The 288,358-nt window shown below is 38.3% G+C and overlaps 2 protein-coding genes, 1 long non-coding RNA gene and 1 other non-coding gene across 12 annotated transcripts; 2 read left to right on the top strand and 2 right to left on the bottom strand.

Moving 5' to 3' along the window:
• Positions 1 to 9,684: 9,684 nt before the first annotated feature.
• LOC102158634 (uncharacterized) lies at positions 9,685 to 25,707 on the top strand. Of its 2 annotated transcripts, none has more exons than XR_014832118.1 (3): positions 9,685 to 10,054; positions 17,530 to 17,760; positions 23,758 to 25,707. It is a non-coding gene; the product is annotated as an uncharacterized LOC102158634 (long non-coding RNA). The 2 variants fall into 2 exon arrangements; XR_014832110.1 differs by lacking the exon at positions 17,530 to 17,760 and adding an exon at positions 11,613 to 11,659 and having other exon boundaries at positions 9,859 to 10,054; positions 21,424 to 24,511.
• A 27,512-nt stretch (positions 25,708 to 53,219) lies between these two features.
• LOC146406824 (U6 spliceosomal RNA) lies at positions 53,220 to 53,326 on the top strand. The gene has a single exon (XR_014832575.1). It is a non-coding gene; the product is annotated as a U6 spliceosomal RNA (small nuclear RNA).
• An 87,138-nt stretch (positions 53,327 to 140,464) lies between these two features.
• Positions 140,465 to 249,190, bottom strand: NETO1 (neuropilin and tolloid like 1). 8 transcript variants are annotated; one of them, XM_021099207.2, is made up of 11 exons: positions 248,485 to 248,832; positions 246,447 to 246,500; positions 246,081 to 246,218; positions 241,574 to 241,822; positions 187,118 to 187,159; positions 186,872 to 187,038; positions 176,034 to 176,262; positions 150,143 to 150,256; positions 147,332 to 147,890; positions 146,295 to 146,369; positions 140,465 to 143,183 (listed from the first exon to the last, which is right to left on the bottom strand). In XM_021099207.2, exons 1-10 carry the CDS (start codon positions 248,510 to 248,512, stop codon positions 146,309 to 146,311), a joined length of 1,641 nt encoding a protein of 546 aa, XP_020954866.1. In that variant the 5' UTR covers positions 248,513 to 248,832; the 3' UTR covers positions 140,465 to 143,183; positions 146,295 to 146,308. The 8 variants fall into 8 exon arrangements, 7 of the variants coding, with proteins under 7 accessions (XP_020954866.1, XP_020954870.1, XP_020954858.1 ...); XR_014840916.1 differs by lacking the exon at positions 140,465 to 143,183 and adding an exon at positions 144,493 to 145,419 and having other exon boundaries at positions 147,332 to 147,780; positions 186,872 to 186,999; XM_021099211.2 differs by lacking the exon at positions 140,465 to 143,183 and adding an exon at positions 144,493 to 145,419 and having other exon boundaries at positions 186,872 to 186,999; positions 248,485 to 249,190.
• On the bottom strand, positions 249,148 to 250,600 carry LOC146406823 (uncharacterized). Its single transcript, XM_085013966.1, has 3 exons — positions 250,509 to 250,600; positions 249,836 to 250,252; positions 249,148 to 249,244 (listed from the first exon to the last, which is right to left on the bottom strand). The coding sequence occupies exons 1-3, from the start codon at positions 250,598 to 250,600 to the stop codon at positions 249,148 to 249,150; spliced, it is 606 nt and encodes a 201-aa protein (XP_084870092.1).
• Between the last annotated feature and the right edge of the window lie 37,758 nt (positions 250,601 to 288,358).

Raw genomic sequence — 288,358 nt, 5'->3', positions numbered from 1 at the left:
AAAAAACTACTGAGATTATTTGCTATAAGACTGAATAAAGATGTTCCATAGCAAATTACTGATAGACAGTTTCTGAGTGCTTTGTGAGCTGAAAATATAAAACCATAGAGAAACTTGGAACAACAAGCAGGGTCAGAAAGAAATCCTAGGGAGTTCCCATTGTGGCTCAGGCGTTAACGAATCCTACTAGGAACCATGAGGTTGAGGGTTCGATCCCTGGCCTTGCTCAGTCGGTTAAGGATCTGGCATTGCCGTGAGCTGTGGTATATATCGCAGACGTGGCCTTGCTGTGGCTGTGGTGTAGGCCAGCGGCTACAGCTTGGATTGGACCCCTAGCCTGGGAACCTCCATATGCTGCAGGAACAGCCCTAGAAAAGGTAAAAAGACCAAGAAAAAAGAAAAAAAGAAAGAAAGAAAGAAATCGTAAAACCAGAAGACTTTTAGTTAAAGATATGAGATAAAGGATCAAATCATCTACAGATGTATGCTTTGAAACCACACTCATAAAAACAGAAAAATGTCTTGGGCCATATTATATTGATATCTAGAGAGTTATTGAAGAAGGAAAGTATATCATTTTCTACCCTATAGCATTTCCAATGGGTCCTTATCTTTGTTTGCCATATAGACAAATAAAAATATGACAAATATGGTGTGTGCACCTTTACTTTACTTTTTTTTTTTTTTTTTTACGGCCACACCTGTGGCATATGGAAGTGCTTAGACTAAGAGTCAAATTGGAGCTGCAGCTTCCAGCCTACACCACAGCCACAGCAACACTGGATCTGAGCTATATATGTCACCTATGCTGCAGCTTGAGGCAACTCAGGATCCTCAACCCACTGAGCAAGGCCAGGGATTAAACCCACGTACTCACAGACACTATGTGAGATTCTTAACTTGCTGAGCCACAATGGGAACTCTGCTACTTTGCTTTACTTTAACTTTACTTGTAAATACAACATTTTTTTTGTTTCTTTTCTAAAATAAATTCAAAATGAATGACAAGGTAAAAGAAAATTTAGAACAAGGATCAGTAATAAGAATGGGTAGAATGATTGGCTATCCAAAGATGATGAAGTGTCAAAAATGAAATATGGTTATAAAGAGTACCTGGAGGGGTAGAGTGAAGAAAAAGTCAACATTCGGGACTTCCCTAACTAGTGTGGGCTGCCTATAACTTTGAGGAACCTCGTGGAGAAATTGATGCTAATAGTGTCTTTGGCTATGTGGTACCAGCTTGACATCTGGAGAAGCTGGAGACTAAAATCAGTCTAGTGATTGACCAGTTACACATTTGTGACTGACCCCCAATAAAATCTCTAGACAGGAATGGGTGAGTGAGTGCGCATCCCCAGTTGGCAGCTCTCTATGTGTATTGTCACGTGTCATTACTATGACATGTAGTCACTATCTGCCTCACTTGCCTGGAGGAAGACAGCTGGAATCGGCATAGGGTCTCTCATGACCTGACCCCATACACTGCGTCCTCTGCTAATTAGAATCCGTAGGCCTTAACTATAATACACTCTCACTGTGAGCACAATGGCTTTGCCATGTTCTGACTTCTACTAGGGAATCCTTCAACCTGAGGGTGATCTCCAGTATCTCTCAAACTCATAGGTGTTCTCCAGGGAGGATGTGCAAGGGCTCTCCCCCATTTACTCCAGCAGATGGTTGTATGGCTTAGTCACCCCTATAATACAACAGTCTTAAGGAGAAAAGAGGAGAGGCATGCATGAGAGCAAAGGGCAGATATAGGAAGCATGGACCACTCCAGGATCTGAAGTCAACTTATAGGTGATCTTATCAATATTTTCTCTGTGTTACTCTATCTATAAAGTTTGAAAACCTCAGTAGAAATTGGGGCTGTGAAGTGCAGTCTGAAGCAGTGAGCCATCCCACAGTCATCTGTACCCCCCAGGCCAGCAAAGATCAGATCTTTGCTGAGATTTCTCTGGGTGGTTATACAGCTTGCACTAGATATTTGGTGCAACACAATCAGCAGTGGGGTACCAATGAATTCTCTTGGCAATTTGCAAGTTCATGTTCCTTAGGTAAAGAAAATGCTTTCCCTGCAGCCTGCCTGGACCAGGTGAAGTGAACCTTCAACGGCTCTCAGAAGTAAGGAAAGGCCTACTCAGACCACACACCAGGTGGGCTGTTTGGGATTCAATGGTATTTATGGTTTTCTTTCATTTTAATATAAAAAAAACCTCATTATTGACTGTTTAAAGAAACAAATACTTCATTGACAGTCACAGCTGAGGTAATCTGAAGGACAAGTGGATGAGCCCTTTGGTCGATGTGGAGCTGGGTGTGTGCTTGAAAAGTCACTTGGAGGAAGCACCTTTCATCACAGATGCCAGGCTGGATTCAAAAATGGCATCCGACGCTAACAGATCCATTTGATATTTTGGAGCATAATGCAAAGCTGGGTGACGCATAGACACAGGTGACATTATTTTCTGTAGACTTTGAAAGGGCACTTCATAAGGTAGAGGAGATGAAAGGCCATTTGGAAATGTTGCCCCTTGGTGTTGCCGAAATCAAAGTGAATTGAAAGGTGGTTAAAAGAAAGATTCAGAGCACCTTGAGTTTGTAGTCAGTCTAAGGCACTCTCCTCAGTGGCATTTGTTAATTTTTTATGTGCTCATTGATCAAATAGCTATCACTTTGGTTCTTTTCTCCATGGGGATAACAGTATTAGCTGTGTTTTCTCTGAGCACAGGAGGAGATCAGTAAGCTGAAAACAGGCAGAGGACGATGCTTCTTCCGCCAGCCCCCAGCTGTTTCCCACCCTCATGGGCAGCAGCTAACCAAGGGGTTCTTCTTCACCAGCAAAGGGCCTTGTGCACCCACGTCCATCTTCCTCCTGAAGAGGATGGGTGCAGGGAGGCTGGGTCCCTCCTGCACCAGGAAGGCAGACCTGCCACGGAGAGAGACCACCTGCACAGGAGGGAAAAAAGACTTCAGTCTGTTCTAGAAGGCAGTTCAGCAACCCATGTGCACCACCAAGGGCTGTCCCCATACCTCTCAAGTATGGCGTGGGGTGTACTTTTTCACCCAGTGAAGGATTTTCTAAAGCCTAAAAAAAAAAATATTGCAGTAGCCTGGGGGACTATAGGAAAAACTTGGAATACATTTTCTGTTGGGTTAAGTTTCTCTTGGGACAGGAGGTGGCAAACTATGACCTAGTCACCCTGATACATTTATGAACCATCATCTGATTTCACTGCAATGGCAGAGCTGAGAGGCCGGACAAGGCAGCATGGCTGCAAAGCTTGAAATATTTACTTTTTGTCTACAGAGTTTACTGATCTCTGTGAGTAGACATGTATATAGCATGAAGGTTTTTATTATGAAAGTTAAAAAACCCACAATTACTGGGTATAACATTGTAATATGTGTAAGTGGTATTGAGATGAAAGAGAGATATAGATATTTAGATTATACAGTATGTATACATTATGTGCAAATAAATGGTGTATTTTCATTGAGTCAAAAAAAAATCTAGAAGTCAGTATCAGGAAGCAGAATTTAAGAAATCAGATATTTGGAATCAATTTTCATAAAGTTATAGGGAATATGAGAAATTAATTTTCAAACTGGAAGGGAAATTCAATATGACATATACAAATATTCAAGGCTTGGAACAAAATTTTCTGATGACTTAAAATTTATTAGTTTTAGGTCTTTATGGTAAAAATAACACCCATGACTTGAATACATCTTTCGTTTTCCTCCTCTCTCCATCTCTCTTCCTCTCTCTCTTCCTCCTACCCGCTCTAATTTAATATAGCACTTCTCTGATGATTTGGCACAGTTTCTCTCTCTAACAGGAACTTAAGAATTTGGATCTATTAACAGTGCATACATTATTTATTAACTTGCACCAGGAGTAATTTTGCAATTGGCAAGCTTCAGAAAACTGCAGAGAATGATCATACCACCGCCATCCTTGTGTGCATCGCTTCTCAGCAGTTCATGACAGAGAAGAGCATTTGACAGGGGCCTTCTCTTCTGTCAGTTGGGTATACAAAGTATAACAAATTGCTTGTTTCATTCACAATTTCCCCTCTGCCCATGCAGCAATAACTTGTGCATTAGCATGAAGGCTTAAAAGTACATAAACATTAATCTCAGAATGCTCTGGAGGCTCCGTGAATGATCATTATTATCCATCAGTTTGGGGGAAATTCATGGTGTCCCAAAGCAGGAGGTGGATTTTGGTAAACTTTGGCAGGTGGTCTACAAGGCCAAGCCAGGGAATCTTTGTCAGATTGCACAGTTCCTTCTGCCCGTGGTAACTGGTTGCCAGCGGAAGTAAGTCATGGCTCTCTACAAATGCATGGCTTGTTTGATGTGCCTGCCACTACCCATAGGGAACCGCCAGCCCGGCAACGTTTGAGACTTCATTTACAACAGATGACAGCTATCTGGAACAAGCTATGCAGCAGATAAATCGAGTGTATATGTGTGATAGGTGAGGATTGATATGGTGTGTGAAGGGCATGACTGGGGTGGAGTAGAAGATGCAGGGACAAAAATAGAATTGAGAAATGGTTACAAAGAGGACACAGTACAACTCTGGCTGAGGAATGCCATCATAGGGGCAGAAAAAGAAAGCATTTGAATTGAGATGCAATATATTTTTTTCTCCCCAGGGATAAACATATGGTGCAAATTTTCCATTTAATCATCCATTCTCAGTATGTCATTTATTTTACTATAAGTGACCAGGGATGCATTTGACCTAATTTGACTGATGGGTTTATGGACCTCTCTTTGACTAGCTTTGGTACAAAAATAATGAAATGTTTTCTTCACCTCACTATTTTGTTTTGTTTTTATTTGGAGTTTAGAAAGAAGTCAATATAGCACAAATGCTAAATACATATTTAGAGCCTTAGGAAGCAGACAATAGTGGAAAATGAATCCTCCTTTTAAGGAGGAAGTTTCAAATGTTAGTCTTCCAAGTATAATTTAGGTTTGACGTTATGTGAAAATGCCTACATGATTCGCACGGTTTTTAGAAGCTGGTTACGTTAGTGATTTTATTTATCTCTCTGAAACTGTCTGACAGTCGAAATGTACTTGGTTACACCTGCTGGTGGTTGCTAGTTTTAAATTATGGGAAATTGAAAGCAAGTTCCTTCTAGGACATTGAGCTTAGAATTTCTTTCCTACTTTGACAAATAGTGTGTAAACAGTAGTGTAAGTAATACCGCTGTAAAGTTTTTGTCTTAATATTTAGGGAAACCTCACATTACAATGAGCACTCTTACAGATAGTGACATAAATTTAGATGTAGACATAGATTTAGACCTATACCCCCCTCCACATATATACACATACAAGGAGTTTTAGAAAATAATGAACATGTGCTGTGAATCCAGAGGTTAAATTACAGATTAAACACTTACAAATTACAGAAATTAAACCAGATTTCCATTATGAAAGGGGAAACCAAAAAGGTGCAATAGGCCCAGATTGAATTCCAAGGTAAATTAGTCTATTGAATGGTCGAAGTTTCATCAAACAGACCAATGTAATGTCATGATTCCTATAAACCCCGAAAGATTAGTAGAAAATACTTCCGAACCAAGGCATACGCCTGAATATGCTGTGCCCTCCAGATCCCTATGTCAGAGTGATGGGATTAGAAGGTGGTAGATGGGGAGGAGCTTAATCTTGAGGGTGGAGACCCGTGGATGAAATTAATGCCCTTATCAAAGAGACCCTGGAGAGCCCCCAGGTCCTTCTGCCATGTGAGGACACAGCAAGAAGAGGCCAGCTATGAGCTGGTAGGCCATGACCCTGAATTGTAAGAAATAGTTCTTGTGGAGAAGCTACCCAGTCTGCTGTGTTCTAGCAGCCTGAAACACCTCAGTGTTTTCAGTAAAAACATCTTCCCTTCTCTAAGACATGAGGGAGATAAGAAGAATGACTGATGGCATTTAAATCAGGGTATCTCTGCTTCTGGAGGCTGATAAATCAATTCCCTCCCAAAAGAGTCCCTTTCACATTCTACGCAAGTTCAGAGCTCTTCCTAAGATTTCTGTGAGTTTTTAGAAGCTTATTTTCTAGCAATCACCTCTTCCAAATTCCTGCCTGTGTGGAATTGTTATTTCAGCTATGAGTCATCTCATCATTGTCATCTGAGTTACCAGCCTCCAGCAATCCTGCTGAATCTCTACACACACCCAGGCATGGGAAGAGAACACGCACACACACGCACACATGCATAAACACACACAAATTTCAAGGAATCTGAAGGTGGAAAAATCTGAAGAGTGGAGGAGGGGCATGGACAAGGCAATATCATAATTCCGTGTTGAATATTCTACATCCTTTGCTTTGTTTCACATGGTCCCAAGCTGCTGCTGCTGCTGCTGCTGCTTTCTTTGGCTGCACCCATGGCTGGGACAGGGATCAAACCTGTGCCACAGCAGTGATAACGCCCAATCCTTAACCTGCTGAGCTACCAAGGAACTACTGGTCCCAAGCTTCTGAGACCATTTCTTTTCTTCTACATCTTTCTTCCTCTGAAACTCCTCCTCCTGGATTATCTTCAGAACTCCAAAGTCTTTAGGATGAAGAGAAATTTGGCTTCCCTCAAGAGTGTTTAGCCTTCCTTTAGCCCATTTTGAACTTCAAACCTCTCAACATGTTTAGAACAAAAGGCCTCTCTTGTAATAAAAAGTTAGAAAGCAGTGGCAATCACACATTGTAATTAATTTTTGCCTTCCTGTTTATCCATTGCACAAGTAAAAATTAAGAAGCAAACATTTTCCTCTGGACATGAAGGATTCCAGTAAAATTGGCATGACTAGTAGGACTCGTCTCATGTCTTATTTAGACAAACTTACTTCCATTCCTTTTCTCACTCAAAACCTTCTATTTCGCTTCTCACCACTTTTTTTTTAAATTGAATACTTAATCACAAAGCACCCCTCTGTCAAACACCCCTGCGTCCACTATTTCAGAATTAGGACATCCTGTGTTTAATCAGATCACATTGTCAACTACAGGAACTCTCAGGATCACCGTCAATCCACACCCTGGCTCCAGGCTTAAAACTAATCCACATACTTCTCACTAACTCAGCACTTCTCAACAATAGTCTCAGGATCATTAACCATCTTAAAGGCATGGGAGACCTTGGAAGAGCTTTGGTTTATGAAGGTTATATCCAGGATGTGCTGGAGCAGAGCAGCACAGACTCTCTGGAACTGATCATGAACATTGACTTTCAACTTTGCATTTAGTGACTCATGTCCTTAGTTTGAAAATGCCCACATGCCAGCACTTCAGTATGTAATGGATCCAGCTGGCAAGGACAATTGTTAAATTTTCAAGAATTTTGCAAGACAGTTTTTTAAAAAGATTAATTATTAAAAAATAAATTGCATAAACTAACAAATAATTTATATTAAAAACAAAAGTAATACCTACTCAAAACTAACCACTCTCCATTTTATTACGATTCTGTTTTATCTATTTTTGAGGTGATTTATGTCTCATCCATCCTCAAGGTGGAAATGCTATATTCTGTTGCACTATCCTGCATGTTTTCAGCACTGCTTGTGGAATAATGTAGGCTGGAGGCTTGAAATTGACCATGGAAGGAAAATTTACACCACAGAAATTGACATATGCTACAAAGCAAGGCTTGGTTTGTTGCTTTGTTGTTTTAAAAAATATCAATATTGAAGATTATAAAGTTATTGTATTATAAAAAGTGTAAAAAATTGAAGAAATAATCTTCTTGTATTAAAAAGATAATTTAATTCAGCATAAAAGCTATTTATGTGAATGAATGAAGTTCTAACTTGAGGAGTTATTGTTTCAAGATTGTGTCTCATATGTTTAGGCATTTATGTTGGAACTTTTCTCAGAAAACAAGTTATTAAATGTTTACTATCAAGTACCCCTGGAGTAAGTATCACAAAGAAATTGGCAAGTACTTCAAATCAGGGTTTCCCCTGCCCAGAGGGTCAGATTATCAGCATGTCATTGGTCATATTCATCATTTTTATTATATCAGAAAAAATTCCTATTAATGCATTTAATAATAATAAACCCATTATAGGTTATCAAAAATAATATTTTATAACAAACTGACAAAATAAACATAATTTTAACCAAAAATGTTTATTTTTATTTCATATAAATATATGAAAAAACAGATAAATGCTGTTGTTCAGCAAGTGAGTTTTCCTCCAAGAGGTAATTCAAAGACCCAGATTCTATTTTGTGACTTGATGATCTTCATCAAAGTTGCCCCACTTGCTTCAAGAAATCATTAGAAGATGAACCAAAAGGAAAAGGCACACCCATCTTCACCACATAGGACACATACACACCATTTCTGCTCAGATTCAATTGTGAAAATTTACTCAGTGGCCCTACATACTTACAAGAGCAATTGTAAACTGTAATCCAAGTTTGGTTGCTGGTATCTAGCAAGAAATTGATATTGTTTAAAGTAACTCTTTTAAGGGGGGATGGATGTATCTATCACAAATGAAATGCAAACTTTAAATATTTAAACTAATATCATATTAAAAGAGAAATATTAAGCAAGAATATAAGTAACCTATAGAATAGTTTCACTGCCATAAAAGTCCTCTGTCCTCTGCCTATTCCTTTCTCCTACTCCCCAAACCTCAGCAATAACTCATCTTTTTACTGTCCCCAATTTTGTCTTTTTCAGGAGGGTGTATAGTTGGATCAAAAGGTATGCAGATGTTTCAGACTGGCTTCTTTCACTTAGTAGAATGCACTTAAGCTTCTTCCATGTCCTTTCATAGTTTGATAGTTCATTTCTTTTTAGCCCTGAATAATATCAATTGTCTGGATGCATCATAGTTTATTTTTCCATTCACTTACGGAAGGACTTCTTGGTTGCTTCCAAGTTTTTGACATTGTGAATAAAGCTGCCACACCATGTGCAGATCTGTCTTGGGATGTAAGTTTTCAACTCCCTTGGACAAATGCCAAGAAGTGTGACTGCTGAATTGCATGGTAAGAATACATTTCATTTTACAAGAAACTGCCAAACTGTTGTCCTAAGTGGGTATACCATTTTGCATCCCAACCAGAAATGAACAAGCTTCTGCAACTCTGCATTCTTGCCAGCAATTGGTGTTATCAGAGTTTTGGATTTTGGCCCTTCTAATTGGCATGTAGCGCTATCTCATTTTAATTTGCATTTCCCTGATGATGTATGATGTGGAGCCTCTTTTCATATTCTCATTTGCCATCTGTTTTTCCTCTTGGGGAGGTGTCTGTTTAGATCATTTGCCTGTTCACAAATCTCATTGTTTTTCTTATTGTCAAGTTTTAGATGTTCTTTGTACATTTTGGATAAGAGTCCTTTATCAGATGCATCTTTTGCAAACATTTTCTCCCAGTCTGTGGCTTGCCTTCTCATTCTCTTGAAAATGTCTTTTACAGTAGAACAATTTAATTTGATTTTCCTGGATCAAGTTTCATGGATCATACTTTAGGCATAGTGCCTCCAACATCATCTCCAAACTCAAGGTCATCTAGACTTTTTCCCATGTTATCTTCTAGTAAATCTATGTTGAGACACTCCTTTTGAGGAGTTTCACTACCAAGGGAGCAAAGAAACACGTGGTAGCTGGAGAGGAGAGAACACAATTAATTAAAGTGATTCTGTCAAAAGCAGGGGGTAGCTGAAGTCTATCCCTGGGCATGTGGGAGGTGAAGGAATCTAGTTCACAGATGGAGGGGTGGCCTTAGAAGGGATCGCAGTTTGCTCATCTGTGTGAGCTGCAGGGACACAGAGCATGTGGGTGCAGATGCCAGAAAGTGACTTGATGTGGTAGTGGGAGTTTGCAGAATTCTATTCTGAAGCTTGATTCCCTCCATGAATAGAAAACCAAGAATAAAAATGGGAGAAGTGATGCTTGGAGTTTGGGGAGAAAGGAGAAGAGAATGGGAAAGTAAATGACATAAAGAAGGAGCCATGGTCATCATGCATCATTAAGGACCAGTCTGTTGTTCCCAAGGATGCAGTTAAAGGGTGAGTTCCGTCCTTATGCTTGTATATGCTTCTTTTAGCTTTGTTTGCTATAGAAATGCAAGCACGCAGGTGGTGGATTAAGTCAGAACATGATGTTCTCAAATGAGAATAATAAAACAAGAGAGAGTGAGGGAGTTGAGAGGGTATGCCCGCAAGTCATTGTATTGAGTAGTCATGGGGCTGACCTAGGTGGTTAAAAAAAGGAGGTCATTGAAGACATCAGATGGACAGATTGTGAATCTGGTGGGGCTGAAAGAAGGTTGGAGTTGAACTGCTAAAGGGATTGGAAAGTGATGGTTGGAAATGTGATACATGATGCTGAGACGCATGATGCTGATGGTGCATGAAGCACTATCACTTTTGTTTGTGAAGACCAAGTCAGAGAACGGCCATGGGAATAAGTGCTCTAGGTAGGGTGTCCTGCAAGATCGTTGGAGAAGAGGATTTCAAAAATCTTGAGGCTAGGGTGTTGGAAAGATCATGTACATGAACATTCAAATTGCTACACATGTAAGACAGGGATATTTTGGACGGAGTGGCAGTGAGTCAGGAGCTAGAAACATCAAAAAAGGAGGGAGAATCTGTAAGGATACACACAAGACAACCACAGGGGTGAGTGGTGTTTGATATAACCTGCTGAGATGTACTTGAAAGTTGCAGGATTTTCGGAAGAGAGAAGGGCGAATAAGAATAGTCTAAAAGCAGCAATGCGGAGAGAGCAGGTTCAGTCCTGCAAATGCTGTAGGAAAGGGGCTATGACAGAGAAGAGCCACCACCTAAAGGACTGCAGGGAAGCAGAGTCTTTGGGGCATTCTTGGAAGAATCCAGGAAAGCCAGGACGGGGAGGGCCAGTTGCAGAGGGGCTGAGGACAAGGGTGTTTGTGCTGACTTTGCACTGAAATTTTCAGAGGAGTCAGGGGTAGGATTTGGAGTTTGGGAAGAGTGAGAGAATAGGAGATGTGCAGTGATCTGGTGACCTGAGTCATTATCTCTAGAAGGTTCATTTTATTTGCTGATTAATGGAGTGGAAGCATTTCATTCTGAGGCAGGACCCTAGAATAAAAGTAAATGAGGTGAATCAGAAAGAAACCAGTCCTCTCCTGGATTGTAGCACAAACCAGTCCTTGTCACCCTAAACTTGAACGTGATCCTTCAAAATTTTTCTTCTGTTGGTTATGTCATTCATCTAGTAATATTTACTGAGAACATATTACAGGCCAGGAACTGAGTATATGCCAGAAAACAAAGCAGACAAAAATGTGTTAGCTTAAAACTAGGACTAAAACTTAAAACCAAAGGTAACTAAGCAATTGGCACAATTATGGAGTGTTTCATATGGCTTCTTGTGTCAGTATTTCCCCTAATGGCATTATATAAGTGGCTTTTTTTTTTTTTTCCGTCTCTCTAGGTCCACACCTGCAGCATATGGAAGTTCCCAGGCTAGGGGTTGAATCAGAGCTGTAGCTGCCAGCCTATGCCACAGCCACAGCCACAGCAACACTGTGTATGTGGCTTCTTAATAGGATATTTGCCCCTTTTTTTTTCTTTTTTTCCCCAGAATGTGAGCCTAATGATGTGAAATTGACTCCAGGATGGAAGCGATGGGTAAGTGGGCATGTGTGTTTGTTTGCCTGGAGTGCAGTAAAGCAGCTTCACCTCAAGTTCATCCATGTTATCAGGCCAAAACACTGCACCCAACAGACATCACAGCTTATCCATGTGTGAACTTTGGCCTGTATTTTAAAATGTGCGTGGGATATATCACAAGGAAAAGAGAATTAGATAATAAACATTTTAAAATGTTCACTTTCACTGTTAAAGTTTATGCTGAATGAGAAAAGATGCTAGTTTTAAGATTTAGAAATGTTTTAGAATTACCATCCTCAATGTTATGACAATAGCCTTTTCAGCACTGCTGGCAGGACAGCAAAATTGTTCCATTTCTCAAAGCAATGCCAGTCAGTTCTGCTCTGAAAAACATTTTTATTAAGTACCAATTTTCTTGCAGATTCTATACTGGGATCTGAGGAAAGCAAAATAAATATCATATTTTTTCTTTCCTCAAAGATCTTTCAGGATTTTGGAATATTACCCAAAAATATATTTCAAGCGGTTTAAACAATTTATTTCTGCTGACTCAATAGCTCTATATCTAAAGAACTACCAGAGTGTTAATTTTTTTTAAAACAAGTAGAACATATGTGTACAATTCTTTTATCCTAGAATTATATGTAAAAATTTAAAAGTGGTAATAACAGAAGAAATTGCTTTAGCATATTATGCTAAATCCATTAAAAACAGTCATTAAAAGTTATATTAACAAAGAATGTTGATGTCAATGGAAATATTTATAATAAAATATTGGCTGAAAAACATGCAATTTTAATATTATGTAAACTTATGAAAATATACATACATGGAAGAAAAATAAAAATACATTTACTAATGTATCGGCAATTGTCGCCTTAAGAGCAGTTTGATTTTCTCCGTTGATTTCTCTTTAAAAGAAAAAGGTACTCTACAACTGCCATAAATTAGTTTTTAATCACAAAGCCGTATATTTTTAAAGCGTAACGGTAAGGAGAGCAACTTTATTATCATAGTATCATTTCACTCTAACTTTTTTTTTTTTTTGCCTTTTAGGCCCGCACCCATGGCATATGGAGGTTCTCAGGCTAGGAGTCGAATAGGAGCTACAGCTGCTGGCCTATGCCACAGCCACAGCAATGCCAGATCTGAGCCATGTCTGCAACCTACACCACAGCTCATGGCAACACCTTAACCAACTGAGCGAGGTCAGGGATTGAACCGACAACCTTACGGTTCCTAGTCAGATTCGTTTCCACTTTGCCATGACAGGAACTCCTCACTCTAACTTTCTATGTATTTTTATTGTAGTCATGTATCATTCTGTATGACTTAAACAATGATATCTGAGGAAAAGTAAAGTCTAAATCATTAATACGTCCATGCTGACCTCTCTTTATCACACAAAAAGCCTCCCATTTGAATATGATCTTTAGAAATAGAGAAAAACAGTTACATTAATATCCAATATCTAAATGACTCCACCATATTTTATTAAATTAGCACTTTAGTATTTCTCAAATACATTAGCATAGGGAACAACTCCCCTAGTAAGTGCCCAGCCTGTAAAACTCCCCAGGTAGCCTGTGGCATGCTGCTTATTGGGTTCATTTTATTTCTGATGTATGTTAATGTAATGATATAGACGGATTCATCACAACTGATTTCATTTCCATCTTGAAAGTATGCATTTAAAAAGTATGAAGATATATGTTGTTCTCTGAATATAATGAATACCTATGATGTAATAGCACTATGAATAACATTGTTACAACCAAAGTGTAGCACCATAAAGTGAGCAAAGCAAGTTAAGATGAACTTCAAATCCAGTTCTGATCACTGATTAATAATGAAGTATAATGTTTCAACAATTAGGTCTTGTAGTTAGGGCACGGGCTTTGCCTTCAGGCAGGTCTGGGTCTCTCTGTCAGCTCTGTGTCTTCCTTGTGGGTGATTTAGCAGCTTGGTTAACCTTTAGGAGCTTCAGTTCAGGCATTGGTAAAATGGAGCTTTTAATTCCTGCGGTATTGCTATAGGGACATGAATCTGGCATAATGTAATCTTAAAGCGTTCTAACTTTCAGCATTGAAGTTCTCACATATGTTACTATGTTAAAAATTCACATAACCTCACTCATCCAGGGATTCATTTTCTTTTCACAAATATTTGCAAAGAAATGACTACTGGGTTTTTTAAGACTCTTTTTTTACTTTTTTTACATTTTACTCAAAAATGTCGTGAGGTATATAGACAAAATATTCTCCACTTACATTGAACAGCCATGAGGAGTGCACCTGATGTCATTCCATGGGGCACAGAAGAATTTTCTACACTTTTGAAGGCCCTCTTTCCTATTTACTGGCATGCTTTTGTCCTCTCCTTCTATTAAGCATGCTTATAAAGTTTTGTTTTTGAGAAACCTGACTTTTTAGTCTTCTTTTCGAATGCTTTCCATTTAAACCATTTTAATTTTTAATTTTTAAAAGACTTACTACCAAGTTACCAGGGTTTGTAGTATTTACTATTCTATAATGCAGGAAGAATTCAATTCATAGATTTTTTTCAATCCTCTCTCCTATAGAAATTATTTATTGGAGTTCCCATTGTGGCTCAGCAGGTTAATAACCCAGTGTCTTGTCTGTGAGGATGTGGGTTCGATCTCTGGCCTCACTCAGTGGGTTAAGGATCTGGTGTAGCCACAAGCTGTGGCGTAGATCACAGATGTGGCTCGGATCTGATGTTACTGTGGCTGTGGTATAGGCCTGCAGCTGCAGCTCCTGTTTAACTGCTAGCCTGGGAACTTCCATATGCCATAGGTGTGGCCCTAAAAAGAAAAAAAAAATATGTATTTAATGTATCATTTGCCTAGAATGGTTGAGGTTTAAGGCAAATGTGCTTCTCCTAAACTCTGTTCTGTTGCAATACATACAGTTAAAATAAAAATCCTGATGGAGTTCAACCTTTTTTTTTTTTTCTTTCTGAAAGCACCCTTCACTTCTCATTTCTTCAAAGTGGTTCAAAGGGTAAATTTAACCGTTAACTGTGACACTGTCTGTCTCAGATTAAGACCTCCTAGTGTCACCCAGCTTTCAATTTCAGATGGATTCTTAGGCATAACTTCATCATATTTATGCCCAGTGCCGGTACCACGCTTGCCTGTAGTAGATGTCTATTTACTGTTTCTGGGTAAGAGAAGCAGGACAATGAATCAGACTATTAACTGTTCTGCTGGAGTCACAGAATAACATAACTGCCTTTGTACAGGTATGAACTATTACTAAAGAAAATGGTAAAAATGGTAGGTTGCAGAGGCAGCTAGGATCTGGCATTGGTGTGGCTGTGGTGTAGGCCAGCAGCTGTAGATTCAGTTCTACCCCTAGCCTGGGAACTTCCATATTCTACAGATGCAGCCCAAGAAACAAGAAAGATAGAAAGATGAAAGAAAGAAAGAAAGAAAGAAAGAAAGAAAGAAAGAAAGAAAGAAAGACAGACAGACAGACAGACACAGACAGAAAGAAAGAAAGAAAGAAAGAGGGAGGGAGGGAAGGAAGGAGGAAGGAACGAAGGAAGGAAGGAAGGAAGGAAAGCAAGCGATGAAAATCTTCTCTGGAGAATAATTGCCCTAAAGATTTCTGGTTATGCTACGTTTGTCTCAGGAGATTTAACAAAGTCAGTATGGAATTAAGGAAACGTAAAATGTAGTATAATGAAAATAAAGTATTTTGGAGTTGGAACAGGTCAAAGATTAATACCCCTGGATAGAAATATGAAAGTTGGAATTTTTATGTTTTAATCATTTAATTTTTTTTTACTTTTTAATTGAGGTATAATTGACATATTATATTAGTTTCAAGTACATAATATAACATTTTGATATTTGTATACATTGCAAAATGACCACCATAATAAGGCTAGTTAACATCTGTCACAAAGTATAATGACAAAACATTTTTTTCTGTGATGAGAACTCTTAAGATCAGTTCTCCAAGCAACTTTCAAATATGCAATACAGTATTATTAACGACAGTCACTATACTGTACATTACATCCTCATAACTTATTTTATAGCTGGAATTCTGTGCCCTTTGACCCCTTCACCCATTTCTCCAACCCTCCACTCTCTGCCTCTAGCAACCACCCATCGGGACAAATAGTTTCACAGCAGCACAACCTAACCATTTAAAAACTGTAAAGTACAGACTTCCCGTTGTGGTTCAGTGGTAACAACCCCAACTAGTATCCATGAGGACTCAGGTTTGATCCCTGGGCCCACTCAGTGGGTTAAGTATCTGGTGTTGCTGTGAGCTGTGGTATAGGTGGCAGATGAGTCTCAGATCCCATGTTGCTGTGGCTCCAATTCAACCAATTCCGAGCTCCGATTTGACCCCTAGCCTGGGAACTTCTGTATGCTGCACGTGCAGACTCAAAAAATACAAAAAAATAAAATAAAAATTGTAAAGTAATGTGTACATAGAAAAAATAGATATAGGTGACACTATAATGAATAATAGCTCCTATTTTTATGTGAAAATGACTGGCAAAGTTTTTTTAAAAGCTATCAGAAAACAATTTTAAATATTATAATTATTAAAAATGTTTAAAAATTCACATCAATTCAATCGGATATATTTCAAACCCTTTTTATTATAGTTATAAACTCACACAGAAAAGCACATTAAAGAAAAAATATTCAGCTTATTGAGTTATTACATAGTGTACACATATATCTACCACCTAGAGCAAGAACTAGAATATTGCCAGGAAACCCAGCCCCCACTATAGGCTTATTTCTATCATAATGTTTTTAATCTCCCAAAATTAGACACTTACCTGAGTATCATCAATTCATTACTTTTCTCTTTACTACATAAGATTTTTTTTTTTAATTTTTAGGGCCACATCTGTGACATGTGAAGGTTCCCAGGCTAAATGTCAAATAGGAGCTTCAGCTGCAGGTATACACTACAGACACAGCAACACCAGATCTGAGCCATGTGCAGCCTACACTGCAGCTCTCCATAATGCCAGATCCTAAACCCATTGATTGAGGCCAGGGATCAAACCCACATCCTCATGGATACTATTTGGGTTCATTTCCTCTGAACCACAACGGGAACTCCCTAAGTTTATATTTCTAAATACTATAGTTATAGCTTTGCCTACTTTTAAACTTTACATAATGCAATCATTCATACATACATTTTTTTAACTTGCGATCATTTGCTCACATTAACCAATATGCTTTTGAGATTCACTCATGTTTTTGTATAATTATAGGTCATTCATTTCAAAGTTACAAGGTATTATAGTGTACAATTACCCCACAATTTATTTATTCTGCTACTGTTGACTGACATTTCAATCATTTTGGAATTTAGCAATAAGAATGCTGTGACCACGTATGTGGATGTCTCTTCTGGGGCGCACAGGCACAGGCTGTGGTTGGGTTATGACAAACTCCCTCCCTAACCACGCTTCAGGCAGGTTCCTCTGTCCTCTGCTCCATTGGGCTTCAACCCTAGTCTCCTCCAGTCTTCCACCTGCCTCCCCCAAGTCTTAGCAAGAATCCTGCTAATTTGTTTTGGAAGGATTCCCCCACCTTTCCTAATCTGATCAACATTGATATCTAATCAGGTTCTTCAACCCCATCTTTGATGTCTAAGTCCATGGCTTGCCTGTCAGTTTAGAAGAATAGCCCCCCGATATCTCTTCTTGGTAATTTTCCATCTACGGACCCCCTTCCTCTGCTAGTTGGCAATAAATACCCAACTGTCTTTACTGTATTGGGAGTTGAGCCTGATCTCTTTCCTCTACTGCAATAGCACCAATGCAATAATCTTAAATAAATTCTCCCCTACCAGCTTAGCATGTAACTTTGTCTTTAATAGTGAACATTGAAGGAGGAATTGCTGAGTCATGGAGCCTCAACATCTTCAGCTTAATCAACATTTCCTATTTTCTGCAATGGATATAACAATTTACACTTCCACCATCATATATAAGACTTTCCTTGGCCTTCCATTTGTGCCATCATCTGGCTGTTTGAATCCTAGCTACTCCTGTGGATGGATAGTGAATTTTATTATCGTTCAATGGATATTTCTCTGGTCACTAATGAGGTAAAGCACCTTTTCACGTGTATACCGATCATTTATTTTTTATGTTTTTTTACTTTGTTTTTTAATTAAAGTATAGTTGATTTACAGTGTTTCTTCAGGTTCTGTTGTACAGCAAGGTGACCCAGTCACACACAGTTCCTAGTGCTGTGTCGTAGGGCCCTATTGCCCATCCATTCCAAATATAAGACTTTGCATCCAAAAAAAAACCCCCAGAATGCCATCCATCCCACTCCCTCCCTCCCTCTTCCCCCTTGGGAACCCCAAGTCTGCTCTCTTTGGCCATGTTCTGTTTCTGCTTTTTTAGACAGGATCATAATTATACAGACCACTTGAATCATGTCAATAACTCTTTTTACCTCTGTTTATATTTAGTTATTCCTGCTTATATTTTTGGCCCACTTTCTTACAAGTTTTCTATCTTTTTCTTCTTGAAATGTAGAATTCCTCTGTGTATTTTGGAAACAGCACTTTATGATTATATATGTTGCAAATAATATCTTTTTCACTTTTTAAATATGAAATGTTGGTGAACAAAAGATCTTAAGTTGAAGTTCCCATTGTGGCTCAGTGGTTAACAAACCCAACTAGTATCCACGAGGATGCGGGTTCAATCTCTGGCCTTGCTCACTGGGTTAAGGATCTGGCGTTGCTGTGAGCCAGGTGTAGGTCGGAGGTGTGGCTGGGATCCTGCGGTGCTGTGGCTGTTGTATAGGCCAGCGGCTATAGGTCCAATTCGACCCCAAGCTTGGGAACCTCCATATGCTGCAGGTATAGCCCTTGAAAGACAAAAGACAAAAAAAAAAAGATCTTATGTTGAATGCCATTTAGTTTATAATATTTTTCTCTGTGATAAGTAATTTGAGTATTCAGTTTAAATATTTTTTTATTCAGAAACCATGAAGATATTCTATTAATTTAATTAAATGTATTTGCTTTCTTGTTTAGTTGGTTAGTTCGTGTGTGTGTTGCATGTATATATACAATCCTAATGGAATTATTTTTTTGTCAGTGATATGCCACCAGGTTTAAGGATTTTCCTCGCACTCTTTGAGGAGGTTTCATCATTTACAAAAGGACCACCTTTCCTCTGATGATTTAAGTGCCATTTATGCCATAAATCAAGTGTATAGCAGGGCGCGGGGTGGGGGGAGTCTATTTGAAAGCTCTCTATTTTTGCCCCGTTCTCTTTGTCTAGTCTTGCATCAGAACCATATGCTTTAGAGTTTGGCTTCTTGCATATGGTAGTTCAAGTCCTCCCACATTCTTCTCCTTCAAGAGAGCTTTGTCTATTTTTGGATCCTTACATTTCCATGCAAATTTTAGAAGCATCTTGTCAAGCTCCATTTAAAATTGTTATTTTTATGGAGATTTTAATTAACTATGTAGACAATTTGTGATGATCTGACACTTTTGTAGTGTTGAATCTTACAAAACACGAGCATAGTATATATCTTAAGTTACTAAAACTATTTTAAATTCCTTAGTTTTTTTTTTTTTTTTTTGGTTGAACCCACAGCGTACAGAAGTTCCAGGGCCAGGGACTGAACTCCTGCCATAGCTGTGACCCAGCCACAGCAGTGACAATGCTGGATCCTTAACCCACTCAGTTGCTACGGAACTCCCTTTTAATATTGTCTTAAAGTTTCTGGTGTTTTGTGCATCTTTTGGACATGTTTGTAGGTATATTTGATTTTCCTCATTCCTAGTACTTATGTTCTATAGTCACTATAGAGACCAAATTAGCAAATATTGAATCCTTTGGTCCTAGGTTCTGGTAAGCCCCAGCCACAGTATTTCTGTCAACTGATCAATACTCAACCTTAAAAAAAAAAAAAGAAAAGAAAAGAAAAGAAAAGGAGTTCCCGTCATGGCGCAGTGGTTAACGAATTCGACTAGGAACCATGAGGTTGCAGGTTTGGTCCCTGCCCTTGCTCAGTGGGTTAACGATCCAGCGTTGCCATGATCTGTGGTGTAGGTTGCAGACATGGCTCGGATCCCACGTTGCTGTGGCTCTGGCGTAGGCCAGTGGCTACAGCTCCGATTCAACCCCTAGCCTGGGAACCTCCATATGCCGCGGGAGCGGCCCAAAGAAATAGCAAAAAGACCAAAAAAAAAAAAAAAAAAAAAAAAAAATACCCAACCTTGCTGTATTTGTGTTGATGTTTAAACACATCTTTTTGGTCTTTTTTTTTTTTTTTTTTTGGCCACAGCGTATAATGGCTTAATGTGGGATTTCAGTTCCCAGACCAGGGACTGAATCCAGGCTGCAGCAGTAAAAGTGACAAATCCTAATCACTAGACCACCAGAGAACTCCTCAACACATCTTATTTAACAGGGGTGACTAAGTCTTACTTGAAGCTTGACTAGTATTAGGAATTATAAATATATTTTACTTTATACTTTGAAAAGAATGAATAAGAGATATTTGTTCAACATCACATAAGGTCTGCTTTGAAATTACTTGACTATTTCACATATTTATTTTGGATATATTTCCCTCCTACTTCCAAAAACTTTAAGGCAGTTTAGAGATTAAAAAAATAAAATATCAAGGAGTTCCTGTCTTGGCTCAGTGGTTAATGAACCTGACTAGCATCCATAAGGACATGGATTTGATCCCTGGCCTTGCTCAGTGGGTTAAGGATCCTGTACTGCCATGAGCTATGGTGTAGGTCACAGATGTGGCTCAGATCCTGAATTTCTGTGGCTGTGGCGTAGGTCAGCAGCTACAGCTCTGATTGGACCCCTCTAGGCTGGGAACCCCCATCACAGTATGATCCCAAAAAGACAATAAATAAATAAATAAATAAATAAAATAAGATATCAAGATATAAACTTTCACATAAAGCAAAATGAGACTCATTTAAAAGATTCAGAAATACCTGACTAGCTGAGCTGACAAACTTAAGAAAGCACTTAGGCAAATACAGTGACACTAAGTTTCCCAAAAGACATAGGGAAATGAAAAGTGTTGGTACACATGCTTTAAGAGAGAGCACAGGAATGCATCTTACAGATTGGGAGAGATTGAGGAGATGGATTAGAAATGGTGAACGAATGAGTGGATTTGTAGGCAGAAGCCATTTGCTGCCTCCTGGTTGACATCGTGGAGAAGAGAATGTCACTTATAATGATTTGCTCCCACCGCTAAAGTGTTCCCATACTTTGGGACTTGTTCATTCAGCTGTCAGAGAAGCACTAGCCATTAAGACTTCATGGTGTTTGGACACAGAAATATTTTGTTCCTGTGACATCACACAAGAAAACAAGATGCCAAAGAGAAGATGCTTATGAGTTACACTGCTCTAATGCTGAGCAATGAACCCGAAGAGCTGCCTGGGTTTTTTGACACATGCATGTGACCTGTGTGTGTGTTTGGTGGGCAGGACCCTCTGAAGAGCAAGAGTTCAGCATATCCAGGGCAAAACCAGTTGGAGAAACAGTAACACTGGAAGACCTGAGTGATCACGCTCAGCTTAAACACCAGTAAAACCATGAGCTCTTGAGTTCGATAACTATTAAGCCTTAAGGGAAAGATCACAATCTTCCTTAGAAATGTATACCTACATTGAGATCTACAACTAACATTTGCATTCTATGTTTAAATATTTGAAATTTTTAAATCGAGCTATCCTCATAGCTCTGCCTTGCTCTCTTGCCAGCTTTGCAGCCTCAGCTGGGGCTCACTCTGTGACCTGCACCACCTCCTCCCTGTCAGCCTGGGTGGGAGCACAGCATCCACCTGGGAATCTGCAAGACATGGGGCAGGGCAAGGCAGAAGCTCTGCCTGGACCCTGGCTTCCAGGGCAGGGGTTGGACTTGCTGTGATGGGGTGAGTTCTGAGCTAATCAAGACCCTCATAGAGCTGGGGAGGCCGCCTTCCACTCTGCCACATGTATTATTCAATTCAAGCTACTCTAACAAAAAATCATAGACTGGGTGGCTTACATGACAAACATCTATTTCTCACAGTTCTGGAGGCCAGAAGGTCAAAATCAAGGCCCCGCAGATTATTTGGTGAGAGCTCACTTCCCACTTTGTAGATGTCTGTCTCCTGCCAGTGTCTTCAGAAGATTTAGGGAGGCAGGTCCGGGCTCTTCATCCCCTTACATGAGGGCACGAATCCATCATGAAGGGTCCCCACACAGGACTTCGCCCAAACCTAGTCACCTCCCCAAAGTTCCACCCCCAAACACAATCACATGGGGGATTAGGCATCAGAATAGGAATTTTGAGGGTGACACATATAGACACATTCAGTCTATAATGTCATATGTGTTCAGTTCAAATTCCTGGGCTCTGTTTTCTAAGCGTCCATCATGAAACCCCCAGAAAAAGGGGAAGGAGAGAGATCAGTCATCTGGGGCCTGGACTCCCCACCTCTGACGTTTGGGGCAACTCTCCTTAACCATAGCAGCTGTATTCACCAGCATGAGGCTGTGACTTCTCATCACCCATCCCCACACTACCTACAAACACAACAAAGCATTGCCTTGGAGGGGGTACCCAGTTCTGCCCCCAGGACTTTACCAAAGCAGAAACTTTACCAAAATGGGCATGAATGAATTCAATTTTTGCCCTGCATCACAGAGAACACTGAATTTTAGCTTTTTTTAAATGTAAAAATATTGTGTAAATTAAGTATTACAAGATTTATAATTCTATTTTGATATTTGTTCTTTTTTCAATATACCAGGAGCCTTGGAAGATACAAGTGGCCCAGAAGTCTATTTATCTCTGAGAAACCATGGCTATGACATCACCAAGTTAATTTTATTACCAGTGATAGTTATAATAAAATCTAAGGAAGTGCTCCTTTGCCTTGGCTCTGTGTTAGAATCCTATCCCAGACTGTCCCTCCTCTGTCAGTTTTCATCTCTGTGATGGGACCAGGGTCTTGCACTGGGGCAACTGCCTTGTACAGGCAGAGCTGAACCTGGTCTCATGTTTGTGAAGCTTTTCTCTGTGCTGGGTTCTCTACTAAGTGCTTTGAACATATTTCTTTTTTGTTGAATGAAACCTCCTTGTTGCTTTCATGATCTGCAGGGCCCAATGTTTATGGCTCTTTCTAAGCTCACTGACCTTACTTTTTTCACCTCTCACTATTCTCCAGGCAATTCAGCCCTAGGTTTGTTCATCCAAGTGCTAGTTCATCCCAAGTGCCAGTTTATTCATCCCAAGTGCCAGTTCCTTTTAAGGCCTCAGAACACAGGTTCTCTGTAATTAGGAAGTGTCTCCTTCACATATTTATAATTGCTGCTTCATTCGCAGTCAAGTCTCAGCTCAAATATTTCCTTCTCAAATAGGTTTCATGTGTATGCTGCTTTTACATCTTTTAGGGTGAGAGGAAGAAAGTCACCTGTCTTATTTGCTACTATATCTCCAGTAAAAAAGTAAAAGACTGCTTGGGACATAGTAGATGTTCAATAAATATTGTTTTTAATTGCAGCAACATGGATGCAACTAGAGATTCTCATACTAAGTGAAGCAAGTCAGAAAGAGAAAGACAGATACCATATGATGTCACTTATATCTGGAATCTAATATATGGTGCTAATGAACCTATCTACAGAAAAGAAACAAACTCATGGACATCAAGAACAGACTTGTGGTTGCTAAGGGGGAGAGGGAGGGAGTGGGATGGACTGGGGGTTTGGGATTAGTAGATGCAAACTATCACATTTGGAGTGGATAAGCAATGAGATCCTGCTGTAGAGCACAGGGAAGTATATCCAATCTGTTGTGATGGAACATGATAGAGAATAATGTGAGAATAAGAATGTATATTCTTTTATATAGTCATATTTATATGACTGAGTCACTTTGCTCTAGAGCAGAAATTAACAGAACATTGTAAATCAACTATAAAAAAAACTTTAAAAGAAAGAAAAAAAGAATTAAATAGGTAAACCTTAAAGTATTTGTAGTTTTTCTCTTTTTTTATTTCTCATTATCCTTTCATGTTATAATTATAGCTGTTTCTTCTTTTTTTCTAGGTATGATGTGGGTGGAACATTTGAGTTCAATGCACTATAGATGGGAAATTCTCATGAATATTTTTACCAACGCTATTATTTCCCTAACTTCTCAGAGGGCACAGAGAGGCCTGCTGGGGGTAGCAGAGGGCAGAGCAGAGGAAATATTACTGCCAAATGAGAGGCCGGTCTTTTCAAGGAATCACTGAAAGAAAAGAAATGACCTACTATTCATTAGCATTCTCTCATCTCATTTTAATTCATGAACTGTTAAGCATTCGGCTTAAGTGAAACTTGAACATTTTATTGATCTGTTCAGCGCTATTCATGAAGATCATTTGTACTCACACCGTCTGTTAGTGACTGATGTTATTAGGTGAAAATGGAATCTGGCTGAAAGGAGAAAAAGTAGACATATATTGGGGAGAAATTACCATATAAATAGACATTAACTATCTAAGAGACTTCTCCACCATAAAATAAGTGAAGCAGGTCTTTCTGGGCGTTATGGCTGAGATTTCAAGTTGGGATGCTATTTCAACTCTATTTTTTTTTTCTCTATCTGCATCAGAATAAGAAGAACATCCAATTGAGAGGTTAAAATGCTCAAGTGTACAGACTATAGCTGCAGGATATCTACATGGACATGCTATCCAGCTGCAATGTGTGAAAAGGCACACAGATAGGGTGCTCGCATTTTTGTATGTGGAAATGACCATCGCCTGTTATCCACATTCAAATAATATAATAAATCTTTTAAGGAGGTTTAATAAAATTGTGTCAATTCAAAAATACTCATTTTGAATTTATTTTTCTGTCCATTTTTAGAAAATTTATAGAGGTTTTTCCTAAAATAAAGTTGGCACCAAGTGGCAATGTCGTCAAGATACACAGAAAATATGAGAGAAAAATGAAATCTTTTAAATGTATTCCTTTTGGAAATTGAAATGCACTAACTTGTTTTGCTGTTCACTTAATATGTAACTTGAGATATCAATCCTTGAAGATTGATATCAATCCAATGAAGATATCCTTTCATTTTATTCATTTAAAAAGTAAATTAAGGTTTTGCTCACAATAAAATAAAATTAAAGAGAAAAAGAAGATAATGATTTCAGTTACATATGATTCTCAAAAAAATTTTTATCTATACTTAAAAAAGAGTGAATTGGAGTTCCCACTATGGCTGAGTGGGTTAAGAACCTGACAGAGTCTCTATGAGGATATGGGTTCAACCCCTGGCCTTGTTCAGTGGGTTAAGGATCTAGTGTTGCTGCAAGCTGCACTGAAGTTCACAGATGGGCTCAGATCTGGTGTTGCTGGAACTGTGGCGCAGGCCTGTGGCTGAAGCTCCAATTCAATCCCTAGCCCAGGAACTTACATGTGCCATTTTTACGGCTGTAAAAATGAAGAAAAAGTGAATTAAGCGTATATAATTATGAACGGAGCAGATTAAGAAGTCTATGAAGTTAGGAAAGTATCTTTTTCTCTCTCTCTTTTACTTCTAAAAAAATGATAATAATAAATGTTGTTTATACTTTTTAAAATCCCATAATTTTAACATATCTGTTGAAGGTATAGGCTGATCTTTCTGTATGACATCAGTGACAATGATTATTTGCATTTGAATAATTCTTAACATTTTACAAAACAATTTAACATGTTTGAACCAGTAACTCTACAGAGTTAAAGCTTAGTGACCATGTGTAATACAGCCGGCCTGGAGTTAGATTGGAGTCATTGCTGAAACTCAAAGCTAAATTTTGGGGTTTCAAGCCCTGTGCTCTCTTCACTAGCTGCCTTTGAAACAACAGTGTATCTGACAGCTTTAAATTAATGAATTTTGTCTTTCCTGTAAGTATGAATGTCAGTCAACTAATATAATGTGTGTGCAGAATCTCTGTGTGTTAGCCCACATAGTATTTGTCCTTACCTAATATTCTTATAATAAGCATCAGACTTTTGAGTTGATAAGCTTCTCTTGTGTAAATTGGCTCATTGAACTAAGAGCAAATGCATGCCTTGGTCATTTGCTACATTACCTCACCCACAAACTCACATAGGAAATTTCCCATCCTATCACTGACTCAGAGCTAAGACTTTCAAGAGAGTCTGTTATCACAGTCTTTGGAAATTCAAACTAGTGTGAGAGGTTACCTGTACAGCCCCTTCCCTTCCTAAATCAGTTGATTTTCAGGTCAGTGTCTTTCTGAGCTCAGATCCTGACTCACCCTTGAATCTAAGCGTTTAGAATAAAGCTGTTAGAAAAACATGTTTTTTCTTTTTTACAAAAGTGAAATTCACACAACAAAATTAACCATTTTGAAGTGATCAATTCAGTGGCATTTTGCATATTCATATTGTTATACCACAACCACCTCCATCTAGTTCCAAAAATGTGGGGGGGTTGAGTTGCTACTGAAGGAGGAATTATCCAAGGAGAAAAAGTAGAGAGGAGCCACACTGGCCATAATGACTAAGCAGAGTCCAACTAACTAACCCCCTCCCCTATGCAACCACTTGTGTAAAATTGCTTACGCAGTTACAACACTGCCTGCTCTCACTTGGGTCAGTCCCACTAAGCACAGACCTGGAAGAGCTAGCCCATAAAAAGCCTTGTAAAACCCTTCCTCAGGGCTCAGACTCTGGAATCAGTGATCTCCTCTGTGCCTGCCAGCATAACAAACCTGAGTTCTCCATCTCTCCTGAGGGCTCACTCGGTTTCTCACTGGGTAAAAGAGCTGCTGGAGCTGCTACACTGCGGCCATAACACCACCACATTCTGTGCTAAGCCCTGAAAAGGCAGATGAGAACCATTTTGAGCTGAGGAGCCCTACAGCCTAGTGGGGAAGACAGGGTTCCACGGGGAAGTGTTGGATGCTCTGTGGTGCCGGCTAAGGACAGCCCAGTCCCAGGGGTTGAAGAGAAATCTATCTGGGGATGGGTAAGAAGGTGAGCAAAAGGCAGCTGGTCACATCTTATTGGACCTTTGAAGACTGAAAAAGGACTTATCCATCCCATGGAGGGGGAAGGAAAACATTTCCAGGCATACGGGACATTCTGAAAGCCTGGGGCAGCACTGCATGTTAGGGAAGATCAAAAACTTCATACCCCAGGAGCATGATGACCGAAACCCAGGAAGAAAAAGGACAGCAAGATGGGACTAAAACATGGGCAGAAGCAGGTCCTAAACTGTCTGAGAAGTGTGCTTCTAAGGAGCCAGCAACTTCGTTCAGCACGCAGCACACAAAGGGCAGCTAAAAAAAACATTGAAGTTGCTCTAGTCAGGCTTTCATTCTCTGCCCATATTCTGGTTGCCCTGTGGCTCTGATCAGAGGAAGGGGATATAGGAGGAAGGAAGCCAACAAGGCCATCAACTGCAGTAGTAACTCATCCTTCACGGTCAAGGGCAGTGGTAGGAACAGGAAGAGAAAATGTGAGATGTTTGAGAAGCAAAATCTGAAGGACATGGAAATAAATTAGAAATGAATACTGAGAGTAAGAGAAGTTAAGACTAGTACCCAAATTTCCAGTTTAGTGGACAGGAATAAAGCATGCAACAACAAATCCAGATGTAAAAGAGAAGAAATGAGTTAGCTGGAATTACAACAGGTTCCGTTTTAGACATAGTTTATTTGCAATACCTGTGAGCATCCTGGTGGAGGAATCTTGGACTTTGGGTTAGAGGTGGGACCAGAGTACTGAGTCAGGAGATACAGGCTGTGGTTAAACTCAATCTCAGGCATGGATGATATGGCTTCAGAGTTAATGTAGAATAAATAACTGGGTGAAAAGCAAAAACAAGGCATAGAAGTGCCATAAAATAAGGTTTAAAAGGGAACATGTAGCAATTAGCATGCTATTGATGCCTCCACCAAAATAATTTCACATTTAAGACACAAAGAGTTGACATGGATTTTAGATAAAGATGTAGAGAGATAAGATATAAGTCAATGGTCTTGCAAACCAATAGATGAGACAGGGAGGTGTAGTGGAAATAAAGAGTCCTTGTGAGACCCACAAAGGTGAGGGCCCCAGGCTATCTGGGAACTTTGTTGTTGTTGTTTTTCATTTGCTATTCTTGTTCTTTTTAGGGCCATACCTGAGGCATATCGAAGTTCCTGGGCTAAGGGTTGAACTGCAACTGCAGCTGCCTGCCTATACCACAGCCACAGCAACACCGGATCTGAACCACACCTGTGACCTATGCCTGTTGCCTATGTGGCAACAACAGATCTTAACCCACTGAGTGAGGCCAGGGATTGAACCCAAAGCCTCACAGATACTTTGTTGGGTTCTTAACCACTGAGCCACAACTGGAACTCCTCAATAGTTTTGATCACGGTCAATAAATATGAACTGCATTAGACATCAAGATATAACTAACAAATAAATTTTGGGTAGAGTTGACTATAATATTGACTGGATTTTCTTTTAAAGAAACACATAAAATTAAAGCAAACAACAATGACAACAGCAAGAGTCTCTGGCGATACACTGATTTTGACTTAGGACTGAATGTCCATGGTAATGGAATAACTGAAATTCCATAAATATTCTTGTATATTCATTATCCAGTCACTCGTAGTATCATAATAAATCATTGATTTCCTTCAGGTGAATAATTCTGTTTGAGTCCTAACCTTCTCATTTCTAATTGGCTAAGTAGTTGCAAAAATAAGTCATGAAGAGCAAATAAAATAAAATGAAATAAACAAGCATGTAAACACTATTCCAACAGATCACTGTGTTTGTCATATTTATCCTGTATAATTCAAATTATTCCTCCAGATAATACTGCTGGAACATTTATGACTCTGGCTCTTTGGCATTGCAAAGACAAAGAGCTCTGCTTGACAGCTCTCTGATATATTTGGCCAATTTTTAGCTGAAAGGATGTGTTTTCTGACTTAAACCATCAATATGCCAAGAGCCAGTGAGATAGGTGTTGATCTTCAGCAGAGTTTCTAGAAAAAGGGATTAAAATCAATTTTCATCTTGTGATTGACATGCTGACTACTCAGCTAGACATAAGTTTTAAAACACTAAGTACAGTGACTGACTTGTTTCTATCTCTTTCAATTAATTCAAAATGATAAATATTACATTGGGATAAGGATAAAAGATAAAAAAGAGATGTCCAACAAACCTATCAGAATGTAATTACTGCTTTGCATAGCTTTTAAAAATTAACTCAAATCTGAGAACCGGCTGTAGCAATATTGTTGAATTCTCTGTGACTGTTAAATTCTAATCTTTGAACAAAGTGTGTTATTCCTTAAAATTTCTATCACTATAGAAAATTTATTTTAAAAATATTTAAAAGGCATTATTGGACAAGAATGTAGTTAAAACTACTTCGCAGAAAAGATCAAGGGGCTAGACACAAGCACATCACAGTATTAATCAGCGATTTTCTAATGCAAATCCTGACAAGGAGAACTAGGCAATCCGAGGGGAAAACATGGAGAAAAGGAAAGGTGTGGAGACTGTGCAGAGCTTTAAGAGCAAAGGGCTTCCTCCCAGTGGGTCACGTTTCTTAGCGAGGAGAGAGGGTGGTGGCCTGTAGGGCTGGAGCTGAGAGCCCCCCTGCACAGGTGAGCGGGGAGAGGGGTGTGGCCTCCGCGCTCCTGAAGGGGCCTGAGCTGCACAGGGCCTGCCTGAGGCAGGCACCCACCCACCTGCCCTGCCCCAAGGCTCAGAACACAGTTTACTCGGAAAAGGCAAGAAGGAGCCTCCATGCAGAGGGAAGGGTTCCCACACTGAGTGAAAAAGTGAAGAGACGACGGCGCCTTGCTCAGCCACCCCGTGACCCTTCCTCCCCTTTGCTCTCTGCTGCAGGCAATCAGCCCAAAGCTTTTCACAAATTCTTGTCCCCAAAGATGCCCTCACTGTATGTGCCCTAGAGCATGATAGCCCTTACAAATGTGCTAAACCTACCACTTTTTGTTATCTTTATTCTTTGGAAGACAGGCTGCTTGCTGACCCCATTTAACTCTTGCTTCCAATGCATGGGTCAAAACAATGAATGCCCCTTTTGAATCCACCTCCCATTACCTTCAAGTCCTCCTGAGTAATAGAACCAATGGTTTGTGGAGAAACTGGCATGGGAAGCTGAGATATGACATGCTGTCTGAAACTGGAAAGCTGGTGGTGTAATTCAGGCCAAGTCCAAAGGTCTGAGAACCAAGGAGCTGATGGTGTAAAGTACTGAGGCTGAGCCAAGAGCCCAGAGGTCACAGAGCAGGAACTGAGGGACAACACAGCCAGAGAAGAGAGAGAAGTTGCCCTTCCTTTTCTGCTTGTTCCATGGGGGCCCCCAATGGATGCCTGTGCTGTCTAGGGGTACAGGTTTCAAAAGGATTTCATCTTTAATCAATTAAATAAAAAACTATTTAATTAAGCTCATCCTCAAGGCTTACTGAGGGGATTAAATGCTACAAGGAAAAATCTCAAGAAATTAGTTCCGTTTCTTTTCTCTGCCCTGTTTTTAAAAACTTTTAATCATTTACATTTTCTTCTACTCCTAACAAACTTTACAATTTGTATTTAGGTTGTACAAAAACCTTCTTATTTAAACCTCCAATATCTCCAAATAATAAAAATATTTCTTCATGGGTATGAGACTACTAGCATTTGAAATAACTCATGCCATCTGAATTTCCAAGTTTTAATTCATTTGGTGAATTTTTTTTAAACAAAGGATTCACTGTCTAAATTACTAAATAGACAGCACTGCTGATCAATATGTGAAAAGCAGTCACTGTACCATCTCGAATCACTTAAAGCTTTCAGAGATTCTCTTAAAATGTTAATCCAAGCATTCATATTTTATAAATTTCTGGCTCTTGCCTCTTTCAGAATAATGGACTTTTGGTAATAAAAATTATGCTATTTATTTCCTTTTCTTATTTATGCTATTTATTTTCCTTCCCTCAAGTTCACCTGTGACCTTTCACCTGCCATCTGTTTGAGTGCTTTTACTACTAGACTGTCTCCTTGGAAGTTTTAATAACTAGGACTTCCAACCCCAAATGATCTATCCACTGTACCACGTAAGGAAATACACACATAAAACCAAAATTTAAGGATGCTTTATCTACTATGGTTCAATGGAAGCCCAAAAAGACATGAAATAGTCATTTAAAGGTCTCCTAATGACTTAGCTATTTATTGGAAATAAATAAATAATACCCTCTGGAACTCACTTTCTCTGAAATAAATAAATAAATAATGCTTGCCATTTTCTAAAAAAATATAATACTCTTGACACCAGTAGATTTTTTCCAACATTGCTGCACATAGACACACATAGTAGGCTGTAAACATCTTGATCCCCAGGCTTGCATCCCAAATCAACTGCATCAGTATCTTGAAGATGGGGCCTAAGAGACAGTAGTTCCACAAAAGTACAACCAAAAATGAGAATTAGCTATCTCCATTGATCTCCTTCTTCTCAAAGCATGTTTCAAGACCCAGAGGCAGTGTCACCTGGCAGGGACTTTGAATCACAGTCTGGTTTTAAGTAAGATCCACAGATGATTCCTCTGCTTTAATCCTCTGCTGGCTTTGGTCAAAGATCTTCCATAATTTCTTCCTTATTTTGTACAAAAGTGGGATGAGTGAGTAATGTAAAAAATACCCTAATAGATCCGTTTTTATTCCATCTTTTATTCTATTCCATCTAACCCCCGAAGAGCTCTCGTAATAAGTTGGAATACATGTGTTTTAGGGGATACACAATTAAGCATATTTTGTTTAGGCATCTTTTCTAGCCTCACTAGAAAAGAAAGGACGGCATGCACTTAATTGCAATATGGCCTTAACACTTAAGGCTGTCACAGAAGAAAGGAATTTGGAAGATTAAAGAACATTTCTAGGAAAATATGTCGCCCTCTTTTGTATCTAATTAGGTTCTTGTCATATCCAAATACTTGACCCTACCTTTCACAATGGATTAACAACTTTTCCATCTTCCTCTCTCAGAAGAAGTTTCTAATTAAAATTAATTCATAATCAAGCAAAGTGAGATTACTTTACCCACCTCCTCACATGCTCATCTCTTCTTGTGCTGTAAAGTGACATTTGAACGTGGTGTGGGAATGCAAGCATCCTTGTATTTAATTTATGACTCTGCACAATCTTCATTGTCACCCTTCTCCCTCGGTAGGATGCTTCGTGATTCCTTCTGAACAAAATGCAGAAGTTAATTACTGACCTTCTGTTAGCAGTGCCAAGCCAGTTTAGAAACTGAACCCAACTGGCATCTACTACATTTCTTCTACTGCTCATAACAAGTACATTGAGATAATAAATTGTTTGAAACATGAAATAATACATTTTTATTAATGGATTTTTCTAAGTTTTGTAAATACGTTTTTCCATTTGGAAACGATGTCATTTCATGGGGACCCATGCTCAGCAATGATAAAGAAGAGTCGAATACAGTAGGAACTTAGGGAAAGTTTTCTACAGGTCCGTTAAAGGCATTGATGATGCATATACGTGATACATAAATACTTCAAATTCATGTTCTCTATGGGTCGAACAAGAACATTTATACACTAGTTCAGAGCTTTATACTTTCTCGTGTTCACTCTCTCTTTAATTTTTTTGCTTTTTTTTTTTTTTAAAGGGCCACACGTGTGGCATATGGAGATTCCCAGGTTAGGGGTCCAATTGGAACTACAGCTGCTGGCCTATGCCACAGCCACAGCCACGCCAGATCCAAGCCATGTCTGTGACCCACACCTTAGCTCATGGCAATGCCGGATCCTTAAACCACTGAACGACGCCAGGGATTGAACCTGCAACCTCATGGTTCCTAGTCGATTTCATTTCTGCTGAGCCATGACGGGAACTCCATCACGTTCTCTCTCTATTAGACTCCCTACTGAGAAAACCAGGAAGAAAAGACCCCTTACGGAGATGGCTCAGGGCCCCAGTCTTCCTTCTTGCTCTACTTTACAGCATTACTTTCATCTCCGTCTTGTCTCAGCTTGATGCACACAGATGAGATTGTTGTATGACTAAATGTTACAATGGACTAAAATGTCCAGTTCTAGGCTAAGAATATATGAAGAATATCATAGTCTCACTCTCCTCAGATTAAGTTTCACAGCATTTGGTCACCCCAGCACTGCTGCCGTTGGTTGTGTAGACTGAACCAACCAGTCCTTTCTGCAGTGATGCTGCCCATCATTTCCCCAACATGTCCTTGAAATTCTTCCCACAGGTGAAAACCACATAAATTCTTAGGCTCCCTTAGATTGGAATAGGCATGTTTTCTTCTAACTTTTTCTCTTGCATTTTTTTTTTTTTTTGTCTTTTTGCCATTTCTTGGGCCACTCCGGCAGCACATGGAGGTTCCCAGGCTAGGGGTCCAATTGGAGTTGCAGCCACCAGCCTACACCAGAGCCACAGAAACCCAGGATCCAAGCCGTCTGCGACCTACGCCACAGCTCATAACAATGCCGGATCCTCAACCCACTGAGCAAGGGCAGGGATCAAACCCGCAACCTCATGGTTCCTAGTCAGATCCGTTAACCACTGCGCCACGACGGGAACTCCTCTTGCATGTTTTTTAAGCCCCAAACCAGGACAATCGTAATACTTTTATTTGGCTGCTAACTATTCTAATCATCATTGTATCATTTCAATAAAATAATCCTCAAAAGCCACTGTCATTGTTAATCCCATATTGGGCTCAATTCAATATGTCAGATGTCATTCTAGAAAAGAGAGTATGGACACAACCACTAACAGCGAGTGAGAATGTCTTATGAAGGTGGAGATGACCATGTATAAGCCAAGGACACTGGCTTGGAGCAGCTTTCTCCCTCACTGCCCTCAGAAAGAACAAGCCTCCCACCACTTTGATTTCGAACTTCTAGCTTCAGACATCGAACAGATTTCTGTTGCTCCAGGTGCCCTTCAGGGGTGCTGTGTTACAGCAGCCCCAGCACTCGGATACTGGCCCATGGAGATTTTCTGGATGCAGACACTGCTCCCTCACTTGGAGAGGCACACGTTTGCATTTTTCATTCAGCAGATAATGAGCATCTTTTCTGAGGAGAAAGAATAGCACCTGTTCCTGCTCTCCTGTAGGAGGAGCTGTGGCTACTTCTTTAGTATTGAAGCCGCTCACAGCTGGAAGAGTTACAAGCTCTCTTTGCTGCTCTCTTGCTTCTGAACACCCCCTCCCCACAAAACACCAAACACAGACTTCACAGCTGCCTTTATGCCAGGCCATGCTAATTCATTACTCTTCTTTCCAGAACATTTCACACAGGCGTGTCACCAGAATGTAAACATGAGCCAAACCATTACTTAGAGGAGGTGGTAGATGTGATTTTTTACTCTAAATTTGAAAGTCTGAGTGGATGATTGAATCCCTTCTCTCTTTTTCCGTTAAGTTTTTGAATTCTTTTTGGTCTATTCGCCTAATTAGCCTTCCATTCCCTTATCACACTGTCACAGCATTAAACATATTACAAGCTTTTTTTTCCCAGCCATGTTGAGCAGTAGGCTAATCAATACCTTTTTGGCAGCTGTTTTATTTCCAAAGAGAATGGTATTTAGCCCAGACATATTTGTAAGGCATATTCCCCGATCCTTTCAACAAGCTCTTATCGGACTCTTTTTCCCCAAATGACCTATCTACATATATCCATAATTTTTCTTCCCTCTGAGGCTTATATGCCTGCAACAATATCTTAGAATTATTCTTGGTGAATTTATAATAACGGTCCCCACAATACTTTTCATCCAGCAACTGCTTTGTTCCTTGTAAACAAATCCTAGAAAGAGAAATCCTTCATAAGAATCCTTTTTCTTTCATAGCTTTTGAAACACTGTATAAATCTCCATTTTAACCTCTGATTTTTTTTCTCCTGGGAAGCTGGATGCAGGGAGAATAAAAGACAGCATTTCATGTCTTCCTTGATATGTGTCCATCTCTCCTTTTGCTCTCCCTGAGCACCACTATATCCCTGTCTCCCTTCTCAAGCCCTAACCTATCTGCTGCCCGCTTGTTACTGAAGGTGACGCTTGCCAGGTGCCGGGCTGTTGTCAAACCTGCCCCCACCTTTACACGCCCTCTGGCACTCAATTTCCTGATGTCCCCAAATTCCTGATGAATGCTCTGTCAAGCCAGCAGCAAGAAGAGCCTAAAAGCGAGTCAGACAAGCCTACAAATCCCGTAAGAGGATATGTGCCTCATCTCCTCATCCCAGTGTAGGGAGCTCTGTGCAGCATAGAGGGACCGAGAGGCTTGGTTCCCAGGTGATGGGCACAGATGTGCATGCACAGGAAGAACCAGAGGAAGAAACGAAACTTCCATGCCTGAGCACAGGCCCATGGGGGAAACTGACCTTTGTATAACTGTCAGAACACCGATGCATTTTCACAAATAGAAAATGTGAACTGTGCCCCCCTCCAAATTCATAGTTTGAAATCCTGACCCACAGGACCCTGGAATTTGAAGATACTGTCTCTAAAAAGAGAATTAAAGTAAAATGAGCTTTTATGGGTAGGCCCTACCCCAATGGGAGTGGTGTCTTTGTAAGAAGGGAAGCCCAGGACAGAGATGTGTACAGAGGGAGGACCATGTGAGATCACAGGGAGAAGGTGACATCCACAAGCCAAGGAGAGATGTCTCAGAAGAAACAACGCCACTGACACCTTGATCCCAGACTTCCAGCCTCCAGAATGGTGAGACAATACATTTCTGGTATTTAAGCCTCCTGGCCATTGGGCCTTTGCTGGAGCAAATGGATACAGAAACTGATACATAGTCTCTATGTAGGGGCAAGAAAGGCTGAAGAATAGCAGGGTTTCCGTGGCAGGTCATGGACCCGCTGCATGTGAGAGGTTCTTATTTGCCACCCTGGTGCCCATTCTGGCCCTCCCCATCACTCCGTTAACTGCACGGGGACCTGTGCCTTAACCCCTTTCAGAATGAACATGGGGAGGCTGCCTTCTTGACTGTCATCCTGTTGGGAGTGGGTGCAGGAGGCTGCCACCCTTCTTCTGTGTCATTGTCACCTTGCTCCCAGCTGGAGTCCAAGGAGGGAAGGGCCGACCGCCTGTGCTCCCTGACCCTCTGAGAGTCATTCTCTGGGGACACACTAGTGCATTGCCAGTCCCTGCTGTGTGATCACCTCCTTTCAGCTGAGTTTCATCCAAGGCCCAACCCCTGTATCATCCTGATTTTTCTTTGTTTTGAACTCTATTTTGGCTTTTCTGAGAGGATTTTTTGCCCCACTCTATGCCTTGGGAAGCTTCCTCTGTCCCATCTTTCTCCCACACTGTCCGCCCTCTCTCCATTCTCTCAATACAAAGCAGGCACCCACCTAAGGGTCTGTGTGTGTGCTGTTCCCTCAGATCCTCAGACCTGAAAAGACCAAACCTCCATCCCCTTCTTTTTGTGGGTCTTTTCGCAAATACTCCCATTTAGAAACTTTCTTGATGGTCTTATCTAAAAATACACACTCCCATTATCCTCTTTCCTTCACCTGGAATTTTCTTCCCAGAGCATTTACCACTGCCTAATTTATATCAAAAATCCAGTTATTATTATTATTATTATTTGGTCTTTTCAGGGCCGTACTCACAGCATACGGAGGTTCCTAGGCTAGGGGTCCAATAGGAGCTGTAGCTCCTGGCCTGTGCCACAGCCACAGCAATGCCAGATCTAAGCTGTGTCTGTGACCTACACCACAGCTCGCGGCAACGCCGGATCCTTAACCCACTGAGCAAGGCCAGGAATCGAACCTGCGTCCTCATGGTTACTAGTCAGATTCATTTCCACTGAGCCACATGACGGGAACCCTTCCAAGTGTCTATTTTTTGTGTATGTGTCTCCATTGGAAGGTAACTCTATGAGGGAAGGGGCTCTGTCTTATCCACTGCTGTGACCCACACCCATAGAACATTGCTGAACACAAAGACGTCTAATAATACCACTCCTCTGAAACATATAAACTAATAGGAAGGGTTCCCCTCTCCATGGTTGTCCTACATGATAATTCCAAGAACCACCTCACATGGTAATAAGTCTAACTCAAATTATCAAATAACTTATTTATACCTCTGTGTGTGTGTGTGCGTGTGCTTACACACATTTTTCTGTGTGTATGTGCACTTGCTCTGTGTATTCAAAGAATATTAAAGGTCCACTGTCCCCAGATTAAGTGTGAGCCCCTTATCCTTGTATTCAAAGCCTTTGAAGATGGCCCCAATTTTCCTTTGAGCCCTTACCTCCCTCAGCTGAGAGGGATGTTTGCTGTATTTTTTTCTGTATCATGTCTTCCTGGAGTAAAAAACCTTCTGTCCACACACTACACACCTTTCTGCCTCATCTGCTTCATTGCTGTTAATTCCTTTAAGTTTGAGTTTAAATGCCACCTTTTTCTGTGAATACCACTGATCCCCACCCAGAACTTTAAACCCCATATGGTTTTGCTTGTTTTTTGTTTGTTTTTTTTTTCTCATGGTTTGTTTTCTTGTTTTGTGTCTCATGTAATTGTGTTTGTGTCTTGTTCCTTCCAGACGCAGGATGAGTTCACAAGGGCTGACAAAGTACCACCGATGAGGCTTATATAATAGGAAATCTCACAGCTCTGGTGGTTACAAGTACAAAGTCAAAGTGTCAGCTGAGCTGGCTCCTTCTAAAGGCTCTGAGGGGTGATCTGTTCTGGCCTCTCTCCCAGCTTTGGGGGTTTATTAGCAATCCTCCATGGTTTTGGCTTCCTCTGGTATCTCCCAGATCACCTGTCTTCATGTTCCCATGGTGTTCTCCTTCTGTGTGTGTCTCTGTGTCCAAACACACACACACACACACACACACACACACACACGCCTTTTTTGGGTCACATCCATGACATGTGTAAGTTCCAAGAACAGGGGCTGAACCCACACCACAGCAGCCACCCAAACCACTGTGGTAACAATGATGGATCTTAACCTGTTGAGCTATAAGAAAACTCCCAAATTTCTCCCTTTTATAAGGAGAATCATGTTGAGCTGGAGCCCAGCCTGCTCCAGTATGACCTTATCCTAACTAATTATACCTATGGTGACTATATTTCCAAATTAGGTCAAATTTAAAGGCACTAGAGATGAGTTCTTCAACACATGAATTTGGGGGCATGATCCAACCTGCAACAAGCTCCCTCACAAAGGCTCTTCCTATTCCTCTCCTTGGAGGCTCCAGTGCCCCACCGGGGAGATTCTCACATTGTAGCAACTTCATAAGTATTTGGTTGAGTGGAAGGATGCCTTTTGTTCTGAACTGTAAGTGCCTTTCACTACTGCTGGCACATAGTTATATCCACTATATATATGTGTGTGTGTGTGAGTGAATGTGTATATAAGTGTGTATTTAATGGCTGCACCCACCATTAAACATACATATATATATATACATATATATATATGGTGTTCTCAGGCCAGGGATTGAATCCAAGCTGCAGCTGTGACCTGCACCACAGCTGTGGCAATGCTGGATCCTTAACCCGTTGCACTGGGCCAAAGATTTGACCCAAGCTTCCACAGCAACTCGAGCTGCTGCAGCCAGACTTTTAATATACTGTGCCACAGCGGGAAATCACCACAATATATTTTTAAGTTTTTATTGGCCACTGGGACTTTTTTCTCAGATATTGTGTGGAAAGGCTCTTCTTCTATCATCCCCACCTTTGTGTGGCAGGCCCTAGTGACACAAGCCTTCACAGGAGCCGTGATTACGTAAAATAACCTAACACTGAACAGCGGTGTGTTCAGGAGAAGGGTAGGCGTAAGTGGGAAAGTACTGAAGATGACATGGCAGAAGGAAGAAAATATGTTTCTCGACAGATAGTCAACTTGTTCCGAAAGCAGAAAATCACCTCTTTGAAGAGTAGCACCACAGTGGGCCCCGGGGACATGTTTATTTGCATGTTTTCCTCAAGCTACTGCCCATCCAATTTCTTTGAGACCCTCATAGATCCCAAACTTGTTGACTCTAGAAGTGAAGTGTCAGATTTATTTTTATACACTGTTGCGTTTCAAATTCATGTTATTATCTTCCTTTTCAGTGGCTTGTGGTATATGCAATTCATATTCAAAATGTCTTCTAAGACAATATAGCCCTCTAGCCCAGCAATGTGTTTTGAAAATCCTTTGTGAAAGGCTATTTCTTCTGTTATTCTCTGTCAAAGAGATTTTCAAATGGCCTCCAGGACCACGTTTTTTTCTATTACATAATTTTTTATTGCCTTGGTTACAACTCTCAGTTTGCCATGCAATGCCGCCTCTAAGGAATATTTACCTGAGTCAACTATGAATAAGCTTTACAGGAAAGTGATGCCTATGACCTTCAGATATGAGTGGCAACTTTGTATTTAGCTTAAAAGCCATGTATGCATTTTATTATTAAATAATAAATCAATTAAAATGAGTTAAATATCAAAGTGAAAACAAATAATACATTTAAATAATTTCTTGCTCTCTGATCATATATACCCTCTAACAATTAATTTAACATGAGTATCTAAGTATGAGGATGGATTTTTAAAGTGTACAAGCAAGATTATTAATTCTTAGATATGATTTCTTTTTTTCATTGAATGCATTGTGATAGTCAAATAACACATTTTTTTGGTATACATTAAGACTTCATTAGAGAACAAATTATGTGGAAAGTGGAAAGACTTACACCATTGGATTTGGTGGTTTGAGAAGTGTATGTCCGATTTGAAAAAGCCAAAGATTTATCTTAAAATGTACAGTAACCATATACCATATCCACAGTAATCAAACTACTGGCATTAAAATGTAGCCTATGTAAAATTCTACATTGTCAACTGAAAAAATAAATCACTGATTTAATATAAAGTTAAATATAAAGTGCTTTTGAGACTTTGATAAATTACTATATTCAAGTACATGTTATTAAATCATTCTTTTTCATGAAGTTGGCTAAATTTTCTTGATAGCTACAATGTACACAAGTTGTTTCAGAAAAATATATCCACTCAGAGTTTTAAATTACTTTATATTAATAATGACTTTAAATTAATGTAACTATGCATTACAAGAATATTTTTCTTTCTATAGAAAAGCATAATGCAGTCAGAGTGGCCTGAGTCTGACTGTTTTGACTGTACATGTAAATAAATTAGGCTTTCTGTTTGCCAGTTAGTAACTCAAGGAGATAAAAAAAATCTTTAAAAATGTGGATTAGAAGGTACAAAATGGATTCTGATTGAGTTTTCTTTTTTTATTAGCTATTGAAATAAAAGTTTGCATTGCACATGCCTATGTTAAAATGTTTTTGTTTGTTTTTTGATTATCTATGAAAAGTGACCAGTACAACAAATTGACTTATTTCATGATCAAGTGAATTTCTACAACATAACAAATGATGCAATCTAACTAATAATTTCAGAAAGAAACAAGGAGACTTGGTCCCACCCTCAGGGACTGAGTGGTCCATCAAATTGTTATCTGACAGGTAAGGGTCAGCCCTATCAGTTTTTAAGTATTCTGAGAGAATGAAGCTTTCTGACTCTTCTTTGTCTATCCATGACCTATTTTTTAACCCAGAGAACACCTCCACCATCCTCATAACTTCCAGGTTTTCTCCCTCTTCTTTGAGATGCTTCATTCATTTCACTAGCTAAACTGAAACAATTTCCTTAATTATATCATGCATAATCTTTGACTTGCCACAACATCATTACGAATGTTTAATTTTGGTGAGATAGTTTATGGTTTCCTTACCTAATTTTATAAGTTTCTATACTGGCAAATCAGGCCAACAATTAATGCTCAATGCACCCTGCAGTATTACAATTTCTTTTTGTGTTACATAATATTTAAACACAGAGAAAATAATGCTTTAATAAAAAGCTGTCAAGTGCAAAAAAGAGGCTAGTATTCAACCAGTGTAGGGACAGATAATAATTGGAAGCAGCTTTAGAAAAATCAAAGTTTTAGGAAAACTAAAGAAAACAAAAACTCTTTTCCAGCTTAAAAATTATTACAAGAAAGTGAGGGTGCTTTGCTGAATCTCTCTCCCTGAAATCTTACTGATTATCACACCAGCTTTTACTATCCTTTATTAAGGATATAGTGAGGATTTGGGAAGCATATTTTCTAACTCATCTAAAGAGTTTACTTCAAAACCTGCTGGAAACAGCCTGGAGTCTGAATGTCAGAGGGGATGAGAAGCAGATCTAGAATCTGAAAACGAACATCCAGCTGTGTCACATCTACTTTGTGTATTTAGTGCTTGTCCCGAGTCTCTGTCCAGTTAACCCAAGAGTAACCTGAGTTGGGAGGGAAAGTCCATGGGGGTCAACAGTCAAGTCCTTTGGGACCCTCCTTGTTCCTGAAGCAGAAAATTTCCTTGTAGCTATGCCAGAGAGCACTATGCCTCCATCAGCTGATACTTGGATTATGATTTTAAAAAGAGTTGCTTTGCTTCTTTGTACGCATACTTAAAAAGGACCGCTAGATTATTTCTCATAAAATGTTTATTTGTTTATACCATTTTCCAACAGTTGCTGGAGAACTATGAACAATTTTAATGAGTAGATTATCTTAAATATTTTATGTGATATATAAGTAAATTTGCAGTTTTGCTCCAAGTTAGCTTTCTATATATAATTTTTTTAAAAATCTCACAACTCTTCCACGTGGAGACTCTATTCCACATAGCCTGGTTTATGCATGAAATTAATTCAATCCTACCCATGATTCAAAGGCAAACTCGGTTTGTTTATAAGGGTGACCATTTATGTTTTCATCCAAAACAAATAGACATAAATTGGGCCGTTATGAGCAAATGTCCAGGTTTGGTTCTCTACTCAGTGCTATTATGTAGCAGGAACATGTAATCTTATAGTTTGGTGTTTTTATTACATCAATAAATCTGAAGGTTACTCCTATGAATCTTTTCCCCGTATGAAGTAGCATGCCGCATATCTTTTCAATTGTTGCTATTTCTCTTCATTTTCTTAGAAAGCAGGTTTTTTTGGGGGGGTGTTTTTTCTGTTTTGTTTTGTTTTGTTTTTGTTTTTGTCTTTAGTTATGTTGTATTTGTCTTGCTCCTCTCAAGAGTTTGGTTGGGAAAATCATATATTAATATATTATATTTCATATAAGAAATGGGGTAGGGAAATAGGTATTTATGTTTGGTTATGTTTACAAAACTAGTGTAAGGATAAATCAAAAACTAATAAAAACTGTTACCTACAAGTAAAAGTAGAAAGAAAATGGGAGGATAGAGAGGGAAACAGTACTGCTAAATATATCTTATGCTGCTTTAACTTTGACAAATTTAAACAGCTCACATATTGGAAAATTAAATAATAAAGGAAAGAAAATCAATATATAAAAATAGAAGACAAACCTACAAATGAATATTTAAGATGCTGAAATAAACATTCTCAGAAAAGAATAATTTTAAATAAAATGGGAACACTAAGGCTATCTATCCACAATGACATATATGCAAGGACAAACAGAATTACAAAGAAAAAAACCCATAAATTTAATTTTAAACTTAGACTTTGGTCTTTAGCCTAATTATCTTTAGTTCTTTAGTCTAAGATTATTTTGAAACTATTTTAGTGGTCTAATGAGGATAATACAATTCAATAATGATGTTCAGCTTGTTGTTAGTGATCAGGGGTTTTTATAGGAAAATATAATGATATGAAAATAGAAGATGTTAATTAAAAATCCTATAGCGCTGGACTTGCTTTGGAAATATTTCTACATACTCATGACTTCTTTTAATTACCAGAAATATGCACATCTTAACTCTGTCTTCTGGAGATGTCTAGAAGCAATGCCAACAGAAAAATAATGAGCACACTCACACTCAGAAAGTAGTTTCTAAATACCATTCCCCACTAAAAAGAACCAGTGCTGATCCCAAGTGTGGCATAGGAGATACACAAGATAATACAGAGACATCTTGTGGTGACGAAAGTAAAGAAGCCGCTCAAGGTCAAATGCTAGTGCCAAAGGACACAGAAGCCAACATCATGACACTCTCATTGGCTGAAACTTTAAGAATTAACTCTAGGCACACCTGGAAGATATTGTGTTTTGCTCCAGACCACCCAAATAAAATAAATATCACGATAAAGGGAGACACATGGATTTTGGGTTTCCTGGTACATATTAAAGTTATGTTTACACTATATTGTCATCAGTTAAGTGCCCAATAACATTATGTCTAAAATAAATGTACATACCTTTATTTAAAAATACTTTATTGCTAAAAAATGCCAAAATAATGATAATAGCAACATCAAAGATTGCTTATCACAGGTCACCATAACAAATACAAAAATAATGAAGTTTGAAATATCAGAAGAATTACTAAAATGCAACACAGAGACATGAACTGTTGGAAAAATGGCTCTGATAAACTTGTTCAGTGCTGGGTGGCCACAAACCTTCGGTCTGTGAAAAGCACAGTATTTGTGAAGCACAAGAAAACAAAGCCCAATAAAATGAGGTATACCTTTATCAAAAGAGAAATAAACACAATTTATTGAAATGTATTATGTACATACAAACCCGTAACGTCATTCTGATAAAACAGAGAGGGTGAAAAATCTAGCAGGGCAGCAGCAATAACACTCTTTTGGCATCGCTGAAAATAATAAACATATTACATCTTCCTCTGAAAATTGTATTGATGAAGTCAATCATTAAGCCCTTTCTGTATAAACTTTATTTTATGATATCTAAAGGGATAGATTTTACTTGATAAAGTTCTTTACCAAAGATTCCTATCTTCTACATGTGACAAGAATGATAAATTAAGAAATGGTCATTTTTAAGCATATAACAAAAACTGAGTCACGTAAAGTCTCTTCCAACAATTACATGAAAAATTCTACTGAGCTTTATAGGAAAGGAATCAACCTGTCCCCACTTGAACCCACAAAACAATCTGAGTAATACTGACAATGGATCACTGATTGTATTCTGATGTGATATAAAGTGAAGCATGTTGCACCACCTGTACAGTATACTTGTCAAAATGCTGAATCTTATCAATCCTCAAAACCTAATTGTAATGTATAAGTACAACAGCAGAACTAGTTGAATGATCCCAATGAATCAGTCTGACAAATCCAGAATGTGAGGTGTTTTATAAGACAATCCACCTTATGCAATGCATCAATGGCATGACAAAAAAAAAGTTGTGGTTGTGGAGGGGGAAGTGTATCAAATAAATGAGATTGAAGAGACATAATAAAAAAGACAAAGTGTGGCCTTTACTTCAAATAAAGACATTCTAAAAGAGACTTTTTTGGCTGTGAAATATTATTACTTGGTATTATATATGCTAAAGAATTATCACTAATTATATTAAGAATGATATTTTATTATGGATAATTGCATTTGGTTTGTGCAAATCATTAAATGTGATAGTGGCATATTTTTAAAAGACATATAATTAAATATGTACATAGCACTCAAAATGTTTCAGCAGAGATCCCTTTGAAGATAATAAAAAAATGAAAAGAAGCAAATTTGGTAAAATCTTGAAAATTGTTGTATCTGGGCGACAAGTATCTATAAATTTATTTTACTGCCTCTACTTTTTGTAATCTTGGATATTTTCATAGCATTTTCAAGTTAATAATCCCTGGTTAGACGAGCTATTCCACAAATAATGCCAGTCATATGTCCAAGGACCTAACATTCAGTGTAATGAGCCAAGTGTGTTACTCCATCCTGAGAGCTGACATGACAAGTGATGCTATAATGACTGTTAACTCTTTGACACCTTCACTTGATTGCCTCCAAAGCATCTCACAATCAACGTTATGGAAATGGAATCAAGAATTCCTCATTAATCTCAACAGCTGTCTTTTTCTGCATTTCCCTGGATTAGGAATTGCACAATGACCAGCTTCCCAAGCCGGAAACCCAAAAGTTGGCATTATCCCCTTCCTCTCTTCCACTCCTTGTATCAAATCCACCACCAAATTCTGCTTATTCCTGTTTCTTAGACTTTTCTTTCATCTTCTTGCTTTCACTCTTGATCAACTATTATCTGTTTTTTTTATAAACAGAATGCTCTTTAAAAATGTAAATCCAAAAAATTTCCCATTTCTCTCAGAACAAATACAAAAAACCCCCATGCATCCTGCAAAGAGTGTCAGATATACCCCTCCATTTTTCTACACTTGATCTTAGCCAAAAGGCCGAGAAGCGATACCCCTCCATTTTTCTGTCCAGCATATGTTAAACTGCTCTCAGCCACAGTAAGCTTTTTAGTTCCTTACATGTGTCATGGCTATTCCTGCCGTGGGGCTTTTGCACATTCTATCTGCGGTCTGAAAATACCTCACAACCTTCCTCTTGTTCAGTCCAATGAATGGTTCAGGTCTCAGATTTTTTCTCATTTTTTTCATTTCCTAGATTAGAATAGATATCTCCATTAAATGTTCTCAAAAAATCAGGTTTCTTTCCTTCTTAAACACTTTCGATTCTGGTGCTTTTATTTTTACTTGTATGATTCCTTAAATTCTCTTTACTTACATTTCGAACTCTAGAACTGCATGGACTATAACTATTTTCTGCCATTTTTGTATCAGTTACACCAATACAGTGCTGGGTACATGGTATCAGCTTACTGATTCTTTCTTTCTTTCTTTCTTTCTTTCTTTCTTTCTTTCTTTCTTTTTTTTTTTTCACTGCTGCACCTGTGGCATAAGGAAGTTCCCAGGCTGGGGGTCAAATCAGAGCTGCAGCTGCCAGCCTATGCCACAGCCTTAGCAATGCAGGATCTGAGACCTGTCTACACCCTACACCACAGCTTAGGGCAACGCTGAATCCTTAACCCACTAAGTGAGGCCAGGGATTAAATCTGCTGCCTCATGGACACTATGTCGGGTTCTTAAGCCGCTGAGTCACAACAGAAACTCCTATTTCTTAAATATATGAATAGATTCATAAGTGAATGAATCTGATAGTGATGTAATTATATACATTCTCTTGTCTCTTAGACCAACTTCTCTATTCTTATTTTAATTGTATTTTTGGATGCATTAAAACTCAGGCTATTCCTGGGCAAAACTGTGTAGAGAGCACACTCTCTTTTCACATCTTCAGCCTTCATTTTCACTCATTTATCCCAGGTCCCCCTTACCATCACTTCTCAACTCTGAGGTCCGGGCAGAGTAACTCTTCCTATTGTCTCTCCAATACAAAATACCTCTGAAGGAAGAATCTGGAATTCATTCATGTCAGCATTAATCACTGAAGGCTTCTCTCACATTCTGGAAATATTTATTTTTTTTAATTCTTTTTGGTTTAAAATTGGTATGAGGTATGTACAAGGCATCATGCTTACAGAAAAGAATAAGAGGAGTTTCCATCGTGGCGCAGTGGTTAACGAATCTGACTAGGAACCATGAGGTTGTGGGTTTGATCCCTGGCCTTGTTCAGTGGGTTAAGGATCTGGCATTGCCATGAGCTGTGATGTAGGTCACAGATGCGGCTCGGATCCTGCGTTGCTGTGGCTCTGGCAGAGGCCAGCAGCTGCAGCTCCGATTGGACCCCTAGCCTGGGAACCTCCATATGCCACGAGAGCAGTCCTAGAAAAGGCAAAAAAAAAAAAAAGAAAAGAAAAAAAAGAAAGAAAGAAAAGAAAAAGACACACACACAAAAGAATAAGAAAAATCTCTGACTTCAAGTCGTAATTTGTTATTATTCTTAGGGAACTTTTCACCGGTAGGGTGAGAAGTGTCATACATGAAAAGAAACCTCATTTATTATAGGGTTAAGTGTAGAATATAGGATATGAGTCAAGTTAGTTGGAGTTAGTTTGGTGATAGCAAAGAAAAATGTCCCTTATCTACAAACTTATGTGAAAACTAGGCATCAATCCTCGACATGGAAAAAGGAAATCAGGCTTGGGACCCAGAAGAAGCCAGATGGAAGGCAAGTCAGGAAGTGGGGATGCTCTGCTATGATGAGCACTCGTTCTCAAAATGTCCTGAGACTGGATTATGGCTTCATTTGACCTCCTTGTCAGGCTCCAGGTTGATGTGGCTCCAGGGTATCTGTCTCACTCCAGTACCTTTGTTCTTAACAATACAGGTTCTTTTCATTGTGTTTAAACAATGCAGATGGACTCCTCCAGTCTGTACTCCTTTGCATCTGGCTTTTTCCCACTAAACGTTATTTTTGTCAAATTCATCCATCACAGCTGGTATTGACTTAGGCTCACTGTTGTAGAATATTCCATTGTGTAAAAATGAAGGGTGTTCAAAAATATACACCCATAGTCATTCAAATACTATGTATAAGAACACCATTGCAGCGCTACTAGATGCCAACTGAAACCTACCCCAAAGCCAATCAATAGAATGTTAAATAAATGTATTCTGGATACTGGTTTAAATGTTTTTAAGCAAATGTAGTATAGCACTAACTATAGAATAGATGTTTTTCTAGGAGGTATTTAAAAAGAGAATAAATCAGAAAAAGTTTCATATTTATACAAGAGCTTCATAGCATGTTTATGGTAATAACGGACTGTCTGTTATTTTTGTAAGGAGATATTGCTGCCTGGCGGGTCCTGATAGGACCATGCCTTGCTCAAATAGCATACCAAAAGGGGAATTATGCTTCTTGATTTTGTCTCCTCATTTCGGTCACGGATCTCCTGGTTGCAGTTGTCCCCTGGGTCTTAGGAATTATCTGTAATAATCAGTGTGGGGACTTGAGACCAGAAGGTGGATTCCTTAACTTAAGACTCTATGAAGAGATAATAAGAGAATGAATGGAGAGATAGTGAATGAGCCTTGTGAAATGTAAGATACTGCATTTGTGTTGGTCTTCTGTTCAGGCTTCAGCATACATGGGATTGTGAGTGGTGTACATGGGTGTCCCCATACTTAAAACATATCAGAACATTATATGGTATAGGCTGGCCATTCATCTCCTACCTCTTTCCCTCAGAAAGTGCATAAACCTTAGTGGGGCAAATCTAAGAGAAGTGTCTCTAAACAACGCCGGTGTGGGTTCTCTGATTTTGTTATTGGTCATGTTAAATATTGCGAGTGGTTTTCTTCTTTCTGTGGTATAGTGGTTACGAGGGATCCTGGAACAAGGTTTTCACTGATCCACACTAACTACTATTTCTGACCTGACTGACTTTGGCCTTTCTCTGCCTCAGTCTCCTCATTTGTAAAACTGGAACAACAATGCATAATTTGGGGGAAGGTGGGGATGGGGTAGCAACTAATGTATGAATTTGGGCAAAATGCCTGGCACGGTGCCTCTCACATATTAGCAAGCACTGTCCTGTGGGCTTGCATAAGTAAGATCAGAATCCTGCTAGAAAGTTCAACCATTTCACTGTCTTTTGTGCTACAAGTGTTCAAAGGTCAACATTTAAAATAAAAGCTATTCTGAACCACGTATTTATAGCTTCACCATTGCTAATCTCTTTTTCATAGAAATTAACGAAATGCTTCTTGTCAAATTACTTTATTAAGTGCATCAATTATTTATTACTAGGAATCTATTTGCATGGTTCTAAAACTATTGTCTGTTATCTTGGTATCACATGTTCTAGTAAATTATCAGAAGTATGATTTTATATTTTTTAAATTCTAGATGAAAACAGTTGTTTCTAATTAAATAGGGCTGGCTCCATGGGTGTGAGACCTGCATCATCACACAGGGCTTATATTTAGAAGATCCTACACTGGTTTAATGCTCTGCATTGCCACCTTGAAATTCTTAATAATTTTAAAAGTAAGTGCCGTGAATTTCATTTTACACTAGAACCTGCAAATTATGGAGTCAGTCCTGTCATTAGATGGAAAATGAAAAGGTCTTTGCAGTAGTCAGGTTTCCCAGGAGGCAGGATCTGCCCTGGAGTTGAGAACATGCCATGTTCATTAAGGATAACTTTGGGATCCACATCTGTAGGAAGAGAGGAAGAAAGCCAAACTGGGGTAGAAAGAGCAGTTAAGCTGTCATCCAGGGCCACCCCCAGCTCCAGCTGGCCCCACAAGGATCTCTCCCTCGCTTGTTGTGGGATCTGGGCTGTTTCGTGGAGATGTGTGACCTTGGTGAGGTGACTCTGCAGTTAGGGCCATCTTTGAAAGAATTGAGAGCCAAAGATCTGTGACAACAGCATACATAGCATCTAGAACAATCCTTTTTTGGCAGGGACCTGCATAGCACATCACCTGTCCCCTGTGGTCTCCTGTGTTTGTGAACAAGCCCTTGATCTCCTGAGATAACTGCAAGTCATTCTTAAGTATCTCCTGGGCACTAGCAATCAGCTAGTTTGTTCACCGTCCAATCATTTCCTAATCACCAACACATAAACTGGTTTAACTGTTATGGTGATAAGTTTTTATGGATCCATCCATACATTCTCATTATTTCCTCTTTGGCCTGTGCATGGATTTATTTGTTGGATGGATATCTATACTTAGAAATTCAGCTCATGGCAATGGAATGGGACAAGGCTAATTGAAGTGGAATTGAGTCCGTGACCTTGACCGTATTAATGTGCCTCTTAGACCAAGAAAATGACCCCATTTGCCTTACTAACACAGGCTGCTCCAGTTGCAGGCAGAGCAGTGAGGATTATTCCAGCATCTCCTCTATAAGTGTAGCTTACAAAGTCCAACAAATTTTGAAAAAAAATCTATTGACTCACCATTTCAATCCATCATTATCGATTAATAACAAAAAAATCAATAAGTACTTAGTGTGCTAACTACACAAATTAGCAGAATTTGAAGTAGAAGATAATTATCCCACTTTGGTTTGTTCTATAAAATCAAAGATAACATAAAACAGACACACATACCATAATAAAAAACTCAAAATCATGTGCCAGAAACAAAAATATCCAAAATTAGATGGAATATTAGAGTCTTGCTGATTTCCTCAGAGTAAAGAATGGATAATGAAATTAGGATTTTAAAAAGCGAAGGAGATGAGAAAAAGGAATTTCATTAATTAAAACCAAAAAACCAAAAAAATCAAAAAAACAAGAGATGGTTTGGGGACTGGATGGTGGAAAGAGAAAGAAGCCAGAATACACTGTTTCCTAACACTTTTTCAGAGATGCTAAGTGAAGCAGGAAGAAGGCATTTAATTTTAATTGTGGATCTATAATTGCTACTGATTTGGATCAATTCTTATTCTTTGAAACTGAAACAAAAAAAAATTACCTTATTGTTTACTAAATCAGTTTTGAGACTCCAAAAGCCTAGACATCACCATTCCTCCAGTAAATTGACTCCTTTTCCTCTACAATTACATAAAATGCTGGTTAGCTTAGAGTATTTCAAAACTGAAAAGAATATGTAAAAAAAATTATTGCCTAGATACTTCCATCATATAAACAACTCCAAATATCCCCCAATATTTCTGATCCCACAGTTTTTACATTGAATTCCAAAGGTACTGGCAATGTGTTTGAATCAAACTACCTGCCTCTTAACCGAAAGAAATAAAACTAGAAGTTATAAAATTATCAGTCAAATTGCTATGTCTTGGAAATGGAAAACAAAATATACCTGATATAATTTAAATATATTGGCAGGATCTGACCAAAGCCAGAATTGCGTGAATTCCATTATCATAGGTTCATAACTAATATTCCATACCTGATAAAATTGTTAATCCCTAGAGAACTATTTATCAGCACAGTCATCACTTTTTATACCACAGGATGAACTGCCACATGGTGTCTAGAAGCACTTGGAGTGTGAAGAATGGTAGGGAGTGTCCATAGGTCAGAGAACAGTTTCCATGCAAGACAAACTGAGTAAAAACATTGTGATTTGTCCTGTCCTTACTCTTAGCATTAAATTGCTTCCTGATATTTTAATTGCCTACTTCTTGTTTATCCCTTCCATTACGCTGTGAACTCTCTCATCAATGACTTTTTTAAACCTGAATTTCCCAAGCACAGGAGGTTATAGTAAATTCTCAATGAATAATTATAGAAAGAAGGGGTGGTAATATCAATGAACACCTGCTGTTCCAATATCCCTGATAAACACACACACAGAAACACAGAATTTTAAGATCTGGATAAGAAAACTGAGATCCTACATGTTTAACTGACTAACACAAGGATACTCAACATGTTGGCAGATTTGATTAGGACAGGAAGTCTCCTCATTTGTAGACCAGTGTTCTTTCAGAAACACTAACTCTTTATTCCTCTGCAATTATTTTAAAATGTATTGAATTCTCTTACTATTTTCCTTCCCTAAAGAATACAAACGGCCTTGCCCTAAAATCCATCTGCTTTACTCAAACGCATTATAAGGACCCATTCATATTCTGAAATAAATACAAGGTATATATGCATGCTGTGTGAAATAGTCCTCACTGAATTCTCAAGCATAAAAGAGAAAGAGCAGTTATGAAAATGTTTCTGCTTTAAAACTAAAATCTTTATAGTAACTAGGAAAAATTGTTACCTGTCTAATAATGGGATACAAGTTCCTCTCTATAAGAAAATCAGTAAAATATGCTTTCCCGTGGAGGACCTCTGTGTCACAAACATACTAACGAGGAGATTAGATGCTTTGCAAACTTCTCTAGTGACAAGACCGCTCAATTTTTTTAATGGGCATTTCTGTTTCCTAGCAACCAGAAAGTTCTGCACTAATCTATGTCTGCTTTCCTATGGGAACAGATCAACTCAGGTGCTATCAATGGCAGTTGAGCTTTGGGAAAAAAGGAAAAAGACAACCTGAAAGGAACTTGTTTTTTTATGATCCCCAGTGTTGATTCAAATTATATGGTCCCCATGCAATTTTCTTAGGTTTGCAAATTACGAAGTCGAAACCAGATCACATAGGGAGTCTGTATATATATATATATATATTTTTGTCTTTTTTCTAGGGCCGCACTCGCTGCCCCAGGCTAGGGGTCTAATTGGAGTTACAGCCCCTGGCCTACGCCAGAGCCACAGCAACGCGGGATCCGAGCCACGTCTGCCACCTACACCACAGCTCACAACAATATCAGATCCTTAACCCACTGAGCAAGACCAGGGATGGAACCCGCAACCTCGTGGTTCCTAGTCGGATTCGTTAACCACTGAGCTGGGACGGGAACTCCGAGGCTATAATTATTAAAAAGGGAAAACTAGTAAACATTTTAAAATATTTTCATATTGTCCCTAATCTGAACTAATGTAAGTATTCATTCAAAACTTACTCCATATGGGGAAAGCATGTTCTGGAATTTTGTACTTGGAAACATGTCAGGACATAGGATGTGTAACCCTTCATCCCCCCCCCCCAATCAATGATACTAAAGAAATTTGGGAATGGAAAGTCACACTAACATATCCCAACTTGCCTTTTTATGCAAATCTCAGTTTAGAAGTCATGGAATTAGTATCTCTGGACCATCCATCATTTGCCAAATATCATTCTTCATAAACCCTGACATTCCTATCTTATGCCACATCTCAAACTATCTCACCAGTAATTGAGCTGCAAATATTCCTGAGAAAATTAATCAGGTGTAACAGTTCAAACTTGTGTGAATTTAGGCATTACACAATGTATTTGGAATGTGGTTTAAGTCAGTAACTTACAAATGTTTATGTGTGTATTTTTAGGAAATAATGCCATCATCTGATTGATGATTTTGATGGTACTAAAATATTTCTTTCTGAATTAAAATTAGACTTATCTCCAGTCTAGGCTATTTGCTTCTTTTCTATCATCTTTCTCCATTCCTAATTCAGAAACTACTTTTTAATTAATAGATTAAAAGCATCAAAGACCCAGCAGGCAAATGTGTCCAAACATAGGTCTGTAAGAATAGTGTTTGGAGGATAACTTTTTTTTTTTTTTTTTTTTTTGTCTTTTTGCCATTTCTTTGGCAGCTTCCTCGACATATGGAGGTTCTCAGGCTAGGGGCTGAATAGGAGCTGTAGCCACTTGCCTATGCCACAGCCACGTTAACACAGGATCCGAGCTACGTCTGCAACCTATACCACAGCTCACGGCGACAGATCCTTAATCCACTGACAGGCCAGGGATCGAACCCACAACCTCATGGTTCCTAGTTGGATTCATTAACCACTGAGCCATGACGGGAACTCTGGAGAATAACTCTTGAGTGATACATATGAGAATCACCTTGAGACTATTTTATTTTATTATGGTGTCATACAAAATTTCTTTTTAAAGTACTGTGAATTAAAAATATTAAGAAATCAGTTTAAGAGTTCTCTTGTGGCACAGCAGGTTAAGGATCTGGCTTTGGCACTGCAGCAGCTTAGGTCACTGCTGTGGTGTGGGTTCGATCCCTGGCCTGGGAACTTCCACATGCCACGGGCACGGCCTAAAAAAGTAAATAATTTAAAAAGTAAACCCTCAACAACAATTTTATAGGTTGAAATACAATGAAAGAAGTACCTATTTGTATTGCATGCCTAATAAGAATTTAGACACGTGCTCGCTTCGGCAGCACATATACTAAAATTGGAACGATACAGAGAAGATTAGCATGGCCCCTGCTCAAGGATGACACGCAAATTCGTGAAGCGTTCCATATTTTTAAAATGCTCAACATCGCTGATTATAAGAGAAATGCAAATCAAAACTACCATGAGATACCACCTCACACCAGTCAGAATGGCCATCATTAATAAATCCACAAATAACAAGTGCTGGAGGGGCTGTGGAGAAAAGGGAACCCTCCTGCACTGCTGGTGGGAATGTAAACTGGTACAGCCACTATGGAGAACAGTTTGGAGATACCTTAGAAATCTATACATAGAACTTCCATATGACCCTGCAATCCCACTCTTGGGCATCTATCCGGACAAAGCTCTACTTAAAAGAGACACATGCACCCACATGTTCATTGCAGCCCTATTCACAATAGCCAGGACATGGAAACAACCCAAATGTCCATCGACAGATGATTGGATTTGGAAGAGGTGGTATATATACACAATGGAATACTACTCAGCCATAAAAAAGGATGACATGATGCCATTTGCAGCAACATGGATGGAACTAGAGAATCTCATACTGAGTGAAATGAGCCAGAAAGACAAAGACAAATACCATATGATATCACTTATAACTGGAATCTAATATCCAGCAGAAATGAACATCTCCTCAGAAAAGAAAATCATGGACTTGGAGAAGAGACTTGTGGTTGCCTGATGGGAGGGGGAGGGAGTGGGAGGGATCGGGAGCTTGGGCTTATCAGACACAACCTAGAATAGATTTATAAGGAGATCCTGCTGAATAGCATTGAGAACTATGTCTAGATACTCATGTCGCAACAGAAGAAAGGGTGGGGGAAAAAACTGTAACTGCAATGTATACATCTAAGGATGACCTGACCCCCTTGCTGTACAGTGGGAAAATAATTAAAAAAAAAAAAAGCAAAGCAGTTAATGCTAACATAAAAAAAAAAAAGAATTTAGACACAAACAGAATGTGTATTTTTGTGATTTTACAACTACCACTTTGACTAATACATTAAGTTCATCATCAGAATACATGAGGGTTTTTCAGATGCTCTTGTACAGGAGGCAAACTTTTCCTTCTCATCTAGTTTCTTTGGCTGGTCTAATACTTACATTAACATAAGACAGATTAGCAGGAGAGAAACAAATTTTATAAGAACTCATAGAAATATGAAACTTGATGAAGTGACCAAAGCAGACAGTTTTATATCTTTTAACAAAGAAACAACAAATTTGTGGGAAGTAACAATGCACAAAAAGTGTGGGCTTGGGATAGTAAATGGGTGAAGAAGGAGTAAAGCATGTTCATTCAGCCTTTCAGCCCAAATTCTCTATCCAGTGATAAGGACGCCTTCTACCTTCTGGCACTAGGGAGGGCACCTTTCAATGTTAGACATTTGTTTCCTGTTCCCAGGAGTACAATGGCAGGTCAGAAAGATCTTGAACCAGCTGCCTCCCAAGTAATTCGAAATAATCCATGGAGTTCCTGTTGTCACTCAGTGATTAATGAACCCAACTAGTATCCATGAGGATGTGGGTTCGATCCCTGGCCTTGTTCAGTGGGTTAAGGACTTGGTGTTGCTGCGAGCCATGTTGTAGGTCACAGATTCAGTTCAGATCCCATGTGGCTGTGGCTGTGGTGTAGGCCAGCAGCTGTAGCTCTGATTTGACCCCTAGTCTGGGAACCTCATATGCAGTGGGTGAGGCCCTAAAAAGACAAAAGACAAAAAAAGAAAAAATCCATATGCTGAAGTGGCATTTTGGGGAGGGCTTCCCTGAACCTCATCGCTCTGTAACCAGTGGTTTTGTAAAAGACAAAATATGATGGGCTCCTACTAATCCAGGCAAAAGTGCTGGAGAGGATTTAATAGTACTTACTGCCTTTATTAACCTGTTTAATCAATGAAGTAATTTAATTCAGTTAAATATCAATTAGTCTTTCCCTAGTATGTGAAATAATCTGCTATGTGTGATACAGCATGCACCCAGATAAGTTAGACATGAGCCGTATCAATTATTAAAATTGTAATGTGATTGAAGCTAGTTTTTAAAATCTACCATCTGCCAGTCACACATTCATTCATTCATTCATTCATTATAATGTTGACTGAGCACCATATAAAGTATATGCTTGCTGGGAATTCAGGAATAAATAAGGCATGAGGGATTTACAATACCAAGGATGTGATGAATATGCAGATAGATGTTTTATAACATAACATGAGAAATGTTATACAAGAGGTATAAACAAGTGCCTTAGGATCCTAGAAGAGAAGCAATATAGCAGTATATTAAAAAGTAGTTTATGTTATTTTGCAAGGCAAGCTGTTCTCATGGATTCATAATTGCAGTCACAGTGGCCTCCTGTGGCCGTAAGATATTTTAACAAAGTAATATTCTTTAGTTATTCTCAAATAAAATTTTACAACATATTCACATACATTTTCACCCTTACCGTAGGATACAGGAAGTAAGAGAGGAAGCAGTAGAGAAAACCCCTCTTTATCTTTCCTAGAATTTGCTTTCAAAGTTTTCAGAAATCCAACTGAGGAGAATAGGCAAAACTGACCAAGTGGTGGTTTTTCCCTAGAAGAGCCAATTATTTTTTGATCATATTAACCAAAGGTATATTTCTATTTCTGCCATGGCTGAGATTTGTTAATAATGGTGATTTCTGGAGGGCATGCATTGTCTCTTAATCATTTGTGCAGTTCCTTTATATTCACCATATTTTCCTGAACAGAGTTCCCACTCAAATTTTTTAATGGGTAAAAGTGCACCTGAACTCAACTGGCATTCATCCTGGTCTCAGAATAAAATCAGCATCAACACCCTAAAAAATGGCTTATGCACTCTAGGTATCTCCTAAATAAAGTCCCTAATTTTGATGAACATATATTTATATAAAAATTTACTGAGCATCTAAAATATTCTAATTGAATTGATCTTACAGAATGCAGGAAAATAGGGGGGGAAAGCCCTTGTTTTTTATTTTCTTTCATTCTGGAGAAGATCGAGTAGAAGGTACAGCTGACAAGCAAGTGGATGTTTATTGGGATGGTGGAAAGTACTGTGAAAAGACAGGTAGGTGTAAGGGGACAGTCACTTCCTAAATGATTCAAAGTAAAGTTGCAAGTACATATGTCAGAACATTATGATTTTCTTTCAGTTATTGCTATCATCTTATTTCTTTAGGCCAAATTAGATTTCATAATAATATTTTATAAAAGAATACATGTCAGATGTTTTCCAGAAAATTATCAACTTTAATTATTTTAAAACCAGCAAACAAGTAGAGAGGGCAAAGAAACAAAATCATTCAAAACTTAAGAGACTCAAATATTCATCTTTCAAAAGTCTAACTTGGTTTGATGGAAAGTCCCTATTTAAAAGGAATCTTTTTTTAATTTAGAGATTAATATTCAGAAATCACATTTCTATATACTAACAATGAAATATTAGAAAAGGAATACAAAATATAATACCTTTTAAAATTGCACCCCCAAAAATCAAATACCTGGGAATATACCTGACCAAGGAGATAAAGGACTTATATGCCGAGAACTATAAAACATTTATCAAGGAAATCAAAGAGGATTCAAAGAAATGGTAAGATATTCCATGCTGCTGGATTGGAAAAATTAATATTGTGAAAATGGCCATATTACCCAAAGCAATCTACAGATTCAATGGACTCCCTATCAAATTACCCATGACGTTTTTCACAGAACTACAACAAACAATCCAAAAATTCATATGGAACCACAAAAGGCCCAGAATTGCCAAAGCAATTCTGAGAAACAAAAACCAAGCAGGAGGCATAACTCTCCCAGACTTCAGGCAATGTTACAAAGGCACAGTCATCAAGACAGTATGGTACTGGTACCAAAACAGACAGACAGACAGACCAATGGAACAGAATAGAGAACCCAGAAATAAACCCAGACACCTATGGTCAATTAATTTTGACAAAGGAGGCAAGAATATAAAATGGGAAAAAGACATTTCTCAGCAAGTATTGCTGGGAAACCTGGACAGCTGCATGCAAATAAATGAAACTAGAACACACCCTCACACCATGCATGAAAATAAACTCAAAATGGCTGAAAGACTTAAATATAAGACAAGACACCATCAAACTCCTGGAAGAGAACATAGGCAAAACATGCTCTGACATCAACCTTACAAATGTTTTCTCAGGTCAGTCTCCCAGAGCAACAGAAATAAAAGCAAAAATAAACCAATGGGACCTAATCAAACTGACAAGCTATTGCACAGCAAAGGAAACTGAAAAGAAAACAAAAAGACAACTTACAGAATGGGAGAAAATAGTTTCAAATGATGCAACTGACAAGGGCTTAATCTCTAAAATATACAAGCAATTTATATAACTCAACAGCAAAAAAAAGCCAACAACCAGATTGAAAAATGGGCAAAGACCTGAATAGACATTTCTCCAAGGAAGATGTACAGATGGCCAACAAGCACTTGGAACAATGCTCAACTTCCCTGATTGTTAGAGAAATGCAAATCAAAACTATCACAAGATACCACCTCACGCTAGTCAGAATGGCCATCATTAGTAAGTCCACAAATTACAAATGCTGGAGGGGGTGTGGAGAAAAGGGAACCCTCTTTCACTGTTGGTGGGAATGTAAGCTGGTACAACCACTACAGAGAACAGTATGGAGGTACCTTAGAAAACTATACATAGAACTGCCATATGACCCAGCAATCCCACTCCTGGGCACATATCTGGATGAAACTCTCCTCAAAAAAACACATGCACCCGCATGGTCATTGCATCATTATTCACAATAGCCAAGACATGGAAACAACCAAATGTCCATCAACAGATGATTGGCTTAGGAAGATGTAGTATATATAAAATAATGGAATACTACTCAGCCATAAAAAAGAGCAATTTAATGCCATTTGCAGCAACATGGATGGAACTAGAGACTCTCATACTGGGTGAAGTAAGTCAGAAAGAGAAAGACAAATACCACATGATATCACTTATAATTGGAATCTAATATACGGCGCAAATGAACCTTTCCAAAGAAAAGAAAATCATGGACTTGGAGAATAGACTTGTGGTTGCCAAGGGGGAAGGTGAGGGACTGGGAGCTTGGGGTAAATAGTTGCAGAATGTTGCCTTCGGGATGGATTTGCAATGGGATCCTGCTGTGTAGCACTGGGAATTCTGTCTAGTCAATTAAGATGGAACATGTAATGTGAGAAAAAAGAATGTATATATGTAAGTGTAACTGGGTCACCATGCTGTACAGTAGAAAAAAAAATATATATATATATATAAATTAAAAAATAAATAAAAGGAATCTCTTGGAGTTCCCATTGTGGCACAGCAGAAATGAATCCCACTAGGAACCATGAGGTTGTGGGTTTGATCTCTGGCCTTGCTCAGTGGGTTAAGGATCCAGGTTGCTGTGCGCAAAGTTATGTTTGTAAACTCTTGACATGAAAGATTCATGCAAAGACTCTTGAAATTTTATAGCTCTCATCACTCTTACTGTGACAACAAAATTAACCCTAAATTTTCACATTTAAAATTTCAGTTTCAGGAGTTCCCGTCGTGGTGCATCGGAAACAAATCTGACTAGGAACCACGAGGTTGAGGGTTTGATCCCTGGCCTCGCTTGCTCGGTGTGTCAAGGATCCGGAATTACAGTGAGCTTGGTGTAGGTCGAAGACGTGGCTCGGATCTGGCACTGCTGTGGCTCTGGCATAGGCTGGCGGCTGTAGCTCCAATTAGACCCCTAGCCTGGGAACCTCCACATACCGCAAGTGCGGCCCGAAAAATAAATAAATAAATAAATAAATAAATAAAAATAAAATAAAATAAAATTTCAGTTTCAGTTATTCAGAAAGACTATGTAATCTGAAAAAATATCTTCAGTGTTTAAGTGAACATATCATGGTCATAATCAGAGCTTAATATAAACAAAACTGCCATAAACCCCAATTGCAATGAGAAAAGAATTGAAGCAGTAAAAAGTTAGGCAGTGTGGAGACAGAAAAAACGTTTTCTCATAAATTTCGTACCTTACTCAGGAAACATGACAGACCATTATAAAATATCACCTGCTCTATATATGCTTTTATATTCTTGAGTACAGAAATCATTTTATGGTAAATTTAAATACTTGTACACATCTCAAAGTCCAGCACTTGTGCCACAGAACAAATAAAAAATGGTCCTGGAATTCCCGTCGTGGCGCAGTGGTTAACGAATCAGACCAGGAACCATGAGGTTGCGGGTTCGGTCCCTGCCCTTGCTCAGTGGGTTAACGATCCGGCGTTGCCGTGAGCTGTGCTGTAGGTTGCAGATGCGGCTCAGATCCCGTGTTGCTGTGGCTCTGGCGTAGGCCGGTGGCTACAGCTCCGATTTGACCCCTAGCCTGGGAACCTCCATATGCCGCGGGAGTGGCCCAAGAAATAACAACAACAACAACAACAAAAGACAAAAGACAAAAAAAAATAAAAAATGGTCCTCGTGTATCTATATTTTAAGAAATGGTTGCCAGTGGACAGTCTCTGAAAAAAAAAAGTTTGCAGTGAATCGGTTTTTAGAGCGGTCAATTTGATGACAGAGAAGGAAAAATTCTGATGTTCTGATTCCATTTTCTGAGCCAAGCCACAGCCCGACACAGCAGCTGGTGGTTCTTTCAGGCACCAGGCTGGTGTGAATAGAAAGTGACAGCAGTGTGCTGCTTGTCACATTTGAATGAACAGCTACCATGACAGGAAGTCTTTACTTGTCAACACAATAACTGTGGCTCTGTGAGACCCACAGTTACGTGTTATTTCCCCCTGGAGGGAAATTGGTACCTGATAAATTGACTTCATTCAATGAAGTCAACACATATTTATTAAGCATCTACCATGGCCAGGTTCAGTGGTTACTCATTAGTGGAAGGGATAGATCAAACTCTTACTTTCAGGGAGCTTTCATTCCAAAGAAAAATGGGGAGGAAAGGCATCAAACAGAAGTCAAATCCATAAATCAGACAATCTTAGATTATGGCATGTGCTTTGAACGAAGCAAACATAAAAGGAGCAAGGAGGCAGAAATCCTGGAGTGCATTGAACTTGGTGGTCAGGATAAGGCAGCTGAGGATGAGATAAAAGAGGGACCTGCCTTGTGCAGATCAAAAGAAGGAATATCCAGATGGGGAGATGCAAGGTCTTTGTTAGAGTCATCTTTGGAGGGTTTGTGGGAAAACTCAGGTTTGGAGTCAGATGGGTTCTGATAGATCTACCTGAATAATATAACTATAATATAATATGTAGTCATATATACATACTATATGTAAACAAAAGGAATGCTCCTGAAATACACTGGCCTGCAAAATAGTCTTTGAATTCCAATAAGTTCTAATGGAATGCTTATTATTAGGAAAGCACATGAAAGTGCTTTGGATTACATTTGGGTCTTAATTATTTATTATATCATTTTAATTGTTGTCTTTCATTCCAGTTTCTGTGAGCTAGACTTTTTCCTAGGATACATGCTTAAGTTCCCTCCAGCCTGAAATTTCATCTCTTACCCAACCCCCATTTCATTCCAATACTCACAGAAAATAGAAATATATTCCTGCGGGTCTAGAGAAGAGTTGCCAAGAGTATTCAATTTATTCCACGTTTACATCTAATTTGATTTAGGATTAACCCTGATGAATACAAGGACCTGATGTACAGTCTTAGTACATTTATGTCTATGACTAAATTTCAAGTGGTCCGTGAATCATCTGCTATTTCCCACATATCTATTTTAGACATGCCAAGGGAGAAGCAGTTCTGAGATATACTGGGCTAGCAGTGCTTTTTTTTCAAATGACATATGTCACCTAATCTCTCATGTCTCAACAGGAAATCCTGGACACTTTTCTTGTCAAAGTAGTACCCACTTCCATCAATAGAGTTGCGGATGCATTATTTGGCAACAGGGCGTTCCCCCACCCAGAAACAAGCACTAGTATGCACTAGCAACTAAAACTTGGTGGTATTTTGAGAATTTTGAGAGAGAGAGGAGCATTCTCCCCAGCACGTGATGTCAGATTGATGCTTCCTGGCAAGATCAAGAATCTTCTGTGTCCTTTGCTTCGACAGCACACTGTCAGACCAGACTGTTAGAATTTCAAGAGCCTGGGTTTTATTCTGAAAATTCAGTTTCAAGCTCAGCTCATTATTTGTAGACATTGCTATTCAACAAGTAAGTTTTAAGGAATGAAAGTTTCAAGGACGGCATCATGGCTTTACCTGTCATGTAAGAAACTCAATTTGCAGTTTTTTTCTTAAGATAAAGTGGCTTTAGTCAGAAAATTATTTTTTTAATTAGAAAAAAAAAAAACTAGTTGGTTTACTTTGAGACCAACTAATACTTTTCTCATCTTTAGCATATACTGCCGTGTGTGGGAGTGTGTATGTGTGTATGTGTATGTGAATGTAAAAAAGGATGTCTTCAGAGGAATAGGAGAAGGGTATAGCCCAGCAAGCACAGGATGGAGGATGCTGCAGACTGTAAACTGTGACAGATACACCCAAGGCTTCATTTAATTATGAAGAGGACACCAAAATGAGAGGAACACAAGTGGACAAAGGTGATCGAATCAACTCTCATTGAGTCCCTGTGAAAGAATTGATATTTCAAAATTACAGAACCAAAACAAAATAATTTGGGATAAATGGACACTTGCATATATTTTCACTGTCACTCCCTCTTTTTTTTCTAGAGAGTCTAGACACTTTGATTTATGTCTGTAACAATCTAGCAGCATCTTGGTCCAAGGTCAGGTCCTTCATAGGCTGCCATAGAGAGGGCAGACCCACCCTCAGTATATACACATACATAATTTAGGAGTCTTGATAGAGTTGCCATGCCTTTGCTCAGGTTTCTGTCCAGGTTTTAGGTCTCTTGTGGAATTAACGGCACCTAGGCAAAGATATTGCAGTTCTGGGTATGTGAGCATTATGTGGACAATGCAATCGCCCACACTAGTGCAGGCAGGAAATCCCTGACACTTAGCATTCACAGAGAGATCATGGCAAATGTTGCTTTGGGGGAAATCCTTTATACTGATGGCAGTACTACTGAAGTGGGAGTCAATGGTGTCTAAATCCTGATATAAATATGTGATTTTGTTATTTAGAGTGGAAACTTGGAAATATTGAGTCAACAATTACAAATATTTTTTAGTCTCTTGATATATATTTTTCTTTAGAAAATGTTACATTATATTTATACTTCATATTAAACAATAGCCTTCCTTTGCAATTTTGGTCACATTGAGTAATCTTAATTCATCTTTTTTTATGTTAGGGGAGTAAATCTTTTTCATTTAGTGTTGAGTCATGTTTTTTTATTACTAATGAGTGTGAATATTTATCATTTTTATTTGTTTAATATCCTTTTTCATTTGTTAATTGTAAATTCATATTCAATCTTTTTACTGTGGTTTTGATAAAAATATATTTGTAAGAGTTTCTTAAGAATGAATCCTGGGCGTTCCTGTTGTGGCTCAGCAGTAATAAACCTTACTAGTATCCATGAGGACTCAGTTTCTATCCCTGGCCTCACTCAGTAGGTTAAAGTAGCCATGAGCTGTGGTGTAGGTCGAAGATGAGACCCGGATCTGGTGTTGGTGTGGCTGTGGCTGTGGCACAGGCCTGCAGCTACAGCTCTGATTGGACCCCTAGCTTGGGAACTTCCATATGCCACAAGTACGGCCCTAAATACACACATACACACACACACACACACACACACACACACACACACACACAAAGCACTCATTTTTTTTTAGGATTCATTCGTGTGTGTGTGTGTGTGTGTGTGTGTTTTAGGGCTGCACTCACAGCATATGGAGGTTCCCAGGCTAGGTTTGAATTCTTTTATCATAATTTTGGTAAAAATATTTTTCCTAGTTTGTCATTTGCTTATATTTTTGTACCATAGTTGCTTTAACATTTTTGTGGTCAAATGTCATTCTTTCTTTATATATATATATATTATTGATAAGGTGATGTATTCCAGCTTTATATACATACATGTTGAAGTGATAATGAACTTTGCAATAAAATGTGGTAAGCTATACAAAAAAAAATAAATCTGCTGTCAAAACATAAAAGAAAGCCATATAAATGTGATAAATATTGGGTTGCATAAGATATCGATGGAAAATATCTCTAGAGAAAAAAGGGAAAAAAAGGGGGGGGGAAGTTGGCATAAATCCAAAACAGAGGAACAACAAGGGGAGGATCGACTTTAGGAGAATGAAAAGGAGCCTTCAGATTCAGGGAAAGAAAGTCAGCTGGTGAGAAAGCAAAATTCCTGGGAGGAGTGTACTCAGGGAGAGAGTCATTAAGAGTGTCAGATTATGCAGAGCTGTCAAGAGAAACAAAGATCCCGAAAAAGGCACTCATATTGATCTGCTATTTGTAAAACCCTCACCTGCCACTCAAATGATCCAAGACTTTCATGATAAGCCCTAGTTAATGACATGAGCTTCATCTGCAATGCAACAGAGATGGGGGAGAATCCCATTTAATACAGTTAAGAAACTGACATTTATCACTCCATTCCCTACCATGCAGAATTTGCTAAAATGCAATATCCTGACATTAGGAAGATTGTGGAAATATGAACACTGGCTAGGAAAGTTCAAAATGTGATATTTTTTCAAGGAGTTGTCATACTGTTTTATAGACACCTACTTTTAAAAATGCAATTTCAAGAAGCATTCCCACAGAATAAGGACATGTCTTATAACAGCATCCATTGTAAAGTACAATTTCTATTTGGGGAAATGATGGATATCCACCCCAGGGAAAAGGATCGACCTGGCCTTTCCCTGTTCATCTGTGTCCTATGTCCCCTTCACTGTGCCAACCCCTTCTTACAAAAACACCCAGACCCTCTCTCTAGCCATAAGCCATTATCTCACATTCTATCTAGTTCTACACATCAGATTTATGAAAAAATTGGCTGCCATCAGAATTTTCTATATATTTAACTGCTTTCATGCCTTTAAAATCCAGCTTGTCTCTAACCCTTTACCCAAATAGTGTTTTTCTTAACCATCCAATACCAAAATTCAGTGAATTTTACTTTTCTTTATGTAACATTGTCCTCTGCAGCACTTTACCTATAAATCTTTTTTTTTTTTTCTTTTTTGGCCTCACCCATGGCATGTGGAAGTTCCTGGGCCAGGGACTGAACCCATACGTCAGAGCAATGACAACCCAAGCCTGACAATGTCAGATCCTTAACTCACTGCACCACAGAACTCCTACAAACCATTTCTTACCTTGGTTGCTGAAATGTGATAGTTTTTTCACCCTCCTCTCTTATGGGACTTTCTTTCTGTCCTTTAATGGATCCCAAACCATTTCCGTCTCATAATACCAGTCTTCTAGTTTTTCCAAGGTTATGCATTTTAATTCCATTCTTTCTCTCTCTCTTTTCATTCTACCCCACCCCACTGGCAATCTTACATACTACAAAGATTTAACTCTACCATGTCTATGTTATGTTTCAAGAAAAAAGCTGCCTCAAGCTTTTTTTCTTTCTTTTTTTTTTTTAAGGATCTGCCTCAAGAGAAATTTGCTTCTCTATGTAGTCATTCAAAATCCAGCACCAGATTTGCTGTGTAGATTTTTCTTACAGTTGTTTCTATCAATTTCCCAGAGATAAGCACAACCTGAGGAAGAAATCCTTTTCGTGGGTTGATGAGATTTTTGATGACTGAGTGACCAGCAATGCCATGACTCCCTGGTGGGAACAAAATAACGGTCAGGAGGTTGCTTTCAGAGCAAAGGGGAAAGGAGTTAAATGATTTTTAAGGGAAATAACAAGCTGCAGTTGTTGGATGAATCACAGTCCTCTATTCAACAGTGATTTTTATCAAGATAATCAGGACTAGTCATTAGCATCAGTCATTTCTTTTCTGCCAGCCAGCACTGGAGTGATACTGACATATCCTCAGGATCTGAGCTCTGATTTCAGAATCTCCTACCACTCACCTGGTAGGTGTTCATCATTATACTACTTCCTTGTGCTAGATCTGGTCCCATTGCCAAAAACACAGCTTTAGGTTAATTTAGTCACATTTGGAATTGAGATGCTCTTATAAGAAAAGACATCTTACCTCTTACTGAGATTTAGAAAACTACCCAGTTCCGTTATGAGAACAGTGAATGATCATTTCAAAGATGGGTAACTTGGGAAAATATTTATAACAATAGCTCTTATCACCCATTTTGTGTTGATTTGATGTCCAAATTTTATGACCTTATGCCCAAAGTTCACCGTGCTACAAATTCTGTCAGATATTCTCAAAGGTTCCATAAGGCTCATACTCTCATTCCTCTATGTCGAGCTCCAGACTATTTAAACAAGTTTTAACACATTTCCCCAACATTGTAATAAATAACAACTTACTGGCACGTTCAAAATCAAGTTCATTGTCATCTCCTCTCTTCTCCACCTCTTCCTTCCAGGTGTTAACATTCCATATTTGCCTCCTGTGTTTCCTTTTTTGAATACTGCTATCAACATCTAACTGTGCTCTGAAATATCAGCATCATCTTTAATTTCCAATCTCCTGTTTGTACCTACACTTGACATATTTCTAAATCCCATGACAACCATCACGGTTCAAGTCCTCAACACTTTAACAGAATAGTGTAACAATCCTCTTCACTGGGCTCTAGATTCGAATTTCTAACCAATCAATCTATGCAATACACTAGAGCCAGCAGAATCTGCCTAAATTACACTTCTATTTATACTACATTCCTGCTCTAAAGTCTTTACCGGTTCCCCTTGGACTTAGTAAAACCTAAGTGATATAAAAAGAAGAACTAAAACTCAGGCTCAATCAGACAGAACAAGGTTTGAATCCTAGGGATACCATCTTTTAGATTTGTAACTGGTGTGAATTCCCTCATTTGAAATACAGGCTTAAACTTACTAATTATCCCATGGGATATTTATTATGTACATTCATTGTGAGGATTACACTGGGAAAATGTAAAGTGTAAATGCAGTATAGTACATGGTGTATAGTAAGCTGTTAACATTATTATATAAATTTTTGACCAGAATATTGAAAGCATAAAATGATTTTTCTCTAAACAAAATTTTAAATTTGAGTACCTTCAACAGATATTTTAACCAAACTGACCAGTAAATAGATTCTTAGCAGTCATTTCACTTTCCTCTTTCCTTTGTTTTCTTGATACTCCATTTTCTTAAAAGAGACTCTAGGTATCTACTTAGAAATTCTACTCATACTTTCAAGTAGAACTTTACATGTATTGCAGCATAGTCTCCTCCAAGATTCTCATAGCATTTTAACAACCCTAACTCATCTCTTACACCATTCGCAGAATCATATTCCCAAATCATGTTCAGACCATGTCATCTCTCTGCTCGAAATCTTTTCCGGGACCCCAATTATATCACAAAAAAGGATCATGCTTGAATTCCTCAGCTACTGATTCAACCCACTGCCACTCACTGCTCTGATTTTCCCCTAGCCCCTTGGACATGTACATAAGTTTGCCTATCAGAATCTGCCAGGTGCTACCCTGCATATGCTACTTACTTTCCCAATGCTATGCCTCAGCCCAACTCCTCCTGCTTCCCCTACCTGGAAGTGCTTCCCACTTGTTCACCTGCCTTTCTGTCTGTCTATCTCTAGGGACCTTTTCGAGTCCTGCTCTCCTGAGATCTTTTAGGGCTCCAATCCCAAATGATCTCACTCATTAAATATGCAAGCACTGCTTGCATCACTCACTTGGAAACTGACTACATGAGTTTTCAGTGTGTAAGTGAGTGTGTATTTTTTTTTAATCTGTTTCTTGCTTCTAGAAATAACTCAAAACTCTTCAAGGACAAGGGATATGTTTTCTGCCTCTTTGTCTAATGTAGATACTATTTTGGGTTTCACAAAATGACACATCATCATTTCCTCTTTAGGTTGCCTTTCCTTGCTGTCTTCTCTCTCCTTGGCTCAATGAAGAGCCAAAAGATTCTAAGGAAAGAGAATATGGTTGAATAGAAGAGTCACAGATCAGCTTTCAAATCACAGACTGCTGTGAATCCTACACTAGACAATAACCTTGAAAGCTAAGCTTTGTTGAAATAAAACTATACTTTGTCTGAAGTTCTTTAACTCTGACTTTATGGATCGAGAGGCTGGCTTTGCTAAATTAATCATAGTCTTTAAAAAGGAAAAAAACCTTAGCAAGACTTGAGGAGGCGATGAAAAGCCTATGCTTTCAAGTTTTAGGTAATTGGGAAAGGAGAGTCTGATGGAGAGAAAGCAGTGCTGGGGCACAGAGATCTTGTTCTTCCCTCTAAAGTTCAAGTCCCACAGGGAAGGTGAGACTGTGTTGCAATTATTGCAGGTTTATACTGCACTGCCTTGAAATCTAATGCTTTAAAAGAACTTGTATCCACAACCTAGGTAAGCTGTGCTCCACAGGGCATCCCTGAGTCAACACTAAATGGGAGCTGGAATCCGAAAGGACCACTGCGTCACGGGGCTGGTGCCCAGGCTGGGAAAACTTCTGCATCTGGGGGAAATAGCAGAGCATCCTCAGGGATTTCCATCTAACTCTGTGTGGCCCTTTCAGATGTCTGTCAAGATGATAGACTCTAGGTAGCTGGACTTCTTACGGGGTGACTCATGGGAAAGAGAGGGGAAGATTAAAATCAATAGGAATCGATAGAGAGAGGGAAAAAGAGACCAGGCAGAAATAGTTTCTTCTTGGGCTGGCTAGCCTGAGAAGTAATATATCCACTCTTTAGATAAGAGTCTCTAAGGATGACCCATAGGCAATGGGAGGTTAAGCACCATAACAAGTGTCACAGTATCTGTGGATAGAGGAGTTTTATTGTGGCGCAGCAGGTTAAGGATCAAGTGGTGTCACTGCTGTGACTTGGATTCCTGCTGTGGTGCAGGTTCAACCCCTGGCCCGGGAACTTCTACACACCATGGGCGATGCCAAGAAGGGATTAAAAAGAAGAAGAAGAAGAAGGTCCAGAACAAGTTCTTTGGAGTTACTGCTATGGTGCAATGGGATTGGCAGCATCTCCGGAGAGCTGGGATGTAGATTCAATCCCAGGCCTGGCACAGCAGGTTAAGGATCCAGTGTTGCCACGGCTGTGGCGTAGGTTGCAGGTGTGACTCAGGTCTGATCCCCTGACCCAGGAACTCCATATGTTGATGGGTGACCAAAAAAGAAACAAAAACTAAGAATCTTCTAATACATTCTAAACCACCATTGCAGGTAAGCAGTTTGAATGGAAATCTGAAAACCAAGAAAGTCCATTGACCCACTGTCCATGAAGAATCAGGCAGGAGATACCAACCTCAGTAGACTGTGCACCAGCCTCTCTTTATGTGAGAGTACAGCCTGGGTGGAGATAGAAAAGCACTCCCAGAACCCATCAATCCCCCGCGGAGCAGGAAGAATCCTGAGGCTCCCACAAGACTCTCGCCCGATTTGCCAAGTAACTAAAAGGACAAAAATAATTAAGAAAGGAGAGGCTTCTGGGCTAACTGTGGGGCAGAGATCAAATGAGAGTTGCAACTACATGCCATCACCTGTAGGAGGTAAGGTGTGCAGAGACCACACATAGACCAAGTCAGGTCTTCATGGAGACGATGCCAACAAAACTCAGGGAAGTTATCAGAAGAACTCTTGGGAGCATCACGCTAAAGGCATCCACCCCAGGACCAGCTTCAATTCCCATTAATACACACTAACACGCATTTCTCACCCAGACCCCAATCTGGGGAAAAGATAGAGAAGGCAGACCTCTGAAAGCCCAAGCATTTATGGGGAACCAAGTTATTTGATTTATGTCATCCTTAAAAAGGAATTGAGTTTAGATAATTGAAGGCTATTTCTGCAAGGGAAACTGTTAAAACCAGGAGAGACTGAGAGACTCTCTTAATTTCTCTTGTATCCACTGGGGTGAGGCTTATAGGGTAAGCTGAATCAAATGTAGAATATAAAAAAGTTATACTGCATTTCCTCTGTACATCTAATTTAATGTAAGTAGACTTTTGACACTGGTATGAATATATCCACAACACAACATGCTATGAATGTCTTGCATATATACAACAAATTCCATAAATATGTATTAAGTTGGTCCTTTAAGGATTTTGCAAATGCAGAGAATTCCAAAAAGTATTCCAGGAAGTGAACGTATGTTAAAAGCAATCAAACCCAGAACGTGTTTAGGAAGGTCAAAAGACAAGGCCTTCCAGCTTCACAGCTATCATTCCTGTAACGAGGGACCATGTCACATCTCCATGGTGATAGGCACTGGCGGACACTTCCTTGGCCCTGGAGATGCAGGGGGCTAACGCTATGGGCAATTTTGCACACCAGCTCTGTACCTCGGCTGGTGCTTCTCTGTTCTCCTTGCTCCCTGAGTGACTTAGCTGCAGGGACTTCCAGGGGTGAATGTTAGGCTCCCTGACTTCTGAGTTGTTCATGGGTTTCTCGGCCCACATACAAAGGCTTGAGCTTCCCTGTAGAGGAACTTGTTTCACATTCTTAGAGCCTGGTGAAGAACCACCATCGTTTCCATCCTGACACTGGCCTTGTGCCCCAGAGATGGCCAGCTCAGAGAGGTTAGCGCTTTGTGTATGTTCTGCCCATAAAATACCGGGATAGCCACTTCTGGTACATCTTTAATTCCCTCTCCTTTCTAGTTGTCTAATTATCAATTCCAAATATCTCTCCCCAGTTCCACCTCCCAACCTTTTAAAGAATTTTAGACAGACTTGCTTTAATTTTCAGGAAAATGGATCCCTATTGGTCTCTGAAAGGGACAAGATTATGAACGCCGGTGCGTAGCAGAAAACTGGCAAAAATGACCACTCAGACCAAGGAAATCTTTCTCCCACTTTTGCTCACTGTGAGTCAGTCCAGACAGCAAAATCTCAGAGGTAGAGTACACCTGAGCTGTGTGTTGGTTCCAGGGGAGACCTGGCACCTCAGAGCTTATTCTGAAACCTCTGAAGGAAAGTTAAAAATTGAATCCCTAGTTCAGGAGGAGCTTCTAACTCCTTTTGTTAGGCTGTAGGAGCCTCATCAGCCCACATCAACCAGATTCCACTCAGGATCCTGGTACACACTTTTTTTGGGTGCCGCATTGATCTACAAATGACAGTTACTTCTGCAATTTATTTCTTACAGCATTTTCCTTGACATCGCAGGAGTTCCAACGTGGTCTTAGGCTCGGAATTCACCTCATTCGCTCAATGTGTATTTTAAAGGTTGTTATAAACATCAGGGAGGTTTTTTATGTGCAAGATTATTTTCTGTACTCTTTGAAACCAAAATGGACATACCAGACTATATTTGAACGTGATAGGGAGATAAGGATAAGAGGGGCGGAAATATAACCACATCCCCAAGGTCTGATGGGAGGAATTGTAATTATCTAAAGAATAATAGTTTGAAAATTATATAAGAAAATAGAACAAGTGAACAGAAGCAATGTCACTAAACATCTGTGACAGTGACCAGAAGGGGAAAAAAAAGGGAAATCAGGATTTCCTAGGATGAGATATTAATACATTAATCGAGATTTGGGCTGGAAGCCACAATGGACAGCCCATCACCCTCCTCTGCTGTCCCCTATGGATTACTCCTTGTGAGACCAAACTGTCAAGGAGTTTAATGACATTAAGTCAATCCAAAATTGGAGAGTGGAAGAAAAGTGGAAATTACACCCTAAAATTATTTCTCAGTTGCTTCAGGGTTAGATAGGAACTATAGAGATTTTAAAATACAGATATAACAGGAGAAGAGCAGAAATACTGAATTGCACATGTCAATATCTGTGCCAAGCTAAGAACAGGGTGGTATTTATAATGTTATTTGAGCTTAACTCCTTGTGTATATTTTCAGACTTGTAATGAACACCAAGTTGCCTTGAACACCTGCATGATGCCATCTAAGGGGTCACCCTCTGATAGGAAATTGATTAACTTCTTATTGGTCAATAACTTCTCTCCAACTAGAAGTTAAGATCTTTGAAGGCAGGGGTTTGAGGTTTCTTTTTCTTCCCCACACTACCTACAAGAGTGACTTACAGATATACATAATGACATTCGGTTGATGTCCTTTAAATTAATATCCTCAAGCAGAGTTTATTACCAGACATTTTTTGGAAAAACTGGAAGACCCAACTATGTATAGTGAAGGTCATTCCCTAATTCCTATTCAGGGCAGGGAAGAAGAGCGGGCCAAACTCTGCAAACTTTTAATGTGTGTCAAGATTGGGGAGCCTCTATCAATGTAATTTAATGCAAAATCAGATTGGTGTCTGAACACTGAATAATTCATCTGTAATTTACATAAATATATTTCCATTTGTGCCGCATTGTGCACATGTAGGTTAACTTGGGTTTTAAAGACTCTCTTATTAAATTAAGTATAAATGTGTTATTTTAAAAGAGACTTCTTGTTCCACAGGAAAACATTTGCTGTGTCATAATGTAACCACAGATTTATCCAGGTTGCGTAATTTAGATGGTTAAATGTCAAATACATAATAGCTTTAGAGTCATATACTACAAGTTCAAACAACAGGTAAGAGGAAATTTATTCCTGAAATAGGGAAAAAATGACATTTATTTCAAGAAGTTGGTCTTGCATTACTTAAAGATATTTCCTGTCAACTTTCTACTTTTAACATCTTTATTGAGAAATAATTTATATACCATAAAATGCATCCATTTGATCTTGTGCAATTCCATATTTTTTAGTATATCCACATAATAGTACAACCATCACAATGGAAGTTATTTATACTTCCATCACTTGAGAAGGAAACCCTGTGTTTCATAGGCATCCATCCTCATTTCACCTCACCCTCAGCCCTACACACCCCCCGAATCTACTTTTCATCTCTAGCCTAGGCTATCCTGGACACCAGATAAAGGGAATCAGACATTATACACAGTCTCTGGTGTCTTTTCCCATCATTGGCAGAACATTTGCACAGTTCATCCATGTGGTGGTGTGACTCAGAACTTCATCCCTTTTACTGAGAATAATAAATATATCCTTGTATGGATATACCACATTTTGTTTATCCATTCACCGGTTGATGGACATTTGAGTGGTTTCCACTTTCTGTCTAAATCTTGCGGCATTTTAAAGAGATACATTTTCAAAAATGTACAAAGCCCACTTTTGCTTTAACACCTCGGGAGTGTGAAAATCAGCCTCTTCTCCATCCTCCAACACAGAAGCTTTCCCACTTGTTGGCAGGGCAACCGCACAAGCTCCGGCTGCCTTTACTCTAAAGTTGGACTTCCATTTCTCCCCTAACATAATCAAGAGAACTTTTTTTTTTCCCCATCCACTGGCTAGATCCATTTCACCACTAATCTTCATAATATCACAGAATAAAAATAAATAGTTCCCCAAATCGAACACAAAGAATCCCACTATGGTAGTTAGAAAAATCTGTTTCTCTCTCCAGTTCTGCCATTGCCTTTTGGGGAAAGCAAGTGTAGTCACAATTTTCTCTACACTCAGAGTTGCATTGTAGCAGAGTGACCTGTACTAAGCTTTAAGTAACTTGGTGAAAATGAAACAGCTTCTAAAGTACAAATTTCCATGAAACAAAGCAAACAAAAAACTAAAACCAAAAGCCAAAAACTAACAACTTCATTGCTATGTATTTTGTTAGTTGCCTTGTTACACACTTTAAATTTCTTAGTTGCTAGCATTTTCTTTAGCTAAAGATGGATTTCCTACACCAACATCAGATCCTTAACCCACTGCACCACAGCAAGAACTCCCTATAGATGGAATTTTAACACACACACACACAAAGTATTGTTAGACAGTAAAATAAATTGTTGGGTTATTTTTTTCTATTCCTTCCTTTCCCCTTCCTTGTTTCTTTCTTCTCTGTTTCTCTCCCTCCCACTCTATCTCTTCTCCTTCTCTTTCTTTCTCTCCTCCTCTCTTTCCACAGAGCTGGTCCACAGAGACTTTGTCCCTAGACAGTGTATGAACTGAGCTCTCACTATGCCCTTATTATTGCTTGTTTTTGTGGTGTTCAGTGTCTCTGGGAACAGTGGTGCAAATTTGGGAAGGCAGCCTGAGGGAGCTGCAGGAAATAAGGAAAACACAAAAGGGCTGAATGGACTGGATTTATGAAGAGATATTTGATAGCAGGTGTATGATGTGCCTTTCAAACCCAGTATGTAGGGCTGGGGAGACGGCCAGAACCAATTAAGTTCAGGTTCTGCTGCATTTAACAGAAAAATAAAATACAATAAAGTAGCAAACAAGAGAAAAGTTTACCTTGCATGCTGAGATAAATCTAGATGTCAGCAATCTATGGTCAACATGAAGGTTCCCACGTCTCATTCAGGACCAGGCTGTGGCTGTTTTTTTTTTTTATTCAACCATCCCAGCATTTGTTTCCTTCCTCCAGATCAACTCATGTCACAAGACAGCTGCTTGATTTCCAGCAATTATAGGTATATTCCAAGCTTTGGAGACGAGAGGAAAAGTGGGGAAAGAGTGGCATACCACATAGATGATTTAGCATCTTTTAAACTCATTTTTCTTAAAGTGGCTTCTCAGGGGCTTCATTTTGCCCAAGCGCGGTGGCTGTGACTATCTCGGAGGAAACCATCTGCATCTCACCGTCAATCTCTGTATCATGACTTCAATGGAGACCTCCTGGTATTCAGTCCCATCAAATGCTCCTCTCAGATGAAGCTAAGCCATCACTAGAATCTCCATGAGGGTCTCTTGTCTCTCTCTCCCCAACTTCTATACACTTATCCAGGTCACAGGCAGCCTCCTATGGTTCTGATAGTACATGAAGGCAAGAGAATGTCTGTGAGGCTTATTCAAATCTAGCTTTTTAGATAAATCCTGGGACCTTCTGAAACTTGGATCTCACCTTCTCCCCAGATATTCTCTAGGAAAAAACAGACGTATACCTTGCCCCTGGATTCCCCAAGCCCACAGAGAAGTGTTATCACCAGTTTCTCTGAGGAGTTCAGTCAGACAGTGGGTAGAGAACAAACCTCCTTTCTCAGGAATTCTCAAGCATAAAAACTTTAGTTCCCCCTGAATGCTTCTCTTCACCACATTTGTGAAATATATTCTATGCTGGGGGCCAGGAGCTTTATTCTGACTACAACGTGGGTGTTTCCCAAAGCTGTTATTTCTGCTTGTGCTCATTCTCACAGCTGTCATGACATTCTGGCCCATGCTTGGTATTGGCTGGAATATAAGTTTCTGGAAAATGAGCATCGGTTTTGGTGAACACAAAGCCATTCAATCACATAATCATGCATCATATTAATTTATTTTAATATCCTCAGGAAGTCTCAGTCTAGTAAATGAAAGCCTATTTCTCCCAGAATTAAATATAAAGGTAAGTTTCCACCTCTCTCTCCACTTCATTTTCCTCACCGAGCAGTCGGACACAATATGCAACTTCCAGGCTAGTACACTCACAGCAACTGTAAAAACTGTTTGTAAACCATTTTGCTTTTCTAGTTGTAGTTCAGCTTCCTCTGGGAGATAACCTGTTATTACTTAGAGAAAACAACATTCTTCTGATTTTGAACTTCAATTCACACATCCCACCTAAAGTTCAAGGACTGTATTTTTTTAAAACACCAGATAAACTTTAAAGGGAGACCCTGAGGAAGAGTAATTACTTTGAAATTGATTCTGCTGTTCAAGGGGCTTCTCACTTTGGAGAAACAATTAAAGTGTTCCACTTCTGGGCCTCAGTTCCTGGAATAATTGGTTATCAGAATTCTTCAGGATGTACTTAAGAGATGATGATGAAATGGACACACAAAGATCATTCTCAGGCAAACATCTTTTCCTTACTGCTCTACTGTGCTCCTGCAGCAAGCTTTCAATGACAAGATATTGAATGTCAGAGCCGGAGTGGCTCTGATAGCTACACACACATTTTTGCACATTTAGTCCAATACATCCCAAAGTAGTTTAGGCTTGGTGTTTGCAAGTCCAAAATACTTATGATGTCAAGGGAGTTCCCATCATGGCTTAGGGGAAACAGATATGATTAGTATCCATGAGGAAGCATGTTTGATGCCTGGCGGCATTGCCATGAGCTGTGGTCTAGGTCACAGACACGGCTTGGATCTGGTGTTGCTGTGGCTGTGGTGTAGGCCAGTGGCTACAGCTCTGATTGAACGCCTAGCCTAGGAACCTCCATATGCTATGGGCGTGGCCCTTAAAAAGACAAATAACAAAAACAAAACCCAAAACAAACTTATGTCATGCTGAAAGCATGCAAAGCAAATTCCAAAGTAAGGAAGAGGGATTTCCCATTCTGTAAGATTCACAAAAAGCAGTTGGGCATGAATATTTTTGAGTACAAGGGTCAGTGGGAAGCAGATACACCACTGATGATACACCCTATCATTTTGGATATATCTGGCCATGGAGACTTTTCTTAGTTGTTGTTTCTTCCTAAAATTTGTGGACAACTTTTACCTATATCCAGAAAACATTCATAAGAATAAAAATATTAATGTCTATATTATCTAAATATCAAGTTATGCTTACATAATAAGAGATTAATACTATAGATATACACATAGGTAGAAAGTGTCTGTATAATTATTTCTTCATCAAGTGAAATTATGATGTGGGAATTAGTAAATATAACTAAAATGCTTAATCACACCTCCTGAGGTTTGGGCTGAAACTTACTGGAATGTATTTATTTCGGTCAGTAATTTATATCATGCTATAATAAAGAACAACAGTGGCATTTTTATTATTACTTTCAACCAAAAATTCTACCGATGGCATCCACAGAGCCCCTCTCTGTCACTTATTGTACTTCAGCAATGATATCAAGAGTCAGGATTCTCCAGGCCCCCTCAAATTATATGCCACATTGCTTAGCACATTTTAAAGTGGAGAAGTACTAAATAAGATTTCTAAAAATACCTTGTTGAAACAGATTTATTTTACAATGTCACTGCATGTTACACTTAAAATATCACCATGTAATTGAGGCACTTAATTTATTTCTGATCCCTCATCTTTCCTTCCTCTCTTTCCCTAACACTTAGAAGAACATACCTAGTTGAAAAAAAAGGGGTTTAGGGTCTCCTCATTGAAGTCAGATAAGGAACTTGAAGAAACCCGGGATGACAATGGACAAACAAATCTAGAATCAGTAACAGGAGCCAATTCAAAGGGACAAAGATGGACAGTTCTCATCTGGGAAGATGACCAGGGACCTATGAATAGCACCTTTAGGAAATAAATCATCCTCTCACCCTTTCCAGAGGGGAAGACCCAATACAGATTTGGGATTTCATAACAGGATACTTGAGGGTCTGCTCAGGGAGCTGGACTTGTCACAGTTCCAAAGACACACCATTGTTAACTCCACCTCGAGTTTGTCTGCATCTGACTTGATGTATCAGCGTATTTGACACAGATCATTTCTCCTGTCTTCTTCATACACTTTTCCATTTGGTTCAAGGATACTATAGTATCCTATCCTGATTTTCCTTTTGCTTCATTAATTTTCCTTCTCAGGAACACTTTTTCCCTAATCTTTTAAATTTGAGTCTCAAGGGTTCACTTTTGGGTTCTTTTCTCTATCCCTGCCCCTTGTAATCTAATCCTGTCTCATGGCCTCATACCATTTATGTACTGACAATTGCCCTATGTGGATTGTAAACCTTGACATCTTTCCCTGAAATCCTCATATATCCAACTGCCAACATGGGACATCAACATGGGTGTCTCACAGACAGCCCCAACACATCCTGGGATCCTAATATTTCTCATCATATCTCATCTGTCTGCTTTCCCAATTCTGATGATGCAAAGTCTTCCTTCCATCCCCTCAAAGCCAAATCCTTCATACTTTACTGTTTTATATCCTGCATCCATGGAATAAATGGAAAATCTTTGGACCTGTATCATTCTGCCTCCTAACAATAAGAAGTCCTGTGGGCTCTGTCCTTGAAATGCATTCATAGCCTAGCGATGTGGGCTCCCTTGAGTACCATGCTATTCCTAGCCACTGTTATCTCTCACCTAGACTAATGCAGAGTCTTGGAACACATCTCTCTGTTTCTACCCTGTTCTTCTTCTACTGTCTGTTCCTAAAGGAGCATCAAAACAAGCTTTTCAGATACCAGGTCTGTCACCCTGCTGCTTTTCTTCGTACTTAGAAGACAAACTCTTTTCATTGGGTGGTTGCACTGTAAAGACATGGCTCTGCCCTTTGCTGCTTCTTTGCTCTTGTCTCCTTGCACCTACATTAGTCTCCGTTCCCTGCCTGGAAGCCTGGAACACTACAGGCAAATCCTCGTGGTAGGTCTTTTTTTAAAAATATTTCCAGGACACTGGTAAATGGACATAGAGATTTGATCATATTTAGATTTTATATCTTTGGGAAGACTCTCATGGGTTTTAAAATTTATAATAATATTTTAAAATTATCTTTTTGCTTTGATTTATAACCATATTTTATTGTGCCCAGAGAGCACTGTTGGCATCTATCAATTTTCTGAACATTTTGAGACTTGCTTCATAGTCACATACAGAGTAAATTTTCATCAGTTTCTTTCTTTCTTTTTTTTTTTTTTTTCTCTTTTCTTCTTTCTATGGCCGCACCTGCAGCATATGGAAGTTTCTAGGCTAAGAGTTGAATCAGAGCTGAAGCTTCTGGTCTAAGCAACAGCCACAGCAACACTGGATCCGAGACATATCTGCAACCTACACCACAGCCTGTGGCAACACCAGATCCTTAACCCACTGAGCGAGGCCAGAGATCGAACCTGCATCCTTTCAGAGACTACACAGGTTCTTAACATGCTGAGCCACACAGAACTCCCTACGTTTTTAAAATTTAATTTTTTTTGGGTTATAGTTGACTTACAATGTTGTATTAGTTTCAGGTGTACAGCAACATGAATCAGTCATACATATAAATATATCCATTCTTTTTTCCCATATAGGTTATTACAAACCATTGAGTAGATTTTCCTGTGCTATACAGTAGGTTCTTGTTAATCATTTATTTTATACAGTACTGTGTATATGTTATTCCCACTGTGGAGGACAGTATGGAGGTTCCTTACAAAACAAATATAGAAGTACCCATGGTAGGTCTTGAGCTTCCTCTGTTCCCCATGAGTGAACTGCTCTCTTAGGCATCTGTCTGGTTAATTTCCACTCTTCCAGAGTCTACTTAAAGGGCACCTCCTCATAACATCTACTCTGTCTACTTCATTTAAAATTGTAAACCTTTCTCCAAATCATCTTTACTCTGCTCTACATTTTATTTTTTTAAAGCCTTTACCAGCCTTTAGCTAACCCTGTGACTTAATGATCAATTGCATTTACTGATGTTATACACAAGAACATATGATTAGCAAGCTCAGGCTGCTCTGCTTTGCTGAAGAATGAATCCAGTGCTTAGAAGAGTGTGAAAGCACAAAATGGATTGGAAATACTAAACAGTCATGATGCTGTAAATTAAATACCAAAAAGTCAGGAAGTTAAAAAGCTATAAGGAGGAAGCTTCCTTGTGGCACAATGGGTTAAGGATCTGGTGTTGCTGTAGTTGTGGCAGGGTCCCAACTGCATAGGTTTGATCCCTGGCCTGGGAAACTCCCACACACTGTGAGCAAGACCAAAAAAAAAAAAAAAAAAAAAAAGAGAGAGAGAGATGGAGAGAGAAAGAAGAGAAAGAAAGAAATAATGAAAAGCTATAAGGAGCAAAATATATAGGAATAAACCTTAGATCTTAGTGTCTCCAATGTAGGTGAGTCTTCCTTCTCAGGTCCCTATCTAATATGACGCTCAATTTAAAGAAGTGTACAAAGTTCCCATTGTGGCTCAGTGGGTTAAGAACCCAACTAGTATCCATTGAAGATGCAGGTTCGATTCCCCAACTCGATGGGTTAAGGATCCGGCATTGCCATGAGCTGTGATTAGGTCACAGATGCGGCTCAGATCCTGTCTTGCTGTAGCTGTGGGGTAGGCTGGCAGCTACAGCTCTGATTTGATCACCTAGCCTGGGAACCTCTGCTTGCCATCAGTGTGACCCTTAAAAAAAAAGAAAAGAAAAAAAAAGAATTGCATTAAAATGGCTCTACAAACTATAGCACTGACAAAAAAAAAAAAAACAGAACTCAATATTACTTGGAAGGATCCATAATCGGGGGCTTACTTTCTTTATTTCCCTTAGCCTACTGCTTTTACAGAAACAACCTGCAGTTATTCTATCAAACACTTTTGATAGAAGCCTGAATAAAAACAAACAACAAACAAATTCATGATGGGTCCTTTGAACTGGCTACATTTGAAAGGAAAATTTTTAGAGAGCTCTCATCGTCAACAGCTGTCTTACTAGTTCCTATAGAAGACAAAGTTAAAAGCAGGAAAGAAAATGTGGCAGCTGGCCCCAGGGACTCCCTAACAGGGTGAAAGAGGAAAATTAGACTTAAAGCAAAAATCCAACTGAAATCCCCTTTCTTAAAAATTTCCTTCTTATAAATAATCAGGAAATAGATCAGCTGGAGGCCAATGCTTGAGGGCTAATAGAAACAACTGTCTTTGTTCTGAAAATCTTTACAAAACCAGAAGTATAACTCTAGGTGCAAGTCAGGGCTTACCTGTCTTTACCAATTCCAAAACCTTGCCTCTACCTCCCGAAATGCTTGCAGAGACCATAAAAGACAAGGATATTGGAACAAAATTTTCCTGTGCTTAAGAAAAGGGAGACATTTTAAAAATAGCAATACCCTGAAACTCTTGGGGGAAAAAACTTGCATTCTTTCTCTGTTTCTTGACGTTATAAATCTTACCATCTCTTTGACGTATAAACACAGCCCACAAATGCCTGAGAGTGAAGAAAAGAAGAGGGAAAGAGACTTTTAATAAAATTCAAATTGCAAAAGGGCTCTCTTGACCAAACTCTAGACCATAGCCTCCTTAAGATTGTCAAGGGCAAATAAAAATCTTAAAATTCTTCTCCGCAAAGAGCAAGACTTTAGCCATCTGAGCAAAAATTAAGCTAATTTATTCCAACTGCTATTTATTAAGCAGTACATTTTTATTATGGGGCAGTTTGCCAAAAATTTTTTAAAAATGAATGTACCAGATTCATGGCTAAAGTTTTGAAATGAAAGCAAAAAGATCTCTGTGTCTGTCTATATATGTACATAATAGATATGATATTTTTAACAGCTTCAGATGGTATTGTCAAAATTAATTTCTAAAAGAGCTCTATTTAATGAGTTCCCACTGTGGCACAGCGGATAAAGGATCTGGCATTCCCACAGCTGTGGTGTAGGTTGCAGCTTCAGCTCAGATTTTATTCCTGGCCTAAGACATTCCATATACTACAGATGCAACAACGAAAAAAACAGCTCTATTAAATTGGCTTAAAAATAATTACTTCTACGAATTAAAAATATAATACACACTAACCCAAATGCTTTTCAAGTTCACAATCCAATATTAAGCTTTAGTAAATAAAAGCCAATTTAAGTTTATTGGTTTAATTAATATAGGCATGTCTTTAGAAATGTCAACATTAAGTATAATATTTTATCCTAAATAGATTTACTCAGAGTTGAATAAGCACGTTTTCTCTATTAGAAAATCTGTCAGCAGATACATATGTGTGTGTGTGTGTGTGTATATACACACACACACACACACACACACACACACACACACATAAGATGGCTAATTGCTTTAATATCTCCTAAAATCTTCAGGAGTAAGCTAAGTATGATTGTTAAGAACAAATGAATTAAATGGATGTAAATGAATAAGAGTTTTGAGGTGAAATTTTAAATGACAATTGTTTAATGATATGCCTACTTAAAAAAATCTTATAAAAAAAAGCTTCTCAAATCTCTTTGGTTACCTACACTCTAAGAGTTTTGCTAAATTAAATCAAATGATGGAAATTCATTGACTATCTAGATCATTTCCAAATAATGATAATTATTTGCAGAATGTAAAATAATAAAATACTAGTTACTGAACATAGGTCTGTCTGCTGTTGGCTTCCTAGTGTAGAGAAACTGAAGATAAATCTGGGTCTGTTAGTAATGATGTCAAGAACCACACTGAAAGGGGGCACTGTTTAAGAGGACACATGATTCTAGAAATTACAAAGGGAGCTGAGCAAATTTAAATAATGACAGAAGTGGTGGGCATGGGGTTGAACTGGCCAGAGAAAGGCAGGTGGACATAAATGGTAGAACACACCCACTGAACAGTTGTTCGTAGAGGGCTTTACACTGGCTTCTAAAAGAATAAGCTTAAAGTTTATGTTTATATTTTATCTTATTTGAAAAAACTCTCATTAATAGAATCAACTGTTCAATAATTTATCTTTTAAGTAACATGATGGTCAGTGTTTCTCACACTGGGGTCCTGGAAAAGTTGCAGTTTCTTGCCTGAAAGAAAGTTCCTCACATTTATCTTAAACCAATTTGATGATTGTCTTTTCCAGTTGCACTGCTGGTAGATTTTTGTTAAACCTGAGTCAGCACCTATGTACACAGCTGTCCTTATCTAATACATGTTCCATTTTACACTTACATCATCTTGACTATTGGCTTTAACTTCTCAGGGAATTTAAAGGCAGTAAACATGACTACCATTTTAATACTTCTTGTCCAAAAGGAGCGATAGTTGATCAATTAATCAAAAAGTCAGTTTAAATTGGAGAATCAAAAATGTGACATTTAGGTAGGTTAAACATCATATTTAAACATGAGACACCCATGTATTTTCATCTGCCAGCCTATTAATTCAGAGCCAGAATCTTCCACTGAGTTTGAGTCCACATATTGAAGTTTGACCTAGTTCTATCTTGAGTATATTATAGCCCTGTAACATCTTTATGCGTTTTTTAGTTTCATTTTCTTTAATGTGAAGATTGTAAAGCAGTCTTATTTCAGATTCAGAAGGAATGTTTGCATGTTTTCTTCTGTCTCAAATTTTTACTCATACATAAATGGGGGTTTTTGTCATTTGTTCTTAATCAGGTTTTACAAGACCATCAACATAATTTTTATAGAAAAATAAATCTCTAGGTTTTCCTTCACATTTTGTCTTTTTATATGACATTTGATTTCATCAAATAATTAAAATACTATGCTAATGCATCTCAAAGTGCATTTTGAAGAAACAATACCACCTCTTGGTAAGCATACAAATTAACTACAAGAAGCAGAAATTCTAAAGTCCAGAAAGGAGAGAGAGCTCATCTAGCCAGAGGCAGCACTAGTCCATGGAATGATATTGGTAGGTCGAAGAAATAAAATAAAAAATAGAAATAAAAGAGTAAATGAAATAAATATAATAGGCAATCTGGGTTCAATGATAACCCATTAAGAGAACATCTTCATTACCTCCAATTAACTTCTGAAATAATGATTGCCTTAAACTCTGTGGAGAAGCCTAAGATAAGCTCACATTCCCAAGACCATGCCTATGGTATAAAGGTACACAGGAACAGAGGCCCCAGAGACATGTAAGCAGGTTCCCCCCTCCCATCCATACAAACACACACTCCTGAGGGTCCCTCACCTGTACACACACAAAGGTAGGACCCGTTAGACAGACATAAAACAAATGGCTTGCCATTTCTTCTCAGGGCCCTCCTCCCAATTGCGCTCACACAAAAAGGCATGTTGACTACAAACAGAATTTTCTTTTAATAACGCAAAGTGAAAGCATCAACAAACTAAGAGTTAACCATGAATGTTTAATCTGATTTGGAAACAGGATGTCAAGATGTATTTCGTAATGAATATTGCATTTTATTTTACCTGTGGCTGATATCTGGAGGGGCTGCGAGTATGTAGAAGGTGGAAGAACTGATTGGTAAGTGCAAGTGTCTAGGAAATCTCTCCTTTAACTCTCATCCGTAACCCACTCGGCTGCTTCTAGATGCAGAGAGAAGGAAGAGGCAGACATTAGTATAACATAATTTTATTTTGAGCATGATATCGCATTTAAAAAATATCAATACAGGGAGTTCCCTTCGTGGCTCAGTGGTTAAGGAATCCGACTAAGAACCATGAGGTTGTGGGTTCGATCCCTGGCCTTGCTCAGTGGGTTAAGGATCTGGCGTTGTCTGAGCTGTGGTGTAGGTTGCAGGCGCAGCTCAGATCCTGCGTTGCTGTGGCTCTGGCGTAGGCCGGTGGCTACAGCTCCAATTCGACCCCTAGCCTGGGAATCTCCATATGCCGCGGGTGCGTCCCTAGAAAAGGCAAAAAAAAAAAAAAAAAAAATACAGTTTTAGATTTTCAGTTCATTGGATGAGATCTAGCAAAGTTACATTTTTTTTTTTTAGTACCTTTGTTTGTGTAGAAAGTTTCCTTCCTTTTCTCCTTGAGAAATGATAGTCCACGTGAAAATCACTCGCTCCCTCTGGTGGCATCTTTCAGGTATTACCACCACTCACCTTTGGAAGGATTTTCTGTGACTGGTAAGTCATTTGGAAGAAATCACAGAGAATACGTTTTTTGTTTCCACAGCTGCAACTCATTTTAGACTTTTATGAATAGTTTATGCTTAGGCTAACTTAATAAAGACAATATTTTTCCCTTAAAATTCTGAATTCCCCAAAAATATGACAGACGTATACTTTTGGTTGAAGATTGCTAAATCGTCTTTACCTTGAGCAAGCCTTGAAACAAAAGCAGAAGTATGTCAGCAGCCAGCTTGAAATTTTGAACTGAAGAGGCTGACATGGTGAGACAAGGAGTCCTGCTTTGCTGGTCCCTAGCCAGCCAAGCAGAAGATCACATCAGTCCCCCGTAAGCACTTACAAAGAGAAAGGGCATACAAAGCCCACACTTCACATGTCACGTTAGAAAGGGCACAGGGGCAAGTCTCAACCATACCCGAGGCCCCATGCGGCCCCCGTTCTCCTAGGTTTGCCAGTGATGCATGTGATCGACAATATGGGGGATGTCACGCCTGTTACTGTAGAGGCACAGAAGCACGGAAAACACGCGTGAAACAAAGCTGACAAGAGATGCCTTGTGCCAAGTACCCCAGGGTACTTCAGGTGTGCACAGAGAGAACGTGTTCACAGAGACGGCAAACTTAGGGCACCGTGAATGTCAAAGATGTGTGTCAGGTTTTGATAGAAGTTTCTTTCCGTAATAGTAGGTCTGAATTACAATAATACCACCAAAATAGAGCTCTGATAGCATCTTAAGGGAGTCTTTAAATAAAGCAATTTGTATGTTTTTAACATGTTATTCGAAGAAATGGTCATGTCAACTTCATATGCACTTTATACCTGTCTATATAAATTCACACACACTTGACTACTGCTGTAGCCAAGCAGCTAAAGCCGTGCACTCTGTACAATGTACTTAGGATGCAGCTGTTTCAGCTGCAGGCAGGACCAGGTTGCACCACAAACACCACAACACTGAGTCCTGCAGGCAGTGTAAGTATTGACCCAGAAACACCTGGGGCCTCCAGGAAGAAGTTGCAACCCAAATTAGAAATGGAAGAATTTGGAGTTCCCGTCGTGGCTCGGAGGAAATGAATCTGACTAGTATCCATGAAGACACAGGTTCGATCCCTGGCCTCGCTCAGTGGGTTAAGGATCAGGCATTGCCATGAGCTGTGGTGTAGGTTTGCTGATGGGGCTCCAATCTGGTGCTGCTGTGACTGTGGCATAGGCCAGCAGCTGCAACTCCGATTGGAACCCTAGCCTGACAGCCTCCATATGCCTCAGGTGCAGCCCTAAAAAAGACCAAAAAAAGAAAAAGAAAAGGAAGAAGTTTACTGAAGGTACCGTCTATGAAAGATAGGGGATAGGAAGCAGGGAAAGGCAGAAAAGACTTCAGGTGTCGATGCTGCTCTGACACAGGTGAAAGGAGGAGCCTCAGGTATGATGTTACTTGAACAAGTCTGGGCCAGTCCAAGGAGGCCCTCCAGTGCAGACACACTCACAGAGAAGCCCCCCCATGGGCCTGAATAACCAGCTGTCCACACCCCAATGCTTGGGCATTGGCCGGAACTGCCCAATGGAAGCATCCTCCTCTAAGGTGTCCAGCAGGTCTGGCAGGTGCAGCAGCTGGAGGCTCGGCCGAGTGCACCTGTGGCCACAGGGTCCTTCTTGTAAGGAGAGCAGAACGGCACTTAGCCCCAGCTGTCACATTCAGCCAGCAAGGGGTTTGCCTCTCTTTCTACTGTTTGTTGGGGTCTGGATTACAGATCAGACACTCGGGAAGCAGCAAACTCGGGAGGCCGGGGCAGGGGCAGCTGGGGTTCTCAGCTACTTTCCAGGAGTCAGAAACTTCCCTCCACCTGACTGTTATGGATCCTTAAGGATTATCTGTGTCCACTTCAGATGGTCTGGCAAAAACAGTTTCTAAGACATCTATGAAGTTCATCTTAGGAGCTCCTTAGAACAGCTCAGACAGCAGATAGTTTCACTCTCAAAAGGACTAAAATTGGACAAGGGACATGTCATACTGCTGATGGGAAAATGTGTAGTATGGGCTGAAATTCTGTAAATAGAGACAAATACGTGATTTCTCTATCAAAGTCTACACCAGCAGATGTGAACTTGCTGCTTTGTTTTGGTTTATTTTGAATGGAGCCTCCTCACACATGGTCTAGAGATGAAGGAGAAGCAGATGTGGCAAGGAGTTATTTGCACGCAGATGGCTAAGAAACTGCCTGCACAGTGCTTGGCCAAGCTGCTGTGTTGGTGTGTATTGTTACCATAACAAACTTTTCCACAATTCTCTGGGCCAGGAATTTGGTTACAGACAGTCCAGCTGGTTGCTTGCTTAGAGTCTCCAAAAGCCCATAGCCAGGTATTGGCAGAAGTCATTCATTTCTGGAGGCCTGGAAGCTGAATCTTCTTTGTTTGTTTGTTTTGTTTGGTTGTTTGTTGCTTTTTAGGGCCGCATCCATGACATACGGAAGTTCCCAGGTTAGGGGTCTAATTGGAGATACAGCTGCTGGCCTACGCCACAGCTACAGCAACAGCAACACAGGATCTGAGCCGAGTCTGCAACCTACACCACAGCTCACAGCAACGCCAGATCCTTAACCCACTAAGCAATGCCAGGGATCGAACCTGCATCCTCATGGATGCTAGTCAGATTCATTAACTGCTGAGCCACTACGGAAACTCCAGGTGAATCTGTTTTTAATGTCATTCTGGTCACTGGTGCATTGGCAGTGTCCTGTGGTTTTGTGACTGCCTGTGGCTTCTTTGTTGGTTCTGGGCTGGGGAGGTAATTCTCAACACTTAGGAAAATGCCTTGTTCCCTGGCTTATGGACTCCTATGGGGCAGGGGGCAGAGTGAGCCCTTCCACGTGGCAGAGCTCTGCGACCGCCCCTCTGGGCCACATCCTTCCTTCCCTGTTGCAGGTTACTGACACCTTCTCTACCTTCCTCTTGTGCCTTTGGGCCTCATGTGATTCCACTGGGCCTACCCTGGGGGTAATTTGCCTGCCTTAAAGCTAGCTGATTGGGAACCTTAATTTCATCTGCCAAGTCTCCTGACAACCATATCTAGACTAATGTTTGATTGAACAACAAGAAGATAGGACTCTTGGGCAGAGGGCATCTTTAGAATTCTGCCTCCCACAGTCATACCATCCAAAAATTACAAAAGCCTTGTGGTACCATTAGTATTGCCATTTTGATCGAAGATATGGTCATTTTCCTATGCTTTGACCACTACCCCTCCCCAACACACATCCCAACTTAGACATTAACTTTATTTATTGGTTTATTTTTTGCATATACCAACCCCAATCTCCCATACTATCCCCCCTCCCCCTTAGCAACCACAAGTCTGTTCTCCTTGTCTGTGGGTCTTTAGAGCAGAACAGTAACCACATGGAATATATTTTTATTTTTGCTTTTTTTTGCCAAGTTATTTGCCAAGTTATGTAAATATGTAGTAAATTTCTATTAGATACAAGGACAATCAGTACCTATTTCACACAAATATGTATGTAGACCCACCCGCGTATTCGCAGAAATGTGATTCCAGGTAGTGTTACAGGTTCACACATGCACAGATATGTACCTGTATGTACTTGTGTTATATTCCTGGCATGTGTAGCCAACACTTCAAGCCCTGAATTTATGGAAAGCCTAGTGGCAAGATGGCAGCAACAGATGTGCTGTCTGAGCACAGTTTCTTCTGCTACTGCTTCCATAAGAGATCAGCTGTGACTGAGAACAATCCCTGCACCAAAAGAGTCCTACCAGGGTTAGGAAAGGAGCTGAAATGTTGCTGTATCTGTGACTTTCGTAATTCACCTTTTTCCATCCCAGAAGAATATATGGTAGTATCCTCCTTTCAGCATCTGAGCATTAGGCTCTCCTGTTCTTAAAATCAATCCAGTTTCCGCAGTGTCTTTATCCAGATGGTAAACCAAGGCAGTGACTGGTAGCTCTGAATAATTGTGCCCCCAGTTGCTCAACATGCTAGATGGCTTCTCTTTCAGTAGCTGTTTACCCTAGCAAATTAGGAGGTTTCCAAACAGATAACTTTTCCATCCTTCTTATGTCCTCAGAAGTCAGGAGGACTTCTCCCAGGGGGGTAGACTGCACTGCAGCCCAGATACATCACTGCATCCAAAGGTTTTACTCACTGTTTTTTTGAGTTTTGTTTTTGTTTTCCTTTCCCCTCAGCAGACATCCTTGCATTTTCTCAGTTTGACAGCCACTCAGCCTCAAAGGGAGAATATAGTTAGCTCAAAGACAGGGTTTCCAGCAAGTGAACAAAAACCAGAAGGCACAGATGTGGGGCTTGTCAGCTTTTGAAGAGTTCGCATCACTACCTTCAAAGTAAATATATTTCATAATGTTTTTAATGAGCCATTTCAATAACATGTTATTCCATGCATCATTTTATCAAATCACCCATACTCTTTTTGACACTGGATTTTACTTGTTAAATGTGCACTTAATTGTCAATCATTGGACAGATAATTTGAGTATAATTTTATTTCAAAGGCATATTGATGGTTTCTTGCAAAGATAGTGTTGCCACATTCCTCTCGGTTCCTCTCTTTTGCAACAAAAAAACCCTCTGTTTTATAAGACAACCAACAGGAACAAGAAGATTCGAAAAGCAGAAAAGAAGAATATAGAATGGGTAGGAACCTTGGGACTTGAGGAACAGAGAAGCGAGTTCCCTGTGTTTTTATATTGCCTCCCATAAATCCCAAATGGGGCATTATAAACCCAGAAAGGCCAATAGAGACAGACAAATAACCATCCTAGTAAAGACCAGATTCCCTTGGCTAAGGGACCGAGAAAAGAGTGACCTACGAACAGAAAATCTTTTGAGCAGTATCCACAGTACTCCAGCCAAAAAGCAAAGGAAAGCTCCATCCCTCCTTCCTTGCAGTTTTAGCGGGGCTCAACTGTGAGCATCACCAACCCGCCTACAGAAACAGGTGCCAGCACTGTGAGTGCCTCACAGAGCAGGGTTTTTGTTGTCAAACCCAAGTTCCTGTGACCAGTGCACTGTAAGGCCAAACAACCCTAATTGTCCAAGTTTGGAGCAGAGATAGTTTTATTTCAGGATGCCAAGCAACCAAAGAGAATGTGCATCTCATATTCAAAATACTAGAACTTTCTGATGGCTCTCCAGGAAGAGTTTTTAAAGGCAAAATTTGGGGTGAGAGTTGCAGGGTGGGTGACTGCAGATTGGTTGGTGGTGAGGTAACAGGTTGATGTTTCTGGAATCTCAATCTTCTGGTTCCAAAGAGTCAGGGGTCTTCATGCTTGTGGTCAGCATATAGTCACTGTCCACCACCAGGTAAGGGGTCTTAGTTTCTGCAGAACAACTCAGAGATACACACCAGACTTCCATGTTCATCCCTTCAGGAGAAAGGGGGAGTTTTGTGACTCAAAGGTCCTATATCCAGGATAAAGTAGAAAGTCACTCATCAGAACTAGGAACTAGAACCAGAACTAGGAAAACCACAATTTGAATAAGAAATGAGAATCGACAGATGTCAACATGAAGATGATACACATATTGGAATTATCTGGCAGATTTTAAAATATCCATCACAAAAATGCTGCAAAAAACAATTACAAAGTCCACTGAAAACATTTTTTTATTTGCTTGTTAGCCATTTGTTTATCTTCCTTGGAGAATTCTCTATTCAAATCCTTCCCCATTTCTCAATCGGATTTTCTTTTGTTGCTAAGTTGCAAAGTTCTCTAGATGTTCTGGATACCAGGACTTTATGAGATATATGATATAGATAGATAGATAGATAGATAGATAGATAGATCTATATATTCCCCATTTTCCAGGTTGTCTTTCTCTTTAGTGATAATGCCCTTTGCTGTATGAACATTTAAATTTTTGATTCCCTTGCAAAAGTGAAGACAATGGGTTTTTGCAAGGTTGTGAGGACCAACTTACTTTTTTAAAAGATACCTCATTTAAAAATTATTGGTTGGGATTAAGACACACTCGATTCCTTTTATCAAAGACAGAATATAAAATTTTAGAGAAAATTGCCCTCGCTCTCCTCTTAAATGGACCATTCTATGTGACTCTTTTCATATTTTTTGTTCTACAGTGAGTCTTACATGAAGATAAGCCCTTGATATCATTGAACTGACTACTAAGATCAGTGCACATTTGCACAAGAAACCCTTCATCTTTAGTCGACTCCTCCAATTCCTGTTGAGATCTCACCTTCTCTTCTCCTTCTCCATCTCTCTCTTTTTTTTCTCCCCCTCTCTTGCCATGGTCCAGTTCTCTTTGACCTCTGGTGCCTGCATTTCTGGTTTCACCTGCTTCTTGAGCAATTTTCACCTACCCCTGCTAAGTAGTAAAGAAATGACCAAACTAGCCAAGTCTCCTTTCCATTGCTTTCTTTGGCTATTGATTTCCTTCATCCCTTCTCTGTAGTCTATGTTTTTATTAAGAGGCTACACAAAAACTGAGAGCAGTTTACATGAAGAGAGATCCCAAAGGGAAGATGTTATACTATGCTCCGATTGCTTTGTCATAACCAAGCAATGATGGTTGGTGCTTAGATGACCAATGTGAAAGCACTTCCTACTAGGTTACATTACAGAAGTCTCATATAACTCATCTGCCAAAGTGTGAAAGCAACATGCATACATGGTGCCCACACACACACGCACACACACACATGATTTTTATCACCTCCAAGTTTCCATAGAAAACCCATTTCTTGATTAAGAGCTTTATAGAATCATGAAGCTGGAGGGGACAGTGGACTTGCAGCCATCAGCTGGTCATGTTCCCTTCAATCAGACAGGGTGCTGTCAAACATTTCTGCTTGTTACTTTCTTTTCTGACATCTGCTAAAGAAGACTGTGATGTCCCAGTTTCTGCAAAGATATTAAACAACTCCTCCTAGGTTCCAATAAGACTTCAAGTTCCACCCTGAAAGTTTTCAATCTTTGAAACAGCTAGTTCCTTACCCTACGGGAGAAGGGTGTTGGCAGAGGTTGAGGGGTTAGATATCTCTTCATGGTAAAATGTCTCTGTGGACTAACCAGTGGCTTAAACATTATATCTGAAGCTAGGTCTAAAATTAATTGCAAAATATACTCAAGGAAGTATTTCTTGACTCATTAGTGTGCATCTGTCTAATGTGAAATTGCATATAGTTACATTGCTAAAAGATGCTTGAGGTTACATCACAAATAGAATTACCCCAAAGTACCATACCTCCCCCTCCAATGCTATCCTAACTAACTGGTGATATGTAATTCTAGTACCACTGGGGAAGTAGTTAGAATTACATCACACAAGGATAACAGGAAATAGATCTGTCACTTACTGAGGCCACTATGACCTGTTACCTACCGTGTGTACACTTATATATAGATAACTTTTTAAACAATAGAATTTAAAGATTATTTCACAATCCACTGTCTAATCTCTAAAATACCCTATCAGAACAAAGAGGAAAAAAGTCACTTCCCAGGCACAATTTTTTAGTAAATATTTTTGAGTTGAAATTCTATGTATTAGCTTTTTTAAAATCATATTTGCTTTTGTTTAAGTAACTTATGAAGTTAATTTGGGCCATTTGCCTGATTTTGGCTCTACCTCATCTGCTTTGATTTTTTTTTTATGTAAAACAGGTATCACATCTTCAAAACCTTTGCTCCTTTCTCTATGTGTTCCCTGCTCTTGATTTGTTTGTCCTGACTTATTTCTCCTGACAGCAACCAGCTTCTAGGATTTCTCCATCCATACAAATCATCTGCAAATCATGACTTTTATGCCAAAAAAAAACAAGAATGACATTACTAGATCTTCATGAAAAAAAAAAAAGTATTCTAGCTGCGATTTGAAAAATTGGTATATTGAGGGGAAGATTAAACTACCACGGTAATCTCAGAAAAGTGTTGTTGGAAATGGGGGGGAAGATATACTAAGTGCTAAGAAGGCTACTCTAAGGATGATAGAAAGGGAGAGGGATGCTGACCCATGCACTGGATCTTAGTGATAAGGAGACTTAAGGACTCTTTGGAGCTGACGGGTGCATCTCTTTCATGTGCCTGCAATTAGTTTCTCAAACTCTTTCTGAGCCTGCGGACAGTGGACCTCAGCTGCCTGCCACCACACACAGACCACATGGCCACGTTCACCCACAACCAAACCACTGAAACCTATGACAGTCGTTTTTGTTGTTGTTGTTTTATTCCTCGTTACTTTTTTTTGGTAATCATGGACTCTCTCATATATTTTAAGAGATAGCTAAAATTTTTCATCATAAAAATTGTTTCAAAGCTATGTCTTATCCATTATTAGACATAAAAACCACACTTTCATTGGAAATGAATCTAAGTTAGATAGATGGGGTTTTTTTATTTTCAAATATTTTATATATCTGTGTATTAAAACTATTGCCAGAAAGAGGCAGGGCTGAGCACAATTTTATTTCTATTTTATTGTCTTTTACAGATTAAGTGTTTAAAAACCTGTTTCAGAAAGATAGGAATGGAGAGAGTTTTGTTTTTAAAATGTCATTTATTTTTTTGAAACCCCTTCAAGATAAATTCTAAATATCACAGAGTGATCTATGATTTAAAATTATTTTTAATACTCTACCCCATGACAACTTAATTACATTCTGTCAGAAGAAATTTAGAAGACTTCAAAATGAAAAAAAAGATTTACTTTGTCTTCTTTCAGTGGAATCGTGGAATGTCTAGGGGACTTTCAGGCTTATCTGATCCTACAGTTTTCTGGGCCTTTTGTTTTTGTACTGAGCTATTTTATAATTCTTTAATTTGTATATAACTGGCAATAAAGCCAATGATTATTTTTCATAGATATTCAAATGCATTTTATTAGTTAGAGATTCACTTAATAGCTATCCTTTGGGAAAGATGGTCCCAAGAGTTTATGCCCTGTGAATGATAGTTTAGGGTCAATTATCAAATTCTTTTCAGCATTCCTGATTGCTTATGTTTGTGTCTGAATTTTGGATTATTCTTTGACATGGTTTTCCCATTTTACTAGTCTTGTAAGTAATGAGTTAAGTAAAGTCTTTAGCGTGTATTTATTTTATTTAGTATGAGAGTCACAATTTTATCTTTCTTAAAATTAAAAGTTAGCATCTAGGTGTTCCCATTGTGGCTCAGTGGTAACGAACCCTAGTCTCCATGAGGATGTGGGTTTGATCCCTGGCCTTGCTCAGTGACTTAAGGATCTGGCATTGCCATGAGCTGTGGTGTGTGTTGCAGATGCAGCTCAGATTCCACGTTGCTGTGGCTGTGGCATAGGCTGGCAGCTACTGCTACGATTAGACCCTTAGCCTGGGAACCTCCATATACTGCAGGTGCAGCCCTAAAAAGACAAAAGAAAAAAAAAAATAGTTAGCCTCTAATAGTTTTGGAGATGCCCAGTGCATTCCCCATCAGAACCAGGTAGATTGCACCACCAGAGGAGGGGGCATTCTTTAAGACCTCTTTACAGGCTATGAAAACTGCAGGCACACCCTGGCCCCCAGAGTGAGTTCAAAAGAGCAGTAGATCTGTTTGTTTTCTTAATATTCTTTTCCATTATAGTTTATTGTAGGATATTGAATATAGTTCAATTCAAAAAAAAAAAAAAAGCAGTAGATCTGAATCTGTGTTTCCATAGGGCTTGGTTTTGAATGTAATTGGTTTTGATTGGTTTGGTTTGCACATGACAAATAAATTGTTCTCTCTTGATAGCCACACTGACTGGGATTTGGTTTGATGTTAGACCTTTTGAAAATATCTCTAGATGGATGATGTAACCCTGATCTCTTATAAGTAAGAGAACAGAGAATCCAGTTTTTTAGTCATTTTACCTATTTGTCGTTTTGACCTCAAATCATTAAGAATTCAAAGCCCATTGGGAAGGAAAACATCATTGAGATTTGAATGTTTTTTTTTTAATTGTTGCTCTATGTTTACTTTTCACTGGTGGCTGAAGTTGCAGAACTAATGCTCTACTTTCTTTATGTGTCTGTGTATTCTTACATGGGAAATAGTGGGAGTGTAAAATGTTTTTCTCTACACACAGTGTTAAAAAATTAGATTTTTAACTCTCTTAAAGGGGTTAAGACTTATTAAAAGTGACAAATACATGTATTATAAACTTAACTGATTTCTACTCCATGAAAGAGAAGATTCTAATCATTATAGTTTTTTACAGTGGATACTGACAAATTTTGTGTCAATTAGCAATTAATTTAAGCATTTCAGATTATATATGTCTGTATTTTGATTATTTTTTAGCTAGTTTTAACCATTTTTAAAAAATCGTTGACATGCATTCCATTTTAATTGTATGAGAGTCATGATCCTATCTTTTTAAAAAAAATATTCTTTGATGGTCCTCCTTAATATTTTTAAAACATAACTAGGACCTATTTGAGGCGTAAAATAATTTGCTCCAGAGTCACTAAAGCCACTCATTTTCTCAGTATCTATACCAATACTGTGACGCTGATATTTTTTTAAGGCACAGATGCTTTACATCCTCGGGCAATGCAAACAATTAAATTCTGAATTCCTAAAGGCAAACCTTTTTATTTAAAGTGGATAAAGAAGACTAAAGATGGTGTGGGGGTAGGAAACTCCACATGAAGCACAAACACACTCTGATGTTAGGGTTATTGTATAGATGAATTAGGTAAATACACACAGAGCAATTAGAAAAGCACACACAGAGAGCAAGCACTTGATAATGTTTGCTTTTATTATTCATTGTGCTCTTGCCCAAACAGAAGCCTGTCTCAAAATTGTTCAAAATTTCATCCTGGCTTGGATTTATTGAAGAGTGATATGATAAGGCAATTTATGGGAAATTTTATGTATAGTAGACATTTAGTAAATATTTATTAAAGTGCCATTTAGCAGAAAGGAATCTGACTCGTAATCATGAGGACGCAGGTTCAATCCCTGGCCTCACTCAGTGGGTTAATGATCAGGTGTTGCCGTGAGCTGAGGTGTAGTTTGCAGATGTGGCTTGGATCTGGCATTGCTGTGGCTGTGGTGGCCACAGCTTGGGAACCTCCATATGCCACAGTTGCAGCCCTAAAAAGACAAAAATAAGATTAAATAAAGTAAAATAAACATTTATTGAATAAATGGTATTTTCCAAGGGGGAAAAATTACCTTTCCTTTTGACAGCGTTTTCAGGAAATACTTCTTTAAATTTGAATGATTCCGACTATAGATTCCATAATTTCTATTCCAATTCACATGCAAAATAATCAGAACACTTTTCTATGAGTTCATACGTTCCTAAGACTTAGTCCTTCAGGCTAAACACCTACTATCCTTTCAATTATTATTATTATTTTTTTTTGTCTTTTTTTTGCCATTTCCAGGGCCGCTCCTGCGGCATATGGAGGTTCCCAGGCTAGGGGTCGAATCAGAGCCGTAGCTGCCAGCCTATGCCAGAGCCACAGCAACGCTGGATCCTTAACCCACTGATCAAGGCCAGGGATTGAACCCACAACCTCATGGTTCCTAGTCGGATTCGTTAACCACTGAGCCACAATGGGAACTCCTATCCATTCAATTATTGTCCATGCTACATAGGATTTAGCTGTAATCATCCTGTTGATTACCCTTCTGAATGGCCTCAGCTAATCATCTGCTGTTGGTGTGAGGTGTACTCTTCCAGAAGCCACGTGACTAGAATAGGGTATAGCAGCATTTTTTATTCACTTTCCAGACTCTGTTCTTCAATTAATTTAGTGTAAGGTGTGTCGGATGTTCATGGAGCCACAGCCTTCCCCATTTGATATTCACAGTTCCTCCTGGTTTCTCCTCAAACAATGAAATTTTACACCAAAATCTAAATGCTGTTTTTTTGTGACTGTTAAATTTAATGTTTAAAATTCACCCAATTGTTCAGAGTTGTCGAGTACAGTCAGCATTCTTATTCAGGTATGCTCTACATTTTCTTTCAGAGTCAGCTGCGAGTTGCAGGAATTGAATGTAAATTTTTGAGTTATTAATAAATAGGAGCAGGGAGTTCCTGTCATGGCTCAGTGGTTAATGAATCTGACTAGGAACCATGAGGTTATGGGTTCGATCCCTGGCCTTGTTCAGTGGGTTAAGGATCCAGCACTCCCATGAGCTGTGGTATAGGTTGCAGATGTGGCTCGGATCCCACATTGCTGTGGCTCTGGCGTAGGCCGGCGTCTACAGCTCTGATTGGACCCCTAGCCTGGGAACCTCCATATGCCACAGGAGCGGCCTAAGAAATAGCAAAAAGACAAAATAAATAAATAAATAGGAGCAAAAAGACAAGGTAGGTGTCAAGAATCATTTTTTGGAATTCCCTGGGGGCCTAGCAGTTCAGGATCCGGCGTTTGTCACTACCATGGTGCAGGCTTGATCCCTGGCCTGGGAACTTCTGCATGCCAAAGGCAGGGCCAAAAAGAATCAATCTTTTCTTTCTCCACAAAGACATCCAAATGTAGCTGCATTATTCTGGTCTCTATTTCTCTGTCTACCTATCTATCTATCTACCCATCCTTTATCTTTCCGTGTATCTAGACTATCTATCCCAAGATAATTTACTGACTTGCAAGCAGGGTAATATCTCAGATCCTTCATGTATATCATTTTTTTTCTTTTTTTTTTCTTTTTTTTTTTCTTTTTTTTTTTTTCTTTTTAGGGCCGCACCCACAGCGTATGAAGCTTCCCAGGTTAGGGGGTCTAATCAGAGCTACAGCTGCTGGCCTAATCCACAGCCACAGCAACGCCAGATCCAAGCCATGTCTGCGACCTACACCACTGCTCACGGCAATGCTGGATCCCTAACCCACTGAGCAAGGCCAGGGATTGAACCTGCAACCTCATGGTTCCTACTCGGATTCGTTTCCACTACGCCACAACAGAAACTCCCACTCATATCATTTTTATCAGCAAGTATTCTATTAAACTTTTCAGAGAAGGAAGTAAATTTTATTTAAATTATTTATACTCTACATTTACTCCTTGGTATTCCAAATACATGAAACCTCCTTTATCCTTCTGTTTTTAAACAATTGTAACCAAGATCAAGTTTTTATTGTTTCATTAAGGTATAATTGATAAAAACAGCACATATCTAGGGTACATAATTTGATGGATGTGGAGCTATGCATATCCCCATGAAACCTATCTTCTCAATCAAGGTAATAATTATATCCATCACCCTTTGTGGTAAGAACACTTACTATGAGATCTGCTCTCTTGACTAAGGTTTTAAGTGTACGATACAGCATTGTTAACTATAGCATAGGCACAATGTTGTACAGCAGACCTCTGGAACTTGTCAGCGTAACTGAAACTTTACAGCCATCCTCCTCTCCCTAGTCCTGCTCAACCACGTTATACTCTGCTTCCATCAGTGTGACTACTTACATGTCTCATATAAGTAAAATCATGCAGTATTTGTCCTTCAGCAAGATGATTGAACTAATGCATATACATAAGCACATGTTTGAAAATGACAAATTGATTTATATGTCTTCTTTGATGGCTTCATTTAGTGTCAAAAACTGATGTAAAATAATGAACTTATGAACTTATACAGATGATAAATTTGTGCAGGTGTAATGAGTATGTATATATTTATATACCTACAGGTATAATTGGGAAAATCTGAAAAACTTTTTTGGACTCGGTAAATGTCAATATCCTGATTGTGAAATTAGATAGTGTTTTGTAAAATGGTACCATTTGGGAAGCCAGGCAAAGTATGCAAGAGATTACATTATTTCTTATAATTGCATGTAACTCTACCATTATCTTAATAAAGTTTTTCAATTAAAAATTGATGAAAGTACTTTATGTGAGACCAATGAATTTAAAGAAATCATATGCTTTATTAACTTAAGAGTATTATCTCCCTCAGTATTTACATAATTTCTACTTTATAAATCCAGAAAAGGGGATCGGTTAGCATAGTTAGAAAGATGTTTGTCTAAATGGGCTTTGTTCTAAAGATTTAGGTTCAGTATATACATGAATGGGGCTTGTCGACATGAATTAACTGAGAGCGAGCAATGTGGGTAATACCCTAATACTATGGGCTGAATGTTTATTCCCTCCCCCAAAATTCATATATCAAAACCCTAATTCCCAGTGTGATGGTATTTGGAGGTGGAATCTTTTGGAGGTAATTAAGGTTAGAAGAGGTCATGAGAGTGAGGCTATCATAATGGGATTAGTGCCTTTATAATAAAGGAAGTGCCCACAAGATTTTTTTCTCTCCACCCTATGAGGATGCTGCAAGAAAGTTCTCTGAAAACCAAGAAAAGCTTCCTCCCCGGGGGAAGGAATCAACTGGCATCTTGATCTTGACTCTCAAGTCCCCACAACTGTGATCAATAAATTCCTGTTGTTTAAACCCCCAGGCTGTGGTATTCTATTACAGTAGTCAATGCTAACTAACTCACAGGGCCAGAACTTGTTAAAATGCTGAGTCCTCAAGTGTACTATAATAATACTGTATTGTGTATATCTGCAAGATTGATAGTGTCCTTAGCACATATCCAGGCTAAACTAAATGAGAAATTATTCCAAATGTATTTATACTGAGCAGGACTTGCTGTGTCATTGGTACAGCCGAGCTCCACTAAGTTTTATGTGACTTTCAAACACTTAGTATTATTTTTCCACAGCTACTCCCCCTAGTGGGCAAACAGGACCTAAACGTACATTTGTTCTGTTCTGGAAACTGTTCAATTGTCACCTGTGTATCCTGGCTGACCTTTCTTCTGTACCATTTAAGTGAACAACACTGTGTCATGTACCTAAGTGGTTTCTCCATTCAGCTTTTGAACCAGACTTAGCTTTCTCCTGACAATTGACCCTATGGTGCCCACACAGTTTCACAAATGAATCTTAACTATGGTTATCTGTTGATCTCTGAAATATGTGATATAAATTTTTAGGGCAATGAATATCGTGTTATTTCCTTGAAACAGAAAACTCATCTGATAACAAGACACGTCCTGTTCTCTCCAGTAGAGGTCTCTCTTATACTTACTCAAGAATCTAGAAAATAAAATGGGCAATGTTTTTTAAAGAGTTTTCTATAAATGTTTAGTGATACTTTTCACTCTCTCAGCTTTAAATGTTTTTTAGAAAATCAAGTTTAAGTCATGCCGTCATTAGAGAAATATTTTCCTACTCCTTATACATAACTTTAAATAAAATTGGAGAATAGATTCAAATGATTTAAAAACCTGGAAGGGCTTTTGGTTATTATTGCTGTTGACCAAAAGCTTAGGGAAGAGATGTTCTACAGTCTGGATATTTATAATCTCTATTTCCACTTCATTGAAGATAGGAAGATAGACCCATCACGGTTCTGGAAATGCAAACAATGCAGTTCACTCCTTCAGCAAGACTCAGACTCTCTGATCTTAGTTTGCTGCCAGGATGCTGCTTTCCTTGGTGGTGACAGAGGGCTGCAGCTGCAGGATAACAGTTGTGATCTCCTTTTAATTGAGTAAAATAAGTCTTGAGAGCAGGGTAGGAAGTTGTCTTGAAATGCTGTTTCCTTTATATTTGTTTCCATTAAATGTTGAGCAGGACCGTGGGGTGGGGGGAGAGCTTTCAAGTCTTCTTCCCCATAGGAAGGCTATTTCTCATCACTCAAATCTTTAAAATTAATAATCCTATCCCCAACATTTTATGAGAAAAGCAACAAACTTGACAGAAGTTAAGTGAGAGCTTTGAAATTAATCATCTCTGACTGGAAATGCAAAGTCCAGTCTGCATCACTCCCAAGTCAAACACTTCCCACTACACAAAGAAACTGCTTTTAATACCAAATGAGCTGGTTGCTATATCTGAGTATTTTTTCTTACAGTTTTTGTATTAGTATTCATCATGTATATATGGGCTCAGAGATCAAATCGTCTGTATGATAATCACTTAAATACCCTGAATTTAATGAACCTTTTTTTAACTGCTGAATTTTTGAACTAATCATCTCAGGAAATGAATATAAAATAGGAATTGTTACTCTACTTTATCTTAGAAAAAGAAGTCAGATCCCATAAGCTCCCCTCAGCTCTAAAACAAAATGTTTTATGATTTTACTTACAAAATGTCTTTCAAGTCAGGTAAAGAGAATAACATTTCTTTGAGAGCCATCTTCAGTTGTCAGTTCTGCCCATTGAAATATCTTTATGAATGGTGATAAAAAGAACCAACAGCCACCAAAGTGACCACATGCCTCTACATGAGGGCTGTTGAAGGGTAATGCACTAATGCTCACTATTCAATTACTTTTTATGAAACCAACATTCCTTTAGTATAAAGCAATACTAATGCTAATTGTTTCAATGTTGAAGATTCCAAATTATACTAGACTTTCTTCAGTAAAGGGAGTAAGCTACAATTTTTACAGTAAACATATTGTATATTTCTGCTTTAAAGTATGAAACAACATGCATTAAATCATTATCTCAGCCAGAATAGCCCAACAGAGTGTGATTCAGAGTGACTGTGAATATTGGATGGGTCATATATAAAGGTACAATTTTTGTTTGGTGCTGATATTTGAAGTCACTGGAAGCAGTTTCAAAAACAAGTGAGAAATAGTCACAATAAAATAATCATAATCATGTCTTGGTCAAAAAAGAATTTTCTTCTATTTTACATTAGTCATGTTTACCCTCATAAAATATCAGAGTATTTGCAGGCGTGATATGAGCTTATTATTCTATATGGAACAGGCCCCAACTGATTTCCTCTGTGACGTGATTCCTGTAAACTCTTGATATCTCTTAGAAACAATGCAATCTCAGACTCTGAAAGGTCTCGTCACCCACCACGATTTTTTTGAATTGTCAATAGGATAGGACATTTCACCTTTCTAATAAGAAGAAACTTGGAACATCAGAATCAAAGGAAAGACATAGTAAGCAAAAAAGGTGGGCAAATATAGTTAATTTTTCTTTTCCTCTTGAGTTTCTATGTTATATTTGATGATGGCAGAATCAAAAATATAGGAAGACGTTGCTGTGGCTCTGGCATAGGCCGGTGGCTATAGCTCCGATTGGACCCCTAGCCTGGGAACCTCCATATGCCGCGGGAACGGCCCAAGAAATAGCAAAAAGACAAAAAAAAAAAAAAAAAAAATAGGAATAGAGAGAAATGAAAGAGAGAACAAACAGAACAAAAAGTAAAATGGAAGACTTAAGCCCTAACATATCAATAGATATATTAAATGATTTAAATACACCAAGTAAAACACAGATTTGCCAACAAATTTATAAACAAACAAACAAACAAACAAAAGCAAAACCAAGAATCTGACCATCTAAATGCTGCTTATAAGCAACTCACTTCAAATACAATGATAAGGGTAGATAGAAAGTAAAAGAATGAAAAGGGATACAGCATACAAATACTAATGAAAAGCAGAAATAGTCTATTAAAATTAGTTTGCACAGACTTCTGAGCAAAGAAAATTGCCAAGGATAGAAAAGGGCATTATATAGACCACCAAGAAGTTATCATAGCCACCCTGAATGTGTCTGTGCGCCAAAAAGTAGACCTGCAAAATATGACAATGAAGCAAAATTGATAGACCTAAGATGCAAAATAGACAAATCCATGGTTCTAGTTGGAGACTTCAACTTCCCTCTCTAAACACTTGATTTAACAATTAGATAGAAAATCAGTGAGATATAGAGCTCAACACCATCATCAACCAGGACCTAATCTGTAATTACAGGACACCTCCAACAACAGCGGGATACAAATTCTTTTCAAGCGTGAGTGGCACGTTTACCAAATAGACCACACCCTGTCTAGGAAAGCAAATCTCCACCCATTTAAAACCATTGAAATCATATAAAATGTGTTCTAAAGCCAGAGGAATTGAACTAGAAATCAATAACAGAAAGATGTGGAAAAATCTCCAAGCACTTGGAAACCAAACAATATTCTTCCAAATAATTCTTGGGTCAAAGAGGGAGTCTCAAGGGAAATAAAGGAACTTTGAACTGAATGAAAATACAGTGAATTGAATATATTCACAGAATTTGGAGAATAATTCCTAGAGGATTAAACACAAGCCAATAAACTAGGGTTTATATCAGCAATTAAAGGCTGAGTTATCTCTGTCACAGAATATCAGTTTCTTAAAATTAGGATGTGATCATACAATGTTTTTAAGTAATATTTTTTCAGTAATTATTAATAATAACCACCATTAAACACTCATTTTTGTGGTAGCCTAAATTATTATGATCCATATAAAGAAAAATGTAGGAGTTCCCGTCATGGCTCAGCAGGTAATGAACTGACTGTCACCCATGAGGACACAAGTTCGATCCCTGGCCTTGCTCAGTGGGTTAAGGATCCGGCATTGCTGTGAGCTGATAGGTTGTAGATGCAGCTCGGATCCCGCGTGGCTGTAGCTGTGGTGTAGGCCGGCAGCTGTGGCTCTGATTAGACGCCTAGCCTGGGAACCTTCGTATGCTGCAGGCGCAGCCCTAAAATGAGAGAAAGATGAAAGAAAAATATAAATGGAAAGTCAATAAATATCTACTGTATTTAAAGAAGTAATTCAACTTGTAAAGTCCTTGTTAGATATTCTAGACACTTAAGCTATTACCACAAATGTGCTTACTTTTCCGTAACTTCAGAAATGGCTTCCTTTGTGAAGGGCTTTATTGTTTAGAGAATCAAGAGTGATTTAATTTCACAACCCTGATTACAATAAGGACAATTTAGCTTCAAAGAGAAAAGCAAGGCAATTGATACATTTTCCCAACATCTGGCAAACCGTTTTCAAACACTGAGTTAACATGTTGGGAGGGATTTATAGACGTGTCTTTTTTGCATTTAATATCAGAAGGAATAATTATGAGGTTTTCATTTTCAGGACGATTTTCTGGCATGTGGCTATGATGGTGTACTCCAAAAAACTGCCACCAACCCACTAATTGATTAGTTTGTACCTAGGTTGTGTACCTTAAAACCCTGCTCATAATTGTTATAGAGGAAAAAAGAATGGAAATGCCATCTGCTATTTCTAATGGCAAACACCACAAGCTCTACTTAATGCTGTTGATGTCAAGTGCAAGGGAGATGTTATAAAACTCACTGACAGGTATAAACACACTTCAAAATATGTATAAGATCAATCAACGCAATACGCAACTTTCACCAGCCAGCTGCTCCATGAAGATAAGACAACTGCAAAGTCCCAGCAGGAGCTATGCCAATAAAACACCTTCTCCTAGGATCCCTCTGCAAGGGGCTGATGGCTGCTCCCCTTGCCAAGATCCACACTCCAGCAGTGAAAGCTCACCTTAGTTCAGGTGAGAAAACAGGCTAAGCGGAGAACGACTTTGAGTTATGCAACCAGTCAAGTCAGAAGTCAGTGCAATGGATAGGATAATTGGTGTGTAATTCACATGTCATTAATCTAAAATGAGGGAATGGGGGGGAGAAAGAGACAGATAGGGTGAGAAAGGGACTATTATTCAAATTGCCTTAGGCAGTTTATTTAATGGAAAGTAGTTTATTGGAAAACTGTGAACAATATGTTAATGCCTTTAGGCGGATATTTTCCATTCGAAATATAAACGGAATTCCAGAGCTAAAAGGGGCCTTAGAAATCACTTCTTTCTTTATTTTACACATGGGGAAATCACAGAATTCAGTGATTTACTCAAAGTCATAGTAAGTCAGTAGCAGAGTTGATAAGAGAAATTGCTTCTACTAATTCTCAATTTATTTCTGATCTGATGGTTTATCCTTCTCCCCAAATTGCAAGTGTCAAACACAGATTCTTTTATTTTTTTTTCCCTCAGTTTCTATGCACAGGGCAATACTTCCCAGGGCAGACACACAAGCCGGTTCAGGACATGTTGAGAGGTGGCTGCTGTTAGCCAGTCTGCGAGGAGGCAGGTGGTGGTTGCCTGACCATGGAGACCTGGGGGTTCTCCATGTCTCCAGAGGAAATGCGCTATTGTGTCAAAAACAGAATTTCACTGGGCCTTTGCTTTTCCATCAGCATGTGCAGCAAGAGACAAGGGCTAAACAAGAAAGTAGGTAGATACTAAAATATAAACGAGAAAATTCTGGCAAAGCTTTTTTTTTTTTTTTTTGGTTTTGTTTTTGGCACATACCTCGAGCTCATGAAAACTAAGTTTTAGACTTAGTATGGTCACTTATTAGGCAAGTCATACTACCAGGTAGTTCTTAGTTTTTTTAGTCTTTAAAACAAGGAGTTTGATTCAATGTATTTATGTTTAGGTACCTGATCTAAGTCTGCAAAATCAGGATTCTTTTGCCTTTTTAGAGCTCTGGACAGGATAGGACACAGTGCACAGAATGTGCCCAGCCCAGGAGTTTCCATGTGGCTCAGTGGGTTAAGGATCCAGTGTTGTCACCGTTGCGGCTTAAGCTACTGCTGTGGCGTGGGTTTGAACCCTGGCCCAGGAATTTCCACATGCCACGGGTCCAGCCAAAACAAACAAAATAGCAAGTGTCTGGCCCCACAGAACATGGCAGAGAGTAGCAGAAAATGACACAGCCTCTGAGAGAGGCATGGGCCGTGCATTATTCACCCTGGTTTTTCAGAGGCATGTGGTAGGTCTTCAGTTGGCTGTGTAGTGCACTTGATCCATATCCAGAGTAAAATTAAAAACAGTGGATGTGGGAGTTCCTGTCGTGGCTCAACGGAAAGGAATCTGACTAGGAAGCACGAAGTTGTGGGTTCAATCCCTGGCCTCACTCAGTGGGTTAAGGATCCAATGTTGCCGTGTGCTGTGGTGTAGGTCACAGATGTGGCTTGGACCTGGCATTGCTGTGTCTGTGGCGTAGGCCGGCAGCAACAGCTCCAATTAGACCCCTAGCCTGAAAATCTCCATATGCTGCAAGTGTGGCCCTAAAAAGACAAAAGACAAAAAGAAAAAAATGGATGCAGTTATCTGATTATTCATTTGACAGTTACTATCTGAGTGTCCACTCTGTCTCAGGCCTGGCCTCTCCACTGAGAATAGAGCAGTGAGGAAGACTGACAGCAGATCTCCTAAGACAGGGCATCCCATCCTCCTGGGGAGATAGGGACAAACCAGCCCCTTCCAGGCAGTTGGAGAGCTACAAAGAGCTACAAAGAGCTACAAAGAGCAGGGGAGTTAGATGGTGACAGGGACAGTGGTGAAGAGAGTCTTCTCTGAGAAGAGAGTGAGATCTGAACTAAGAAAATGAGTGGAAAATGCGCATGAGAAAGATTTTAGCAAAGTGTGGATCCCCATGACCTTATACACATAGCTTTTCCATTATTAAACACTGGACTTCGGGAAAGCCAAGTCAGAATGCACTACTTTGTGAAACTAACAAATTTGTAGGTTCTATCTACAGACCTGTATGAGAGCTGTATCCACACAATACACCTTTTGCTCTAACCAGCCAAGCTTAGAAGGAAGTTAGATTGCTACTTATCAGTTAAGTTCCTATAGATAGGGTCTTGTAGAACTAACTTTAGCTATAAGCTGCCTCTGACTCTGCTTTCACATTCTGCTGGCAAATCAGGTGGAAGTACTCTCTAGTGTTTAGAGCTCTGTCACCGAAAAAATCATCCAGCAGAAAAAACAAATCACTGAGTAGAATTCGGTGTTTTGATTTGCAGGTTCATATTCTAATCCCAGAGCAGCCACTTATTAACTCTGCTGTCTCTGTAAATGTCTTAAACCTCTCTGGTCCCTTGTTTTCTCAGGGGTAAAACACTATAAGGATTTAACTATATAATATTTGAAATGTATATTAACTAAGCATGAAAACATAGAGTTGGCATTATTCTCCTAGAACTTTCTGACTGGTTCCCACCTGTGCAAAACTTTTCTAGTTCTCAACATTAATACAAATAGTTTGCAGAATCACCCTCATACACCATAGCCCTTCTGCTCTGATCTCCTCTCCACATTACTTCTTGTGTACCATCCTCCCTAAAAATATTCTAATATAGTTTTCAAGTTAGTTTCACATTATATTGAATACATTCTGGAGGTTGGTAGCAACCAGCCTCCAGAATAATATCATAAAGTGTTCTGAGTTACTGTAATAGAAAATTCAAAATCTAACTAAATCTAAATTTAAAGATATAACTCAGAGAACAGTTAGTCACATTAAAAGAAAATTTATCATTTGGTTCTTGCAAAAATGATATTTATGAGTATCTTTAAAACACTGTTTGATGCATATTGAATATTTCAGGGGCATGTCACTGCATAAAGCCATAGTGTAAATTGTTGCTTGAACATTTTAGGAAGAGAGCTTCAATTTTTGAAGCTGTCATGACAGAAATAAATTTCTTAGAAACTTTTGTTTGTTTGTCTTTTCTGGGTCCACTTCCTGCGGCATATGGAGGTTCCCAGGCTAGGAGTCTAATCGGAGCTGTAGCTGCCGGCCTTCACCAGAGCCACAGCAACTCGGGATCCAAACTGCATCTGCGACCTACACCACAGCTCACAGTAATGCCAGATCCTTAACCCACTGAGCAAGGCCAGGGATCGAACCCACAACCTCATGGTTCCTAGTCAGATTCGTTAACCACTGAGCCACGATGGGAACTCCAAATTTCTTAGAAACTAAAATGGCTATATTGAATTGATATTTCAGGGGAAAATTGAGTTTTCCCAAAAGTTTGGCACAGCTTTTATTTTTAAAAGAGAATTCTTACTTTTGCTTGGTGGGTAGTCCAACTAAGTTAACAGTATAAACCCAGTTCTCAAGTATTATGGTAGTATTTACACTTAATAAAAATTAAATATAAAATAATTAGTACGTATACCTGGAAAAGTGAGAATGTGTGCCTCTAGCTTTTATGAATTAGAAAAAAATGTATCGATATAGGTATAGATAGATATATCTAACTGGGCTAGAAATGTTCCCAATTGATAAGTATATAATACCATTCCAGTGAAAATGTAAACGACTAGATAGCATAAGATATCATAAACACTATTATTGGTTATCAGTTGGAATTTCATGGAGTCGAGGTACAGTGTCCCCATACCCATTGGATGCCAATAATCAGTCAATTAACAAATGCATTGACTTTTTTCTTTTCTTTTTTTTTTTTTTTTTGTTTGTCTTTTTGCCTTTTCTTGAGCCGCTCCTGCGGCATATGGAGGTTCCCAGGGTAGGGGTTGAATTGGAGCTGTAGCCATCGGCCTACACCAGAGCCATAGCAACGAGGGATCCGAGCCGCATCTGCGATCTACACCACAGCTCAAGGCAACACTGGAATCTTAACCCACTGAGCAAGGCCAGGGACCGAACGAACCTGCAACCTCATGGTTCCCAGTCGGATTCATTAACCACTGTGCCACGACGGGACTCCCATTGACTTTTGATTGTAACAATAGTAATACATTACATTGATAGGAGTTACAGTATACAATGCCATTAGCTTTCTTAAACATTATTCAATAGAATTTCCCAAATAGTCTATACAATAGGTAAAATGGACTCATACAAACAAAAGCAGACGGAAATACAAGTAAAATAGAAAAATATATGAAGTGCAAGCCAGTGGATAGATGGCTAAACTTATATTTGAATTTGAGGGGCAACTAGTGTTATTTCGAGAAACCAGCTGATACTGGGGCCATAAATTCATTGAGAGCAGAACACACACCAAGTAATATAAGGAAGTGTGTCTGCCGAGTAAGTTTGTGTTTCTTGAAAATTAATGAGTGGGGAGAGTCAGCTTCACCTGCTAAGACCACGGAGTTATATAGTTTCTAACTGCTAAAGGTAAGGACATTAGTGCCACCTACATGCTGGAAAGAGCGGCTGCAACTTACACTGCAGGTTTTCCACACAAAATTTTAAGTTATATTTTCTTCAAGCGTGGAAATATCTGTTATTAAATACATTTTGCAATTTTTATTTATTGTGTGAAAAGAAGTTTTAATAAAAATCAGTAATATAAATTTAATAAAATATTAAGTAACAAATGAAATTGGTTAACAGATAAAAGATTCATGGAACAAACCATGTATATAAAGGTAACTATCATTATTTTTAGTTTGTTTATTAGTATCAGCTGATGTTGCCAGTTTTTAAGACTGAAAAATTCATTAAATATGATAATACATAAAAGAGAAATAGGATATTTGTGATAGGTGGACATAAAATATATTTTTATAATTTTACTTGTTAATGTTTATTTCACATTATCATCCTTATTTTTATTTTTCTCTTCTCAAAGTCAGATAGGTAAGTGAAAATTAATAAATGCGTATTCTAAAAATAAAAGTTTTTGATTACTATGAGTCACCATCCAGAGATGACCAGTCTTAATCTTTTGATCTTTCGGTATATATGTTTCTTTTTTTCAAGGCAAATTATACATAAGCACACACACACACATACATACATATATATATGTGTGTGTATATATATATATATATATATATACATACACACTCTTGCATATAATATAAATTATATATCTCCTTAGTAATTTCACTTGGGTAAATTTATAGCAGTAGAATAGATTTTGTTCATAGAGTATAAATTGTTATAATCATGTTGTATTCATATTTCACTCTGATAAAACTTTTTCAATTTAGCTACCTAACATTGGTCTAAAAAGAACCCATTTCTGTACCAAAAACCTCAATAGATATGAAAATTGAAATAAAAATATTTTACATTTTTGAAAGGTGAAAATAATGCAATGTTTTTTTTTACTTTTTGAATACTAATGAAGCTGAATCTTAATTTGTGCATATTGACCCCTGGAATTCTTCTTGGTGAATTACCTACTCCTAACAAAATAAGAATTCTTGGAGTTCCCTTGTAGATCCAGCATCATCACTGCAGGGGCTCAGGTTGCTGCTGTGGTGCAGGTTCAACCCCTGGTCCGGGAACTTCCATATGCTGTGGGTATGACCCAAAAAAAAAAAAAAAAAAAGAAAAAGAAAGAATTATTCTTAATTTTTCTGCCAAAATTGCATATCCATCTTCTCCATAGAAATAAATTATACCACTAAGCTTTTGCTGAAGTCAAAGGTTAAAATCACATAAGCCATTCTTGAGTTCTCTCTTTCTCACTCTGCACCAAATCTTTCAGCCAGTTCTATTCATTTAATCTCCACAATATATCTGGAGGAGGTCATTTCCTAGGGCCATGTCGAGAGCTGCTAACCTTCCATCTGGTGTCTGTGTTTCCTAGGGACCCGCTGCATAGTTGAGCACTTTGAGGGGTTGGCCTGGAACAATGTCAGCTTGGAGAAATGGGCTGCCATTTTGCAATGTGTCCTCCTGTAGGGGAACCTTACTGAATATTCCCCACAAAGCATAGTGCATGCCCAGAGTGTTACAGTCCTCCCACTTACCCAAATACACTTCCCAGGGAGCAGCCAGCACGACCTTTCAAAGATATCGGTTTGATTATGTTGCTACACAGCTTGTATCCCCCAACAGCTGTGTAGCAATGAGAAAAATTCTAACCTGTTTTAATTAATTATATTTATTTTGAAACTGTCTCAAACTTACAAAAAAAAAATTGTAAGAACAGTACAAAGGACTTTCTTTCCCATTAGGTATTTCAGAAAGAATTGTCAACCTGCTGTCCATCATCCCAAATGTGATAAGATGTGATAGTGTGTATTTCCTATAAACAAGGACCTTCACCTATGTAATCAAAAGACTGAAAGTAAGAAATAAAAAATTGACGCATTTCTACAATATCATCCTCAGACGCCATTCAGGTTGTGCCATTTTCTTTCTTTGCATTTTTATAGCAAAATGATCCAGATTAAAATCACACCTTAAAATTACTTATGTCTTTCCTCAATCTTTCCTCCACTTCATGACCTTGAAGGGTTTGAAGATTACAAGCCAGCTGTTTTCTAGAATGTCCTTTCGTTTTGGTTTATCTAATGTTTTTATAGGATGACTCAGGTTACAATCTTTGAAGGAAATGTCACAGAAGTGACAGTGTGTTCTTTTCATTGCATCCTATCAAGTTTTATTTGTCTCATCCCTGTGTATATTAACTTTGATTCCTTGATTAAAGTAGCATCTGCCAGGCTTCTCTGTAAAGATACATGTCTTGTGTAACCAACATGGTATTTGGGAGTGAGGACATTTCTATCACCTCTTTCTTGCTCTCAATTGTTGCTACCATGTTAGCTAGAAACTAGACATCAGTTTCATCTGCTCCTTTTTCCTACTTTTTGCCATCCAGTCATCACATAGATACAGCAAGAAGAACAATTTCATTTCATGGAGATAAAAGTCCCCTTTTCAACATTATTAGAAGGAGTGAATTAGAGCCAGCAGGGCACTGATTAAATATTGGAGCCTGAATCTGAGTGGACAGGGCTGGGCTAGGGAGCCATTAGCATAGAGATCATAATAAAAGGAAAAGAATGAATGAAATCGCTTGGGGGAAAACATTTGGGATAAGGAGAGTGGTGGGAGAAACAATCTTTAGAAACACTTACACAGGTGAGATTGTCAGAGGACAGGAAATGCAAGAGCAAATAAAGAAATTTTAACTGAAAAGGTGGAGTTCCCTCAGGGCTCAGCAGGCTAAGGATCTGGAGTTGTCACTCTTGTGGCACTGATTTCATCCCTAAACCAGGAATTTCTGCGTGTCATGGGCATGGCCAGGAAAAAAAAAAAAAAAAGAGAGACACAGAATGCAGCAAGAGTGAGAAGGTGGTAGAAGAAACAGCCTTTCAGAGCCTTATCAACAACAGATGTATTTGTGAAGCATCTAGAGGTGACCTAGCCAGTCTTAGGAAGGAGCAAAATTAGAGACTTGAAACATTTGCCTGTTTTCCTGGAGAAATACAAATTTATATGTCTTGCTTGGATAAAAAGGAAAACTAACACACAGCAGATACTCAATATGCATCAGTTACCTTCTTAGCTTTCTTAAAATGATCTTATTTAATAAACTCTCATGAGAAAAAAAATAGAAGTAGGTGTTACTATCCTCCAACTTAGACTTCAAGCAACAATCAGTTGGAAAAAGGCTTATTCAGGCTGGAATCCAGGTCTATCTGAACCTCCAGTCTACATGAGACCATGTATTCCAAAGAGAGATTAAAATAAGTTCAGATGTATATGTACATGATAAAACTGATAGTAGATCAGAGGAACATATTTCTGTTGCTTTCTCTTCAGGTATTAATACTGCAAGTGAAAATTCAATTTTTATGAGTTATAATTGTTTTGTAAGATTATGAAGGACAAAATTTTGCTATATCTTATCAATGTTGAAAATTGAAATGTAGTCCACATCAATGATTATTGGAAGCAGACACTGAAGAAGAATGTATAATGCAGAAATATTGCAGTTAGTCAGCATGTATTCAGTAGATGCCTAAATTGTTCCAAGTATCGTTTTGGTGCTGAGAATATAACACTGAGCAACACATACAAATTCCCTGGTCTCACAGAGCTTCCTTTACAGAATGGGATGATAGATAGCAGACAACCAAACACAGCATGCTAAGAGATCATGATCCCTCTGGAAAAATGAAGCAGGATAAAGGGCCAAAGACTGACCGTGTGGGCAGAAGAGGAGAGAGTGGCACTCTGATCTAGAGAGGTTGTAGTAATCGTCTCTATTAGGACAACTGAGCAGGGACCTGAAGTCTGTGGCCAACCACGTGATTAACCGGGCAGAAGTGGACAGGAAGAATAAAAGTTCTTTGCTCTTTGAGTACCAGCCTGAAGACTGTTCAAAGATGGGCTGTTAGGAGACTGGGGAAAGGTTGAGTAGGAATTACTATAATGATGACAAAACATGCATAAATGACATTCCATAGCAAATGGCCTGTTTTGAACCAATCAGCCCATTTTCTTTTGGTATTGTTTCATTCTATTTAATTTCACCAGCAAGTGCACATTAGGGCAGATGTTCAAACTCTGTGAAGATCACGTGCTTAGATGGGAAGAGATCCATTAGCTCATGACCTCCATCCCTCTGGCAGAGCAAAGCAGAGGTTAAAAGGATCCTTAGTAATTATCTACAATTTCAATAAGCTCAATCCTTATAATTAATCATTCGCAACCTCCCACTGTGGTATATCTAAGTATTATAATTTCCATTTTCTACATATAGAACTGGAGTCAGCTGAAGATTCCTGAGGAAGTTATTCTCAAGCCCAGTTTAAATTTTAGGCTCACTAACTTTGTGATATGTTATTAGAATGGAAAATCCCAAACCATTACTTGGAATAGATGTGAAACCCACATAGTTTATTAAGCACAAAGGCACTTAACTGCTTTCAAGTCAGAGGAGGAGAGTTACAACCACAGACCACCCCCTTCCCTTGAGATTTTCTATTCAACCAGAGCTATGCAGGGGTTTAAGACAGAAAGGTCAACCTCATCACATCAAGAATTCTGCAGTGGCATTTCTACAAAGAATGTCATTTTGAACACAAAGTCAACGAGGTGTCTCTGTCAGGATTACATTATTTGAATCAAGGAGAAGTATTTTAAAATGTCATGCTCTTATCATATAAATTTCAGAAACCATTTTAAACAACATAAAAAAGAGTGTTAGCCAGAAGCACTAAAATAAAAGTCTTGTAACACAAAAGAAATAAGGAAATAAAACACTGGTGGGATATTGTAGGAGAGCACCCATAGTGTTAAGAATATGAGCGAGCTTTGGAGTTAAACAGATGTGGGTCTAACTCCAGCTTTGTAACCTTTGGCGAGTTTCTCAATGTTTCTAAGCCTCAGAACTCTTATCTTGAAAATATGCAAAATAATAATACTTATTTCACCGGGTTGCTCTGGGTGTTAGAGAGGACAGTACCTGTAACTTGTTGACCACAACTTCTGGCATAGAGTAGGCAGTTGATAAACAGTAGCTAGTGGAAAATATTTAAATGATTACACTATTTTGTACATATAAGCAATAATATGTATTAGACTCTATTTCAACCCTCTTTTAGAATTCTCAGATCTATGAAAGTCTGACATCTAAATCTTTAAATTGGTCAATAAAGTCATTCAAGGTTTTTTTTTTTTTTTTTTTTTGGTCTTTTTGCTATTTCTTGGGCCGCTCCCGCGGCATATGGAGGTTCCCAGGCTAGGGGTCCAATCGGAGCTGTAGCCACCGGCCTACACCAGAGCCACAGCAACGCGGGATCCGAGCCGCGTCTGCAACCTACACCACAGCTCACGGCAACGCCAGATCCTCAACCCACTGAGCAAGGGCAGGGATCGAACCCGCAACCTCATGGTTCCTAGTCGGATTCGTTTCCACTGCGCCACGATGGCAACTCCATTCAAGGTATTTTTATGGTAACATACAAGGTCAGTTTTATATACAAAGTATTTTTAGTAAAACTTTTATGAGGAATTCTTCATTTCAAAAGAGGTCAATTATATCTGTACAATGTTGAATTATTTGTTCCTTCTAACATTTGACCATAAAGTATGCCTTTAAGAAATGTCATGAAATAGTAAATGATTTTCACATTTTAAGTTATTTTTTTCTATCTGTCATTGCATTTCACTGGGATAAGAAAAAAGATATTCTGTTTGGTGAGAACATTGATAGACCATAGAGATATGTTATTTATATCAAGGACATTTTAATTCAAAATGGTTTCCTAAAAATCATATACTCCTCAAATAAAGACAATTCTACATTTCATGCCAAAATAATGAATTAAAGTAAAAAAAAAAAAGTGAACTTACCTAATCAGAGGAATAGATAAGAATTTCAGGATGAAAATGGAGTTTTCTTTCTTGCAAAAATTAAAAGTCATGAGAAACACTTACCTATTTTTATCTATTTATCTGGTTATTTATTACTTCCAGAAATTAAAAATAATAAAGCAAATGTATTTCTCCCTTCTGGATTATACACATAACCTTGATACTAATTCAAAAATATAAAAGCTAAACTCCTCCAGAGGGATCAAGAGACTGGTATTCACTCCATGCACGGTTGCATATGCTCTGAAACATAAGTAGGAAACCTTCCTGGTTTTATTCTGCTTGGGTCTCTGTGGGCTGGTGGGTGCTAATTTAGGTTAAATGATTGTCAGCTCCATTCCAAACTCCATCACTCACCATCTCTTTTCACTTGTTTTCCCTCACTTTATCTACAGATGATTTCATGTGCAAAAAGAAAAAATGTACTTTAAAATGAGTCACCCTGAAGCCATGGTAGCAGGGGAACTGATTCCAGTGTATTAGATGAGGAGTTTGCCACATAAAAAAACTCTATCTTGAGTTTGAGAGTCATCCTTGCCTTTTGTTTTTTAGTTTAGCCGTGATCATCATACAGAAACTTGCCCCCAAAGGCTGTAATTATCACTACCTATGATAACAAGTTCATTTCCTGAATTAATTCTCAATAGAGAATGAGAGCTGCAATTTAAGGCAAACCACAATTAGCAAAATAAATTGCAATGTTATTATTTCCGTTTAACAGATTAAAAACTCAGAGAGATACAGAGATATCAAATTGTTACACAACTAACAGCTTGCCAGCACAAGTCCAGTGTCCCACTCGCTGCCTTTTCAAAATCTTCTGAGGTTATATTGATATTTTGGGAGCCATTTAGAAAGACCGCATCCTCCCTTTGAAGTAGGAATTTAATTACTATGGCCCACAAAAAATGACATTTTTAGAAATGTAAAATTAGATGTAAATCCTTACTAATATGTATATACAAAGTGTTCCTTTACTTATATAACAAAGTGAAAACAATCCTTATGTTTTAATAAGTGATACCGACGTTCTTCTGGGCAAAAATTTTCTAAAAAAATATAAACAAACACATAGTCCTTTAAGACACAGTTGAGGTAGAAAGCCAGGCTTTGTGTCAGTGTGATGGCTTTAAAAAAGAAAGTCAAACTATTGCTCATGAGATAAAGAGCAGGAATTGCTTTTAAACTTTCAAAGAGAAGTCACATGAAAACATAAAAGTGAAAGTTGAGCGATTCAGAGACAATCCAGGGGAGGATAGGACCCTGGTCATTACATAGAAAAATTCTCAAGAAAATCTCCTTTGTGGGGTCCACAAAGAAAATTTTAAATCTCTGCTATGTGATTTTATTGGGCTCAACAATAGGAACTCTGTGATACTTAATTGAAATATATTTAAGAGTTCAGATAAATTCTTCCTTACTCGCAAATGCTTTGTGTGAAGTGATCTTGGAAGTGCTGATAGAAAAGAGGCTGAGTTTTTTCACCTGTATTTTCATGGGCAAACTTATTATCACATGCAAGCAAAAGGAACCAATAAAATATGACTTTTAAAAAATTTAATTGACAAAAATATTCCAGGGAGAGCTTAGACATCCATGGGGTTCAGGGTATCAATGAGAAGTGATTCACCAAAAGGTGATTTGATCTTTAGACAAAATCCCACGGAGAGGTGCATGGATGCAGAGGCTACGCTGCCTTGAACTCTGTCCATTTTTTTGCTTTGCTTCTATTTTCATGGGGACTTTGTCCTTATAAAATCAAGATAATAACTTCAATTCATGCACCATGTGTATACTCCACATGGGAAGAGGAAAAGCTAAGAGTTATGGGTCATCTGAATCATATACTTTTGGAGCAAAAACAATCTATTTGCAGAATTCCCACTCGGCAGACTTTTATTTACATCTCACTGTCTGGCTGGGAAGTGAACACTTAACTGAGCACCTCACTACTCTGAATAGTAAAGAAAGGGTCAAACACACCCAAGGCTGAGGAATTCTAAAAGCTGCTGGGATATTAGTCCTTTCTTTAAAAAACAAAAGAAAACAAAACAATTCTTTGAGTCGAAAGGTTCAGAGAACTGAGCATTTGTCTTTCTCTTCTCAATTTTAACAACCCTCTAAATGCTCCCCCTCTTCCTACCATAGAATTAATTAATGCAAATGGTAGTTTCCTGGAATAGACTCATTAGGTAAATCCCAAATGGAGCTCAGGCTGCCAGTTAAGAATAAAAAGAGAAGTAGGCTTGTGTACAGCTCCTGCATTAATTAGAACCCATCTGGTTTCCTGAAAGGGCTCCAAAACCTCCACAAGCCAAAAGGATGTGTTTTATCTGCTGTGACAATAGCAACACCTAAGGCTCCATGTCATCTGGTTTGATAATTGCTACAGCAGCCCAACTGCAGGATCCATTTCCTGCAGGCCTCCCCAGCTTCTCCACCTCCCTCATGTCCCAAGAAATCAATAAATTCTGTAAGAGAATGACTACAGAGACCTAGCACATCTTATCATTTGGTTAAAGGGACAATGTTTTCCTCTTGGAGACTTTGTTAGTATTGAATAAATTATGGTCTTGGAAAATGAAGTCTGCTTGGCAGATGCGTTGGGCCCTGTCCTGCTTCTTCCTGACATGGCTCACCTCCTGGGATGTGTGGACATGACGACTGTAGGATTGGATTGTGCCCTAGGATCTGCCAGGAGGCCTCAGGGAGGCCCCTTGGCCTCCTTGGTCCTCAGGGTCCAGTCTATGGAGCCAGTGGTTGGCCCTGAGTGACTCTGGTTCCCTTTAGCTTGCACATCTTTCCCTCCCCCTCTGTAAGCTTGGCTATCTAGTCTTCAATACACCTTTTAAAAAGCTCACATGCATGCCAAATAGATTATTTGGTACAGTTCCCTTTTAATAGAAGGCAAACAGGAGTTCCCATGGTTGCTCAGCAGTTAAAGAACCTGACTAGTACCATGAGGACACAGGTTCGATCCCTGGCTTCACTCAGTAGGTTAAGAATATGGTGCTGCTGTGAGCTGTAGTCATAGATGTGGCTTGAATCCAATGTTGCTGTGGCTGTGGTGTAGTCCGGCAGCTTCAACTCTGTAGTCTCTGCGGCATATGGAGACTCCCTAGCTTGGGAGTCTCCATATGCCACAGGTGTGGCCCTAAAAAGACAAAAAAAAAAAAAAAAGAAGGCAAACGGTTGCTTCCCCTTCACTTTCAATCACTGTCATTTGCAAACAAGACTGAGATGGTAGTGAACTGTCACCACCAAGCCACTAACAATTACTGGGAATGAAGAACAGAATCTGGGTAATAAGTATTAGAGCACTCAGGAAAGAAAAACAGTTGGCCAGGGCAGTAAGATCTCAAGAAAGATTTAGTGACCAGCAGAGTGGTGAGGAGCACCAAGAAAGAGAAATTCAGAGTGCCCCTGCTGTTGGGAGAGAATCAGGTCTTATAGGCAGGGGGTCATGTGCTGAGTGGTATAGGTCAGGGATGGCGGTTGAGGTCATGGTATAAAATTTAACTTTCTCCTTGGGACTGTCTTCATCCTTGGGAAGTCAGCCACTCCATGGGCTTGGTTGTTTCACCTGTGGAGGTCTGATAAGGTAGAGACTGCACGTCTGGTCTGGGTGAGTCAATGAGTCGTGTACATATTCTTTTCTAGGCCTTCATTTTAGTTTCCATCTAAGATTCCTCCTTGTTTTTAATAGGAAAAGGGGCAAAGGTCTCTTCTGTAGCTTCTTCCTGCTTTATAGGGCCATAAATTTAGGGCATGGATTTGGTTTTTTCTTCAGAGGTAGGGTTTTTAATATCTATTCTATGTTGCACTCTATCTAGGAATGCCCTGTAAGATGGAAGAAAGGTTAGTAGCTTGCAATGATCAGGGTTGAAAGTGTTGCCTGGGTTGATGTTTAAACATGGTATTGAATTAAGAATTTTCCATCCTTGGCAAAAAGATGAGCTAGTGGATGACACCCAGTTTCCCCATAATGCTATGGACTTGGGTGATAGTCTTAAGGCTCCAGGCTCTACATGTACCTGATAAGTTGGGGGCCATAAATCTATAGTGAAGTTACAGTATTCAGGGTCCATATTTCCAAGGGGTCTTTCTCCCATGAGTCCATCTCATCATTTCCTTTTGATGCAAAGGGGAGCCTGGGCTATCAAGGGGATGGATAAATACCTCAGGTGTCCTGACATAGGGAGGATAGAGGACAGAAGAGAAGCAACCTGTGTCTGAAATGAGACTCTATGTGAAACTGACAGTACCAATGGCCTGAACCTAGCCAGAACACAGATTGGGACTCGAACCAGGCCTAAACCCAGATTGGAACTTGAACTCATGGGCCAGGACTCGAACCCAGCCTAAACCCAGATTGGGACATCAACCCATGGTTTTAAATTAGAATCACTTGCCCTGTGTCTGGACTCACTGAAGTTCAGGTTCCTCATGTCTCTGCGCAGAAGGAATTCAGCCAGAGACAAAGTGATAGGGGAGAAATAGATTTATTAAGATAGGATGCTTGTGAGACATGCATGTGGGCAGGCACGGAAGCTCTGCCCCGAGGATCTGGTGGGCTACAGTTTTAACATCCAAGGGGAGTCAGGGTTGGAAAAGCCCTCCTCTTCCTTTCTGGGAGTAGTAGCTCCTCCTTAGTACCCACTAAGGTGTGTATTCAAATCTGAAGAAGGGTGGTCCTCAAACTCTTGCCCTTGGTCTGAATATGAATGCAGATCTAATCCCAGCCCCTGCCCAATAACCTGAGGCAATTCTCAAGGCTCCACTGATGAAGCAAGCCTGCCTTGTGCTGATAGTTTTCTTGAGCAATTTATTTATTAACTTACAGTGATCTCCCAATGTCCCTTAAGTTTCCCTCTTTAAATATGGTCCTTTATCAGGACTTCTACAACTACCTGTGCCTACTCCATCCCTATCATATGCAAGTTAGATCTGCCAAAATCTGAAATGTCATCTCCCTTCTGTAATTTTAGAAAAGCCTGAGTTTTTTCCTAGGCTTGTAAAGGGGCTGGATGTGCTTGAAAGGCAGATGCTGCAAAGGGGAAACGGATCCAACAGGGTATGGAGGAGTTGTGAGTGTTGTCCGAGACGATATTTACAGAGGTCTGTAACAGAGGAACTAAGTACTGTGGAAGAGATCGAGAAGGTGCAAGGAGGCTAGGAAAGGAGTTAGAAAATAAGGAGAGAGAAACAGTGCCATGTTGTGAAGTCTGGAGGGATTTCTATGAAATCTCCTTGAAGCCAGACATCAGTGACGAAAGAAAGGAAGTCTTCGTATCTAGTAAAATAATAGGTTGGGTTATTGGACAGGTTAGTAACTATACTGGTTCAGTAAGCAGTCCTGAGATTTGTCTGACCAAAAGCAAGGAAGGGCCGATTTGTCATCAGGTAATTTTTTGTACTGTTTTCTTTTGACTAAAAGAGAATTTGATATGTGTTGTGAAGAGAGTCTGAGGAGTACCAAGAGATTGGGTTACAAGGAATGGTAAGAAGGGCAAAGAGGATTGAAATTATTATCCAGACGGAAGGATAGTTAGGTTAAAAAAGAAGCTTACCCAAGAAGTTTATCCAGTCTTTTGTGTATGGTCATAGCCTTTCTTCAGCTGTTATCTTAGTTGTTTTCTTGAGGATCTGCTTCTTCCTCTGGAATTCAAGAAAGTCACCACCTGGTGGGACAAATCTGAGTAGCTGTATATCTAGGTAGGCTGGGGTAAGGGGTGTAGGGGGTGGTCTATTTGTTCAGGGTTGGGGGCCCTCTTAAGCTGGGTATGATGAATCTATCCCATTTGTACCTTTAATTTAGCTTCAGTAGGGGTGTGAGTACTACTTGAAAGGAGCTAGTCTACTTAGGTGTTAAGGGAGGAGAAATCATTTGTTTCAGCCAAATCCAATCTCCTGGTTCTAGAATAAGAGTTTGGGGATCATAATTTTTAACAGGAGAGGATAAAAATCATTTGCATGTTGTCCAAGTATTGTGTCTGATTAAGTAGAGAGAAGGCCAGATTTTAGAAATCAAAGAATCAGAGATATTGGTAGTTGGGTATTATAATAGAAATGGTCTCCCATACATTAATTCAAAGGGACTTAATTCAAGAGGCTTTCTAGGCAAGGCTTGTAAATGCATGAGTGTCAATGGCCAATAGTGGCAAGAGAGTAAACCATGTTTGTTGTGTTTCTAGGGCTAATTTGGTTACCCGTTGTTTGAGGAGGGCATTGGCCCTTTCCACCTTCCCTGAGGCCTGAGGGTGATAGGGAATATGATAATTCATTGAATTCCCAATGGTGTAGAGTGTTCTTGGGTTATTTTGGAAATAAAGGCAGGACCGTTTTCTGACTGAAGAGAATCAGGATGGCCAAAGCAAAGCAGAACTTCTTTTAGTAAAACCTTTGCTACTTCTGAGGCCCTTTCATTAGTGGTGGGAAATGACTCAATCCATCCTGTGAAAGTGTCTACCCAGGTGACTAATTAATGAAAACATTTTATTTTAGGCATGTGAGTGAAGTCTATGCACCAGTCTTGTCCAGGAAGGCATCCTTGAGCCTGGTACTTAGGAAAAGGGGGTGGCTTAATCTGACCTTGGGGCGACGACCAGGAGCTTCTGGGCTAATAGGATATTGAGATTGGTTAGGAAATGTAGTAGGATCCTTTAGTCTTATGAGATTGGGAGAATGATGTCTAGCAATGGAGGGTATACTGGTGTCTCAAACAATTGGATTTACATCAGAGAGGAGGTGGGAAGGACTGGGAGGTGTGGGCCTGGAATCTGGCTAGCACAGGAGTAGAACTTTGCTTTTGGTTGTGTAGGAAATTGAATGTATGCCTGGAACTTAATTAAAATATCCCTCCCTACTATAGGGATGGACATGTGGGAATGACTAGGAATGAGTGGCAAAAAGTGGTGTTAAAAAGCATGCAAACTAAGGGTCCAGTCTGTTGGGGTGTAGTGGACAACCCATTTACTCCCACTATAGAAATAGGGGAGGTGGAGGTAATACCCTGGAAACTAGGTAATGCTGAGTATGATGCCCCCATGTCCAGTAAGAATGAAACAGTCTTACCTGCTACTGCCATAGATCCCCCAGGCTCCAAAGCGGTGGTGGGAAGGTGGAGGCCTGGTGGCCTCGAGCCCTGTCAGTTGTCATGGCTGGGCCCAACGGGTTGTGCACGTCGATGGTTTCTGAGGTGGGTTTTGCGGGGGAGATGGTGGACTGCTCTGGCTTCCCACAGTTTCCCTGCCAATGTCCATTTTGACCAAATTTGGGACAAAGGCATGGTGGGGGTTTGGGATTAGGGTATTTATTTGCCCAATGCCCCTCTAAGCCACATTTGAAATAGGCTCCTGGAAGGAAAATTATTCTATAAGTTTGCATGCCTTGGTGTGTGTGTGGGGGGTGGGAGGGTCCTCAGTTTTGTTTTTGGGTATTTCCCTGTATGCCAGAAGCAAGAAGCTGATATTTGGTCATGGACTCCGTTAGTTTAGGGGGGTTTTTCTTCCTCTCTTTTGCTAAAGACCTTAAAGCCAGCTTTAATGACATCTTTTTGTGGGGTCAAAGACCATCCTCCAGTTTTTGTAATTTTTTTCCTTTATTTTTCTTTTTTTTTTCTTTTTTTTTGGGGGGGGCGCACCCGTGGCATATGGGGGTTCCCAGGCTAGGGGTCAAATCGGAGCTGTAGCTGCCGGCCTACACCACAGCTACAGCAACAGCAGATCCAAGCTGCATCTGTGACCTACAACACAGCTCAGAGCAACACTGGATCCTTAACCCACTGAGCAAGGCCAGGGATCAAACCCACATCCTCATGGATCCTAGTTGGATTCGTTAACCACTGAGCTACAACAGAAACTCCTGTAATTTTTTTTATGGCTGGTGCTGATTGGGAAATGAAATTCATATGGAGATAAATTTTTCCTTCTTCTCTGTCTAGATTTAGGGTAGTATACTTAAGAATAGCCTCTGTAAGCCTGGACATAAAAAGGGTTGGATTTTCCTGGGGTTCTTGTATTATTTCTCTAATTTTATCACAATTAACTATTTTTAATGAAGACTTCTTCATTCCTTCTATTAGGCAAGAGATAAAGTGGCCTCTCTTGTCTCTGTCTGGGAGTCTACCTGATAGCTCCAATTAGGGTCCACACGAGAAACATCTAGAGGTCCACTAGGATTATTAGTGGGGTCTTGAGTATGTAAGGTGTCTGCATGGGCTTGGGCTTCCAGCCACATTCATTCCCTTTCTCAGGGGAGAGAGGAGGGTAAGGATAACAAAAATATCTTGCCAAGTTAAGTCATGGGAATGAACAGAAGAACTCTTTTGTGTAGGTAGCTGGGTCTGAGGTGAAGGAACCTAAGCATTTTTCTATTGGGGATAAGTCTCCCAAAGAAAAAGGTACATGAACTCTGACTATGCCTTCAAACTCCTGCAATGTCTCTTAAAGGAAGGATTGGGGCCTCACGGGGTACTGCTGATCGGTATCTCATTAAGGGGAGTGGAGGAAAAGGGGTTGTTATTACAAGAAGAGGAGGCATTTGGGAATGGGAGTGGGAATTAGGATTCTGGGGTGTGGGAGGAGGCGGAGGGAGAATAGTGGTGGGAGGGGGAGAAGAAGGGATAAGGGATGTAGGGGCTGGTTTTGGCACCAAAAATGTTAGAGTACTGAGGAGAGAAAAACAGTTGACTGGAGCAGTGAGATCTCAGGCCAGATTTACTGACCAGAAGAGTGGCCAGGAGCACCAAGAAAGAGAATTCCAGAGCTCTCGGTCTTTGGGAGAGAATCGGGTTTCATAGGGACAGGAGTCATGTGATGAGAGCTATAGGACCTGGATGGTGGTTGAGATCATGGTATAAAATTAAACTTTCTCCTTGGGACTGTCTTCATCCTTGGGAAGTCAGCCACTCCATGGGCTTGGTTGTTTCCCCTGTGGAGGTCTGATAAGGTAGAGACTGCAGGTCTGGGTCTGAGTGGGTCGATGATCTGGGTGGGTCAATGAGTCCTGCAGAGTTATTCTTTTTTTAGGCCTTCATTTTAGTTTCCACTGAAGACTAAGATAAAGTCTAACCTTTTTTCTCCTTTGTGCTTAGTCTGGTTTCACTTCGTACCCACACCCTTCTGATGAGAGCTCCTGGTGCAAAACAGCTGTGCAGGCACTCAGCTCTGGGCCGTGTGCAGAAGCCATACACAGAAGCCACGCATGACACCTCAGTTCAGGTCTGAGTGCAGAGATGCTGGGACCACACTGAGATCCAGAGGGGGAAGCTGGGCAGCTGCACCAGTCTTGTGAGACCTCCCCCCCTCCTCTTTCTGAAGGAGATCCCTACACATCAGGCCTGCCCACAGCCTGCAGAAACAACCTTTGTTCTAGAGCATGACCTCCATTGCCATTCTCTGATCAAAGGATAAAGCTTTCCTTTCCTTCAGAACCCAACCTAGTCTTGTTCTGTTGGCTTGAGCATAACAGGTAGAAGGACACTTGCAGGGGACTGAAATTTTGGCAAAGACTGAAAACAAAAGTGTAAAAATGTTAGTTTACATCTAGACTTGATACTGAGTACAACCTTGACGGTAATTGTCACTCACCTGCAGTTTATGTTTCTCAGTTTTAGCCACTAGACCATGACAATTATTTGTAAATTCATAAGAATAATTATATATTCCTGCTAAGGGACCAAAATATGCTGTATACAAAATGCATTATATGCAAAATTTCTATTGTGGACTGAAGTTTGGCATCTGCCATCAGCCTCTACATGGAGTAGAACATGAGCCACTGCAGCTACCAACCCAGCATCCCCAAGCGGAGCTCAGAGTGGAGACCAGGAGTGAAGCACTGTGCTCTGGGAAAACTGGAAGAATGGGCCTTCAGATAGTCAGATATTTTCAGGAGGAGATTTTGTGAGCCCAATGCTTGCATCTCCTCATATCTAGGAAAACACTAAAATCCATCAATGATGATTAATATCTGTGATTAGTAGGAACCTTCGTGAGACCAGCAGAAAAACTTCTGTAAGATGTGCGCATGGCTGTAGGCACCTCCCCCTTCACCTTTATGACTTATATCTTGATATTCCCCCTTTCCTCCTTAGATCTGAAATCCTGCCTCCTGGGCTGTAGTTAGTGGGCAAAACACAATGTCATGGTCACCTGTGAGAGTAGCCACTCCCAAGGGTGAGCCAATGAGCCCTAAGGGAACTCAGGAAAGCATATCAAAGGAGTGATTCCAGTAAGCCCACATCTTCCCATAGAAATGGTTTTCTGTAAATTTTCTATAAATCTGATTATCTGTAAATCTTTGGTTCCTACTACCTCCCCATTGTTGCAAACACTCATATATCCTAGCTTCCCCCCACCCCACCCCACCCCCGCCCCGGTCTCCTCAGAGCAGTTTCTCTGGGCTACCTGAGATGCTGTCTTCCAGACTTAAGTCCTAATTTCACCCCAAATGACTCTCAACTTTCAGGTTGTATTTTTTTTTTTTTTTTTTTAGTCAACACTATATACAAAATATGTGCCATAGTAGATGTGGTGGAGCCTAGGCACAGGAATCTTTTTTGGAGGGAGGGTAGTAATGAAAAAGTATGAAAAGAAATGATAAACAATGATCAATGTAAGTGTACTATGTTTATTAATGTAAATTAATTAACAGCCTATCACTGAATTTCTCTGTTATGAAAGAAGTACCCTTTATATTTATTACTGTACCATTTGTTCCATGAATAAGTTGCTTAAAAAATTAAAATAATGTTAATAATTTAAAGAGTTGAAGAAAATAGAAATTAATAAGGAAATATGACTTAAGCTAACCTCTATATTAAAGTTTTACTATTTTTCCTATCTTGTCCCCTTATATCTGAATTCTCTAAAACCATATATTTTTATTATTACCTCCAAGACCCTAATTATCTCTATATAAGGAAATACTATAATTACTACTGGTTAGCAGTTTTATTTAGGAAAGCATTTTTTCTTTTAAATTCACTTTGCTCTTCCTCCTAAAGTGCACAGTTTCAGTCCCCAAACTCCAAAAGGAATAAAAACCTTATAGCATCCACTTCATCCTTGGGGACATTTTATGACAGAAAAACAAATAATCCCAACCACTCCCTCCCTCACAGTAATGCAGTTCAGATGGGTTAATTGATTTTTAGAAATTCTATTCATACATAATCACACTAATTATTAATAAATGAATAGTAATTATTGAAGAAAATACAGTAAATCATGACTAGAATACTTAGCAAAATTTTTAAGACTAGGGTGAAGGAAATTTTCTCCCTCTTGAAACACTTGTTGGACATAATATGTATCAGAATAAATTCTTTAAATAATAATAAATTCTTTAAACACTTTTGGGCATACTGTACATCAGAAATTTTGCTATAAATTGGATCATCCCTTGTCTCAAATCTTCAAATACAATGAAGAAAAATAACCAAGAAAATCCATTTTGCAAGGACAGGCTAATCATAGATGAATTCAAATCTAAGGGAGCAGAATAAAGGGGCAAACATACCAGATGAAGAAAGGCAGGTGTATTCTGGAACACCAGAAAGACACTGAATCTTTTAAGGGGTTCTAAAAGTCAGTCTGGAAGGAGAAGAGACTGAAGCTCTGGGTTTAAAACAGAAGTTATTGTAATTCAGATGGGTTCTCCAAAATGCCAATTTGGCACCAAAGACATACTTAAGCCAGGAAGCGCTTCATCAAAATGAAGGTGAATTAATCTAGGATGTCAGGTTAGACAATTTAGATGTCCGAAGGTCAGTAATGGTGATGGATGGGAAATAATATACGTGGTGACTGAGAAAGGAAAGACCAGAGAAAAGTCAAAAATACTTAAAGAGGAACTTATTTTGTTGAGAGTTGATCACCTGTGGTCTGAACTGAATGAAGTTAAGAAACATTAGAAAACCCTTGAAGATTGCAGAATAAGAGATGGACCAGTGTTAACTTTTACAATATATGGGCAATTTAAAGATGGCTCCAGAAAACCCTGCCTAACAAAAGTGACAGAAATTTAGGAAATTTCCCAATTCAGAGGTCAAGAGCATAACTGATATTCATCTGGTCAGGCTAATTATATTTCTGTTTTCTGATCTAACTGGGTGGTTTCTCTCACACTGACCTTCCAAGCATCTGATCCTCTCATCCCCATGGTCTTGCAGTGGTTTGTGTGAGAACTCTATAAATTTCTTTTCCTCTGCTAATGACTATAAGCCTCTCAGAGTCAGGGAAGCAACCTCTTTTGTTCATCATTGTCTCTCTTGAGATTTGGCATGGTGCTCAGCAAGGTTGACTTGCGAGAGTGAACGGTGAGTGGTTATATTCATTTACAAGAGGTAAGCTAAGCAAGATCATCGACGTGGAAATTTGGCAACCTGGCCTCTACTCACTGGCTGTTGTCATCTCTCAGGTATAGTATCTGGAACACTCTTCCCTTTTTCTACCACCAGGAGCTGTTTTCCTTGGAAAACCCTTGACAACCTTCTCACCCAGAAAACTAACTTTCCTTTAACATCCTGCTTAAGGGTCATTTAAGTGGCACAGGCTTCGTAGTCAGGAAAATTGCATTTGATCCCTGCCTCTGCTGGAGAAGATGGTTCCTATGAATTCATAAGAAGGTGACGTACAGGGAGTTCCTGTCCTGGCACAGCAGAAATGAATCCAACTGTGGCTGTGGAACCATGAGGTTGTGGGTTTGATCCCTGGCCTTTTTCAGCGGGTTGAGGATCCAGCGTTGCCATGACCTGTGGTGTAGGTTGGAGATGTGTCTCGGATCTGGTGTTGCTGTGGGGCTGTGGCATAGGCCTGCAGCTGTAGCTCTGATTTGACCCCTAGCCTGCAAACCTCCATATGCTGCAAGTGCACCACCCCCCCAAAAAAAAGGTGATATGTGTAAAACAATCAGACCAATATCAGTCATGTAGGAAATATCTGTTTAATTTTCTTAGGGAATTAGCTGCTTTCACAATACTCAACTTATATTTAAATAAGTATAAATATACTATATCCCTCTATATAGCTTGAATCTATGCTACTGTAACTATCTGTTCATTTGTCTTCCTCATGAGAATATGAATATCCGTATTTAAATTTCTACGTTCCAATAGGTGTCTGCCACAGAGGCTTCACTTTATAAATGTTAACTTAATATATTATGCCATGATTGAAAGATTAAGATTTTTTTTTTTTTTTGGTCTTTTCTAAGGCTGCACAGCATATGGAGGTTCCCAGGCTAGGGGTCTAATCAGAGCTGTAGCCACCAGCCTACACCAGAGCCACAGCAACATGGGATCCAAGCTGTGTCTGCAACCTACACCACAGCTCATGGTAATGCCAGATCCTTAACCCACTGAGCGGCGCCAGAGATCGAACCCGCAACCTCATGGTTCCTAGTCGAATTCGTTAACCACTGAGTCATGACGGGAACTCCAGTAGACATTTTCTGAAATATAAAAATGAGAAAGTTTTTTTATAAGCACAATCAAATTACTTCATTGCAAAGTTTCATTATATAGGTATATTATATATATATGTACATATATAATTATACATTATATACATTATACAATATGTACATATATAATTATACATTCATTATAATACTTCAAATATTTACCATATTTATTTCTTGGTGTTGCTAGTCAAGAGTCAAACTAATAAACACCCAATTTTTACCAAAATTGTCCTGAAGCTGTGAAATCTATGGGTACAGCATCATTTCTATTTGTTAATTAAAGCTTTATATTTTGATTTAAGTTTAGATTCATTTCAGAAGCAATCTGTCAAATTATTTCAGGTTGGAAGATGGTACAAACAGTCACTTTATTCTGTGATATTTTGAAAGAATGTGGGTGGGAGAGAAGAGAGATTTTTCTTCAAGAACAAAATTACAAAGTTAAGTTTCTTGCTGCCAGTAACTATACAGTCATGTCTCTGAATACCTTTCTTATGAAGAAGGACCCAGGAAAAGACTGAAGGAATGACAGTGACCTAGCAGATCTCTAGAATTATAAAGAAAAAACAAAGCCACTCCTTCATTTATAGCTAACAGTGTGGCTTGAAAGATTATTTTGCCTGCAGAAGAATATGAAATCAAATGTAGTCCCAGGATCAAGAGTTGGAGAACAATCCCCTGCTTTCAGGGTCAAAGGCAGTTAATGAGAAATAGCTGAAATATAATGCTAAAATAGCAGGAGAGGGAGGGAGAGGAAGAGAGAGGAGGGTAGTAGGTGCAGGGCTCAGTCTGGAGCTGTCCTTGGTACTTTTCAATAAACTATCATATAATTTGCACAAAAACTCTTTGAGGTGGGTATTTTCATTCATTTTTTTCTAACATTGATACTAAGATTCAGAGAGGGCAAATAACCATGAAACATAAAATTCAAAGATATTTTAATTATAAAGCTCCAATTCAGGAGTTCCCGTCGTGGCGCAGTGGTTAACGAATCCGACTAGGAACCATGAGGTTGCGGGTTCGGTCCCTGCCCTTGCTCAGTGGGTTAACGATCCGGCGTTGCCGTGAGCTGTGGTGTAGGTCGCAGACGCGGCTCGGATCCTGCGTTGCTGTGCCTCTGGCGTAGGCCGGTGGCTACAGCTCCGATTAGACCCCTAGCCTGGGAACCTCCATATGCCGCGGGAGCGGCCCAAGAAATAGCAACAACAAGAACAACGACAACAAAAAAGACAAAAAAAAAAAAAAAAAAAGCTCCAATTCAATGTCTTGGTTGACAAGGACTTTTCTGATTCCTATGATTTTAATTAAACATTTTGAGTAACACAATCTGGCCCTTAAATAATTCTTAAAATGGGGAAAACTTTCTGAAATATACTGCCTTTACAGGATCATTTTTATAGAGAGGTGAGGTGGATTATATTATTACCTCCAAACACTTGCTTCCTCTTTCTTTGTGAGATGACTTTCCATCCCTCCTCATGGATTCTGTCTCTGGCCATGTTAGAAGTTTCACTGATGGAATGCAAGTACGTGTGGCACAAGTCAAGACCCAGCAGAAGCCTCAGAAATATCACTTGCGTGTCCTCCAACTCTCTTGTTTCTTTCTCTTCAATGAGAATAGTGTGAATTCACAAAGAGCTCCTCCTCCAGACTAGAACCAGGGGGAACAAAGGTATGAGAGCTGACCTATAGCCTCTGACATGAAAGGATAGTAAGAAATTAGAGTGTGTTTGCATGAGCCATTGAATTCGTGGGTCATACCTTACTGCAGCCAAATATCATAGAAGAAAACTGCCAAGGATAAAGTTAACCATCCTGAGGTCATTCTAGAATATTTAAAGGCTCACTGGCCCCTTGATATGGAAAGAAAAAAATAGCATAAATTGTTATATACATTGATGACCTCTTATGATTCTGGAGTGATATTAGAGAATGTATGCATACAGAGAAGTAATCAAAACATACAAAACATAGTACCTGCGCTCCATGGATTTTTCAGTCTGTAGGGATGACTGTTTCTATACTAATAGTTGGCATATTGGAGAAATGTTTATCTCAGTAGGGAGGTAGGTAGAGGAACATATGGAAGAAGGTATGAATGAGCACCACTCAGTAGAAACACAGGAATATGGATGCTGAGAATTGACTGAAGACCAGTTACAGATAGTGTTTTAGCCAAAGTGAAGGTCAAACCACAAGGATAAATAGGAAAAGTGAATCTTATAGAAGCTATAAAATTAAATAACCAGGATCAAATCTACCAAGAACACAGTAACAATTTTTTTTGAGATAATTGTTTTATTCTTTATGTTTATATGTTAAAACTTGGCATGACCTTATTGAATATTTGTGAACGCAAACAGCACTAGGTAACTTTCCTCTTGGGTGTTTCTGTGATTCATCATTGTGATGATTGCAAAGGATTCAGCATTTGAAGTAAAAGAGGCAGAAAGTGGGGGTTTTTTTTTGTCTTTTTAAATGATTTTCTTAATTGGGATGGGCCACAGATGCATTCTTGATGACATTGCCTGGGAAAGGTTCACTACACATTTATTACAGTTTTTTTCATGCTACTTTTGGAAATACTATACTCAATATGTTGTGTTTTATATTTGTGTTTCACAAATCAGTATTCACTTATGTCTACCTAAACTTTGCCTTTGTTTTAGTCACAGATAGGCAGCAGGGTGTCTAACTGTTGGATTATTAAGAATCCAATTTTATATTTGTGTATACATTGATAGTAATTCCATTCAATAGTAACTTTGCAGCAGTATTGGGAATGAAGATTCTTTTATCCCTCAGAGCCACAGATAGAATAGGAATAAATAGCACCTGTTATAGAGAAGGCTATTAACCTTTATTGGATACCCAGACAGAACTAAATCTCATGACTGTAATTGCATTGAGCATTTTATACTAGGTTTTTTTTCGAAGGACTTCCTCTACATTAATATTGATAATAGCATGATGTGACAATGCTATCATTTTTATATGTTTAGGTTTGTATACCACACGCTCAAAAAGGTGTTTTGTCCCATCATGTATCGTTCAATATGCTGCCACTTGGTGTATAGTAAGAGCTCATCTTTACAATCTATGATTAAAAAATCCAGACTTTTTAACTATATGCTTACCTGAAAGTGTTATTTATTGCACTATGTTACCAATCACTGTGTGTGTGTGTGTGTGTGTGTATAACATTTCTTATAAACTCAGTGGGCTCAAAATGTATGTACCCAATAAATGGTAGCCATATTAATAAAAAAAAAGTGAAGTGCATTCTGTAGAGTAAAAGTTTAAAAAGTATAGTCAATATATACTATACAAATATCAGAGTCAGCATATTTAAATACTTAGTCTCATTCCTAGATATTGATAAGGATATTGTTGCTATTTCTGATTCTATGATGTCAAAATCCTTTTGCATGCCACTGCTTGATCAGAAAAAGCAATTAGGGAGACAGTCATCTAATTAATATACACAGCCTTCTTTGTACATGTTAATTATTTCTCCAATGCTTTTTTTTTTTTTTTTGGAGGCTGCCCCTGAAATTCAGGAGCTCCCATAGCAGCAGCCCAAGCCACTGCAATGACAGCACCAGATCTTTAACCCACTGCACCACAAGAGAACTCTAATTTTTTTTTCCATATAGTTAACCTCATTGAAAGAATCAAATTTATTGAAATATATATACTTTTTAAAATTTCAAATGTGTTCCACCCATTGACCACGCCTTTTACTTTCAGAAAAGAATCACTGCACCTCTATTGGCAATATCACAATTTGGATACGTTCATGGGACAAATCTTCCACCTCTATTTAGTCTGGGTTTGATCAGGAAAGTAGAACGTGTGGCATGATAAGAATAAGGAATTCAATAAGGGACCTGGAGAGTCCACAGATGAGGGGAGATGGGTGGCACGGGTCTGGCAGGCAGCAGCTGAAGAGCTGGGGACAAGTTCCCCTAAGGACTTAGCACTGAAGCAGGGCTGCCCGGATGTTGACTCAAGTCTGGTCACTGCTGTGGAGAAATGGGAACCTGTTGGACGTGCCCAGGAGGCCACGGCACCTGCCGCACTGCCCAACCCAGAATTATAGTCAGGATACAATTAGGCAGAACAATGTATGTCCAAGAATCACTTCATAGTTAACCTTATCTTATTTCATAGTACTTGTCATTTCCACAAGGAGTGCTTTATTCTGACTTGAGAGAAATAGGTGCCTTTTGCTGAGAAACCAGATAACCCTAACAGATGCATATGTGGTTTGCTGCTGCTGTGACCAAACTCCAGCCTCTGCCACACTCTAACCTGCACAGGATCATCATGTAAATTGAGAGTACTCCATGGAAAGCAATGGATCAAGTCTGGTTCTAAAAGGGTTTTGTCGTGAATGCATCACTGTTTTTTTTAACAGGCACAATTTCCAAAATAATTTCTTGGATAATCTTTAGATATATCCTTTCAGAGCTTGACAAGATTGAGCCGTCTATTTAACAAAGACTTGCACCAAGAAATATAACGGTATCTGAAAATAAATACAAACATATCAGTTCAATCATTCTTGGTAAACCTTGAGGAGAATGTAAATCTCTAATCTTCTATTTTCCAAGTCCATCATGAATAGTTGAAAGATTTCCCTGATTAAAGATTTTTCCTGATAGAGAAAAATGAAATGGTATACTCAAAATGTATTGCAGTTCTTTTAAGCCTGACTGTGCCCTGCACATTTTATTTTTAAATTTTCCTGTTTTCTTATATATTTTTCTGCTCTTCATGTCCTCCCCTTTTGGTCCCATAGTTCCTTCATAAACTCGCTCAAATTCAAGTCATACTTAATTTAAAAATTTTTAATTAATTTTTTCAGGGTAAATCATGCTATTTTATCCTCTACTTGCTCACCTCTTTCTTTAAGCCTATTAGCACCAGCTTGCCCCATGATTACTCCTCTTAGTATGCAAAAGATTTTCATTCAGCCAAAAAGTGATGGATTTCCTATTGTGGCTCACTGGGTTAAGAGACTAGTATCTATGATGATGTGGATTCAATCCCTCACCTCCCGCAGTGGGTTAAGGATCAGGCCTTGCTGCAAGTTGCAGCATAGGTCACAGATGTGACTTTGATCCACTGTTGCTGTGGCTGTGTTGTAGGTCGGCAGCTGCAGCTCTGATTTGACCCTTCACCTGGGAACTTCCATATGCTGCAGATGCAGCCCTAAAAAGAAAAAGAAAAAAAAAAGTGCTTATGTGCATCCAGTATATTCCAGGAATGGTGCTATATTCTGGAAGTATGAAAAATGGAAAAGATTTCTTCTTTCCCTCAAAAAGCTGGTACACTAATAGGAAGAAAAGAAACAAAAAAAAGCAATTTAATTATTTAGTTAACTAAATATGTTGTGGTAGACTTCTACTTCCAGAGAGAAAGTAAGACAAAATATTTATTTCCCCTCGTTACCAACTAACCCACTGAGTGATGAATGACTTGGGAGAAGAAGATTACGCTGAAGATAAGACCACAAACAGGTCACAATTCCTATTTAAGGACTTTCAGAAAGTATAAACTAATGAGAGGATTTGTCAGGATAAGCGCTCATGCAATATTTGACAAATGGAAGTAACATCTCCGAAGACGCATACAGCCAGATGCATGGGCATGTATGATATTCACATGTGTGCAGGCATGTTCTTCAGAGCTCCCCTCCTCAACCTACTTCTAGAGACTCAAGTGGTTTGGGGTCATTTTCCAGAGAATCTTGAGCATTGCAGAATCTTCTAGGCATCAGACCTACTCTGGTACTTCAGGCTGAGACTGCTGCTGTAGCATCTCTGAGCTCTGTTCCTTCAGGCTTTCCAAAAGTTACATATGCCCTTAATTCCTAGATGTGTCTTTCATGCCTTGAGGATTTCAAGTGGCTTTGACTTTCCTGACTGCCTCCTGGCAGATTTCCACACTTCCATCCTCTCTCACCTGCACTGCTGATTGCTAATTGCTCTCACGGACCTCAGCCCTCATTCTTATATAGACGAGTCTCAGCACAGTGACAAAGACCAGGGGCAGCTCAGCCATATTCATCCACTGCTCTGTTAAAACCCTTCAGTGGCTTTGCCTTTCAGTCAGAATAAAACCTCATTTATAAAGTACTGTTTGATCAGCCCTATCTGACCTCATCCCAATCTCCTTCTCTCTTTATCTCTTACTGCCGTCATGCTCTCACTCCATTCCTGCCAGACTGTCTTCTCAAACAGATGAGACAAATTCCTTTGGCCAGGAAACCTCTTCCCTCAGATAGTCATATATCACTATTTTACCTCATTAAGATGTTGGTCAAACACTACACTCTCAGAGGTGCTCCAGTCTTTTCCTCATAAAAGGCCATTTCTGTACCACAACATCCTCTATTCCCCAATATGCTTAATTTTTTGGTCAAGGTGCATTCATGACATATGGTTTTTATTGTTGCTGCTGTTGTGTGCTCTTTATTGTATGTTTCCTTAACTGGATTGCATGGCACAAAAGACTATTTCTGTTTTGTGACTAAAATAATTTGGTGCACCTACTTGCTTACAATATTTGTTGAATGAGCTGTTATTGTTTCTGTTATGTTTGTTGAATAAATTAATAATGCCCATGATAATTATCAAAGCAAGCCAAAGGAGTGTACAGCTTCAGCACTGAACTTATTGGAACTCCAAAAAGTTGAATTGCAAGGAATAACTTGATATACAAAAAGTGTCAGACTCTCAAATTATACATGCAAGATTCTCTTGTGCTACACAGGATGGAAATTCACAAATATCTCAAAGGATACGGGAAATTATGAGTTGAAGGTGGAGCATGTGGAAGTACAGCAGAGCAAACACAATACCCTTGGTCCTTTACAGCTGCTGTGGGACCGCCTGATCCAGTTTAAGCATAGGATCACTCTAAGTGGTGCATCATTTACACCAAGAGAGATAGTTCAGTATGGAAACATTGTCATTTATTACATTGTCATTTACCACATGCTGACTCTTACAGTTTGGTGCGGGTTTCGTACCATAAATCCATGAATTGCAAATTCATTTACCATAGGCAACCTAAGACCGTTCAGTACATCACACTACAATCACTCCACATATGAAGGTTCTCCATTTTTTTTTTTTTTTCCCTCCAGGGATTCCTATCAGGAATCCCTAAAGCCTACTTTCAAGGAGAATTGACTGTTATTTCCATCTTGTGTTCCTTGTCTCCCTTCTCTGTCCATGCTCAATATGTTAGGAAGAGTAGGTTTAAATTAGTGGCCAACATTTCCTTTCCCATTTATCAAAATCAAAAAGTGGGTAATCAGTGAGAAGCAAAATGATACATTGGTTAAGACTAGTTTCAGTATCTAGTTTCAGTACCTAGTTTCAACTTCCACAGTTGAAAAACTGTTTTAAACATATAATTTATTAGTTACATGAGATTGGGAATATTATGTAACTCCTCTGGACTACATTTTCATGTCAATAAAATCAATCTAATAATAATTATTGTCTAAGGTTGATATGAGGATTGACTGGGTAAATACCTGTAAAATACTTAGAACTCTGTTTCACACAAATTGAACATTCAACCAAAGTTACTTATTTTTTAAACTTTTATTTATTTTAACTGATTTTTATTTTTGTTATTTTGGGCTGCATCTGTGGCATGTGGAAGTTCCAGGGCCAAGGATCAAACCCACACCACTGTAGTGAAAACTGCCAGATCCTGAGCCATGCAGGAACTTATTTTTAATACTTTAGTGTAAAGTTAATGTTTTGCTGGCCATCCCTCTTTTGAGATAAAGCTCCTTTTCTTTTGTGGCTTCCAAAACGGTTCAGTTTGTTAGACTTAACTTAGGGAAACAGGAATATGCATGTTCTGGGAAAAATTCAGATTTAAATAGTATCAAGAATATGTTTTATCTAAAATGAGTTTATCATAACAAGCTATAGTTTCCTCTGATTAAACCAGAAAAATTGATCTTTCCCTTTGTATAATCACAAACTGCAGGGAGTCACAATTTAACAGACCACAGACTTAGTCAAATTACTCCTTGCACCTATCAGCCACATTTCGTTGTCTCCCTGTTCCCTTGAGATAAAAGTTTGATGGTGGTTGACTTTAGAAAGATTAAAATTCTTATCACTGAGTGATTAGATTTGAAGTCATTCCCTGTGAAAAATGAAAGTTATAAAATTTTAACTTTCTAGGTTCTGTGGCTGATTAGTTAGAATTTAACTTACTAACCCTCCTAGGAGATGCTCTGAAATGTCTAATAGACCAGGGCAGATTCTTCAGGCTCTCTTGAAGGCCCAGCACAGCCAACCTTTTTAAAAAGACTATATTCTCAAAGAATAAAGAAAAACTTAGAGCACCATAAGAATTGATTTAGGGCCACATAAATAAATCAGGAAGAGTTTACTAGAACTCTTTAGGTCAGGAATATAAATTAGAAAGGGGATCCATGATGCTTTTTCATTTCACTATCATTTTAATATAAATGATATTCTCCCTTTTTTAATCCTCATAAGAATTAAGGACTATCCACCCCACCTACTCATGATAAATATATGTATTGTACTCATTTAGTTTAATGTCACATGCCATAGAACTAATATTCCAGAAATAATTTAGCCAAATATTTCATTCAAGTGTGAAATTTAATTAGGTAAAGCTGTCATAAGTTAAGCCAAAGAATCTCAGGGAAGAATTTAAAAATGCCCTTAGCAAGGGAAAACATTGCAGTTAAAATCTATCATAATCCTTAGGTCAGGGAAACAGAAAACAGAGCAAATATATCAACGGACAGACTGTGATCAAGGCATTCTGTTACACAGGCTGGAAGACTAGAAAAACAAAAAGGGAAGAAGGAGGTAACAGATAATGAGCCACACAAGCCTGGCTAGCTCTAGGACTGAAGGAAGAATGGAAATAAACTGGAGTTTTCAGAATCTAGACTCTAGAAGGGGTCCTTCCAAGGCAGTGCTCAGAGCCTGAGGGGGCCACGACAGACTGGTACACATAGTACCTCTCGGGAGAGCCGGGAGGCTTGGTCTCCAAGTGCTGAAATGGCTGAAGGCTGCCCTTGAAGCCAAATGCTGTTTCTTGGAGGATGCTGACAGGCACAAGAAGCATACATAAAAGTCCTTTGTGTCCTCATCTGTCCTTCCATCTTCCTCCACTACCCTCTGTGAAGAAATCTGAACAGGGATCAGCTGGCAAAGGATTCATTTGCAGAGTCCCAGCCCTACTAATTCAAAGCAGAGTTGATCTGAAGGTGATATATAACATCTTAGCAACTTGCACAATCCTTAAAAAATGATGCCTCTTTACAAGTAACTAAAGAATAAGAATAGGGTCAGGAAATATTTATATATTGTGTAAAAAACCTTGGCTGTAGAAAAGAAGTGGAGAGAGAACATGTTCTCTCACAAGTGCATTAATATTTTATAAAATACTTCAGTATTATTAATGAATAAAAATCATTACTTGGAGTTCCCATCGTAGCTCAGCAGTAAGGAAACTCACTAGGATCCATGAGGATGTGGGTTCCATCCCTGGCCTTGCTCAGTGGGTTAAGGATCCAGCATTGCCATGAGCTGTGGTCTAGGTCCCAGAGGCAGCTCGGATCCCATGTCCATGTGGCTGTGGTGTAGGCCGCAGCTATAGCTTTGATTTGACCCGTAGTCTGAGAACTTCCGTATGCTGCAGGTACAGTCCTAAAAAGACACACACACACACACACACACACCATTACTCCTTTTTTCCTAAAAAAAGAGAGAGCCCTTCTAGAAAATTTGTAAGTATATTATATGAAACTATGTTCCTCTTAACAATAGTGATCAACTTGGAAAAGCTGCCTTTTAAAGAGTGATTTCTAAAGAAAGATACTTTTCTTCATAAAGTTAGCATCTCTAAGAATATAAAAGTGTAGAATGACCCGTGGTTTATCAGTATACTGAATTGATATGTACTTCAATCAATTCCACTTAAATGTTATTTAAATTTTTGTGTTTTAAAACTTACATTGTTTATATTTTGTGTGTGTTTGTTTTGAAAATGGAATCCGCAAATTAAACTTTTTTTTTTTAAAGGAGAAAGATAATGTGCCCATAACAATAGTTATTAAATACTACTTCTTTAGGCTTACCTTTGAATCTGGCTTACTTCTATAGTTTTTAGAAGGAAAGATTAATAAATGCAAGCCAGGTGTCAAGGTCAAGACAGTGTTTCTGTGACAAATAAAGACGTTTATTGGAGTTCCCGTAGCGGCTCTGTGGTTAACGAACCTGACTAGTATCCATGAGGATGTGGGTTAGATCCCTGGCCTTGATCAGTGGGTTAAGGATCCCCAGTGTTGCTGTGAGCTGTGGCATAGGCCGGTGGCTACAGCTCTGATTGGACCCCTGGCCCAGGAACCACCACATGCCACAAGTGAGGCCTTCAAAAGACAAAAAAAAAAAAAAAAAAAAAAGACATTTATTTAAATGTAATTTTTGTACCCATTTTGCTCATTTACACAGAGCCATGTTGACTACGCAGTTAACAGTTACTTTGATAACCCAAGTAGCTCATTCCTGATGCCAACTTTGAAAATACTGATAGTCTAGAAATCAGCTATTCTCAACTACACATCATTAATACATATCTGTGTTGATGTTTCTTCTGGTATCAACCTTATCTATGACAAATGGTGACATATGAAAAGCTAAGAGGCAATAGCTAACTTTGCTATTCCCCACCTTCCTAACCCTTATTTCTTTTCATTTGGTCCTGTCCTAAGAAGCCCTTCTAAACGGATGCCAGCCGATCAGTGCCTTTGAAAGGTGAGGTCTTATTCTGAGTTGTCTAAACCCAAGGTTGATCATAGAGATGGAAGACTTCATTTTTGTCAGCAATGCTGGTTCAAAGATCTATAAGTTGGGCACAGAGATGGCATCTTTTCTACTCTGGAATACAAACTGGTAAGATGCAAATGTAAAAACTACAGCCCACATATTGGTATTGGCAACTTCATGGTTTTTGTTCATGGACAGTGTCGTCTAATTTTCCTAGGAATGTTCTTTGTGAGGTTTAGACTCTATTTAACAGATAAAGAGAGTGAAGTTCAGGGGACCCAAGGCCATTTTTCAAAACACGTGAGAAGTATAAAGTGAAACTAAAATCTAAATTTGAATTTGACTTGGTGAAAAGCTATTTTTCACTGCATTATACCACACTTGTGTACCATAATTATGGTTGTGACACTGCATGTCCCTACCTCCTCTATATGCTTGCTTGTCCCACTGCTATGCTATCATGCAAATGTGTATCAAACAATTGCCTGAGATGGAAAAACAGAATTTGCTGTCAAGTGTTAGTATTTCTGTCTGAACTGATGACTAGGGCTTCTGGGGTCCCTTAGGGCCTCTAGAGTTCAATGATGTTTAATCAGATCATGCAACAAAACAAGCACTGGAGAAAGTGTCATTCAGGTGAAATAAAAATCAGTGGATACCAGAAGGCATACATTTCACTGTGGACAAGAGGAGGCTGGAGGTTATTTTCATTTCTGCTCTGTGTAGATGATGCATTTGATCCAGGTTGATTACAAAATGACATTTACACATGACTTAGGAAAAATGATTTATTTATAATGTATTATAGGGTATAAAAAGGATCTTCCAACACATAGTCATTTGGTCCTCAAAAGCTGTAGAGTGTAGAGAAGTTGCTATAATACATATTTTTACATATGAGAAAACACAAACATATGAGGTTTCTACAAATAAGTTACCAACTTATTTCATTGAAACATACTATGTTGAATATTAAAGGTTGTATTCACATTGGTGAGGATTGCTGACTGACTCTGGGGTTAGTCAGCTCGAGTTTGGACCTGAATTCATCAATCCTTACTGTGAAATCTTAGAAAAGCGACCAGTACTCTCTTCAGTTTCCTCATATGTACAATGGAATAACAACAACAGCAACAACCATAACAACAAGTATTATTATTAGTCATAGAATTACTAAGATCACTAAAGGGAATATTTACATGGAAAACCCTCAGAATAATGTTCAGCATATAACACTCAGTATTTTGGCTAGTTACCCAACCATGATCTTGAAATAATTAAAAAATTGTTGAAAAGTAATGGACAGTAAGACTGATATTTCTGACTAACAACCCATCAGTTATTATTTTCTAATATCTTTTTTCTGTATTGTTTTGATTTCCTTTATTCATTTTAGTTTCATTCCATTTAGCAAATATACTGCTGTCAGAGTAATTTTTTAGCCACACTCTGCTAAGAGACATTGAAATTTTCCTTGGAATAAAATGTGAAGTTCTGGAGTTCCCCCATGGCCTAGCAGTTAAGGATTGGTGTTGTCACTGCTGTGGCTCCAGTTTGATCCCAGGCCCAGTTTGATCTGCATGCCGTGGGTGTGCCCCCCACCCCAGAACGAAGTCCTTTGGATGGCATTTAGAAATCATGATGAAAAGGCCAACCTGCTCTTCCAACTATATTGACCATTATTCTTTCAGTTGACACCTATGCTCCAGCCAACTCAAATACATGGCTTTGGGAGCCTACTCTCTGCTCCAATTTTTCTAGGTGGAAATCTCTCCCTGCTCCACTATTTGACAACAGTCTTCGATCTTCAAGACCTGCTGAGTAGAACAACTATTAATTAAGCCTCTCTCGATCTTCTTGAGAATACATTTTATTCCCATATCTATGCTACTAACATTTTTATTATAGAACATTATCTATATTATATTCTCTTGACAGTTGAATATATTTCATCTTCCATGTAAGATTAGCAGGAAGTAATTAGCTTTTCAAAATGGAAAGCTCAGCAAATAATTTTAAATATCATTTTCCTTGTCGAGCTCTTTTCTTCTATAAAGCTCCATTGTTATGTTCCCCACTAGTTTTCCACCTTTTATTTTCATCCCCAAAGCACTTGGGAAGAATATATAGATATATAGATTGTATAGACTCAAAAAAGTCTGGCTGTATTGATATAAACTTAACTCATGAGAAAGCAAATAAAGAGCACAAATTTTATAATGTGATAATAAGGAAGACTTTCTTTTAAGTAATTTATATGTTATGTATTCTGGATACTTTTTTTTTTTTTTTTTTTTTTTTTGTCTTTTTGCCATTTCTTTGGGCCGCTCCCACGAGCATATGGAGGTTCCCAGGCTAGGGGTCGAATCGGAGCTGTAGCCGCCAGCCTACACCAGAGCCACAGCAACTCGGGACCCGAGCCGCGTCTGCTACCTACACCACAGCTCACGGCAACGCTGGATCGTTAACCCACTGAGCAAGGGCAGGGACCTAACCCTCAACCTCATGGTTCCTAGTCGGATTCGTTAACCAGTGCGCCACGACGGGAACTCCGTATTCTGGCTACTTTTACATTTTGTGTCTAGATCTGTTATTATTAAAAGGAGGGCAATTTTTTTTTTTGGAAGAATAAACCAATGTAAAATGACATGCCTCAGAGTTTGAAGAGGTGGTAGAAGCTGGGGATAAACCAGATGTTGACTGTACAATTAAGGATTTGAAGCAGTTTAACATTATGATCATACTGGTACAGGAGTAAGAACCTTCTGGAAACCAGCCCTAGTAAGTGTGAAGTCTTCAGGCTGAGTTTATTATTCCTACCTCTGAAGAATTAAAGGCATATTAAAAAGGCATTTACTTCTTTAATAACACATGAGGAGGTGCAGAACAGAGGCCACAATAAAAAAGATGAGATGCCATGAGTGCCTGACAGAAGTCACTAGATTTGTTATTTTTATCACACTGTTGGGTTTTTTTGAATGATATAATTCAGTTAAGGAAATTTGTGGTATAATTTAAACAACTTCATTAATAAAATTAATCAGGATAATTCTACATTGACAAAGGGCTCTGATTTATTTCACAAGATTATTTATAAAAACACATCTCTCAAAGTTTCCTCTGTGATGCAACAGGATTAGCGGCATCTCTGCAGTGCCAGGACGGAGGTTCAATCCCCGGCCCAACACAGTGGGTTAAAGGATCCAGCATTGTTTCAGCATAGGCTGCAACTGTGGCTTGGAGCTCATCCCTGGCCTGGGGAGCTCCATATGCCATGAGGCGGCCAAAAAGAAAATAAAACCAAAAGCACATCTCTGGCTATTCTAATAATATATTTTATTCTATGTTATTCCATCTTTAAGAAAGAAATGGGAATTATTAATTAAATGGATAGGAGGCTAATAATGAATTCATGTCTTATTTATTATTTTTTCTATCTGACAATTTCCTCGATGGACCTTCTGTGCCATGAGGGCAATCCAAGAAATGAGCCAAGGAAGGAAGAATGCACAGGTAGACATGATACAAAAGCTAACTTGCTTGACACTGGAAAAAACCAAAACTCACTTTTCAAATCATATGCATTTAGATTCATAATAATGTAATGATTTTATTTATTTCATCCCCTTCCAGAGTGGGAATCTGACAGGATTTATTTTAATCATTAAAATATACAAATTTCATAATAAGATAAAATGCTACTACTTATTTTGCCAACAAAAGATCAGTAAATTATTTGTCATTAATTAAAGTAACAGGAACTAGTATCACATTTTGCTATTCATTAAGATATTCTCAGTTTGAGGAAAACGCATATGTGGAATTTTTAAAATGCTCCCAAGTTTGAGGAAAACCCAAATTTCTAAAAGAAAAATATAGAAAGTGTTGATGCAATAGGTTAAGTGAATATTCAAGAAATGTCAAAGACCTAACTATTAAACATCAAGAATAATGATTTATGAAGTCAGACCCATTGAAATCATTTTAGTGGAAAAAAAAATAATGCAAAACAGGAAAGCCAATATCTCCACAATGTGGATTTTTCTCCTTTTTAAAAGCCCAAACACATTGATTTACAATTAGGTCTATAGCCACATTTTAATTATATAATCAAATGGAATTTAATTATGGCAAATCAAACATTGCAAATATCTGTTTTCCAATATGATGCACAAAATTGGCATGTGTATAAAATCAAGTATAAAAAATCGTATTTCCAAATCAGCACACCACTCTTGAATCAGGCAACTAAAATGCACTTGGGCAGAAGTAAAAAGCTTAATTCAGGGTTTCATAGGTGCTGCATATAATTATGATATGCCTCCTAGGTTTTGAAAGTGAATTCAAACATGGAGAAATGAAATAAAAACAGCTATTTTCAAATTAACTAATGGGGTGTGTAATTACACTATTAGAAAGCATCTAAAGGGGTTAATAAAGTACTCATGCAAGTAATATTTGAATTCACTTTATCAAAAAATATAACTATTTATTAAAATAATTTAATTTGAAATGTCTTGAACATTTTAAAACATCTCATTTCTTATCTACATGCATCTCCTTATCTGAATATAACCAAAGGTTGATGTTCAGGTGACATGGTCTGATGTAACCAGTAAATAGGAATTTTTTAATATGTTGATAGGTTTCAATACTGGCTTTTAATGACCTTCATTCAGGGCGACTCCCAGGCATTGTGGAGCTCCACACTCCCAAGATTCAGCATCTAGAATTAAGGCCAGGTCCCTGGCTCAGTCATCATTATGTTCTTTGCGATGAGGCAAAGCTCCATAATTATATCTTTTCAGTATTACCACTGAGGAGGCCGAGTCTTCCTTTGAAATACTTTTGTTTTCCCATGGAGCTGTTGTGTATTAAATAAATGTAAGTGACCTATCTTTATCATGATACTTAGTGTAGTTCAATTTTTTTTTTTTTTTTTTTTTTGTCTTTTTGCTTTTTCTAGGGCTGCTCCCGCGGCATATGGAGGTTCCCAGGCTAGGGGTCCAATCGGAGCTGTAGCCACCGCCCTACACCAGAGCCACAGCAACTCGGGATCCGAGCTGCATCTGCAACCTACACCACAGCTCACGGCAACGCCAGATCCTCAACCCACTGAGCAAGGCCAGAGATCGAACCCACAACTTCATGGTTCCTAGTCGGATTCGTTAACCACTGCTCCACGATGGGAACTCCTCAATTTTTTTTTTAAGTCCCAGATTTCTGGTGCAAATATCCTTTCAGCAGTGAACCAGCAGATCAGAAGTATCTTGCATATTTAGGAAGACCTGGAGAGATGGAAGGGCTGAAAGGACAATGAATAGTAAGTGGTTCACATGGACATTATACTTTTTGAGATTAATCATTCAAAGTGTAAAAGGTCCTATGAAGATTTCAAAATAGAGACAGTAATGTAAAATATGGCTAATCACTTTAAATGAATCTCTGGATGCATTAACTTTGAAATAAAGGGCATGAAAATAGGCATGGGAATAAATGACTCAGTCAAGTCAAAAAAAGGGCAAAGTTTTAACATGATTAATACGTTATATGTTATTATGTTTATCATATTAAATATGTGGCAAAACAATAAAAATTATCTTTATAATGTTCAATATATTTTTTCTATTCACTAGTTTATCAGATTCATGGAAGTGATTATTTCTGTAGACTGACATTTTTTCCATACAGACTATTCAGAATTTCTCTGATTCACTTTTCTATAACATTTTATTTTCTTTCTCCTTTGTTTTTGTTGCACATGTGAAGTTGAATTCCTAACAGGGGTGTATGGGAGTAATCCATCTCTTGGGCCTGTAGAGCTTGTTAGATTTACCAGGTTCAAATTTTGATAGACCAGATGGCTTTGCTATTTGGAGGACAAAATTCTGTAGAATTCAGCAGTTTGGGAAATGCTGGGAAGCAGATTTATAGTGATCTGGTTTTTTACAATTATTTTCTAGGAACGTACATTCAATATTTTAAAAGTACCCACTCACTGAATCAAACTTTATAGAGTATGTATATAATTCCACAGCAATTAAACACATTATAATGTTATTTTCCTTTATTTATGCTAAACACACCATAACTAGTAAGCATTTAGGAAACGTGTGTGCCTGAGTATAAACACAACTCAGAATTATGTAATTTGGGTCATAAAAGGGCTTGTGATTTTAAAGCACTTAAAAAAGACTTTCCTGGAGTTCTTGCCATCACGCAGAGGGTTAATAATCCCATTGCAGCAGCTCAGGTCGCTGCAGAGGTGTGGGTTTTATCCCTAGCCCAGCGCAGTGGGTTAAAGGATCTGGGATTGTCAAGCTATGGCGTAGGATTAGCTGTGGCGTGGATTCAATCCCTGGCCCAGGAACTTCCATACGCTGTGGGTATGGCAATTAAAGGAAAAAAGAAGAAGAAAAAGAAAAAGAAATATTTTCCTATTCTGAAAGGAGAACATCTTTCATAAAGTTTTGGAAATCACATTTTGAAGAAGTATGCCTTAAAATTAAAGGACATCCTGCAGCCTAGAAGGTGGAAAGAGTTGACGAAATGTGTGTACTTAAGTCAGTTTTTATCACTGTCATAGAAGAAAACATTTCTCTTAACTCAAGTTAGGAAATTATTACACATTTTATATATCTTTATATAAAAAGTTACAAGTAGCAAGCATATGACACAAGGAAATGAAAGAGTAACAGCAGTATTGGAGAATGCATGCTTTTTACAATGTGTCTAATAAAAAGGATATTTTCCCAACTCAAATATCCAGTACTGACATGCAGGGTATTTTCTCAAACTGTCAATCAATCATATTGCTAAGTGCTTAATCAAAAATCATTTCTAATGAAGGGTATGATTTCAAAACTATTTCTGAAACTCAGTATCTTCCTTTGATACCAAAAAAAAAAAAAAATGGAAATGAGGGTATATAGGAAAGACCAAAAAATGAGATTTTTCTTATTGCAACTAGTAATTTTACTCATTACTTTTGGTTGCATTTAATCGTAATACAATAACAGATGTTTGTAGTCCATAAAACCTCTAGCTGGTGTTTCCATGGTCCATATTTTCACTTTTCACTGTAGCATGTTCAAAATCACTCAGGAACGCACTATTCTCAAGCAGTCTATATAATGAAAACAATGTACAGGTAACATAAAGTTCATCTAAAATCGTGTTTTTTTCACATATCACACAATGTACAATTATCTAACAAAGACATAAAACAACATAGAAACAAAGTGAAACTGATAGTAAAAATAAAGTTGGGATAGTCTTAATCAGGAACTAATTTCTTCTTCAAGTTTCCAGTAAATCTCAAAATGTATTTAAAAACTAAGGAGCACTTGGTGGCCAGCAACCAAATTACGAAATGAACATATCATTGTGCAGCGGGATGTCTTGCCGAAGGAATAACAAATGTCTGTAATTCTTAAGTTTGGATAAAGGCAGTGGAATGAATTTAGAAATATGTCCACTTTTCACAATTCACTACAGAATTTCCTTTTCACAGTCCCCATGTTTGTATAAATAGTTCTTCTCTGAAAATAAAACACAGTTAAAACATTTTCTCCCAGTGAAATATGCATACAAATACACCAATTTATCAAGGTAATATAGAGCATGGAAATGCATTCACCTAATTCAAGGATAGTTGATAAGTTTGAAGAGTTTTGAAGAGATTAACTGTCAAGCAAATTTAATTGGAGACAAGTTAGTCTATAGAGATATAGACTATTAAGTGCTAAAAGTAAAACCATTATGGTACCCAATGACAAAAGAGATATACACATAGACAACTGGTATTTATGACACATTTTACATTATCAAGCATTCAAATTTTATATTATAAAATTTGACATAACATGCTGCATTTATTTTTGATGAAATAAGCTACATGTTCATGCAAAAATAAGACTGCACAAATTGCATAAGTACCTCCAAATACTTAGTGTAGGAGTTCTGAGTTGAATGTTGCCACATTAAATCAATACAATTATTACCAGTTTTATATACTGACTTCAGTTATATTTAGACAGTATTCAGTTTTTTAATGATGAAAACCTTGGGTTTCTTCTGGAATTTCTTTTAAGAGTTTAGTAATTTTTAATTAATTTTTAATTAAATTTCAATTTTTACCTTAAAACACATAAAATTTAACTTAACATCCTCTTAATAACATTGCAGTACAATGCTTGATGGGAAGAGTATTAACATTTATTTTACATCTACTAAGAACATCCTTCCATCAGCATTGAATCCAGGGTATTTCTAATTGTGAAATGTTATGAAACACGTATCTCAAGAAATAATGAATAAATAGCACATTCCCTAAAAAACTACAAGACAATTGCAACAAAACAAAACAAAACAGAATACAACAAAGTGGGAGAAGGAACCAATGGCATTTGCTTACCTTGAATTTTCTTTTTAGACCCTAGTTGTGTTGTATTCAGATTCATGTTTGCTTAGAGACCCAATGAGGCAGAACCTGGAATGTTATGGCTATTTCATTCAACAAAGTAATATTTTCACAAAAAATAAATATTCACACAAATATTTACTTAAAAGCATTCCTAAAAATTCATAAAACTGTGGAAACAGATTTTTTTCCATCAGCATGCAAAAATGTTAAATCAATTAAAATATTTTAGGTTTTGAGGACATATAATGCATTGAGGAAGTATGTACATTTATGAAATAAACTAAATGCTATTAAACATGCAAAACAAAACGTAAGTAGATTGGATCTGGGGATTTAAAATATTTTTTTTCTATTTAAATTTTCTTTCTTAAAGTGTTTTACTAATTTTAGGGCTAATATACAATATAGATAATATTGTCTTCATATTAAAAGGAAAAATGTTTCTACTAATCCTTGCTACATTCAAATTTTAGTTTTGGCATACCATGCTATCATATGCAATTTGTAATATAAGTATTAGGTGATATGTGGAAAAAAAAATTTTAATTTTCATACCAAAAATATAATACACTATATTGCAAAATATGTTATTTTTACATTAAAATTATTCAACTAGATGGGTTAACCATCTTGGTAAGGCAATTGTTTTCAAATATCATTTCATATCATAAAATATATAAATATAGATTTGGAGCAATATTGATGACCACTGGAAGCAAATGAGTGATATAAACTTGTCATATAAATTAAAATTCTTATAGAAATAAATATGTATGTGTAGAAACAAGTGAAATCTCTTTGGTCTGTGTGTGCTCACACACATACGCATATGTACATAAATGGGATTTAGGAAAAGTATGGATAGCACGGAAAAGGGAAAAGAAGAGGCAAAAGTTGAAATACTATGCCTTAAATCATTACTCAAAAGAGAAACTGAATGAAATATGAAGACAAAATAGAAGGCAATATTCTGGAAGCATTTCAGTCCTCAGGTTATAGGTGTCATCAAAAAATCTATAGATACTGACCGCTGGGCGGCTTTGTCGTGTCGTGACAGCCTGTGACTCGTGGTGGGCACCTCCTCAATCTCGTCTATGTCACAGGCATCTGCAGCATCTTGGGAGTAGTTGTGTTTCATGACGAGGATATTTCTTCTGTTCATGGGCGGGATGAGAGGTTTAACGGGCTGTGGGGGCATCTCGGTCAAGACAGACGCGTCTCTTGTGCTGAGGTTGCTGCGGCTGCCTTTCGCACTGGACAGCTGTGATCCACAGTGATGGTCATGAATGCATTTGGAAGAGGACCTCCTCAGTTTATGGTAGTTTTCAAAGTCATCGGCCACATCTGCAAAGTCAGCTGTAGCTCCTGTCCCTCTGAGGGTGCATAACTCATAATGAGGAGGTTCAAACACCTCCTGGAAAACTGTCTGGTCAAAGTCCGATTTCCTTTGAACATATTTTTTACGAGGCTGTTTGATCTGCACAATGACAGAAATGATAATAAGGATGATCACAATGCAGGAAGTCACGCCAATGACAGTCCCACTGGTGTTGGTCAGCTGGTCCAGCAGGCTGGCTTTCCTCTTCTCTACAGGTTGAGGAGAGTAAAAACAACAAACAAAACAGAAACAACCCACCACACATTAATATGGCAGTCAAAGGCTATGCTGAGAACTTTAAAATGTCATAGGCTCAGTATAAAATGTTTACCATCGTAAACATAAGCAGCTCTTAAAACAAAAACAAAAAGCTTCACTCTTCACAAAGGCCCTATATTCTAGTCTTAGAAACAGCTCTCCCATTGCTCAGCATCCCTATTTTAAATGTGAATATGAGTTTTAGAGAAGGTCTAATAAAACCTTTAGCATGACATTAGGGAATCAACTGGCAAGATTAAAAACAGTAAATTCTTTTTCTTCTTATTGGTATAAAAAACCCCCACAAACTCCACTATTGGGAACATGGATGTACCCGTGTTGTTTTGAATTTATTCTGGATGTGCATCACTCAAGTCAAAGTAACAATATTCTGATATCAGAAGATATTATGCTTTAAGACAGATACTTCTGAAATATTGACATGAGGGCTTCTGTAGGTCTTTTGCCCAGTGAAACAATCAGTTATGGTCAAAATTTTGGAAAAAAGCATTTAAAGTTTCTGGAAATTGTCCTAATGGCACACAGCAAATGGAGGTATATTTATTCAAGAAAATCTTTAGGAACAAGGAGAGTCTGTGCCTTTGAGCTCCCCCACCCTCAGTTCCTCTTGATGGAAACTCTGCTCAGGGAGGTTTCAGGCAACATGAGTCCCCTGTCTCTATAGCTGCCAGTCTACAGCTACAATACCTCCCTGGGAAGGGTGATCTGCCCACATTTCTCAGTGCCCTTTCCACTCCCAGGTCTGTACTCCAGAGTGCTCTATTCCAGGCAGGAGTAGCTCAAATGTTGGGGGCTCCTCTCCTCCTCCCAGGCCCCACTGGTAGGACAGAAGGTCTATACCAGGCACAGCAGGTTGAGAATACAGGGCTCCAATCACACTTGCCCCAGCTCATTCATGGAGAGGAGATCCCTGTAGAGGAAACCTGAGAACTAGGGGTCACCATCCTTGCTCAGTGCTTTCTTCAGAAAGCAAGGGTCTTACTCTGAGAAGGCAGCCACTGTCCCTGCCCCCACCATCCAGAGCCATTGGGCAGATATTTTGTTCATGGAGAGAAGTAGGCTATAAGAACCATGGGAATAAATCCACTTTAGGTACTAAGAGCACAGGGAACTGTACCCAACTACTTGTGAGAGAACATGATAGAAGATAATATGAGAGAAAGAATATATATATATATATATATATAAAACTGGGGCACTTTGCTGCAGAGCAGAAGTTGAGATAACTCTGTAAATCAACTATAGCAAAAAATTTTAAAAAGACTAATCACTAACAGTGCTGTATATAAACAGCACTTCACTATATATAAACAGTGCTTCATGAAAACATTTCATTCCAAAGTGGTGCCTAGGACACAGCATGGTTCATTGCCCACATCCTACCTCAAAAAGGTTAGTACTGGATCTGCTTTTTGTATTGACTCTATCAACCATGAATACTGTGGCAGTGCCTCTCTGTTTCTATCCACAGAGGGTATTTTAATTGAGGATACTGGACTTTAAGCATGAAGATTTATGTGTTTTTTGTTTGTTTGTTGTTTGTTTTTTGCCTTTACAAATTGGTTAATATTGGATCTGAACAAAAGGAGATATGTGGCACTTTGAACTTAACCCAAACTCACAACATTCATAACCAAGCTTAGGGTTGCTTTCTGTGTAAAATATCTTTGTGTACATGCTAGAGAAGGAAGCTGGGACATCGGAAGTTAGTATCATTGGAGAGGAAGGAAAACTGAAGTTGAGGTAAATGTTTTAAGGTACTGGAAAGCCCTGATGTTCCTTTGCTACACTTCATCTCTCGAACATGTGCACAATGTTCCATGAGGACAGATTGGCATTATGTGAGGGGTATAGTCACAGGTGAAGGGACTTCTGATGGGAAACCTGTGTTGCAGGAGAAGCTCCATTGCCCTGTCCGTGGTCCTGCAGGCTCCAATAAGGCCATTCATCAATAAGGACTCAAGTGTAAAAGATAGTCCACTGTGTAGTAATGATTGCAGAAACTTCTGGTTACAGGATGAGTAAAGGCAAAGAAAAAGGCTTACAGGTCAATTATAACACATACAAGAAGTTCATAAAAGCCTATAAATAGTCTATTTTTAAGACTGCCTGATACATTGGATACATGCCTTCCCAAACTATAGGTAGAGGGATTTTGCAGATTTGGGGGACTAATCTTTACCTTTACAATGATTTTCATCCCAAGGGTACACGCAGTTCTGGAGTCCATTGCACACCAAGGTATTGTTAATACACATGTTACTGTGGCAGAAGAATGTATTGCCTTCACAGGGAGCTAAAAAGAAGAAGAGGAAGATGAAGAAAAAAAATTTTAACTGATGCTTAGTTATAAATCACTCGCATTAAAAATCTAAAAGCAAAAAGATTAGTATGATAATTTGCCATCAAATTGAGATCAATGGTAGAACCGACATTCCATTCTCAGAAATGTTGCCGTCATGGTAATTATTTCTTGTGTCACTAGCAGAGCTGGCATTCTTCTAGATGTGCTCAACTTATAAAACTGGCACGGGAGGTTTTCCATCATAAAATGAAGTCCATTATCCATATGCATTCTTCCTCTTTGCTTTTAACTTCGTGTGTTCATTTAACAAAACTTATGTGCCTAGCACGTGCACAACAATATGCTTTACACTGAAATTGTTTGGATAGGTTTAATTGTACTGTGCACGCAAATCAGTTTAATGGAAATGTTGAAATATTTTTGGAAAGTATATGTTTACAAATTACTTTGGAAGGCATATGTAAAACAACACCCTATAACATTATTTAAGTATATGAAAGAAGCAAAGAATGTCATGGAAATTCAGAACAAGAGAAAATTTATCCTGAACAACATAAGAAAAATATTCTCATCATACAGTGATGATTTACCATACATACGGTGATGAAATTAGCCTACTTTGCATATATTTCACACATTCTAGTAACATTAGGTACAATGATCCATGAGCTCCAGATTACAATGCACGTTTAAAGCACTAGGAGGCAAAATAAGAACTCGAATGATTATACAATTTGACTATAGACATATGGGCATTCATGATGAGTCTATAGTATAGCAGGGTATAATGTCAGATTTGACTTTAATATTATAAAAAAATCAATTTCCTTCATTATCAGAGTAATATTATACTCAGAATAGTGCTATCTAGTTTATAGATAGTGCTTTCAGGTAATTTTTTTAACCTTTGTAATCATCCCACGTATCTCATAAAATGTGCTATTAGTTTTTTTTTTCAGATTAACTGTTTTGAAAGTACAGTTACTTTCAAACTTTTTAAAGATATGCATTCTAGAAAAAGATGTTAGACACAAAACACATAATTTGCAGTGTTTAATCAGTAAAGTTTTGTCAATGATCAATATCATCTAAACAGTTCAGTCATGTCATAATTTCTCACCTTCGAAAGGACATACTATAGGGTCTTTTTTTTAAAAAAAAAAAAAAAGAAAGTTATCTTCTTAAATGTATTTCCTGTATTAATCAAAATGGTTAGGAAAATGCTTTGCATAAGGTAACTTTCCTAGAGGAATCATTTTTTTTTAAATGCTCAGGTGTTAAAAACCAAAAGTATGGCAAAGACCAGGGTCACTTGGACCTGGGGTCCCTTTGACCCTCCTTGCTCCTCCCCTCCAGCCCTAATTCCCAGAAGAGAGTTTCTTTTTCTCTCTGCTTGGTTTGCCTTTAAGTCCCTGGATAAAGAGTAAAAAAGATGTAATTGTCATTTTGAAAAACAAAGTATTAAAGAGTAGAAAAGATGCAGATGCAAGAGTCATTTCGAAAAGCATCATGCTTAACATTTTATTGAGCTCCTGCTTTCAACGTGGTGTAAAGCTTTTAGAATGTAAAATTTAATGATCCACTATATTATTGCAAAAATCTGCTTTTCAGTAAGGAACTAAATTTGAATTTCTGTAGTCAACCATTTTGCAGAACTGATACGGTCTGTTAAGCAGATAATGAATGTTGTCAAAATGTGTACACAGAACAAAAAGGAGTTTTCTGCACAGAGGTTAGAGCAGCTGCAAAACGCTTTAGTCAAAAATATAAAAACACTTACTACCTGATATATTGCAGTGGTTTTGAAAGTACAGTTAATCCATTAAGTAAAGTATACCTTTAAAAGAGCATAAGTATTTACTGACCTTCCCGAATGAGTTTGGAAAAAGTATTACAATTACTATTAAGTAGGACGGGTTTGTTTTTAAAAGTTAAATATAGAAATAAAAATGACATTATAATCTGAATGAAGTAGAACAGTATGTTAGAGCACTTGAGACTTGAATTCCAAATTCTCTAAATATAATTTTCTGTTTCTGCTGCATAATTGTTGCAAAAATATAAAGTACCAATCGATGTATGAATATCAGTTATCATTAAATATTGGTGGTTTGATTGGGAATGGAACAGGTGATCCAGGACTGTCAATAAATCACATTCCTAGGGTGGGGGGAAAAATGTAATTGTAATGTATACATGTAAGGATAACCTGATCCCCTTGCTGTACAGTGGGAAAATAAAAAAATTAAAATAAAATAAAATAAAATAAAGTACTGAAAGACAAAAAAATAAAAAAAAAATAAATCACATTCCTGACACATTACTCGATATCACATAATTATGCAGAAATGTGAGTTAACTGGAATCATCCTCACTTAAAAAAAAGAAAAATTTATTATTCTGGATATTACTCCATCTTTTCTTCCTTACCTTTGCTAACATTTACAGAATTGTTGTGCAAACAACAAAGAAATAAAAACAAACAGGCAAATCTTGCAGTGGCTAAGAAACAAATGTATCCCAACTTATACCCCTTGAACAAAAATTAATTTTGTTTAAGTTTGTCTTAATTTGTTTTAGTTTACATCTATGTAATGGGTCTAAGTTAGGAGATATATGATATAAAAGTTAGAGACATATTTCTTTTTTTTTGGAATTGAAATTTTTTACTTTTTTTACAGAATAAAATACATACATTTAAACAAAATTACATTCACACAGATTATTATATCATGGATCTTCAGAAAGAGATTAAGTGACTCCCTCTGGAGAAGTGGAATGGAAAATATGCTGAGACAAATAGGAAATTTATTGTATACTTTATCCCATTTTGTATGGCTTTCATCCTTACTATTTAGTATTATCTATTACATCTCAATTTTTCTTTAAATATTAGCATTATATTAAAATTGTTTTATTTTGCAACTAAAATTTATAAGGAAGAAAGCCTTATATACCATTAAATATTTTATATAGCATAATAAAAAGAATAACTTAACTGGTAAGAATAACAAAAATAATATACCCTCTGAAATTAAGTGAAATACAAAATGCATAAATTGGTTAAAAAAACAGTGTAACCATATAAATATGTCCTCACAATTTGCTACATCTTATCAATTCTCCAATATAGGCATTAAACCATTCTAGGTGATGTGATAAACAAGACATCATAGACCTTACATTGTACCATGGAGAGAAATTGTTATTAAAATACAATTGTAGAACTGTATTATTTAATTATACAGTTGCATTATTTAATTATAATTATCATAAATTCTTTGATGGAGGGGAAATCAGAATCAGATGTAAGAAGACTTCAGCATTCCAAGAATGATGTCAAATGACCTCCTTTATGGTGGATTATGCACTTATTTACTATGAGATATATTTCTTCTCCAGATTCCTTGTTTGTGTATCAGTTGTAGATTTTTGGTTTGCAGTTATTCTGAAGTTTTGATATAAGAGTATATATCTATATGAGATTGTTTTAAGATGTTGTTCTCTTAATTGCAAGTTCATCCACAGTGTCCTGCATTTGTACCCACCTCTTCTCATGATTTCTGATTTTGGTGGTATAATTGTGCATGGATGATTTTGTATCTTTATTGTATATATACCTTTACTGGAGAGCCTTGTCATTTGTGGCATTTTTGTTTCCTGTTGCTGTCTTTTCTTTTCTGCCTAGAGAAGTTCCTTTAGTATTTGCTGTAAGGCTGGTTTAGTGTTGCTGAATTCTCTCTTCTTTTGCTTATCTGTAAAGGTTTTGATTTCTCCTTCAAATCTGAATGAAAGCCTTGCTGGGTAAAATAATCTTGGCTGGAGGTTTTTTCCTTTCATCATGTTAAGTATATCATGCCACTCCCTTCTGGCCTGCAGTTTCTGCTGAAAATCTGCCGATAACCTTATTGGGGTTCCCTTGTACATTACTTGTTTCTTTTCCCTAGCTGCTTTCAAGATTTTCTCTTTGTCTTTAATTTTGGTCAGTTTAATTAATATGTGTCTCGGTGCATTCCTCCTTGGGTTTATTCTATATGGTACGTTATGTGCTTCCTGGATTTGAGTGAGTGGTTTCTTTTCCATGTTAGGGAAGTTTTCAGCTATTATCTCTTGGAATATTTTTTCTGTCCCCTTCTCTCTCTCTTCTCCTTCTGGCACCCCTATAATACGGATGTTGCTGCGTCTCACATTGTCCCAGAGTTCTCTGAGACTCTCTTCATTTGTTTTCAGTCTTTTTTCTCTTTTCTGTTCTGCATCCGTAATTTCCACTAATCTGTCCTCCACCTTGCTTATTCATTCTTCTGCCTCCTGTATTCTGCTGTTAGCTGCTTCTAGTGAATTTTTTATTTCAGTTATTGTATTTTGCATCTCTTCTTTAAGTTTTATATCTTGTATCTCTTTGCTCTGTGTTTGCTGTAAGTTATCCATCTTTGCCTCCAGTTTATTTCCAATGTCTTGCATCATCCTTAGCATCAATAATCTAAGGTCTTTTTCCTGGATGCTGAGAATCTCCTCATCACTTAGCTGATTTTCCTTTCTCCCTCATCTGAGTTATAGTTCTCTGTCTTTTCATTTTTATAGGTTTTTGGTGTGGTGACCTTCTTACAGATAATAGAGTTGTAGTTGTAGCCTCTCTTACTTCTGATATCTGCCCCCCTTGTAGCTGAAGTCAGTATGGGGGCTTGGTGTAGGCTTCCTGATGGGAGGGGCTGATGCCTGCCCACTAGTAGGTGGAGCTGATTCTAATCCCTCTGGTGGGTGGGGCTTAGTCTCTGGTTGGGATTAGAGGCAGCTGTGTGCCTGAGGGGTCTTTAGGTAGCCTGTTTACTGAGGGGTGGGGCTGTGATCCCACCTGGATTGTTCTTTGCCCTGGGGCTTCTCAGTGCTGACTGATGGGTGGGGACAGATTTTCCCAAAATGGCCACCTCCAGAGAAAGGCAGCTGCTAAATATTCCCAAGAGCTTTGCCTTCAATGTCCTTCCCTCACAACAAGCCACGTTCACCCCTCTTTTCCCAGGAGGTCCTCCAAGAACTGTAATCAGGTTTGACCCAGATTCCTATGGAGACTTTGCTTTGCCCTGGGACCCAGTGCACGTGAAAATCTGTGTGCACCTTTTAAGAATGGGGTCTTCATTTCCTCCAGTCCTGTGGAGCTCCTGTGCACAAGCCCCACTGGCCTTCAATGCCAGATGCTCCAGGGCTCTTTCTCCCAGTGCCAGATCCCCGCAAATGAGGGTTTGATGTGGGGCTCAGAACTCTCACTCCTGTAGGTGAGTCTCTGTGAACCAGTTAGTTTTCAGTCTGTGGAGCTTCCCACCCAGGAGGTATGGGGTTGTTTATATCACGAAATTGCCTCTCCTACCTCTTGATGTGGCCTCCTCTTTTTCTTCTGGAGTAGGGTATCTTTTTTAAGGTTTCCGGTCCATTTGGGTGGAGATTGCTCAGTGTTTAGTTGTGAATTTTCTTGTTTTTAGGAGAGAAGTTGCGCTCCAGTCCTTCTATTTCACCATCTTAATCCTGTCTCCGAGACTTATATTTCTTAATGTGTAGTGAGGATGGCCATTTACAGACCTCTTGTTAAGACTAAATGAGAATGCAAATATGTTTGAACAAAGCATAACATTTCACACAGAAGAGTGTGCAATAAATGTGTTTTTTTTGTTGTTTTTTGGCCACATCCTCGGCATACGTTAAGTTCCCAGGCCAGGGATCGAATCTTGAGCCACAGCTGCAGCAACACCAGATCATTAACCTGCTGTGCCACAGTGGGAATGCCAGTAAATGCCATTTAAAAAGCTGAATTATAACACAGAACGGTTTGTTTTCTCATGTCACCAAACAGCAGATAGTTATTCTTTAATTCTATTATAATGAAAATAACATAATTAAATGGGCTTACTACATAGGTCTATAAGATATTATATCCGGGAATAATATTTAACATATTTAACAATCAGTACTTCCTTGAGACCAACCAACCAAGAGTTAAATAGATGCTGGTGGCCATGTCACACCACTGTGTCCTATCCTACCTGTGTGTACCACCTCTGTGACATTCCAGTTTATATCCATTGAAAGAAACTGGAAAATAAATTAATGCATAATGAAATATAATTTCCTCAAAAATTACTGGGAAATGCTTACTTTAATAATTTTCCTAACATATCTTCCTCCTAGCCTAGCACACCATGTAATTTCACAAAAATTCAATCCCAAGGGCTAAATGGACAACTGCATTCTGCAGTTCAAAAAGTGGTTTTAAATTAATTCTGATATTACACAAAGTAGCTCCATGACCATACAAAAAATTAACATTACCACTTTCAGAAATTAAGGTTTTTATCCTCTTGCTCTCCTAAAAGCCATTATATAAGCTCAGTAATACATTTGAATGTGAAAACAAAGTCAACAATAATACACTGGAGTCCAAGCTCTTTGATTCTACCTTGCTGAACTACTTACATATAAAAAGAAAAAAACAGTCTACAACCAGTCTCTATTTTTATATCAAGTACACAATAAACACACCTTTCTAAAACGTTCCTGGGACTTTCCTAAGACTAAGACCTCCTGACTAGGTTATTTCAGTACTCTGGGGGGTATATTCCTTTGCTACATTCCTGCCCAGTGCAAAATAGCTCTAAAGTTCAATTCTAAAAAAAGAAATAGAATAGAATTTACAAATGGAGATTGTACCATGAGTTTGTTATACATTACAGGAGAAAGGTTTAGATGTATAAGCTATCTGTGAAATTCCATCATTCGCAGAATAACAAGGTCATCAAGATAACATGCAAATTTTCTAACACCAAATTATAAAGAGAGATATTCAGGCCCCATTCTGGAAAACCAAGGCAGGCAGTGTGTAGAAGAGAACAAATCTTGGTCTTTTGGTTCCAATACAAATTCAGAAGTGTTCGGAAGTCTCTAGTGACCCTATGAAATCAAGGTTTGGATAAAAGTGACATTTGTCCTACAAGTGTACTAATAGAATTTTTGGTACAGAGAAACACAATACACAGATGCAGATTTTGAGATTACCTAAAGGTCCTTTAAATTTCAATTTAAAGTATCTCAAATGAAGAGTTATTCAAATATTTCATTGCAAATTCTTGGGAAACACAAAATTTAACACAATATTTTGCTCTGGCAAGGAAGATGTGTGTCACAGAGTACTAAGACTGAGAAATATAGTTTGTTCCTTTGTGTTACCTTCTCATGACTCAGTGCCCTTTCAGAGAAGTTGTATGCCTGAAAGCCCATTTAACTTTGTTTAATCCAAATGGCTCTGATGTATTCACATACTACTTAATATGCAACAGAAAAAATCAAATATAACAGCTTGGCAAGTGTTGCCCTGGTGTTCAAAATCATTATCGTGATAGTATTCTTAATTCTTAAGAGGTCATAGAAGAGTATGGGAATTATTAAGATATAAACTTGGGTGAAAAATAAGGATACACATTGTTTTAAATTATAAGGCCTCATTTGCAAGCATACATATGGAAAAATTTACTGGAAATATCAAGCCGAAATGTTAGCAATTATTATTTCTAGGATACTTACAAGTTATATTTAGTTTTTGTTGGAAAATTTTCCATCTACATATATATAAGTTTGTGTGTGTGTGTACACACACACACACACAAGTATAGTCACTTTTTATAACAGGGAAAATCTGATAAATTTCAGGAAAAAAAGCCAAATATTAATCCAAAAAAAAAGTCTGTTTTCTCTTTCAAATTTTAACCAGTAAAAGAATAGTCTTTGGAGTCCCCATTGTGGCTCAGGGGTAACCCAGCTGGTATTCCTGAGGATGTGGATTTGATCCCTGGCCTCACTCGATGGGTTGGGGATCCCACATTTTCTTGAGCTATGGTATAGCTCAAGATCCACGTTGCTGTGGCTGTGGTGTAGCCTGGCAGCTGCAGCTCTGATTTATCCCCTAGCCTGGGAACTTCTATATGCCAAGAGTGAGGCCATAAAAAGCAAATAATAATAATAATAATAGTTTTCACCTAATACTTACTATTTAAATTTCGTTATATTTGAAGATACTCAATGAGCTCAGTATTTCCCTGAATTCATTGCTTTCCTTTGGAAATCTTCTCTTTTTGTAAATCCTCCTATGTTCCTATTCTTACCACTAGGTGATGAGCATGCACTATTCTTTGGTGAAATAGCATTTCAGTCCTTGATGCTTAAAACATGAATGCATCTGAGGCAAACAACCTTTATATATTGCTGATTCCTAAGGAATAAAAGCTTTATCGGGAGATAACTAAATGGATTTTTGGCATATTTTAGTTAGCTAAAGGAGGATGAGAAAGAAGGGCAGCCACACAATCAAAATATATTATCTTGAACAAATAATAATCACTAAACATATAATGTTATAAGTATAATCATAGAGGTATCATCAGTTTTCAGTACCCTGTCACATTTGATAAACATTGTTCCAATTCTATAATTAGAAGGTATTTAATTTATGATTACTCTTTAATGCTACCTCCACTAAAGTTCCATTTTATTAGCGTGATTTCTTTCCTCATCCACCCCCTTTCTTTGCAGTTCCAGAAATCCACGAAATACTACTCAGGAAAAATTAAAACAAAATGGAAATAAAAACTGGCATATTTTTCTCTGAAACATTGATATTTCAAATACCTATGCTTTACAATTAATAAAATGGTCATTGGTAGATCAGTTCAAAATCAAATGACATCATATTTCATCAAGAAAATCTGGAAAGAGAAATTATGCTCAATCCTATTTTTCTTTAAAAATCATTATATCATCTAAAAACTGCTTGTGGCTCATGGTCATACGCTTTACCCCAAGTCTCCCAGCCCCCAACCCAAATCCTGTTTCACTTCCGGCAGAGTGGGGGCATTCTCCTTGCTTCTTGCTTCCCTCAAATTCTTTTCTTTTAACTTCTTTAACTTCAGGGTTGGCAAAAGCTCCCTCAGCTATGTGCTGGCCTGTGTCGAAACAGACACACACACACACACACACACACACACACCATCTTTGAGTCCTCTACGTCTGCTCTTTTTTATTCTTATTTTCCCAATCATAACTTTGGAAATGGTCACAAAAATGTGTGGAGAAGCATTAGGACAAGGAAGTAGCTGGGGTACATTTACATGTCCTTGCTTCATTTCTTGAACTCAGCTTTTATCATTGTTGAAGACACCGACTTATTCAAATTTTCTGACACTCAAGATGCTCTAGAGTCTACCACTTCTTTGCCTGAGAGATAGAAACAAAGCGTAAAATTATTATAATGATGTAAATGTGATATGTACCTACATTATATATTTAGGTAATGAATTCTAATTAATTAGCAAAATCTGGCATACTTAAAAGTTCCAGCACTTTTACTCAATAATCATGTTTTTTGGTGTTATTTTTTTGTTTTGTTTTGTTTTGTTTGCTTTTTAGGGCCACACCCATGGCATATGGAGGTTCCCAGGCTAGGGGTCTAAATGGAGCTATAGCTGCTGGCCTATGCCACAGCCACAGCCACAGCCACAGCCGCAGCAATGCGGGGTCCAAGCCTCATCTGCAACTTGCACCACAGTTCATGGCAATGCCTGATCCTTAACCCACTGAGCAAGGCCAGAGATCAAACCTGCGTCCTCATGGAATCCAGTCAGGTTCATTAACCACTGAACCACAATGGGAACTCCCTCAACAATCATTTTTTTGTTTTTTGTTTTTTGGGGTTTTTTTTGTTTTTTGGTTTTTTTTTTTTTTTTTTTTTTTTTTTTTTTTTGCTTTTTAGGGCCGCAGCTGCAGCATATGGAAGTTCACAGGCTAGAGGACTAATCGGAAATATAGCTGCCTACCTACACCACAGCCATAGCAAGGTGGGATCCGAGCCTTGTCTGTGACTTACACCACAGCTCACAGCAATGCCGGATCCTTAACCCACTGAGCAAGGTCAGGGATCGAACCCATATCCTCATGGATCCTAGTTGGGTTTGTTAACAGCTGAGCCACAACAGGAACCCCCTCTCAAGCCCTTGACTGGATTCTACAGACCCCTGGAGCTAGGCTCCTGAGGCCACTGTAGGTCCCTTCCTTTCTGCACCCACAGCCATCTCCTGGGGGATCTTGGTCAGAGTCAGGCTACCTGCATTCTGTCATGGGCTCACACTTCCAGCTCTGACTTCTGAGATTCAGACTTGGCCCTGTGCCACCACATCCCTATGGGACATCTTCACTTAGCATTTTTTTTCTTTTTGTCTTTTTAGGGCCACACCCATGACATATGGAGGTTACCAGGCTAAGAGTCGAATTGGAGTTGTAGCCACTGGCCTATGCCACAACCACAGCAATGCAGGATCTGAGCCAAGTCTGCTACCTACACCACAGCTCACAGCAACACTGGATCCTTAAGTCACTGAGTGAGGCCAGGGAAAGAACCTGCATCCTCATGGATACTAATCAGATTCCTTTCCTCTGAGCCACAACCAGAACTCCTTCACTTTGTTTTTCTTTTGGGTTTCTTTTTTTTTTTTTTAAAGGGCAGCATATGGAGGTTCCCAGGCTAGGGGTCTAATCGGAGCTGTAGCTGCCGGCCTTCACCAGAGACACAGCAACAAGGGATCCGAGCAGCATCTGCGACCTACACCACACCTCACAGCAACGCTGGATCCTTAACCCATTGAGCAAGGCCAGGGACCGAACCCACAACCTTATGGTTTCTAGTTGGATTCATTTCCCCTGTGCCACGACGGGAACTCCTGGAACTCCTTCATTTTGCATTCTAGTCACCATCTCAAATGGAATAGGACCAGATGGGCTTACAGAAAGCAGTTATCATCCTATTTCTCTTAATTACTTCCCAGCCTCAATCCTCCCCCTCACCACCTTCCTGACATTAATAAGGAGCTGGTCAGGCTAAAGATCAGGCTCATCCGTGAGTCCCTTCTGCCCATACACCCACACCAAACTACTCTGTACAGTTTTCAGCTCTGTCTCAGCTCCAAGCTCCTGGTAACATCTCCAAGTCTCCATCACTACGACTAAGTCATCTTTCTCCAAATGGTCTCCTACACGGATCCATGGACACAGCAGCCAGAGAAGCCTTGGACATTTAAGTGTACAACAGTGGAGATTCGCAGCTTTTAAAACACTCCAAAACCTTGGAGTTCCCGTTGTATCTCAGAGGTTAACAAATCTGACTAGCATCCATGAGGACGTAGGTTCGATCCCTAACCTTGCTCAGTGGGTTGAGCATCCACAGTGCCGTGAGCGGTGGTGTCGGTTTCAGATGCAGCTTAGATCCCTCGTTGCTAGGGCTGTGGTGTAGGCCAGCAGCTACAGCCCTAATTCGGCTGCTAGCCTGGTTATCTCCATGTGCCGCAGGTTCGGCCCTAAAAAGCAAAAAAATAAAAATAAAACCAGATACCCCCCCCCCGGGGGGGGAACACTCCAAAACCTTCCCAATAAAGTGAGGTCAAATTCCAAACTCCTCAGTACCCCTTTACTTACCCCAAATCTTTACCCGGCATCCTCCTTAGCTGCAGTATCACCCGCTACAACCCTGGGGCAAAATGTCCCCCATTCTTCTCCATCACGTTACCCCACATTGTGTTTTTCCACAGTATTTATTCAGATTTGAGTTCCTCTTTTTAAATTAACTCCCTTGTACATCGTTTTGTTCCTCATAAGAATGAGAGGCAAAGGAATTGTTCTGTCCACTGCTTTATCACCAGGGCTTAGAACAACAGGCGCCATCTTGCGGGTCCTTAAAAAATACCTGTCCACTAGATATCAGAACAAAACTTCTTTAAGCACTAAAAAGGATATGAAATGCCATCTTCTCATTAAATTCTAACAATGAGTTTAATTTCTAAGGAACTGCTGAACTTTTCTTAATGAACTTGAAAGAAGAAAATATCTAAAACATCAGAGATAGCAATTATGAGTCAGCATCTGAGTCAGGTTTCAAAGACTTCAAAAACTGGATTGAAAAATATATAGATTGCTGTTGAGTATCATTTTTAATGGTGGGATTCTAATTACAGAAAAAGAAAATTTTTAAAAAGATATTTGGCTATTAGAATTATTTCTTAAAATGAATATTTTGTTTTGCTTTTCCCAGAATAAACGGAACAACTTTTCCTGTCACCATACTTTAAACATAAAATGGCCCTTGGACTATGCAATTAGAGAAGATGTCATTTTATTTGAAAAATACTGACCAGATTTGAGGCCAGAAATAGATTTGTGCATCTTCTCTTCATCTCCTTTATCATCTTCCTATTTTTTTTTGAAAAATCAATATCTGCTTCCAAAAGTTTATGTTCCAATGTGACTTAGTTATCAGTCAAAATATCCAGTATTATTATTAAGATATAGCTTAATCTTTTTTCTAATACAATAAATTCTATTCACTATCTAATCCCACTCACATTTATTAGATTCCCTCAATCTCTCTGCTAAAATTGCATATCTCTACTCTTCCAAAAAGCATGCTCTTATGAAAAGAGAACCATCTTCATGAGAAAATTGTATTCCATCACAGAGACCATTTCTTTCCTCACAGAGCACATGCACCACATGGTGATTTATTCGTTTTGCTGATGCCAAGAAATTATTATATGTTTTGCTACTGTGATGATGTCTGCCTTGGGTCAGCTACCTAATGATTTATTCATTGTTTGCAATTAGACATGGCTCTAGTTAATAAGTAGGATATATTTCTCTGGGGTCTGCACTCTGATTATTACTAGAACTTGGACGTGTGGCCTAGGGTTTTTTCCTACAGCCAATGCATCCACATCTGCAACAGTAGTTAGTATGGATTCACTGCTCTGTTAAAGGTACTATGCATGTTTGGTTTCATTATTGAACACGGCAACTCCCCAAAGGAGGACTTGCAGTAAATAACCACCAAAGCCAAGCATAAATGTACCACCACAGCCTCAGGTTTGTGGTTCTGTTAGTTCAATGACTAATCATTTGGAATAATAATTTTCTGTTTTCATAGCAAACATGCATTGTTTATTTTCATTGATAGACATAAATTAGAATGGCTGTGAAGCCAGAATCAATGAGACCAATATCTATTAACCCCAAGGATCCTACCAAAAATTACAAGGACTTTGCTTCTTTGATTTTTGTCCCAAGATCCCCGGCAGACCTACACTTTGACTAAAGACAATATTGATCTAAAAAGTTCTAAAAAAATTCTACAAAATTTTCTAAGTAATTCAACACATAAATATAGTAGCCAAAATTATTTAAAAGATCATTATTTTACTCTAAAAATTATTTGAGGAAATTGATCTTAAAATTTAAATATTTCATTAAAGTGTAAATCTGTATACATACATTTTCTTCAATGATTTGTGTTAAATGACCAAGGCATTTAATATCCAGTAATAAATGTCCATCAAGAATTAAGTTCAAATATCAAGATGTTTCTGATAATATTTTTTATGGTACAATAGGACTCAACTAAACTAAACATTTAAAAAGAAAGGAAGGGAAGAAGGTGAATTCCTGGCAGATTACACAATTTTACATCATTGTCCTTTGCTCAAAAGCCTTATTATATTTGAAGGTAAGAAACTACTGACTCTAAAGTTTCAGTATACAGTTATCCTATTAATAGAATAGACGCCATCTATTGACAATTTACTCCGTTCCAGACACAAATCTTTAAAACTTACAGCTGCCCTGTAATGGTTTCCTCATTTTCTGGAAAATTCATGCTTTTTCACATTTTCTCATCCTATTTCATATTTTTTTAAACAACAAATTTTTTTTTCAAATGATAGATGTGTGACTTTTTCTCTAAAATAGCAACATTAATCTTAAAATTCCCAAACACATACATACTTGCCCCAAATTATATATGTGTATCTACATGATACATTCCTTTTTTCACATTTTTCTATAGTAATAAAATATTTAATTTTGAAATAATTTCTTCCTATAGAAGAATGTTTCTTCAGTAGTAGGGTGTGAGGGGGGCATATGTTTACATAGACCATTCCCATTTGGCTCTGTGAATCTTTGATCTCCAAGTCAGCTAAATTACTTGTGAATGTTACTTTTTACGGCAAAGGGCTTTTGTGATAAAGTTAGGAGTTTCAAGATGGGGAGATTAGTCTGGATAATCCAGGTGGGGCCAGTGTAATCACAGGAGTTCTCCCAAGAGGAAGTGAAGAGTTCGAAGGGACAGAATGTGATTTAACAACGTGGTAGAAAGCGATGAGATGTTAACTTGCTGGCTCTGGGAGAAGGATAGAAGGAATACAGAAACTGGGACAGGTGAGGGAATGTATTCTTTCTTGGAGCTTCCTAGAGAGTGACCTTGTGGATACCATGGTTTCAGCCCAGCAAAACCTATTTCAAACATTTGTGTTGATTTAATCACTAAATTAGCAGTAATCTGTTACAGCAGCAACAGGAAATCAATAAACCTTGTAGATGATTTCTCAGGGTAATCAGAGCCTCACCCCACCACCTCCCACAGACGTAGCTGTGGCTGCACAACACCAAAGTGGGGAGAAGGAGAGATCAGAAACGGGAAAAGTGAAGAGTGAGATCTCTGACGTGAGAAAGAGAACAAGTTTATTAGGTAGCAATGTGCTATCCTCGACTGCTGTTATGATCGTCACCCGACCCCCAAACAAACCTCTAACGATCAATTATTATTTTCTGAAATTGTAAATAAGTCTTAATTTTCTCAATAAAGAAAAAATGCATAATTCAGTATCTTGTAATAACAACCTATAGTGGAAAATAATCTGAAAAAATACATATATAACCAATCACTTTGCCGTACACCTGAAACTAACACAATATTCTAAACTATGTTTCATTTTTAAAAGAAAATAATGTATATATTGTTTTCCTAGATTTAATCGATCCCCTTATTAGAAAGTCATATCAGGAGTTCCCGTCGTGGCACAGTGGTTAACGAATCCGACTAGGAACCATGAGGTTGCGGGTTCGGTCCCTGCCCTTGCTCAGTGGGTTAACAATCTGGCGTTGCCGTGAGCTGTGGTGTAGGTTGCAGACGCGGCTCGGATCCTGAGTTGCTGTGGCTTTGGCGTAGGCCTGTGGCTACAGCTCCGATTCAACCCCTAGCCTGGGAACCTCCATATGCCGAGGGAGCGGCCCAAGAAATAGCAACAACAACAACAACAAAACAACAACAACAAAAAAAAAGACAAAAGACAAAAAAAAAAAAAAAGAAAGTCATATCAAATTATATTTATTGCTTTTTAAACAATGTTACTGAAACAATAACTATTCACTGTATAAAATAATCAATTATTTTTATATTAATGACATTATAATAATAATATATTACCTAAAAATAATTATATTTCCTTCTATACATATGTATTACATATATAATAAATAATTATCACTGTATTTATAAGAATATATTTGTAATGTATATGCTTTATGTTTTTTACTTATTTTTAGAATTTTATTTCCTTTAACATATTTCATTGTCACGATCAATCTAACACATCATCTTAACAATTAAAAGAATTTTATGCATGTTTCAAGAACCATTTAACCAAGCCATTTAAGCAATTTTGTGGGTTTTTTTTTTTTTTTGGTCTCTTTCCAGGGCCACACCCACAGCATATGGAGGTTCCCAGGCTAGGGGTCTAATTGGAGCTGTAGCCACCGGCCTATGCCAGAGCCACAGCAACACAGGATCCAGGCCACATCTGCGACCTACAGTATAGCTCAGGGCAATGCTGGATCCTTAACCCACTGAGCGAGGCCAGGGATCAAACCTGCAACCTCATGGTTCCTAGCTGGATTTGTTAACCATTGAGCCACGATGGGAACTCTGCATTTAAGCAATTTTCATTTTCAAATGATTCTAAACATTCTCATTACTAGTATCTATTCTTAGGTTAATTTTTTAGATCAATAGGTGAGACCTTATTTTTGTTTTTTACCTATTTCAGAATGTTGATATATAGTGCTAAATATCCTTTTGGAAAAGTTTTTACTTTCCTGCCAGCATACATACAATTTCATTTCACCACCCCATCTCTCTAACTGGGTACTTCATTATTGCCTTTTTAAAAAAAATAATTTGATAGATGAAAATGATACCTCATTTCTATTGGACTTTAAGTCTCTTTGTTTACCAATATGAATAATTAAGCATTTGTTTCCTATACCATTAGTCCACTTATGCTTCTTTATGAATTAATTTTCACTTTACTTCCCCATTAAGCGAATTAATTTTCATTTAATCTTTTGTACATGAGTATAACATTTTCTTATTGTCTTATACAATCTGTATTCTTTTTTGTTTATTTATTATTTTTATTGAAGTATAGTTGACTTACAATATTGTATTAGCTTTACATGTACAGCATAGTGATTTAGTATTTTTATAGATTACATACCATACAATCTGTATTCTTTATGGGTTAAGAATGTTTGACCAACTGCCTATCCTTTATGTTGCCAATTGTCCTCTAGTTCAGCTTTTCCCTTTTTGTTTTAATTATGGTTTTATATGAGTAATAGATCTTAAATTTAAATATTTAAATTAAGTTTACATTTAAATAATAATGTACCTGAAATTTTGTATATGTGTATACAGTGATATTTTTCCTTATCCATAGTGTGTTTTTATGTCAACTTTAAAGACATGTGCCAAAATCTGACACATATTCAGCAATTTCCCCATCATGTTTTGTGCATTGCTGATAGTTAAATCTATGCCATCTGGTATTTATGCTACTGTATGACACACATAAGTAAATAATTCCTATACTAATAAAGTGGTCTTAAACTTTTTAAAATATACCAACTCATAATGATGAGACATGGAAATCTGTATCAGTAAAATGTCAGTTTACACTCTATGTTGTAACTGGTCACATTGCTTCCTCTGGGACATTCAAATTTCTTTCCTTGCTGAAACACAAAGAGAATATAACACCTTTTGATCTTAGTATTTACCCCAAACTTGTAAATGTGTTTGGCCCAACTTTTTCTAGAGGAAAAACTAAATACTATTGTTGTAAGCTGACCATTATCAACATTTTTGGGTGTATTTTCTCAGAGTGTTACTGAACTCTGTGCACTTTCATAATAATAATCAAATTACAATCCATGTTCATTTTTTTCCCTTTAGGATCCACTTAGCTTATTGAAGTGATATGGTAATTTTATTTGTGCATTACAAAACTGGGGATGTGCACTGTCTAGGACAGAATGCAAATTGAGTACAAGAGGCAGATAGCAGGCCAAACCATATTTGAGACAAGAAAAGCAATACAGATTCAATACAATCTCTGTCAAAAATACCCATGGCATTTTTCACAGAAATAGAACAAACAATTTCAAAATTCGTATAGAACCACAAAAGCAATCTTGAGAAAGAAGTACAGAGCTGGAGGTTTCACACTGCCTGACTTCAGACTATACTAAAAAGCTACAGTAATCAAAATAGTATGGTACTGGCACAAAAACCAACATGTGGATCAATGGAACAGAATAGAGAGCACAGAATAAAATCATACTTTTATACTTTCCCAAGTATCATCCTATTATAGCATTAATTCAGAGTCCAAAAGCTCATCTGAATTTCACCATCTCAAAGTCTGAAACTTTGCCATCTAAATCATCTAAATGTTGGGCAGAGGAGGTTCCTGGGGAAAGTCCTTGAAGGGTTCTGGGCTTCAGTTCCTGAGGTACAGTTCCTCTCATGTGTGGACCCGTGAAGCCAAAGAAACAAGCTGTCACCCCCAACACTTCCCATGCACAATGGTTGGACAACCATCAAATAACAGTTATAGAGATTCTGATTTTAAAAAAAAAAAAAAAAAAGGAATGGATAGGAAACAAGAGTCACTTATCCAAAATTGTCTTGAAATCCAGCAGGTAAATGCTGGATTCTTCCTGATTGTTTCCAGTTCTATGACTAATCTTCCGTAACTGGAGACTTTTCCCTCCAGGCTCCTGGTTCTGCTCCCTGAGTCGTCCTTCTTTTCTCATGAAATTCAGCTGAATATTAGCATAAGATTGCCTCATGCCACTAGAATTTTAGGTTCTGATAACACTTTTACATTTGATTCTCTTTGTCCCTTTTAGTCCAAGCTGACAGTGTTTCTACTGAAATCATTTTCTCAAGAGTCTTGTGGGTCTTGCTGGAAATTCACTGTGGGTTTTGTTCTCTTAGACAAAACCACACCCATAAATCTGTTGGAGGGAACCCTTTCTGTCTCCTTGGCTGCTGCTGAGATGGCTGAGGGTCATTGCACTTGCCTTTCTGGAGGTTCTCCAGATTGACTTAGAGAATCTGTGAGGCCCACATTTAATCTCTTCTTTCAGGGGACTTTCAGTTACTACTTGCTGTGATCGTTTGATGTTTCTGATGGTTGGGCCAGGGTTATATGATCACATTCAGCCTTTTCTCTCTGCCACATGTTAAGCCTTATTTCTAACTTTTAACATCTTTGCTACCTGGAGAAGTGGGAGCTTTCAAAACCATCCAGTCCTATTCCTTTTTTTTTTTCCTTTTTATGGCCACACCTGTGGTGTATGGAAGTTCCTGGGCCAGGGTTCAAATCAGAGCTGAAGCTGCAGCCTACACCACAGCCATGGCAACATGGGATCCAAGCTGCACCTGTAACCTATGATGAAGCTATGGCAACACTGGATCCGTAACCCAATGAACGAGGCCAGGGATTGAACCCACATCTTCACAGAGACAACACTGGGTCCTTAACCCATTAAGCCACAAAGGGAACTCATTTTTGTTAATAATTCTTCCTTAGATTTATTTCTCCCTTTTCTCATGTTACCATAAGGATCAAGTGAAACCAGGCTATACCCCTACTGCTTTTCTCAGTCACTTACTTCACTCTAGAGCCAAAGTTTGTCACTTAGGAGTCTGCCCTCCAACTTCTCTGAAGGACACAATTTCACTTAATTTCACCATGCTTTCTTCCACTACAATAAGGATCTCCCTTCCTTCGGTTCCTAATAAATATCCTCACTTCTATCTGAGCCCCACTGGCAGCCCTCCAAGTCCAGGCATAGTCCAACCATCTGTCTAAAGCAGTTTATACTTTTTAAAATCATTATCTTCAAATTTCATCCAACTTATGACCCCTACTTGATCCCAAACCTGCTTTCCACATGTGTGTTATAGCAGCATCTCACTTGCAGTACCGAAACTCGCCAGAGTTTTCTATTACTGTGAAACAAACAATCACCACAATTTTGATATCTTGAAATAAAACCCAATTTTTATCACATAATTTCAGAAGCCCAGGTGCTGGATCCTCTGCTAGGATCTTACAAGGTGAAGTCAAGGTTTGGCCAGGGCTTGCAGTTTTCACTCACTCCTGAGGGTTCTCTTCTCAGCTGATGCATGTTGTTGGCAGAATTCAGTTATATGACTAGGGTCCCCATTTACTTGCTAGTTAACAGCCAGGGATGCTCTAAGCTGCCAGCATTCACCCTCTAAGAGGTGGGCGGTTCACATCATACCTGTTTGCCTTCTTCTCCCAGGATAGCAGTCTTTCTGATTCATGCTTCACCTTATTTTAGAGAGCTCACCTGATTAGGTCAGGTCCACCCCAAATAATCTCCCTTTTGATGAACTCAAAATCAATTGACACAGGACCTTATTTACACCTGCACAGTAACTTTTTCCATAGGATATAATTTTAATTACAAAATGATATCCCAAGCTACTCACAGGTTCTGCCCATCTCAAGGGAGGAGGTTAGCAATATCTTGAAACAACACAAAGAGGTGAGAATTTTTTGTCATCTCAGAATTCTGCCTTTTACAGAATCCTTCAACTCCTCTTTGAAATTACATGTTACTGTATGTATGTTTCTTTACTGTAAGTAAATCTATAGTTTAGATGGGATTGTATTTTGTCACAAATTGATTTGAAACTAAACACATCATCTCATCTAGGCAAATTATTGTAAACAATATCCCCACATCCTTAAAGTGAACAGTTTGCTTTTCATCCTTTTTACTTGTATGTCTGTTTTTAACAGATACATGCTGCCCAGAAATCAAGCATTAAGTGACTGAGATTTTACTGTGCTCTAAATAAGAGCAGAAGAGCAACTGAAAGTGGAACTTCAAAAGTCACCATGAGATATCACTCCGAGTATTCATTCAGTCTAGTTACTGCATATTCAGGGAACACAGGAAAAGTCTGGCTCAGAAAATCTGGCATGTCACTCATTGTGAACAGGTGCATTTCACTATGTCTCCATAATGTATTTCCAATATTTAATACACAGTTCTATCATAATTGATTATGCATTTTTGTATATAAGTACACTCAAAACTGAAATTACACCAACTATAATCAATTTTAAAAACTTTGGATGATTCTTCAGAGCAAAACAAATTTTTTTGGCCACGCCCATGGCACGTGGACGTTCCCAAGTCAGGAATCTAATCTGTACCACAGCAGTGACAACACAAGCCAGTGTAGTCACCACACTGGATCCTTAACCCAGCACCACAAGAGAACGCCAAGACCAGTGACTTTATAAAAAGTGATGCAAATATGTAAAACCCTACTCTTAGATGCAATTTTAAATTGAGTCACTAAGATAAAATATAGCATGCTTCCTATATCAATATAAGAATTACTCAATGTCTTCTCTCTTTATCTCAATTTGGACTCATTCTTCTTTATCTCCAAGTGTGTTTCTAACCCAATTTTCCTTGATATTTCTTAATTTTTGACACAAGAAAACAAATTAGTTACAATGGTTGATAAATTTTTCTCTTTACTTCAGAATATATTTATGGTTTAAATGTGATTTTTCTTAGAGAATGGTATCAAAAATTAATGCTTAAGATTAAGGTATTTTTTGTGCTATCTATGTGTTCATCTCTATTGGGTACATGGTGTCTTTTTTTTTTTTTTTTCTTTCTCTGTTTCTTTCTTTCTTTTTTGGGCCTCACCTGTGGCATATGGAAGTTCCTAGGCTAGGGGTCGAATGAGAGTTGCAGCTGCAGGCTTATGCCACAGCCACAACATCGACCTGCAGCTGGATCTGAGCCACATCTGTGGCCTATGAGACAGCTCATAGCCTTTGCTGGATCCTTATCCCACTGAGTGAGGCCAGGGATCGAATCCACATCCTCCTGGATACTAGTCAGGTTCTTAACCCACTGAACCACAGCAGGAATTACAGATACATCATTTAAGAGTGGACTGAGCACTTTGAGTAATCTGAGTACAAAATGCCATTCTAAGCATTAAAAAGACAATAATCTACTGAAAGTAAGACTGTGCCTCTTTGGTGATAATATTGATTGTTTTTTCTCTAGTTGCTAGACTTCAAAGTTGCTCTTTAGGATAAATTCTGGATGCTGTTTCTCTGAGGTATACCTTTTTTGGCAATGGCCAGCAGCAGTGTGATACCATTTATCAGGGTAACAGTCTCAGGTAGAGCTGAGAAAAGGCTGAGGTGAAGGGTTAGCAAGACAGTAGAGGCAGGAGTATGATATTTATGGGCACAATTTAGGGAAGACATTATTTCTCAAGCCCCAGTTGAAGGTAAATATTTCTCCATTCAGTGATCTTATATTCTCCCCACTATATTAGAGAATATTTTTCTGCCGTTGTTGCAAATATTAGTGTTTAATCCAGATTTTACAAAATGTTACTAATGTGCATGTGAAACCTCAGAGTCCAATGACTCATTGTAAGAATTTCCATACCTCTCTCATACACCCGTTCTTTCCCTTTTCTGTAACTTATTCAGATACAAATGTCAAAACAAAATGATTTGAAAATATATCCCTATTTACATGCATTAGTCCCTGGATTAGTATGTCCCAGAGCAGAGGCCCCTTGTTATGATTCTACTTTGGTCTAGTATTATAGTCACATGAAAGTGGGATACTGTATGACATATGAGTATAGAAAGTAAGCATAAAATGTAAACATTAAGATGCAATAGATATGACAAAAAAATAAAAATTCGGTTTGTAAAGCAAGTAAAACTATGCTGACATCTATAAGCTACATGAGTGGTGCAAAGATACTACTTAGTTTTATCACCAGAATCATCATCATTACTGCCACCACCATCATCACTATCATCATCTTTAGAAAATGGGAGCCTTGTTGATTCTATAAATGTGACAGAGTTACCCACAGGAGACTTTCTGATATTAGGATCCAGGCCTTACATTCTTGCCTCAGTGCTGTTAATACATCATGACTCATGGCATTGAGGGTATTCAGTGAAAGTCAGTTAACTTCCTTGGGTCATTTCTTTTTCTGCTTGAATTCATAAAATGGTTGGGACTGAAATAGATGGCTTCTAAGATCTTATCTAACCCCTAAAATATCCTATGGCCCTAAAATAAGAAATTTTGACAGATGTTAGAATATTGCTGACTACATCCTGAGAACTTCTCAACACTGTACTGGGGATACCATCTAATAAATGAAGGAACCAAGAAAAATATCATCTCTAATATTTATTCTGTGTGTGTGTGTGTGTGTGTGTGTGTGTGTGTGTGTGTGGAATAAAGATTAGAATCATTGTCTTTTTTTGTTTGTTTTTTTTGTTTTGGTCTTTTTGCCATTTCTTGGGTTGCTCCTGCGGCATATGGAGGTTCCCAGCCTATGGGTCGAATCAGAGCTGTAGCCACCAGCCTACACCAGAGCCACAGAAACATGGGATCCGAGCTGCGTCTGCAACCTACACCACAGCTCACGGCAACGCCAGATCCTTAACCCACTGAGCAAGGCCAGGGATCAAACCCGCCCCTCATGGTTCCTAGTTTTTCCTAGTTGTTAACCACTGAGCCATGACGGGAACTCCTAGAATTATTCATTTTTGAATAAAAGAATTGATTAAAGTCCACTTCATGTTGTTTTGAAATTTTTCATCCCTTATCTGGAATACCTGATTTCAAAGCAAATATTTAGTCTACACCCACATGTTTCATCACATGCTGACTTTGATCCTAGGCATAGAATAGTAGAATCCTGCAGTTTTAGTCAATGAAGAAAAAACAAAATACCATAACAAAACTACACAGGCAACATGACACAGAGGATGGATTTGTTTCAATCAAAGCTCACTGTGAATTAATGAGATAGTCACAGAAATTGCTATTATAATACTCATTCAAATGAAAGTGACCATCCAACCACCATGTAGGAACATAAAGGGTTGGGTGCTTTCTTAGGAAAAATACACAGTTTCTTCTGGATTAGTCACTGAATGTCCACCCACTTGGATGACTTCCGGAGATCATTTAATTACAGCAAGAAAACTCTTTTATCTGAAACTGAAATAGTTCTAATGATATATATACAGGATGACATAATTCACCATTTCTTACATAAGCACAATTTTAAAGATTCACAGATTTTAATCTTCAAGTTGAAAGGGACCTCAGACCTTAGCCTCGTCTCATTTACCCGGACTCAACTTAGGCACTTTCCCTGCCCCATTCTTGCCAGATAAGAATCGATTTCTCCCATATCATCTGTGGAATATCCTCTGTGGGAATCCATTCGATTTTGTAACATTGCAGCTGCTATTAGCTGGGCATTTTTTTTTTCCTGAATTACACTCAAATGATTTCCTATCATTAATTAAACAAACATTAATCTTACCTCTCAGGCCTTAATCCATATAACCCACCTAAGTGTAAGGTAGTTATCACATTTGGAACAAAGAAATCTCTAAGATAAACATATTTCTCCTTTGGCCTTTTCTCATGATTCTAGATGCTTCTGCATCCTGGTCAACCTCTCCTAATTGACTACTCTGCTCCTCGTTAATAACACCCAACAAAGAACAGACTATGTGATTATGTGATTTGCATTTTGACCAGTGCAGCTTCCCAGGGGCGGGGCGGGGGGGGGGGGGAAATCTTCTTTGAGCTGCTTTTTTGTATTTTCCTTAGTATAAGCTAATACTGCGTAAGACGTTTTTTGTTGATTATTAGAAAAGTATTGGCTAATAGTGAGTTTGAGTGTAATAAAAATCTTACAAAACCCTAAGAGTCAGGGTTCCTTTATATTATTGTTCTTTATTTGATATATGAAATGTAAGAATGTATATTGTAAGTTATCCTTACTTTTATGGTGTAGCTGTGATAAAAAATTACATATTTCCTGATACATTTTTTTTAAACTTAGCAAAAAAAAAAAAAAAATGGAGTTCCCATTGGGGTATAGCGGAAATGAATCTGATAGTAACCATGAGGTTGCGGGTTCGATCCCTGGCCTTGTTCAGTGGGTTAAAGGATCCAGCGTTGCCATGAGCTGTGGTGTAGGTTGCAGATGCAGCTTGAATCTTGCATTGCTGTGACTGTGGTGTAGGCCAGCAGCTGTAGCTCCGATTTGACTCCTAGCCTGGGAACTTCCATATGCTGCAGGTGCGGCCCTAAAAAAAAGCAAAAAAGAAATAATAATAATAATAATAATAATAATAATAATAATAAAAACTTGATTTACATCATTTCAAAAATTAATTACCCTTCCCATACCTGTTAAATTAGAAAGAAGTTCTCAATCCATGATTATCCAAAACTGATAAAAATATTTACTAAGGTACACTCTGACCCTCACCAAAGGTGCAGTGGATTGGATGTGGTTGAACAATCATTGGCAAAAACACCAAATGTGCTTTCTTGAATCTCTTGAATCCTAAGCAAGAAAACGACAAGGTTTTTTTTTGTTGTTTTTTGGTCTGTACCTTGCTGAAATGAAGATGCACTACCTCCTCTAACATTTTGATCAACTATTGAAATGAAGACATAGATAGCAACAGGCTGTTTAAATTTGCAATAGTGCTGGGAGATTTAACATTCCCTGGGATGGTATCAAGATTTAGAAAGACAGAGTAACATTCAATACTTCTGGTGCCCTAGAATTCTCTAACTGGATAATTAGAGAACAATTTATTCACCATATAAAATAATCGTCTAACACATTTAACATTTACAAATTGAAAAAAGAGTGGCTGCTATGCCTATCACTGACAAATCCCTGACATTTCAAAAAGATGCTGTCTTTTCTATTTAAAAAAAAGCATAGTTTCAAATGACAAGGTATTCAGTCCTTATAAAGCTGAATTTCTTAGGGTTATTTTTCATTTGTATAAATGTATTAAATATGAATCATTCAGTTTCTGAGGAACATTCCAAATATATGTCTATTAACATGACTCATTATTTGTTAGAACATGATTTTCCAAAGTTGCTGTGCTTTGCCCATAACTCTGAGTATCATCCATGACACCATTTAAAATATTTTCAGAAACCTTTTCTATGTACTTTTTTCCCAAGCAATTCTCCCTCTTTGCCTGCTTTTTAATTGGAACTCTGTAGTCACAGACCTATTCAAAATCAGCAGGACTGCAAGAGAAGCTTACTAAAGAGAACTGCCAAATATTTCTATGCAGGTTTTTAAGATTGAACTCAACCTTCATCAGTGCTATAGCCTCGTAAGCGATAAGCCAAAGACAGACAAAATTCATCATTTCCCAGTTGAACAGTGTGAACTGTCTTAAGCAAAGCTATGATGCATATGCTGAAATAAGTAATCAAAATGTAATCTGTAACCCTCCTGTCACTGGATCAAAGTGAAGGAAATAGAATCGCAGCGATTTTAACAACTTATTAAGGCTCACCCTGCTGTGCTCAAACTGCATGAAGAAAACACCATTAACAGTTTATGAGATTTGCATCACATGACACATTTGAAGGACAAACAGTGAGGTGCAGGGATTCTTACGTTCTTGAAAGGATGTGAAGAGCATCTGAAATCGGCTGTTCCGACTGCCCTCATCTGCCCACATGCGGATGACCCCCAGGCCCGTGCGGAGCATGACGTCATTGGCCACGGTGCTACAGAATTTGGCCTTCAGATCCTCCACAGAGCTGCTACCATCATACACGGCCACGAAATTCCTTTTGCATTCATTTGAATTCTGCATCTCATAGTCCAAAAACCGCAAGTAGATCTGTAAAACAACAAAGACACACTAATTTCCCAGAATGAAGATATGGAAGTAGTTCAGAAAGCACCAGGACTTCCTTCTCTTTCTCAGTCTCACAAGACAGTCTTGATTGTAATCAACCTTATTATTTTCCCCCTGTGGATGGTAGAAAGTAAAGATGTACGACTCAGATCAATTTGTGGTTAAGAATTTTTTGGAATGTTATTATCCTTTCTTAAGGTAAATGCACCATTTCCCACAGCTGAGCATTTTTACCCAAACACTCCTTATTTCCTCTAACTTATCTGGAATCAATTACAAGTTTTCATACTTACAGTTTTATTTTAATCAGAACAAATGTGTTTTAAATATTCCTGACACATTCCTTTGCCATTCATTTACTTCCAAAAATGTGTGGAAATAAATAATCTGTTTTAATTATTTCACATAACTATACTGCTTCATTTTTGAGGTAGAGTATATTTACTAGAACTAGGACAAATAACTCTAAAATTTGTATACACATACAAAAGACTCCTACAAGCCAAAGCAATCTTGAGAAAGAAGAACAAAGCAAGAGGTATCACACCTCCTGATTTCAAATTATACTACAAAACTGTACTAATCAAAACAGTATACTACAGACACAAAAACAGACACACAGAACAATACAACAGAATTGAGAGTCTAGAAATAAACCCACACTTATATAAATAATTAATTTATATCAAAGAAGCAACTGACACACTATGGAGAAAGAACAGTGTCTTCAATAAATACTGTTGGGAAAGCTGGACAGTCACATGCAAAAGAATGAAACTAAACCACTATCTTAAAACATAAACAAAAATTAACTAGGTGGATTAAAGAGTTGAATGTAACAACTGAAACCATAAAATTCTGAGAAGACACCATAAGTGGTGACCTCATTAACACTGGTCTATGTGATGTTTTCCTGGCTGTGACTCCAAAGGCAGGAGAAAAGAAAAAATAAATAAATGCAACTACATCAAACTACAAAGCTTCTGCACAGTGAAAAAAAAAAAAAAAAAAATCACCAAAACAAAAAGGGGAGTTCCCGTCATGGCACAGCGGAAATGAATCCAACTAGGAACCATGAGGTTGCGGGTTTGATCCCTGGCCTGGCTCAGTGGGTTAAGGATCTGGCGTTGCCATGAGCTGTGGTGTAGGTCGCAGATGCAGCTTGGATCAGGCATTGCTGTGGCTCTGGCGTAGGCTGGCAGCTGTAGCTCTGGTTAGGCCCCTAGCCTGGGAAACTCCATATGCCATGGGTACAGCCCTAAAAAGCAAAAAACGAAAAACAAAAAGGCAAACTACTGAATGAAAGAAGATACTGCAGATAATAAACTCAATAAGGGATTAATATCCAAAATATATACAGAACTCATACAAATTAACAACAACAACAAAAAGAAAAACCAACTTCATTAAAAAATGAGCAGAGGGTCTAAATAGACATTTTCTACTTTCTGGCCAACAGACATATGAAACACCTCTAATTATTAGGGAAATGAAAATTAAAACCACCATGAGATGACATCTCGCATCAACTAGAATGGCTATGATTAAAAAGTCAAGAAAAAACAAATGTTGGAAGGATGTGGCGAGAAAAGGGAACTTCCATATGCTATTGATGGGACTGCCCTACTACTCAGCTATAAAAAAGAATGAAATCTAGCCTTTGGCAACAATATGGATGGACCTTAAAGATATTATTCCATGTGAAATAAGTCAGGTGAAATTCTAAGATTTCACTCATATGTGGATTCTAAAAAAAAAAAAAAATGAATAAAATAAAACTCTCAGATACAGAAAAACAGATTAGTGATTATAGAAGGAAAGGGAGTTGAGGGTGGGCAAAATGAGTGAAAGGGTCAACTCTCAGCTGGTAACTAGACTTTTGGTAGACACTTTGTAGAGTGTACAGGTATTGAATTATAATGCTAAACATCTGTAACTTACGTAATAATAATTTTTAAAAAATGTTCACTGCTCCCACTCCCCAACCGCAGTGGCATTATTCTCCTTTCGTGCTAAAACATTATTTTGAGCATATTTTAAGCTCTATTTACAGGTTATATGTATCTTTTGCTAAACTCTGTGTTCCTGAAAAGTTGGAGCAGTGTTGTACTTATTTTATTCTAAGCATTAAACATGTGTGACATATGTTAAGCACTCCAAAAAATTTGAATGGATGTACCTTTAATGACCAACTGATTGGAAATTCTGTTTTCTTTATTGACCTCATTTTTTTCAGCATCCATCACATAATTATCAGGCACCTATACAGCAGACTTTGAGTGCTATAAATAATGATAATTATATGGAATAATTTACATTTTATTATCATCAGTGGGAAACAATATGCAGTAATACTCAAAACAAGGTGTTTATAATATAACTCAAAACTATGGCATAAAAGCATATAAGTAGTATGTTATACACTTATAAGGAATCGACTGAAAATAAAATGTGAATCTCAAGTCAGGAAATCCTCATAGAACTCTCAGAAGGAAGAACAAAAACAGGAAAATAGGGGGAAACAGACAGAACTGAGAAACAGTGGAAAGCACTGAGTTTTATTATGCTTTGTATGATGAGAAGGTTTTCATGTATAGGCAATCTCTAACATTTCAGTTGGAAGCTATCTCAAAATTCCCAAATACTTTGATGCTGACTTTAAGGTAGCAACCATTACCACAGCCTTAGAAAACATACCGCCTGGGAAAGCCTGCTTGGACTTCATTCCCAGGTTATTGCTTTATTTTATTCTATCAAAAATTCAAATGTGGAGTTCCCGTCGTGGCGCAGTGGTTAACGAGTCTGACCAGGAACCATGAGGTTGAGGGTTCGGTTCCTGGCCTTGCTCAGTGGGTTAAGGATCCAGCGTTGCCGTGAGCTGTGGTGTAGGTTGCAGACGCAGCTTGGATCCCATGTTGCTGTGGCTCTGGTGTAGGCTGGCGGCTACGGCTCGGATTAGACCCCTAGCCTGGGAACTTCCATATGCCGAGGGAGCGGCCCAAGAAATGGCAAAAAGACAAAAAAAAAAAAAAAAAAAAAAATTCAAATGTTACTCATGTAGCCGTTCTTGGATCTACCCTTTCCAACCAAGTACTGCATTCCTATAAATTATCTAGGAAATTCCAATAACGTCCACCCTAGGAAGACATATCTGAAAATGGTAAATCTTTCCAGTTTCTATTAACTAGTTTATTTTTCAGATTTTCATATGGATTTGTAAAAAGGAAATGGATCTGTCATTAAGATGATCTGTATCAGGAAACTGGAGCAAAGGACATAAAATAGCTTGCTCAAGGAAAACAAGCAAATCAATGTGAGAGCCTTAAATAGGATTAAAATCCCAAACTCTTATTTTAACAATCTCTTCAGTGGCCCCATCCTGACTAAAAGTAAAACAAACTGAAAACTATAAAAATACACAATACATAAATACCTATAAAATCTAGGTTTTTTCAGAAGGTAAAATATGTGTCAAACGCACCAAAAATCAAATATATATTTATTTTTTTGAAAATGATATAATGACTCCAACGTAGCTTATTACCTCTCAATTGCAATTACAATTGTAAACATACACAGTTACCAATAAGAGAAAATATGGAGTAGGGTGGCTGAAAACCCTTCCTTCCAATGTCCTTACAAAGTAGTCAAAAACAAACATAATGCCCACAGAAAGAATAATAATCATCTGACTAATTCAAGAAAGAAAGATTTTTGATTGTGTGATGTTTTTGGGTAGCTAGATATCTGTGAACAATTATTTCAGGTTTCTTTCTTACATTGCATGAAGAAGCACAATTTAAAATGCTGATTTATTATTTGTACTGGCAAGAACTTAATCTTGCTAATGTGTTACTTCACTCAAATCTCTCAATGGTGATACAAACTTTTTATTATAACTATTTGAAAATGAAAAAACAAACGAACACCAAGGTTTAGAAAACCAAATAACTTTCTCATAGTGACATGGGCCCTTAGGTAACAGATGGGTTTGAACTCAGATCTGCCTAACACTTGTCTCCTTAGTATCACACTCTGCAGCCCCATCTAAAATTTTCTGAAATTTTTCAAAGACTGATATTCCTGAAAGAAACTGATTGTCTTAAACAGAAACAAACTACAAAAAAATTGACAAATAAGCAAGCAAAGCAAAACCATGTCTATTTTTCTAAAGAGACTAAGAAACATGTTGACAATGGAGATATAAATGAGATTCACAGAAAATAAATACAGCCCTCTGAAATAAATGGCTGTCTTAAATTTTCTTTTAAAATAAGATTTTTTTATGCAAGAATATTGCAAGAGTTAGGAAGGCAGTTTGCATAGCTGGCCAAGTCGTCTCATTTCACAACTTTGTATTTTCCACGAGAGGTGAATGATTTGCATTCTTAAAGCTGAAGTCTGAGAACCTTCTATATTCAAAGGCCATTCTTATTAGACAGAATACTATTCATAGAGGAAGTGAACAATTACAGTCACTGGATTTTATATGTTCACTTCTGAAATATTCAATCATTTTAAAATCTTTTTTAGTTAAAAAAAAGAAACAAAATATTCTAGTGAGTATTAGCTTAAGTGGGTGCAGAGCTGTTACTGCAGAAGCCAAATGCCATTACCTGAAAAGAGATCAAGTTTTCCCACACTAGCTATAGAATATATCATATAAAGCCCTCCCCACATTATGATTTACGTGATATCTTGTCAGCTTAAAGCCATGCCATAATATCACCGAGGGGAAGAATGCTATGTGACAATGTTTTTACTTAAGGTAAAAAAACTATAGAAAGCTTTTTAGTCTCTCTACTGAAGAAAAAAATGATAAACGGAATCATATATAACTCCAGTAAAATAGTCAGATTACAATCTCCTCTCAGTGAATCATTTTGAGGCATTCCTCTTTCTAATCAATCACAAGGAGTTTGAGCTGACAAAATGATGTATTGAATAGGATGTGGGAAGCTTCAGAACATATAAACAATTTCTGGTAATATCTGTCTCCAAATCACACTGTATGGAGAGCAGAATCCCTTTCGTATACTTAAAGCAGGTAAATTTAGCAAACAATTTATTAAATTAATATACTTAGAAAACATTTAATACCAACCATTCAACCTGATCCCCCTCCTCCTGTCACAATAGTGTGCAGAAAACAAACATTGTTGGGGGCAATTATTTAAGATTTATCAGAATAGTTTTCTTTACAATAAATACAAATTAAATATGACACAGTCTAAGAAAACTGACTGCAGTTTCAATATTATTCAATATTATTTCAATAATATTTCAATATTATTATTTTACTCTTTGATGGATAAAGCACATTCTAAAAAGTGTATAGTCCAGGACTTCTGTGGTTGCTGCTTTATTTGTGGTTGGATTTACCAAGCCTTCTTATTTTAGGTAGGCTGTTCCATCATGCACTTTACTTGAAGGAGAAAACCAGAACATCCTACTATTTTCCAAAATGTTGAGAAAAAGACACACCCCACACAACAAATCTTGATACAACAATATTAATATGATTTTCTAACATGCACAGACAAGGATCAAAATATGTAAAGTCCAGCTGAGTAACCTTCCAAAATCTGATGCTACACAACTGAAATTTCATTTTAAAAATGAAGTTGAACCATAATATTTTCACTGTAGTTAGTTATCTAATCAGTTAAATTTTTCATTTGGTTTACCCAATTTTCATTTTCCTTTTTGGAGACAATAAGGGCAGACTCAATCTTTAGAACCCCCAAACTGATCATTGTCCTCAACTATGGTTGAGGTTGCTACTCTTCGCCTATTGCATTTATTTTCTCCTTGCTCCCATGACAAATTAGCAAACATTGACCTTCTTTAAATAATATGCCTATCCTGCTATCTCCAAGTCTAACTGTAAGTTAGAAGTATTGGTGGGCTGGGCTGTGTTCTTTGCTAAGGACACATGGGGCTGAAACCTCAGGTCCCTGCAGTTCTGGACCAAGGTTCCTGTTTTCTTCATGACTTTTTACCAGGAATTGTTGGCAGCTCCTAAAAAATGTTCATAGTTGCCTCTGTCTCTCTGACTTCCCCTTTTGTCCACAGCCAGAGAAAACTTTGCTTTTAAAGGATTCTTTGATTAAATCAGGCTCACTTGTGTAAACTCTCTTTTAATTAACTCAGAATCAACTTATTGATAATTTCAATGCATCAGCAAAATCTCTTTTGTCGAGTAATTCAAGGTAATCAGGTGTGTGATATTTTCTCATATTCATGGTCCCAAGGACTGGGCTGGAAATCTTGGGAATCATCTTTAAGATGCTGCCCACAAAAATTAAGTTCATCATGTCACTACCTGCAACACAACTTCACTATAAAATATTAATTTATTACCTTGTCAAGTTTTTAATCCTAATTTTATTCAAAACATTTTGAAGCAACATTTTTAAAAAGAAGTTGAAGTTTTGAATGATGTATGATTACTTTTTTTTTTCTTTTGTCTTTTTAGGGCCGCAACCGTAGCATATGGAGGTTCCCAGGCTAGGGGTCAAATTGGAGCCATAGCTGCCGGCTTACACCACAGCCATAGCAATGAGGGATCCAAGCCACACCTGGGACCTACACCGCAACTCACAGCAGTGCCAGATCCTTAACCCACTGAGTGAGGCCAGGGATAGAACCAGAAACCTTATGGTTACGAGTCGGGTTCATTAACCACTGGGACACGATGGGAACCCCTGATATATGGTTACTAAAGCCTGGAGTTTTATTCTCCCCAGACCTTAATTATTAAATTAATTATCTTATATTTTTTCTTTTCTTTTCTTTTGCTTTTTAGGACTCCACTTGTGGCATAGGGAAGTTCCTAGGCTAGGGGTTGAATCGGAGCTACAGCTGCCAGCATATGCCACAGCCACAGCAATGCAGGATCTGAGCTGCGTCTGCAGCCTACACAACAGTTCATGGCAATACTGGATCCTTAACCCACTGAGCAAGGCCAAGGATTGAACATACATCCTCATGGGTATTAGTTCAGGTTCATTACCACTGACCCATAATGAGAATGCCTTCATTTACACACTTTCATAAGTCTTTTGACTTAACTCTTCTCCGGTGCTAAAAAATTTGACAATGTCTTCAAGTTAGTGTGATTTTGTGACATCACAAAGGACTAGGAATGGAGAACTTTCTTCAGCCCTGCTACTAATCAATTATTTAGACAGCCACTTATTATAGAGTCATTAAGTTTTGGTCTAGAGAGGAGTTTAATATTATCTATACCAAAAATTAATTGACTTTTTAATTATTATATAAAAATCTCTGCCAAACTTTACTTGGACTCTTCCCATGGACTCTCATTAGACCTCCATTATTAAAATAAAAAAAAAAAGAAACCTTCTTTATATTGAATATTTCTCCAGATTCAAGCATTCAAGTAAATTGTAATACTTTAAAAAACATGCAAATTAAGCCTCATCCTCTTATTCCTCTATTATGACAGTTCTTCAACTGTTTGAAGATTGCCACCATGTCCATTTCTTTAGACATTCATCAGTTAATCTTTTCCATCAGTTTTAGCTGAATGACAGAGATTTTTCTTGGCCCTGGGTACCTGGAGAGAAATTAGCTCCAACTTTCATGGAATTAATGTTGTTACCATGATGGGCTCATCCAACATTCTTCTCTAGTGGTTCTTTTCTGCACCAGATCCAGAACTAGACACCATAATTCCCTTCCACCGTCCTTGCTCCAGAATTTGTATGAAAAATAGGGTCACCTACAGAGTCATATTTCAACATCCCATTGTTTAGCCATCAACAACTTCACTATCCTGACTCAGTTAATTCATCTATTTAATGAGGATTTTCCAACTTACTTTCTGGCTCTGTTATTCCAAGTTCTAAGCAATCTGCATTAATCACATTTCATTAAAGGCAATCATCTGTATTATGATTCTCAAAGAAGATATCAGCTACTGTATTTTCTATTTGTTAAAAGCTGAGAAGCAATATATACTTGTAAGTTTTAATAGAACCATGGTAAGCTATTTAGTACTTTCCTCATGTAATATGTTTCGATGACCAGTAATCATTCAAATATTCACATGAACCATTTAAAGTTGAACTTGTGCTTTGATAGTCTATCCACATAAGCTGCTGGGAACTCCATATAAAGAGAAAGCCCACATAAGCCATCATCTCCGGTTCTTGCTTTTCTCAACAGTTATTCAAAGCCACTTCCTATCCCCTAACCTTTAATTTAACAGAGAAAGTCTGTCACAATAGAGCCATCTTTGTTTAGCTCTGCAGGCAGCTGCCCCTTTGGGTCACAGAATGCCAGATTCTGTAGCAGGCAGGTACACTGGCTATTGTTGTTCTGGGGTTGTACAAAAGGCAGCTTATCTACCAGCTGGAAGGAAACGGTGTGTATTTACACTTCCATAGAAACACTCTCTTTAACACTGTGGTGACAAAGATGCTCGTTATGACCATGAGGCGGAGCTCAAATGTTGAAAAAAAAAAATCTAAAGCATCTCTCACTCACAGAGATTAAGGAAAATGAATAGCACATGTGAACCCACGGATTACTTGAGAGCACAATAAAACTGTAGTTCTTACATAATCTTTGTAGTAGTTTGAGTTTTATGTCACCAGTAGCCTTGGATTTTTTTTTTTTTAAAGGAGGAATCACTGTGTCTTTCTTCATAATGCAGTTAATTTTTTAAAAGATTTTTCCAGGTGCAAAGAGACCTGAAATGGCAAAGCTGGAAACCAGACCATGGTCTGAATCTTTAAAACCAGAATTTTGGAGAAAATACACCACGCTTCCCAAATAGATGTGAACCCCAGAGACATATTCATGGAAAATTAAGTGAAGGAAAACAAAAATATTTCCTGAAATACCAACTACCTCAGAGATGAGTCTTATTTTTCCCTCACCTTGAATATACAGCCTTCAAATTTTTTTGTATCTAGCTTGTGGTGTTAACATCTCTGTCGTTTCCAGACAGGGAAAATCTCTTTTCAAAATGCAGATCTGATCACATCAATTTCCTGTTTCACACTCTTTCATGTATCCTAAGGCATTTGGGATGAATCCAAGATCTATGGGGACTAACAGACCCTTCTGCTTAATGACTCACCACTCATCTCCATGCTTCTGCTTCCATTTGGTCACCTGTAATTAGTTTAATTCCTGAAAGACCATACTGTCTTATGATCCCATGACCTTACAGATGCTATTCACTCTACCTGGAGAACCCTTCTCACCTTTTCTGCCTAACAGCACTGTTTCTCATTAAGATTCAGTGGATACCCTGCATGCTATTTGAACCTTTGATTTACCTCACCAGGCGTATGATCTTTTCCCCACTCTAGTAAACCCTATAAGCCCTCAAGGATCTTGTGTCAGTGTGTGGATTATTTTGATATATATTTGTCTAAGAGTTAAATTGGAAACCTGCAGACAGGATAAATTTTTATTTCTTCAGCTCAGTGATTGAAATTTTACAGTCACTAGGTCAATCAATCAAATGTTTCAACTTCAATACATAGGCAACCCTAAATCTAATCAATCAGTAAAACTTGGTTGTAACTATACTCAATAACTGAAGAATGACAATAAAGGGAGAAAAAGCAAATAATTGACACTCTAAACCTGTGAGAGTTACTGGTGCAAAATTACTCATCCCAGTATTTCTTAAGATACATCCATAAAAGGGTAAAAATAGTTGTTCTAAACAAGTGTTTCCTAAATAGTGGTCTAAATCTGTCCCACAGTAAATTTAGTTTAATAACGTTTCCAATTTTTTAAATTGATTGTCTACAGTGAAAAATCAAGGTAACGGTATAACATCTAGATTTGCAGCATGTTACACAAGAAATGGAGGACTTGGTAATGCTGGACTGACATTCTCTGGTGACTACCACCAAAGGGAGTTTAATAGGAGTTACCTGGTGGCCTAGTGGTTAAGGATTCACCTCTGTCACTGCTGTGGCTCAAGTCTGAACCCTGGCCCAGGAACTTCTCCATGCCATGGAAATGGCCTCCCCCCAAAAAGGAGAAATAAATAAACTTAAAAGGTAAGCTTAAAAAAAGGAGTTTGTTTTTAAAAAAACAAAAACTAAAACTAGACAGTTAAGCACCTACTGTTCACTTTGCATGGTCCTGATCACCACTGTCCCTCAGCTCCCTATCACAGGTTTATTTTATATACCAGATTCATGACTTTGTGATCCCTGGAATTTTTCTTCCATAGATATGATTTTAGGTTAAAAAGCAAGTCATCTGCAGACACTGGGAATAAGAACATAAGTTAATTATGCATAGAACCATAGCTTACATATGACATTTCAATCCATTTTTCAGACAGGTAGATTTACCTTAGAGTCTCTTATCCAGGTTATTCAAGGATTTCTGCAGCACCCTCTCCATATTATTTATGACCTTCAAAGTTACACTCAACAGAGGAAGACAAGCTGCTTTTCAAAACCAAAAATAAGAGGGTAGCTTATGATTGCACTCTGAAATGTATGAAGCATGTCCAGTTGGTTCAAAGCAATGCATGCCTGAGACACTTTTCAAGTGGACCATCACATCTGCATTTCACCTTAAGACTGACCTTGGATCGTGGAGGAGCGCGGATGTACCACTTGCAATCAACGGCCTCACTAGCAGAAGCTTTGCCTTCCTTCATAATTTGTATAGACTCCACAATGCCTTCAGGACCGCCCATCTCAAACTCACACACTAAATAACAAAATGCCAAACAAACATACAAAAATGGAGCTTGAGTAATAAACCAAGAGTATACATCATAGCAGAAAACAAAGGCCTCTGAACAGTATTGAATATCTATCTTACTAACCTGGTAATGGTTTCAAAACTCCAAGGTCCTTAAAGTCAGGATCTTAAAAATGGAGAAAAAGACAATTAGTCTTATTTGGACTTTACTACTTAAAATGATGTGTAAGATACTGGTAAATTATTCAGGAATCTGCCATTAAAAATACCTTAGGAGAAATGAAATGGTTAAAGAGTGCAAGATAATGTTAATACTGAAATGTTAATTTCTATATTAATTACCACAGGAGATTTTTATCAATTAAAAGAAGCCTTTAAAAAAATTCCAATAGCATTCTTCATCTAATAATCAAGCAAAAATCTTACTCATCATCTTAATTCTATAATCAGACAATAGATGTTTTTGTAAAATGTATCATAGATAATTCAGAGTTTGGGCAAACTCCCACTGTTCTGGATACAATTATTTTGTTTAATTTAAAAGATTCTTTAAATTGGTTTTGTTTTTTGGTTTTTTTTGTCTTTTTGCTATTTCTTGGGCCGCTCCTGTGGCATATGGAGGTTCCCAGGCTAGGGGTCTAATCGGAGCTGTAGCTGCCAGCCTACGCCAGAGCCACAGCAACGCTGGATCCGAGCCGTGTCTGCAACCTACACCACAGCTCACGGCAACGCCGGATCGTTAACCCACTGAGCAAGGGCAGGGACCGAACCCGCAACCTCATGGTTCCCAGTCGGATTCGTTAACCACTGCGCCACGACGGGAACTCCTCCTAAATTGTTGAAACACAATTTCAGCTGAAATATTGGAAGCACAAAGTTAATATGTAAAACCTAGGGTCCCTCTCCCCTGGCTGACTGCACTATTTGTTTTTATCAAATCTTCTTCCCCAACTTTTTTTTTTTCTTTTTTGGCTGCAACCATGACATATGGAAGTTCCCAGGCCAGGAACAGAATCCAAGCTGCAGCTGTGACCTACGCTGCCATCGCAGATACGATGCAGGATCCTTAACCACTCTTCTTCCCTCACTTTTCATCCTATGCTGGTTTTCAAAGTGCCCCTCACTATTCTGCTCTGTTAACTCAGCCTCCAGTCTCTCCTCATTCTTCTCAATTTACCACAGTCCAGGTGTCTGTCCATCTCTGCTCATTTATGTGTGCTGGGGGAGGCTTGATTTATCATAAGCATTCTAAAACCTCCTTATTGTTATAATTCAAAAATGCTATTCTCCTTTCCCTTTCCTGTAATGGGTTTAGAGGTAGGTACGCAGCCACATAATACAAAGATGAGCCTATCTGAGGGCTTCTGAGAAACTTTCCCTTTATAATAAATACAGACAAGGCATGTCGTTTTCCAGATCTTGTTGAGGTCGTGTCTTGGTTAGAGCCTTTGGGATCATGTGCAGTGGCCAACTTATGACACCGATAGATGCTCAGGTAAGAAAATGCTGGCTACTATATGAGAATAATGGAACTGTGGAGAATGGTGGGTCCTTAAGGATATCACCAAGGCACTGTATTAACCTTGTCTGGAACTGTACTTCTCTGAGTTTCTTGCTTTTTGAAACAATACACGTCCCTATAGTCTCAGCTACTGTGAATTGATTTTCTTTTATTTATGAGTAAAGGCATAGAAGGCTATGATTTATTTTGGAGACACATACTATTCAATTTAAAAGATGATTTTGAAATTTAATTTCTTTTTGCAACTATGGTATTAGTGATAAATCAAAAATCTTACAAAGTTAGAAATGTTTTGTAAGACATTGCTCAAAAATGTCTAGGACAGAAATATGACTTTTTTTTTTTTTTGTCTTTTCTAGGGCTGCACCCGAGGCACATGGAAGTTCCCAGGCTAGGGGTCTAATTAGAGTTGTAGCTGCCAGCCTTCACCAGAGCCACAGCAACTAGGGATCCGAGCTGAGTCTGCGACCTATGCCGCAGCTCATGGCAACGCTGGATCCTTAACCCACTGAGCAAGGGCAGGGATCGAACCCACAACCTCATGGTTCCTAGTTGGATTTGTTAAACACTGAGCCACGATGGGAACTCCCTAGGACAGAAATATGAAAGGGCAGCTCTCTTTCTTGATAGAATTAGTTCTGGAAATTAAGATCATATGTGGGAGTTCCCATTGTAGCTCAGTGGTAACAAACCTGGCTATTATCCATGAGGACGTTGAGTTCGATCCCTGGCCTGGCTCAGTGGGTTAAGAATCTGGCGTTGTTGTGAACTGTGGTGTAGGCTACAGATGTGGTTTGGATCCCATGTTGCTGTGGCTGTGGTGCAGGCTGGCAGCTACAGCTCTCATTCAACCCCTAGGCTGAAGCTTCCATAGGCTTCAGGTATAGCCCTAAAAAGATTTTAAAAAAATCATATGTGCATGTATATCCATGTGAATCTAAGTGTGCTTCTTAGTATGTCTGCATGTGTGAATGAACTAAACCTATAAGTGAAGGCTTATGGTACTAGGGTACTTTTCATTACAGGTTTGGTGGTTTGTTTGTTTTAATAGTAATCTGTTCACTCTGAAAGACCTGGATTCCCCCCACCCCCCACCCCCCTGCCACAATTTAGCTGTATCTCCCATTTAGGCTCATTTTATTGTAGGACACTATTAAAATAACAGTGGTAATAAGTTTTGAAAAAACTGTCTGCATAACTGTTTTGAAAACAGTTCTTTTGCCTTTTAAGAAAAGAAAGAAGGAAATATCATGAAAGAAACAGAAATGAGGAAAACATAGTTCATTTGGACCAGGCCTCCTCCTAGGAGAGATTTTTTTTTCCTTCATATCAATCAATGGATATTTGGTTATTCTTTCAAGAAATGTATATGTAATACCTACTGTGTACAAGAAAGAACTGTCAGGAGTTCCCGTCATGGCGCAGTGGTTAACGAATCCAACTAGGAACCATGAGGTTGCGGGTTCGATCCCTGGCCTTGCTCAGTGGGTTAAGGATCTAGCGTTGTTGTGAGCTGTGGTGTAGCTAGCCTGGGAACCTCCATATGCTGCGGGAGCAGCCCTAGAAAAGGCAAAAAAAAAAAAAAGAACTGTTTGTAGAGAATTACTCAGATTGGCTGTCACTATTAAGCGGTTTTACTGGTATTGAAAAGACCCACCCATCAAGCCCACCCATTTCGGTTATCCGGATTCTTTATTATTCATTGTATCCTTTTTACTATTTTGCATAATGCTTAATAATAGCATTATTACTACCCACTCTCTCCTTTTTGATGAGTATGTTTCAGCTTTGCATGGCTATTCCTGTGATTCTTGTGAAAATGTACTTGGTATTCTATTCTCTAGTTTGAGGGCTAACCTCTGTCATTTTTATAACTCATGACAGACAACATTGAGAGAAATTCTAGTTCTAAGAATTAAAAATTTATAAAAATGTATTTTTGCCTTTGTATTAATGGTAAGAGCACTGATTATTTAAAAAAAAAAAAAAAAAAAAAAAAAAAACTTTTAGGAAAAAAGCACTCCTGCAATTCCATTTCTATTAGGACCAGTAATATCACAATCACAATACACGGTCCCTGTGAACTGCAATAACAGATAGAAAATAAACAATGTAATAGTTCTTTAAAACAGCCTACACTGAATTTAAGAATATTGAGATAGATTTATTGCTTAGGGTTGTCCCAGGCAATGACATAAATTACCATGCAGAAGCACAATGACCTTGGACTCACTCATCATCATTTTCTATTCCAGAGCTTCCCAAATCGGTGGTCCACTAAGCAACCTGAATGAACTTTTAAAAATACAAACCAAATCTTTAATTTTCCCTGCTATAATCCCAGTAGCCCATTTTCATCTAATACATTCTAATTTTGAAACCTTGAATTTTGTCTTGAACCTACATGGAAACACAACTAAAATGAGTACATTTTCTGTCCTCATTCATAAATATCCCCCCTACACACACATATGTAAGTATTATGAAATTTAACAGTATTTCCCCTCAAATAAAAAAATTATATTTATAATATATATTTTTTACTATGAAGGATGAACATTTGTCAGAGATAGAGAAGACTAAAGCTCACTTTCCTCTATCACTATTATACTGTCTCTATTTATTTATTTATTTATTTATTTATTTATTTATTTTTTGGTCTTTTTTTTGCTATTTCTTGGGCCGCTCCTGCCGCATATGGAGGTTCCCAGGCTAGGGGTCCAGTCGGAGCTGCAGCCACCGGCCTACACCAGAGCCACAGTAACGCGGGATCCGAGCCGCGTCTGCAACCTACACCACAGCTCACGGCAACGCCAGATCGTTAACCCACTGAGCAAGGGCAGGGACCGAACCCGCAACCTCATGGTTCCTAGTCGGATTCGTTAACCACTGCGCCACGACGGGAACTCCTACTGTCTCTATTTAAAGCTGGAGAAGTTCCCGCTGTGGCCCAGTGGGTTAAGAATCTGACTGCAGCCACTCGGGTCACTGCAGAGGCACAGGTTCAATCCCTGGTCCAGCACAGTGGGTTAAAATATCTGGTGTTGCTGCAGCTATGGCTCCAATTCAGTCCCTGTCCCAGGAACTGCCATATACCATGGGTGCAACATAAAAATAAATAAATAAATAAATAAATAAAAGCTGGAGAAAAGAATGAAGCTGACATTTCAAGGAGGACTTTTATTTATGAAAAGCAGGCATCTCCTCCAAATGAAATGAAAAAGCTCTACATAAGAAAAAGATGGGCGTTCCCGTCATTGCTCAGCAGAAACGAATCTGACTAGTATCCATGAAGATGTGGGTTCTATCCCTGGCCTTGCTTAGTGGGTTGGGGACCTGACGTTGCCATGAGCTGTGGTGTAGGTCACAGATGTGGCTCAGACCCTGCATTGCTGTGGCTGTGGTATACGCTGGTGGCAGCTGTAAGTCTGATTCAACCCCTAGCCAGGGAAGCTCCATATACTGTGTGTGCAGCCCTAAAAAGCAAAAAAAAAAAAAAAAAAATTTAATTAAAAAAGAAATGAAAAGATGACAAAAGCTATCTTTCCTTCAGCTTTATAGATGTAATAATCTGCCTGATTGCGATTTAGGAAGAAAAATATTTTCTAGTAATTTTATTGTGGCAGTTTGATTGCAACATTATTTTGAGACAAATAGTTGGAAAATAGTGAATATATTAAATGTAGGCATAATAGGCTCTTTAAAGAATCTCTCAGCACTGTGTGTACTTCTCCAGCCAGTGTGACAACTTACCTTGTAAAACGTTTTGGTGGCTTTTTTATTTCTAGTTTGAAGACTATAACAACAAATTTTTGGATTTCAAAGATATCATCACATTGATGACTGAAAAATCAGTTATTTTTCTTTAAGAATTGACCTCAAAATTACGCTCCAACTGAACTACTGCAATAACCCTATTCAAAAATATCCTGCTGTATAACACAGTCAGTTAAATTTTAACATCTATGAAACCTGGGGAGGAAGAGGTTTCATTATACTTGTGTTTCTTATTTAGAGTTTAGTTCATTTTCTTTGGTGTAGATTCTTCACTTCCATGAGTCAGAGAACTCTTATTCCAATGTCTTTTCCAGCATCTTTACATGTTAAATAGTGCAGGTGGGTTGAGAAAGTAACTCTTCTAATTTTCCATATAAAAGTCTACAATACATCTTGAAATATTAAAAGAGCCAAATAATTTTTCATTTATCTTACAGTAAAAGAATACATGTTAATGTAGTAATTGTATAAATATATAATAAGATTATGTCATACAATTATATAAATAGTTATTATATGTAACTTTTTATTTGGGAAATTTTGAAAAAATAAATAACATTGCAAAACAAAACAAGAAAAAGCTAAAAATCATGAGTTACACTTTTCAAACTAAAAATGACAGTCACTGAAACATCTTATAAAGTAGGTTATTGTATTGTGTTGGCTGGAGAAGCACACACAACACCTGAGAAAATAAGAAAGCAATGAATTTTGTCAGCTGCCATCACTGAATGTCCCCTGGTTGAAAAGTGGTTTAAAACAAAACAAAACAAACAAACAAACAAACAAAAACCCAGGACACTGCTGCTTTCCACCCTTATCATAACTTGCTTATTTAAAATGTTAGCTTTAACCAGAAGACAGAGTTAATATCTTGTCTACTGAACTTCACTTTTATCTCACAGTTGGGTGTACAGGCATGGGTGAGCTTGCTTATTTTGCTTGAATTAATTCAGTATCAGCATAGACCTATCATCACTGATCTTCTGTTAAGTGAATGCTTGGCAACAAGTGCAAGTAGTACTGAAATATGCAAATTGTTGTTTTAAATCTTATGACTTATACTGAAACATCTATGTTGACCTTTGCGTTAATAGTGCAAAAGCAATGGTGAGTACAATGGATGCTTTACCACGAATCAAGACAATGGCACCAAACCTTAGCTCTTAGTGTTCACTGTATAATTCATTCCCTTGCATTCATGGGGGTAAAAAGCTTATTTACTTTAAAATAATCTCCTTGATGAGACACTCAAAATTACTAATTTTTCCAAATGTAAAATTTTGAGTACATATCTTTCCTGCAGGAAGAACACAGGGAATCTACTGACTTTAAGGAAAACCAACTGACAGTGTTTGCTTCCAACAATAAATTGCAAGCTTCAAGCGAATGAAAACACATCCATCACTGTGTATTTGACAGCTTCTCAATATATACATAAATAATTTTTCAATATGTTTCCTGACAATTGTACATGGGTAAAGGAAGCGTGTGAAGAACAAAATACATTAATAGATGTAAATGTAAGAGAATATGAAAACTTCATTGATACAGTTTCATATTCTTCATTGCAAGGAACTTTTAAGGAACTATCACTTCTTGAAATTCGAGGTAGTATCTATCTGAAAAGTCTATAAAAATACTCTTCCCTTTTCCATCTACATTTCTCTGTGAGGTTGAATTTTCTTCATATATTTCAATCCTAAGACTACTCTGCAAAGATGTAATGCAGAAGCAGATGTGAGAAGCTCTCTGCATCCTAATAAGCCAGACGTTAAATTTATACAAATGTGGAACAATATAATTATTTTTTAATATTTATTAATTGATATGTTAGTATTAATCAATGTTTTTATATATGCTTTTATGTTAATGCATAATTGGTTTCCAGGATAATTTTTCTATGAATTAATAAATAGCTATTTAAATTTTTATCAGCTTTAAGTGTCTAATAGGATAAAAACTGAATAACAGAGCTGTATAAGCCAAAGCACTCTGAGGTCTTCAGTATTTTTTTAAGAGAAGATAGGGCTCCTAACCAACCTCATTTTTGAATCATGAACAAATGCCTTCTCTCAACAAAACTCTAGTTACAATTGATTAACTCAGATGCAATTCATTTAGCTTCCATTCCAAAGGAATTTTCACTATGCTAACCACCTTATGGTTGGACTTTCAGTAAATGACTGTTTGCCTAATTAGCTTATGACTAAATCAAAATCAAAGGCATCTTCGTTTTACTAATGAACAAAAGGTGAGATCAACAACTTCAGAAAAATAAACTTGTTCTGACTTAAAACCTAAAGCACCTCATAGCTATCTTTGAACAAATCACTGAGTAGTTCTGAAATGTGTTTTTCTTAGCTAGAATCAAGGTGTTACCAGTTTAGGCTTCAACATCCCAAGTATGCTATTATGCCACAGAACACAGGAGTGTTCCTAGAACAACAATTTATGGGAAAATGTAATTGCCTGTCACGGCCATGTAACTGTATGTACAAAGCCCTCTGATTACAGAATACAATGTTGATACCTAAACATGTTTGCAATGCACAGCTCAACTACCTGACAGGCTGGTCTTAAAGAAAATTAAAATTAATCAACATTGTCCTTAAATTTCCACCATCTCACATGTCCTGAATTATGTCCTGAGCTCTATAATGTCTCCACTTTTCATCTTGACTTACTTTTGAAAGCCTATAATATCTGTAGGCATGTCTTTATTAAATCAGCTCTTTCAGTGAAACTGCCCACTTCAATGGGCACTTTTCTGTTCTGCTTTACCTGCCTGCAGCTCATCAGTGTTGACACCTTGCTTCCTACTCAAGATTGAAAAGCACTGTTTGTAGATTTTTAAATTGGTTAACTGAATATAAGATGCTGTTTTAAAAACCAACTGGAAAAAAATCTTGACAGCACGTATTAAAATAGCTTGCACCATCATATTATTTTAATAATCTGATTTATTTCACTCTTTTCTAAAAGCAACATATTGTAGTATAAAATTCATAGCACAAAAAATAAAATCCATAGCACGATATCTTAAGCCTCTTTTTAAGGTTTACTGTTATCTGTGACAATTACAGCATGGCATTGAGTTTGCCTCCTTAAGGGTCTAATGCTGACACAGAGTTTACATATCCTGACTTATTTTTTCTAGTTTAACATAAAGTTTACTCATATATAAATTTTAGAAAGAAAAACTTATAAAAATTTTAAGAAGGAAGTTTGCAAGCCCTGTAAAATATTATTGATATTTCCTTGGCTTGTATAGATGAATTGCTTTTTAAATTTTATTTATCTGTTTATATTACGTCTCTTCATGATGCTTATATACATAATTTTAAATATACTGAAAAAAAGATACTCTTTTTAGTAAAACGAATGCACAGACGCTGGATTTTGCTTTGTTTCCATTAAATAAGCTTTACAATGTTTGACTTTGATAGAGAATCACAACTGTATTTTTCTATGTGGAAAATATGTATTTGCTATACAGAATAGAGAAAAACCTTGAGGGCAGGAGGGAAGAAGAAATCATCAGAAGACCAAAAGAATCATAAAGACCATTTTTAAAAACTAGATTGTCCTAAACTGTGTTTGGTGTTTGTGTATCTGAATTAGCTATCATAGAACATACTAAATTTTCTGTCCAAGGGGAACCAGGGAAGTTCTTAATGATTATTAGCAAACTGTTCCCAGCCCCAAATTCTCTCAGCAATGCCCTCATTCACTCATCCGGTAAGTATGTCCTAAATTACATGAAACCACAAAAAGGGGGGGGGGGGTCCATCTTCTGAACCATCTTTTTCACTAGAACTGGTTTAATGGGACATTTCTTGCTGGCACAACAGTGGTGCCAGCTCTGTTTGTGACTAAAACACCTCCAGTGCCCTCCTCTCTCCATTATTTCCCATTCATTCCTTTCTTAGCACCCATTCATGGTTATGGACATGTGTTGTTCAGTCATCAGGAGGAATGATGGAATGGTGGCCATGGAAGAGTTTGGAACACACATCTCGGAAGGTTGTATGGAACTGGACTAGGGGTTGAATTGGAGCTACAGCCTGCCATGTGCCAGATCCAAGCCACATTTGCAACCTACATCAACACTGGATCCTTAACCACGGAGCAAGGCCAGGAATCAAACCTGCCTCCCTATGGATACTAGGTGGGTTTGTAACCCCAAGCCACAACAGGAACTCCTAGATCTGAGCTTTTATGCCTAGAAGAGTCAGAGCAGGAAATTACTTCATAAGAGTAATTTGAGAGGCTGGTAACTAGTAATGGCATTACTTTGGAACCTAAGCCAGCACATGTGGCACATGGCTACAGAGGCATAGAATCCTCCTGTCTCTGACATGCCAAGAGTTGAAAGTCGGGGTGGCACCCCAAATTGTATGTGTGTGTGAGTGGTGAGGAATGGCGTTATCTGGGCATTAGTATCTTTCATCCCACTTATGTCACTGTATACATCACTGAAAATGAGGTAAATAAATTACATCACAGAAAATGAAAAATATAAAATATTGTATGAAAAAAATCATGCTTTCTCAATATTATGTAAATACATAAATGCAAGTATCCTGAAGATGCCTTATAAGGTTACAACTCAGTAAATACACTATGAACACAATAAAGCTGTACAAGCCAAGGCAATTTAGCTTTAAGACACGATTTCCTGTGCTTCTGGTCAATTTGATGAGCGTTAGCCCCTTCTAAATACAACTGGAACTGCCTCTAATTGGAAACTTTGAGTGTCCTCTGTCACGCCAGGCACTAGCAGAGCACATGGACAAATAGAGCCATTGTGGGACTGGAAAAAAAACAGCAAATGTAAAAAGCCAAGCACTGGCACTGGCGATAGATCAGTGTTAGAGCATGCAGGAGGCATGGAATTATTTGAATAGGATGAATTTCTGCCAGTCTGGACAAGGCACTGAAGTCACCTTGTTCTGTCTTTAAATATAAGAGTGTTCTTAATTTTAAGTCACAACTCTCATCTCCTTCCACCACAGTCAGAGTCTTTGGTTTCCAGCTATTCTTCTGCTCTTTTAATTCTCAAACCCAGCCACAAACTTTATAGAAAAACCATGAGCCATGCATGGTGATGTGGAAAGACCAAGAGTAGAAGGGCACAAAAGGATGTGCCAGTCAAGTACAAGTAATTAAAAAATGAAAAAATTATGTAATGATATTCTATTAAACAAAATGGACTTAAAAGTCAAAATATAAGATCAAAAAGTAGGTTAAATATTACTTTCATAAAGAAGAATTCACCAGAAAGCTCTAATGATGTTGAACTTGTGTAACAATAAAGCTTCTTCCTTAAAAAATTAGGATAAAAATATCAACAAGGCTTGATACAAAGCAGAGAACTCGGTGTTTCCGTCACGGCTCAGTGGTTAATGAATCCAACTAGGAACCATGAGGTTGCGGGTTCGATCCCTGGCCTTGCTCAGTGGGTTAAGGATCCGGCGTTGCCGTGAGCTGTAGTGTAGGTTGCAGACGTGGCTCGGATCCTGAGTTGTTATGGTTCTGGCGTAGGCTGGCAGCTACAGCTCCGATTAGACCCCTAGCCTGGGAACCTCCATATGCCTCGAGAGTGGCCCAAGAAATGGCAAAAAAAAAAAAATTGCACCCCAATTTTTTTTTTTTTGCTGAACCTGTGGCATGCAGAAGTTCCCTGGCCAGGGAATGTGCCACAGCAGCAACCTGAGCCACAGTACTGACAACACAGGATTCTTACCCCTCTGAGCTACCAGGGAACTCCCCCAATTTTAAATAACAACAAAATGAAGCTAATCTAAGTATGTATAAAGCCACTTAAGAAAGCATTGTGTCTAAGACCATGATTGGCAATTTCAAAGTTCTGCCCCTAGATGTTTGCAGCTATCTGAAAACTGCAAGGATCCTCACTTTTTGGTATTTTCCACTAGCAAGTAGCCCTGGTCCATCGTAAGTACATGGGAATTAAACAATTACCAAAAAATCAGGATCCCTCCCTCTCCATTTTTCTCATCTCTCTTCATCTTCCTGGCACTCATTTCCTCAATATCACACTGATTCTGCAGGTTTGAATTGAGTGTCAGAAACCAGTCTTTTTTTTTCATGTGTATTTCACTTGAGAATACAAGTGATCAGAGTTGGCTACCTGGTTTTGAACCACAGGTTAAGAAAGTTAGACTGGGAGCTCCCTAAAGCCTTCCATCTCCAAGAAAGAGTTATTTCTCAAAAATGTAACCTGCATCTTGGGAGACTGGGAAGAATTACAGATGCTGGAGCTCCAGGCAGAACTGGATGGTCAGGGTCCATGTGGCCCTGAAACCTATCATTTCCTAAGGATTGTAAGAATCAAGCTCATTCTCAGCCTGCATCGAATACAAAATCGAAGTGTTCACTGAAATGTCTTCAAATTTTTAATAGTGCTATACTGACATTTCTTTCCACTGGTATTTAAAATGTATTTGTGTACTTGAGAAAATGGCATTGCATTAGTAAAACCCTGAAATGGCTCAATTGCTCTTAGACTACAGTTTAAGACCTGTTTATTGAGACACATGCTAAATCTACATTCTCTTTGCTCATTTTTCTATATTTCAAATACAAAAGCACCTAAAGTTACTTCATTAAGAGCTGTGAAAATAGGGAGTTCCCGTTGTAGCTCAGCGGAAACGAATCCTATCAGTATCCATGAGGATGTGGCTTTGATCTCTGGCCTCATTCAGTGGGTTAAGGATCTGTTGTTGTGGCGAGATGAGGTGTAAGTCGCAGACACAGCTCGGATCCACGTTGCTGTGTCTGTGGGTAGGCTGGCAGCTGCAGCTCTGATTCATCCTCTAGCCTGGGAACTTCTATATGCTGAGGGGTTTGGCCCTAAAAAGCCAAAAAAAAAAAAAAAAACCCTGTGAAAATAACCCTTGGTTTCCCCAGAGTAATGGTCTACAGCAATATAAACCAATATCATAAATTTTAGGTTGGAAGGAGAGAATCAGTTGTCCCCTGTTTAGTCAGAGAGTAAAATTGATAGAATCCCATTAATTTTATTCCCTTAGACTTTTCATTTATCAATTGTTAGCCTTCTTATGAGCTTTCCTGAGCTGAGAACTTCACAAACACAATTAACCTGACTCCTTTACACTGTTCCTTCTATCAGCAAGATGCCAAGAGCTTCAATTATTTTTGCACAGTCTCTTACTACCAACCTCTCTCTCCAGTCCACTACAATCTTAATCCCAGCCCTCATCACTTTAAGGCATCAGAATCCTAGCCAGACTCTTTGCCTTAGTCCTTCCTTTCTCCAGTGCTTCACATGTAATTTTTGAGCTGTATCAACATAAAAAGCAGAAATAAATCCTCCCATATATGGTCATATGATTTTTGACAAGGGTATCAAGACATTCAACTGTGAAAGGACAGTCTTTTCAACAAATGGTGCCGGGAAGACCATATATACATCCACAAGCAAAATAATATATTCTAACCCTTAACCTAACAATATATCCAAACATTAACTCAAAATGGATCAAAGACATAATGTAAGACCTGAAATTAGCAGAGTATAGCACACTTCAGGATAAATTTCCTGCAATGAATTAACCTGAAGAAAATTGATTCTGTTATAAATAATTCCCATTATTCCTATAAACTGTATGGCCCAGGAAAACTTGAATTTAGGGGTGGACCAGAAGGTGAGGATAATAAAGTAAGAGTGGCCAGAACTGTCTAGGGATCTACTTAATGCACAGTCACCACCAGGGGGCCCTACACCACGGGGTGTGGATTAAAGGGAGCTTTATCACACTGAGAAGCCCTAATTCTCCCGCAGAGCCCTAGAATTCCCATTCTACAAGAATATGCATCACCAGGAATGCCACCAATCAACACTTCCCCCTCTGGTGTACCCATCTATAGCCATGTCACTGCTGGCCACTTGGTTACCACACCACAGGGACAAATCAAAGGAACCAGGAAAAAACAAAAAGGAAGTATAAAAGAAAAAAGTCAATAAGCATGGAAAAGTTTCTTTATGAAGATAAACAGAAGAAAAAAAAGGTTGGAGAAAAGTTTGAGAAAAATGAGGATGAAAGGATGTCTTGCCAAAGTTCGGCAAAACAAATTACATACAGATCATATATAATTCTTCTTTAACAATTACCAGGATAGAAGAACTAGAGTGTGTCCCTGAGAAAATAATAGGCAGGGATAGAGCTGGGGAACTTAACAACATTCAATAACGAGAAATTCAAGAAGGATGTAGGAAAGACCATAAAAATATATTCATGTCTGATTCATAGGAAAGTCTATAATGTTAATTCATAACCCATCTTGCTCTCCAGCCTGTAACAGTGGGTTTGAGGTTCCCATCAAAGGAAACAAGAAACTGGACTACATAAACCACAGCATCCAACTGAATAAAAGCATCTTCCAGGATGAGGGATGTGAATAGGAAATTCTAGCCCAATCCTGTCAATCCAATAGATTTGCAGCCCCAATACAAATTACCTGGATTACCTAAATACTTTAAATCTTACATTTAATTTATAAGGAATATAAATGGGTAGAGAGCCCAGGCTGAAGCAAATACAGCTGCTTTCTGTAGGAATATAGTTTAAGTACAGGCACCAGAGAGTTTCCACAAATAATTTTCCAGGAGAAATGAGCTATTTATAGCAAAAGGTTAACAACAAAACATAAACCAAGTGAGAGCCAGTGCAAACAAAGGTAGCAGAAACAGACCATCAAAGACTCCAGAGAATGGAACTACAAGTCAGACTATTAAAAAAATAAAATAAAACCAAAAAACTATGCTGATGTTTAAAGAAATTATAAACAAGATTGACAGTCTCTGCAGGGGATAGTTGTCAAAAAGAACCCAGTACTTTTGAAAAACAACCAAACCAACCTAGAAATGAAAACCACAATAACTGAAATTCAAAAAAAAATAATAATAACTGAAATAAAAACCCAATAGACAGATTTAACAGCAGATTAAAATTAATGCATTGAAAGACATCTCCGATGTGTAGCACAGAGAGATAAAGAATGAGAGAATGCAAGAGATGTTGAAAGACGGGACAGAGGGAGCGATGCTAATCTTTTTTTTTTTCTCTTTCATTTTAGGGCTGCACCTGCTGTATATGGAGGTTCCCAGGCTAGAAGTTGAATTAGTGCTACAGCTGCCACCCTGCACCACAGCCACAGCAACGCAGGATCCGAGCCCTGTCTTTGACTTACACCACAGCTCATGGGAATGCCAGATCCTTTACCCACTGAGTGAGGCCATGGATCGAACCTGTAACCTCATGGCTCCTAGTCAGATTTGTTTCCCCTGCACCACAGTGGGAACTCTGAGCAATGCTAATCTTAACAGGTCTCTAGAAAGAGAAAGAAAATGGAGGGCATACAATATCTAAAGAGATGATTATTCAGAGCATTCAAAACTGCTGAGAATGGGAAAATATTTTAACCAGCCAGGGAAAAAGAAAAGCCATTTCCTCAAAAGAAGAGTAATTAGATCAGCACTTATATGAAATAGAATCCAGAAGATGTTGGAGTCATGTAGACAGTGTGCTAAAAGTTAAGTGCCAACCTGAGTCACACCCTACAAGAAGGTATTATCAACGTACATAACCTTCAAATCATGACATTCAGCATATCTACAGACCGATGGTATGTGACAGAGAACACAGTGTAAGATGGCCAAACGTCCTGAACATATGTTGCACGAAAGAAGAAATCCAGGTATCCAGAAAACATAAAATCCAAGGCATTTAACCTTCGAATAACCAAGAAAAGGTCAATTAAAACAACAACGTGATCCCATCACTCAGCTAATGGACTGAAAATAAAACCTAAGATGGACAATGTCAAGTTTTTTGTGAAAGTGCAGAACAATGAGACCACTCATTCTCTGTTGATGATGGGAGACACTGCTACTGCTCTACGTAAAAGAATTTTTTTTCTGTGCTTTGGCACTGGGTGGCTGGAGGTCAGAGGCACTTGAAAAAACCGTCAATGGGGCTGGGAGAACAGCTTAGAAAAATCTTACTGCATACAACACAGGCAGCTGTGTTTTTAGGGATGTAAGTTCTGAGACACTATCGCCTGGGTAACATGGAAGAGAGGAAACACACTCAATGAAGCTGTGGATTTTACTCAGGAGATTTCCAGGCAGAATGTGGAAAGTGCCAAATGGTTTCTCTTAGGTGCCTAAAATAAGATACAGATTCTTAAGAGGAATCTTGCAACTCTGGACTCTTTTGTTTGTTTATTTCCTACTTGTCCAGTGTAAAAATGAGTCTGAAAGTAGCATAAAGTCTGGAGCAAAGATCAAATTTAGAGTGTTGACAGTTAACTGTGTTCTCAAGGGGGACGATCAGAGCATCTGTTAAGACTCTTGGTTAAAACTTCACAAAGTCATAAAGAAAAACCTGAGACAACTACACAGCTAGGTAACAGGCTGGAAGAATCTCAGGGGCATCTTCCCAAAGCATGCAGGAATGTGCTCAATAGAATGCATGATGACATTGTAAACAGCAAAGCCTCGACGTTTTGGTGACTCGTATCCCAGCTTTCACTGAAAGAAACAAATAACTTAAGATGAAAAGAAGGTTCTAGGGTGCCAACTCCCTCAAGTCAGGAAGAAGGCTGAGAAAGCCACTTACTTGCAAACCTGGGACAGTTTGAGGGAGGAAGGAAAGATATCTTAATAGAACAGAGCCAGCAGTGGTGGAGAACCTCTCCAGGGAGCAGAAAAGGGGCCTGGAACAAAGAAGGTGCCCTCTGTGAATCAGAGGAAATAGCAACTTTTGTTAGATTTTAGTGTTCTGTTGGTTTATGGTCTCACCATTAAGGGAACCCCACTTGAAGACCTGTGTCAATGGAGTGCTACTTTGCAATCTACTGTATAGTTGGACCAGATAAAGTGGATAAGATACTGGACTTCAAGCTGATGCCATAAGGGATGGCACTTTTGAGGGCTATGGAAAGAGGTGAGTATCTATAGCTTGTGAATGGTATATGATGGTCACAGCCAAAGGGCACACTGAAGTGGTCCATCTCCAAAGGTGTTCTTGAAGAAGATTCCTTCTCTCCCTTTAGAGGGATGACAGGTCCCCATTAAGAGGTACAAGTCATGTCCCCTCCCTGGGAAACTGAGGTGGTCCTGAGACCAGTAGAAAAGAGTGCCATCTTGGACTTCTGAAGCTAGATATTAAAGAATATAGCTTGCTTCCTTCTGAGGCACTCAGTCTTGGTCCACTCCCTCTTACAGAGCCCAACAAACATGCTATGAAGAAAGCTCCCAACTTTTGGACAACACCAACTGCTTACCATGGGAGTGGGTGCTGGACCACCCCAGTGCTCATCCTCATGTGAAGCAAAAGGACCAACTAGTCGGTTAACAAAAACATGAGAAATATGTATCTTTATTGTTTTAATCCACTAAATTTTAGTTTCTTTTTCTCCAACAAAAGTCGTTTTCAATACCGAAAGATATTCTACATATAGAGATTGAAATACCATGCAACAAATAGCTACGAGGTTGGCCCTCAACATTCCCCACTTCTTGGACCTAGGAACTCACTTCTAACAAACAATGACTCACTTCCAGCAAAGGTAACGGGGTGTTACTCCTAAGATTTTTCCAGAAATGGTGACTTCAACTTAGTTCTCTACTTCAGTCTCCATCTCTCTCTCTCTCTCTCATTTGCTCTAAGAAAATTCAGTCCTCATACTGTGAACTACCCAACAGAAAAACCCCCCACAGCCAGTGAGAATTGAGCCATGTTAAGAGCCTTGTGGAGAAACTAGTGCAGCCCCATCCAGTGAGTCTTGACAGGACAGCAGTTACCCTGCACACCGACCTGCACTTTTTTTTTTCTCTCTTAAATAACATTAGTCTTTGATGGCCTGACAGTAAAAAAATCCAACCCTTGTACGTCCTGATTTTTAGTAGCTATTATTAATCAAAAATACCATACAATGATCCAAAATGAAACTAAAAGGATACCTACACATTTAACAATAGTTATTTGGAAATTAGTAGGGAGACTATATAAAATGAATTTAACCATGCCATGTATTCAGTTTTAGAAGACTCTCAAAGTCAATAAAATTCTCAAGTGGAAATATAAAATTCTCTCATGCACTTGCCTCTTGCAATTTCAGGATATTAAGAAAAATATTGACAATATCATATATCATGGATTCTGCTCTGAAGAAGTTTCTCATGTAATTCTTCCTCAAAATAAGAATATAGGGTTTTGCTTTCAGAGCAAAATATTCCCTTTACCATATTCTCTAGATTACTCTTTAGAAAACAAGACTCTATGCAGCCTAGCATTTTAAAATTGAATATGAGGCATCACAATAAATAAATAAATAATTAAATCCATGAGGCATTTCTTATCCTAGAGGATTCACTGGTATTGAGATATGATTGACTTGATAAAAATATATATTATAATGTTTTATTTCTATTACAATATTTCTTTGGGAAAATTTTATACCGAAAAATATTATGCTAATTATAACATTCTAAAAGATTTTCTTATTTATCGAATAGTCAAATAAAACAAATAAGTAATGCATTGTTTTGACACTCCCATAATAGTCATTGTAATTTTATTATGTGTATAATTTTCCAATATTAACAGCACAGAAAATTAAAATAAGCTAAAAATATAAAACGGAAGTATAGTTATGTGTGTGTATATATTTAGTGTATATATATATATATATATATATATATATATATATTCTATTCCTAACACACAAATATACCTCTCTAATGAGATCTTTTTTTCCACTGATTTAGATGAATTACTTTTGCATAAACTTTACAGAGCTATCTTTTTTTAATCTGCCATTGACATAATGCCATGGCTAATCTAAATCGTGGGTCCCTTTTCTCCCTCCTTCCTTCTCATCTTCTTTCTCCCTTTATTTTTGTCCCTCAATTTTCTTTCCAAATTCTACTGAGAATTTTTCTGGAGAGCTTGGATGTAAGGCCACAGCAATCATGGGGTAATCATGCCCAAAGTGACAGGAAAAAGAGAGGTCTGCCATATAAAACTGTGACATGGGGAAATTGTGACACATTTTATTCCAATGACGTATATTCAATTCTAACAAACCTTAGTTTCTTCATACATTTGATATTGCTTGCTTTACAGAAAATGATGAGCTTCTGAAGAACTGTATAAGTGATGAAATTTTGACAATTGATTAAACTTCATAATTAAGTATGCTATGATTACAAAAATATTTGACATCAATAAAGGATTAATTTCAGGGGTATTTTCATAACTTTCCTAAGTTTTGTTCTAGCAATAAAATTTTTAATTAATCTTAAGACTGCCAACACTAAAATATATAATGAAATCTGAATTTCTTTTCTTTTTCTTTTTTTTTGCTTTTTAGGGCCACACACACGGCACATGGAGGTTTCCAGACTAGGGGCTGAATCAGAGCTACAGCTGCCGGCCTACGCCACAGCCACAGCAACTCAGGATCTGAGCCGCATCTGCGACCTACATATACCACAGCTCATGGCAACTCCGGATCCCTGAACCACTGAGCAAGGCCAGGAATCTAACCAGCATCCTCATGGATACTAGTCAGATTCATTTCCACTGCGCCACAATGGAAACTCCTGAAATCTGAATTAAAAAAAAAAAAAAAAAAAAAAACTTGAAGTATTTTAAAACATTAAAATTTTTGATATAATTATCATTTCATTTATTAATTTGTATTTTAAATTTCTTTCTTCAAACATTTAAATTTCTTATTGTCAACTGTCACGAAACTTTTCTCATTGTGAGACAAACAACAATAATAAAATAATATTAAGCAAAAAAAGCATTGTTAAACACAGAAAAATCTCTAAATAAAACATGCTAAAAGTTAAAAAGTATATTTTTTCTTTCTTAAATTGAAGTACAGTTGATTTACAATACTCTATTAATTTCAGATATACAAAACAGTTCAATATTTTTATAGGTTCTACTCCATTTAAATTTATTATAAAATAATGCAGATATTACCCTGTACTGTACCATATATCTTTGATGCTGGTTAATTTTATATGTAGTAGTTTGTATCTCTTAATCCTATACCCCCATTTTGCCCTTCCTACCTACCTTTTCTTTAAATACATAAAATTAATTTTGAAATATATTTGATATAAAAAGACTGTAGTTTCAGGATATTAAATTTACATATTATATTAAGACTTAAATTCTCATTCTATTTCATTAATTTCTCTAGTCTCTACTTCAAGATTTATTTTCTTGATGTGAGCTATGCAATAAAAACTTAAACATACAGATGGCATTATTCTGGCACCAGAAAAATTAAAAGGGTTCTGTTTCTGCTTTTGTATTAGAAGGGAGTGAAGAATATGATCAACATTAAAGCTATGTAAGTGAGGAAATTCAAATCTATAAGCTATGCTAAAAAAATTGAGAAAGGCCTTTTGACATATGGATGTTCATTGATGTTCATTTAATTTCTATACAGACAATAAGAGAAGGATAAATTATTTTTACTTTTCATGTTTCAGGAAAGACCAACAATAACTGTGGGAGGACTAAATTTTATAAGCTCCCATTTCTAAAGTTTCCACTCATTACAAGGTACCTCCATGTAGAGCAATTAAACAAAGAAGATTATTATGTTGGAAACCACCCAGACTGGGAAGCAAAATCGATTACAGAATATGCGGACACATTATCCTTTTCCATCTTTACCTAACTAAGCACGAGAGTGCTCTCCCTCCTCAACCCAGGCCATTTGTTTGGACTAGTGGTGCCTTTGGTCTGCAGTCATGGAAATCACATAAAATGGTATGACCATTAATTGTATGTGCCCATTTGACTGGGGCGCAAGCATTTGGCCAAACACTATTCTGGGTGTGTCTGTGAGGGTGTTCCTGGATGAGATTAATCTTGGAATTGGTAAAGAGAATAAAGAAGATGGCCCTCCCTCACAGAGGTGGACCTTAGCCACAGAATAGTTGAAGACGAAAATAGAACAAAAACAGGGCTAGGATAAGAGAAAAATCCTCCCGCCGGACTGCTTGAGCTAAGACATCCATCTTTTCCTGCTTTTGGATCAGACTAAAACACTGGCTCTTAGGTCTGGAGCCTGTCCACTTACACTGTAATAAACCATTACCTGTCCTGGTTCTCAGACTTTTGGATACAAACTGGAAATAAACCACAGGCTCTTCTGGGTCTCCAGCTGCAAAGCTTTGGCTTTCTAAGCCTCCACAAATCATGGGGCCCAATCCCATATAATGTCTCATATATATGCCTATATAATTGATTGTTTCTCTGAAGAACCCCGACCAAAGCAGATGACACACAAGTCCCTGTATTCCATCCTGCCTCTCTCTCCTCCACCTCTTGCCTAGGAAACAGCCCCACAATCCTTTCCTTTCCTGACCTGGCTGACACACTACTTGATATTGTTGATTCCTTACCTCCTATATTCTGTCTCCTGGAGCTGAGCTTCCTTTGTCCTTTCTGTCTTCCTCTTTATATAAATAAATAAAAGTATAGGAATTATCTCAGAAGACTCATGTAATATTTAGCAAGCCCTTACGATATGCCAGGCCCTGTGCGGGAACTTTAACATTGATGATCTCATTAATCCTGGAAGTAATACCTCTCTCACAGGGTGGCTATCATCCCAGTTTTTAAAATTGAAGAAAGACAGACTTCAGGTAACTGAGAAAACTGGTGAAGGTCATACCTTAAAAATGCAGTAGAACTGGAACTTTTTTTTGTTTGTTCTTTGTCTTTTTAGGGCCACATCAGCAGAATATGGACGCTCCCAGGCTAGGGGTAGAATCAGAGCTGCAGCTGCCAGCCTATAACACAGCTACAGCAACGCGGGATCCGAGCTGTGTCTGCGACCTACACCACAGCTCATGGCAACACTGGATCCTTCATCCACTGAGCGGGGCCAGGGATCAAACCCACATCCTCATGGATACTAGTTGGGTTTGTTACTGCTGAGCCACAATGGGAACCCTGAGAACCAGAACTTGAATGCCTGCAATCTTACTCTAGAATCCACACTCTTACTTGTTACATGGTTCAAGTGCTCTTCCAAGATTTAGTGTAAACGGGGAGTCCCATTGTGGCTCATCGGTAATGAGCCCAACTAGTATCCATGAGGATGTGGGTTCGATCCCTGGCCCAGCTCAGTGGGTTAAGGATCTGGCATTGCTGTGGCTCTGGTGTAGGCTGGCAGCTGAAGCTCTGATTCAACCCCTAGCCTGAGAATTTCCATATGCCCCAGGTGTAGCCCTAAAAAGCAGTAAACAAATAAATAAACATTTAGAATAAAGGAACTGCAAGGAGAAAGGTGTGAGGGTATGATGGGTCATGATGCTCACTGCTCACCTTGGTTACATGCTGGTCCTTCATCTGCTGGCTTCCTGTTACTCTTCTCAACTGTCCCAAGTTCCTCTAAATTGAAGAGCAGAGATGCTGATACTTTACTCCCCTGCTGGGGTCTGAGGAGTGAGAGGCATCCCCTAGATGCCTCTGTGACCACAGCTATCTCATAACAAACCCAGCAGGGAAGATTCTGGGAGAAGGGCAGTAGAAGTCTTATAGTATCTCTGACTTTGCACTGCTACAGGGGAACTTGTGTGTGACTTATAGATACAGGAGATGTTAGAAGTAATGTGGGAGGGAGTTCCCATTGTGGCTCAGTGATAATGAACCCAACTACTATCCATGAGGGCACGGGTTTGATCCCTGGCCCCCTCGGTGGGTTAAGGATCCGGCATTGCTATGAGCTGTGGTGTGGGTCACAGATGCGGCTAGGCTCTGGTGCTGCTGTCGCTGCACCCCCTAATTTGGCCTGGGAACTTCCATGTGCACAGCCCAAAAAAATAGGCATACACACATATACACACAAGAAGTTATGTGGGAACTTGACTGGGGCTCCAGTCTCCAGAGACTGGAGGAAGATGCAGGGAGAGGTGGGCAGAAGAGGGACAACTGATCACTGGGCAAGCAGGTGGGCTGGGCAAGGGAGTCAGCCCATGTGGGCTCATGATGCCAGGAAGTGGAAGACTGACCCATGGGCCATGGAAGAGAATGAGTGCTGGGCATACACAAGCCACAGACCAGACTGCAAGAATGGCAGCTACAGCAATGCCCTGACTCGGATAACAAAGCAAACAAGATCAGGAACACAACCCCTCTTGTGGCTCCTTACACGACTTGGGAAGTGGAGCACAGAGCGAGAGCCATCTGCAGAGGAGGCTTCAAAAGAATTGGAATGACTCTTGACTATGGCTTTTAAAAAAAAAGAAAACTCACTGGATAAAATTAAGTTGTTTACTGCCAAGCCAAACCATGAGATCAGAGTCAAGAACATAATTTTAGTTATGAAATAGAGTGGCATTTTCTATCCCTAAGTTTTGTGTATCTTATAACTGTAAGATAGATAATAATTGTGCTGCTATTATCAAAATAACATGAGTTGTCATAGGAATAAAAGCTGAAGACTTAACTCTCGGCAGACACTGTACTCTAAGCACTTTAAAAAAATAAGTGATTAAACTTGCACATACAACCAAATTTCTGGAAAAACAAGAGCAATAAAAGCAGCAGAAGCAATAAATTCTCCAACCTCCCTCCTTCCAAAAAAAAAAAGAAAGAAAAATCTTGAAAAAACTTATTGTCTATGAACAAGATTTATTGGAACACATCCGCACCCACTCTTTAAAGCTTCATCTGGGGCTATTTTCCCTGCACTATGGCAGAGCTGCATAAATGCCACAGAGGTGGTGCGGCCCCAAATTATTTACTTTCTGGCCGTTTACTGAAGGGGAGCTTGGCAACGGAAGGGCTCCGATCGAAAAGAAAAACAGTGGATATTTGCGTGGAGGAATGACTTGGACAATATTTTGAAAGATCACTTCGGCTGCCATGTGGAAAGTATTCTCTTTGGAATAGCGTCTGACTTTATTATACAATTTTATGTCTGGGTTACAGCATTTTGTTCTATGGCAATAATGTTTACTCATCCAAAACCCCTAAAGGAGTAGATGTGTCCTTTGAGATTAGGTAGTTCTCCAGTTTGTTTTAATCTCAATAAACATAGTTCTCAAAATTCCTAACATTTAGTGGGTATTCATGAAATAATGAGTGATACACCCAAATCATGGGCTGGGACTTGGCTGGAGGTACCTTTATTTCTAATTATATTTCCATGGCATTCTTCTATCAGTATGTTTCTCTGCTCATAAAAGTTTTGAGCCTCAATCTTAGAATTATGATCTTGAATTGAATTTACAATTATCTGGCTCTGTGTACTTGATAAAGATGAATTAGGTGTCCCTTTTGAACAGTAGAAAAGGTTATGGGAAATATTCATTAGCTACTGAGACATCATGACATGAAAATTGTTCCCCAATATTCATTTCATTTCTTGAGACTAGAAAAGTAACTTAAATTACCATAAAAGAGGTTTAGATTAAGTACCAAATTATATCTTGCTTTTAGAATAATAGAACAAGAAAAGCCATCATTTATTCTTGTGGTACAAATAAAATAAGAAATCTCCAGCCATGAACTCTTAAACCACTCGTGGTAGACATGAAAAGAGATGAGAAATGGGTGGCTTTCTTTTAGTTAATGTCTCTCTTATCTTTTTATATTTCTTAATTTTCCATCTTCCTGTATGTGTATATTTCAATTAATTTTAAGTGTGTTTCTTATAAATATCATATTGGTGATATTTTCCCTTAATGTAGTCTACTTCTCACAGTTTTTTTCTTAATTGGAGAATTTACTGTTATTATTTATATTGATTAGTAACACATCTGGGTTTATTTTTGCCACCAAATTTTGTGTTTTCTTAAATGTCCTTTTTCTTCACACTTCCTATTTTCCTGCCTTCCACTTGATTAGATTTCTGTATTCCCTTCTAACTCTTTGATAGCTTGGAAACTGTAGACAGTATTTCTATATACCCAGCGGTTGTTCTCAAATTTATAAGTTACCTATTTAATGGTAACCTTCTGATATTTGTAAAGGCCTAGAAGTACATTTGCAAGATTTAATATTTAGTGTCTCCATTATTTCTTGATGTTTAATATAATTTTAGGAAAATAACAGTTTGAAAATGACTCTGAGGACTTCTATTTCTTGTCATATTAATTGACTGGAAGTTTTGAGAAGCAGCACACTCATACATATACAAGTACACACATGCACATGCACATGCATGTACACATGTACACACTCTTCCCTAAGGATAGGCCCATGACAGTCACACTCATGGACACCTCCCTGGTTCACTAGTCGCAGGATGACTCTTGGGCTCAAACAATCCTATAAGCCTGAGCTGGGCCCCTGCTGTACTGATGGAGCCCGGGCTGGAGTAACCTGCAGTAGCTTGGAGACAAACCCTTGGAATCCAAGGTAGGTAGACATGGAGGAGGTGGGAATTTGGGAAACAGACATACAAATATAAATTAGTCTGAATGTTCAGGCATGCTGAAACAGAGTTGTGCTAATACCTGATTCCTATATGGACACTTCTATGGGGGCTTTCAACTTTGGAAACCATTACCTTTGAGGTAGTACTGGTCAGGTGTTACCTTCTGCAACTGGCAGAAACAAAGCAGAAGCAGAACAAGCCATCTTAAGAGGAAAGTTTCCCCAGATTAGTCCATACATGGCAATAGATTAAAAGAGAATATAAAAAGCTCACAAAAAGGAGAAGGGTCATCTCTCTACAGAACAGCCAGCAGAAACAATATACAATAGGCCTTAGAATTTGGAGTCAACAAATATAGAATATACTTTCAGTAGACATATATGTGATGTTTTGAAAAGAAGTATCTGTAAAAGGAAGTATAAGATAATAAATAAAAAATAAAGATTTGAAACAGAATTTCTATGTATAAATGCGTTAAAGAACACAACTGAAAATTCATAGTGTTTAGAGAAATTATAGCTAAACAATCTTTCAGAGCTGATGAAAATATGAAGTCACTGATCTAGAAGGTATAATAGCTTTCAGGAAAATAAATAAAAGGAAATCCATGTAGACATGTGGCAGTAGAATTACTAAAGGGAAGATGAAGATAAAACCTTGAAGGGGCAGAAAGCAAGGCCACGTCAATTAAAGGAAATGACAGTTAGAGTGATGGCAGACATTTAAACAGCAAAAACACAAGCCAACACACAGTCAAATAATATCTACTAGGAGCTGGGAAAAAATACCTGTCTACCTAGAATTGTCAGTCAGCCAAAGGATCTTTCAAGGATGAAGAGGAAATAAAGATATTTAGACAGTAAGTAAACAGGGGAAGATTTTATCTCCAAGAGACCTGTTCTAAAGGAAATTTCAAGGCTGTAGTTCCCAAAGAAAAATGATCTGAGCACAGTTTCAAATGCAAGAAAATTAGAAAACAAAGGAAATGGTAACAAGACATACTCTACATTTTCTGAGCACAATACAATTTAAATTAGAAGTTAGTAACAAAAATAAAGGAACTTCATTTAGACATTGAAAACCACAATCATTGCAAAAAAGAAAAAAGAATGGATAAAAGAAGAAATTTTAAGAATTAGAATTGAATGTCAGTGAAAGGGTTTAGGTAAGACCTAAATAGGAGGAGGGTTAAACAATACACCATGGTCATAAAATACAACACTCAACATATTGAAAACACTAGCTTTCCTCAAGTTGATCTATAGACCAACCCAAATCCCAAGAGTGATTTTCTTTAATGGAACATGACAAGGCAAGTCTCAGTTTCTTTGATGGGGGAAGAATAAGGGTCCAAAATAACTAAGACACCCCAACTAGTTTTTAAATTTTATTATAACACAATTTATTATTATTATTCTTGCTATATTTTCAGTCATAGCACATTCCTGACCCACCTGTCATGACTCAAACCTGTGAAATACAAATGTGTATTTTAATATCCAGCTTCTACTTTCTCTATTAAAATAGATCTGTGTTTGTTTTACTTTAGCATATGTTTATTTTTTGGAATTTGAGCAAATTATTTCCTCCTTTGCCAAAAATTAAACTGAAAAATAAAAGGAATAACAAAGACAGAATAGAAACCCTAGGGAACAATTGCAATGGTTGGCCAATTTCTCTGAAACTGAGGCAGCACACACACTGTTCTTTCGTCAGGAGCAGAAGATAGAGCTGTTATTGCTGTACTGTTCTATCACATCGGTGTAACTCTAAAGACAACATGCCCATGTGTAGGGATAAGCATCACCTTATTATAGTTTGAGGCTAAAGTGCACTACAGCAGGATTGACCCAGGCAAGTTAAGATGCTCCTGAATATATTTGGAGTGTATCCACTGAGGAGGGAAAATTAATCTCAGCCAAGAAAAGAGACTCCTGGTTGTACAAATTAAGAAGATGGGCAATTTGCAAGAGTTCCTAGTGTATGTTTTTGAGATCTCAGACCAGTCTTCAGAGCTACATATATGGCTGAAATCAAAGAGGAAGTACTAAAATATCTACTGCTTTATCATCCTATCGTATGGCGTAGATAAGTCATCTGCAGAATTGGGGAAGCAACAGCATGGGTGAGGAAGCAGCCCCCACATGAGACAGGAACAGCAGTGCTATATTGGCTCAGGCTTGAGAGAGTGGGAAGGGTGCTGCCGAAATTGGCAAAAGCTGTGGCATCTGTGTCCACATGTTCAGCACCACGGACAGTATCCAAAGCATTGGAAACAGGCTGGCATCTGGGTGTGAACTTCAGCAATGTCGGCAGCATCACATATGTCTTCAGAAAATCATTGTCATATCACTTTTCTTGGCCACTGGAAGGGACTGGGACATCTAAACAAGGATTCCAAGCAAGAAGCAGAAATACGAGAAAAATTAACAAAGGTCATAGGGGCTGTGGCTTGGCTTGTGATTCCTCAATGAGCAAATACAATGAAGAATGCCAGAATTTGGGGGGGCAGCAGAGTTTGTTTTGGGGGTTGGATGGGAAGGAAAGAGGTGGGTTTAGAAGCAAAGGCTAATTCCTAGTGAAGTCAAGTCTTGCATAATGAAGCAACAAAAGATGAACTTTAACCCCCCTCCTTGCCCCTGGATTGCCCCTCACATTCAATCATCTACTCTTTATTCATCCTCCCATCATATTATTCCCTTCAGAGTCAGAGTCCCTGAAAGATTATTCCATACTTTCAGGCTCCAGTTCCCTAGATTTATTCACTGCTTAGTCCCTTGTTGTCAGAGAAATTGTTTTTGATAGAAATATCAATTACTTCTTCTAATTGTAAAAAAGTGATTGATAATTATATTCCATCTTGTACGTCACAAACTAACTTCCTTGAAAAAAGCTCTCTTTTCTTTGGTTTCTGGTACCCCCACTACTTGAAGCTCTGACACTAGTTAGTACACACCAGAGTATTTATTTTAGGTTTCTCAGATAGAAATCTATCTTTTTTTCTTGCCAGTATACCTACTCAAATATTGTCTTTATCTTTCTTGATATTTCTTTGCTGAAAAATACCATCTACACCCATGATTTCTATAACCACCTCCATGCCAATGACTAACATAATTGATTCCGACCAGATCTCTCCTACAATTTAAAATTCTATTCAACAAGTGGAGGTAAAGCAATGAATTAAAAATGATCTATTTCTTCATAGGAATTACAATCTGCTATGTCAGATAATAAAAGATACTAGGTTACTTCACTTTTGATTTCAAAGGTGCCTCAAACCAAAGATATTCCAATGTAACTCACTGTCTTTTCTCCTCACATATAATCAGAGAACATACACCATAAATTTTAACATCTCCATAACTCTTGAAGCTATATCTTCTTGTTCATCTCCAGTGCTACCACCAGAACTCATATTAATTCACCTGGACATCTTTTACAGCTTCCTGATTCATAAACACTTCCATCCTCTCCCAATTTACTTTTTATCTTGTGATCCAACAATATTTCTGTGTTTCAACTATGATCATCTCCATACAGAAAATCTTTGGGTGGTTTCCATTGTTTCAAGACTAAACTCAAATACATTAGCATAGCAAATACTGACTTTCACTTTGGATAATTCTTCCAAATACACCATTCATTATACCTTTGTGCATAGCCTTTATGTCAACTAAGCCAAATGGCTTGCAATTCTTTAGTGGAAAAGCAATAGCAATTATTTCTGCCTTGGGGTATTGTGGTCCAAGAATCTGGAAGGACCGTTCATACCTTCTTTATAGTGCTTCTTTTTCTAAGTGCTTTGAGATCAGATTTGGATTTACCTCTTGAGAATATTTATCTGTTGCCTAGCCTCATCTGAGTTCAAGGTACCTCTCCTTGAAATCATATGTTACCTTTATTATGACACATATAACACACTGTACGCTCTATCTCCCAAGGTAAGATATGAGAATTCTGAGTTTTATCTCTCTGTTATTGCCAGTGCCTAGCACATGAATAAATAAATAATGGGTAGAAGAACTAGGTGGTATCTTTAAAATTCCTGCTAGTTCTTCCATGTGCTTACTCTTAAATTTTGGTGCCATGTAAAATGTCTTGTAATTCTTAGAAAATAAAATACAAATGTAGTGCCTGAATTTCATTTACAAAAATATTTCACAACCTCCTAGACATTTCAGTATAACTCAAAATAATTTTAGGAAAACCATTACTGTTTGCAATAGTTAATAAGGCTCAGGCCTGAAATTAGAGTTGCTTGCATCACTCCCATAAAGATCAAATTTCTTTCAGGGAAATGTAAATACTTTGAATTTTATTTTTTTACATTTATCCTTCAGGAAGAGCCACTTCCAAATTATACTGCATAAGACGTAAGAAATAGCCAAGTCATCTTTCTTAGGCATTTACTAACCCATACACTGCAATGCTTATAACTCTATCTCTTGAGCTTGTAGGTAACATCTGGTGGTTGATGTTTACCTGTTACACAACATCTTCTGGTTTCTTAGCATCATCCAAGGGATTGATATGTGACTAGACTAGCATAATATATTCTGCTGGATGCCCTCATGTTTATACAGGCTGCTAGAAATGGATAAACTGAAGCATCTTTACTATACTTCAGCTTTAGTTAAAATTTTATGGTTTTGGTGTTTATACATATATTTTATTAACATAGAAGTGTAATAAAAAGCTGTTCATAATGGCATATTTTTACTAGTGAGTGATACTATTTTATTCAACTTTTTAATGTGTGGCTTATTATTCTGGTAACTTGAAAAAAATAAAACACCCCAAAGTTAGAAATACTCTTGGATAGTCTGAACATTGTTTAATAGAAAAGGGTTATTAAGTTAAAGATTTTTATAGTATTTATGGTACTTTGGTTTCTTTGGTCACCAATCTATAATCATTGTGTATATATTGATTTAAAATGACCCAGAGTAGGCACTAAGACACAGAATCAGGTGAAGGGAAATAAAACCTATCTAGGAATATTTACCACATTGACTTGAAACTTACAATAGAAAATAACTACTACCAAATCCAGGGATATAGTGGATAAATGGTATGCTATAGGCATTTAAAGAAAATAAAAGTCACCAAGGAAGAAAGATTCAGAGAGAAATATTTTATGAAGAGAAAACATTTTCTCTCAACAGGGTAAATGCAGGGAGAGGTGGACTTGTAACAATTATTGGTGAGAAATCTAACGAGAACATGGCAAAAGGCAGCAAAGAGCTTTTCACAGAAAACAGAAAGTTACTGTCTTATCAGTCCCTTCTCTACTTCTGTTGTTTTGGTGCCCCAGACAACCTCCAAGTAGACTTTGATATACAAAATAAAAACAGGGAAAAATAAGGCAAAATGGTCATTTAATTAAAATTAAATAATGCATTCAATCAAAACAAGGAATTTGCAGGTTGCATTTAGCTTATGACTAAAAGTGCCCATTAGAAATATTTTTCCTGGAGTTCCCATCATGGCATGAGGGAACCATGAGGTTGCAGGTTTGGTCCTTGGCTGCGCTCAGTGGGTTAAGGATCTGGTGTTCCCATGAGCTGCGGTGTAGGTTGCAGACGCAGCTCGGATCTGGTGTTGCTGTGGCTCTGGCGTAGGCCAGCAGCTGTAGCTCCGATTCGACCCCTAGCCTGGGATCCTCCATATGCTATGTATGGGTGTGGCCCTAAAAAGCAAAAAAAAAAAAAAAAAAAAAAAAAAAAAAAAAAAAGAAATATTTTTCCTGCCCTGAGGACAGATCTAACTATGTTTCTTGCTAAAATGATCATTAAAGATGCTAATATTTACATCTAATCTAGAGAAAAATAATTAATGCAACAAATGCTTATAAAGCAACCTCTGCCATATGCTCTGCCTTATACTTTAAATTGTCACAGTAACGCAATGAGTTTGGTATTGTTACCACTTTATGGGTGTGAGATCTGAAGGGCACCAAAGGCCACATGACAAACTTTCTGAAGTGAGATATTTCCCTCTGAACCCCAGGTTATTCTGCTGTAGCAAAACCTTTAGAACACCAGTTAAAGGGCTCTAAATCTGTGTAACTTTATGCCAGATCTCTAGTATTTAACAAGAACCATTTCCACAGAAATACAGTCTATAATGATAAGGATGGAGTAGGACAGATGCACAGGTAGTTGCGGGGGTCCCAGTGGGGGACCATGGATGGGGGGTGTCTGGGGAGCTTTGGGTGATCACTGTGGGTTGGGGGAAATCGCAATCAGAAAGAGAGCCAGGCTTGTGTGACCAGCGGAGGTGTGAGATATGCCTCAGGTTGTTGAGTGGGGGGTGGAGTGAGGCCTGCATTCAGGTTCAGAACAAGGCTAGGAGTTTAAGGGCCACTCTTCTGCTGATTTGAATAAGTACCATGACAGTCCTAGTGTGACCTTATAGGGTCAAATGCTCTGTCACCAGATACCAAGGAGGAGCTACTACTTTAAGAAAGAGGAAGAGGCAGTCTTTTCCCACTCCCGCTTCCCTTTGGATGATAAAACTGTAGCCCACCAGAACTTGGGGGCAGAGCCTCCTCATCTGCCCACTTGCATATCTCACAAGCATCTTATCTTAATAAATCTATTTCTTGCCTATCACTTTTGTCTCTCACTGAATTCTTTCTGTGCTGAGGCACAAAGAACCTGAACCTCAGTAAATCCAGACACTAGGTGAGCGATTCTGATTTAAAAACTGTGGGTTCAAGTCCCAGTCTGGGTTCTGGCTAGGTTCAAATCATAAGTGTTGTCAGTTTCAATACTAGACAATATAACACATAAAACAATATTTGGGCCCAAGCTCCAATTCCACTTTTTTTTTTTTTTTTTTTTTTTTTTTTTGTCTTTTTGCCATTTCTTGGGCCGCTCCCGCGGCATATGGAGGTTCCCAGGCTAGGGATCTAATCAGAGCTACAGCCACCGGCCCACGCCAGAGCCACAGCAATGCAGGATCCGAGCCGTGTCTGCAACCTACACCACAGCTCACGGCAATGCCGGATCGTCAACCCACTGAGCAAGGGCAGGGACCGAACCCTCAACCCACTGAGCAAGGGCAGGGACCGAACCCGCAACCTCATGGTTCCTAGTCGGATTCATTAACTACTGCACCACGACGGGAACTCCCAATTCCGCTTTTAAGTGGTAAGATATTTTGAAGGGCTATCAAACTATTCTTGCAACTGAGCGGGACTCTATGGGGGCACCCCCACCCCCATCCCCGGTGGCCCTCCCCTCATGTCCTCTGCTTTGGCTTCTCTCCCTAGTAACTAGATAACAGCATCTGATGCATATTTCCTGAGTTGTTTTACAAAGGCGGAAACTCCATCTCACTCCCTTCCAATGGAATATGTTCCCCAGGCCTCCAGAAGCCTAAGGACTGGTACTGTTAACCTCTGTGACATCACCCTATTTCCTCATATCATGAGCCAGAGATTTGTAACAAGCTGATCACTTACCCTGCAACCCCTATCCCCGTTACCTGGCTTTTAAAAATGCTTTTCGATTTTGGTTCAAGGAGTTCAGGCTTTCTGGGGGAACACAAGCCACCTCTCTCCTTGCTTAGCCTGCCTGCAATAAACCTTCTCTACTATAAACTTCAAGGTCTCAGTTTATTTGGCCTCACTGTGCAAGGCACACAAACTTTCACTAATATATTGAATTATTCTTTCTTTTTCTCTTTTTCTTTCTTTTGTTTCTTCCTTCCTTTCTTTCTTTCTTTCCTTTTCTTCTCTCCATTTCTTTTTCTCCCTTTCTTTTTCTTTCCTTTCCTTTCCTTCCTTCCTTTTTTTTTCTTTTTAGGGCCACACCTATAGCCACACCCAGGCTAGGGGGCAAACTTGAGCTGCAGCTACCTACCTACACCACAGCCACAGCAATGCAGGCTGAGTCTCGACCTACACCACAGTTTATGGCAACAACAGATCTCTAACCCACTAAGCGAGGCCAGGGATGAAACCCGCATCCTCATGGATACTAGTTGGGTTTATAACCAGCTGAGCCATGGTGGGAACTCCCTGAACATTAATTTCTTTGTGAGTAACACAGAACTAATGGAAATAATTTAGTAGTTGATTTCATAACATTACTGTTCAGATCATAATGAGGTTGGAGAGAAAATTTATATTTTGTAATTCATTATTTTATTTATGTATTATTTTTTGGCCTTGAAATCATCTCCAAATTCCTCAGTGTTTGGAGAAATAAGATACTATCTTGAGCTGTTACTGGCACAATGTTTGGGCAAAAATATGTTAACTATATGGTAATTCCCAGGCCCTGGTGATTTTTTAAATCCTAGGACATAATTTCTGGGTTGAAGAATGCACAGAATGCTAGGCAGGGAGTGGGGCCTTATTGCTAAGGTTGTACTAGAATGACCTTGAAAGCCAGAGTAGGATGTGCACAAGACAGACATCACAGAGGCGGGTAATCATCCGAGTTTGTGCTAGAACTTGGAGTTTCCTAAGTGGAAGAGTTATTCCGATGAAGATGAGAAAAAAAATAACAGCAGCCCTATCAGTAAACAAAGGATGTCACAGTCATCAGTGATTCCAGCCACCTCCTAGGGTGAGCCCTGAACCCTGAGGGAACTCAGGAAAGAAACAAAGAATACCTGCCAGCTAGCAGCCATTAGACTGCAGCCACTCCCTAGGAGAGCCCTCTGGGTGTGAAAGCACAGGACACAAGCCCCTGAAAGCAGAGGTGGACATCAAAGGAAAGATTTCAGAGCCCAGACCTTGCATCTTCCCATAAAGAAAAAAGCACTAAATTCTTTACCTTGAGATATCTGGATTTCTTTTCATAACTGTCATATTTTGTTCCAACTGCTTGCCCTTTTTTGCACAACTTCTATATATCTTTGCTCCATTCTCACCTCCTTGCGATAGGGATGGAGTAGACACAGGTAGTTGGAGAAGACAGAGAGGGAAATCTGGGGGTCTTTGGGCAATCACTCTAAGTTATTAAATTGCTCAAAAAAGCCATCAGAACAAAGCAGGCTTGCTTGACTAGTGGAAGTGCCTCAGGTCATTGGGTGGGGGATGGGTGAGGCCTGCATTCAGATTCAGACCAAGGGCAGGAGTTTGAGGACCTCCCTTCTGCTGATTTGAATATACAACTTACCAGATACCAAGGAGGAGATACTACTCCCAGAAAGGAAGAGTCGGTCCTTTCCAATCCACACTCCCCTGGGAGGATAAAACTGTAGCCCATCAGATCTTCCTTGCCTGCAGGCTTGCATCTCTCACAAGTGTCCTTTCTTAATATGTCTTGCCTATCATTCTGTCTCCTGCTGAATTCCTTCTGCGCAAAGGCATGAAGAACCTGATCCTCAGTAGGTCCAGACACAGGGTGAGTGACTCTAACTTAAAACCGTGGGTTTAAGTCCCAATCTGGGTTTAAATTGGGTTTGAGTCCTGGCATGGCACGTGGGTTCAAGTCCCAATCTCTGTTCTGGCTAGGTTCAGGCTGTTAGTGCTGTCTGTTTCACTTGGAGCAGTTTTCTTTACTTGAAATACTGCCTCCAGAGCTTAAGTCCTCAGTTTTGTCCACAGAATAAAACATAACTCTCAACTTTTAGGTTGTATACATTTTTTAGTCAATGAGAGAGTTTTCAGTAGCACAAAACATGGTGCATGGGGTGCTGTGAGTGTGGTGCAAGATACTTTAGATCGAGTTTTGGACTTTGGAGCATCTAGACATCCAACTGGAAAAGGAAGAAGATCACAAAATGCCCCCATGTTTCCTGCCAAAGAGCTTAGATTCTGGAGGCAAAGAGCCACCAAAAAAGGAGTTTAGTTAGGCCACCATCATGATCAAGTGTGAATTTTAGAAAACTTACTCTAGTAGATATTTGGGTGTTATGGAGGGGCAATTCTGAAGTAGCAACACAAATTACACATCTGTTCTAGCAACCCGGGTAAGAAATTAGGAGAGTCTGAAATTAGTGCTGAAGTAGGGAAGTATGCCAAAGATTCAAGAAATATTCAGAAAGTGTTTTGAAGGATGTGAAGGTTGCATGAGAGAGAAGAAAGATGGATAATTGCAAAGCTTGTGGATTGGTAGGCATGGGATTGGTGGTGCCATTACCCCAGATATGAAATTCGGAAGGGAAAGAGAGTTTTCTGGGGAGGTAATATTGGTATTCTTTAATTGGAAGTGTGAAAAATAGCAGTGGGTTGAGAAATAAATGGGCGAGGAGGTAATACTTGAAGTACACTCTTCCATATGTTGACAATATGGCTAATGTTTGGAACACAGATATGACTCATGATTCACAGTTACTTCCTCATGAATCTCACAGTTTAGTGAGAGAAAATTATGTAAATAGATAATTATAATGCAATGTGAAAGAGCAACAAGAGAGGGATAGACATACAAGCACCCCTGGTATCCGCAGGGGTAACTAATTAATCATTTCAACTATGTTATTTAATATCTGTAATCAGGTATTCAAGATATTTAAGGCTAAGATCTGTACTTGTCTGGATCATCAGTCCCATGCCCAGTGTAGTGGGGACTTACTCCACACAAGTGCAAAACACATTTCTTGATCAATAAATGCCTAAATAAATGAATGACTTGACAGAGACTTTCTAGACAGGAGAGACATGTGCAAAAGTACAGAAGACTGTCATTGCAAATAGTTTTTTTATGAATGGAAGACTTGAGTCAAAAGTAAAATGGGGGAGGAAGCCTGGACAGACATTAGGTTGTTATGGTCCAGAGTTGTCATGGTAAGAACTGATACACTAAGCTACTCAATGGTTTTAACTGGGAGATGGAAACAATTACATTTTTCTATCATCTGACTCTGGCAGTAATGGGTTAGAGAGATGGGGGAAATGTGTCTGATTGAAAGGACAGAGGATATTATACTTGGCCAGAGGAGACCTACTAAGGGTCAGGGCAAACATAATGTGAATAGGAAGAAAGAAGATTGAAATCACAGAACATTTAGGATAGATTCATGAGAATTTAGTGAGTGATGAGTACTTAATGAGTAGGAAAAAGAAAATTAAATATGGTTCATATAATTTGGAGCTAATTTCTGGGTGATCCGTGATGACCTTGAATAACAGCAAAAACACAGGAAAAGGCTTAGACTTGGGAGCGTTTTCAGTGTGTGGTGTTCATTTGGGATGTGAAATTAATGAATTTAAATTTGAATATCACAAATATAATATCTATGTGTACATCTGGGGGACTCCTAGTAAGTTGTTCAGAATTCAAAATTGGATCTTGAGAGAAAGTGCAGTAAGATAAATGAAATAATACCAATGGCCTGAGTTTATTTGTTTTTTTATTATTTTCTTTTTGGACTAGGAATATCCTGGGCTAAGGACTGAACTGCACCACAGCAGTAACCAGAGCCACAGCAGTAACAGTGCCAGATCCTTAACCCACTGAGCCACCAGGGAACTCCTAGCCTGATTTTAAGATTAAAAAATCCCTGCATTAGTCAGAAAAGTTGAGTCAAAATATTGTTCTTCCTTACTGTGAAGATATCTATAACTATGTTTAATTTATCAGTTTAATTTTCTTAGGAAGTACTTTTAATTTTCTTAGAAATGAAGAGCAAGAGATAGGGTCAGACTGCAAAAGATTTTAATTTTTCTACTGTAACTTGTAAAACTGGGTGAGAATGGGTGAGTTTTTAAACTTTCCTAAGCTTCTATTTTCTTCTTTCTAATATAGGAAAGTAATTATATACCCAACCAATTTATCAGGCATATCACTACAGGGTTCAAAGAGGAATAATCTTACTTCCAACTACGGCTTTAGACAGAAGTAGAATTTTCTTTCCCCATCAGTGAATGGGAGCTTGGGAGCGTCCTATAACTTCTCAATTTTTTAGAACTTTCTTCTTATGATCGATCATTAAGATCACTTGGAGATGTTCCAGATTTTCCAAATCAAATAACCGTACATCAAACATCTCCCCTCCCCCATCTCTATCCCTAATCAGTGTCTAAGAGAACCCTGAGGAGGGAAGAGGAGATTGCTCTTTCTTCTTCCTGGTTCCCATGCGTGGCTCATCTTTTGCAACTATTTGCAGAAGGTAACGGTCTTGTGAGAAGCCCAGGATCATGTGTCTGGTCTGAGTCCAGCAGGTGTCTCCACGTACCTCTTGGAGGCTGGTCCATCCCCTCTGTCCCCAATCCCCAGGGCTGCTTCCAGGGCTCTTTCCCCGCCCCGCCCCATGGAGGCCTCACACTGTCTCCTGGTCTTCTACACTGCTTTGTTCTCCCTCAAGTCCAGACCTGCTGCTCTGGCTAAGCACTTGGTGCCCAGTCCCCCTAATCTCAGGAAAGAGCCGATAAACTCATTCACTCTCAGGTGTAAGTGACTAATAACACCTTAAAATCACAAAAAAAAAAAAAAAAAAAAAAAAAAAGGAAAGGGAGAGCAGAGGTTTGAGGTTTGTATGTTTAGCCAATGAAATACGTAGTTTGTTATCTCTTGGCTGCTGCTGTGTCACTGTGAGTGCTTCTCATGCACAGGGCACAGTTCTGTGAGCCATCTGGATCCTTCCTCCCTGATTCATTCTCTTTGACTGACATCTTGAGACAACTGCTGTGACACCTCTCGGTTTGACTCCCTGTTGGTCCACCTGGCTGGACAGTGACCACATGACCCACAGGAAATTTGCATTCTTGCTACATTAAAAGTAGCCTGAGAGCACAGGCTTGCCCTTCCCTCCCCCCACACTTCTAGGGCCATCAGGCTGCTCCACCCAGACTCTAGCCTGTCACAGGCTTCCAGGAAGAAGCAGCCACCATTCTTTTGCTCACATCCCTCCCACACTCCAGGAGGCAGAGATCCCTCTGGGGTCTTCCTCTCTCCTGCTCTGCTCCTGCGCATCTAGGAGGAACCCACGATTTCTAATTTTAGTATATATACTGCGGCAGCGAGCACAAGGAACCCACAATTTCTAAGACTAGTTTTTCTTAGAGAAACCCTAAGACCAAAACTCTCCTATCCTAAGGCTTGGTGAATTTTCAGCTTTCTATTTAATAAAAGCTGTTTGGAAGTTGGGTGTGAAGTTTGAAACACAACTTAGTCGCTTAAGTTCTACATAGACATATCTAACAGCAGTTGCTAGAGTTTTAGGATTTTTTTTTTAAATCTATTTTTTAGCAAATGTAAGGCTTTGAATAAAATCTGCAAGCAACAGGAAAAAATCATATCCTATTAATATTCACAACAATGTTTAAGATTTTAGGGGCAAAGTGGAGGTTAAAGGAAATAATGCATAGAGAACCTAAGCAGACATTGCCTGCTATGTATTTTTTCTACTGTTCCACAAAACATCAGCACCCACATGACCTTTAACACGTTTAAACTTATTTTACTATAAAGTAGAAAAAAAAGTTAATAAAATAAATGATAGTTTTCTTATTTCAGAGCTACTGGTGAGAACTGAATAACATAAAGGGCAAGTTTTATTGAATATAGGAAGTGAAGAGTCAGATTGCACTGACTCCTCATGTAAACATAAAGACTGTAGAAGGGTTAGAAAGAGTGGGTGTGATCACTAGCCCCTCCAGTTATTGGTCATCGTGGTGTGTGCGAAGCACTTAACTGCCCTGCCATAGACTGCATGTTTGTGTCACTCACAAAATTCATATAATGAAAACCTAATCCTCAAGATGATGGTATTGAGAGGTAGCAAGTCTTTGGAGGTGACCCTTAGAGTAGCATTAGTGCCCTCATGAAAGGTACCCCAGGGAAGGGAGCTGCCTTCTCCCTCCCACCCTCTGAAGACACACCACGGAGGCTCTAAGAGCCAGGAAGTGGACTCTCACTGGACACAATGCGCCAGTGCCTCGATCTTGGACTTGCAGCCCCAGAACTGTGAGAAATAAATGTCTAGTGTTCATAAGCCACTCAATCTATGATATTTTGTTACAGCAGCCCCAACTAATACATACTCCAAAGTTCAAATTGCTCATCTACAAAACAGGGGAGCCAGGAAAACAGCTCAAATGTGTTTTGCAAAATCAAGTGATCGATATTTCTTACAAAGGTCTTAATGGGGGAGTGCATAATTCTGCCATTTTAGCGTGTAAGAGCTCCAACGGTCCTGCATGACATCAAGTTCTCCTTTTATAAGTGAGCGCATGGAAACCTAAAGTGTGAGGGACTGGCCCAAGGTCAGAGGGCCCCGTTCTTAATCCAGGGCCTGGCATCACTATGCCATGTAAGTGCCTTGAAGGTGAGATAAATTCAGTTCTATTGAAGGTGAGTCAGCTACCTAACAGTAGAACATTTGGGCTGTTCTAGTTCCACTAGAACAGCCCAAATGCCTTTAAAATGCCCACTTCTTGTCACAAAAAAGTACAGACTTTCCCTAAAATATATAGAGAGTGTAAATAGAGATACTCTCCACATTAAGAGAACAGAAAAGGCTAATTTTTTCCTGAGGTTCCAATATTCGTGCATATTTAAGAAAGGTAAGTATTAAGTTGCTTTTGTTTTTAGTTCAGCCCTTTCTATTTACCACAATGAGATGTCTGATAGGCTCCTGTCCTGGAGGACAGAGACAGTCTCTGCACCTGTTATTTAGCAGCCGCTCTAGGAAGGAGGTGATGAAGGTACTGAGTTGCTGAGCAAGGCTTTGCCAGGCTCTCACAGTCAGCAGTGCCTTCTGTCTCTCTATAGTCTATCTCATCACCTGGAAGAATAATCTCCATGTTTCATTCCTTCGAGCCCAGCCTATTTTTTCAGTCCTTGGAAGTCATCATTGAAAATGCAGATCTCCCTGGCTGGGATGAATAAAATTCCTCACCAGTAGACATTGGTTTATTGCGCCATTCTTCAGCCAGGACACTAGCTCAGAATAACTATTTGCATGAAAGAGGCAACAGATAGAATTCCAAAGTGAACATGGAAAATAGATGAGAAGGAAGCATGGTAAGCAGGAGTTGGAAAGTGAGAAAATGGATGATATTAAGAGGCTAAACACAATTCCCTTTCTCCTTTCTTCCTGGTCAATGTGACTTTTATTCCCACGGGAAGCCAGAATATTTCTGAGGTCTGAATCTTTGGTTTAGTAACATCCAATTACTATATGTAGCAGTTATTTGCCCTACAACTAGATGCCATCATGCATATTATCAGAGTTTTAATTAAAAGTAAACAAACATTCCAGCAAACAAACATTGGGTGCCAGTCAAGCATTTCATATTTCAAGGATTATTCCTTCAGTGATGCAAGCAACAAGGACATAATTACCGAAGATGATTTATAAAGATCTCACAAAGTCTGGTAGTGGCCTAGAGAAATTTTCCACAAACACACATTATATAATCCAATAAGAAACTTGAGTTTGCTCCAACAGCATATTCAGAGGTAAAGAAAAAGAGAAAGCTTTTGGAAAGCATGCTCTGGGATTTAACCAATACTATAGATAAAAGATTATGGCTAATTAAGTTTAAAGGAAGGTCAATTTTCTTTTTATTTATTTATTTATTTATTTTTTTTGGAAGGTTATTTTCTAGTGAGATCAGTGTTTGTTTTAGGGATTCAAAGCAGAATGGTGACACAAGATATGACTACAGCAGAAGAGTAATAAAAAGCTCTGTAGACATGAAGTTGAACAGATGCATGGTAACTATAAGGCTGGGCGCTACAGAGTACCACTAACCCATGTCATCCAGGCACTATACTAAGTATTTTCCAAGGGAGGGAGACCCTTCTTCACCACTACCAGCAGCATAGATTTGGAGAACAGTTATTTGATATCTAACTGTTGGCAGTTAAATCCTTTCCTACAGCAAATACACATTATAATGTGCTTAACAAAAGTAAATGTTCTTTGTATGGGCTTCAAATTGATTTATAAAGTCTAAATGATAAGCAGCTATATTATTATCTTTATTAGTGATGCCTAGTATTGATGATTAATACGATGATGAAGGTGATGATGATGTCAAAAATAAAATAGATCATAATTAAGATTTTTTTTAATCCAGGTTTTTTTTTTTTTTTTTGCTTAATTACAACATAGGGAGAAATGTTGCTGTTGTGTGAAAGATGGCAAAGTATACAGAAAAGATTTTAGGAACACTGAAAATATCTCAATACTCTACAATAAAATCACAAGGGGTGAAAAAAATTAATCTTTCTGAGAAGTTAAGACCTGAACCAAATACCTAAATATGTACTGTTTTGTGTGTTCAAATATGAGTTTTGCTGGGCAGATGACCTTGAGCACAATATTGAAACATTTAAAATACTTTTTCAAAAGTTCAAAACATGAATGGTGATGATATATAGTATCTCCCATAGTTGGGCTATAAAAATCCAGTGAGATAAAGCATGTAATGTGCTTAGAACAACACCCAGCTTATAATAAGAACTCAATAATTCCTTAGTTTTATTAAGACAAATATCTATAATCACATTGCAGAAAGCAAGAATCATTGCATAATTATACCACTATTTCACTTAAGTTAATTTTGAATGACTGCATTTATCACATATCGTTCTGCTGGACAATTTTGTGAAGAAATTTGGGAGATGTTTTATCTAATAAACAAATCCAAAAACTTTTGATAAGAAAGTATTTTTTTTGTAAATATGTAGGATGTATGTATGAGAATATTTTCCAAAACCTTTTCCCCGTTCTTATGCCTACTATCTAAATGGTAGCCCATAGTGAATACCATTGCTATTTTACAATTTTACAACTTGTAATTGCGATTAGCGTAAATCCAAGAGACTCAAGCAACAGATAGAGCAGTAAATATTGCCTGAATGACATGGAAAATACAAAGAGGAAAAAGTAATTCTCCCCCCCCATATCCTTTTATTAAGTTAGACCAAACGTATTTCTTCAAATCTTGCAGGACACCTGAAATCATCCTGATAATAGAGAAGGTATATATTTCAAAAGTAAGTATAAATAAATGAGGTCCTTCCTAAAAGGGGGTGCAGAAAAGTCATACAGAAAGAAAAAGAAAATATTATCAAATGGTCTATCATTTAATATTCAGCAGCTCATGTCTACTCTAGCACCTTCCAAAAATACTCCAAGGAAGCCCATCTTTTGTAACCAGTCTTATGGAAGTAGTTCCTTTCATAATTCGGGAAAAAGCCCTAATCATTGGAGGGCCCCAAGCATCAGACGGAACGAACTACTCTCTCTTAATTTCAAAAAATAAAGTGCATTGTTAAAGTTCACCGATAACCAAAGAAAAACCAATGCCAAGGGTAACTGGCTAAAATCGTCCACAAAGCAGAAGTCAAGACTGAATGAAATGTAAAATTCCAAAATACACATTTTGTGTTCTAATTTACTTAGTCAAGAGTATTGGCTCAAATGCACATAACGTTCTATTTTAATTTGTGGATGTCATAATTAGTTGAGGTTTTGTGCTTAGTTCTCTAATTAGCTCGCTTCTTCACCTTTCCTGGCTGCTCCTCTGTGCTTCAGCTCTAAATTGCTAACAGCCTTTGCAATGTGCCCACAAAAATGTCACGTTGGTGCTTCTCTTTCCACGTCTTTAAAAACAAACCTATTGTTTTCCATTCTTTTATTCTCCAACATAAATTATGATATAATCACCAAATCACTGAAAATGGAAACTTGGGTCATTTTTGCTTCCCTTTCTCGACATGCACATCTAATATATCACTAAATCTTACTGATTCCAAATTTGTTCTTTCAAACTGTTCGGGGTCCAATTGGAGCTGTAGCCACCGGCCTATCCCAGAGCCACAGCAACGCAGGATCCGAGCCGCGTCTGCAACCTACACCACAGCTCACGGCAACGCAGGATCCTTAACCCACTGAGCAAGGGCAGGGACCAAACCCGCAACCTCGTGGTTTCTAGTCGGATTCGTTAACCACTGCGCCATGATGGGAACGCCTCAACTTCTCTCATTTCAAAGGCACGCTTCTACTTTCCAAACGGTCTTGACTACCCACTATACATTTTACCAACTTTTCCATACCTGGTATCTCACTCCTCCCACTTTTTTCTTCATTCATTCATTCACTTATTCAGTTATTCATTCACACAAATTTCAGTAAACATCAGCTAAAGCTAGACACTGATAAGGCTCTAGAAAGTTGAAGGTGTAAACCAAAGTTCTTTCCTTTTGAGAAGTTTGGTGATGATGGGAAAAAAAGAATGTCTTTAATAATGCACTTCACCAGGGCATGATGGAGCAATGGCTGGGAGAGCACAGGAGGACACGTGATCCTGATCCTAAAGATGCAGTGCGGGCTGTGTAGGGAAATGCTCCTGAGGTACCAATCTCATGTCACATATGGTGATGCCTCCACTTAGCCTTCACATGCCAGAACTCTGCACACTTGCCATGGCACTTAGTATACTGGGTATAAATATTCATTTCCTCAAATACACCATAAGTTCCTCAGAAGTTAATTCTGCATCTAAATCATTTTCACATCTAAGCATTTAGTACATCTAGACCAATTATGGATAAATAATCTTTTATTGCTGTTGAATGAATCTATGAAATAATGAATCAGAGGTAATGTGGTCTCAGGGAATATCATGTCACATGTCAAGTAATGGTAGTATTCTGACTGTATCATTAGGTAGCAAAATCCATAATGATAACGTGTCAGGTGCTGGTCTCATGAGGAAACTGAAACTTTAAGAGATGAAGTAAATTGCTGTTGCCAAAAGTCACATAAGAAAGTTTCCAAGACAAAATTTAAACTTAGACAATGGCCCATATTTGACCATGTGTCACTATTATTTATATATGAAACTATGAGATAAATGAGTTTATGCAGAGGTGGAAAACTGAAGACCCATGCAGATAGATTATAGAAAAGATTTTCCTATTGTCAGTGTTCTTTAAAAGGAACTGAGCATCCTCCAGCACATTTTACTTTCTTTATATTTTTAAAAAATGTATGGCTGCACCCATAGCTTATGGAAATTCCCTGGCCAGGGACTGAATCTGAGCTACAGTTGCAACCTGCATCAGATCCTTTAACCCATTGTACTGGGCCAGGGATCAAACCTGCGCCTCCACAGAGACCTGAGCTGCTGTAGTCGGATTCTTAACCCACAGCACAACAGTTGGGAAATCCTGACACATTTTAAAATAAACTCTTTTTAGTTAAATATGTTAAATGGTTAAATTATGGCCTCTAATTATGAATTTTTTTCCCTGATGAGGAAATATAAGGTATATTGAAAATAACTTGAAACCATTGAAGAACTTTTCTAGAACATGGGTACCTCATGGGCACAAAAGAAGATTTCATTCACAGATAATGAGAACACCAACCAGATCACCTTCTTAGAACCAATTTGCCTAAAGTTAACAAAAAATTACATTTTTTTGTGATTACTTTATGATCTAGAACAGAACCTGTAAGTTGTTACTAGAAGAAAAAAAACTATATCCAATTTAAGCTAGACATGAAAAGTTTGGCCCAATAAACATAAATGCCAACACTGAAATTTTGAATCAGAAACTAAATAATGTATTTACTCACACAATTGCTACATGTCTCTGACATTGAGGGCTCAGAAATAGTTAAGATGGAAATAATACCTGAATTTTTTTCTAGCAAATGTGGGGGCAGACCCAAAAATTGGTCTGGCAGAGTCAAAAGAAAGGATGTAGAGCCTAGAAACTCAGCAGCCTGTGAGTAGAAAACAGTAAGCAGAAAGGAGAATCTAGAGGGAGACCTGCTGCCTAGCGCTTGTCAAGGAAAGAGGTGTGTAACCATTGCTCAGGTCACTGAAAGGAGTTGAGAAGGGATGGGTGACAGGAGGAAGCAGAGCAAGATCCAAGAGGATAACACATGGAGTGGACAGAATGGAAATGATACAAATGGTAAAACAGCAGCCACCCAAAAATAAGCATAGCTTTATTATTTTTACATGGTAATTGCCTCTATGTTCAATGCAGTGCTGTTCACAATAGCCAAGACTTGGAGGCAACCTAGATGTCCATCAGCAGATGGGTAGATTGAGAAGATGTGGTACATATATGCAGTGGAATGCTACTAAGCCATAAAAGAGATACACTGATGCCATTTGCAGCAACGTGGATGGAACTGGAGATTCTCGTGCTAGGTGAAGTGGGCCAGAAGGAGGGGGACAGGTACCATATGGTGTCACTTTTTTATGGAGTCCGAGTTACGGCATGGAAGGTCCTATCTGCAAGGCAGAGGCAGGTCTCGGCAAAGGAGGAGGGAGTGGGATGGACGGGCAGTTCATGGTTTTTGGATGCAAACTGTTGTGTTTGGAGTAGATGACCAATGGGGCCCTACTGTGCAGAGTGGGGAGCTGTGTGTGGTTTGGTCACTTTGCCTTGTGGCAGGTATTGAAGAAACATTGTAAATAAAAAAAAAATGAGATGTAAATATTATTTGAAAATATTTGAAAGTAATATGCACATCCAAAAAAGCCAGTAAAAACATTCTCACTAGTTAATCAATTATCTACAACAGCAGATCTCTGAGAGTCTGACTCATTTCCATGCCCATGGAAACCCTCTATTTCAGACTTCACCTACCATTGCCATGACAACCCTCATCTGTGCTTTCCTACTTCATCATCACAGCCACTGACCCTTCCACAAATTCTACTTTGTTTGCCCGCCAAATCTGCTAAAGGAAATACACTTTCCTTTCAAGACTGCACCAGCAAGCATAATAGAGTCTGGGAATGTTTTAAGGTAGTACTGATTTCTGTATCTCATTTCTCTTTGAATCACTTAGAGAAATTCCTTGGGGCTTTGAAGTGCAAATTTCAGAAGAAAAGTTCCAAGGGAATAGAACAGTCTTCTGATTTGGGTTATGATCAATAGACAACAGAATAGAAGTGACAAATATATGACTAATATGTCCTCCTTCTTAAAAAAGTCAAATTTAGTTCTTTTGTGGCACACGCCCAGCTGATTGTGAATAGTCCTACTATATTAGAATCACTCCGTAATTCTTGTAATTCTTGTGATAGTCTGGTTGAAGTGAGGTGTCTGAAATTAGTTGGAAAGGGAAAATGCCAGAAGGATGTGCAGAAGCAGAATTTCAAGCAAGTCAGCATAGCTGTGGAAGGGTGGGAAGCTAGCCAACTGTGCAAGCAAGAACAGACAGCATCGCTCTTTTGAAGCAAAGGCATCAGGCAGATATGCCATGAAGAGGCAGAGGCTTTGAAGAGTGCCAGGTTCTACAAATAGCTATTATTGCCACAAACAAAAATACCACCATACCATGCACATCTTTGGAAAGGATTACAAGTTGCTATTTTGTGGGGGTTTCTGCCATATTTATGCAAAAAGATGGCATTCACATAAAATCAAATGACATATATATATATTTGTATATGTATATATATATATATATATATATATAGAGAGAGAGAGAGAGAGAGAGAGAGAGAGAGAGAGAGAGAGAGATGTACATATTGAAATAGAGTATCAATTTAAATATAGGAAAGTCCAGCTGAGAGCATTGGATATTCTACATTTGGAACAAAAGTATTTTAAAATTTGGAATTGATAGACCCAAACTGTGACATACTCTGTCTCAATGGTGAATTCTTACATCATTCATTTATTTTTTATATGCCTTCTCAAATCTTAACACATAGTTTAAACATTAGTTACTTGCTATATTTGTTTCCTTTTGCTCCTGTAACAAATATTCAGGAATTTATCAAAACAGCACAAATATATTACCCTGTGGTTCTGGATGTCAAATCTGAAATGGGTTCCAATGAGTAAAAATCAAAGCATTGATAAATGTTATTGCTTTTATGGAGGTTCTAGAAGAAAATCCATTTCTTGCCTTTTCCAGCCCCTAAAGGCTGCCCACATTCCCTGGCTTATGGGCCCCTCCCATCTTTAAAGCCAACAATGGACATCTGAGTCTTTGTCACACTGCTTCACTCTGACATTGACTTTTTGGCTTCCCTCCTCCACTTTGAAAGACTTGTGTGATTACTTTAGTCCCTACCAGAGAATCTAACATTGTTGTATTAAAGTAAGCTCAATACATTGTTAATCCAATGTATTATCTTTGATTCCCATTGCCATGTAACAAAATATACAAACAGATTCCAAAGTTGAGGTCATAGATATATTTTTTTTTCCTTTCTTTTGAAGGTGGAAGAGCACTGTTCTGTCTACTACATACAATTTTTCTCTTTTTATAGAATATGAAGTCATTGTAGGGAGAACAGGGTCTTGAATGTGCTGTATTTTTGCAGTATTAGCATAATAAATCAATACGTATTTGTTGAACAAATGTGAATGGCAAATACAGCATAGTGGGAACTAAGCTGTTCTGTGAAATCACCTAAGAATAGTTACATGAGCTATGTTTAAACAGCTATAAAGGCATACAAATTCTAAACCAGGAAAACATTCTTGATCAAGAAGATAACACTGTGGGTTGTTTTCCTGATAATTACTTGATTTATTTTGCACATAAATGACCGTAAGCCTCAAACTATCTGCCAATTGTTGTGAAAGAAAATGTTAAAAAAGAAAAGCCTAGAAAAATTAAAATAGTTAATTTTAAATTTAAAAAAGAAAAGCCTAGATTATAATATTTTCTTAGGCAAAATAGGTAGGAAGTTTATAATCTGAAAAGCATACTTCTTGAATATGCAATAGTAAGTTAAATGCTAGAGTTTTCTAGAAGATTTTACCAAAGAGCTTGGTAACTATAGATACCTATAGTTGTCTATAGTTATGAGAATCCAAAGTGGAGACAGGGTATATGCATTCTTTCTCTCTTTTGTTTCTTGGATGTTTCTCTGGCTCACATGATATAATTTCACTTTAGGATAATTTAAGCAATGGGTAGATGCTGGTGCTTTGATGTTGGGACAACTGTGTAGATCAGAGGTGATGTTATGATCTATCATTACTTGTTCTGGGCTGGTTAGTAAGACATCTTTACGAAAATTAGTAAACAGTACCCACTTCTGGATATCGCTCTGCTCCTGAGCATCTGGATGTGAACAGAATCAATCCTTCTCTCTCCCTCAACCTGGTGTCCTTAACATGACAACTGTGCACAACAGCCCTGGAGAGAAGGATGATGTTGGTGACTAAGAGCAACAGGCCACAAGAAAAAGTCAAAGTGACACCCGTGTTAAGAAGGAAGGATGATTATGGGAGATCTAGGAGAAAGAAATTAAAGTTTTTCACTTGAGTATTTAGCACATAAGTCCCAGGCTCCCGAAAACGTTATACACACAACTGATCAGGTCAGTAAGAGCAGATATTTGAGAAGAACAGGAAATGAATCATACACTTCAGATTCAGGTAGGTTGAAAAGGAGGGTTTTTATAGTAGAGGCAGAGGGAGAAAAACAAATCATTTCCTTTTTCATCAGTGTGAACCAAAAGACATTTCAGGCCACATGGGAAAGATGAATTCTAAAATTCATACACCAGTAATTGTGAAATATGAGTGATATAGTATTAACCTTTGATTAAATTTCTTAATATAACTAAACTGAAAGTACTTGCCCTATGTGATGTAATTAAAGTCATAATCTGTACCCTTTATAGAAGGTGGATCAGCACAGTATTTATGTAACTAATATACAAGCAGTAACTTAACTTCTACACAGAGCTCATGAACCTGGGCAATGCATTTCCACCAAATCACTGGTTTCTTTAAAAAGAAAAGGTTGAATGAGATGAACTCCAAGGTCTCTTTCAGATTCAAAGAAAATACACACCGATTACAATGGAAATATACCTGAGGCTCCATCCAAGTGGTCCAGACTCAAGTGTACCACATTCAAAAACATGCAGGCCAACTATTAACCAGGGAATAAGTATAAGCACATCTGAACACTTTTCTCCACCTTTCCAGGAAACAAGATGAGGAAGGCATCCTTTCTGTACAGGAACCTTTTCAAAAAATCTTTCCTGAGACTCCTTTGCCTCAGCTTTCAATATTTTCTGTACAGATGGGAGCTAATCCTGGAAATTTTCTCTCCCACTCTTAACTTCTCTCCTGAACACCCACCTAGACCAAACAGCGTTCTGTCTCCCTCTCTCTCTCTTTTTTTTTCTCTCTGCATTCCTCAACCCTCCCCTTGAGTCCTCTTTTGTATAGCACAGATCAACCCAGTCACAGACTGGGTGGATGAGAGCAAGAGATAGATGAATTGCCATCATATAAATATCTTTGTTACCTATTTCATGTTAATAATTTTGTGCCTACAGTGACTCTCAAGTTTTTTAATTTTATTTCTTGAAAAATAAGCCTCAAGAAGGAATGCGATTTTGTTCATACATTTGACAGCCATTGCTGGGGCTGAGATATTCTGGGTCTATAGTATAAATATAATAGAAAGACAATACAATACTATCTGACCTAACTTTATTCAATCTTTTATTTACATACAAAAAATAATCAGATAAAGCCCTTCTTTTAACCTTAGCCTGTAAACTCTTTTCTGCTTTCATCTTTCAGTATGACATCCAAATTAACATGTGGTTGTTGAAAAAAAGACATAGCTAGATAGATGAAATCTTTTTTTTCTTTCTTACCAGCACGTATACCTGATTATCTAGACAAGAAAACTTAGGAGTTTTCAACACGGTTAACACTCACACATGCGTTTACATTTCAGATGGGAAGATAAAAAGCACTGCACTGGATAATTAAAATAGCATCAAGTCCATGACAATATTTTACCTAAATAATATGTTTCATTTAATATGCATAGAAATCTTTTTAAAACACTCCATCTAAATCACTGCAATGCACTATAACCTCTTCAATGCCTTTGAAGTTGATCAGCAAGGAGTTTGAGAGGAGGCTAGGAACTGGACAGAATGTTCCCTAAAACACTCGGGGCTCCTCAAATGAGAGGTACCATTTAAGTACACAGTACTGTAATAATTTCAGCATATCTGACAACTCCATTCACTGTCACATCAATACCTCATTCGTCCTTATTTGCCTATTTGGTGCTTGGAGGTATAATCCTTAAATTAAATTTCTCCAATAGTGTGAGTGGAACATTGTTTCATAAAGCAAGTTCAGAAAAAATAACATCAGAAGATGGAGATTCCAAAAACATCGTATTTTATGTCTGGAAAGAGGATAAAAATCTCTCCATTACCAAGGAAAGCGTAAGGCTAAGATATTTCTTCCTAAAGAGACTGAAAGGGTTACTTTCTCCAAGAGTAGCACTTCCCGGATGTTCTCTTTCTTAATGTTGTGTAAGGTCCCCCAAAATGCCTCTGGGCTGGGGGTAGAACAGGTGCAGTTACACACTTTCTCCTTAGTTTATACTTTCAAGTAGCAAAGAGAATTGAGGCATGGAGGCAGCTGGCTGCAGGGAAGAGTTATTCTCTACTTAAAAGGCACTCTCAGGCTAAGTAAAAAAAATACTGTGGAATGCGGAGAAATGGTATTCCCCCTTCTAAAAAGTCATTCTAATTTAAAAATTAACTTAAAAATGCACTTTAAATTCTAATTAAAATTCATTGAAAAATGATAACAAAGGTATTTTCTTTCTTGACTTAAATTCTACTTATATTAGTATTGAAAACAATATAGTATCCTTTTCAAAAATTAAGAATGACTAATAATGCTGATAAATTTCCACTATCTCTCTATATTGGTCCCTTCGATTCCTTCCCACCTCCCACTCCCAACATCATCTAGGGCAATCATCGTTATGAGTTTGGTGAATATTATTCCAGTATTATTAAAGTAACTTTATTACAAAATATTTTCTCATTATTCATTTTCTATATATATTGGTTTAAATCATTTTTAAGAAAACAATATTAAGAGGAGAAAATATTATCATTTGCGTGCAATGAACACTTTTATCTGTTTTCTTGTTAAATTATCTGTGGGTTATCAAATTTGCCATCATGTAACTTTTTAACATTTTTAGTGATTCTGAACTCATTTCTTCCTCACCACACAACTCTGTCTACAAAGGAAGATGAGAGGTTTGCCCAACAGGCTTTAGCTGGGAGCCTCCCACCAAGGCTCTAGGCTCCTCGGCCCCTTTTCAAACCTCACTTTGTCCTTCATTTCGGCAGACCCTGGGGTTTGACTGGCTGACTTCTCTCTGACTGTTGTTCTATTTCGCAATCCTTTTTATGCTTGCTAGACTATAATCCCAGGTGATTCATCGCTGCTCTGTGGGCTCAGGCAATGGCACTGTCTCCAGAAATAACCACAGTCCGTAAAAGAAAAACTGTGGAGTCATCAAAATGTGCCAGAAGATACAGGAAAACCCCTTTACGAGTGTTTCTCTGGCATCTTCTCTAGCTCTGCCTTCCTATCCTCTAGGTGCACACATGACCTCCAGCTGGCTACTTTCCATCTACCCCCAGTTCAGGAGCACAGCTGCTGAAGTCAGGGAATAAAGGGCTATGTTTTAAAGTTGAGTATGAAAGAGTCAAGGACATTCAGATATTAAGAGATAGAAACAAGTTTTGAAATAAAAATTGACACAAATTAGCATCCTGGTCAGGCAAGATGGAAGCTGAAGACTAGACAGGGGAACTGACCCATGGCAGTTTGAGACCTAGAGCATCATTGGGAAAAATGACCCACAGTATAGAGATGAGTCATCACGTACCTTAGCCGGATGCTGTTAAACATACATATTATAAACGTAAGCTTCAATATTTGGATTTCGCACGCACAGTATAGTCTTCTGATTATAATCCGGATACCCATGTACCATTGCTTACAAGAAACATTGAGCTGTTAGATTACAAGAATTCTCATTGAAAATGTATATATGTTTACATGTGTGCCTATACATATGTGTACAAATGTTTACATGTACATACATATATTCAGTCTTTTTAGCTTGGTTGATGTGATTCATTCCTAAGATTGGGGTGATTCTCAATGTGCTGACATCATTTCTGAGACTATAAATTAAGATCCAGATCACAGACTGTGGTAAATTCTCAAAAATAATAAAGACCACCTGGTCTTACCACTGCTACTTCTGCTCTAACATATTCTATGACTGTTATCAGAAATAACTGTAACCCTCATGCAGGAACCTAGGCCCATTTAAACAAACCTAACAAGGAAGAGTGACATTGTGTATGTACTGGTTTTGCACAATCACTCCAGAAAACCAGGGAAAGAGCAGTTGTAATTTAAAAAATCTAGGACACCTGTTCTCCCAATAAACTACACCAAGTCTTATTTACTTTTAAAGAACACATGATCAAATTAATAAAACACTAGCTATCAATAGATGATATCTTACAGGCAGTGAAAAAATTCATAAATGCACACTGGTTGGTAATCAAACAGTCTTGTGAGGTCATCAATATGATTCCCCTTTTACAAAAAAAAAATATATATATATATAATATATATATATATAATGAAGCATAGAACATTGAGGATCTTGCCCAAAGATTAAAGCAAGCTAACAATAAGAAAGCCAGAGCTGGAAGCCATCTGCTTCCAAACTTACAGCTGTGCTGGAGTCTGGCTCTCAGAGTGACCTGGTGGGAAGAACCCCCACCCTGCAATGTGCATCCCATTTGGGGACCCTCAAGATTTCAGCAGTGCTTGATAACTTAAATGATTAGGTTGACTTGAGTAACTCTGCCCCCCTCAATTTCCACAAACCACCACTTGAAGCCTATCACCAAATGAAAATGAAGCCCACATTAAACTAAAGCCTGCCTAACTCCCTATTCCCTAAATGCTGTCTAAAGTCTCACTCATCCTGACCCCCCTCCTACTTCATTAACAAAGTGGCTTACTCAATATTGCCTCTTTAAAGAATGAGTTGTAGATTACTATGCCACTCAGGCAACGGCACACTTCTGCAGTCATGGAAGCTTTACAAGTTCCCTTTTTATGTTCCTACTTTTCCCCCAGATGTCAAGTGTATGTGTCCTGGCATACTTTCGTTTATCTAAGTGACAACAGAAGCTTTGTTCCATCCTTAACTCATCCTTAATTTCATGGAATCATCTCCTTGCTTTCCCTTTTGATTCGGTTGCTCCTGGTAATAAAATCTCCTGCTACAGATGAGGTAAGGTGGCTTGAAAGAAACAAGGAGCAAAGAATATGGCACAGGGACAAAGAGGTTTTTGAAAAACCCAGGATTACAGTTAGAGCACCACCATTTATGCATCTCAAGGAGAGGTAGGAACCTGGATAGCACTGCTGAAGTTGATAAAATGTTACATGACTCTATATTTCTTATGAAACTACATTTTTTTTTTGTCTTTTTGCCATTTCTTGGGCCTCTCCCGCGACATATGGAGGTTCCCAGGCTAGGGGTCGAATTGGAGTCATAGCCGCCGGCCTACACCACAGCCACAGCAACATGGGATCCCCAATCCACTGAGCAGGGCCAGCGATCGAACCCGCAACCTCATGGTTCCTAGTCGGATTCGTTAACCACTGCACCATGACGGGAACTCCTGAAACTATAATTTTAAATCCTAGCATTATTCCTATGATCTCCAATCTCAAGATGAAAATATAACTTACAAAAGCCTGGACCATGCCATCTGCCATTATCTTTAGGTCCTGGTCAAATTCAAAATTATCATTTAAGAGAATATATATATTTCCATTGAAAGCTCTAGCACTAAACATCTCAATGTTTACACCTTTTTGAAACACATCAAATTAATTTGATTGCCGCATGTGAAATACTCATGACTTCTGTGAACAACACAATATTAGCAAAGCATAATAAAAACCACGATCTCTTAGAAGTGTGACAAAAATATCTCTAATGTTTAAGTCTAATGCATGTAGTAACGTTACCATCTGACCTACTTAAATTATGTTATTAAACCATAATATCATAATGAAAGTCATGATTAACCTTCTGTTATTTTTAAAATTTTAGTCCTTTGAATTGAGCATTATAGCCCTGTTCTGATGTTATTTCTGTAACATGGAATGGAAACTTGAACAAATTTTACATATATTCTGAATCAATTTATTGCCTGTTATAACCTGTGTAAAACAATATGTACAAACTTAAAAATATATACTTTTATATAAATAATGTACTTTATGTAACTTGTCATTTGTCCATCAAAAAATGACTTCATCAAATCTCAAATTGCTTCACTCTGATGGTCCTGCAGTTTAAAAACGGGATAAGTTTTTATTGTAATAAATGATAATTCATCATAAAGTGAGCCAGTCAACATCACAGACCCTTTTTAATATTAACAGGTTAAAAGGAAAATTGACATAGAATGAATAATTACATAATAGCAGATAATGTGCACCAGGCCTTGCAAAGCAATATTTGGCTGCTGTGGGGCTCCCTTTTCCTTTCATCACAACTCTTAGGAATTTGCATTTCTAAAAAGAGATTAGACTGCTTTATACTAAGATCCATTTGCTTTCAAAATTATAATTTTCAGAATAACTGAATTTTTTTATCCAAGTTCTCCAAAGATCATTTGATGGATACATTTTATAATATTGCAGTTGCCTCTTCAAGTTTATTGTAATTCAATGAGTGATTAGTTTCTCTATTACAGACTGCCTCTCAAATTACACATTTCAGCATAATGGAAGTCCAATCAATTAACTGTATTGCTGATGACCATGTGTAGACCCCTGAGTCATTATGCTTTACCACTAGTGTAGGCTAAATTTTAAAGAAAAATAATTTTCATTTCAGAATTTATGAAATGAGAAGAGAGCACTGTAGGTCTGGCCCCCCTCAAAAAACTGGGAAACTCTTAGAAAAGTATAAAGTTACCTTACAAAACTTGTCATAAGATGAAAATAGAAAACCAAGGAAGATAAAGATATAGGAAAAAAAACAAGCCCCACTTACCAGGTGTGAAATTGTATCGAGCTGAAAATCCCATAGATTCCAGCTCTCCATCAGCAAAAAATTTAATCCAAAGAAATCTTCCACTGGATTTTATTACAGGTGGATTTTGCTGTCCGCAAAAACGTCCAATTATTGGAGAAAATCCAAAAGGTCCATCTCGAACTTCAATATGATCAAATTTGCACTCCCAAGACGGTTCAATAGAGTACTTTTCATCAAAGTAAAGTTCAATGCACTGTCTTGGGGCAGCTGAAAAAAATAGAAGGTGGTTTTTAAATCTGCAGTTTGATTTTTCTGATTTTGCTTTAGACTATATTTGTACATCTTTTATCAAGCTTAGAGCATGATATGAATAGAAACACAAAATGACTTCTTTATACTTAACATCCTAAGAGATAATATTTCTATAAGAAAGCCTAAGGGATGATTCTTAAGACTGATGAGGTTGCACAAAAAATAATTCTGATGTAAAATAGCCATTTCGATGTCCAACAGAATGAATAAATCATGGTATTTTTGTGAAAGGCTGCTAATTCAGGGTTTAAAAAGTCAAGAGGCATCTTTCTGTCACTCTTGCCACATCTTCAGGAGAAACCAGTTTTATGGTCAGAAACCACTTGAGAAATTGTTCAGCAAGAAGTGAGGCAACCATTAAAAGAGTCCCAGTCAGATGTCTTGATTAAATCGAAGTGTGTGTATAGGGATATTAAGAGTAATTTTTCTAGAGCAAAAATCTTGTCATGTCATTCTCAGATTTAAATTTATTCAGCAACTCTCTTATCAGCTAGAGGAAAATGAGCAACACATCATGTAGAGGGGTCTAACAGGTATCCTAAACCCACCTTGCCCAGGGTTTTTTCACCTCATATACAGCCCAAGCTCATGCCACTCCAGTCACATCATGTTTTCTAAGCCAACTTGTTCTTGCAGACTTTCATGTGTTTTCCCACTTTCTTCTCTATATATCTCCGATCCAACTGCTGTTTTGTGAGAAAATCTTGCTTAAAAAAAAACCCTCCTCTCTAAATCTACTCACTAACAACAAAAGTCATATCTAGTCACCTTTTTTTTTTCACACACAAGTACAGTGCATGTCATTGAAGATTTCTCCAAAAGTATCTCAGTTGGGTGAGTTGTAAATAAGTTTATCTTCATAAATGTGTTTATAGCTCACTAAACAATCCTGGAAAAGCCTGATAGGGCTAGCAGCTCTATAAACCTCCACATGGATATATCTGCCAGTGTCCTTCCATTCTTCCCTTCTCAAGGCCAAAATGGTTCAAAATTCTGGTGTTCCAGACTGATCCTCAGCCAGGGAACCCTCACCATAGCCATTACACTTGTTGAAATATCCACATTTTTATCCTACTTAGTAAACAGCTGTCTGGAGTCCTTTGAGTGCTTTGTAGCCATTTGAGCCTCTTCAAAGACCAACCCCCTCCAGAAACTTGAAAGTGAAAATCTGGCACAGCAGGGCCTGATTCCCACATGGTCAGTAATCATTCTGAATGACCACTGTCCCCTCCACACCAGTTCTTAAATATACATTGAATATCACCCTTGCAAGACTTTAAAGCCTTGCATGCACGGGTATCGAAATGTATACAGAACTGAGATACATGATTACTTGAAAATTAGAGACATGAAATCAAATATAATCCTGACATTCTCTGGCTTTTCCTTCCCAGGCCATGTTTCCTTTCTCCTTCTTCTGCCCTCCCTTAGCTGTTATTTTCCAGAAATCTCTTCTATGTCTTTGCTCTCTTTCTAGACCAGTGATCTGGATGCCACTGGCTTCCAGACAGAGAGAGATTATAATAGAATAATATTTCCAGGTCCCTCTAAGACTAGTTAAATCAGAATTCCTAGAGGCAGACCCAGGAATCTGTATTTTTTTGAAAGATTTAAAGTGCTCCAAATACACTTTGGATAATTTTATCCATATTAACAGCCTCAACAGAACTCTCTATATTTATGACCTATAAATATAAGCTTTCATCCCAAAACTCTCCACTGAGCTAAAGACCCACATACCCAATCTCTTTATGTGACAGCTCCATAAACACCAAAGTGAACAATATTATTTTTCCTTTAAACCCCCTTTCCCCAAATACGGAATTACATCTAACAAGTCACCAAGCCAAAACATTTAGGATAGTCCTGGGGTTGCCTATTCTCTCATCTCTACATCCAGTCACTCAAGATTCAGTTTCCCAGATACCTCTCATTTCTTCCCTGGACTCCACCACCGATGTCACTTCTGTAGTTCAGGCTTTTCCTATGGTTTACTTGGTCTTTCATGATAGTTTTAGTTTATATTTTTTTCCCTCCAGTTACTTGATCAAAATCTCACCTCATTATTTCTCTTCTTGAATTATTTACATGGCACTCCATCGTCTATAACAAAAAGTCCAAACTTTCATTGGAAGAAAATGGAACAGCAGCTTCTCCTTTAGCTGAGCCTCCTACCCTTCAGCCTCCTCATCTGCTTCTCCTCACCCCATGCAAAAGCCCTAGGGTAACCAACCATATCAAATTTCCGATCTCTGCATATACTATTCTACATAGTGAATGACTACCTTCCTAAATGTTCCTTAAAACTGAGTGTGAGCATCTTTTCCTCCTGAAAGCCTTCTTGTCTTGCTCCCTACTGCTAAGCTTGGGGCCACGTTAGATTGTTTACTGGCATAGTCCCCAGACTATATCATAAGCTCAATAAGGCACATGCCATGTCTATTTTGTCCAATACTCTCTAAACTGGACCTATAAGAGTGTTTTTTTTTTAGTAACTGTTCAATAAATATTTGTTAAATAAAGGTATGAATGAAAGAAAAGGCCAATATGAAGTATTTCAAGAAAGGTATAGAAGTATGATTAATAGTAACAGAGGTTCTATTTATTTCCCAACTTTTAAGTTTTCTCCTTGATATGACTACGAAAATGCAATATGTGCATGGTATTAAAATCAAATGTTAGCAATGCATTTAAATAATCAATAAACTTGAAAACACAACATGCCAAAATTTTCTTCTGAATTAATCCTTTAAATAAGAGAATTTGTTCATATTATGCTTTTTTTTTCTTCCTGTGGCATATGGAAGTTCACAGTAATCCCTAGGTATCTGTGGCAGAGTGGGTCCAGGAGCCACTCAAACACCAAAATCTAAGGATGCTCAATTTCCTCAGCTGGCCCTCAGTATCTGTATCCTCAGGTTTACACATTCTCAAATTCAATCCACTGAGAATTTTAAACAGGTACTACATGAAACAGTTATGTATTATATGTACTACTACATATAACAGATATGTAATATCAACTTGATATAAAGAACAATTAATTTTAACCCAGAATTTCCACATTTTGATTTCCTTTTCTATCAATCACAAAAGGAAGAAAAACTGCCAGAGCTCAGTTTCTCAGCTTTATCCTTTTATTTTCAGAATTTATCATTTTTTCTTTCATCTTGTAATATGGTGTATCTTTGCTAAAAGTTCAGCTTGAAGCATGACAAGAAAAGAGGAAAAGATCTTGGACCAAAAATTATAAAAAGAAAAAGAATTTTTTCTAAATAAAATTCTTGAAATCAGTTAAACAAAAAATCTTTTTATCTGAAAGACATCAAATTACCATGCCCCTCACCTATAAGTAGTGAGCATACCTACCTTTCTTAGTAAGGTAGGGGTGGCTGTGCGTGTGTGTGGGGCTCAGAGGTTGCGTGTGTGTGTGTGTGTGTGTGTGTGTGTGTGTGTGTGTGTGTGTGTGTGGCTCAGAGGTTGAGGAGGCTATAAGTTTGGGGTTTTTAGGTACTAACACTTAAAATATTGAAAACTTCTATCACTACATGAAATGTTCATATATATATATATTAAATTGTACTTAGGGAGGTGTTTACAAGGGTAACGGAATTGGAAAAAATTCTAAGAGAAGTGAATCCCTTTCTCAGCACTTTTTATCCTTCAAGCTGTGGGAAAATGATGAAAAGAAGCATCATCATTTGGAACCCTTAGTTTGTGCTTAGCACAAACTAAGGCAACTGCTATTTGGACTGATGTTCAGAAAATATGATTATAGATTTACTTCTGACATGAAGATGTTGTTTGTGCTTCCTATTTTTAAAGAGCTAAGTAACAAATGTATAGATTACTCCACTAATTGTTAAGCCAATAAAATATTAGCAGCCAAAAGTGTTACACATTAGGTTACAGTATGCCAACCATGCATCCATTCCATTAATTTAGAATTCCAAGTTCATTCAATCAACTACAAAATAAAGTTGTTGATTTCTACTTATCTCCCTGAATTTACCTATTTGTAAATCATTACTAATAATTTCAATAATTAGCTTGTTTCCAGATTTTACAGCTTTTTGATTCATTCAAAGATATTAATGTGCATGGTCTCCAAAGCCAATTTTTGCAATACTGATATGCATATTGTCCATCTAAAGCTTAGAGATGGCCAGACTAGGCTTAATGTTCTCTCCTGCTCTGGCACTGCCTTTCTCACCTTCTATGATGTAGATGCACTCGCGGTCAGGGGGGTACTTGCTGGGATAGTTCGGAGAAGTGAAGATACCCCCCTCTGCATGTTTTGTCCAAGTTCCACACTGCACAGACTTTTGTGTTTCTGAGGTGGTTTGCTTGTCTGTAAAAAAAGAAAGAAAGAACACATGCAATTTAAAAAATAAAAACAGAGAGGACATTCTTATATTATCCATTAGTAAATTAATTTCTAAATGCTGTCTTAGTCAAAACCAATCAATTATATGCACTGCAAAATGTGCACAGATACTGGAATATTAAGAATATGGGGAAAATAGGAAAATGCGAGAAATTAGAGGGTTTCCACTTGCATTTTTCCAAAGAAACACACCTGTTCCTTTCTTGGTTGCCCCAGAGAGATGGAGGATGATTAAACTTGCTACAACTGAAACAAAGAAAGAAAAAATATAAAGATTAATGTACACTGAAGTGATTAAATTCTGTAACAAAATAACAATTTAAAGATAAAATGATATGGAGGAAGATTATTTTATTTTTGGTAACTGCTGGGAGTTGACTCAGAACTTGCAAAAACTGATTCTGAGTGCACAAATGAGGACAATGTAGTATCTCTTCAAGAAGTAATGCAAGTTAAGAATGGCTGAGACCCAAACTCCTAAGGCAAATGCAGACTTCAAGACTAAGAGACAGTATTGTCACCTACTAAAGTCACATTACAGCAGGATTTCAGGAGTATGCCTGAACTGCTCTTGGTGAATGACTTTGCTAGCATCTCTAAAGAAAGACAGAGGGACAGCAGGTAAAATATTGAAAAGAAAAAGTTGTATTTCCATCAACAATGTTATCGATTTTAGAAAATAAATACTTAGGCAAGTCCTATGGTAGGTGGGGCAGGGGAACAAGAGCAAAACAGACTAAGTGGACTGAATGTATTAAGCAGCATAATAAAAACGTTTCTTATAAAACACTCAACTACCAAGTAAATATAGTCCTCAGCAGTCTAAGCTATGAGATTAATCCCTTCTACCCTTAACTTTGATTTTATATTTATTGTTACTCAAAAATATTTTATAATTTTGAGAAAGGTTATTTCTGTTAACACCTTAGTTTTTCAGTATCAGAAAGAGACTCTGATCTGTAACTTAACAGTGCATTTACAAGGACCACTGAAACCTTACCTTCAGTTTTACTTCCCTATTCTTGATTTACTTAATATTTTTACAAAAACTAAAACAAGAAAGTAGTAATCTAGTCTTCATAATTTATGATTTTTCTTTGCTACTTCATTTTTATTATTTATTTAGTTGCTCAATTACCTAAACGCTCTAAGTTCCATTAGATGTATAATCACAAGTCCACTTAAAATGCATTTGGAAAAGAGAAGTCTAATTCACAATTATTTCCTAAAGCTCACTACAGGATCTTACAAATTTATGCTCAAAGATTATTCCAAGAAAAGTATGTGAGCCTTGATATTCATATTTGAGACATGGTATCAATTATTTTACTCCAGCCTGGTCCTCTGCTTTTAGATTACAACATGAGTTGTTTTTATTGCCTATGTTTAAGCAGAAAAAAAAAGTGTCTTACTTTAACTTGCCGTATTTCTACACACACACGTACACAGCCATCGGTATCAAAATACAGGTTTGGTGCTTTTACTCTGCTTTTCCTGTTTTAACGGAATCACATTGGGGAACCTGAACTAAGATTAACACATCAGCAAAGCCGCTGTTTTAACTGCGTGGCACACGCACTCTAATCCCTGCTTTGTACTGTGAGATTGCCACCACATAATTCCTAATACTGCTGTTTACCTGATGATTTCTGCTGCTATTTTCCTCAATTCCATTCCCCCCCTCCCCCTGCCGACGGGCACGCGTCGCTCTCACTCACGAAGCAACACTAGAGGTCTATCTACTCTCCGGAAGAGTTGAGATTGGCACGCGTCCTCCTCTCAAACCCAGCGTTCAGGTGCAGCACAAACTACCTATACGAGCGAGAATAGGGGCCCGCTGGGCTCCAGAAGCCCCTAAAAGGAATATTCCTTTTCACCTCAGCTCTCCCTTTCCACCTGAGACCTCACTCGGGCCCACTCTCCCTCCTCGTCCGCACGTGCCCATTCCCGAACTACTCTCTGTTCTCTGCCCCAGGATGTTCCTACCACGGAAAGACTGTTTTCCTCGGCAGATGCTGAGATCCAGTGACCACTGCCTCGCGCCGCCCCCAGGCCCGCTTTGATTATGCTGCAATACAGAAAGTTTACATCTGCCCCAGACTCTCGGGGACTGCGGGGTCCGGCGGGAGGGCGATGGTGGCGAGGCTTTCCCTGTGCGTTCGGCCACGAGGGAGGGGAGGCGGGGAGGATGGTACCGGGAGTGGACCGGCGCGGCGGGAAAGGTACTCACTGTGAAACAAACTGCGTCCATAGATCATGTCTGTTCGTTACACCAGAGGCTCCGATCTCCACTAATTCCATTTAGAGACGCGAAGACTTCCAGTGGTCGGGGAGAGGACAGAGTGGAGAAAGGTTTTAAAGATGCAAACCCAGACCAAACGGGGGTGGGGTGGGGGAGAGAAAGAGATCCGAGCCCACACAGCAGCAAGATCCGAATTCGTGCGTCCTCCGCCCCGGGCTGGCGCTCGTTCTCGCTCGCTCTCTCAGCGCCGCGAACCCAGCATCTCCACCATGACGCTCGCCTCACACCCGGGCGCCGATCGCCAGCATCAGCACCGCCGGCGGCAGCACCCTCCTCCTTTGCATCACCGCCGCCGCCGCAGCTGTCAGGAGGGCGCGCGGGCGGCGGCGGGCGCGGGGCGAGCCCTGGGGCGCCCCGAGCCGGGGCCGGGGCCGGGGCCGGGCGGCGGTCGCGGTGAGGCGGGGGCCAGTGTAGACCGACGGCAGCGACGGAGCGGGCGGCGGCGGCTAGGGCTCGCTCAGTCTCCAGTTTCATACACCACGAGCAGCAGGTCGGAGCAGCCTCCCTGGGAGGTTGTCCAGCAGCCCTCCTCTATCCAGCCCTTGGGGATCTTCTGCTGAGGCATTGAAGACAGGAGGAAGGGGTCCGTCATCAGCTCGCCGGGCTCCGCGCCACCTCTGCGATCTTGCGGAATGAAGAGCGGGTGGGTGGGCGTCTGGGAGGAGGGCTGGAAGGTGGTGGAGGAGAACTGGGGTGGCAAAGGGGGGCGGGGACGGGGGCGGGGGGGGGGAGAGAGCAGGAAGAAGGCAGAGTTACCAAGTGGGTGCCTGAGTCATAGCCTGGGGCTGCGCGACCCTCCTGCAAGCCCGGGGCCGGAGCGAAATCCTGCAGCTCCGAGCGGCCGGCGCCCCCGGGGCTGGTGCGCGGCAGAATGGGGCGGCGGCGGTAGCAGCAAGGACATCACACCGGCTCCGATCCTGAGGCGGTGCGGGTGGGGGGGGGGGGAGAAGGGGGGAGGACGAAGCTGGAATCCGTCACTCTACCAGTCTGAGCCGAGGGGACCAGAAGGGCGCGGGCAAATCCCGAGCCGAATCCTCATGCCGGATAAAAAAGGCGAAAAGGGGGAGGGCTTATGATGTGAAAATCCCCTTCTGGGTTCAATGTTTCACTTTTTAACTATTAGAAATTGCGGTAGCTCTGCCCCCCTCCCCGCCAATATTCCATCTGTCCAGGGGAAGCGGGGATTAAGGCTTTGCCATTTACTCTGGTCTCCGACTGGGAGACGAGGCAGGGGCGCGCCAGAGGCAAAGGCGGCATTAAAAGTTTTGCGTTTTATCACCTGGCCTGATTCCGAGGTCGCCCCCAACAAGCTGCTTCAGCAACGACACCGGCTTCTTGCAATTCTCCTTCACCCTCCTCAAGATATTTAAAACCCCAAGGCAAACACAGATCATCTCCTCTCCCCACTCCAACATGGACAGAGGAGCGCGCGCGCAGCCCGTTAAACTCGGAGGGAGGGGGAAAAAAGAAGAAAGAGTTGCTGAGGAAAAAGCCCCAGCCTGTAAAATGCGATAGATGAATATGAAGAAGGGTAAACATCAGGCGGCCGGACGAGGCAGGAGCACGCGGAGTGTGGGGAGTCTCCCCCTGAACGATGCAGCACCACCTCCTCCCTCCGGCTGCGTCCCGCCCTCCGGCCGCTGCGGACTCAGCCCGCTGCCAGCCGCACCTCGGGGCCGCGCAGAGGCCATCGACCCTAGGCCACCCACCGCCTTAGCGGCCTGGGACCCCAGGGGCTCTCAGACGCAGACCCTGTGTCTCCAGCATCACTGCCTGGACTGGGGCTCCAGTTGCGGATGATGGCGGTTAGGAGGTGGGCGTAGAAAAATTAAAGGAGGTGGAAAGCGGAGAGAGACTGCGCTGCTTAGACCAGGGTCATCTCAAAAGGTGCAGGAGAGAGGAAAGGGAGGTGAGAAAGGTCGCGGCTGGGCTACTGCTGCCGCGGGGCTCACCCCGCGACCTCCACTTCCCGGCACCTGCTGCTGCGGCGCTGAGCAGCCCACGTGGGTGTGCGCGCGGGTGCTAGGGGGATGCTCGCCGCCATCCTGCCCTCATTTTCCCAGCAAAGCAGCTGGGAGAGGGTGGAGGTCTTCCTGCCAGTAATTTGAGATGAGGGTTAATGTGGTGACCCCCAAGGCTGGAGTGCGTCCCCGAACCCGGAAGCAACCTCCAAGACTCCTTCCATCCAGCTTTTGGCTCTTTGATTCCAGGCAGCTGCGAGTCCTCGACGGTGGGGTAAAGTGATCGACTGGGAGCCGGGGCGGGGGGGGGGGGGGGGGAAGGCGCGCGCGCGCACACGTGGGTGTGTGATTTAATGAGAAGTGGATAGATGGGGCAGGAGGGAATGGAGAGCTTGAGGGAGAAAAGGAGAGAGAGAGAGAAGGATTGAGAACACAGAGAGGGAAACTGCGCGCCGCAGAGAGCCAACTCCACCAAAACTTGGTGCCTGCGAGAGTGGAGCTACAAGCTTGAGAAAAAATCAAAGGGTGAATGGATGGATGGAGTTCCTGGAGGAGCGTCTCAGAAAACCGGGGTGTATCTGCCCACCACGTAAGACTTGTGAAATGATAGGAGGGGAAATAGGCAGAAGGTTGTATGACCCACGTGGGATTAGTGTGCCAGGGGTATGGGGGGGGGGGAGATGTGAATGGATGGGAGTGGATTGGAGGAAGAGTGGTTAGTAGACAATTAGAACTGTTAATAGATATGCATAGATGACAAATAAAAGAGAGAGGGTCATTGAAAAAACAGCGAATGACAAGTTGATCATAGAATGTTGAAACCTTTAAGATTGCATGGTAATTATTTTTTGCCTCCAAAAATATACGATGATATTTTTTTAATCCTTCAATGAAACAATGACGACTTTAATCATCATCTTAATGGAAAATCACTGTTATTTATCAATAGCGATTGGAAGCTAGAAGAAGGGAAACTGGTTTTTGCCAGATCCAGCCACTCAAGTATTGTCTAACATGTTTTCCTTCTCTTTGCTTTCCCAGGACACAGGTCATGTACCTAGGACACATTTTGTAACTTGGCCAAGGAAGTGGCCACTGAAGTGTTGGTAGACTAGTGGGTGGTCCTCGCAACGGAAGGTGCAATCCAGGAAATTCAAGAAGGACATCCCAGGGGGAAGAGAACGTGCAAACCTTTTGTCCATCTCTTTATCCCTCCCATATCCTAGTGGCCAGTATGCCTGGGTTTGACAAAATTCTCAACAGTGAGGGCTTCTTTGATCTTTGACCTTCCATGCCTCCAGGGCAGTACCTGGGGCTAAAGGGTTGCACTTCTGCTCAAACTTCAGTGCTGATAGAGTGAGTGTGCGCATCCTAGACCTGGTACCTGTTCACTTCTTCACCCACCAAGAAAATGAGACAGGCAGGTGCTGAGGCTTTATTATGCTCCCTGAATCCTTCCAGGTTCTGGCTGAAACTTTTTCCTTGAAGATTCCCTTCATTTTCCTACACACACAGGCACAAGTGCTTTGAACCATCAACCATAGCCCGCTTGCCTTGTAAAGTGCCTTCCTTCTCACTTTTGAGTCCGGGACCACCACTTGCAGAGTAATGCTGCCTCCCTAAAATGGGGGCCCACAATCTTTTTCTTTCTAAGAAAAACCAACATATGGGGAAAGTTCAGCTTCTCCAAAGGAAGGTTTTGCACACATATGGCCACATTTCAAGATGTAATTATTTTGAAAGAGAAAGCCTATAAACCAATAGCTGTTTTAAGTTCAATCTGCTATTCTAGAAAAGGGTGCTTTGTCACAGTTCTCCAAAGTTAGCATTGAAATAGAGACTACTTATAGAAGATAAGGCAGAATTAATGCCCCTTGAATCCAGTTAAAGTGTCATCAGTTACCTTTGAGCCTGCACCCTATAGCAATGAATAGTAAGAAGGATTTTCAAAACTGTAAAAAGAATTGGTATAGGACACTTGTTCTTCTGAGTTGAAAACAAGTAGTGTTTATCTACATACATGTAGTTCTCTGTAGAAAATAAGAAAGTTCCTCATCCACTAGGGATCTTTCATTCATTGATCTGCAGTACTGGCATCTTTTTCAAGGCTTTTTAAAAGAGCTAAAATGGTTGATGTTACACACACACACACACACACACACACACACACACACACAAAAGACTGAAATCAACAGTGCTTCTGACACATTCTGTATTATATTAGTTTCTTGAAAATTTCCTAATATATTTCAATTTAGATTGTTAGGAGATGTAAAGTTCTGTTTCTTCCATTTCATGACCTCTATATGAAAGTCATGGTATTAGTTTATCAACAACACTTAAATAATTGCTGCCAAATAGGGGAGTGTTTTGGAAAGTTATCCTCCATATTCTGATATGAAAGTGGTTTTAAGCAGTCTTGATGAAGCCATTTCCTTTCTATCTGTAAATGTATCCTGACAGAGTAGAAAACCTTCATAAAATAGAAGACAGGTAAAATCTTTTAAATCTCACATTTAAACCAGACAGGCTATGTTATTAAAATGACTAGGGAAATAAAATATGAGTTTCTTCCTAGTTCATATATATTGTATTATATGACAAGAATATTAGCCTCTTGTGGGCAAGAACTTTCATAGCACTCCATTACTCAGCCATCTTTACCTGACTTTACAGATTATGTCATCATTGTCCATATTATTTCACATTTAATGATAATTGTCCTCCAGGAACAATGCGTTATTATATCTGGAGAAATGTGAGGGGAATAAAAATAACTCCATGCTGGGAACCTCCATGTGCCACGGGAGCAGCTCAAGAAAAGGCAAAAAGACAAAAAAAAAAAAACAAACAAAAAAAACCACTCCATGATCTTCCAATCTATGCCAATATTTTAGAAAAAAATATTTTCCTTCTGGAAGTTCCTGTCGTGGCGCTGTAGAAATGAATCCAACTAGGAACCCTGAGGCTTCAGGTTCACTCTCTGGCATAGCTCAGTGGGTTAAGGATCCAGCACTGCTGTGAATTGTGTAGGTTGCAGACGCAGCTTGGAACCTGCATTACTGTGGCTGCGGTGTAGGCTGGCAGCTGTAGCTCCAATTGGACCCCTAGCCTGGGACCCTTCATATGCCATGAGTGCAGCCCTAAAAAAAAGTAAAAAAAAAAAAAAAAAAAAGATTTTCCTCCTGGTTCATTTTTAATTAATAGTAGCTTATAAAAAATAACATCGAGGAGTATCTGCAGTGGTGTAGTGGGTTAAGAATCTGACTCCAAAAAAAAAAAAAAAAAAAAAAATACTTCAGAGTTCCAGTTGTGGCGCAGTGGTTAACAAATCTGACTAGGAACCATGAGTTTGCAGGTTCGGTCCCTGCCCTTGCTCAGTGGGTTAACGATCCAGCGTTGCCGTGAGCTGTGGTGTAGGTTGCAGACGCGGCTCGGATCCCAAGTTGCTGTGGCTCTAGCATAGGCCGGTGGCTATAGCTCCGATTTGACCCCTAGCCTGGGAACCACATGCCGCAGGAGTGGCCCAAGAAATAGCAAAAAGACAAAAAAAAAAAAAAAAAAAAAGAATCTGACTCTAGCAGCTCTGGTTGCTAAGGCACAGGTTTGATTCCCAGCCCTGTGCAGTGGGTTATCAAAACTGAGGCTCAAATTCAGTTCTTGGCCAGGGGAAATTTCATATGCTGTGTGTGCAACCATAAAAATAATAATAACATGAAGTTTTTTGGTAACCATTGGCCTAATTAAATTGCTAGCAGTCTGCAAACCAGTGTAAACTAAAGGAACATCTCTGAAGATATGTACTGAGCCATCTTTGTATCTATCCCTTCACTATTATTTGGGGGAGAAAATTGGCTTCCAATCCTAGGTTAAAAAGGGATTTAATTATATTTAGAAAATACAAATTAATCTGAAGAATAAATCCACATATTCCATGTTAAACATCTGTTAATGAATACAAACAAAACTACTTAAAATTAGGTATGTGAATGATACTTATGGGTTAGATATATATATATATATATATATATATATATATATATATATATATATATATATATATATATTTTAGGGCAGCACCCACAGTATATGGAGATTCCTGGGCTAGGGGTCAAATCAGAGCCACAACAACACAGGATCTGAGTCCCATCTGCAACCTACACTACTGCTCATGGCAATGCCAGATTCTTAACCCACTGAGCGAGTCCAGGGATCGAACCCACAACCTCATCATTCCTAGTTGGATTTGTTTCAGCTGTGCCACGATGAGAATGCCAGATATATTTTTTTATCCTTAATTATATAAAATAATAGTTATCACCTAAATTTACTTGTTTTGGCTATTTTAGAACATATCACATTATTGTGATTTATTGGATATGATGTGGAAAATAATAAAAGCCAAGAATTACTTATTGAAAATAACCCAAATGTTAAAGTAGGACAGGATTTATATCTGACTCATGAAATAATTCTGAAGAGAGAAACGAGCTTTGGTGCACAGAAATAAATTAATGGAAAATTATATCTTATATATATATATATCATAATAGCAAAGTCATTTATCTATTCTTCTTTCTTTGTCCATTCTCTGTAATACTTAAAACATTATAAGGAAATGCCTTAAGTATTTTCATTTCTTTTTTGTAAGACAAAAAGAGAATTTTGAAATTGCTCTTTGTTCCAGTTTTAGCGCAAATTTGAAAAAAAAAGACAAAAACCAATTTCAGAAAGGAGGAGTGATATCACAGCAGAATTTTTGCCAAGCAGTTATAGTTATGATATTTTTTAATCAAGGGAAAATGTCATCAGTGCTTTTTAGTAAATGCATCATTTAAAATAATAGCCTTCAGAATAATTTTCTAATTGACATACACAGTTAACTTTTCAATACATTTCTCTGGAAAATTTAAAAAATTATTATAGTTATTACTAGGTTGTATATAAAGCATGACTCCTGTCATAATTACACTTCCTCTTACAAAGGTGCTTTCTAATGGAGTGACAAGAAAGAAAAGGTTTTTGAAGAAGACATGAAGCAGTAGTATTTGCATGGGCACTCTGAAAGCTGTCTTAACACAGTCCTTTGAGCACAGCGGGCCTTTATAAAAAACAAACACAGAAATCAAACAAACAAAAAACAGACAGGTAAGAAAAATAATTGTTATATATGCATAGAAGAAAAATTTGAAGATTTTATTTTAAAATGTCTATTTCTAGGTTATCATTGACGACTGTAACATGGGACACATGCTTTGGTATTACAAAAGCTAAATGTTCTCACAGGTCAGATTATGAGAACAAAGTTAATATCTGAGTTAAAATCTGAGAAGACTAAGTTAAAATTATTTTAACTTAATGAAGAGTGAAATTATTCTCTTAGGGATGGAGAAACCCTGGTGGCTTGCCAGGGAACTTTGAATTTTCAGATTTCCCTCAATCCTCTGGGTCAGCGTGAGTGTCCCATCTGCCCTCAATAGCAGCATCTCCAGAGGATTCACTGTCAGCCATCATTTCCTCAAACGCCTCAAGGATATACTCTAGTGATTTATTTAGTAGCTAACTTTTAGTACTAGCTTGAGGTATCCTTGGCAAGTCATTAAATTCTGAGTTATAGTAAAGTCCCCCATATCAAAAATGTCTTATTGATATTTATATTTTGTTCCCAGCATGACATCAATTCCTAGGTTCTACTAATAATTTTGTTCCCCTCGAGAAAATAACAGAATTTCCCCAACTGGGACCTGGTGATCCTTGAACCCAGCCTTTGATCTAGAATCAATGAAGGGGGGTTGAGAGACTGAGTTTCAAATCATAAGTGCTTATGTATCTTCAGCTTAGAAATTAGGTTTTTTCCTGTATTTGAACAAATATTAACACATGAGAGTAGATTGAGTTTAGAATTAAGAAAATAGAGCTAATCATGTTTTTATACATTGACTACCTAGTGTGTTAGATTTTTGTTGTTGTTGTTAGTGTGTTAGATTTATGCCCAGCTGTTTCCTTTTGCTCTACAAAACAATTTTATTTCCAAGTTTGAATGAGGCGTTCCTCATAATACTCATGTAGCTACCATGAAGATTCCACCTGAAACTTTATACTCAATGTGAAAATTTTTCTCAACACTAAAAATGGGAAAAATATTTGTAATAAATGTTACAGCTAGAGAAGCCTAAAATACATATGAGGAATGATCCCAGAGAATTCAGATGGTTAGTCAGATTAATGCCAAATATATGGCCAGGATTGTCATTTTAGTGAGTAGACATTTATCTTTTTCGTTTGTTTTGGGCATTTCTCCTAAATTATTTTCAGACAACAGAGTCCTCCAGGGAAGAACAAAGCTCTTACAGAAAGCCTCTTCTTTTTGAGTGTTTGTTTTCTTTTTCAAGAAGGTTTTGTATTGAATAAACAGAGTAGATTTGCAAGGGAATGAGAGGTCAGACTGATCCATGAAGAGCCATCACAATGTCCTAAAATAGCACACCTCACACAGCCACAGGACAGGCTTTCACATCAAGGCCAACTTACTGGGTAACAATACTAATAGTGTAGATGACTTTCAAAAAAGAATAAAATAGTTATAATTTTGATTCCCCAGAACAGGAAAAAATGCTCAATAAATGAAGATAGATAGACAGACAGATAGGAGAAAATGAATATTCACATGTTGGAATGTAATACCTTATTTTATCAATTTAGAATTTGCTTTCAAGTACCAGCTTGTCCATCATTTTGAAATGAAGGATTTGCCTTTCCCTAGAAAATCTGAATATTATTTTCAATATGAAACCCATTGTTTTTGTTACCCTTAGCAATACGGATTTTTTATAATGTATTCTTAGTATATACCTTTTACTCATTTTTTAAATTTTAGGCACATAACTCAGGATTCATAACTGCATGCATATGGATAGAGGTGCTTGAAAAGAAAATCTGCTCTTCTGGAATACTGAATGTAAAATGAAAGCCCATTACTGTAAGCAGAATTTGGATAAAACAAATGAAATATGGAACATAGCTTTTAAAGAGATTATTAAAATATAACAAGTTTGCACTTTCCTCAAATGCAGTATAAAAATATATTACTCCCCGCCTACGTCCATGATAGAAGGTGATTTAAGGTCAGCCAACTAATGTTTTAAATTCTATGGCCAAAGTAATTGGTCAGTAATGAACACTTGACCAAATCAAGGCAAAGACCTAATGACACTATTTCTGTCAAATATTCAGAGAGAGTCATTTGGTACAGATATCTATATACTTTAGGGCTTACAGAATGGCTAGATGATCTGTTGCGTATTATTGAAACTACTGGACTACATCAGTAATGATGATGTTATTAATTAATTATTATTTAATAATTAATATGTGCTATAAATTATATTACCTAGGGTGATATATTACATATATGACATATATAGTAATGAGGCTTGCTCGTCAACCCAGGCCCCTAAGTCAGCGGTGCCGCAGAAATAAGAAGAAAGAGACACAGAAATAGAGTGGGGATCGGGGACTATCGCCTTCAAGAGGCAATAGCAACCCTCTGAGCAACTCATGGTTTTTATTTACTATTTTGTACGTGCAGGGTACATCAGTATTTTACTTCAAGCAAGATATGCTAGGACAGTCATTCCCAAGCACATAAAGTAATCATAAATGTTTTAGCCCTCCCAGGCCGTAATTTGTTGTTTGCTTCAAGCCGTCTATGGCCTCTCCCATAAATCCCCCAAGGCTCCAGTCCTGAGAATGTCAGAGCTGATGGTTTTCCATCAGCAACATCAGGGCTTCAGCAATCTGGTTTTCAAGAAGCCATTTTTTGATGTTGCTCTCATTTGTTTTGCCTCAAGGGTCATGAGAGAGTCACAAGACTTTGTAAAGCACAGACTGACCTTCTACAGCCACTGTATGGTGGCAGTCTTTTCTTTCCATTCTTTGTTACATTACATATTCATGCCTCCAACCATATAGTACCTATTGAATATAGGATAATGCAGATGTACTGGGAAAAAAGCATATGGGCATTCAGGGTGGGACAACTGCCAGAGAGGAAAAAATGAGTCTGGGGATGATGTAGACCCTCAGAAAAAAAGCCAATGAGAGAAAAACAGAACGGGGATATATTTGAATGAATTTGAGCTTCTGAATTAAATTGTGCCTGAAGTTCTACTCCTAGGTTTTTCAGTTTTACGAATCAATAAATCCAGTTTTGCAAAAGTCATTTTGCCTTGATATACTGTGATTTGCACAGGAAGAGTCTTAATTGATATGACAATTTAAAGTAATTTTGTCTGATGAAATCTCACTCCAGTCAGGTTGGACTCCAGCAGTAATTTTGTCTAATAAAATCTTATTCCTGCAGGTGTAGTAGAACATAGCCCAAACTCTTTAGGTTTTGTCCTATCTGAAGTAGAATTTGAAAGTAAGGAATACAACCATCAATTGACCATGTGTTGTGTGGTATATCCATCCAAAACAAATGCAGTTTTTCTGGTTTGAATCGATTGAATTGATTTAATTGTGGTTAAAAAAATAAAACCCACATAATGTGAAATCTACTCTCTTAAGAAGTTTCTAAGTATAGGAGTTCCCGTCGTTGTGGCTCAATGGTTGGCGAATCTGACGCGGGAACCACTGGGATCCTGCGTTGCTGTGTTTCTGGCATAGGCCGGCGACTTTGGCTCCGATTTGACCCCCAGCCTGGGAACTTCCATATGCCGCGAGAGCAGCCCAAGAAATGGCAAAAAGAAAAAAAAAAAAAGAAATTTGTAAGTGTACAATACAGTATTATTACTTATATGCACATTGTTGTTGAGTAGAGAATAATTTTGTCTTGCATGACTAAAACTCTATACCACTGAACAGCAACCATGATTCTACTCTGCTTCTATGAAACTGACTACTTTGAATACCTTGTGTAAATGGAATCATGCAGTATGTCCTTTGCTTAGCGTAATATCCTCCAGGTTCATCTATGTCGTCACATACGGTATAATTCAGTGGCTAATATTCCACTGTATTTATGAACCACATTTTCTTTATCCATTCATCCATTAATGGGCATTTTTGTTGTTTCTACCTCAGCTATTGTGAATAATGCAGCAATGAACATGGGAGTGCCAGTACCTCCTTGAGATCTTGATTTCAGTTCTTTTGGATAAATACCCAGAATTGGGATTGCTGGATCATATGGCAGTTCACTTTTTCATTTTTTTGAGGGAACTCTGAATTGTTTTCTATAGAGGTTGCACCATTTTATAATTTCATCAACAGTGTATATAAGGTTCCACTTTGTCCACGTTCCCAACCAACGCTTGTTATTTTCCGTTTTTTTTGTTTCTTTTCTATCTGATAGCGACCACCCTAACAGATGTGAGGTGAGATCTCATTGCAATTTTGATTTATTTTTCCCTGATTATTATTAATACTGAGCTTCTGTTCATATATCTATTGGTCATTTATATGTCTTTGAAGGAATGTCTATTCGGATCCCTTTGTCCATTTTTTTTTTTTTTTTTTTTTTTTTTTTGTCTTTTTGCCATTTCTTGGACCGCTCCCGCGGCATATGGAGGTTCCCAGGCTAGGGGTCTAATCAGAGCTGTTGCCATGGCCTACTCCAGAGCCACAGCAATGCCAGATCCGAGCTGTGTCTGCAACCTACACCACAGCTCATGGCAACACCGGATTGAACCTGCAAACTCATGATTCTTAGTTGGATTTGTTTCCGCTGCGCCACGACAGGAACTCCAGATAAATACTTATAAAGACATGTTTCCTGGGGATGTATAAAGAGATGATTTCAGAGTTCCCTTGTGGCACAGCAGGTTAAGGATCTGGTATTGTCACTACAGTGGCTCAGGTCTCTGCTGCAAAGAGGGTCTGATCCCTGGCCTGGGAACTTCTACATGCTGAAAGTGTGGCCAAAAAAAAGAGAGATGATTTATTTCATAGCCACTCTGACAGTGAGGGAACAAATTTAAGGCTAAAGTTAATGTACTGAAGATGATGATGTGGGATGTTGAAAGAAGCTGTTTTTTGATGAAATCATTGGAGAGTTGAAATTACCTCCCAAATTGTCAGTAAGTGAATACTATATGGTATTATTGTTTATTTTATTTTTCAATAAGATACACAATAATTTTTCTTCAATACACATTGAAATGTGGCTTCTGATTATACAGTTTTTAAAACTGTGTCTGAATTGTAATTCAACGTTTGTGATGAAAAAAATTCAGGAATATTGAGACCTTGAAGAAGTACCTTGTGGCATGCACTGAGAAAAGGATTAGGTATTAGAAAAATAAAACATCAAATACATAATTTGCAGCTGGAATGTCAGAAGTCACAGCATCCTTCATCCCATATCTCTTCCTAAGTCAGTTTCAAGGATTAGCAAATAGCAAAAATACTGTTTTGAATAAAGTCATTGTGTATTGCAGAGACTTGCTGAGAGAGGAAACAGGTGTCTGGAGAAGCAGAGCAGGTGGAGGAGAAGGAGGTGGTACCCACCAGTCGAGACTAAAACAGGCTTGCAGTATTCACATTGATATGTCCCTAAGAAACATAAGTGGGATGGGAGCAAGCTGCAAGACACTCCCTCCCTCTCTCCTTTCCTTTAGATTCACTCTCAAGCTGCAGACTCCTTTTTTGCCATAATACATTCTTATTTTCTCATTCAAAGTTTGCTAGTTTTGTTCATTTAAGATATATTTAGGAGTTCCATCGTGGCTCAGTGGTAAATGAATCTGACTAGCATCCATGAGGATGCAGGTTCGATCCCTGGCCTTGCTCAGTGGGTTAAGGATCTGGCATTGCCATGAGCTGTGTAGGTTGCAGATGCAGCTCCGATTCTACATTGCTGTGGCTGTGGCATAGGCCGGCAGCTACAGCTCTGATTTGACCCCTAGCCTGGGAACCTCCATATGCTGAAGGTGCAGCCCTAAAAAGCAAAAAAAAAATACCTTTAAACTGTAGAAAAGTGAAGAGGAGCAGATAAAACTAACCGTGATCTATCTCGTTTTCTTCCTCTGTAACTGTTGCCTAAAGATACCTTCTAATAACTAGTGATAAGACTGAGTAGTTCTCAGATGAGAGGAGAAGCCATGAATTGACAGCACAGATACGATGCTTCAAACTCTCATTTATCAGTCCCATTGTTTATGTTCAATTATTGATCCATTGTACCAAAACTTAGACTGTATAAACTTTGGACCAGTGATAATACCAACCTATGGTAAGAAGTTGGCTTTACCAGAATGCAAGAAGGAAAATGGCTCTTTTCTTTCCATATTATTTCTTGGAGTTAATTTGTTCAGAAAAGCAAATCTAAGGAAAAACAAAAATTTACTCATTATTGAAAAATTTATGTGACATTGGATAGTTCTTAATTTGAAAGACTGTGGTTGTGGAGTTGACACTGGGCCAACAGAGATATCTTGAGCTTATCATTAATAAACAAGTAAATTTGGGGAATTCCCATCGTCGTAGCTCAGAGGTTACGAACCTGACTAGCATCCATGAGGATGAGGGTTCAATCCCTGGCCTCATTCAGTGGGTTAAGGATCTGGCATTGCTGTGAGCTGTGGTGTAATTCACAGAAGCGGCTCAAATATGGCTTTGCTGTGGCTGTGGCAGAGGCCAGAAACAACAGCTCTGATTCAATCCCTGGGAACTTCCATATGTCGTGGGTGCAGTCCTAAAAAAAAAAAAAAAAAAAAAAAAGTTAATTTTGCCCAAAAAATACACAAACATGGATAAAAATAAAATAATCCTAAATGAGTTTTAGTGGGAAACAACCACCTCCACTTCTTTTTCTCTTTGCCTCTTTCTCTCTAAGGTTTTTCATCTGTTAGTTTTTTATTTGGGTAGTTACATCCATAACACCCAAGTTCCTTAGAATGCTATGTATCAAGTTCTCAAAGTTAGACACTGGCTGTTAACTTCTGGTTATGAGAGCTTATGATTTAGCCACTTTTCACTTCACACTACCTCTCTTGTTTCATCCTCTTGTGAGATTTGTAGTATATTTACTTAGATGATTAATATTTAGTGTGTAAAACAATATGATCATGTAAACACTCTTTCACTGCAAAGTCAAATCGTGTTCCATGATTATGTGTCTTTCACTTAGAAATTTGTTCTTCACTGGATTTTCTGAGTTTTTTTTAAATTGTAATATAGCCACTACATAACAAATTTTGGGGGTTTTTTTGAGGGGGGTAGTTTAATTTAGCAAGTGTTCTGGGGGAATTTTTTTTTCTTGATGATCTCTAAACTGAATGTTCTCTTGTCCGGCTCCACACCAATTCTGTTGCCTTTCAGGCTATATACATCCTGGGATTTTCACTCACTCATTTGTTTTTCAAACAGATTGGCTGTTTCTTGCTTCTCAAGTGTAGTGTATATTTGGCATTCGTTGTTTACAGGGCATCCATTCTCCTCCCGAGCTCTCTCCATGATTTTATTTGGAGGAATCACCTTATCCTACTATCAGATAGTGTGATTCCATTGGTATTGACCTTTACAACAAAAGGTGGGTCCTGAGTTACTTAGACCATTTATTTAATTCAGCTAATTCCTCTTGTTCCAGTGTTGCCTGAGAAACCAGTTTTGGCCAAGAAGAGTAGTCAGGCCTTTCATTACTGTTTAATTTTTGTGAGAAAGAAAATCTCTTCTCTCCCTTGAGCATAAGCCCAAGAAGATTCTATGTCCAGATTTGTTGAATTCACTTGCAATCAAAAGAAAAGAGACAATATTGAGTCAAAATGTGGAACAGTGACCTAAAAGATGGAAAGAAGCAATTGTGCATGGCATTGTTTGGGCCTAAAACTAGACTTGCCTCTAAACTACTACAATAATGAGTAAAAAATGCCCATCCTGTTGTTTTTATTACCATTTTCTTTATGCTAGTTTTTATTGGTTTTCAGTTAGTTACAATGACCTAATCGATAGATAAATCTAACGCATTTTTGGTATAATATTGTTTTGCTAGATCACATTATCATGTAATCTCCTGAGGAAAGCCCGCAAGTGAAAGGGATTTTTTTCTGAGTTTTTCTATAACTAGAAAGTCTTTTGTTTAATTTTCCCTGAATTGATAGTTTTGTGAGGTATAAGATTTTAGATTGGAAATAATTTTTCTTCTACATTTTGAAAGCATTCTGGTACTGAGAATAAGAAGTTTAAAAAAAAAAAAAAAAAAAAAAAAGGAGCTCCTGTTGTGGCTCGGTGGTAACAAACCTGACTAGTATACATGAGGATGCTGATTTGATCCTTGGCCTCGCTCAGCAGGTTAAGGATCTGGCATTGGCATGCGCTGTGGTGTAGGTCATAGACATGTCTTGGATCCCTCATTGATGTGGCTGTGGTGTAGGCCAGCAGGTGCAGCTCCAATTTTACCCCTCGCCTGGGAACTCCCATATGCCACAGGTGCAGTCTTAAAAAAACGAAAACAAAACAAATACACAAAAACTGAGACTCTTTCCTGTGTGTAGTATAACTTCATTTTCATTTCTGGAAGCATTCTAAATATTCTTTTCATTCCCGATTTTCTGAAATTTTATGAGATTTCACCTTGGTATGTTTAGTTGGTTTTGTTTTTATTCATCTTGCCTCAGGTTTTACTTTAAGCTGGAAGCTTCCTCATGTGTTTGTTTATCTATACATTATTTAATATTTGAAGCATAATGTAAAAGGTAGTAGGAAATATGGTACACTTATAAGACTTGTCCACTGTCAGATTTGCTTAAGAAGGATTGGAAGTAAGCCAGATTTAATTATGCTGAGATGTAATCAAATTCTAGACTATGCTTTTTTTTCTTCCACCACATCAAATTTGAGCTTCTGCTTACAGAAAAAGCAGCTTATGACAGTTACCAGTTGGACTTTGAACAATACTCAAACTTCTGCTCTGATTTTGTGATATAGCAGTAGCATTACCTTAATAGAAAAATCTCAAAATATACTAAAGCAAGAAAACAAGTAAGTATCTTGTCCAATTGAATCAAAATAATGAGTACACCTTTAGGCTCAGGTGTCTACATCTCTGGTCCTTCCTTTCATCTAGGTCAAGCCATGACCTTTGCTGAGTTGTGTTTCCCTTTTCCTTTAAAAAGTCCTGTTTCACCAGAATGCCAGATCAAGCATTGACCAAAGCCTCCACGTCTAAAATATATGATCCTCTTCTTTCCATCATTGTTTGAGCAACAACAAATTTATTGTAAAAATCAAGATTTTATGAGCATGAAAATTTTTATGCACATTTTATAAATGTGCTTCTAAATGTGAGAGTCCAAGCTGACTTCAAGACATTTTATTTCCTTATGTTTTGTCATAGATATGACAAAGAAACATGCTTTCAACTTGGGATGATGTTCATACCTAATTATTGTCAACACCCTTGAAAATAATTTTCATGACCTCAAAGTGAGGTGCAGGTGACCAACCTTGATCATGTAATTTTCCTAATGGCAGACTTTCTTATTCTTTATTTTTAGACTGGAGTAGGGTCTTGTTCCTTTGTAATTTAACACTGTAGAGATTATTTTTATCTTTTTGAGTGAAGAAAAAAAATTCATAAATCCTAGCATAGACAGGCCAGGGTTTGGGGGTTTTTGTTTGTTTTTTACCTTTTCCATTTTCAAGTAAGTGCCATGAGAACAGCCTGGTGATCTGGATTTGAGTTGGGTGCAAATACAGAGCTGCTCTGTAGACTAAGCCATAGCCATGAGGCTACAGGTATGCAGGAATTAGGCTGCAGTCAATTAGAATCCTGGGAATGCATTCCTGACAATAGGCTAAACAAGAATTGAGGGGTTTCTTTGTTGGCTCAGCAGGTTAAGTATCCAGGGTTATCACTGCAGCAGCTCAGGTCGGGTTACTGTTATGGCATGGTTTCAGTCCCTGGGCCAAAAAATTGCTTTAACTAAAAAAAAAAATAAAAATAAAAAGGCTAAACCTTAGGTTATGATTAAATGAAATAACATATTCAAAAAAATAAAAATAAAAAGAGCGTGAGACTTTTTCCTTTTTATTGTGTCAGCCAGATGAAGTCATATTTTAGAAAGAAGAGCATTTTATCCTATTGACTTCTGTTACTTTTAAAATATTCTCTATTTTGACCAAACCAAAACCACTTTGATTAGGATAAGCTCCACAAGCAGAACTACTTCATATTATATGATTCTAATTAAATGCTGTTAATTGAAAAACCTAACCAAGTTTTTTATTTGGCAGATTTTATGACTAGAATATTATAATTAAGTAGAATTTCTAAGGGATGTTGGTAATAGTATTTGGTTTTAAATTGGGAACAAAATCTCTTTACCTCAAGAGAATGAAAGAAGTAAATGGAGAGCACATTTCTTTTTTTTTGTTTGTTAAGAAAACAATCATGTTTAAGCAGCTCTTAGGACTTTGCAAAGCAGCAGATGACTGGTGTATTAGAGCAATTAGCCTTGGGGGCAGGGAGGTAATTTGAGGCAGACAGAGGTGGTAGATGGTTTGTGAAGAAGTGGGTGATTCAGTTATTGGCTAAAACCCTTAATTGTTGCAAAGGCACTCATCTTGCCACTGCACAGGCAGAATGGAAATCCAAAAATTCAAAATAACAAACTCTTAGCGATTAGCATTTGGACTAAGGGGTTTCTTTATGTTTCCTCTTTTTAATACTTGTTCTGTAATTGAAGAATTAATTGTCATCAACAGATAACATGCAGTGTGCTAGTTGTTCTTTTGAAAAGCTCAACATTCTCCCTCTGTGGATGCAATTTCGTTCACTCTCAAAACATCCGAACTCATTTATTTCCCATTTCGCTGGGGGACAGCAAACACAATTCTCTGTCATTATTGAATTTTCAAGGCAGAAAGTAAGGTCTGAACGTTGTCACTGCTCTGGCTAGGATTCAACCCATGGACCCTGGAACTTCCTCCTGCCGCAAGTGTGGCCAAAAGGGAAAAAAAAAAAAAGATAAGTGACTTAATCATAAAACACAGAATTAGATGTTGAAGGAGGAGTGGAGAACATTTAATCTGTACACAGAGATCTGAGATTTGGGAAGGTGAAAAAAAGACCACCCTGTAAAAAGGGCTTTGGTCAACAGTTCACTGTTTCAAAGTCACCACAGGTGTCTATTGATGTAAGAAATGTTAAATTGTATTCTAATTTTCAAGTATTGATTTGGATAAACAAATGGGTGCCTTTGAGCACTGTAAATAAAAATGAAATGATATAATTTTAACAATATAACAAAACAAACTAAAGTTTATTTTATTTCTTCCCTTGCCTTTAGTTTCTCTAAGAACCCCTAAAACATGAAGCATTATTATTCATAGTCAATATCAAAAAATTCTTCCTTGTTTCATATTGATATAGTGGGATCTGATAGTAAAATAAAAGCTGTATTTACATGCTAGTATATTCAGTAAACATATAGTCCAACAGAATATTACAAAGTTATCGTTTAGCATATTACAAAGAAAAGAGGATTGTTGAGCTTCATACTGTAACTATGGAAACAGTATGGGCTTAAAACAATAGCAAACATTGTTGGAAAATGAAGCGGATCCATCTCATACTCTTCATCTCTAAATATAATGGCTACTTTACACTCTGAGCATTTGTCAAAAAAGCTACTATATAAGTATTGATAATTAAATTCAACAGTCTCCATGGGTTGATAGCATTACCTCACATGGCATGGGAAATGCGGACAGGCATTCATGAGATTATGATGTAAATTTTGACAGGGACCAAAAAGTATTGAAATTGATATAATTGTTTTAGATATTTTGAAATGTACCAACTCTATGGAATAACTGGTTCCCTTGAAAGAGGTTTAGTTTTTTGGTTTTTTTGTTTTTTTCTTTTAGGGCTGCACTCACAGCATATGGACGTTCCCAGGCTAGGGGTCCAATCAGAGCTATATCTGCCAGACTATGCCACAGCCACAGCAACTCTGGATCTGAGCTGTGTCTGTGACCCACACCACAGCTCACGGCAATGCTGGATCCTTAACCCACTGAGTAAGTCCAGGGATCGAACCCTGCATCCTCATAGATACAAGTCAGGTTCATTACTGAGCCACAACGGGAACTCCAGAAGAGGTTTAGTGCTAAATGCATTTATTCTATTGAAGAGACTTTTTGTAGCCTATGGGGTGGGGTTCTAATTAAATTACTTATGTCTACAAAGTTAGGAGTAGATTGAACATTTAATAAGATAGTGTATCAATGAAAATATTCAGAATGTTTCGTTAGCTGAGACTATATTTTACCCAATTCAATAAAATGAAACAACATATTGACCCAGTTCTTAAGACATTGACTTGCAAAAAGTGAGGAACTGACATTTTTCTTAAGATAGAATAAGTTCATTTGGCTCTAACAGGAGTTCATGAAACTGTAAATTCTGTAAATTCTTTGTAAAACCGGAGATATTTATTCGGAGAGGGAGTGCTCCAGAGAACCAAAGTTGCAGTGGAGAATCAATGGTATTTTAAGCAATGGTCAGAATAAAATTTTGCATTATTAAATTGTTAAGGTGAAGTCAGATATCTTTCTATCAAACTTTCTATTCCATTTTTCTTCTAGACTCACACATCCAAATTTAAATAGTTCAGACTTTTACAGATAAGAGCACAACATGTTCTTGTACATAGTAATTACAATTTAATTTACTCAATATGCTTTGCATAAATTATCTAAAATAAATAGCATTTAGTTTTATCTGTTCTTTTCCTATGGACCAAAATTATGCTAATAAAATTGAGAAGCAGTAGAACAAATAATCACTTCTGAGATTCAAAATAAAGTGCTATTAACTTAATTAAAATAATTATAAATACTAATGAAGTGCTATTCTCCATGCACTTACTAAGAGTTCCACTGGTCATGAGAAAGTCACTTAAAAAAAAGCATATTATTCTTTCAAATTAGTTTGCTTAATAAATTTAGAAGATAATAACACTAGTCAAAGGAAGATTATGAAAGAAGTGTAGAAAATTATTAAAGGAACAAAAGGACCTATCAAGATTTATCACTCAATACAAAATACATTTTTTTTTTTTTTTTGTCTTTTTGCTATTTCTTTGGGCCGCTCCCGCGGCATATGGAGGTTCCCAGGCTAGGGGTCTAATTGGAGCTGTAGCCACCGGGCTACACCAGAGCCACAGCAACGCAGGATCCGAGCCGTGTCTGCAACCTACACCACAGCTCACGGCAACGCCGGATCGTTAACCCAATGAGCAAGCACAGGGACCGAACCCGCAACCTCATGGTTCCCAGTCGGATTCGTTAACCACTGTGCCACGACGGGAACTCCCCAAAATACATATTGAACACAATTTACATTGTGTTAATCAGTTATAATCAAGCTAATTAATATATCCATCACCTCATTTAGTTACCTTTCTTTTTGTGGTGTTTCCTAAGAACACTTAAGATCTACTGACTTAGCAAATTTCAAAGGTACAACACAGTATTATTAACTATAGGCACCATACTGTCTCTACTTTTAAAAATTGGGAGTTCCGGAGTTCCCGTCGTGGCGCAGTGGTTAACGAATCCGACTAGGAACCATGAGGTAGCGGGTTCGGTCCCTGCCCTTGCTCAGTGGGTTGACGATCCGGCGTTGCCATGAGCTGTGGTGTAGGTTGCAGACGCGGCTCGGATCCCGCGTTGCTGTGGCTCTGGCATAGGCTGGCAGTTACAGCTCCGATTCAACCCCTAGCCTGGGAACCTCCATATGCCACGGGAGCAGCCCAAGAAATAGCAACAATAACAACAACAAAAGACAAAAAGACAAAAAAAAAAAAAAAATTGGGAGTTCCTGTTGTGGCTCATTGGATTATGGACCAGACTTGGTGTCCGTGAGGATATAGTTCGATATTTGCCAGTGGGTTAAGGATCTGCTGTTGCCACAATCTGTGATGTAGGTCACAGATGCAGTGTGAATCTAGCATTGCTGTGACTGTGGCATAGGCCTGCAGCTGCAGCTCTGATAGGACCCCTATCCAGGGAACTTCTGCAGCTCTGATAGGACCCCTATCCAGGGAACTTCCATATGCCATGAGTGCAGCCCTAAATAGAGGGAAAAAAAAAAAAAAAAGTTGGCAAGAAGACTACATTTCAACAAGTAAACCTTATAACCTGAATCTTCTATCATCATGTTTGCCAAATAACACTGGTGGGACCTGGGGCTATGAGACCCATTGGCTATCAGAGCCAGGTGATGTTGGGGTCCATCCACCTCTCTGGCAGCCATGCAAAAGCTCTGGTGAAGATGTGTATACGGTGGACATATCCTTTTCTCAGACTGAGTGGGTTTTTGAGTTGAGGATAGGCTACTATTCACTAAAACTCCCTCCCTTTTCTGTATGAAAGGACTCAGTCCGTTATCATTATCAAAAACCAGACAACGGGAGTTCCTATATAGTGGCTCAGCAGAAATGAATCCAACTAGTATCCATGAGGATGCAGGTTCAATTCCTGGCCCCTCTTTGTGGGTTGAGGATCCGGCATTGCCATGAGCTGTGGTATAGGTCACAGACATGGCTTGGATCCCACGTTGTGTGACTCCAATTTGACCCCTGGCCTGGAACTTCCATATGCTGCAGGTAAGGCCCTAAAAACCTAAAACAAACAAACAAACAAAACCCAAAAACCAAAAAACAAAACCAGACACCCTTGATTTCTGCATTGACTGCAGTTTCCTATAGCCTTTGGGAATTTATCCTGATCATGTTGATTGTCTCTCTGTATCTGCCTCAGAACTTCTTTTAATTGCTGCAAGTCTCACTTGTGATACATTTCCAGCTTTCCTACAACGTCTTGTTAAATCTAAATTCTCTCCAATGTTCTGCCTCTTCTCCATAACACATCTCTAACCCAGATCACCAAGTCTTTAACCTGACATGTAATAAACATACAGACTGAATAATAGCAGGTAATGCAGTTACTAAACAAGAGTTCCATAAGATTGCTGCTTGATGTATGTGGGCACCAGGCCAAATGAGTCTGTCCTTGACTATTTATTGTGATTTTTTTTCTTTTTTTTTTTCCTTCTGTCTTTTCTAGGGTCACTCTCGCGGCATATGGAGGTTCCCAGGCTAGGCGTCGAATCGGAGCTGTAGCCACCAGCCTACACCAGAGCCACAGCAATGTGGGATCCGAGCCGCATCTGCGACCTACACCACGGCTCACGGCAACGCCAGATCATTAACCCACTGAGCAAGGCCAGGGATCGAACCCACAACCTCATGGTTCCTAGTCAGATTCGTTAACCACTGCGCCATGACGGGAACTCCCCCTATTTATTGTGATTTTTTTATCATTTATCTGCTAAGATATAAAATGCCAGTTAAACAAATATATCAATAGTGCAAAGCTAGGAGGTCATGGAGAATGGCAACTACAGTATTTACAATAGACTTTGAAAAATGATAATGAAAAACCTAAACAAGAATTACAAATGGTAATGGAGGAAAATGTCCAGTCTCTTATATATATGTGTTTGTGTAGGGAATAAGTATTGAAGAACCTAAGAAAGTGGATTCTGAAGGTAGATAAAACTGGGATAAAATCAATGAAATACCACTATTGCTCTTGTCTTTAGTTATTTATTTATTTCCTAGGACTCGGTTTCCTCTTTCTTAACTGAAAATGAGGATTAAGCAAGATGACATGCATAAGACACTTAGCATGATACATAATACTAGAGAAACACTCCAGAAATATCAGTTACTACTATTGTCATCATAATTATCATTATTTGAGAGGAACTGAAATTAAAAGCATTGTTTACAAAGCTGAGACATGGAAGCAACCTAAGCGTCCATTGACAGAGGAATGGATAAAGAAGATGTGGTATTGGTACACGATGGAATACTACTCAGTCATAAAAAGGAACAAAATGATGCCACTTTCAGCAACATGGATACAATAAGAGATTATAAGTAAGTCAGAAAGAGAAAGCTAAATAGCATATAATATTTATATGAGGAATCTAAAAAATGACATAAGTGAATTTATTTAAAAAACAGAAATGGATTCACAGATACAGAAAACAAACTTACGGTTGCCAGAGGGAATAGTAGGGATGGATATAAATTAGAAGTTTGGGGTTCATATACTCACTAATATGTATAAAATAAATAAACAACAAGGACCTCTGTATAGCAGTACTTTGTATCCTGATGGAATTTTTTATCCCCCCAAATGGGAAATTAAATCAAATGCATTTTAGATAGTATTAGAGGAAAAAAAGAAAAAATGAGTTTTAACCTATTATAATGGGTTTAATCCTATGACAGCTACATTCAAAAAGAAGAGCATATGGGACCAAATCAAATATTAATCAAACTAAAAATATGATTTCTATGATATTCTTTCATCACATTTCATGTTAGTGCCTAGGTTTTAGGTCTTAAAAATGTGTTGATTGGTAAGCCAGAAAATAAAAATGAACTGGAATAAATGTAGAAAATTAGGCTAATGACAAAATAAACTAATAGTGTATTTTTTAGTCACCTTGTCGTTAGAGAGTATCTATACATAGACATAATCTTGAGAGTATTTATTGGCCCTTAATGAATTAATGTGACAATCATCTGTAATAATGTCATGGACTGGAGATTCAAGTGGGTATTTTTACTATGGTTCCAAAGTACTCCACTCTTAAACTCTTGGCAGAGTCATTCATTCTGCGTATTATTCTCAAACTATGTTACACTCACATTCTTCTGGTGCTTTCCTTTCCCTATCACCTCATCACCATACTCTGTTGGTGGACTTTTCCATTCTTGAAGCTGCCTACAGCACAAGTCCTTTGCAGTGAATTCTAGTGAAAATAATCAAGATATCATTTGTTTCTAGAAATATTTTTACCTTCTAATTCCTCTAAAATGGTAGGAAAATGTGTCTTAAGACAGTGGCCTTAAGTAATAAGGATCATTTTCCTTAAAACTATCAGTATATGATTTTCGAATATTTCATTTTCTATAACTTATATAGCTATGTTCCTTTCAAATATTCTTTTCTGTTACATGTCAACAAAAAGATACTCAAGACTTATTCCAACTATACAAATTTATTCTTGGTTATAAAACTATTACTATTGATGGAATGAATTATTATTTAATGTCTTATTCACTTATATATGTAGGAATATAAATAATGTCACTATAATACATACTATTTTTTACTCATTTTTAATTCTCAGAAAATGATTTAACTTGTGTGTCATCAAGTACTTTGCAATTCTGATTCTGGTCTCATCTGAGAAAACTTGAAGTGATAAGATCATGTAAGATTTGCTCCAGTGAAGTTAGAAGGGCTGAAGAATATTGAGAATAATGGCCCCTCACAAAGCACTAGTGAGATGCTGAAAATTTTCAGTGGAAACTACTGTTTTATGTACAAATGTGAAAAACTATTCAATATTAAATTAATGCCAACTGGTGTTATATTACAAAGACTATAGAATGAATAAGAATTATAGGCATCAGGAGACATTACTGTACTCTACGTGGAAGTGTTCCCTGAAAAAAAAGGATAGAAATCAAGAAAACTCACAATCATTTCAGGAATGCACAGTGAGATTTCAATAAAATGCAAATAAATGCTTTTTATATCTAGAGGAATAGTTAAGATATAAATATCACCCAGAAAATTATCTGAGAGTTAAGTAAAATGATAAGATGGTAAGATAGCAATTTAGGACACTCTGAGGCACCTAAGTGTGCTCAAGAATCAATACAGTGTTCTACTGAAGGTTATTCAAATCTCCACATAGATTTTTAGAGCCAAAACTATATAGATAAGAAATAAGCAAAAAAAAAAAAAAAATCATTTGCTTATCTTCTCGAAAAGGTTAAGAGATGCCAATCAATTTTTGATTGACAACTGCTACAGTCAACACTCACCCTAGGTCATTCTCCTGTTGCTTTATCAACACAGAATCTGTTTAGACTTGCAGAGAAAAGGAATTCCTGTTTCTGAGAAAAGCTGTGTATCGAAGTAAATCATGCTTTGATGAGGCATTTAGATGCATGTGAAAGACATATTGCTTTGATTTTTATTTGTATTAATGAATAATCTTTCATGGCAGGATTAATTCATTGTATTGATCATTTAACTCCTCAGTCAGACAGAAGCATTTGCTGGGCATCCTATTAATAATAACTAGTAATAAATGATTTGGGCATAAGAAAATAAAATATATATAACATAGTAATGCAGTATTGTGTCGTTTTTTTGCCAACAATGTTTTACTAGTGTTCTAAAAATGAGAAAGAAAAAAAAAAAAAGCAGAGAATTCCAGAATGTAGGGGATTTGGCAAAATAAGAAATCCGGCCTTCAAAAAGATGCTATTCTCATAAAAGACCTAAAAAAGGGACTTCACTAGAGTTGAGTAAAATAAAGAGACATTTAAACCAAATGCCATGTGTGAATCATAAGGAAAATAATAGGGTAGGCGTATTTGGGGGACATTTAAATATGGACTTCTGGATGGAAAGGATTAAGCAATGGTTCAGTGATCTATTCTCTCCCATTACCAGTGGGAAGACCCTGGGAAAGAAAGAATGTGAGTGAACGCTCTGCTTGTAAACATCCTATTATCAGATATTTTGGTAAGAAGATAATGGGTTTTGCTTGTTTATGAAGCACTTTAAGCAGAATGCACCTGGTTGTTGAGGATTACTGTCCTTACCATAAATCAGTCTGCATTCTGAGGGTTGATGAGGCTTGGCTTCTTAGTATAATCTCATAGAAGTAATGCCATTGAGTATCACGTTTCCATAGCTAAATAGCTCTCTTCCATGTGAGTACTAAGAGAGACAGAACTTTCTGAGGGGACTCATGGTCTTCTAGACCAGAGAATGTCAAGGTGGTGAGAAAGGACTTAGAGAGCTGAGCTGAGCTGATTTATATTTCCTAAAGGATTTGTGATACTGAGCACTTCTTTCTGTACTTGTTGGCCATGTCTACATTTTCTTTGGAAAAATGTTCATTCAGGCCTTTTGCATTTTTAATCATATTGTATTTTTTTTTACTATTGAGTTTTAAATTTTCTTATATATTTAGGATATTAACCCTTAATATATATGGTTTGCAAATATTTTCTCCCACTCCCTAGGTTGCCTTTTTATTTTGTTGATTTTTATCTTTGCTGTGCAGAAGCATTTCAGTCCAATGTAGTTCCACTTGTTGTTTTTTTTTGTTTGTTTGTTTTTTTTGGCCACAGCTGTGGCATATGGAAGTTGACAGTGTCTTTTGGATCCCATGGCATTTGCCATGAAGATATGGTTATGCACTAGCTGGTTCACTGCCAGTTCATTGTCCATGGACCAGGAGTGAGTCTATGCCTCCTGGTGTCCTGGTCAACTCCAGACTCAGGAGAGGAGAAAACTCAACACCCTTGGTCACCATCTTCTCTTCTGCACATGGCCATGGAATCCATGCATACCATGGTGGAAACAAGTATTTCCCCACCTTTGGTAGATACACAGACATATTCAGTCCCACTAGGAACTGTCACCAATCTGAGATTCTCTAATGCCTACTTTTACCCTCCTCTCTGGCACAAAGTAGAGAAAGTCCTAGACTGGGCTGGGAGGGAGGTGTTTGTCCTGGGCTTGCCTTTCTCTCCTCCATTCTACCAGAATGCAGAAATAGGAGTGGCCCATCTTCCACTACACAGAGATGTGTATCTTCCTTGTGGAAGAAAGAAGAAATCAATAGAATAAACCTAGGTCCCTTTATGAACTCATGGAGAAGAGTTGCACAGCTACCAGAAGTGGGTGGGCATTGACATGGTAGAAAAATAAACACCTATTTTTTCCAAGCCACAGTGTTTTGTTTTTTTCTTATTTGCATCTTTGTTTATTTGTTTTAAATTATCCCTTAGTAACTGATAAGGAATATGAGAATTCCTCTTTCCTTACAATTTTACCAAGAGTTATCAAACCTTTTGATCTTTGCTATCTGCTAGATAAAAAGATATCTTTATATCCTTTTCATCTTCTTTCTTCCTATAATGAATGAGGTTAATAATACTTTATGTGATTAAAGGTCCTTCCTGTTTTCAGAGAACCCTGTCACTTCCTTTCCTCATTTTTCTATCTGTTTACTTATTTTTACTATTTTTTATTGATATATGGTAATATAAAGTTTATAGTGCCATATTTGCCACAAGCGATTTTCTTCATTTTTATCCTTACTTTTTTCTTATATGTATGGTCATTTTTGCCATGAAAAATTTCACAATATTTTGGAAATAACCTTTATCTATCTTTTAAAAATGATTCTTGATTTCTGTTTCATGTTTACAAGAACTTCTATACTAAACTTTTTTGTTAATGTATTTTTTTCTGTTATTTCATGATTTTTTTCGCATAATTAATCCCTCTGGAATTTATGTTGGTAAAATCTGTAAACTTGTCATTCATTATTTTCTTTTTCTAACTGGCTGACACAATGTTTATTGAATAATCCTTCTTTTCTCCTTAGATTTAAATGACCAAGATATGATATTAATACTAAAATGTAATAATCAAGTAAATACAACCCTGTAGACCAAATCTTAGAATCTAATATTATTTACATTAATAGTATAGGATGTCAATTTACATTTTATTCTCCCAGAAAATACTTCTCATTATTAGCTCAGACTCTACTGGGAGTGGATGCTGGAATGTGGCTAAGTGAAAAGAATAGAAAACAACAAAGTAATAGTTAAATATCTAGACCTAATAAAATTTTATTATACAATACACTTTGTGTTCTTGCTTATATACTCACACTTTTAGAAAATATTTGTTAAGACATCTAAAAGTTTCTTTGAATTTATGTTTTACAAATAAAAACCTAGATTATTATTTTTTGGATATTAATTCCACAGTGTGAATTCATTGTGAATTATTTACCTGTAATATATGTAAAACACTAGTTTTGACTTAAAATATATACTACTTTCACATATTTTCAGCATTCAGAAAGAAATAAATTATAACTGACAGGACATGATTTGTATTGACTTCCCCAATAGGTTCCATATATGAGTGGCTCATACTTGATAATCTGCCCAAAAGATCTTCTCAAATGTTTGGAAATTGTGTGAACTTTTCCTGTATGACTCTCCTTTATTCAGCATCATCAATGGAATGTGATTGCTACTTGCTTAGAAATGAAAAGATGTAATATCACATTCAAATTATTCTTTTTCAGACAAATAAGGATTCTCAAACCAGATGATAGTGAGAATAAATAATATGGTTAATGAACCTTGCTATATTCAAGACAACTGCCAATCAAGATGCTATTTAAATTTAATTGAAGGATCTGTCAATGAGAAGGGTATATGAAAGTTTCTGTCAGAAAAGACAATTCAGGAGTTCCTGCTATGGCACAGTGGGTTAAGAATCTGACTGCAGAGAGTTCGCTTCGTGGCTCAGCAGTTAAGGAAGCTGACTAGGATCCATGAGGATTCGGGTTCCATCTCTGGCCTCGCTCAGTGGGTTAAGGATCTGGCATTGCCGTGAGCTGTGGTGTCGGTCACAGACATGGCTCAGATCCTGAGTTGCTGTAGCTGTGCTGTAGGCCAGCAGCTGAAGCTCAGATTCAACCCCTAGCCTGGGAACTTCCATATGCCACAGGTGTGGCCCTAAAAAGCAAAAAAAAGAAAAAAGAATCTGAATCTGACTGCAGTGGCTTGGATTACTGGGGAGGTGTGAGTTTGATCCCCATGTGGCACAGTGGGTTAAGGATCTGATGTTGCCACAGCTGTGGTATAGGTAACAGCTCCTGCTCGGATTCCAACACTGCTCCAGGAACTTCCATATGCCACAGGTGCAGCCATTAAAAAGAAAAAAAAAAAAAGAGGATTTATTGTTATGGCTTAGCAGTGGGTTAAGAACCTGACATTGTCTCTGTGAGGATATGTGTTCAATCCCTGGCCCCACTCAGTGGGTTAAGGATCTGGCATTGTCACAAGTTGTGGTGTAGCCTACAGCTGCAACTCTAATTCAGCCCCTAGCCTGCACCTGCAGAATTCCATATGCCTCAGGTGCAACAATAAAAGGAAGGAAGGAAAAGGGGTAAGGAAGAAAGGAGGAAGGAAGGAAGGAAAGAGGGAAGGGGGAAGGAAATACAATCCATGAATGGAAGTGTATATAAGAGGACTTTTGTAGGCAATGGTCTATGAAGGTCAGAGACCACACTGTGGAAACCCACACTGTGTTTTCTAAATGAGAGGATGATTTAGGGTGATGTCACATCCATGTCGTAATCAAATGCAACTGATTTGATTTTATCTGAGCCAAGGGATGTGGAAGTCTTCCTGATTAAGATTCTAAATAATGACACATAATATACGGTCTTGCCTATAAACCCTGTGGCTCAGGCAGCACGTTGTATAGTCTCCTTGAGAGGCCCATCTCCTGACCTCTGACCTTGGTGGCCTGATTTGTTTTCCAAATTCCACAACAGGATTTTTGGTGACATAGGAATCTGTGAATGATGACTCCAGAGCTGTCTCTCCCACTCCAAACACCCACCATTCCAGTCATTTTGAGGGTATGGACACAAATGACATCCTAGAAAATAAGAGAAACCAGGAATAAAATAACTTATGTGGCAAATTCTATATGACCCATGTTAAGAAGAAATGAGTATTAATCTCCCTTTGCTCTTTTCTTGAGATTAACTCAGAAAGTTCATACCTTTATTGGCCCCTAATTTTTTCCTTTAAACTAGTTTCTACTTTTCTCAACCTGCAAAGCCGTAAATCTAATCCTTTACATTTTCTTCTTCTTTGACTACAGTGCTAGGCTATGGTTATTTTTTTCAAGAAATATCACATAATAGGTTTTCAATGAGCATGATTCATGTTTACCCCAGCGTCGCTGTAAGGCAGATCCCCTCACACCACCCTCCTTGGGGGTTTCCCGTTCTGAGGCACCACCCTTCCCAGCTCTGTCTTCCTCCTTTTTTGTTCTTGGTGTTCTTGCCTGTCCTGTCAGAGAGGCTGTAAAAGCAAAATTGATGTCTCATTCTTCTCTATGCTGTTTCTTCTAGTCATTTTTTCCCCTCACAAGATCTGTAGATTGCCGACTTTCTTTTTCTACTATTCCAAATAGAGATTTACTGTAGAAAGCTAAGCAATCGTCTTGTCCTGTATTTTCATGTGGCATCATCTACTTTTATTTTCTACTTTTAAAAATGTTGAATATTAAAGTAAAAGGAGGATATGAAAACAAAGGCATATTCCTTAGGTTGCTATTTTGCAATGCTTCAAATCAAACAGAAGATGGGCTCAGTGTTGACTTCTAATAAAGAAGGGACTCATCTTTTTAGCATATAGGAATGATAGATTGCTGATAATGCAAAATTTTTAATACCATTGCTTTTCAAAATGGAGAGAATTTAGTTTCTGATGAAAAATTATGTATAGAAAAATATGTATTGATGATTATATATTAATGAAAATAGCAAAGAAACAATCATTCATTCAAAAAGTATTTGTTGAGCAGCTGCTGTGTTCAGGCTTCTAAGTGCTGGGGATACAGCTGTGAACAAACAGGCAGAATCCTTTCATTGTAAGATAATGAGCATATGCGAAGAGTGGTGGACATTCAATATTCAGGACACATTAAACTCCCATCCATTAGGGGAAAGGCAGCCCAGTTCAAGTGAATCTACACACTCATTCACACTGAAATGTTAACAGAAATAATGCTCCTGATCTGATGCTGACAACAACACCGACAATAGTCTCAACTGGCTTGTCTCCCTCCCCCAAATTGGAAAGACGCTCTCACTCTCAGTGTCTTGTGTATGATATTTCTTGTTGCCTTCAGAGAATGCACCTGACCAGTTGGGAAAGACTCACCATAACCAATTTTAGGAAACTTACTACTACCCCTTTAGCACGAGCAGTGTGTTGGTGGCATTTGGTAAAAAGCAGTCACCAGGAACAGTTTCCTTTCTCAGAACATGTGTGCAGTTACACATCTGACTTTACTAACTGCATGTCTTCCATCCTAGGCTTAAATTCTTTCCCTTCTCACCATCTGACTCCACAGCACTGCCAGTTGTGGTGATTTAGAGCCATCCAATCTGAGGAGGCTTTTACCCCCACCATCCCTACAAGAGCATTATCTCCGTAGATATTGTCTCTAGTTTGCAGAGGACAACAGTGAAACTGAGAGAAGGTAAGTAAATAAGATGTCACATTCATCCAACATGTCAGAGCTGGGATTAAAATCCAGGCTTGATCACTACAAAGAGCATGGACATTCCTCCAGATCAGCAGATCCCAAATCTTAGTATGCATCAGAACCAAATGGATAGCTTGTTAAACCAGACTTCTGGGCCCCAACTCAGAGATTCTGACTCAGCAGGTTTGGGTTGGGGCCCTAGAATTTGTATTTCTAACAAGTCCCTGGTGATGCTGTTGCTCCTGGTCCAGGCACTGACTTAGAGCCCTGATGGATTTCATACTGGCCCTGAGACTCACTTTTGCTTTTAGAAATAGGAAATTTGAATATATCTATATACATACATACATATATATATATGTATGTATGTATGTATATTTGCCAAGACAAGATCAGCAGGATGGGGCTGAAGAACTGGTGCTGTGGAACTTAAGGAAAAAAAGTTAACATAAAACAAGACACAGAGACATTTATCTTAAGTAAAGGTGGGAACCAGGGGACTCAAGGTCTCAGGGACCAAGAGCACCGCCTTAAGAAACCACACTGTTTTTATTGTGCTCTTGAGGATTACATCAAGTGAGGAGGGGGTTGTAGGTGCAGGATATAGGTTTTTTTAAGTTATTTTAAAAGTCACATAGCTGGTTGCTGATTAAGCTTTTACTCTGAACTTTAGGCATTTAACAATCATTAGCATTTGAGGAAGCTTGGCGTCAGCTATCTATGCATAGCATCTAGAGAATCACCATTGTGCTTCTGCAGACTGTGTGCCTATCTGCACAGGTCTGGCATGCCTAGACCAACGCATTAAGTCCTCATTCAGCTAACCCTATGAATAACTTATGCCTTTAGGTCTTTGTTCTTAAGCTAAAATCATTTACCAGCACTGTGACTGTTTTTCAAGCAGGAAGATGGGATAAAGTAAAGCAGGACAAGATGGAGTTTTCAGCAAAGAGGCTAAGAAAATATTGTAGAAACATGTCTCGCGACATATATTTGTTATTGTTTTCACTTTGGGTTACTTGGTATGTGTGGGGAAAAAAAAAAGACAATGGCTTTGGGAAGCCTTTTCTTTCTCTGAGGGTTCCCCCCCTCCCTATCTATCACTGGGTGGGGTTGAGGGAACAACTCTGGACAAAGTTTTCCACCCTTGAAAAGCACAATTACTTCTTTGAGAATTACGGTGTAAGGGGAATTAAACAGCTCTGTCACATTGATAGTGCCTTGTAGAGTGCACTTCATTCTTGTGAGCAAACAGTTGCAAATAATTAGCATTATTGAGTCACTCTGGGTTAGTTCTTTCTGCATAACCTGTTTTAATCTGAATCTGGAATAGTGCTTTGGCAGCTTGCCATTCCATAGACATTATGAAGCTCTTAACAATCTCAGAAGATATACTGCCAAATACTTGTTATTTCACAACTGTTGGACTTAAGTGAAAATGAAAAGAACAAGTCTCTTGGGTCTTTTTTTTTTTTTTTTTTCTAAAAGATTATTTGCTGAGCTATCTCATTTGCAGACACACATCATTTCTAAGAATATGAAAGACTCATTAAGATGCTTCCTGCAAAGATACAAACATCCAAACTATTTTGTAATTTAAACATTATAAGTGAATTCCTTGAACCCTGTAACTTAAGAACTTAATCGGTAACTCATGGGGAATTTATTTTTTCTAATACCCTCTAGGTGGTTATTTGTGACCTTTTCTTAGATGGGGCCAAATTGGAGGTTCTCATTTTCCTTCAGGGTGATGGGAAAGGGGTAAGAAGAATACAATTTCTAGGTTTTGGAGGGGAAAGTAGTCTTACACTAAATCCTTGAGAGTCATCCTTTCACATTTAAGTTGGTATCTTATGTTCTTCATCTCAAATTTAAATAGTCATAAAAGGTGTATTTTTTTTTTTTTTTTTTATCTTTTTGCCATTTCTTGGGCCGCTCCCGCGGCATATGGAGGTTCCCAGACTAGGGGTCGAATCAGAGCTGCAGCCACCAGCCTACGCCAAAGCCACAGCAACTTGGGATCCGAGCCGCCTCTGTGACCTACACCACAGCTCACGGCAACGCCAGATTGTTAACCCACTGAACAAGGGCAGGGATCGAACCCGCAACCTCATGGTTCCTAGTTGGATTCGTTAACCACTGCACCACGACGGGAACTCCCAAAAGAAGTATTTTTCAATACTGAAAATCTTGACATTATTAACTATAACTATTTTCTCTCACCTAAATACATTCCATAGATTACTAACACCACTGGCACTCAATACTCACCATAGACATTTTAAAATATACAGAAAGAAAGTCTTCTTTAGCAGTTGTTAATTTTACATTGTTGCATTTTCCTCTTTGAATTTCTAATTTCATTTTACTTTCTAATATAATATGCTTTGATTTTTGAAAATACTTTACTAAACATACATATATATGTAGATATGTATATTTACATACTACACACACACATAATGTTCTTGTGACTATTGTTGTCAATTTTTTTCTTCTCTTTTGGAGTATCATTATAATTATTTTTGGTCTTCTGAAGCCTATATTCTCCATTCCACAGCATTCATTATAGCTTTGTAATGGCATGATTAAAAAGTGCTGTCTTTTATAGGAACTGCATATTGAGGACTCTCACACCTAAAGGTAGAAGACCCTCAATATAAATTATTTTACATGTGTTTACATGATATGTGGTCCACTAAGAACACTTGATCTTGATTTGTTCTTAGCAGTTTCCTCAGTATGTTCCCTTTTGGTGTCATGACTAGTAGAATAGTATTGCAACATATCTCGATGTATTTTATAGACAAAATGATGGATTTAAAATCTTTGAATATATAGACTTGCAGAAGCAAGGTGATGATGTTTCTGGAAGAAAAGAAAAAGGCATTCATTAGCCTTCAACTCCATCTTTATCCAGTAGGGCTACAAATAAAATTGTGGCCAGTGGCAATTTATCTGGACTGAAAGAGCTCTCACATTCCAACTGAGCAGGGCATGATAACAGCAGCCATCATCCAGCCATGGTTCTGTAACTACCTGAACATTAGCAAAGAGCTCAAAGGAACCCACTCATGCAGAGAAAGCCGAGGACTGATTCTAAGTTCTAGCATCCAAAATCAGCCTCCATAAAAGCTCTGTAATGACCACTCGAAACCTACATCTTAGGGAAACCAACCATTCACTTCTCCAACAAATTACACTAGACCTCTTATGTGTTACTTTTTAATATGCTGGACTGCTATTAGGTCTACAAAACTACTTTTTTTCTTTAAAAGAAATGATATCTTACTCCGAATCCTTCAACAATGATTTCAAAGACATGGTTTCAAAGAGTTTGGATATGATTTTACTTAGACAACTTTAGCATGCATTCAAGACTTTGCCTATACTGCAAAAGTTGAATATTACCGAACATATTTAAGGGTTTCCACACCTCTTCAATTTCAGTTTAAAATATCACAACTTGAAAGATAATCCTGTTAGCATTTTGAAAGCAGGACAATGTGGTTCCTTCCAGTTATAACTGATCATGAATCATTTTGGATGGCTGTCTTCCATATGGACATATATTTATGTTAAAATGGAACAGTTTAATTTGCTCAGAGATTCCCCCCCACAAGAAATTCAGCCTGAAATAAAGCCATCAATAAATAAGTATAATAAATGTAAAACTGACTCCACAAATCACTAGAATGAGACTTTTATGAGCTAATGATAGTCACTTTAATGATCTCTGTTCTTGCTAGACCTGAAAAACAATATTGAGTTTTTCACTTAAATCTTTGGGAAAAAGAAAATATGTGTATGTGTAAAGGATAATAAAAGGAATGATCCCAATAGAAAATTTTAATTTTATGATTAAAGCAAGGCATGTAAAATGAATTTTGTGGGTTTTTGTTCATAAGTTGCTTTGGCTTAGGGTCCCACATGTATTGGTACCCATTCAGATTTTTGAGAAGCAGTGGCTCTATATGTTACCCCATCTCAAATTAAATTTAGCATTTTTAAGGCATATGTCATATCTCTCTTTTTCTCTTTGTAAGAAATCACACATGTATGCGCATACTCACAACTTCCTATAGAGAATTTGAAATGCCTAAATAAAGGAGTGAGGAGGGGTATCCAAGAAAAAGAAGGAAGGTAGGAATTTTTTTGGTTAGTAAGGTCCCTGAAACCATAAAAGATATGTTACCACCCATTTTATGAAGATGCATCATCAATAAATAAGTTAAGGAAGAATTATCGCCATTCTTCTGACAGTGTAGAAATCCACTTCTTGTACATTTTCCTACAGGAACTACCTAGAGGTTTGGTTTATGACATTAAACTGTAGTCAAAGCAGATCCATGGTTGGACAGCCTTTTATTAGATTGCACCAAGTCACACTCTTGTTTATTTTTCACTGCCATTGTCTCTTTCAATGCCTGGCAAAAAAAATTGATAATGTACTGTGGTAAAATAGCATTTTACTCATATTATAAGCAGTCAGAAATAATGGGCAGTGAAGAGGCATAACCACGAACTAAAGTTCACTGCATACCAACTAAAACTGGTTTATGTCCCGGACATAAGAAATCTGGTAATACTCTAACATGAACAACATGCCACAGCCACAGCCACATGAGATCTGAGCCATGTCTGCGACCTACACCACAGCTCACAGCAATGTTGGATCCTTAAGCCACTGAGTGATGCCAGAGATGGAACCTGCGTCCTCATGGTTGCTAGTCGGGTTCATTAACTGCTGAGTCATGACAGGAATTCTCATCCATGGATAGACTATGTGATACATTAAATAGTAACTTGAAAAGTACACTAGAAGCCTATATGCTTCTAGAAAGCCATTTATCCTATGTGTAGTGAGCTACAGAACTACCTGTCCAGCTCTAGAAGCACAGAGGTGAGTCTGACCATGAAAGGGAAGTAGCAAAAATCTGGTTGTCGCAGAGGTGGAATCTTCATAGCCTGAAACCCCTGCTGGGGGGAGAGCTTGGCACTGAAGTGCTGTGAGATGAGGAAAGGGAGGGACCAGGAAGAAATGTCCACACTCTTTCATTCCATTTGCCTTTAGTAGATATGAGGAATCTGTACCATGTGTTGACATTCCATAACTTCTTGATTAGAATTATAAGAAATTGGGAGTTCCCATCACGGCACAGTGGTTAACGAATCCGACTAGGAACCATGAGGTTGCGGGTTCAGTCCCTGGCCTTGCTCAGTGGGTTAAGGATCTGGCGTTGCCATGAGCTGTGGTGTAGGTTGCAGACGCGGCTCAGTTCCTGCGTTGCTGTGGCTCTGGCGTAGGCCAGCGGCTATAGCTTCGATTTGACCCCTAGCCAGGGAACCTCCATATGCCATGGGAAGTGGCCCTAGAAAAGGCAAAAAAAAGGCAAAAAAAAAAAAAAAAAAAAAGAATTATAAGAAATTCTTTTTAGAGTTATAAGAAGTCATCCTTGACAGAGATTAAGGAAATAGCTTACCCTACCAAGTAATTCAAATTTTTTCTCAAACAAACAAAAAAACCCTTCTATTATTGAAAATTATAGAGACATGGTATAGAAATAATCATCTTTAATTTTATTAAAAGAACTTTAATTTAGCTATTTAACACATTGGAAACAATGGTAGGAAAGATTCTACTTTCTATGCTAAGCATCTCCATGTTAGTCAAATATAAAGGCATGATGTGAATTTTTACATAGAGTAGAAAATAAAGAATGGGACCAGAGGAGTTCCTGCTGTGGCACAGTGGGTTAAGAATCTTACTGCAGAGGCTCAGGTTGCTGCAGAGGTGCAGGTTGGATTCTCCTCCCTGGCACAGTGGGTTAAAGGATCTGGCATTGTCACAGCTGCAGCATAGGTCACAGCTGTGTCTTGGATTCAGTTCCTGGCCTGGGAACTTCCATATGCTGTGGGTTTGGCCAAAAGATGAAAAAAAAAAAAAAAAATAGGATGAGAAATGATGTTAACTTTATTGGTTTCAAATTGTTTAGTTGACAATCACTGAAACTGACAAATTAACCTTTCCCTAGTAATATCAGTTTAGATTTAAGAGCTAGTTCAGCACAATACAGAATTCCATTTAAAGTTGATGAGACATTTATTCTGAAAGCTAGCTATAATTTCAGGGGTATCATCATGAGTGTAGCTCAGTGTGGACTAGGTTGGCATACATTTCTTAAACTTCAAGTGTCTGTTGTATTTCTCATTTTGTCAAATGATTTCTCCAGGATTCTATAGCCTTTTCTACATATACATGAACTTTGATGGCTATTTATTTTCATTTTTTTCATTATCCTTTTTTATTTTCTAAGATATGGTCATACTCAAGACGTCTTCAGGCATCCCTAGAATTCATTTTTATTCAAAGGATAGCAATATTTCACTGTTGATAGCATCAGCAACATATTTATTTTAAACCCATCCTCTTTTTTGGTCCTCAGGTATTTCACATGTTAATAACAAATTTAAAATTCAACAAACCCATGAGAGTATAATTGTAAACTCATAAAGATGCTGTGACAGGGTTGGGGTAAATTGTTCCTATCTTCTGTAGTCACTTTTAATCAGTGACGGTAAACAGTATGTTAATGTCTTCACTGTGATTTTATATGTCAGGCTGTCTTTTTAATTCTGTTTTTCTTTTAAGCTTGGTATTCTTATGCTATTTTATTAGGTGCAAATGTATTTAGACTTTTTATATATTCCTAATGTATTGATTTTTTTCATATTATGAAATGTCTCTACCTCGGTAATCTTTTCTTAAAGAACAATGAGTCTGTTTTTGTATATTGTTCCCAGCTTTCCTTTGTTTCATATTTTCAAAATATATCTTTTGCAATGTTTTAATTTTCATCCTCTATCTGTGGCTTTATATTTAAAGATATGTCTTATAAGAAGCTTATAGTAGATTTATTATAAAATCTATTCTGATAAGGCTAGAGTTTTATTTATTTATTTATTTATTTATTTTAGAGCCACACTGAGGCATGTGGAAGTTCCCAGGCTAGGGGTCATTTGGTGCTACAGCTGCTGGCCTATGCCACAGCCACAGCCCACAGCAAAGCTGGATCCAGGCCACTTCTGTGACCTACACCACAGCTCAAGGCAATGCCATCTCCTTAACCCACTGAGCTAGGCTAGGGAATCAAACTCACAACCTCATGGTTCCTAGTTGGATTAGTTTCTGCTGCGCCACGACGGGAACTCCGTGATAAGGCTCAAGTTTTAGTTGTATAATTTTATTCATTTATCTTTAATGTGATCACAAATATATATGTACAAATCTACCAAATCATTTGCACTTTTTCTGGTGGTTTTGTTTGTTTGCTTGCTTTTTAGGGCTGCACCTGCAGCCTATGGAGGTTCCCAGGCTAGGGGTCGAATAGGAGCTGCAGCTGCTGGCCACAGCAGCAAGGGATCTGAGTCCTGTCTGCTACCTACACTATAGCTCACAGCAACACTGGATTCTTAACCCACTGAGCAAGGCCAGGGATCAAACCTGCATCCTCACTGCTCCATTTTCTTAAACTTTGTATCTTTATTTTTTGAGAAGTCAGTGTTTCTCTGGATGCTTTTAAGATTTTCTCATCTTAAATTTTAAGTTTTACCTTGATATACCTGTGTAGTTTTCTTTATATTTACCCTGCTTGGGATTCTGAAGCATTGTGAATCTTTTTATTGAGTTGGTTTTTTTTGTTTGGCTTGTTTTGTTTTTTCATATCTGGGCATGGAGGGTTTATTCCAATTCGTCTTTCAATGTTGCTTGTATCTGATTCTCTCTCCTCTTCTCTCACATTCCAAACACAGTTGTTTCCAGAACTTTTCTTTATGTTCTTTTTGTATCTTCCATGTGTATCTGTATATTTCATGTTTTTTTTAATCTCCATGCATTAATGTTTTCTTCTACCCTATTTCTAGCTTACCATTCCCCAATCCAGGTATGTATAAACTAATGTTAAAACTATTTATTGGCTTGTTTCAATCTTTATATTTTTTTCACAATTTCTCTTGATTACGTTCCATAATGTTTCATTCTCCCCTGATATTTACATCATTCATGGTTATTTCCAAGTTCTTATTGGTGAATTGCTATATTGTCATGTCTGTCCATGTATCTATTTCTACATTTATTCTTATCTTTTGATTTTGGTCATTTCTTATCTTTCTTAATTATTATTAATCCCAATTGAATAACTGGCTGTGTCTGAAAAGTTCTAAAACTAATATAAGAATCTAGATAATGTTATTTTTCCCAAGAGAGGAATCATTCTTCCGGCAATGGAGTCAAAGTAAGGACAGATAATTTTATGCCAAATAAGGAGGTATTGGAATCTACCTTTTATGATAACTGGCTTACCAGGTTTACTTTTATTCCTACATTGTAGTCATTATTGGGTCCAAAATAAAATCCTGGTATGTTAAACTAGGCAATTCTCCTTGAAAAACCCTGAATTCAATTATTTTTCACTCCCACTGCAGCTCCTTGACACCACTGAAAACTCTACTCCATGTCGGCCACTCCTTAAGATGGGCAAAGGCGTCAGGGACAAAAGTATTGCCAAAGACATGTCTTCCCTTCCCTCTAAATTGGTGGCCCTTGATGTCAGTGCTGCTTTGATCAC

This window comes from Sus scrofa, chromosome 1, assembly GCF_054392235.1.
Source record: "Sus scrofa isolate SSC_HxYL_T2T_F1_AM1 chromosome 1, Sscrofa_HxYL_maternal_Yorkshire_Landrace_v2.0, whole genome shotgun sequence".
In the NCBI taxonomy this organism is placed as follows: domain Eukaryota; kingdom Metazoa; phylum Chordata; class Mammalia; order Artiodactyla; family Suidae; genus Sus; species Sus scrofa.
Note: the sequence above shows the minus strand (reverse complement) of the source record. Positions and strands in the feature narration are given on the sequence as shown.

Coding starts and splice junctions, on each gene's coding strand:
- LOC146406823 (XM_085013966.1), bottom strand. CDS start 250,600: ATGGCGGCGAGCATCCCCCTAGCACCCGCGCGCACACCCACGTGGGCT. Junction 250,253..250,508: donor CGGGAAGTGGAGGTCGCGGG/GTGAGCCCCGCG, acceptor TGGGTGGCCTAG/GGTCGATGGCCTCTGCGCGG. Junction 249,245..249,835: donor CGACCTCGGAATCAGGCCAG/GTGATAAAACGC, acceptor TTGCCACCCCAG/TTCTCCTCCACCACCTTCCA.
- NETO1 (XM_021099207.2), bottom strand. CDS start 248,512: ATGATCTATGGACGCAGTTTGTTTCACA. Junction 187,039..187,117: donor AGTTTTGAAACCATTACCAG/GTTAGTAAGATA, acceptor TTATTACTCAAG/CTCCATTTTTGTATGTTTGT. Junction 150,257..176,033: donor CTTCACATCCTTTCAAGAAC/GTAAGAATCCCT, acceptor TCTTCTTTTTAG/CTCCCTGTGAAGGCAATACA.